The sequence below is a fragment of the Perognathus longimembris genome, chromosome 2 (genome assembly GCF_023159225.1).
Source record: "Perognathus longimembris pacificus isolate PPM17 chromosome 2, ASM2315922v1, whole genome shotgun sequence".
Taxonomy (NCBI): Eukaryota; Metazoa; Chordata; class Mammalia; order Rodentia; family Heteromyidae; genus Perognathus; species Perognathus longimembris.
In genome coordinates, this window is record NC_063162.1 from 28,179,210 (window position 1) to 28,467,567 (window position 288,358).

General features: G+C 42.5%; 2 protein-coding genes across 7 annotated transcripts; one reads left to right on the forward strand and one right to left on the reverse strand.

The window, feature by feature from the left end:
* Positions 1–10,348: 10,348 nt before the first annotated feature.
* Cep55 (centrosomal protein 55) lies at positions 10,349–30,575 on the reverse strand. Of its 2 annotated transcripts, XM_048338678.1 has the most exons (9): positions 30,355–30,575; positions 26,726–26,920; positions 24,801–25,076; positions 21,363–21,431; positions 18,628–18,778; positions 16,779–17,089; positions 14,773–14,844; positions 13,902–14,027; positions 10,349–11,479 (listed from the first exon to the last, which is right to left on the reverse strand). In XM_048338678.1, the coding sequence occupies exons 2-9, from the start codon at positions 26,906–26,908 to the stop codon at positions 11,279–11,281; spliced, it is 1,389 nt and encodes a 462-aa protein (XP_048194635.1). In that variant the 5' UTR covers positions 26,909–26,920; positions 30,355–30,575; the 3' UTR covers positions 10,349–11,278. The 2 variants fall into 2 exon arrangements, with proteins under 2 accessions (XP_048194635.1, XP_048194636.1); XM_048338679.1 differs by lacking the exon at positions 13,902–14,027.
* Positions 30,576–41,598: 11,023 nt separating this feature from the next.
* Positions 41,599–178,838, forward strand: Myof (myoferlin). 5 transcript variants are annotated; one of them, XM_048338680.1, is made up of 55 exons: positions 41,599–41,797; positions 63,894–63,949; positions 68,390–68,481; positions 80,221–80,329; positions 82,385–82,472; positions 85,455–85,621; positions 86,240–86,368; positions 88,412–88,474; positions 88,558–88,608; positions 89,882–89,912; positions 90,417–90,532; positions 91,588–91,714; positions 93,526–93,629; positions 94,629–94,697; positions 94,797–94,840; positions 95,809–95,891; positions 98,714–98,752; positions 99,372–99,496; positions 101,337–101,453; positions 107,532–107,709; positions 108,866–108,990; positions 109,655–109,761; positions 113,022–113,214; positions 113,514–113,669; positions 115,514–115,645; positions 119,057–119,220; positions 121,681–121,795; positions 123,941–124,046; positions 125,479–125,624; positions 128,946–129,119; positions 131,812–131,920; positions 133,490–133,567; positions 135,171–135,352; positions 135,438–135,596; positions 135,695–135,793; positions 136,658–136,819; positions 137,784–137,949; positions 142,803–142,879; positions 146,857–146,913; positions 148,575–148,586; positions 149,871–149,969; positions 151,645–151,770; positions 154,353–154,508; positions 154,960–155,051; positions 158,365–158,535; positions 159,579–159,727; positions 162,547–162,686; positions 164,786–164,874; positions 164,960–165,055; positions 168,504–168,645; positions 171,344–171,443; positions 173,617–173,807; positions 175,604–175,713; positions 176,372–176,519; positions 178,255–178,838. In XM_048338680.1, exons 1-55 carry the CDS (start codon positions 41,710–41,712, stop codon positions 178,291–178,293), a joined length of 6,243 nt encoding a protein of 2,080 aa, XP_048194637.1. In that variant the 5' UTR covers positions 41,599–41,709; the 3' UTR covers positions 178,294–178,838. The 5 variants fall into 5 exon arrangements, with proteins under 5 accessions (XP_048194637.1, XP_048194638.1, XP_048194640.1 ...); XM_048338681.1 differs by lacking the exon at positions 98,714–98,752; XM_048338682.1 differs by lacking the exon at positions 146,857–146,913 and having other exon boundaries at positions 41,600–41,797.
* Positions 178,839–288,358: the final 109,520 nt, after the last annotated feature.

Genomic DNA, 288,358 nt, shown 5'->3' on the forward strand with positions numbered 1-288,358 from the left:
TTCCACACACACATGCATACACTTAATACAGACATGTGTTTGTGAGGATGTATATCATATCGAATGCCTATATTTTTGAACCCTGGCTTTTAACTACAAAAATCTCCCACATACCCCAGTAAAAGGCCAATTCTCCTTCTTGCAAGGCCTAGAGAGACTCAACCTCTCAGAAGAAGAGATGAGGAAGAGTTGGAGAATTATAGAATCCATTTTCCGTCAAGGATTTGGAGTCCAATCATGGAGTTTCCGGCATCTAGAGATAGATACCAATAGTGCAAAACATCCATAGCCTCTATGCCCTGGGAGCAGGGGCAGTGAAGTGGCACTGAACAGCTAGATTGGTATGCAGATGCTATTCTAGGCTGGATGTGTTCAAGGCCAATTCTCTGGGCTCTCCTCATGGAGGGCCTGTGAATTACATAAAGCTCTTTTCTATTTCATCCAGCCATAGTGTTTCCTTGTCCCCCCCCAACCCGTGTGTGTGTGTGTGTGTGTTGTGTGTGTGTGTGTGTGTGTGTGTGTGTGTGTTAACATCTTGCCCATCCTCAGAGCCCTTTGGCCTGGCTTCACCAGCCTCCTCACGTCCTGCCTTGCCCAAGCACGTCCCTAGTGTAAGTACCATGTCCCCCCCTTCCTGCAGTCCATGCAAGGACGACGCTCTGAGGCCTGCCTAACTTTCCCCTAGTTTACTTTCCCTCTTCCCAGTGCATTGCAAAATCAGCCGTTTCTGCCCTGCCAATCACTTTACCTCCCTCTTCTCCCCACCTCTCGCAATTTCTGCTCTTTCTAAACTGCTCAAGTGGTTCTGTTTTCCCTTGGGCCCAGTATCACCTGAAAGGGCAAGTATAGGTGCCTGGCATGATGATCAGGAAGTCTTTTAATTATAACAAGAGGAATTCAGCTCCAACCCAAAGCAAACATAAAACAAGGGGGAGAAGGAAAAGAAGGGAAACAAAGATGTGTTCTGGCTCAGAAAATAAACGTCCAGGAGGTGGATCTACTGCAGGCTCCCCTAGTCCCAGGTCCTCACAGGACTAGTCTGGGTGTCTGTTTCCACCTCCTGATCTTTGTCACAGACTTGGCCTAGTGTCTGGCTAGGTCCTTCCCCTACATAGAGGCCATCACAGTTCTTGCCTACTTCTTGCCAACTGGGCTAACCCATGTAACATCGTTGGCAGAACTCCCAAGGCTGGCTCTCCCTGGTGGTGCTGGTGTTACTACACTGAGGTCTGGAATCTGGATTGATATCCAGGGCAGGCAGGTTCCATTAAGAAGGGTCAGAGCACTGAGAACAAAGAACAGAGCAAGGGCTTGTGGGTAGGCTAAACTAACCAGTTGGGGGCACAGCAGGAGATGAGGTGGCAGAGAAAGTAGACTCTCCAAAAGGCTTGGAGATCTGTTGTGACCTCATCAGGGGCCCGTGAGTGGCATGGGGATCTGGCGCTCACCCTGGTTTTGTCACTGGATAGCTGCACTGACCTTACAGAGACACTGCTGCTTAGACCCTCACTTTTCTGGGTTGCAAAACAGTACTTGTCGGGGAGGGGGAAGGGAGAATGAGGGAGGAGGTAACAAATAGTACAAGAAATGTATCCAATGCCTAACGTATGAAACTGTAACCTCTCTGTACATCACTTTGACAATAAATAAGAAAAAAAAAGAGAAAAAAAAATAAATCCTTTAACAACCATAAAAAAAAGAATGCCAAGATAAACTAAATAAAAGTGTATACTATAAAAAAACAATACTTGTCCAATCTCCTTTAGCAAATTTCTTTTAGAACAAATTAAACATTGAACTGAAGCATTTTGAAGAGCCAACTGTTATTCCTAAACTGGACACTAGTGGCTTGCACCTGTAATCCTAGTTACCAGGGGGTTAAGATCTGAGGATCACGGTTTGAAGCCAGTCCAAGGCAAGAATGTCCATGAGTTGTATCTCTAATTAACTACGCAAAAAAGTTAAAATTGGAGCTGTGGTTCAAGGGGTAGAGAGCTAGGCCCTGAGTTCAAGCCCTAGGACCAGCATAAATCTCTTTAAAAGTACCTGCTTTGATAAATTTGAGGTGGGGGGAGGGAGGATGAAGTAAAAGGTAAACTATTTGGTCTTACCATTCTGAGATAAATTTTTGTGTTCTTATAGTACTAGTCTCTGATGAAGAATCCATTCTGGTTGTCATCCTCTATGGAGTCCCTTCCCCTGGAATCTAGGCTGGCCTGGTGTCCCATTTGAAGCCACAGAATGCAGTGAAGTGGTTTAGCCAGGCCATAAAGCTATGTCTTCTGTCAGGGGTTTATAGCCTCCTGCGCTTTCCGGTCCTGCAGGAGAGATGGGAAAGCATGCCCCATGCAGACAGGGCCAAGAAGAGGAAAAGGCCAATGAACTGCCACCCCAGCCCCCTTTCATTGGAGGACCCACAGACAGTCCCGGAGCCAGTTAGCGCTAAGACTTGTTTAATGGCGGCAAACAGCTGTTCTTTTAAAGGGGCCGGAGGGTGGCAAAAGGGGAGGGGCACGTGCACCTACATGGGGGCTGGGATTTGATGCCTGAGCTGTCCATCAGGGTGGAGCTCCGAGGGACCTCCCTAAGGGGCGGCCTACATTATGTCAGGGCCCCCAGGACCGCCTCTGGGTTCATTACCCGCGGCCATCTTGGCACACATGCGGTCTGAGGTGGGAGGCAGAGCTGGTTAGAGCTGCCTTTCTGGTTCCAGACTGGAGAAGGCAGGCAGGGCTAGCAGCCACACGGCCTCAGGGCTGGAGAAGAGGAGGGCCGGCTAGGACCGCCTCTTAACGATAAGGCGTCTGGGCAGGTGTGCCCCACAGTCTTCAACTGCATCAGACACTCCAAAAGAGACCCACCCTAGCTGTGCCCCATCCGCCCACAAAAACATAAGACGAAGTCCTACAGTTCTGTTCTAAACCAGTTGTTAGAATATATTAGACATTTTCAGAAACCACACAGACATCTAAGTATAGAAGAACAAAGGAAAGGTTTATTGCCAGCAAAGGGGCCGGTAAGACCCCTTCTCACCAGAGAGAAGTGAGAAGTGCTGGCTATTGTCCAGGGTGACATATATCAACTAGGAGGTTTTAGAGGCAGGGACCTCGGTGTGGACATGCGGACCAGGGGCTTCATCATGGCAGGCTAGGTTTTATGGCTGCTGCCCAAATGGTAGATAGGAATCTGGTAACTGCCCAGGCCTGAAGGTCACTCTAAGGGGATCTTGTTGCTTCATATGGTGGTAATTGCCCTAAAGGAATGTCATCTCAAGGAAAAGGGGGTGCAGGTTGATTATTTACTGCCCTTACTAGATAGGCCTAGTGTTACTTGGGAAAGGAGCATGCTAGCTATGAGAGAGGAGTCTATTGGGCTTATATCAGTAAGTCTAAAATGAGTTCAGAATGAATATTATTTATTTATTTATTTGCCAGTCCTGGGGCTTGGACTCAGGGCCTGAGCACTGTCCCTGGCTTCTTTTTGCTCAAGGCTAGCACTCTGCCACTTGAGCCACAGTGCCATTTCTGGCTGTTTTCTGCATATGTGGTGCTGGGGAATTGAACCCAGGGCTTCATGTATACGAGGCAAGCACTCTTGCCACTAGGCTATGTCCCCAGCCCAATGAATATTATTTATACAGTTAGCCAGTAATGAATGGCTCAGCAGAACAACTGCCAGGCTCTAGTGCCCTGACTCAGAGCTAGGCTGAAGCTTCATGATTAAAAGTTGGTCCTCAATGCACTGCAACCTCACTGGTGGTAGGTGTAACCTCTGCTGACAGTATACCCCATTACTCTGGCTTCATTAAATTTCTTGAAGAGCGCATATCAAAGTGCCCTGTATTTTTTTTTTTTTTACCCCTTTCCTCATCCACCACTGCTGTGACACTCTCTGGACACATAAGGGACTAGCAACATTTTCAGTCGCCAAGACGTAGACTCAGTTCAAGTGTGAAAGCCAGGCATTTGGGGTTCCCAAAGGCAATTTCCTTAAAGAAATGTTTTACCTTGGTTGATGTCATTGATCAAATATTTACTCTATTTATGGCCACATTCTTGAGGTCTATTTTATAGTCTCTTTGGCAGCCATGTTGGATGGTTGTATCATACTTTTGTTCCTCAGTGATTCTACTAGAAATTCTAAGATAAAAGCCAGGCATTTCTTAGACACAAATGGTTGAAATCATTGTTACTTAAGGATGCTTATACTTGCTCTAAAAACATCCGTAGAGCACCAGCCATCCACCAGGCCCTACCTAGTCTAGGAATGAGAGACGGGTGGGGAAGACAACCTTTGAACCTGACAAGTTTGTTAGAAGGGTGGTGGAAAGAATGACAGGCAGGTGAATGACCATAGTACTTACTTAGAGAAAAGGGTTATGAAGAGAGGGTCAGAGAGGCTGTGGAGGGACCCTTTCCTCCACATCTTTAACTAGGCTTCCAGACAGAGGAGAAGGTGGGAAGGAGAAGAGATGGAAGTAGATTTCCCTATCTAAAAACAAAGTAAAAACGATCGAGGGCCATGGCTCAAGTTGTAGAGTGCTTGCCTAGCAAACCCAAAGCCCTGAGGTCAAAATCTCAGTACTGTTAAAAAAAAAAAATCACATATAAGTCACTCCTTCTGTAATATGGAGACCAGCTCTGGCCAGCGCCATCATTGGCTGTTGGGGGAATGACTCCATTTCAGATTAGTTAAAGAGAGCAGAAGCGGACTCCATCTTCACTAAGATCCCCCGGCCCTATCCAGGGAAGTTCCCCTTCGCTGTGATAAGATTATGTAAACTACTTGACTACCAGAGTAGTGGAATGTTCAAGGTTAAACTTGTGCCCTCTCATGAGTAGGCGTATCCACCTGCATCATGTGAGCCCCGCCAAATCCATGCGCCAAGTCTAATTAGAATGATAGGTTGGCTTAAACAAATACTGAGGCAGACTGTAACTCCATTGGACACCTGCATGTGACCTGGCATGCTCTGTAAGTGTTGTAACCTCATTGGCCACCTGCATGTGGCAAGCTTGACCATGTGGTGTTTGCCTTTTTAACCCAACCCCGAGCTGGGCCCAGGGCGCATGGTCCCAGCTCCCGAGTCTGAGCCGTGACCCTGGCCAGTCAGTCTACTTTTTACTTGCCCAATAAATCCATCTTTTTACTTGAGATTGTCTGAGTGGTGGACTCTAGGAGGGATAGGGAAATCCCCTCTCCCACTCCATTACATTGTGGTCCCCTCCCTTGGGGGAACTCCATTACACCTTCCTCTTCTATGCAACGTGGCAGACATGCCACTGGGCGTGACTGGGAATCAGACAACACAGTAGCCTCTTGTTCTGCTCCATCAAAACCTTTAGTTTGCCAAACACCAGTGACTCACACCTGTAATCCTAGCTACTCAGGAGGGTGAGATCTGAGAACTGCAATTCAAAGCCAGCTCAGGCAGGAAAGTTTGAGATTCTTATCTCCACTTAATCACCAAAACGCTGGAAATGGACCTGTGGTTCAAGTGGTAAAGTGCTAGCTTTGAACACAAAAGCTCAAGGACAGCACCAGATCCTGAGTTCAAGACCCAGGATGGGAACACACACACATACTTTATTATCTCCTCCAGTAGCTCAGCATCCCCAAAGTGCTTTCTGTATTTCAGAGGCTACGGGGCAACTGATATCAAGTTACTAGGATATGGAGAATGTGCAGTTATCAGAATCTGGGTCAGGATTACTACCCTTCCCTGAAGCCTTAGACTTTATTAGAAAACAACCCAATGCAACACAGAACGTGTTTTCTTTAAGCTCTGCTCAATGATTCGCCTGCAACATAAATCCAAGACCAAACACTCCTAAGACTTGAATAGTGTGTTTCCTGAAACCTAAGAAAATAGACATTGTTTCATTTTGAAAGTCTGTCCTTTCTCAACCTTCAGGTGACTTCTGAAAGGGTCATCTGCCTGGTTATCCGCCTGCCCCTAGCTCTATTGAAGGCAGGCTCTGCTCCTCATTCAGCACTAGAGCCACATGGCACCTTTCAGACTGCAGATGGAATATTGTTTTGTTTTTTTTTGCCAGTCCTGGGGCCTGAACTCAAGGCCTGAGCACTGTCCCTGGCTTCTTTTTGCTCAAGGATAGCACTCTACTACTTGAGCCACAGTACCACTTCCAGTTTTTTCTATATATGTGGTGCTGAGGAATTGAACCCAGGGCTTCATGTATATGAGGCGAGCACTTTACCACTAAGCCATATTCCCAACCCCTGCAGATGAAATGCTAATGAACCAAGTGATGAGCTCAGAGCTTGCTATGTTCTAGAGCTTGCTGCAATCTCTTTTGGAAATGTATTAGTCAGCTTCCCATCTAGAGCAGATACATCTAGACCACAACTATCTTGTGGTCAAGAAGTTAAAAGTAAGATGAGAGAAAGGCCAAAGTTCTATGATCCTTTCTGAGGACGTGCCCCAATGATCAGAATACTTCCCATGAGGCCTCACCACTTAAAGCTTGCATACTTCCCAATACTGCCACTGGGAACAAGCCTTTTGGCCTTTATGGAACATTCCAGACCCAAACTATAGCAGGGGACTTGCCTGAAACACCTGTCAAAACGTTTTAGTGAGAAATGTGCTTGTCTTGGGAATAAATAAATGTAGTGAGCCTGGTACTCTCCAATGAAGGTGGAGATTGCTATTGCCAGACGCTAACCCATTCTTTTTGGCACATGCTATTCTTTCTTTGGTTGCTTGGTTTGGGTTTAAGTTTGACTCTTTCTAGACTTCCTGCTTTCTTCTAGTCCAGGGGCGCTCCCCAGAGCTGAGTGCTTGCTTGGTTTGAACCTCTTCTGTTTGGGTGTTACTACTAGGCTGGCAACCAGGAGAATCCTCTTAGATGGCAATCTGGTATTTCCCACTCAACCATCCGAAGCCAAATTATCATTAGACTCTAAGCAGAATGCATGGCACAAGATAAAGAAGAAAATAAGAGATTAAAGCCAATTAACCAGCAGATGTGCCTTAGGTAAACAAAACACTGGGGATCTTGGAAAAGGTCATTTTACTGGATCATAGTGCATGACCCAAATGGTGGGAGCTCCAACCACCACTGCCTTGGAAAGCCTGGGCTACTTTCCTCTCTTGGAAACCTACTGTGTGTCCTTGAATAAGTCACCTCCCTTTCTGGAGCTGTTACTTCAGTAAGTCAAGGTCAGATTAGATCAGGGGTTCTCATCCTCAATACTGCTCCAGAATGTTCTAGAGAGCTTGTTAAGAAGTACACAGTCCAGTGCTGGTGTCTCATGCCTGTCATCCTAGCTACTCAGGATGCTGAGATTTGAGGATAGCAGTTCAAAGCCATCCCAGGAAGGAAAGTCTGTGAGACTCTTAATCCCAATTACCCACAAAAGCTGGAAGTGGAGATATGGCTCAAATGAAAAAGCTGAGAGCCAGCACACTAACTAGCCAGAATTCAAATGCCAGTACCTGCACCAAAAACAAACAAAACCCCCAGCTTTTCTGATGACGGACATTTGGAGGAGGCCAAAGAGCTGGTTTTTCTACTCCACCGGTTGGACCAAAGATGCTGGAGCATACATGGTCTTTAGCTAGTCCTTTCCAGCTCTGATCTTCCCTGATTGCTTGCAGAAGCTCATGGAAATGTTGGCACCCCAGCCAGCTCAGTCCAAGAAGTGTAGCTTTCTTCCACCAGCCAGGTGACAGGTAGGCCACAGGGTCAGGATAGAACATAATTGCTGCGTCACTCAAACAGCAGCTGTTCCACTGAACCGGATGTGGGGAAACCCAGCGCTAAGGCAGCAGGTGGGACTTTTCTTGGTTTCCTCCCATTCTCAGGCTGAGTCACTCTCTTTCTACAATCAAAAGCTCCAAAGACCATAAACTGAAAATGTGTCTTGGCCCACAGTTAAAATGTTATTGGTTTCTAATGTTTACAAGTTGGGAGGCTTAGTATTTAATTCCAGATTTCTCTTGGAGACTCTGAAAGTCAAACTACACTGTACTCTCTGTCCTTGGACACAGGCGTAAGTCCAGCAGTTCCCCTTGGCGTAAGAGTCTGCATTTCCAGTTGCCACTGTCAGCAACTGGCCCAGGACTGGGCTCATTAGCCTTACCTACCTTGTTCCTGTAGAGGGCCCTTTTGAGGTTGTTACCCTCATTCTAAAATGCAGGAATTGCTTCACTTATGTGTAGTAGACATTAAGAAACCAATGTGGTAGAACTCATTGCTATTGTTTATAGCAAAATTGAGGTATCAACTACGGTATAACATGGTTTCTTACCCAGGAGGCATAGGAAAGATTTTTTAAGTCTCTGGAAAAATATGATGGATTTCATTCAACAAAAATATCACCCGCATCATGACTTAGCAATTCTGTCTTACATGTTTTCCTCGTGGGAATGAAAATACACCTGCTATAAGGGTTTAGGGTATAGATGACTGATGTAAGAGTGAGGTATGCACAAAGCCCTGGATTTGATCCTCCCACACCCAAAAAGACACAAGATTATGTAAGCTACAATACAAATTTCCACCAACAGAAGGATGGAAAGCCAAATTGTCGTGTATTTATGGAATAAAATGTTAGCCAGTTATTGTCAAAGCACTGACAAGTCAAAGAAAGGAAACACAAATACCTTATTCCATGTATATGGATTTGAAGAAAATGCAAAGCTAATCTATGGTAATAGTTAATTCGATTCACTCTGAGAAGTGATTCTGGGTTACAAAAAGGATTAAATAAACTCCCAAGCATGGTGATATAGTTTATATCTTTAGTTGGCTAATGATGACCAAAAAAAGTGTGCATTTGTTAATTAATTTACACTTTGTCACTGGTCTACATAGGCCTCAAACTCTCAAACCTCCTGTGTATACTTCTAACATGCTGGGATTAGAGGCCACCATGCCACATTGCCTTGATTTGTATATTTTATATTTTGTTTGGAGCCAAGTTCTTGTTATGTAGCTTGGGCTGGAGAGATTCTCCTACCTCCGCATCCTAAGTGCTAGGATTACAGGAGTTAACCAGGCTTAAAGTACTGTGTTAAAAAAGAATTCTGGGGCTGGGAATATGGCCTAGTGGTAAGAGTGCTTGTCTCGTACACATGAAGCCCTGAGTTCAATTCCCCAGCACCACATATATAGAAAACGGCCAGAAGTGGTGCTGTGGCTCAAGTGGCAGAGTGCTAGCCTTGAGCAAAAAGAAGCCAGGGACAGTGCTCAGGCCCTGAGTCCAAGGCCCAGGAATGGCCAAAAAAAAAGAATTCTGGTTGTGTTAATGTGGAACATAATATAATGAAAAGGACAGGATCGATCTCCTCAGTTAAGACACCCTGAGCTGAGTTTAAATACTTTCTTTCCCAGTCATTAGGGACCATTGAAGGGAAATGAATCTACATCTTAGTTTGCTCATCTGAAAAGTGATGCTGGTGTGAGCACTTGACTTGTAACTAAGAGCTAACAAGTATTATACATTTAGCCTGGTTTTTCTAGTTTCCCAGAACTAAACATGTCCTAAGCATAGGTATTTAGCTGCCATCAAAGAAAGGACTATGTGTTTAATTATAAGGGAAACCTGCCATTAACCCCTTAAAGGTTTTCACACCTTGGAAATACCCTTTATTGATCCCTGCTTCAGTAGCATGACCCAGGAAAAAAAATTCTTATTCTACATAATCTACTATTCAGAAATGCATAAAAATGCATCTGTTGGGAGAGTTTCACAGCCAGAGCCTCAACTACAGTTGTGTCCTGGCTAGGGGTCCCCTGGGACCACATCCCTTTACCCATAATCCTCTAGCAGGGACCCAAGGCCTGAGCTCTACTTCTGACTCTACTACTCACTGAATGGTCAGGGTATTTTCTACCTTTATATACTAGAGGCAATATCCCGCTTGCTTAAAAGTTGTAAGGAGAGAGCAACTTCCTTAAGGCCTATATGTATAATTAAATACTATAGCCTTTGCTGTAATGGTGAGGGCTCAGAACAAAAACTGTCTGATGAAGAGTATTTCTATATCTTTTGTGCAAATGTGATTGTGAACCTGGTATTAGAAGAATTTTAGTTTGACAAACAGACCTGCACAATTCATATGGTCTAGGAAAACACAACTAAGTAACTCTGCATGCTTTTTGTTCTTTCTTTGTAACAAATAGCTCTGAATCATACTTACTGATCAAGAGTTGTAATCTGCCCAACAAGGATGCTTGAAACCACCTACTCCTACCTCTTTCGATTCTGCTGTTTCCTTAATTACCTTAGCATCTTATAGTAGATGTTAATATTGAACTCCCAACATGCTGAGGGTAGACATTTTGACAATCGTATGTATATAGATACACATGACATAGTAAAACATTAAATAATTTTATTCTTTTTTCCTTTATATTGCTAACAGTAGCCCAGTGTTAAGCATGTTAGAAAACCTGAAGAAATAAAACTTTTTGTTTACGTAAAGCATGTATAAAAATCTCTTCAAAACAGTATCTGATAATTACATTGCCCAGTTTTAACAATGCCAAAAATAAAGAAAAAATAAAAATTACTGTACGTCAAACAAGAAGGCTAGTTTTGTTAAAATTTATCTTAACAATTTAACTAACCCAACTAGTGCTAATGAAATCCAACTTAAAGTTACAGCCAGATAATATGAGAGAAAACATTGTGTGTGGCTACTTAAAAGTATTCCTCAAACAAAATCTGCTTTGTGCTTAGATGGCTGGGTTTACAGTTTCATCAGGAAGCAGCAATAAAGGTTGTGAAAATTCTCAACTTTTCTAATAACCGCTTTATAATAGCAAGGAAAAAGTGAAAAATACTATTATGTTTTAACTGCTGGTATGAAAACTGGAATTGTTAGTATGCTAAGCAAAGCTCTTAAAAAAAAAAAAGTCAACACAGCAAGACAGTTAATTACTTTTGATTTATAAAGCCCCCCAAACAAATTTTGCTTGCTGGTGCAACTGCTTTAACCTACAAGCAGTAACTGTCTTCGCTTTGTCAAGTATTTTAACAGTGCAAAACATTAGTAGTCTCAATACCCATTGCTCACCACATGTGTCACTGCAGCCCGTGACCCATCACAGGGAGGAATCAGTGTCAAGGAAAATGCAAAGCAGCATTTTGGGAGATGCCATGATTTCCAGGCACATTACCATCTGTGTCAAAGGTAGGTAGGCAGCTTCATGTGCAAGAGGTGGCATATGTAATCAAGATGTCCCTAAGCAAACGTAAGATACAGTATTCAATCTTTCTGCACAAAAACCCAGCAATAACAATTCTGCTACTCAGAACAGTATTCAACATGGACTAGCAGATCTCGATGCTCGGTGGCTGGATACTGGACATTGCACTTGGGACATTCCACCAGGCTTTCATTTAGTGCAGTACTGGGACTTTTTGGCGAGGTAATTTTTCTTCTGTTTTCACTTTCTCCCTGGGAAGCGGCAAATGCCTCTGTGAAGGCAAACTCGTGAAGCTGTTTCTGAAAAAGAAGTTTCAAATGAACACTAGTTGTACACAAGGCCTACTGCTCAGCAACATTAACTGATGTATGTCTGCAAGCTGCTTCAGCCCTGCAGACACTGCTTGTCAGGATCTTGGCAGCAACATATGAGGCAGTCATAGATTACCCAGAAAATTATTCTAATTGTCCAAATTGCCCAGAAAAGTACTGCAGTCGAGTGCTTATATTAAAAGGTTCTGTTAAGAGGCAAAGAATCTGTGTGAAGTTGGGCACTGCTGACTCACACCTGTAATCCTAACTACTCAGGAGGTTGGGATTTGAGGATTGAGGTTTGAAGCCAGCCTAGGCAGAAAAGTCCATGAGACTCTTATCTCTAATTAACCACAAAAAGCTGGGAATGGAGTGTGGCTCAAGTGGTAGAGTGTTAACCTTGAGCACAAAAACTCAGGAACAGTGCCTAGGCCCAGAGTTCAAGCCCCAGGACCAGCAAAAAAAGGAAGGAAGGAAGGAAGGAAGGAAGGAAGGAAGGAAGGAAGGAAGGAAGGAAGGAAGGAAGGAAGGAAGGAAGGAAAGAAGGTCTGTGTGAGGTTCACTACATTTGCTAGTTTTTTTCTCATAGTCACTCAAATCTTTTTAATTAATATATATTATACCAACAAAGGAGTTTCATTTCATCATGACATTTTCATACATGCATTAAATTTGCTAGTTTTATAAAACAGGCAACTTTATCAATAATGAACTATATAGATCCCAGCAGGTAAGAGGGTGAGGCAAAATGATTTAAGATTTCCAGGCCAGCCTGGGCTATGAAGTGAAACTCTTATCTCAAAAACAGAAACAAACAAACAAAAAAGAACTACATGGAATTAAAAGCCACTAAGAATTTTAGCAGACTAGTTTATACACAGAAATGAGCATTCTATAATCCTTTATTCATTTTCCTTTTTCATGTTTTTCCTTTAAGAATTCAGAATAGTCAAGAAAGTTTAAAAAGTGAGTTTCTTTCTCTATGTGCATGTGTGTATGTGTATATATTTATATCTCACACTATGAAGACAATAGGAACATAAGAAAGACAACAAAATTACAGATTCTTTCATATACCCTCTGGCTTCCTAGACTTTGGACAACAGTCATTACCAGAAGTGATTCTAATCTTCAAAAGTTATAATCAAAATCAATGGCACAATAAAGAAAAGAGCTAGGACACATTTTCTTTCTTTTATTCATATGTAAATTATGTTAGTTTTTCTAACATGTGCTTTTTTTGTCACTTGAAAACCAAAGAGTTATACCTGGATGCGTTGTGTGTGTTTGTTTTGTGTGCTGGTACTGGGGCTTGAAGTCAGAGTCTAGTGATCTCTCTTATCTTCATCACTTCACTTCCAGCATTTTGCTGGTTAACTGGAGATAAAAGTCTCTTGGATTTTTTGCATGGGCAGGGTTCAAACCAGGTTCCTCAGATTTCAATCTCCTAAGTAGCTAGGAGTGCAGATGTGAGCCATTTGCTGTTATTAAAATGTTATTTAATCGATTCCAAATATCTTTCAGTACAAGCAGATACATGAAATATGAACTTATGGAGCACATGTGCACACACATGCGTGCACACACACACGCACATGCATGCACACACACACACACACACACACACACACACACACACCACACACACAGAAAGAGTCCAGTAAGGTTGGTCCAAAATATCATTAGTAAGATAAAAGGAAATAAGTGAAACAAATCATATCTTTATCGAAATAATACTCAAAAGGATGTTTTCACAGTAACTAAAAAAACATACATTTAACTCAAAATATTCCTAAAATATTTTTTTTTAAAGTGGCTCACATCTATAATCCTAGTTACTTAGGAAGCTGAGATTCAAAGGACTGTGGTTTAAAGTCAGCCCAGACAGTAAAGTCTGAAGGATTTCTCCAAAATAACCAACAAAGGGCTGGGCTGGAGGTATGACTTACATGGTAGAGTAACAGCTGAGCCTCAAGTTCAAACCACAATATCATACACAACAAAGAAGTATATTTATGATAATAATCCATTATCCCTAAATACAAAATACTTCTAATAGAAAAATGTAATTTCAGATCAAAATTCTTTGATGTCCTTTCTCCCACCATTCCTGTCTCCTCAGGAAGGTGCTATAAGGGGAGAATTAAAGCACCTGGATAGGGGAAAGGAGAGATGATCTCAAACACCAGTAAGGTGACTGTTTTAAGAGGTACATACTAATGTTCCTCTTCCTGAGCTCTGAACAATGCTCAAAGGGTAATTGCTTCTAACGACAGGAGTTCTACTTATAGATTAGAGATGAAGCCCGCTATCCCATACACTCTTGGTTTGGGAACTAATTTGACATATAAATAGAAGTCAGAAAGACTATCTAAAACCTAAAGTTTTAGGTTAGCCATTTGAAACTCACCAAGGATTCCAACTGTGTTATTTGATTACTTGCTTTACGGAGTTCCTTAAGAATTATATGTAGTTGATGCTGCATATTTTGCCGGTCAAGTTTTTCATTTTCAAAGTCTAAAGTACATGCCTGCATCTAGAAAATGCCCAGGACAAAATAATTATAGCTGATAGATAGGGTCCAGGTCTCCTGAGTGGATGCTTGTACTCTTCATGAACACAAGAAGAAAATGCATGTTTTACTCTCCTAGCAAGAATTCATCTGATTATAGTGAGATGTTAATAAATGAAACTTAAGGCTGAGGACTTGGTTTATGCAAGAAGCAAAACCACAATTTGTGGTATGAGTAAGGAAAGAATAGCTTAGGACACTGATGGTTAGAATTACCCATCCACTCCCCCTACCACACCCGTTCCTCTTTATTTCAGGGGTAAGAGAAGGAGAAGCAAAAGAGAGGCCTATCCTTGGTCTGGAATATAAGAACCCCTGCTCACACCAGGCATTGGTGGTTCACACCTATAATCCTAGCTACTCAGGAGGCTAAGATCTGAGGATCATGGTTCAAAGCCTGCCCAGGCAAGAAAGTACATGAGACTCTATAATTTCCAATTAACTACCAAAAAAATCTGCCAAAGCTAGCATTTACCTGGCAAGAAAATGTTATTACATCTCCAAAAACTGGTTTAGTCTAAAGACAGTTCCAAGAATGTAAAGCTAGTACTGAGTCTCTAGAAACCATTTTTTGTTAGTCTTTCAAGAACGATTTTTAAAAAACATTTTTCACAACTATGAATAGTTCTCCATGGACAAATTTAAACAGCAAGAAAAAGTACATTTTCTAGCAGACTGATGTAAATTTCAAAGCAACCCCAGTGAGTACCTGTTGTTCCAACAGAGCTACCCTTGCTTGTTCCTCTTGCTGCTTTAGCAGAGACCTGTAAAGAAACCGGACCTGTAGGATGCAAAGAGAGCCACATTGTCTCACCCGACCTTTATCACTTTCCTGGGACACATGAGGCATTTACATCAGTCAGCTACCTAACCAGGACAACACCTGCTAACTGGATGACTCATACAGCTGCTAGTGAGATGGAGCTGGCTTCAAGTTCCCTGAACTACCTACCACACTGACCACTGACAAACACTCGGTGGCACGTTACTCATTTCCTGGAGGCTGTAACATCTGTCATCATTTCTAGAGTATAACAATACCTCACCTCCTTAGCTGCAGAGCTGGAGCAAAATTTAATCATTTCTGCTTAGGTGCCCCTACTCCTGTCTAAAGATAGGAGAGCAAGGCAGATGAAGGAACATGTTAGGTTGGTAACTCTCCTTTCTTCCACTCTCAACTTTTGGGTGATTCTTAAATTTATGGTGACAGTAGTAGCAATAACGAACATTGATACTTATTTCATTTACAAAGCATTTTTCATTTCCCTGACCCTCACAATGAATGGTCCTCTAAGGCAAGGAGAGGTTACTATTCCTTTGATCAGTAAGTCCCATACAAATCAGAGAAGGCAGATGATTTGCCTAAGGCCACATTTTCTGGACTAGAGACCAGATGGATTTCAGGTAATGTTTTTTACCCATTACTCCATGCTGTCAAGCAAAATGTAAACTAATGGCTTTCTGTCAAAGTAGTATTCATTTCTAATTATCCCAACTTAGCAACTCTAATATTATTAATACATCCTGGCTCAAAGCTGCGTGTATCAGTTTGTCATTGCTAAAATATAGAACCAACTCAGTAGATGAATGGATCAGGAAAATGTGGTACATATTCACAACGTAATTTTATGCCTCTAAGAAGAAGAATGACATTGCCCCATTCATAAGGAAAGGGAAGGACTTGGAAAAAATTATACTAAGTGAAGTGAGCCAGACCCAAAGAAACATGGACTCTGTGGTTTCCCTCACAGGGAATAATTAGTACATGCAGGCTAGTCACAGCAGAGGATCACCAGAGCCCAATAGCTATGCCCTTATGAACACATAAGATGATGCCAAGTGAAACGAACTCCATGTTATAGAAACAAGTGTTATATCACTGTTGTAATTACTTTCAAAATGCAATGTGAAACCATAGCTTCTTTTGTTGTTGATGAGCCTCTTATATCCCCTTTCTGTGGTTGTCCCCGTGCTATCACTGTATCTCATCTGAGTACCCTGGATACTGTATATACTGGTATTAGAACCAGGGAAGGGAATATCAAAATCGAGAGACAAAGGATAAAAAGACAAACGACTCCAAAAGCAATACTTACAAAACCATTTGGTGTATACCAACTGAACAACTAACTCATGGGGGGAGAGGGGAGAGGGGGAAATGAGGGAGGAGGTAACAAATTGTACAAGAAATGTACCCACTGCCTTATGTATGAAACTGTAACCCCTCTGCACATCACTTTGACAATAAATAAGTAATTATTGAGAAAAAAGGCTGCATGTATAATGAGAACATGGAAGGCACTATTCACTAAGCATAGTACTGGCATGATGAAGATCCCAGCTTAGGAAGAACCTTGATTCTTCTCACTACTTTACATCTTTCTTTTGTTATTTCCTTGTCATTCAGAGCCTTCATGGATGTGATTTCCTCCAATGAGGGGGAATACAAGTTACCTTTCTGACAAATCTTTGTTCAAATACATATCCTCAGTGAGTTCTTCACTAGCTCCCAATTTCTCTTTATTTCCTTTAATTTACTTGCTTATTTGGATACTTCTTTATGTTTTTATGCTAAAATTTAAAACTCCTGTGAGAAGCAGAAACCTGTTTCTTGCTAATTCTCTGGTGGTTAAAACAGTCTCTGATGCTTGGTAGGTAGGTGCTCAAGGAAAATTTGAATTCTGAATCATGGTGAGCCTTCCTTGGTAAGCTTACCTGAGATAAGAGCTCTTCAGATCTCTTCCTCTCTTCTTCAAGTTTTTCCCTGGCAATATCATTCTCTTCCTTAAGTCTTTGTATTTTCTCTGTTTTATGCCTGCTCTCTTCTAGCTGTTGTACATCTGCATTTCTTTGTGAACACAACAGCTGATTTAAATTGTGAACTTCTTTTTGAGTTTCTTCATATTTTCTTCGAAATTCACTAAGTTCAAAATTCAACTGAGTTATGGTTTGTCGTTCTATCTCAAGATCTTTTTTGGCATTTGCCAATTGGTTGTAATATTTTTGCTTCTCTTCTTGAAGGAAAGCTGTAGCAAACGACATTGTGACACAGATCACTTTATAAGGTCAATGACAACCTGAGAAGTTAAACTTCAAACATACATCTGATGAGATCACGCCAGGTTTTCAATTTACAAAATGAAGTTACTAGATGGGGGCTATGACTGACATTTGAGGAATGAAGAAATAGCAATTCAGGAATATTATTTGACACCATAAAACAAATAAAAGAACTAAGAACAGTCATAGGAGTGATTTGTGGCTAATTAGTCCTTGATATCTAAAGATAAATGAACAAATAGAGATGTAGCTCATTATTTATAGATATGGAAATAATTACCAGAATTAAAGACAGAAATATTGGGGCTGGGAATATGGCCTAGTGGCAAGAGTGCTTGCCTCGTATACATGAGGCCCTGGGTTCAATTCCCCAGCACCACATATACAGAAAACGGCCAGAAGTGGCGCTGTGGCTCAAGTGGCAGAGTGCTAGCCTTGAGCAAAAAGAAGCCAGGGACAGTGCTCAGGCCCTGAGTCCAAGCCCCAGGACTGACCAAAAAAAAAAAAAAAAAAAAAAAGACAGAAATATTAACATGTGATAGGTTCCCTTATTAAATGTTTATACCACCCTGAGAAAGAGACCAAGGAAAGGGGGGGAGGGAGAGAAAGAACACTATAATATTAAAAGGAAAAAATTAAGTTAAGAACTCCTTCTTTAGTATGTAATAAATGCATAAAGCCATTCAAGTATTAACTCTGTTCTGTTAAGAGCTGAACAACTTTCAATTATGTCTAGAGACACTCCCTTTTAATATTAGCTTTGCTTTAAATAAATATTCAGATGTGAGGCTTCCAGATGATGAGTCTGGCTCTGCTCTCTTAAGCCTTCTCTTTACATAAGTAAAGGCTCCCTTTCCCTTACAGCTTCTGGTTCTTTAAGTAGTGCTTTGTTTGTGCACGTGAGTATGTTTCTCTTTTATCCCAGTTCATCACACCTAGAACTGCTGAAGCAGTTTCTTCTATAAAATGAGACTAATGACACTTCTGTCCCACCCTTTAGTTTATGGGTTTGCTGTCAAACTGACAACTGTCTCAGCTGAGATCAGCATTATAGAAGCTACAAAAGCACATGTCAGAAAGCCTCGTGAATAAGAAACTTCATCTCAAATCCATGATGAGGATCAAATGATTGAAGAGCGATCTATAAAACATATTTTTTTCTCCTGGGTATGACAAGAGTAAATGCTAAGGACAAACAAAATGAGAAGATAACCAGCCAGAAAATAAAGGCAGAAACAGCCTTTGAAGGAAAGGAAGGGCCATGCAAGGGTGGAGGACGAGGACATTTCACATGATTTCTGAGCTCCCAATCATGCCCCCTTCACCTTTGACTTGTGCTTTCTTTTGATTTGGTAACAGGAAATGGAACAAACTTACCTCAAGCTTAGAAGACATGTTCTTATTTTACTTTCTAACACATATTCACCTAAATCTAAATCTGATGAATCACTCCTCTTGGAAAAATGTCAGGCCTATCTATAAGAAAACTTACACTAACCAGTACCTTCAGATTCAGTATTTTTTGTCTGCTGTGGGAGTAAAGGAGCAGCTGCTCCTATTTTCTGTTCCAGCTCAAAGATCTTTCCTAAAAGTCCTTTAACGTAGACCTCACGCTGCTGGTCATACACAAGCCACTGCTGATTCTTCTCCAGAGCCTTGCAACAAAGAAGAAAATCAATAATAGAAACAAAAAAATCTTGCAAAGCATAAGGGAGATCAAGTGAAACAGCCTTTTCCAACACATCAAACTTACATAGTGGTAAAGGACATGCAAACCAAAACATTGAGCTCTCATCTCACTCCAGGAAGAACGTCCATCATTAAGAACACAAACAACAACTTCTGGGAGAGAATGCAGAAAAAAGGAGCCTTGTTGGGTGGGAATGTAAATTAGTGTAACCACTATCATAAGCAGTATGGCAAGTCCTCAGGAAAAAAACACAACAGAATTACTATATGATCCAGTGATACCACTCTTGGGCATGTATTTGAAGGAATATTAGTGAGGATACAATAGAAACACTCAATGCCCATGGTCACTGCTACACTATTCACAATAGCCACGTAGAGGAACAGTCTAGATGCCCTGCTACTTAATCCACTCATTCATAGATTTAAAAAAATATGCCATATATCCACAATGGAGTATAGTCAGTCATAAAGAACAAAATTATATCATTTGTAGGTAAATGGATAAAACTAGAGATGAACATGTTACATGAAGTAAACCTGGCTCAGAAAGACTAAGGTTCCATATTTTCTCTCATATGTGGAAGATAGATCTAAAAAATAAACATATACATACACACATGATCATATATTTATACACACATACATACAGCTGTGTATATACACACAGGTATATATACATATACAGCACAGTGACTATGCACTGTCCTTTGTAAACTAGAATGTCTTTGCAAAGGGACAGAAATGAGCCTTTGCTTTCTGGTAAGAACTTCCATCTTTTAAAGACACTGGCAGTTGAGGCTTATATACACAAAGATCTTTATTTAGGGAAGCTCTCAAGTCAGAAAGTTCCTCCAAGCTGTAGTAGGTGCCTTCTATAGTGCTCTATGAACTCATGACAAAATTTGTAGGCATGGGGCTTAAAAGAATTTTCAGAGTTAGAAGACAAGAAGACAGAATTGGTCTCTGGGATCAAAGAATTAGTCTATGGCCTTCCAGCCACCAGCCCATATACTGGGCTCTGTGTACAACTGTTTTAGTAGTCCTTGTGTGGCTTTAAAGTTCCTTATCAAGGCAGAGATCCATTCTGTATTATATCCTTAATAATATAAAGTTCACTATAGTAATTTGATTTAAACAGTGTCCCATTATTCAATATTAGTGGTGGGTCTGAACTTGCTCATACTTTCTTTCAACTCTTCTGAATGTTTGAAATTTTTCATAATTGGCCTCAAAGAAATAAGAATACTAACAGCTTGACTTCACAGCAAGTATAATTGAGAAGGTTGATGAGATTCCTATTCTATCTCAAAGCAGGTGACAGTAGTCAGCCTTTATTCAGATCTACTGCACCTCGCTGTTCATGTTCCATGCATGCATCTTTTGACTGGTGAGGGCTTCAGAATCATGTTCAAATTTAATTGCTAAGTGAGCTAGCATACATGTCATAGTATGACTCAAAAAGCACAAATGTCCACACCATATCAACTGAAGCATGTTAGATGCTACAGACAATTAATTTTAGAGCAAATTTTACATTTGTCCATATTTATGAAGCATTTTAATACAAACAGTTTAAATCAACATTGGAGGATAGTCATGAATTTTTTTCCTTATAAATAAATCTGTTGATACTTTACTGAAGTATGAAGTTAGCATAAGACTCAGGCAATATTCTAAAACGCCACATGATGGCGATGTTACATCCATACAGCAAACATTTTACTTCCTGCCTCTTTAAGCTGGTTGCACACATCTGCTGTTTCCCCTCTCAAAAATATCATCAAGAAATGGAGTAGCAAATAGCTATCAATAAATCTTTAGTCATCATTGCATTAGTCACTTCTTCCAGTTAGTGTCATCTACACATTTGTGTGGTATGCCCTTAACATTTGCATCTAAGTTATTCATAAAAATATAGACAAAGTGCAAAAGTGAAGTTCTATGGAATGCTAAGAATGTTCTTCCTCCTGTTCCGACAGGAATCCACTAAGTATTCTGTAAGCAAAAATTCCAACACAGCCAAGTGCCAGTGGCTGGCATCTATAATCTTAATACTCAGGTGGCTGAGATCTGAGGATCTTAATTCAAAGTCAGCCCAGGCAGACGAATCCAAGAGATTCTTATCTCCAATTAGCCAGCGATTTTGAACTAGAAGCATGGCTCAAGTAGTAGAGTGCCAGGCATGAGTGAGAGTAAGCAGCTGAGAGTTCAAGCCTCAGCACCAAAAGGAAGAAAGAAGGAAAAGAAAGGAAAAAAAGGAGAGAGAGAAAAGAAAGGAAAATTACAATAAAATAGCATCTGGACAAATCAGACTTAGGTGAAGAAGAGACGCTGTGGAGGTATTTGGAGTCTACTTGAAGAAAATTTTCTCCTGAATGTCTGGGTAATGACCTAGGCAATTATTATAATCTACTCAGTTCTCTTGTCTCATCACCAGATTCTTTTTCAGTAGTCGTGCTAATGCTTCCAACTTCTATAAAAATTTAAAAGTATACAAGTTAGTCCCATAGCTTATTTACCCATAACACCAACAAGAAATAAACTTACATCTTTTAGCTGCATTTCCATCTCATGAATATTACCCACTGATGAATTGAGGCAGCCAGCAGCTGAAGTCTGTAAATAATCCAATATCACTCAACATTACACATTCAAAAACACAAGTTTCCTTAATAGATTCAGTTCCATAAAAATACACTATATTTCTCAGGGGCACCCCAAAATTTGGTGACATACTTTACAACCATCTAGCCAAGTTACCAGGGGACCACTGTGAAAATTAACATCTAGGGCTGGGAATATAGCCTAGTGGCAAGTGTGCTTGCCTCGTATACATGAAGCCCCGGGTTGGATTCCTCAGCACCACATATAACCACATATACAGAAAAGGCCAGAAGTGGTGCTGTGGCTCAAGTAGTAGAGTGTTAGCCTTGGGCAAAAAGAAGCCAGGGACAGTGCTCAGGCCCTGAGTTCAAGACCCAGGACTGGCAAAAAAAAAAAAAAAAAGAACATCTAGAAGCTTTCCAAGCAGATTGGAAACCCTGAGATTTCAGATCTAATTTGACTTGAGTTCATCTTGAGCACAGAATCACTAGAAAGGCCTGGTTTTTCACCAAAGGAGTCAAAAAATTGTGCTACTTCAATGAAAGCTGGGAAACATAAATCATCAAACAAAACATGAGACATGAGAGTTCCTTTTCAAGAATTACATTTTACATTAGCATAGTTTGAATAGCCCCTATCTGAAAATGCTAAGAAAATAAATAAGCATTTGAATTTGTAGATTTTTCTGGAAGTTGAAATATTTGTATATACATAATGAGTTGTCTTCAAGATGGGACTATTCACTTTATTTATACCCAGAGCCTGAAGCTACTTTTATATGAAATGTATAATGTGCCTGCATTCTTGCTGGGGTGGTCACAGGGATCAGAGGTGACATTTTCTACTTTTGGCGTCACACTGGTATCAAGAGCTTCAGATTTAAAAAATTTTTGCATTTTTGTTTTATTTTGTTTTTTGCCAGTCATGGGTCTTGAACTCAGGGCCTAAGCACTGTCCCTGGCTTCTTTTTGCTCAAGGCTAGCACTCTATCACTTGAGCTACAGAGCTACTTCCAGCTTTTTCTATATATGTGGTGCTGAGGAATCAAACCCAGAGCTTCATGTATATATACAAGGTGAGCAATTTACCACAAAGCCAGATTCCCAGCCCCAAATTTTGCATTTTTGATGCTCAACCTCTACTAGTATCAATCAGTTTTAGTTCATATAAAGTATATGGAACTTACAACACAGTTCTTTTTTTCTTCATTTTCTCATAGAAGACAGAGAAGTAGGTAGCTATGCAACTATATAGCAAACCAGCTCTGAAGAGGCTGTATTTCAGGATTTTTCACCCTTTCAGATGGAAACTATGACAGAGATTTCACTATCCACACCTCTACTCCCCTTTTCCCTAAGCACACAGTAGACTCTCTCAGCCTTCCCTGTGGTTAGTGGAGTATTCTGACTGAGCTGTCTGATAGTATGAGCAGAAGTGAAACATGCCAATTGCAGACCTTCCTTAACAATCCCCCATATGCTCTATTTCGCAGGTCACAGAAGCCCTGGTGAGAAGTCTCCGTTCTAAGGTAAAGCCACTAGAAGAAATCAATCTGGATCTCTGAATGACTGGAGCAAAGCTGCCTCCACTCCAACCTGTACTGCACTGTGGTATGAGGAAAAGTCTCTTAAGATGCTGAGATTTTTGAAGCTGTTTGATATAGCAGTTTCTATCTGATATAGCATTTTCTGGCAAGCAGAAATCAATACTACAAAATTATTACAAGAATCTATCTTTTAAAATTACACTTTCTTGGGCTGGGGATATAGCCTAGTGGCAAGAGTGCCTGCCTCGGATACACGAGGCCCTAGGTTCGATTCCCCAGCACCACATATATAGAAAACGGCCAGAAACGGCGCTGTGGCTCAAGTGGCAGAGTGCTAGCCTTGAGCGGGAAGAAGCCAGGGACAGTGCTCAGGCCCTGAGTCCAAGGCCCAGGACTGGCAAAAAAAAAAAAAAAAAAAAAAAATTACACTTTCTTCTGGGCACTGGTGGCTCATGCCTATAATTCTAGCTACTCAGGAGACTGATATCTGAGGATTGTGGTTCAAAACCAGCCACAACAGGATAGTCCATGAGACTCATATATCCATCCCATTAGCCACCAAAAAGCCGGAAGTGGAGCTATGGCTCAAGTGGTAGAATGCCTTGAGCAACAAAGCTCAGAGATAGTGGCCTGGCCCTGAGTTCAAGCCCCAAAACTGGCACACACACACACACACACACACACACACACACACACACACATTTTCTACTAAGATTTGTACTTCATATTCAAAACTAATTCAAGGAAATCACTTTGAAGCTGACTGCAATGTTTTATGAGTTTCAGATCTGTGGGAATTCTCCAGAAAAACTCACCATCTTTAAAGTCATTTCTTGAAATATTCAATTGCCCATAAAATATACAAGTCTGATCTTTTTATCTTCCCCCCAAAGAAAATAAAGTACAAAGAGAGACTTCACTAACAACTTTGAGGTGTTACATTTGAAAAGTTACCTATTTTTTTGTAAGTAATCTTAGTAGTTGTATCAGTACTATTCAAATGTCTAAATTTCCAAAAGAATCAAACATTTAACCGGTAAGTAACCATTTACGAATATGACAGGCACTATACTAGGCAATTTACCAACAATATCACACTCATTTATCAATATTCTTATCCAGGTTTTATTGATATGGAAATGGCAATTTACTAAAGGGGTCTGCTGAGCCACCTGGTCTAAGGCTAGAGTGGTTGAGGAATTTGTCAGTCACACAGTCAACAAGTGGCAAAATCAAGATCTGGACCTAGGCTTGTCCTTTACCTCCAAATCCTTGTTCTTCCTACTCTACTGGTACCCACCTCCCAAACAAGAGAGGAGGAAAATGTACATGCAGACAGAAAAAGTATATTTGATACTGTAATTTTGTATCTCAAACGTGGCTTATACCTGTAATCGTAACAACTCAGAAGGCTGAGATCTAAGGATCCCAGTTAGAAGCCATCCTGGGTAAGAAAGTTTGTGATTCTTATCCTGCAAAAAGCAGGAAGTGGAACTGTGGCTCAAGTGGTACAACTCCAGCCTTGAATAACAACAAAAAAGAGACAGTACCTAAGCCCAAATTCAAGCCCAGTACTGGCACAAAACAAACAAAACCCCCAGAAAGTTAAATCTCTTTAAATGATCCAAACTATAGAAATAAGATCTTAACACAGTCTTCCTTCTTGGCCATTGTAGAGATATAGAAGCACATTCGTACTTTTACTTATGGAAAATGGACTCAGCTAAAATAATGCTGTCTCATCATTTGGCAAGCATTCTTTAACTTATTCTTCATAAGAATTACAAATTATAGCAAAAGGATAGAAATCTGGGTTTAAAAAAATGTTACAGCACCTGTGATAAACGGATGGTACTGGCTTCACTATCAAGTTCAGCAAGTCTTGTTGATGTGGCAGACAACTGTTTCTTTAGCACATCTGTCTCTTCAGATAAAGATTTCAACAACTGTTCCCTCCTTTCACCTTCCTTTGTTTTCTCTTCCAGCTGTCCAAGCAATGCAGTTATATTATATCTGGTCTTCAGCTGTTCTCTGAGTTGCTGTATTTCTTTGTCCTTTTCTGTGAGGTAATAAGCATTCTTCTCTCTCTCAGCTTCAAGAACTCGAATTTTCTACACATAAACGAAGAAACTTAGAACAAAGTCAAGACAAACTTGCAGCTAAACAATACATTTCCACAAGCATTAATTAAATATTTATTATATGTCAAGTTGGCTTTATGGTATCAAAGCCAAAAAAATCCAGTCCTATGCTCAAACAGCTCAAGGACAAACATTATGTATGAAAGGACAAAACATTATGAATGTAATTATGTGTCCTACTTAACACACATACATAATGAATGAGCATAGACACAAAGGAGAAACTACTTAAACCAAGGATTGTGCCAAAATTAATTTTTGGAGGAAAGTGAAGGTGGTATTGGGGTTTGAACTACAAGCCTTGTGATTGCTAACTACCCGTTCTACCACTTGAACCACACCTTTTCCTATTTTTGGTCTTTCTTTTTTTAAAATTTATTTATTTTTCTTCTTCTCTACTGTCAGAGTGAAGTACAGAGGGGTTACAGTTTCATATGTAAGGCAAGTACATTTCTTATCCAACTTGTTCTTTCTCTTTTTGGTATGTATGCTAGTCTTGGGGCTTAAACTCAGGTCCTAGGGGCCATCTCTAAGGTTTTTTTGCTCAAAGTTAATAATTCTCTACCACTTGAGCCTCAACTCTACTTCTAGAACTTATTTATTAATTGATTGACTGATCTATTTATTTATTGGTGGTTAATTGGAGATAAGTCTCACAAGACTTTCCTGTCTACACTGGCTTCAAACCACAATCCTCAAATCTTAGCCTCCTGGGGCTGGGGATATAGCCTAGTGGCAAGAGTGCCTGCCTCGGATACACGAGGCCCTAGGTTCGATTCCCCAGCACCACATATACAGAAAACGGCCAGAAGCGGCGCTGTGGCTCAAGTGGCAGAGTGCTAGCCTTGAGCAAAAAGGAAGCCAGGGACAGTGCTCAGGCCCTGAGTCCAAGGCCCAGGACTGGCCAAAAAAAAAAAATCTTAGCCTCCTAAGTAGCTAATATTACAGGTGTGACCCACTGGCTCAGGGCTCTATTATTTTTACAATAGGGTTACTTTTTCCCCTGGGCCTGGCTTAGACCTCAATCCTCCTATTTTCATTTCCTATATACTAAGAATGGTGGGGGGCTGGGGATATAGCCTAGTGGCAAGAGTGCCTGCCTCGGATACACGAGGCCCTAGGTTCGATTCCCCAGCACCATATATACAGAAAACGGCCAGAAGCGGCGCTGTGGCTCAAGTGGCAGAGTGCTAGCCTTGAGCGGGAAGAAGCCAGGGACAGTGCTCAGGCCCTGAGTCCAAGGCCCAGGACTGGCCAAAAAAAAAAAAAAAAGAATGGTGGGTCACATCCAGGTCTCAACTCTTATTGGTTGAGGTAGGGTCTGGCAAAATTTTTGCGTAGGGTAGCCTCAAACTAAGATCCCCCCAATCTCAGCTAGGATTATAGATATAAACCACCATACACAGCTCTCATGAACATTTGCAAATCTTCCCTCCATCATACTAGATCTTATAAACCTAAAGGCTAAAAATGGGTCCTATAAGACATACATGCTCATTAGTAGATGTGGAATAGGGTATGGATAAAGATACAAGAATGGGAAGGCAACATCAGGAAATCCAAGTACAGTGTTTTCTAAGAATGTTCACTACAACTTAAAGGATTAAAAGACAATTTACCTCCAAAAGTGTGTGTTTATCTTTATCAGTCAGTTGTTCTTTTCCGTTTGTGAGTTCATCCACTGATGTTTTTAAAGCTGTGATTTCACCCTTAAATTTCTGTAATTCAGTTTCTGATTTGGAATTATTAGGCTTTAGTCCCCACTTACTCTTAATTAAATCTTTTGGACTTCTGGAAGACATCTCTGAAATGGTCTGTGAAAAAATCAACTATATTTTAACTATATTTTAGATCACAGGTTTGAAATAAACGTAATAACATTTCATTCTAAATAGAAAGGAAATACTCAAATCAGCAGGGAAAGAGAAAGACTGAAGGAGGTTTCTGAGGTATTTCAACCATTAAAAAAAAGTCAGGTGAGAGATATGAGGAATATCTGCCTTGCAAAAATATGACAGCCTGTATATCTCTCTTTTGTGCCTGGTCTGCACAAGTATTACAATTTGGTAGAAATTTTCTGTTAAAAAAGAAACAACACACAATAGAAGTAGTCTCCAGTTACTAAAAGAACCCTCAAAACAGTGAGTAATAATCACATATCTGACCCAAGAATAAATAGCTAGTGATAATCTACCAAAAAAGTAGAGCAATGGCTCAAGTGGTAGGGTGCTAGCCTTGAGCAAAAGAAGTTCAGGGATAGTGCCCAGGCCCTGAGTTCAAACCCCATACTACAAAAAAAAAAAAAGAAGAAAGTCATTATTTAACACAATGAAATGACCTGTTTTAGAAAATATGCTTAGTTTAACTCTATATTAATAGTCATTTAAGAGAGTATGGTAGGAAGTGAGGAAAATCCAGGATGAGATATTTATAAATTTTAAAAAGGCAAAATATTCAGGGAATCTGGGAGGAAATAAACTTAGAATAAGGGACCAAATTAAGTAAGGATATCTTAGTATATGCCAAAAATACTAGATGACTGATTAGAAGCAAGTATATAAAAACTCTAGTAGACCTACAGTGAAATATACTGTACATATACTTCACATATAGGGCCAAAGTGGCACACACCAATAATCCAACTACTCAAGGGCAGTGATAGGAAGACTGAAGTTGGACCCAGGTAGGCAAAAAAGTTATCAAGACTGAAAGCATAGGTCCCAGCCATCACAGAGGACCATGCGGAGATAATCACAGGTAGGAGAAGAAGGTTCATAAGGAGGTTTATTAGTGGGGCCATAGTTCCCTCGGGAGAGGGAGCCACATGGTGTCTGCACCTTATCCAGGTGGCAGCTTCTCTCTCTCTGGGGTAAAGGGGGAAGTGAGGTAGGTAGTGAATAGGAGTGGCTCATTAGGTATGGGTGGATCTGGGGGCTAGTGGGAGGAGCTGAGGACCTGAGGCTAGAGAAATGCTAACAAAGACATTACCTCAAAAAATAAACTGCACATGCCCTTAATCCTATATATTCAAGAAGCTGAGATCCAAGGATCAAGGTTGAAAGCCAGCCAGAGCATGAGACCCTTTACCTCCAATTAACTATCAAAAGAGGGAGAGAAAAAAAAACTGGAAATGCAGGTGTGGCTCAAGTGGAAGAGTACCAGCCTTGAGCAACAAAGCTGAGAGACAGTAAGTAGGCCCTGAGTTCAAGGCCCAGTACCTGGGGGGGGGGGGGAGGTGAGTGGGTTGTCTGTACTTATAATTCCAGCTATTTAGGTGGTAAACGTGAAGATCAAGGTGAGAGGCTGGTCTGAAGCAAAAGTGAAACCTACTCTATCTGAAAAAATAACAAGAAAAAAAGAAAGTCTGAGGGTGTGGCTTGATTAATAGAATGTCTACAAGCAAAAGACTTGAGAGCCAAACAAGCTCTGGAACAGTGAGTGCCCAGGCCCTGAGTTCAAGCCCCAGGACCAACAGCAAAAAACAAAATAGTATATAAAAGCAGCTCTTCATTAGAGTGGTTCAAAAAGCATTTTTCTTTCCACCTCATATATTCCAAGACAAAATGAAGGCAGTGTGATTAAGATATCTAGAGGAAGATGAGATCACTAAATAATTTCAAAAACTACTACTTACCAGGCACCTTAATAGGTGCTGGGTATAGACTGGTTTAAAAAAAAAAAAAAAAAAGGTATTTCCTGATGTTACCAAGCTTTCAGTGTAGCAAAGAAGGTAGCTAGAACACAGAAACAGATTCATAGATTCTCAAACTCTATTAAGTTCCATACAGGAAATGTTCAGAATATAGTGAGAAATGACACCAACAAAGAGATCTACTTAGATAAGGGGTAAGGACATAACTTTTAAGGTCACCTGTGTAAAATAAAAAAGCCTAGAAATACTACTACAACTGTGTATACTGAATCATGTTTCAAAAGGTTGGCCTTCTGCCAATGAGGTCAAAGATTAAGCTACTAAATTCACTAAGGTTGATGCATGGTTACAGAAATCTCAGAAACCTGGTACCACTCAAGTTTCTTCAAATGTGCTTCTGTTGATGTTGGACTTGGACTAGGTGGATAATGACAGGAAACTACTGAGCCTCTCACACCAACAGAAGGATGGAGCATGAATGGATCATCAGCATTTATTTGAAAGCAGCCTGGGGCATTTACTTCCTATTGTTTCTGGACTTTGCCTAGACTTCACCAGCCTCCACATAGTCCCAACAACCTTCTTTCGTGTGTGTGTGTGTGTGTGTGTGTGTGTGTGTGTGTGTGTGAACCTTCTTTCGTGTGTGTGTGTGTGTGTGTGTGTGTGTGTGTGTGTGTGTGTGTGTGTACACTGGGGCTTGAACTCGGGGCTTCAGGCTCTAGGTTTTTGCTACCACTTGATCCATGCTTCCATGTCTGGTTTTTTTGCTGGTTAACTGGAGTTAAGAGTCTCAGACAGGTGACAGTATCTCATGCCTATAATCCTAGCTACTCAGGAGGCTGAGATCTAAGGATCACAGCTCGGAACCAGCCCAGGGAGGAAATTGTGACACTCAGCTCCAATTAGGTAGAAACACACACACAGCCGGAAGTGGCATTGTGGCCCAAGTGGTACAACACTAGCCTTAAGCAAAAAAAACCAAAGAGCACTCCCCCTCCCCCAGACCCTGAGTTCAAACCCCAGGACCAGCTCCCTCACCTACTCACAAAAAGAGTGGCTCAGACTTCTCAGCCCGGGCTGGCTTTGAACCCCTATTCCTCCTGAGTGACTAAGATTACAGGCGTGAGCCAAGGGTGGGAGCTCAGCTCTTTCCCTTCCAGTCACCCAAGGGGTTCTGTCAGCCCTTACCTGACCCGTTTTGTCTTTTGATGAAGCTCTTTCTATGTGGAAACTAATAAAGACACCGCCCCCTCCCTCATATCTGCTCTCCACAGTACCCGCCCTCCACCTATTTTTTTTTTCCCAACCAATGAACACCTGTCTCGGGTGCTGCAGTAACTGGTTGCAGCCCCAGCGGAGGCCGGCACTCGGCCCGGGCATCTATGAGGGGCCCCGGGGAGGGCGAACTCCTCACCCAGGGCCGTGAACCCCCGCGAACCAGAGGTCGGGGCCGCGGCCGCCCAGGGCAGCAGCTTGTGGGGAGGACACGCAAAGAGCGGGCTAACCGCTCACCCGCAAAAGCCATTCTCTCACGACAGACCACGGGCTAGCCGCCGGACCGGCAGCGCCTCCCGGGCAGGAGGAGACGGTGCTCACCGCCAAGTCCGAAGGAGGGATCCAGACGCCAACGGCCGATGGAGGGACACCGCGCCCGGGGCAGGCCGGAAGCCGGGACCCGCAGCCTGCCCACCGCCTCCCGGGTAGACCGACCCAGCCGCGGGGGTGAGCTGTGGGATCCGGCCCACCAGACCTTGTCAGCGGACGCCGTTGCCACTCCGGGGCCGTTCAGCACCTGAGGTGAAGAACGGCGGGGCTCGGCCACCACACCCACCCACACACCCAAGCGCCACTTCCGGGAGTTTGAATCGCGCGGTCGCGGGGCGGGGCACGTCATTGCCGGCGAGACGCGGCTCCCCGATTGGCTGAGGCTTCTGAGTGGCAGGAGGCGGGTTCTGATACTTGAGGACGGAGGCTGAGCTGGGCGGGATCAGGTCCAACAGAGAGGCCCAAAGGCGCGAAGGCCTCCCAGGTCTGACACTCAGAGAATTCGAATTTCTTCTAAGGGCGCTGCTTTGTTTGCTGCTTTGTTTGTTTGTTTTGTTTTGTTTGTTTGTTTGTTCCAGTCCTGGGGCTTGAACTCAGGGCTTGAGCACTGTCCCTGGCTTCTTTTTGCTCAAGGCTAGCACTCTGCCACTGAGCCACAGCACTACTTCCAGCTTTTTCTATATATGTGGTGTTGAGGAATCGAACCCATGCAAGGCAAACACTACCGCCAAGCCATATTCCCATCCCATCTGTGGTTATTCTTTTTTTTTTTTTTTTTTGGCCAGTCCTGGGCCTTGGACTCAGGGCCTGAGCACTGTCCCTGGCTTCTTCCCGCTCAAGGCTAGCACTCTGCCACTTGAGCCACAGCGCCGCTTCTGGCCGTTTTCTGTATATGTGGTGCTGGGGAATCGAACCTAGGGCCTCCGAGGCAGGCACTCTTGCCACTAGGCTATATCCCCAGCCCTGTGGTTATTCTTAATATGCTGCTTTTTAATAAACGGATGCTCTGCCTCTGGAAACAACTCATTCTGTGACCTGAGGGTGATTAACACCTCTGAGGACCAGTTTTCTCAGTGTGAGATGGAACTCTTTGGATCATAGAAAGAACTCAGTGGTAGAATACTTGCCTAGCATGCATAAGGCGCTGGGTTCGATACCCAGCACCACAAGAAAAAAAATTTTTTTAAGTTCCTCCATTCCTGGAGGAACTGGATTCCACAAGGAGGACTAATCCCCTTGTATTCTGAGCTTTTATCATGCCAAAGTCTGGGGTCAACACCTCAGATGGATGGTGTAGCAAAGGAAAGCTCTTAGCTGTGAGGCAAAGGAAAGCTGAACTGAAAGATAGTGACCCCCAGTGATAAAGAGTATTAGCACCAGATTGCTGCCCTCAAGCCTGATGCCTCTCTTGGTAAAGTTTGGGTCTAGGTTTAGCTGCCCTGAGGCCTCTATTGCTTAGAAAAATGTTAGGTACAGAAAGTGTTTGCCAGGCAGGGTCTAACTTTCTTACCAAACTTTCTTACTAAACTCATGGGAAAATTTAAAATAGAAAGACATCCTAGGAAGACTGAATTGCATAAGGGCTAAACTGATTATCTAAGTTTACTGGGTGCCTCTGTAATATGGAGGTCAGATCTAGCCAGTGCCATCGTTGGCTGTTGAGGGGTGTCAGATTGACTCCATCTCAGATTAATTAAAAAGGGCAGAAGCTGACTCCATCTCCACTATCTCTCCCCCCACCCCCAGCTTCAGAGTTGAGGGCCACGCCCTGTCTGCTCAGAATCTCCGGAAAATTTCCCCTTGCTGTAAACAATAGTACCACCACCCCCCCCAATCCGCAAGCCAATTCTAACTAGAGTGATAGGTTGGTTCAAGCAGGTACTATGTAACAGGTTGTAACTCCACTGGCCACCTGCGTGAGACCTGGCATGCTCTGTAAGTGTCATAACCTCATTGGCCGCCTGCGTGTGGCAAGCTTGACCATGTGGTATTTCTAGCATATTGTCTTAAAGGGGGTGCCTGGATTCCTACAGGAAGAGAAGTCCCATGCCCAGGTAATGGGAGTTCCTGAATCCCAAGAGACTGGGGCGGGCACATGGTCTATAGGTTACTGAACCTGTATGTCAAGTGCTTGGAACTGGGAGCTTCCTGTGACCCAGCCCCCTGACCTGACCCTATTTAGGGTCAGGCCACCTCTGGTGACATTACACCATGCCACATGTTTGAGTCTGGTGTTCTGTCATCCCAAGTCAGCTCTCCATTGGAGCTGAATTGATTTGCTGGTACTCAGAAATCTTCCGGAAGTCTCTGTGCCGCTGTCCTGTTTTGTGTTATATGTTTTTCTGAGACCTGGGACCAATCCATCTGGAACTTCCCCAATAAATCCATCTTTTTACTTGAGACTATCTCTGAGTGGTAGACTCTTGGAGGGACAGGGAATCCCTTCCCTCAAACCCCATTATATCTCTTACTAGATATGTGACCTTCCATACATTACTTAACCTGTCTAGGCCTGGGTTTTCTGATCTATAAGATAATGCAAATAGAAATTTAATTGAGAATTGAATGAAGGAAATCATATGAAGTACTTAGCATTTAATAAATGTAGCCATCCTACCTATACTCCTCAACTACTCAGGAGTCTGAGCTGAGAATCACAGCTCCAAGCCAGCCCAGGCAAGTAAGTTCACGAGACTCTTATCTCCAATTAACTGCCAGAAACCTGGAAGTAGAGCTATGGCTCAAGTGGCACAATGCCAATCTTGGGCACAAAAGCCAAAGTACAGTGCTCAGGCCCTGAGTTCAAGCCCCAGGCGCTGGCAACCTCCCCTGCCACCAAACATAGTGAGCCATTGTCAAACAGAAGTCAATATACTCATATGTCACTAAATAAGATGGATGAGAAAACTATGATTTATTTCAAAGAATTAGAAAAAAAAAAAACCAAGAAGATATTTGGTACTTGTTTCCTTGGAACTCAAGGCATCAGTCCATGATGCTTATTTAATCACAAGTTAGCATGTTGGAAGATGGCAGGCTTTCTCTTTTCAATGACCATCTTACTCCTTGTGCTAAGGGAAAATTTTATATTCTTTTCAGGGAAAGTATGACCTAGAGAGGCAGCCACCTTCGTTGTCCAGTGTAGCAAAATGTAATGTCTTCTAGCATGCAGACTGTTATTTCCTTGGTGAAGTTCAGAGAGATGTGGAATCTGGTAGTTTTAAACAAGTCATACGTGACCAGAGTTTCTCTATGGGTTAAAATAACTTGTGTCTGGTTTTTGATGTGGTCAGCACTTCTTGCAAGCACCATTCCAGTCCCTGTTACTTAGGGCTAGAGAGTACTCAGGAATGGAGGTTTTGTGCATTCCTCATCCTATTTAGTGTGCAGATAATTTATAAATGATAGATGTCAGTGGGCAGCTAGTCCTTAAGAAATAGAAGTAGGAATAAGGAAAAAACTGAGACTTGTAGTGGATGGGGTGGGCTTAATGTGTGTTCATTTCTAGTGGAAAAGTATGCCATCTTGGTTTTCGTCAGATTGAGATTCATGTGCGAACGTATCAGATGAGAAGAAGAAAATCTGCAAAAGTTAAATCAGAATATGAATATCATTTGTTTTCCAGAGCCAAGATTAATGGCAAACTTTATTTCCAAAGACATGTATAAAAATGAGAGAGAATTCTCTTCCTACTCACCTTAGAGCCAAATAGAGAGCAGAGAAGGGCTGTTTGGAGAGGGGTAGCACCTTGTGGACCAACATCCAGGAACCTGGTGCCAGAGGCTGCTAGGCCAGGCACTCCAGTCTACACTGGCCCTCTACGACCTGGCTCCTGGCCAAAGTTTCCCCTTGATTAAGGATTTCTCAGGAAGAGGAACAGACAATAGATAGATAGATAGATAGATAGATAGATAGATAGATAGATAGATGTTTCCTCTTTACAGATAGGTGCTGACAGTACTGCAATTGAGGTCTTACAAGGTGATGGTACTTTGACTTTGACAATTCAGTTCATCTTTTTTCATGTAAGGAGAGAAATGGAACAGCCAAGCAGGCTAGGTATTTATCTCATCAGGGGAGCTCGTTTTCTTCCTAGTAGGCAAGTGTTCCTGGGAAACCAAAAGAGTACCAAAGGCTGCAAGTCTAGAACTATTAAATAGATTAGGAGACTTCTGTGCTTGATAGTGCCTGTCATCTTCCAAGGGTTGTATCTTCCAAAGAGCTGCTAGTTAATGCATGAGGTCTCACTAGTTCATAGGCCTTCACACCCAAAAGGGCATTCTTTAGTGATAGCATGCTTCCTCTGCTCTATCCAATATTGTGGCACTAGCCACACAGGGATAATGTGTGAACTGAGACTACTATGATTGAAAAACTGAGTTTCAGGTTCCACTTAATTCACTTTTAGAAACTGATACTAAATTCACTGGTTAGCATATTCTATCTGTACCATAATTTGAACTTAAGGCTTGAACTCAGACTCCCACACTTGCTTGATTTCCTTGCTCTGCTGGCATGCTACCACTTAAGCCATGCCTCCAGTCTAGATTTTTGCTGGTTATTTGGGAGATGGAATTTCTGACTTTGTTTTGTTTTGTTTTGCCCAGGCTGGTCTCATACTGTGATCCTCCAGGTTTTAGCTCCCTGAGTAGTTAGGATTATATTAATGAGTCACCTGCTGGCATACAGCTCTGTTACTTAAAAGCTTTTGAATTTGGAACAATTTGTGTACATTAATTTATTTTTCCAATTGTAAACCTCATGAAGCCTCAATGTATATCAAGTATGTCTGATAAGAAAATAATTTACATTTTATTCACATTTATTTTGTGCTCTGACAAAAAGGTGTCCATATTGAGATGTTTGATATATTCTATGGCTTTCAAAGACAGTATATCAATGCAAAATTCTTATCAGATCAAAACATTGTCTTGTAGAAATATAGAATAAAACAAAATATATTAAAAATCAATCTCACTGGGCATTGATGGCTCACACTTGTACTTCTAGCTACACAGGAAGCTGAGATCTGAGAGTCCAAGTTCGAAGCCAGCCAAGGCAGATAAATCTGAAAGACACTTAAATTCAATTAACTAGCAAAAAAGCTAGAAGTGGAGCTGAGGCTCAAGTGGTAGAATGCTAGCCTTGAGCAGAAAAACCTAAGCAAGAGGGCAAGTTCAAGTCCCATCTGGCACAAAATAAGTAAATAAATAAACAAAATAAAATAAATCTCATCATGGACAGGTGTAGTGAGTGGCTCATCTGCCTAACAAGCACGGACTCTGAATTTAAACCCCTGGTGTCAACAAACCAACTAGGTTCATTTATTGTGTTTTACCTTTTTTTGGTGTCACAGTTTTATTTTCTTTCTTTTTTTTTAAATTTAATTTTATTGTCAAGGTGATGTACAGAGGGGTTACAGTTACATACTGTTTGTATGAGTACATTTCTTGTCAAACTTGTTACTGCCTCCTCTTTTTTTTTTTTTTTTTTTTTAGTCGGTTATGGGGCTTGAACTCTGGGCCTGGGCACTGTGCCTGAGCTCCTCAGCTCAAGGCTAGCACTCTATCACTTTGAGCCACAGCACCACTTCCTCTTTTCTGGTGGTTAATTGGAGGTAAGAGTCTCATGGCCTTTCCTGCCCAAGCTGGCTGTTTTTTGTTTTTGCCAGTCCTGGGGCTTGAACTCAGGGCCTGAGCACTGTCCCTGGCTTCTTTTTGCTCAAGGCTAGTACTCTACCACTTGAGCCACAGCACCACTTCTGGCTTTTTCTGTTTATGTGACGCTGAGGAAGCGAACCCAAGGCTTCATGCATGCTAGGTAAGCACTCTACCGCTAAGCCTCATTCCCAGCCCCAGGCTGGCTTTGAACCACAATCCTCAGATCTCAGCCTCCTCAGTAGCTAGGATTAAGGTGTGAGCCACTGGTGCCCAGCCTACCTTTGTGTGTGTGTGTGTGTGTGTGTGTGTGTGTGTGTGTGTGTGTGTGTGTGTGTGTGTGCCATTCTTTCAGCTTGCACTAGGGCTTGTGCTGTGCCTGAGCTCTTTTTGCTCAAGGCTAGTGCTCTAGTCACAGCTCCAAGTCCAGCTTTTTTGGTAGTTAATTGGGGCTAAGAGTCTGGCTTCAACCTGGGATCCTCAGCTCTCAGCCTCCTGAATAGCTAGGATTACAGGCACAAGCCAACAGTGCCTGGCTACCTTTTATAATATTACTACAAGAAAGCTCAAAATGATAAGTGTAGTTCATATTGCATTCCTATTGGGAAGCACTAGTATACCTACAGAAAAGGACTTTTTGTTCTAGGATTCTTTTAGAAAATATGGACAAGAAGGTATAGCTAAACAGTTAAGCACATACCTAGCATGTTCAAGGTCCTGGTTGTTTTTAATTTTTCCCCCATTAAAGCAGTTAACATTTCTACAGGGGTGGCCATGAGATGGAGGGAGAGAAGGAGGAATAGAAGGAGGATATATACTTTCTTAGAGAAAGTCAAATTCATTCCCATTTCATATTTACCATACAATGATGGCCAATGTAACCAAACATTTCATCTCCTCTGTCTCCTGTGTAGAATCAGACACTGGCCAGCATTTAAAGGAAGAAAGTTTAAAGATAGTTTATACAGACAGTTCTCCATATTTGGATTCAACATCCACAGAGTGCAATACTTGAAGAAAAGCAATGTATCTGCACTGAACATGTATGGAGATTTCCCCTAGAATACAGCATAGTATATGCGCTATCTCCATAGTAGTTCCATGGTTTAGGTAGTGTACATAATCCAAGGGATTTATAGGAGGTGTACACAGGCTCCATGCACATTCTACTCAGTTTTGTGTAAAGGACTTGCGCCTCTGGATTTTGATATCTATGATGAGTCTTGGAAACAGTACCTCATGGATATTGAAAGACAACTGCTTAAGGTTACTTTAAAATACCAATGTGCAAAACCCTATAATTATCTATTAAGATGGTACTATAGTTCTAAGAAGCATTTTAGTCATCAGCTGAAATAATTCTTGTGTAACAATTTCAGCAAACAGATCTCAGCTGTAGACTACCTGTGTGTGATCACCTGTCAGGAAAACATATCTAAGACTGTAGAACTGGAATTGGAATAAGATGTTAAGAATCTTTTTTACTAATTATTGATGCTCTCCATAATGCTTTCCTCCTCTTCTCCTTTGTATTTTTTCTTCTACATCTCTCCCCTTTTTCTTCTCTGCATATTTTTTTCTTTCTGTCTCTCCTTTGTCCCAGTGCTCTGGAGAAAGCCTAAGGCCCCACACAGAGATTAGTGCAGGCATTTCCTTAATGAGAAAGGTAAGGAATTATAAAACAGAATTCCCAGTGCCCAGTGAGATGGTGAATTGGACTCAGAAAACTGTGGGTGGGAATTCTCACTCAAATTTTTAATTCTTAGTCTGAACTTCTTCAACTGCAAAGAGGTACACGGAATCTTCTCCCATCAAGTTGCTGGAAACGTTGATCAGCCATGTGAAAGCATGGAATGACTCCTTCCTGGCTGGGGGCTCTACAGAACAGACCACTGAAGTCCTAGCACCTGACACATGGCCTGACTCAATCATCTACTGAACAATGAATGTATTATTGATAACAAAGTGGCTGATGTTCGTTCTGTTGTAATTAATGCTTCCATGATTTCACCAAAACGAAATACTTTTCCTAAAGTGTTTTCCTTACAGTGCTGAAATCTTATAGGTTTATTCCTCAAAGCTTACTCTATAAGGTAAAAGGGGCCTAATAGCCTTTTGTATCTGAACAAAGCTGAATAGAAATCTTCCTTCCTTTTGGATACCTTCTAGGAAAAGCGATTCATTTTCTCCACCCATTGAAAAATGAAAAACAGATGTTTACTTGAAAGTGAAAGGGAAGTCCCCAAAGACTGTCCATCTGGAGAGGGGTCTAGAGTCCAATGGAGTCTTCTTCATGAGCGGTTATTATAGTGCAGACTCCTCCCATTTCTCCTTCCCTGGGCTTTGGTCTGCTCACTTGATGGCTTATGTGTGCACCATCCTGGCTGTTTTCATTGGTTGAGTAGGCATCCAGGGAAGAAGTGTTTGAGCAGGAGCCTGAGGAACTATGGGAACATGTGATATAGCATGGTACATATTATCTGACATATACTATTTCCATCACTTTTTATCCCTTTCTACCCAACAGTTCCCCATTCTCTCTTGCTTTTTTGCTCCTCTTTGTGTCCAAATCTGCCACACAAATCTGGAAGGATAAAATAGGTAAAGGCCACTGGGATGGAGGAACTGAAGGTTTAGCATCTCTCAGTCTCACAACATATAGGGAAAAATCCCCAAGGTCCACCAGGCATTCATTATTATCTGTGGAAGAGCACAAAGGACGCCAGAGCAGGTGGTATCCATGGTCAAGAACTGAGCTGCTCTTCTAGGTTCCTGTGATCACCAGAACACATCACTACCAGAAGAGTGGCTTAAAACAACAGAAATGTATTCTCTCATTGCTCTGCTCTGGGTACCAGAAGTCTGAAATCAAGGCTTCCCAATGTCCCTCTTATAAGGACTCTACTCAGAGTTAGGGCCCACCCTAATGCAGTATAGCTTCATCTAAACACAGTAACATTTCATAGGTTCTAGGGAGACAGAAATTGGAGGGGCCATTATTCAACCCACAAAACAGAACACAGCAGCACCAAGGCTGATTTCCATGGTTTCTTGCTTTTGTGTATGGTGCAAAGTCTGCCATGACATTCTAATAGAGTGCCTCAGGCAAGCCCTTAACCAGACTGCCTGAGTCTGACACTTACCACAAACAGTCATCTTCAGAAAGTTACTTAATCCTCTGTTCCTTCCGATTAGAGGTTACCCAACAACCTGCTGTAGGATCAAAAGTGTGGATGCAAATGGAGCACTTGGAGAGGGCAGTGTGATCATCGTGACCATTGTGAGGCTGCCATTGGATCAGAGATGGCAGGAAGAGGCAGGGTGGTGAGGACGCCATGCGTAGAGAATAGGAGAATATATGCATTGCCTTTGTGTAAGTCTCTGTGGTCTCCAAAGCACTCATTCTTGTGCATCCCCACTAATGACTCGTCCCCATGAACTACCCAACACACACACACACACACACACACACACACACACACACACACACACACTTATACAAACCAGTGAAAAATCAGACTGGAACTGACAGCAGCCTTTGAGCATCTCTGTCCTTAAACATAGTTCCTTCTACTGCTGGGTTCTTTGCAGATCCAAACACCCCTCCTTCTTTCCTCTTCTCCACGAAACACAACTCCCAGGTCCTCCTGGAGTTGGAGACTGAATCTACTACCTTCCCCCCGGAGCTATCAGAGCCAAACACAAGACTCCAGGGAATGCTAAAGACTGGTGAGCGGATTCTTTTTTTGTGGCTTAACAGTGTGGCTGGATCTCACTTTTGAATATATCTTATCAAATGCACTTACTTAAAATTGCTTTTAAAGTAATATTTTGTGTGCAGTAGACATCTGAAAGGATTTAAAATAATGAGTGCTGTTGAAAATTTGGATTGTGGGTCTTTCATGATAGGCTATGCTTTCTTGGTACTAAACAAATACTTATTAAATTCACAGCACTACTGAATGGATGTACAAAATATCTATATATACCTCTGTTCTCTAAACTTCCTCCACTACAGTATTGTTGATGACCCTATGGACACATCATCTTCACATTCAGTTGTCTCTTGGTGTTGTATCTTATCCAGGTTTGGACAAGTGTGTAAATACATGTATCCACCATTGCACTGTCCAACAGCATACTCTTAGTTTTCCTGTCCCACAAATCCTCTGAGTTCTTGTCCACCACTCCTTCCTGTCCCCTAACCTCTGGCAACTACCAATCCTTATAGTGCCTCCATGGTTTCCTTGTCCAGAGATAGTAGAGATTGAAGTCAGAGCCTCAAGCTTTCCTTTTTTTTTTTTTTTTTTTTTTTGGCCAGTCCTGGGGCTTGGACTCAGGGCCTGAGCACTGTCCCTGGCTTCTTCCCGCTCAAGGCTAGCACTCTGCCATTTGAGCCACAGCGCCACTTCTGGCCATTTTCTGTATATGTGGTGTTGGGGAATCGAACCCAGGGCTTCACCTATACAAGGCAAGCACTCTTGCCACTAGGCCATATCCCCAGCCCCTCACTTGAACCATAATGCCAGCCCCTTTTTTGCCTTGGTTTGTTTCCTAGTAGGTTCTCACTTTACAACCAGGCTGGCCTGGCCTGAGATTCTCTTACATGCACAAGAATGTTCAAAGCCCTATTTGTAATAGCCCCAAACTCTGAACAAATATCCTTCCACAGTACAATAGATTAATAATACCATGAAATGCTACAAAGCATCCAGTGTGAATAAAGTAGAGAGATGCATGGATGAATTTAACAATATTATGAAGACAAAAGAAACTAAGGGGGGAAATGAGGGAGGAGATAACAAGTTGAACAAGAAATGTACTCACTGCCTTATATATGAATCTGAAACCCTTGTGTACCACACTTTGACAATAAAGAAAAAAAGTTTAATTAAAATAAAAAATAAAATAAAAATAGCAAATTAGTAAGCCAATGGATTGAAATAAAGGGTCCAGAAATAAATCCACAAAAAAGAAACTAAACACAGAAAAATCCTTACTGTATGATACTGTCATGTCATTTCTATAGAGTCCGAATATATCAAACATACGTATGACATGTGTTTGCCTGTATGAATATATACATGCAAATATTATGTTATAAAATATCTAGAGAAATTCCATGGTGAACCCTTTTGTAAAGCAAAAGGGTTCTATAAATCCATTCATTCCCGTTCCTGAATTGGGTTTATACTTGAAATAAACTAGTGATTCCCCAGCCATACAGTAGGGGGCGTATTCTAGCTGCTTTTTGGAAAGGTTGCTCAGTGGTGGATACATCCAACAGCTCGAGAAGAAATTCTCAAAAGCAAATTAGAAGGAAAAGAAAAAGACTGAAAACTTCATGAAACTACAAAAAGAATGAAAAGGTGGTAGGAAACCACTTAATTCAGCTTCATGAGTGATCACTACAGTGCAACCACATTTTAAACTTTCCAGAGCGAGTTGTTTTAGCTCCAAATTCATTTTACTTTCATTTGTTACACAAAACTAGGTTTTGTAGATGCCTTGTACTTTTTTACTTCCACATTCTCGGAGTGCAGAAGTCAGTGCCTGGGGCACTGTGTGGATCAGTTTACACATCGCCTTCAGTAAATAGTGTTCTGAGGTCCACCCCTAGGCCTCTCCCCTTCCCTCTTCCCCGGGAGAACCTCCCCTGCTGGAGGCTTTCCACCCATTCTCTTCAGGACTGAGTGGCCAGAGTCTTGACTTCGTTTGCTGAAATTTGCTTTCTACTGCACCAAGAGCCATGCTTCGTGTGATTGTAGAATCTGCCAGTAATATCCCTAAAACAAAATTTGGGAAACCGGATCCTATTGTTTCTGTGATTTTTAAGGGTAAGGAAACATTTTCTTTCTTTCTTTCTTTCTTTCTTTCTTTCTTTCTTTCTTTCTTTCTTTCTTTCTTTCTTTCTTTCTTCTTCTTCCTTCCTTCCTTCCTTCCTTTCTTCCTTTCTTTCCCTTTTTCTACTGGTTTGTGTTGGAATGTTAGTAACTTGGGGCTCTTTTTTTTTTAAAAGCCTGCTCTTAGGCGGGCATCTGGCCAAGCGGGCCCAGCCCTACTGGATTTGTTACCTGGGCTGGTCAGGGGAGAGGACGAGCGGTGTGGAGGGTATTTAATTTCCCCTGGGCTTCGAGACTCCCTTGCTGGGCTTGACACCCTGGCTCTGGAACTGTGATTTCTATAAACTCAGTGGGGAGAGGAGGAGGGGAGCAACATGTGCTTTGCATCTCTTCATTTCATGTGTGGAAAAAAGTCTGCGTTTAAAAATTTACCCTGCCTGCGAGAAAGGGGGAAAGGAGTGATTTAATTGCTCTAGAGGCCCCAAGACTCTGCTTATACAGCCGGATGCTGCTTTTATTGTCTGTTAGTGGATTTCTGACATGTGAGGTAAAGTTTATATTTTGAATTAATTTGTTGTTAAGCTATTTGTGCCTCTTTGTATATGCCCATCTCTAAGCAGCTGGGGTGGTTTTTGTACGTTTTGTACCTTTTCAATGACTCATGGTAGGAGCTCTGAGTAGCCTGACTGTGGGGCTTGGGAATATGGTGCAGGCTTGCCGAGTGACCTTGGACTAATGACTTCATTTCTTTAGATCTCAGTTTTCTTCTTAGAATCAGGAAGATAGACTCAGAGGAAGATAGAGGCAGCATGTCATTAAAAGCACACCACCACCACCAGCCCCTCCCAGTAGCTATTTTTTTATGATATTTCACTGTGACTGCAGCAGAGGGGCTGAGTGGCGGGCGTGGCAGCACACTTTCTGGCAGGATAAGGAACCTCAGCTTTGCTGGTGCAGTGACTAAGCCTGGGTTTGGGAGCTTCATCCACCTTGTATTTATCTATGGTCACTGCTAACACTGCCAGCTCCCTTCCTGGCAGGGGGCAGGGGTGAGGGGATGGCAGGGAGCTTGGGAACCATGTCAGACACACATATTCTTAGCACCTTTCTCTCCCCCTCCAGGACCGTGGCTACTTCTGGGTAATCTAGTCCTTTCTTCTTTCCTGGGTCCATAAAGCTGGCAAATGATTGTTTAGTCAAGGGGGTTAGGGGAGAGAAAGAGAGAAGGGAAAGAAAGAGAGAGAAAGACAAACTGTGGATTCTTAAAAGATGATGTAGTTTAAAAATCTTACTGGTGCTGTTGCTGGTGGCTCATCCCTTATCTATTGGAAAGGCAGAGATTTGGAGGATCCAAGATTTGGAGGGTTAAAGCTAGTCCAGGCAGAAAAGTCAAGATTATATCTTCAAAACAACTAGCAAAAAGGAGGGCTAGAGGCATGGCTCAAGTGGTAGAGCACGAGCTGAGCAAGCAAGCCTAGCCAGCGCAAGCCCCTGAGTTTAAATGTCAGTACTGGCAATAAGTCAATTAATTAAACAAATACATGAATAAATAAATGTCTGGTGACAATTATGTAGTCACATTATATCAGAGTTCATTTGTGTGTATTTTGTATTTTTATTTTGTTAGCCAGTCCTGGGCCTTGAACTCTAGGCCTGGAAACTGTCCCTAAGCTCCTTTTGCTCAAGACTAGCACTCTACCACTTGAGCTACAGCGCCACTTCCAGCTTTTTCTGTGATTAATTGGAGATAAATGTCTCATGGATTTTTCTGCCTAGGACTGGCTTTGAACCACAGTCTTTAGATTTCCGCTTCCTGGGTAGCTAGGATCACAAGTGAAGCACCTGGCTGTGTGCATTAGTTTTTAAAAAATCTTTCTTGTTTTCTGAAGCATACATAAAAGAGACATAGCATGAAGATTTTGTAATTTTTGCCATTTGTGTGTAAAGATATTGAACCTATTGGGTTCAATCTGATGATGTTATTATATGAAGTAAATCATATAGCTTATAAAGGAATTGGAGTGAACATTGCTGAAGACTTATCTGGGGCATATGTATTAACAGAATATTTAAAAATATAAGGCTATGAATGTAAACAGTCAATTGAAAATGGAAAATATCAGTTAAACCGGCAAATAGATTCTATCTAAGCAATTACATTTACTAGACAGTTTAACATTAGATTCTTTGGGGGATTTCTTTGGTTTTCTGGATTGAGTGGTGAAGCCATTCATTCATTCATTCATTCATTCTGTTCATTCATACAGCAAGCAACTGACACAGAAAGAGCATTGGCCTCCAGATGTGGGAACCTCTGAACTCTAGCTAAAATAACCTTAATGTCCACTGGCGTTGGCTAGTCCAGATTTAAACCACTGAATCTCAAGTCTTTCAGCTAATGGACTTGGGGGATGGTGGTGAGGGTTCCCTCCACCTGGCTTTAAGGTTTTGTAATTTTCTAGTTCCACGTATTGAACCTCTGTCTCCCCAAGATAGAAGGGCCCTGCCCTGGATGGGGTGGGGAGGGGATAGCATAGCCTTTCTAATTATGTCCCATTCCCCATTTTGAACTCTGTGAAATTAAGTAACATGAAGTTCAGGCAACATTCATGGGTGGAGCCATGAAGTAAGTCCAGGTGCACTTCATGGTGTAGATTGGGGTCGGACAGTGTGTGACCCAGAAGTCAATCCAACAGAAAATTGAGTTGGTACTGATGAACATCCTGTATTACCTACCAAGAGCTGTGAGCATTTTGCCTGTGGGTTGCCTATACAACAGCAAAGACTTTCTGAGACTGAGATGGTGGGAACTTGGACAAGAGGGAGTTGTGGGGATTGAGAGATGATCAGGTAGACACAAGGCTGTGTTAGTCAGCTCTGTTACTGTAATAGTACCGTACTGAGATGATCGACTTATGAAGAGAAAAGGTTTATCCTCTAATAGACCCCACCCCTTCCAGTTGCACCTCACTGGGGAACACAATGTGATCTTTAGTGAAAGCTTACTCTGGCCGCAGCAGTTGGGAAGGCGCTGCCTAACAGCTCTGTGGCTTAGAGTTCCCTCAGTCTTTTGGGGCTCAGGGTGGAGGTTCTCAGAGCATGGTTATGAGCCAGGAGGATACAAGGGGTACTGCAGGAGTAGACTATGAGATTTGTAATTTCCTCAGGCTGTGACAGCTTCCATAAAGCAGCTGTGAATCTTAAGGCCAGTGTGTCTGTGAATCAGAGGTAGCTATTGGCCACTTGTAAAAAAAAAAAATCTAGAATTAATTATACAATTAGAAATGACTATTCTTACTCCCACCCTCCCCTCAATCACCATTTTTGAACACAGAGCTTTGTGCTTGCTGGATTCTTAAAAGCTCAATTCCTTCAGGCACACCCTGGAGCTGGCTTTGAGTCTGGTTTCTGCTGCCCCCACCTCCCAAGTAGCTGGGATTCTAGGCATAAGTCACCATGCCTCCATACCACCTTTATCTCAGTTTTCACTCCATGTCACCCTTATCTCCATTTTCACTACCTAGGAATCTCAACAATTTGAATGATTTTATTTAAACCTTTCAACCTTTTGCCATGGCCATGTAAGTTGCCCCAATCAGCACCACTAGCTAGCAACTGAGCCATGGTGGGTGTCCTTGTGTGCATATCTTTGTGAAGATGGCATTTCTTGATTCTGTGTGGTGTGTGTGTATGTGCTTGTGGTTTCTTTTCAAGATGGGTTTGCTGGGTGGATATTGCCACAGGACTCCCATTTTTCCTTTGACTCATTCCTGTTTCTGTGTCAATATCTTGAAAAGGTTGGGAGAGGAATTTTTTAATATATATTTCTAAATTGTGACACCCTTATGACATGGCAACATGGAAACAGCCCATCTCCTGGGGGGACATCCTTGTCCCCACTCAGGTGCTTTTCTCCTTCCATCTTCAGAATTTTCTCTCGTTCCAGCCTCTGACAGACTTTTACCTCTCCACATCGCTGCTGCTGTTGCCCAAATGGCTGCCAAGTAATGGTTAAGTTTGACTTCTTTTTCTAGATTTTTTTTTTCTGTTCCTAGGGCTTGAACTGTGGACTTAGATGCTGTCCCTGAGCTTTTCTGCTCAAGGCTAGTGCACTACCACTTTGAGCCACAGCTTCACTTCTGGTTTTCTGGTGGTTAGTTGGAGATAAGAGTCTCATGGACTTTCCTGCATGGGCTGGCTTTGAACTGTGATCCTCAGATCTCAGTCTCCCGAGTAGCTAGGATTACAGGCATGAGCCACTGGTGCCCAGCCTGTTCTCTAGATTCTTCTTATTGCATTTGGGTGTGTTCGAGACTATAAGCCTATGTCATTTCTAGGAACCCCTTCCAACTAGTGTTATCAAGATACAGCCTTGAGCACACCATTTCACTTCCCTAAGAATCCTTTCTCCTTTCAAAAAAAAAAAAAATGGGGCAGTCATGGCTTACATGAGAGAGTACACTTGCAGAGACCTCCAAAGTTGTGTGACTCACCCCACGGGGACTTGCCTGCTCTTAGCAAGAGCCATATGTACATACATGTACACAGAGTATATGCATACACATATAATTTCCTAGTAAAAGTTGTTTTTTCTTTACTTTTCTTTTTAAACACATTTATTTTAAAATGATACATAGCAATTGTGTGGATTTATAGGCTGAAATGCAGCATTTTAGTATAACACACATAATCCCAGCACTGGGGAGGCAGAGGCTGGAGGAGCTCAAGTACAAGGCCAGCTTACAACACACTGTGATTGTCTGGGGGAAAATGTGTGTGTGTGTGTGTGTGTGTGTGTGTGTGTGTGTGTGCGTGCGTGCATGTGTGTGCTCTGCTAAATGATCAGGTTAGGGTAATTGTTATACCTATTGCCTTTATTTCTTTGTGTTGAGAGCATTCAAAACATCAAGGCTATATTGCTTAAATAATAACTAGGCACTAGTGGCTCACACCTGCAATCCTAGCTACTTTGGAGGCTGAGATCTAAGGATTGACCTTTGAAGTTGGCCTGGGCAATAAAGTTCATGAGACTCTTATCTCCAATTAACCAGCAAAAAGTTGCAAGTAGAGCTGTGGCCCAAGTGGTAGAGTGCTAGCCCTGAGTAGAAAATAATCTCTCAAAGTAAGCCATAAGCTGTGAGATACCATGGGGAAGTAGGAAGAGAGAACTGTTTCTTGTGGCTCCTTCACTGTCTGCCCAGGTGAGTGGCCTACCTACAGCCTTGATTCACCAGGGTATGTCACAGAACTAATCATAGAAGCTTCTTAATAGCCGGGCTAAGACCTCTGATATGTGGGCACTCCAAAAGAACTAAGATTATACAGACTAACACTGGGGGAGGTGGGGAGGGGAAAGATCCCAAGCCCTTGATTGACATTTCTTCTGGAGACAGGGCCAAAGTGTGGGAACTACCAAAGGCACATTCTATGGCTCTCAATCAATTACAGACAGCACTATTGTCTGTTTGAAATTAACTAGCATGCCTTGTTTTTCCTTTCCTTCTCCACAACACATCTTACCTGTAAAGCCCTCAGCTAAGAGTGTTGGCCTTCCTTGTTTAGATTTCTGTTTTGGTGATTGCATTCTTCATCCCCCAACCATTTGGTCCTGTCAAGCAAGCAATATATATATATATATATATATATATATATATATATATACATTAATATATAAAATATATATTATATATAATAATATATAATATAATATAATATATAATGTATATATAATATATATATATATATATCGTCCATAGTGAATGTATTTTCAGTGTTGACTATGGAGGCAAAGAGCTGACGGGAGATTGGCGACCTTGTGGAGTAATAAGTCACTGAGTTTTAGTCCTGGAAGGGATTATAGGAAGTTGGCCAATTTCCCTCCCCTCCCCCAAGGAAGAATTGCACTTAATATTCTCTCAGGTGTTTTGTAGACACTCTTGGCCAAGAGCCATATCACACATTCCAAAACACTGAGCACAGCTAGTTTCTATCACCTGTGATCCAGACAAAACTTGGTATCTTAGACTTTTTTTGCATTCTTGTGACTGGGAAGAAAAAATGTGAAGCTGTCACTTGTGTGTCTGTGTGTGTGTATGAGCTGAACATTTGTGTATGAGACATCCACATAGGAGTTATGGCCAATAATCCACATATGACTTAGAAGGCTAGAACATAGCTCTGTGTGATTTCATTGAACAGCTGGTCTGTTGAACAGGAGTGTACTTTGAGCACAGTTCTTATTCAGAAATATCATGGGACAGCTGGACCCTTGAGTCTTATCTGCTAACTTCTGTTTGGCCATTAGGGATCCAAGACTCTGGGCTTTGGGACAAGGTAGATGCCTGAATAAGAATTCTTATTCCTAATTGCTCATAAGCAAAAAAAAAAAAAAAGCTTCAGTGTTTTGATAATACACCTAGGAGACATAACAATGAAAGCTCTATTTCTATATAACAGTGGATATAAGCCAATTAAAAAAAATGAGGAATCAACTGGGTGCTGGTGGCTCACACATGTAATGCTAGCTACTCAGGAGACTGAGATTTGAGGATCGCAATTTTAAGCCAGACAGGACAGGAAAGTCGATGAGACTCTTAAAGTCACCACCAAAAAGCTAGAAGTGGAGATGTGGCTCAAGTGGTAGAGCACTAGCCTTGAGCACAAAAGCGCAGGGACAGTGCCCAGGCTCTGAGTACAAGCCCCAGCACAAAAAGAAAAAAAGAATGGATATATGAGTAATAATAGGGTTGTTTGAAAAACAAATGGAAATAGATGTGATACTACACACAGGGATTACATATATACAAATATGTGTGTATGTGATAAGAACATATGTTCTTTCTCACCTTAATCTGTTATTTGACCTACCTCCCCACCGACACACATACACACAAAAGACCCCTTCTTTCTACAATGTTCAGCCTGGAAGCGATAACCTTTGGACTAGGCAGGCTAAGTTTTGTCCCAGATTTTTATCACCATGAGTCTTTCTTCTTTTATATGTATTTTAATGAGTGATGAAAGCATGCACAAGGTCATGTTGAACAAATATGACCATGTGGATAATTGTGTATCAAGGTAGTAATAGGATACTCTAAATGCTGGCTTTGTGACTCTGTGCGTGCGCATGTATGTGGGTGCCAGTACTGGGGCTTGAACTCAGGGCATCACCTTCTCACTTGTTTTCTTTGTGCTCTACCACTTGAGCCATGCCTCCCGCCTGGCATTTTATTAGTTTATTAGAGATAAAGAGTCTTACAGACTTTTCTACCCGAGCTGGCTTCAAACCATAGTCTTCCAGATCCCAGCCTCCTGAGTAACTAAGGTTACAGGCATGAGCCACTATGCCTGGAAGTTTCTGCTTTTTGATGAGGGCCATCCTAAGAAGAGGGGACGTAGGGGTTGTTAGCACCTCAACACTGGCTTCTAGTTTATGCTTGCTTCTTTAGGACAGAGTGACAATGGTTGCAGTATGGCTGAGCATCAGTGGAAGGTGTGTGAGGAGTGACCTTGGTCCCCTGCAGTACCACATCCTGGAGCTGGCCTGGGCTCCCCAGCATAGAGCTGGACTAGAGGTCATCCAGCTCCTCCTAGGAGCACACCTTGCTCCCAACTGTCCCCCCAGTCTGGTGTCCTGAAATTCTCACATCCTGCCCTCCTCCTGGTGCCTAGTTGGTGCCTTTTGTATTTGCTGGCTCCACAGATTTCTATAGGCTCTGTACATTAGGCAGTAACCTTAGTAAGGACAAAGCCTGTATCTCTTTCTCTGGCACTGAGCTTTGTGCCTAGTAGGCTTTCCACAGATGTTTGGCATCCAGGAAGATGAATCTCAAAGAAAGCTGAAAGGCAGAGGAGCCCCACACTATAATCTGACCTTGAGCTTTGGTCATATTAGTGGCAAGAAATCTCTCTGAATCTCAGCTTTCCTAGCTGTGATGTGTGGATAAGATCAGTCCCTGACAGTTATAAAAAGAAAATAAGGCTGGGCACTGGTGGCTCACACCTGTAATCCTAGCTATTCAAGAGACTGAGAGCTGAGGATCGCAGTTTGAAGCCAGCCTTGGGAAGAAAAGTTTGTGACTCTTATCCTCAACTAACCACTGAAACACTGGAAGTGGAGCTGTGGCTCAAGTGGAAGAGTGCTAGCCTTGAGTAAAAGAGCTCAGGGACCGTGCCTAGGTCCTGAGTTCAAGCCCTGGGACTGACACTCTGTGTGTGTGTGTGTGTGTGTGTGTGTGTGTGTGTGTGTGTGATATTTAATGTATCAGGACTTTAAAAATAGATATTTACCATCATCTTGCCTTGCCTCTTGTATCTGGCTGACTTCACACACAGCCCAGTGAGAAATGAGCAGGCTGGTTAGGAAGTAAAGGGACAGAACTTTGGCAAATCAGAACATGGCCCTGTGAGCTCCCCTTTCAAAGGTAAAGGCATGAGTTGGAGAAGAGGTTGAGATACACTTCATATTGTGTCAAAACAACTGGTCTTTCTGGTGAAAGTAACACAGAGGGTTATTATTTTTGTGCATGTGCCAGAACCCAGTCTGGCCATGGCCACCCAGCTGACGGAATGGTCTTGCCCCCTGCACATGGTGAAGTGTTCAGTGTGCCAGAGGCATTGGGGTCCAGGCTAAAGAGCAAGAAAATGTAGCAAGAACAAGATGAGGAGGGGAACAGAGGAGATGGGAGAGGGGAGAGGAAGGGAGAGGAGGAAAAAGGAAAGCAAAGCAAAGAAGAAAACTAGCCCCTCAGGCTGCGCTTCCCACAGAGGACTGAACTTTCTGACCAGCTGTGACTCAGTGCCCCAGAGGTGACATAGCTTAGCCATGAATCAGATCTGCTGAAGAGCATGTCTGAGCCATTTTATTAGCTGGAACTAAAACCTTGACTTATTATACATGAAGTATTTTTAAAAAATCTCCTATTTCACTGGCAGGGTGAGTTTCCATTTCATGTCACCTCTGTCTTCTTATTTGTTACCTTCATTGTTTTAATTTTAGTAGCCACAGTTTTCAATGGGAAGAAAATTCTTTTGCCTTCTCGTTTTCTTTAATAAGGAACGTACAATGTTATGTTTTTCTTATCTTTCATCATTGTTTCCATTCACTACCCTCTCCCCTTCCTCCCTTTCTGTAGCTATGACTGCCCTCTTCCAAACATAACTCCAACCAGCAAGTATGGATGGGTGTGGTGGCACACTCCTGTAATCCTAGCAAGTCAGGAGAGACACGGATCTGGAGGATGACAATTTGAGGCCAGCCCTGGCAGAAGTTAGCAAGACCCCCATTCAACCAATAAAGCTGGGTGTTGTGGAACATCTTCCATCCCAGCTGTGTAGCTAGCCTGGGCAGTCACACCGATCCTATGTGAAAAATAAGTGAAGCAAAAAGGGGCAGAAGACATGACTCCAGTGGTAGAGGAAGTACAAGACCCTGAGTTCAAATCCCAGTGTGTCATCTCTGTGGATAGGGTGAAAAGCAGGCTGGACTTGGGCCTGCTCTCACACAGCTTCTACAGTAAGCTGCAAGTAGAGGCAAAGTTGGATGAATTCAGAATACAAGTCTTAAGCCTAGAGAGGTGTCAGCATTATTTGCAGATGGTGCTGGTGATTAGAGCTTAGCCACTGAAGCACTGTGCCAAGCACTTCATAGCTATGAATGGATTTAATTTTAATTTACTTACTTTTTTTTTCAAATTTTTATTATCAAACTGATGTACAGAGAGGTTACAGTTTCATACGTTAGGCATTGGATACATTTCTTTTTTTTTTTTTTGGCCAGTCCTGGGCCTTGGACTCAGGGCCTGAGCACTGTCCCTGGCTTCTTCCCGCTCAAGGCTAGCACTCTGCCACTTGAGCCACAGCGCCGCTTCTGGCCGTTTTCTGTATATGTGGTGCTGGGGAATCGAACCTAGGGCCTCATGTATCCGAGGCAGGCACTCTTGCCACTAGGCTATATCCCCAGCCCTGGATACATTTCTTGAACTGTTTGTTACCTCGTCTCTCATAACCCCCTCTCTCCTCCCCCTTTCCCTCCCCCCCCAGGTGTTCAGTTCACTTACACCAGTTTTGCAAGTATTGCTTTTGTAGTTGTTTGTCTTTTTTTACCCTGTGTCTCTCAAATTTGGTATTCCCTTTCAATTTCCTACTTCCAATAACAGTATAGATGGTTTCCAATATACTCAGATAAGATTACAGAGATAGTGTAGGTACAACCACAGGAAGGTGACACAAGAACATCATCAATAATAGAAGCTACAGATACACATGGGACGTTGAAAGTAGTTACAACTGTGATATAACAATTGTTTCCATAACATGGAATTCATTTCACTTAGCATCATCTTATGTGTTCATAAGGGTATAGCTATTGGGCCTTGTGATGCTCTGCTATGACTTGCCTAAACCTGTACTAATTATTCCCAATAAGGGAGACCATAGAGTCCATGTTTCTTTGGGTCTGGCTCACTTCACTTACTATAATTTTTTTCCAAGTCCTTCCATTTCCTTACAAATGGGACAATGTCATTCTTTCTGATAGAGGCATAAAATTCCATTGTGTATATGTACCACATTTTCCTGATCCATTCGTCTACTGAGGGGCATCTGGGTTGGTTCCAGATTCTCGCTATGACAAATTGTGCTGCAATGAACATTGTTGTGCTGGTGGCATTACTGTGATTTTGTTTGTGGTCTTTTGGATAGATACCCAAAAGTGAGGCTGCTGGGTCATAGGGGAGTTCTATATTTAGCCTTCTGAGGAATCTCCATACTGCTTGCCAGAGTGGCTGAACCAGTTTACATTCCCACCAACAATGAAGTAGGGTTCCCTTTTGGCCACATCCCCTCCAACAATTGTTATTGTTAGTTTTCTTGATATATGACATTCTTACTGGGGTGAGATGGAATCTCAATGTTGTTTTCATTTGCATTTCTTTTATGGCCAGTGACGTAGAGCATTTTTTCATATGTCTCTTGGCCATTCTCATTTCCTCATCAGAGAAGTCTCTTTGTAAGTCTTTAGCCCACTTGATGAGGGGGCTATTGGTTCTTTGCGGTTTTGTTTTGGAAGAAGGTAATTTTTTTAGTTCTGCATATATTTTAGAGATGAGGCCTTTGTCTGTTGAATGTTCGGTAAAGATCTTCTCCCAGTCTGTGGGCTTTCTGTTTATCTTGCGGGCTATGTCCTTTGCCGTGCAGAAGCTCTGCAGTTTGATGCAGTCCTATTTGTCCAACCTTTCTTTGATTTGTAGCCTTTCTGGGTCTTTGTTAAGGAAGTTCCGTCCTGTGCCAAGGAGCCCAAGTGTTTCTCCTACTCCTTCCTTTAGTGTTTTCAAGGTGTCTGTTTTGATTTCGAGGTCTTTAATCCATTTGGAATTGATTTTGGTGCAGGATGATATATAAGGATCTAGTTTTAGTTTGTTGCATGTGTTGAGCCAGTTTTGCCAGCACCACTTGTTAAAGAGGCTATCTTTCTTCCATACTATTGTTTTAGCTCCTTTATCAAAGATTAAGTAGGCGTAGTTCTGTGGGTTCATTTCTGGGTCTTCAATTCTGTTCCATTGGTCTTCATGCCTGTTCCAGTGCCAATACCAAGCTGTTTTTATTACTATAGCTTTATAATACAGCTTGAAGTTAGGTATTGTAATTCCTCCAGCACTGTTCTTTCTGCTTAGGATTGTTTTTGCTGTTCTAGGTCTTTTATTGTTCCATATGAATTTCTGGATTGCTTCCTCTATTTCATTAAAGAGTGGTGTTGGGATATTAATGGGTATTGCATTGAATTTGTAGATAGCCTTTGGCAATATTGCCATTTTGATTATATTAATCCTCCCAATCCAGGAGCATGGGAGGTTTTTCCATTTCTTTAGTTCTGACTTAATTTCGTTTTTCAAGCTTTTAAAGTTCTCATCAAAGAGGTCTTTCACTTCTTTGGTTAAGGTTATTCCTAAGTATTTTATGTTTTGGGGGGCTATTGCAAAAGGAGTTGCTTTCCTGATTTCAGCCTTGGTCTTCGGGTCGTTAGCATAGAGAAAGGCTGTTGATTTTTGAAGGTTTATTTTATATCCTGCAATTTTGCCAAAGTTTTGGATCAGCTCTAGTAGCTTGGGGGTAGAGTCTATGGGATTCTTTTACTTACTTATTTCTTTACCAAAATAAATAGATGAGAAGTCTTAAAGCTGAACAAACAAAGTCTTGGGTAGACTGAGTCACATGCCTTGCTGAAAGGTCTCAAAGCAGGTTCCAGGCAGAGCTAGGACTTAACACCCCTAGTGCTGAGACCAGGCACGCCTTATTTGGTGCTAGGGGTGTGTGTGGTCTTGGCCACATACTTTATTCCTTTTCTTGGAGAACATCTCCTCTCACTTCTGGGGTTCCCTCTCTTACCCATTGAGTTCCTTGGGAAAATCTGCCCTTAAGGCATCTGACCAGATCAAGATCAGGAATTGGGGGTGCTGGTGTCTTCGGGCTGGATGTTTCTCTACAGTCTTGTGAACGACTCTTACGGCTCCAGGGGATCCTGAGTCCTGGACAGGCTTTCCAGGAGTGACTTGCCTTGGAAAGGGCTTTGCCCAGGGGCTTAATACCGAGAAAGCTCTTTGCTGGGCTTCACTCACTTGTTCTTCACTTTAGCAGGTATGGAGGCAGGTGCTTAGACCTATTTTGTAGATGGGAATGTTGAGGCTTGAAGCGATCAAGGGAGGCCAAAGCTGGGTAGGTGGGAAGAGGGAGGGGAGGAGCAGATCTGGGACACATACTGCGTGGCTGCTGTTGTTTGCACACAGCCTGGCTCCTTTGTTTTCTTCTGTTTTGCACCAGTCATGGAGCTTGAACTCAGTGCCTGGGTTCTGTTCCTTACCTTTTTTCACTCACGTCTAGTGCTGTAACCATTTGAGCACAGTTCTACTTCTGGCTTTTTAGTGATTAATTGCACATTAGAGTCTCACAGATATTCCTACCCAGGCTGACTTTGAACAGCAGTCCGCAGATCTCAGCCTCTTGAGTATGGAGGATTACAGGTGTGAGTGACAAGTGCCCAGCACTACTCTTGCTTTAATTCTACGCTTTGTCCATGTCTTAAGCTGTACAGATAAGCGAAGTCTCTCTCTCTCTCTCCCCCCCTCCCCTCTCTCTCACTCTGCTTTCAGATCTGCAGCAAGCATCCAGATTTCTTAAGAAGCCCAAGATCAAAACCTTTGCATCATAGGAAGGAGAGATGAGGGGAGTGGGTTAAAATTGCTGGCAATGGTGAAATCCTGTTTAAGGAGATGATTAAGTATGGGAAGAGATTATTATTAATTGTAGGATTCCAGGATCTGTGGCCCAGGGAAGGTTCAGCCAGTTTCGCTGAAGAGTGATAGAATGTAATTATTGAGATTTTTGATTCTGCAGCGTGGCTTTTTGCTTTCAGAACTTTTAGGGGACTGTTTTTTGGTTTTGTTTTTTTAAATTTTGGATTATCCCACTGTGTCTGATGGAAGCAGTTTCTGATATGGATTCTTAACATAACACAGTAACCTCCACTGCATCCTGGAGTTTCTCCTTTGGTCCTTACTGCCTCTGCCAGGTGTGCATTTTAATCCCCCTTTTACTGGATATTCAGGTCATGAGAGTCCCTGTGGCCTCTTCTTCTCTGGTTGGAAATAAACTTGCCACAGGCTAACCTTAATTAGTCTCTAACAAGTTAGATCTTAGAAACATACCAGCTAGAAGCTGTAGTGGTTCAGAGTCTCCGTTTCTTCATCTGTAAAATGGGTGCACTAGCACCTCTCTTGTAAATATGAATGTTTCAAGTGCTCTGCATAGAGTGGATGCTCAGAGGCAAATCAACACACAAGCAGCCCACGCAAATCTCTACCTGAGACCTGGCAGTTGGCAGTGTTAACCAAATAGAACCACTCCCCAGATTTGCGTTGAGGAAGGGACTCGTTCAGATGACAGGCTTTGTTCCCTTGGAGGAGGGATTTGCTTCAGAGCTTGCACATCTGAGAGGGCAGCTCAGGGGCCAGTCGGCATGGGGCACAGAGGTGACCAATAACCCAGCCCGCCTTTGCCAGGCTGGTCCTGTTTATCAGCAGTATCAGCCGCTGCTTCAGAAATGTGAGCAACAGCCACTCTTTGTCGCTCCCCTGCCATTTGACCCAAATGCTTTTCTCCTGAAACCTGTTGGGTGACATCTTTCCAAGCATTGGATCATCAGGGCTGGGTCAGAGTTCCTCTAGAGAGGAACTCTGCATGGCCCAAGTGTCTCTGGGCACCTTGAAAGTCCTGAGGGCTAAGGAGTCCCCTGTTGTCCCTACCCATAGCTCACTCTGGGAGCTGCTTAGTGTAGAATTTCCCACCCTTTTCTTGAGGACAGTCAGGGCCCACATGCCGGCTGCCCCCAACAGTCGTAGAGCTTGGAATGGAGCCATGTGGGAGAGTAATTCCAGCAAGGCTGACCCCAGTTTCATTGGACCCTACCCTCGCTCACTGGCTCTGCCCCCTTGGGGCTCCAGAGCCCGAGGGATACCCTAGGATACGCAAATAGGGGCTGCTCTAGTGCAATAGTAAGAAGCTAGCTAGGCACTGGTAGCTCACACCTGGAATCCTAGCTACTTAGGAGGCAGAGATCTGAAGAACCCTGTTCAAAGTCAACCAGGGCAGACAGATCTGGAAGACATTTATCTTTAGTGAACTAGCCAAAAAAAAAAAAAAAAAAAAAAAGCCGAAGTTGTGGCTGAAGTGGTTGAGTGCCAGCCTTGAATGAAAAAGTCAAGTAAGGGTGAGAGGCTCAGAATTCAAGCCTCAATACCAGCACTGAAAAGGAGGAGGAGGAGGAGGAAGAGGAGGAAAGGAGGAAGAGGAGGAGGAAGAAGAAGAAGAAAAAGGAAGAAGATTAATAGCTACTGCTTCTAAGTAAATCTAGCTTGGCTTATGTGAGCTTAGGTGTTTTGGTTCACTCAAATCATGGAGGAATTAGCTATTAGGTATCAATCACCCTGGAGGGAATGACTAAATTAATTCAATATAGTTCTAACTTTCCAGGAGGCACTCTCTGGTCTTCATCTTCCAACTTCAGAAACGGCTCTGTGTCTCATCTGCCTGGGTTTGAATCCCAGCTCTACCACTTTCTAGCTATGTGAGTTCAGAGAAGTTGCTGAAGCTCTCTTGAATCTCGGCTGGCTCCTAACAGAACTTACCTCTGGAGCTGTGAGGCAGATGAGGTCGGGTAGTTCAGGGGAAGCCCTGGGAGCAGTAAGTGCATCTGAGTGTGAAGGATTCGGGAGCTATGTTGGACGATGTCAGGAGATCTCTGAAATTTTAGCACAATAGTGGGTGATGAATGTATGACGGTTGTTTCTCAGAAGACAAGGGCCAGAAACTTCTGAAGGGTAGGACAGCTAAAGGTACATGGGGAACCCAGAAAGTGTGCGCATCCACTCGAACAGCACCCATTTCTTCTGAGCTAACTGCAGGAAGATACAGCAACCTAACCACCCAGGACTCGAGAGCATTTCTCAAGGCTCATGTTCCACTGGATCTGGAGGGAGAGTCTTCTGTAAATTCACTGATGGAATAATAAAGCCTTTGAACCTAGAGTTGAGCCCCACATCCTCCCAAGATCAACAAGTGGAGAACTGTGAGGTTGTAGGCATGGTTCAAGTGGTAGAGTGCCAGGCCCTGAATTCAAACCCAAGGCTACCCATTCCTATCCCCCTCCAAAAAAAAGGGAAAGTGGAGAATTCACTGAGTTGAAGTCTGTGGTCAGGGTATGTGCATTTGGAAGTACCTAAAAATGTGTTGTTATCAATGCAGGTAAGATTATTTACACTGACTACTGCTGTGATTGTCAGTTCTCCAGATAAACAGAACCAAGGATGTATGGGGGGAGGGGGATCTAGGGAGGGAGAAGGAGAGAGAGAATTTCCCTATGAGGAATTGGCTCACGTGACTGTAGGCACTGGCAGGTCTGTGTTATGCCCAGATTTTGAGTCCCCAAAGACTACCAAGGAGCCGATTCCGATGCAAACTCATGAGAGTCTTTATTGAGCCTGGACTCTCAACCGTCATCAACGTAGTGGGAACAAGGGCTCCCTATATTTTTAAATGTCAAACTACAAGAAACTCTTCTCACGTGTGGGGGTGCAGCCCTCTAGCATGGAGTCATCACCAGGGTTTAGAAACTGTTATAATTTTAACACTAAAATGTACTATATTTAGTCACTCAGGTTCTCAGGTTAGTCCTTACATCTGAAGCTGGCACAGACCTGTAACCTGGAAAGCTGAATGACAGCTGATGCTGTACTGGGCATGAAATCTATATGAAGGCCCAACAGACTGGGAAGTCAGGCAGAGTTTCTATGTTATATAGATCATCTATGTTGTGATCTTGGGACAGAATTTCTTTTCTGGAAAGCAAGGTGTGTGTGTGTGTGTGTGTGTGTGTGTGTGTGTGTGTGTGTGTGTGTGTTGTTTCTAGAGCTTTGAACTTAGGGCCTAGGTGCTGTCCTTGAGCTTTTTTTTTTTTTTTTTTTTTTTGCCAGTTCTGGGGCTTTTGTACTCAGGGCCTGAGCACTGTCCCTGGCTTCTTTTGCTCAAAGTTAGCACTCTGCCACTTGAGCCACAGCACCACTTCTGCTATTTTCTGTATATGTGGTGCTGGGGAATTGAACCCAGGACTTCATGAGTGGGAGGCAAGCATAGTTCCACTTCTGGCTTTTTGCTAATTAAGTGGAGATAAGAATCTCACAGACTTTTATACCTGACCTAGCTTTGAACCAGGATCTTCAGATCTCAGCCTCCTGGGTACATAGGATTAGAGGTGTGAGCCACTGGTTAGAAGCTTTAGCTTTTACTCTGAAGAGCTTCAACTGTTTAGAGGAGGGTGTGGTAGAATGGAGAGTAAATCTACTTGATAAAGGTCAATGGGTTGTCAAATGTGCTTCCCAACTAGTCTTAGCAACACTGGCATCTCTCAGGCCGTGTGTGTATGTGTGTGTATGTGTGTGTGTGTGTGTGTGTTTATGTGTGTGCGCCATGCACACAGGTCCATGCCATTTATAGCTTGAGCTTGAGCTTGAGCTTGAGCTTTTTCACTCAGGCTAATTCTCTATTACCTTTTGAGTCACAGATTCAATTCTAGCTTTTTTTAAATGATTGTTAATTGGAGATTAGAGTTTCATGACATGCCAGCCACTAATAGCTCATGCCTATAATCTTAGCTACTCAGGAGACTGAGATCTGAGGATCACAGCTCAAAGCCAGCAAGAGCAGAAAAGTCTATAAGACTCTTATCTCCAATTAACCACCAGAAAACCAAAAGTAGAACTGTGGCTCAAAGTGGTAGGGAGAGCACTAGCTTTGAGCAGAAGAGCTCAGGGAGAGTGCCCAGGCCCTGAGTTCAAGCCCCATCTCACACACACACACACACACACACACACACACACACACATACTTTCACAACTTTTCTGCCTGGGCTGACTTCCAGCTGTGATCCTCGGAGCTCTGCCTCTTGAGTAACTAGGATTATAGGCATAAACCATCAGTGACTGGCCTTTTCTTTTCTTTTTTTTTTAAATTTAATTTATTTATTAATTGAACACAAATTTTTTGACAAGGTGTTGTGCAAAAAGGGTACAGTTACATAGTAGGGCAGTGTGTACATTTCTTGTGATATCTTACACCCTGTTTTTCTTTCCCTTCCCTAGATAAGGTAGACATATATACAATACACAATGTATCAAGAACATATACAGTATCCACGTGGTCAAGCCCAAAAAAATTCGCCTAGGGCTTTAAATGTAATGTCGATATTAGACAATATGTCGACAGTAGTCTTATATGAACGTACATATATAGCTTTTGGGCTATTGTATTCCACTGAGAGGTCAATTTTTGACCTTTATATGTTGAGTAGTTGTTTGGTTTTAGTTACATACTGTTGGGTCGCTGCCCCAATCCTGTGGGAAATACCATTTGACAAGCAGTTTTTGGTTTCACAGACCTGGTCTCTACTGTCTCTCCATCACCCTTTCTTAACAGTCATATATCAGGGAGATCATGCCCCTTTGTTTTCTGTGTTCTAGGCTTGTCTCGCTCAACATTATTTGTTCAAGTTCTGACCATTTCCCTGCGAATAACAATATTTCACCATTCCTAATCGCTATGTAGTATTCCATTGTGTATAGGTACCATATTTTTTGGATCCATTCATCTGTGGAGGGGCATCTGGGTTGTTTCCATATTTTGAGTGCCTGACCTTTTCAACCAGGGTAGGACACACTGTCGGAGAGTGACTAGCCAAGGAATGGGCTCTGTGAGGAGGGCCAGGGACTTGAGGTTGGTATTCGGTTAAATAATTACTGTGGTGACCTTCACAGGACTGAGGGAGAGGCAGGTGCAGCTAATGAGGAAACAGGGACGAATTCCTTCACTTGTGGTTCAGAGTGTATTTGGGGGTTGAGTCACTTATAAAAGCCTTTAGTTCGTTTTCATAAGATGGAGCAGAATCCTAAGGAAGGGGAAGGGGCAGGCTGTGGGGGGAGGGGGAGATAGGTGATGTGGATAAAGGATTGGGAGTTTCCTGTAATTTAATTTGATGTTTTGTGCCTGCCACTTTGACCTCTTTTTTTTTTAAAGAGGTAAAAAAATCAAACAATTGAATAACATAAATATCTGTGGCTGCTGATAAGAAAAGAATTTATCTACTTTTTTTTTTTTTTTGGCTGACATGTAATACGTTCAACTTTATAGATACAAATCAGTTTCCTCCCTGGAAGAGACTGAGCTGGATTTCTCCAAAAAGCAGGGTGGAGGGGGGAGCTAATGCCAGCGACTTCCCTTTGCCATATTATTTTCCTTATTAGCAAGGAGTTCAAGGTAAGGGCTTGAAGACAGACTAGACCTGGTTAGGGTGCTTCCTCCTAGCTCTGACTTGCTCAAGGGCCTACGTTCAGGGGCCTCAGTTACCTAAAAGTTCTGGATTTGTTGTGTTTATTTGCAAGCTGGCTATTGTCACTGTACAGGTGAGCACAGGTGAGCTGGGGGTGGGGAATAGGTGTATAGGCTTAGCATGGCCTGGCCTGCCTCGAGTGCCTCCTGGGGACCAATGCCTGTAGCACCACCATCAAGCACCCCATAGCCCAGTGCTGACAGCAAGTTCTGCTTGAGTAACACCCCACCAGATGTGTGTGTGGCCAGTGGGCTTCTCACTGCCTCCTTTGGTTCCTGACACACAACTGGATCATATATTCTGGAACATGTGTGAGGGAGAGTTGTTGGGAAACCTGGTTTTCTTCATTGGATTGTGGACCCATTGAAGTCCTAAAGCTTGGTTGTTGCTACTCTGTTCCCTCACTCCAGTGGCTTCTGTCAGCTAAATGAAGCTTGGCTTGGTATGCAAGGCTTTGGCACAGCGAGACCATCACGTCTCCATGCAGCTCCCTGCTCTCTATCACCCTGCTAAGTTCCAGGCAGCTGGACTGGGCAATATCCTGCTCTTACCTGCTCTGTGACCAAAGCACCTACTGGAACTTTGAACTCAGGGTCTGGCAATCTTGTTAGTTTCTTTTTCCTCTATTACTTGAACCAATTCTGGATTCTTTTGCAATTAGAGATAAGAGTGAAAGGAAAATTATCCCAGAAGAACCACAGACCATAGGCAAAGTCACGTAGAGCAAAGAGTTTATTGCCAGCAGGGCTGGCAAGGCCAAGTTCCCACAGAGGAAAGGCAAATGGCACCTGAACTCTCTCTCAGGGGGGTCTTTATACCCTCATGCAACTATGATGGGAGGTGCTCCGCCTGCCCCTCAGGTATCATCGGCCAGGGGAGGAGTCCCATTGCCAAGGGCAGACCTTATGTATGAGCCGGGGGACATTCTATAAGCTTACAAAGAGTCTTACTGATTTTCCTGCCCAGGCTGGCTTTAAACGAGGTTCTCAGATCTTAGCCTCCTGAGTAGCTAGGATTACAGGCATGAGCTACTGGCCCTGCACTGAAGTTGTTCTTTCTGTGTCAGTCACCAGGGACATAGCCATCTCCCAGTGTCCCACTCAATACCTGCCAAGTGATACTTCAACAAATGTTGGTGGATTGGAAGCATGAAGGAGTTGATTAATGTCTGTGGAGGAGCTGAGTGAGTGGGCCTTTTCTGTGGGCTGAGCTGTGAGGTCCCTTGGCCTGAGATGCCAGTAATTAGCCTCTGGTTTCACTTCTTCCAGGAAGGAGTCATAGCAGGGAAGCTAGTTGGACTATGTCTTGCCCACTCAAGTGGAAATTTTAATGCTTAGCAGAGGGAGGGCCTGACTCACCACCATGCTATGCTGAGGTCCTGGAAGAATGAGGTGGCGAGGCTCATGGCCAGCTGTGTGCCGAGAGCTGAAGCCCTGTGACAATCACTACAGAAAACCCACCCCCAGCCCAGAACCCATGGTAGCATGTGCCTCTAATCCTAACTACTCAGGATCAATGTTCAGAGTTAGCTGGAGCAGACAAACCCCAAAGAGCTTTATCTCCAGTTAACCAGCAAAAAAGCCAGAAGTGGAGGGGTGGTTCAAGTAGTAGAGCACTAGTAAAAGAAAAAACACACACACACACACAAAGAAAGAAAGAAAGGAAGAAAGGAAGAAAGAAAGAAAGAAGGAAGGAAGGAAGGAAGGAAGGAAGGAAGGAAGGAAGGAAGGAAGGAAGGAAGGCCAATTGAGAGCGTGAGACCCCAAGTTCAAGCCCCAGTACTCTCGCTCTCTCATAAACACACACACACACACACACACACACACACACACACACACACACACACGTCATCACCACCACCAACAACCCACCCCCTTCCACAGTAGCAGAACAGAAGCAAAAGCTGAAACTGGGTGTGGCTCTGCACATCACACTGCCTGGGTTCCCACTTCAGCCCTGCCACTTACTGACCAAGCGACAGTATGTTACTTAACTTCTCCATCACCTCGGCTGTGGAAGGGAAATAACACGGATCCACTCTGTGTCCAAGAGGATGAGCCAGAGCTTACGAAGCATGTGGTACTCAAAGACTAGTTTTTATCTTCATGAGTATTTGGGAACAGGGACCTGAGAAGCTTCTGCTCTTTGGATGAGGCTCTAAGAGGACCGAAAGCCCTGGATTTAGGTGTTTACTGCTCTAGAAGAAAGACATTATGTCATCAGAAGAGGTGGGCCAGGCATAAAAAACCCTCAGTTCTCTATGGTCCTAAAATGTGTCCTGGTTTCTGTCATTAGTGGTAGATAGAATGTGCCTATAAATCTATAAGTAAACACACTGGGTGGTAAGCAAGCAGTTCCACATGAATGAGCTGAGTTAAAATGAGCTGAGGCTACAGAGAGTCCAAAGGGTATACTTTTTTAGGACTAAGTCAAAGCCTAGTAAAATAAACACCAAGAAATGAGTACTAATAAGGCAGGGTGGGGGGCAGAGGGTAGGGGTAGATAGTGAAGGATGGAAGGTTTGTATATGCCACAAAGTTCAGAAATGTAAAGAAGGAGTGGATTGAAAGGGGATAAGATTGTTGAAAGGGGTGACACAGATCAAGATGTGTTATATTTATATACTGCTTTGTTAAATGACACCTCCCTTGTTTAACTACTTAAAGATAATTTAAAAAAAAAAGCGTTGTCTACTAGTTGCCTTGTAAGAGTGAGGCACGTGGGATGCTCATGATTGCTGTCCTTAGCTTTTTCACTCAAGGCTGGTGCTCTACTACTAGAGCTGCAGCTCCACTTCCAACTTTTTGATGGTTAGTTGGAGACAAGCATCTCAGATTTTCCTGTCCTGAGATCCTCAGATCTCAGCTTCGGGAGTAGCTAGGATTACAGACCTGCGCCACCACTGCCCAGATACTTCTATGATTTTGAATCCCTCATCTCTTAATTTCTTGGAGATCTGGGGGTGGAAAAAAGGTTTTAGGCCAAACAAATGGCATTCCCTTTGGAAAGCTGATGCAGTAATCTCCTCACAGGCAGGTGGGTGACTGGGGAATGTGGCACACAGTAAGCTCTCAGTCTATATTATTGAAGGAATGATTGACTACAACAGGCTCTTTAATTATGTCTCATTGATCAAATGTCTTGTCCTTTTATTTGCAGATGAGAAAAAGAAAACAAAGAAGGTGGATAATGAACTCAACCCTGTGTGGAATGAGGTGAGTCAGGCATTTTGTCAACTTTGCTTTAGCTCTACCTGGATGTCACCCTCTTGGGTCAGAGGTCAATTCTATTCCTTTTCGAAGAAAATCTACCTCTTCCCTCATACTCTATCTGTCTCTCTTGTGCTCTCAAGCGAGCAGAGCAGTTTAGTGACAGCCCCTGGGCCCATCTCAGCCTAGCAGTGACTTAATGAGCTGAGCCTAGTCAGGAGTAAGGAGGGTCCAGTTCTAGCTTGTCTCAGAGGTGAGCTGAGGTTGCTGTGTGAACTCCATACATTGTTTTGGCATGTCTGGGCCACAGCTGTACTGTGAGAGGGAGGATGAATTAGATCATCTCCTCCATCCCAGAAGGAAAGTTCCATAAATACAAACATTCATATGACATTTTGTGCATCCAGCTGAGTAATGGCATTTATAGATTTTAAGTTATAATATATACTTAATGTTGAACATTTGAAAACTTGGTGGGGTGTGGTGGCACATACCTATAATTTCAAGTATTTGGGAGGCCAAGGCAGGAACATCATAATTTGAGGCTGGCTCAGGCAAAGTTAGTGCAAGACCCAATCTGAAAAAATAAAAGCAAAAGGACTGAGAACATTATTGAAGCAGTAGAGCATTTGCTTAGCAAGCGTGAGATCCTGAATTCAATCCTTAATATGGGGGGCGGGGGAAGCAAAAAAAAGTTAAAGCATTACAAAAGTAACTTTGATACTACTCTAGCAGCAACTAGAGTATGGCTCAGATTGTAGTGTTGCCTACCAAGTGCAAAGTCCTGAGTTCAATTCCTAGTACCACTGGGAAAAAAAAGAAGCAACTAGTTAACATCTATATCTATCAGTGTTTTCTGAGATTCAAAGTAAAATCGTTTTCTGAATACAATTTCCTATACTAACTGTTTACTGCAATGGTCTCAACAAATGCTCATGTCCTTCAATTCAAAAGTAATGAGCCAGAATATGATAAAGACACTTGCACATCCATGTTCATTGCTGCACTATTCACAAATCCCAAGATATGGCAACAGCTCAGATGCTCCACAATTGATGAGTGGAGCCAAAATTGTGGTATCTATACACAATGAAATTTTACAGAGCCATTAGAAAGAATAAGATAATGCCATTTGCAGGAAAATGGATTGAACTAGAACAAATCATGTTAAGTGTCAGCTAAGCTCAGAGAGACAAATGGCACCATTCACCTCCCCTCACTGTGTATCTGTTTTATAAGTGGTTCTGTGTTGAATAGTTTCATAGGTATGTAGAAATTTTTATTCTTCCCACTGAGTAGGATTTTCTACTCTGACTAATTAAAAAACTAGGATTGGTCCCATTGTTTCCAAAGCCAGATCAAACCTCCCAGGATAAAAGTAGTGATAAATTTCCTTGTTTTTCCCCCCAGTCATTGCTGGGAGGACTTCCTTTCCATCTATTGCTAATCCTTTCTAGTAGTTTCAGTCTCTCTAAAGAGCTACATCTTAGCATCAAATGCAAGATAGTGGAAAGTTTCTCTATGCCTCTCTGGAAAGTGCTGTCGCCCCTGTGATTTTACTGGAACTCAGTACAGAACCAGGGGCCTGCTGGCTGGTTCCAGGACTCATAGCACCTAGCACAGGGCTCCACAAATGAGAGAAAGAACAAGCGCACTTATGCCTGTTTATTGCTGGAGGTCTCACTCTCTGTGAGCACTGGAGGGGTATGTATGACGTGCACTACCATGTCTTCTCAGAATATCACCTAGCCAGTCCACCTGTTGTCATCTTGCTTCTTCTCTCAGATTGCAAATGTGTTTGTCGAGTAATTTATCAATTGCTATCTCATAATTTAAAAAAAAAAAAAAACATCCAGAAGAAACTCGATCTCCACCACTGGGGTTGTTCTAACATGAGGTAGGAGACAAGTCCCTCTGTTCCACAGAACATTGTTCAATTTATTTAAATCAGCTAGGATACCCAGTCAATCAAAGACATCAGTGGTACTATGTTGCCTTTTTCCTTCCCCCTACTCTCCTCTCCTCCATCTCTTTCTCCCTCCTTCCCTCTTTCTTCCCTTCCTCCTCCCTCTCTCCTTCCTCCCTCACTTCTTTCCCTTCTCTTCCTCCTTCCTTCTTTCCTTCCTGTTAGGAAACAAGTCATTTTTAGCACCATTTTCATGGAAACTGAGTCATGAGGGTATTAGAATAAAGAAAGAGCAGAAGATGAACTCAACAGACCAGTTGAATTTTAATGGGAAGTTGAAGTTGGACTCCACATAGTGACCTGAGGAGAGTCATGAGACAGGAGGAGGAGGCAGGTGTAATGGCAGCAGTGGGGGAGGGGCTTAAGTAGGGTCATGGTTAGGGGGCAGGGTCACAGGGAGCTCAGTTTATGGTACAGGTCTGACTCTGGGAGCTTACTGTTTGAGCAAATCTCCTGCCCCACAGGCACCTGTGCCTGAGAGGGTGGGGAATGGGCTTTTATATGTGCATTAAGCTTCTGGGCTAGAGACGTTCAGGAAGATCCCCAGGGGGAAGGGTAGTCAGTGAGACAAGATATGGGAGCAATATTGAGTTATGAGAACAAAGCAGATTCTCACCATTTGAGACGCCAAGGAAATATAAAAGGTTGAGGGGCGCCATTGTCTTTTCTGGCTACTTCCTGTTGACATAGGGGACTCAAGGGGTCCCCAAAGCTGGGGTCTTCAGGGCCCAGATCTGTATCGGCAGGGTGGTGTAAGTGAAGCCTTGGGTTGCTTGCAGTATGAGGATAGCCTTCACTTGCTCAGCTCACAGGTGGTGGCCTGCGTGAGGGTTGTTATCCTGTTAAAGAGAAACTTTTGGAAAAGATTAAGAAAACAGGGTGCAAGGAGAAGGAGGAGTAAGTGGATGACTGTGAAAGGTCCTAATAGAGGGACCAGCCAGTGGGGACCATTGCTAAAGGGAATCCACAAGAGGATGGCAAAAGTGGGGGAGCACTGAGAACGCCTGGGAGTACTCCAGAGGAGTGGAGCTTCTTCCCCAGGGAGGACTGCAAGGTCAGGCAAAGGACTGACAAGGTGGCAGAACTGATTGATAGGAATGACACAGAACATACCCTGGTCACAAGCCAGGAAAGTTCCAGTTGGAGCACAAAGCTGGTTGTGACCCTTTACAGGGAAGGAGGAATTTCCATGCAACTGGACTGGGGGCAGGAAGGGAGTGCCTAGGGTTTCTGGCAGCTGGGTAGGGGAGAACATGGTGGATTGGTAAAGAACAGCACCCAGATATCGTATGGGGCCTGGTTTTGTGCAAATCCAGTAGTCAGAAGGCTAGGGATGGATTGGAGTGGTGAAGGGCCTGGTGGGAGGCCTTAATCATTTTCTGTTAACTGGGCTATAAATATCAGCCAAGTATGGATGGGAGACCTACACAGGTGCCCAGGCAAGCTATTCTGATGCCAAGACTCACTATAAATAGAAATAGCATGTAACAAAGGCAAGAATATAAGTTCTTGTCCAGTTAGAAGGTAGACCACTAAGGGCATTAGATGGGCATGCTTATGCACTATTTTCTTTGGACCTCCTGGCTCTAATTACTTTTGAAGAGACAAGCACAAGTGACTCCATTCAGGATCTGACACCATACCCTCTTATCTGAGCAGTTGAGTTATGAAAACAAAGCAGATTCCCATCACGTCTTTCCTACCTTTTGTCTGTCTGTCTGTTTTTCCTCCTCTTTTTCATTTATCATTGGAAAGCCACATACTTCATGAACACGAGGAATTCAAGATCCGCTGAAGATAGCATTGACCATATCCCAATTCATGAAAGGCCTGTGTTTTAGAAAATGTTTTCATGAAATATTCATTTTTATTTGAAAGTAATATAATTAAGAAGAGCAGCTAACTAAAAGTAATGCTGAAGGAAGTGTTTTCTTTTTCTTTTTTTTTTTTTTTTTGGCCAGTCCTGGGCCTTGGACTCAGGGCCTGAGCACTGTCCCTGGCTTCCTTTTGCTCAAGGCTAGCACTCTGCCACTTGAGCCATAGCGCCACTTTTGGCCATTTTCTGTATATATGGTGCTGGGGAATCAAACCCAGGGCCTCATGTATACGAGGCAAGCTCTCTTGCCACTAGGCCATATCCTCAGCCCCCTGAAGGAAGTGTTTTCACAGACATTTTTCATTCTGTTTTTGCCCCAATTGACATGAGCGTCTCTAACTTCCTGTCAGAGGTTTTGTGACTTTTCTAAAATCACAGAACCTAGAAACTGGGAAGCCAGGAGTGGACTCCATTTTCTCAGTCTAAGTCAGGCTTGCTTTCCCAGGACCTTGGCCTTAGAATTGAATCATTTCTCCCTAGTTAGTGAAGGGAATGAATTCAAGATAGTGCTTGACAATTACATCCTGACGTGCTATGCTGGCCCCTCTGATGACTTCCTGGTCTTTAACTGCCCTTTTGTCTCCATGAATGTTTATGTGAACAGATTTTGGAGTTTGACCTGAGGGGTATACCACTGGACTTCTCGTCTTCCCTTGAGATTGTTGTGAAAGATTTTGAGACAATTGGACAAAATAAGTAAGTTATTTTCAACTTTTTTTCTCATTTTGCATATTATCACTTATTTTGTTGAAGATACACCTCTTAAACAACATATGATTGTACTTCTAGTAGCCTATAAAGCAATACTGGCTCTTCCTCCCCTCCTCCATGACCATAGTATCCCAATGAGGCTTCAGATACTGAGCCACCACTACCAGTCTTGTACCTTCTGTTACCTGCCCATGATCCTTTCTTACCTCTAATGGTTTATTTGAATTTAGCTATAATGGATGCAATCACAATCCTTTCTTGTCATTATGTGTGGCATATATATGCATATATATATATATTTTAATTTCTATTGTCAAACTGATGTACAGAGAGGTTACAGTTTCATATGTTAGGCATTGGATACATTTCTTGTACTGTTTGTTACCTCTTCCCTCATTCCTCCCTCTCCCCTCCCCTTTTCCCTCTCCCCCCATGAGCTGTTCAGTTCATTTACACCAAACAGTTTTGCAAGTATTGCTTTTGTAGTCATTTGTCTTTTTATCCTGTGTCTCTCGATTTTGGTATTCCCTTTCACTTTATGTACATATTTTTTTTATTTTGATGTAGTGGGGTTTGAACTCAGGACCTCATACATGCTCTACTACTGGAGACATACCCCATGTTGCATCTTATTCAAGCTCAACTTCTATCCCCACTTCCATTGTAATGTCTCATTCACCTTTTAAACCCACCTGACCCAAAGCAAAATCCTTACTGATCTCTTTCATTTTCACATGAGGAGGAGTCCGGGAGGTGCCCGGGTGATGGTAAAGATGGTCCTCTGAGCAAAGCTGGGGAGCATCTCAAAACAGGTCTCTACCAGCCAGAATAACCTCAGTACGTTTACCCTAATCCTGGAGTTGAACTTTGGTCTTATAGACTCGGAACCCAATGTTAGGTGACTATTTTGAACTATCCAAGTTCTTAAGAGACTGAGGAATTGAACATATTTGCTATTCTGCTGAAAATCAACTGCCTAATGGGGGGTGGGGGTGGGGAGGGCATGGCTACCTTCTGATCCATGAAATTTCCTTCCACTTATACCACTTGCAAATCTAGATTATTCTGTGCCCTTGATGGTAAGATGCTATTATTCATAAGAAGTACTATTTAATCAATAACAGTTTTGGGAGACAAACTGGTGGCTCATGCCTGTAATCCCAGCTGCTCAGGAGGCTGAGTCTGAAGATCACGATTCAAAGCCAGCCCAGGAAGGAAAGTATGTGAGACTCTTACTCCACTAAACTACCCAAAAGAAGTGAGGAAACAGGCCAGAATTGGAGCTGTGGCTCAATTGGTAGAGCATTAGCCTTGAGCAAAGAAGCTTCAGGATAGCACCCAAGCCCTGAGTTCAAACCTTAGGACTGCCACCAAAACATAAAAATAAAAACAGGAATAGCTGTCATAACTGAAGTACTTGATACAATCAAAGGCTGCAGTGACAACAATAAGTTGGGGTAACCAAAAATAATCTAGGGTAGGGTGAGCATTTGCCTTGATTTATTTGGGACAGCCCTGGTTGCTGTCCTAGCATGAGGACTGCTGGTGTCTCCTTTGTTGTCAACAGTGGCTCAGTTAGGATGGTAGATTAGATGGTCCACACAGTCATTGGGATTGGGGACTTCTGTTTAATGCTGTCAGACTTTGACTCTGACAGACATTCCCCACTCCCACCCCCACCCCCATCCCTGCACCCCGCCAAACAGTGCTTTGATGGGCATTGTGATCCTTCTGTGCTCTGCCCCCTGACCAATGGCCCTTTTGACTGAGACAGATTTTCCTTAAACTCTGTAAGTCTATTGTGGAAGGTCCTGCTTCTAGACATTAAAGGCTGAAAACAGATCTAGCTTTTTAAGCTTTCTAGCTTTGCATATTTCATCTTTGCTAAGTGAATGAGTTGTCTACCTCTGGAGCCATACTCCCAGTCATTTTTACCTTTATTAAAGGTTATTTTTCAGATAAGGTCTCAATGTCTGCCCAGGGCTAACCTCAGTGTTTGATATCCCCGCCCCCCCCCCCACCCCGGCTGGACTCACAGGAGTATAGCACCACATCTGGCTTGCTTTTGTTTTGTTTGTGGTAGTCTTGCTAAATTTTTTACCCAGTCTCAAACTTCTATCCCCCCAGTATCTGCCTCCTGAGTAGCTAGGGATTACAGGCAGAAACCATGGCATGTGGCCCACATCTCAGCTTTGAATCATGTTATGAATACTTATATCCTACATCAACTCCCAGAGGACAGTTTTATTTCCTATATTTCCAAGTTCCAGTTAAACATGTGGTAGCGCCGCTCAGTAATCTCTGTTGCTAATAAAAATCTATTTCCTTCCTTGTTGTTCTTTCTTTTTTTGTTGTTGATATGCTGAACAAACCCTCTAAGAGAAATCTAGTACAGGGTATATGTTCATCTTACATATTTTGGTAAAAATTAGCAAAAATAAATAAGCCAGGGATATTAATATTTCCTTTCTGTGTGTGCCATTACTGGTGCTTAAAATCATGGCTACCTTCTCTCACTTGGCTTTTTAGCTTAAGGCTGGTGCTCTACCATTTGAGCCACACCTCCACTTCTGGCTTTATACTGGTTAATTGGCGATAGGAGTCCCGTGGATTTGACTGCTTGGGCTGGCTTTGAAATTTGATAATTAGATCTGAGCCTCCTGAGTAGCTAGGATTACAGACATGAGCCACCAATACCAGTCATGAGACAGTTGTTTTGGGGAAGAGATGACTTCCATTTACTGTCCTGCTTTGGAAGCTGACCCTTAGTCGGTTCAGCAATGAGCAGGGCTGGGTAACAGTGCCTACTATCTATGTTTATCTATCATCTACCAGGACTGTGGAAATCATGACCTCGGTCCCAACACTGTACATCTTATAGTAAAAATAATACACTGATCTGGGAATATGCTATATCTTTGTGTATCTGAGCTTCAAGTTTTCTTCTTGGTCTTGTGGATCTGCAGGCTTGGCAGGGTAGGAGTGCAGGGTGGGGCAGAGGGATTTGCTACCAGTTTAAGTAAAGGAATGTGCTGTCTGCTGACTTGCTTGTTACCATGGAGACTGGCTGTATAAATAATGCGTTCTTAAGTCTGCTGCTGGGCTGCTGGGGCCTGTCTGCAAATGGTGCCAGGAGGCCTGGTTGGTGCTCGTGCTGTGGCCACACCCAAGGGACTCCATAGGGTGGTCCCAGAATGTACCACACTGGCAGCAGGAGTGCCCCTCTCACTGTGGTGGGAGCCTGGCACATGGTTCAAGGGCGGGGCTAATCTTACTGACATTATGGTCTGAAGCCAGTGACCTGGACAGCACTAGGCTGAGAGAAAAGCCGGAGGAATCTCTTGGTCACATGATATGCAGGAAGTGATGTTTTAGATGTCCGTTCTGAGATGTCAGAGTAGAAGGGTTTTCCCAGTAGGGGGAGAATGAGCATTCCTTTGGCAGATGGATAGTGGCTATCACTTTGTGAGGAGGGCTATACCTAGCCTTTGCATTTATTCTCCTCTTTCATTCAGGCCACACAGCAAGCCTGGTGGGAGTCAGCCAGTCAACACAACTAAACACCAAGATTAAGTCATTTTCAGATATTGGTTATGCTGACACACTGGACAGTGGTCCTGCAGGCAGAGTACAGATAGTAACAGCATCCAAATCAGTGGAGGCTCCCGTGCACAGCCTCTGTTTTACTGAATTGTGCATAAACGATATACAGAAGGAAAGTTCCCAAGTTCTTTTGTAAAGAGTGATGAGCAGGGGTCCAAACTAGTTGGGATTTTGGTTCTGTTATTTACTAGTTTGGACTCCCAGCTCCCAGAGCCATTTCTGACATATAGTAGGCATTAGTAAATATTTAGAGGAAGAATAATGAATTATAATAATGAACTGACATATCATTGAAGATAGTTCCTATGGTCTAGAAAATTATTTTTAAGTTACAAAGGCTCCTCTGTCCTAAAAGATCGCCCTCCATAGGGCAATGAGAAGATAATTACAGCTCCTGCCCCCACAAGAAGCCTTTCTCTTTGGTGTTTCTGACATTTTTCTCCAGGTCTGTGACATACTCTTACAGACCACAATTTTCACATACATAAATTAATTCCATGATCTTAAAGTCCATGCCCTAGTACCAGCACACACACAAAGGAGGAGGAGGAGGAGAAGAAGGAAGAGGAGGAGGAAAAGGAGAAATTACTTGATGGCTCTGTTAAAGCATAGTAAGGAATACTTTATGAGGACCATGGTTCTAGGCAGAGGAGCTATTGCAATGGGGTCTTGCTGTGAGAAATGGGGAGTTGGGACTGACAACTGAAAAGCAGGGTGAGAATTAGTGAATGGAAAATTCCTAAGAGGAACCATCAGGAATTAAGGAGATTCTGGCTAATCCAACCTAACAGGATTCTTGTTGGAGACAGGCCAGGTTTCTAAGTCCCATGGAGGCTGGGAAGAGGACAAGCAATCTGCTCAGATACCAAGTGATCAATTTGATATGCTGGGTAAAGGATTCTTTTTGATACATGGACTTTACAAGGAGGACCCCATCTGCCTGGGAGAAGGTTCTAGAGGCTCACTAATGTTTGGCTAAACAAAGATTACTTGTCAGGTCCCAGGAGAAGCAGCCAGGGGAAGGGGATGAGTTAGGGGATGCAATCGAGGGCACCAGGCAGGCCAGGAAACAGCACTGAGCTTGTAAGATGGCTAGGATGGGTCTGGAAGCAGCTTGGAAACACATTTATCTTTTTTCTATGTTTGGTTCTTAGCCCAGTTGTGGACTGCTATTCCCCTCAGAGGGGGACAAGTTAAAACTGTCACACTCCCTAGAGGCAGTGCACATGGGATTTATTTTCCAAGCCTCTCTCTCGTGTGTGTGTGTGTGTGTGTATGTATGTGTGTGTGTGTGTCCCCTTCCAGGAATTCAGGGCCTGAGATCTGTCCTTCAGCTTTTTCACTCATGGCTGGCACTTTACCACTTGAGGTACATACATGTTTGATATTGTTTTGTTGATTAACTGGAGATTAGAGTCTCACAAACTTTTCTGCCCCCGGCAGGCTTTGAACTGTGATCCTCAGATCTCAGACTCCTGAGTAGCTAGGATTACAGACATGAATCACATGCAAAATCCTTTAGGTAGGAATTTCCATTAATCCCTCACAGTCATCTGGGTGGGTCATGCCTGGGCTTCACAGACCTCTGAGGGGAGTGGGTTGGATGTGAGCTGCCCGGCTTAAGCACTGAGACCTCAGCTGCCAGAGCTCTTACTCACCACAGAGGTATGTAGCCTTCAGTTCCCACAAGGGCTGCAGGAGGAGATTTTTCCATTCCCCTTTTTAAACAAACCATATTCTGCCCACTTTAACCAGAAGCAGAAGGAGGCTCTTAACCCACACATGCATAATGAGCTTGATTAGTGACCATCCCTCCAATCAGGTTGCTCCAATTCCTTAGACTGAGTTCCATGTCACATAGAGATCTAGCTCAGAGCTGTATGCCAACCACGGCCTGGAAGGAAAAGCAGTGTGATCCCTTTTTCCTTCAGTGTAATACACATCTGTAGTTTATTAGCTCCAAAAAAAATAAATAAATAACAATGTACTCTTTTGTTCTTTGGAGAGCTGATGGATGGCTGGTGAGATTCATGAGATTCAGTAGTTTCCTTTTGAGACCTTGTTCCATCTGTTTTAAGAGGGGGGTGTGGGCCCCCTGAAAGATGCCTTATTTTTTTCTATGAACTGCTGGGCAAGGATTCTCCATGACTGTCACATCGTATCATTTGGGTCTATTTATAGTGTTAGTAATGCACAAGGAAGATTCTTGATTCAGCTTCACATTCCCAAAAGGAAATGGGCTGGTGGTCAGACCCAGCTGTTCCATCCCCTGTGTAGGAGGCCAAGTCACCAGCCCTGGTTTCTCACAGGATTCCGTATCCAAGCAACACTACAGAAAACAGGCGGGGCGGGAGTCACTGCAGAACTAGGACTAACCCACCAGTCTTGACTGCCTTGGTTCTTAGAAGATAGTAATTCTGTATCTTTCCTCAACTTAACCAAACTTTAAAAAGAATGTTTGGGATTAAAGTCTTTCCAGGCTTTCAATGACACATGCTAACTTTGCTTCAGGGAAAGAACAGATAAAAAGAACCCCAGAGTTTTCTCATATATTCAGTTTTACTAACAAAAACCTCTGAATTTCCTTTTTCTTCTTTCCTTCTTTCTCTCCATCTCTTTCTTTGCTGCCTTCTCTCTTTTTCTTCCTTTCTTTCTGCTGGTAGTTCTCTCACTTAGCTTTTTTTTTTTTCACTCACGGCTGGTACCCTACTACTTGAAGCACTGCTTCCAGCTTTTTTTTTTTTTTTTGCTGGCTCATTGGAGATAAGATGTTTCTGCTTTTCCTGGCTTGAATTACCATCCTCATGTCTCAGCCTCCCTAGTAGTTAGGATTAAATGCATAAGCCCCTGGTACCCAGGAAAACATCTGAATTTTATGATGAGAAAGCAAATCTCAGACATGAGATTAGAGTGCTCTCTCTCTCTCCATCTCTCTCTCCCTCTCCCCCTCCCTCTCTCTGCCAGCCCTAGGGCTTGAACTCAGGACCTGGGTGCTGAGCTTTTGTGTTCAAGGCTAGCCCACTATCACTTTGAGCCACAGCTCCATTCCTGACTTTTTGACAGTTAACTGGAGATAAGAGTTTCACAAACTTTTCCTGCCCATGCTGACTTTGAACCATGATGTTCAGCCCTCAGCCTCCCAAGTAGCTGGGATTACAGGTATGAGCCCAAGTAATATAAGTAATTATACAATGGTTTTCATTCAACATGTCAGTTTATGAGTACAGGCATCTTGATCAAAGTCACTGGATTAAAGTTTTCTAAAAGAAGGAGTTTAAGTGAGATTCTTATCACTGGCTCCTTCTGCTTTTTTCTGTTCTGGTCAGTGGAGAAGGAAGTTGTGAAACCACTCAGGATCATAAAAGGTCAGAAGACAGGCTGTGTTTTAGGTAGGTAGGCCAGTTCACTACAGTTAGCCACAAGCCCCATCACTCTTTATTGTTTCTACAACATTCACTCAGTTCCACATTTCTATTATTAGATTAACTTTTCTCTCTTTCTGAATTAATTTTGATCCATAACATTAATGGTCAGTACTCTTGAAGGCAGAAAGCCTGCCTAGCATTTTAGATTGTTCAATGCAATTCTATAGATGTCCCTTCCTCAGTGAGACAGAAAGAGCTTTAACGGAAAAGCTCTCTTCAACATGAGATAATTTCCTAAATAAATGTAGGTAAGAAACTTATAGTCTAGCCACAGATTTTCAGCAGACTTTTTTTTAAAGCTGAAAAGTGTCTGTAAAATTATTTCATCCATCTAATTGCCAATAATGAGAGAGAGAGAAATGAACAACTTAGAAAAGGCTTCAAAAAGTTGGGACACAGAGCTAGAACTGGAATTGTTCTCGAGTTGAGGACATTTGCCCCTTTGGGGTCAATTGGCTATGTGTGGAGATGTGTGTGATGCTCACAACTGGGGGCCACCACAGGCATCAGAGGGCAGAGGGTGGAGGTCAGGGTCACCACAGGCATCTGGGGGCAGAGGTCAGGGATGCCGCAGCACTTATTACAAGGCCTGGCAGTCCCTCATCATGGAGTCAGGAATGGGGTCACCATGTCAGCAGTACAAACTGGAAAAAATTAATACTACCCCAAAAGGTCAGGCCTCCTTCCCCTTCCACATCATCTGGGCCTGGTTCCCTGATGTTCTAAGATTTAATTCCTATGGGAAGAGGTTCAGGTCATTTTGACTTTAGCAAATACAGATCAGTACAAGTTCCAGTGCATGGTGTTGTCTGAATCACAGAACTAAGCTATGAGTCATGAAATGTGAGGAAAACAAACTCATTTGTTTCCGCAACTTACAAGGCAAACGATCTCATTTTGACATTGAACTCCAGAGTAATGACTATTTTTTAGCGGGGTGGGGGCGGGGAGGGGTCCTGTCTTTGAGTCTCTTTGTGCTCAAGGCTAGCATTCTACCATTTGGGCCACAGCACCACTCTGCCTTCTTTGAGTAGTTAATTGGAGATAAGAATCTCACAGGACTTTTCTGCCCAGGCTAGCTTTGAATGGAGATCCTCAAATCTCAACCTCCTGAGAAGCTAAGGTTATAGGTTGTGAGCCCCTGGTGCCTGGCAGTAATGACTTTTTAAATCATGCATCAGATCAGGTTCTTTGTTTTTCTCTTCCTCTTCTAACTCCTCTCCTTCTCATCCTTCTCTTCCCCCTTTTCCTCCTCCTTCTCGCCTTCCTTCTCCTCCTCCTACTTCTCTCAGCTTTTTTACTTATAGGTAGCACTCTATCATTTGAACTAGGCCTCTAGTCTGGCATCTTGTTATTGGAAATGGAGTCTCACACACTTCTTCTATGATTGGTTTTGAACTTTGATCCTTCAAGTCTTAGCCTCCACAGTGGCTGGGATTACAGGTGTGAGCCACTGTTACCTGGCTCATTTTGTTCTTCATAAAAAACTCAATTAGCCCACCCATGGCTGACTGTCCTTTTGAAAAACTATGGAAAGAAATTCTCCTTGGGCTCTGTGGGGCTGAGGAAGTGTGGAAGGGCCCTGGGAAATTTCACTTTGTGTGGAGGATCGCTGATCTGTCTGGTAGACATGGATGGAGGTATAGACCTCTGATCTGATAATGTCGGGGGATAGGAATCCAAGGAAGTAGAAACATATTCTAAAAATGACATGAAGTAAACATAACCATTAAAAACAACTATAAAGTTCCCATCATTTCTTTTTTTTTTTTATTTTTTTTTTGCCAGTTCTGGGGCTTGGACTCAGGGCCTGAGGACTGTCCCTGGCTTCTTTTTTCATTCAAGGCTAGCACTCTGCCACTTGAGCCACAGCGCCACTTCTGGCCATTTTCTGTATATGTGGTGCTGGGGAATTGAACCTAGGGTGTTATGTATACAAGGCAATCACTCTTGCCACTAAGCCATATCCCCAGCCCCAATCATTTCTTAACATTGGTAGATCTGATTCCTAGACTGAACTAAAAGGGATGAAAAGTTCATTCTCAGCCCTCTGGAGACAAAAGTTTCTTTTTCTGCTGCCCATTACACACTCTGCTTGTGAGATCAGCATAGTGGGTGCTGAAGGTTGTTTTGTTGAGGGTCGTGTGCTGTTAGGTGTTGCATGCAGTTGAGGCTGGTGTGTCCTGCTTCATATGAGAACGTGTAGAACGTGTACTTTCCCAGAAACAGTAAGAATGGTTATGTCACTGGGAAAATGGAACCGGGCCCTAGAACCATTGTCTGTCTTGTGCAACATAGTATATCTATTCACAGGAAGTGAAGTCACTTCCTGTGATGGAGGTATTGAGATATGTGGAAGGGTTGCAGACCCCAGCTCTACAATCTGGACCTATTTCTGAAATCTGAGACCATGCCTGTGGTCTGTCAGTCAAAAATTATATATCCAAGCTGGCACCAGTGGCTCACACCTGTAATCTCAGCTACTCTGGAGGCTGAGATAGGATCAAAGTTTGAAGCCAGCTGGGGCAAAAAAGTTCTGGAAATTCTTATTTCCAATTAACTGCCCCAAAGCCAAAAGTACAGCTGTGGTAGAGTTTTAGCCTTGAGCAAAGAAAGCTCAGGGCCAGGAGGACTAGTTAAAAAAAAAAAAAAAGATATGTCCAGCTGGCCAGGCTGAGACCTGGAGGGTCATGGTTTGAGGCCAGCCCAGACAGAGGAGTCCATGAGACTCTATCTCCAAGTAATGAGCAAAAATCTGGACTGGAAGCATGGCTCAAGGGGTAGAGCACCAGCTGAACTAGAAAGCTGAGTGAGCTAGAGTGCCAGAGTTCAAGCCTCAGTACTGGCCAAAAAAAAAAAAAAAGAGAGAGAGAGAGAGAGAGATGATTAGATAGACATCAACTTTCGCTTCCTAATTTTAGTTTCAGTACTGGGAATTGAACCCATAACCTCTACCACTGAGCTACATACCACAGCCCCACTTCCTGATTTTTAAAGAAACTATTACATTTTAAGATAAGACAAATTATTTCTCCACAAAATGAACTTTCACAATTAGTGCTTTTGCTCAAAAGTGTAGAGTTACATAAAAATACACAACTGCCATTTTCTTGGCTCTGGAAGGTATTGGTTGGCTTACTTGTTTTTCTGTTTTGTTGAGGCAGTGTATTATTGTTCCATGGCCTGGACGGGGCTGGAACTCTGGCTCCTCCAAGGCTCTGCTTCCTGAGTGCTAAGATTATAGGTGCGAAGCTACACTTAGCTCACTCAGGATATCTTTTTTTTCTTTTGGTCATGGTGACTGAACACAGAGCCCCACCATTCAGCCACATCTCCAGTCTTTTTAAACCTTGTATTTAGAGGCATCGTCTTGCTAAGTTGCTCATGCTCTCATTGAATTTTGGATCCTCGGGCCTCAGCTTCCTGACTTTGGGGATTATGGGTGTGAGTCACACCACCTGGCTTACCTTGTTTTTGTTTTCGTTTTGAATATGAAGACTCTCTTCTTGGGCAAGGATGGTACTTGCTTCACAAGTGCAAAGGTCTGGGTTCCATCTCTAGCACCCAGAACAATCAAACAAACAAAACAAAACCTCTTTTTATCACTTAAGCACTTGATGCTTAGTTTTGTACACTAATGCTGGTAACTTACTGTTCTGCCACCTCTGCTCTGTATTGGTATAAGTCACTGCAAATATAGGCAAGGTATCAGAAGGTAACGCTAGGGACTTCTTAGACACTTTCTCTTCAGTATCCTACTGAGATGAAGAAGGCTGCATCTACCTCACTGGACTTTCTGACTGTGGTTCATGAGCAGATAGATCTTCTGTTTCCTACCTTGATTCATATTTCCTGTTTCTTTCAAGTTATAGACTCTTTCCCATAGGTTCTGTTTTCCTTTTACATTTTCACGTTGACTAATTCTTTCAAGAAGTATGTTCTGAAATTTTTAATAATCCTGTGCCTTAACTAAAAAAAAAAAAATCAGTTCTTCATCTTCAGTATGTATGGCCTTAGTTACTCTCATTCACCGAGTCTCTTTTCAGTACCTGCTGGTATTGAAGTTTGTGGCACTGGGTTGAATAATAAAATATGAAACAAGAGCTATCTGTATTTTCAAGGAGTTTCACAATAGTGAGAGGGCACAAGTGTGAGACTGTACCAATGTATGATGTGCAATGAGCGATGGGGCAAGTGCCTAGCAAGTGCCCAGAGCACAGGAAACACATCCAGAGTTGAATGCTGCTCCAGAGTATGAGGGGAGCAAAGTGGCCCTTTAGCAACCTAGCAACCCAACCTCCAAATGTCTACTAAGGGATGGGGGGCAAAGCTATGGATCTTTTAAATTCCTATTACAGAGGACTTGCCTTCCTGTGATTTTGAGTTTTTATACTACTGTTTCTATCTTCCTGGATTCTTGGGGTGGTTGGGGGTAAGGGAGGGATTATATTCTACCTTTCCCTCTGTTCCATCTACCCTATTTGTGACTGTTGGGCATTTTAGTGTGATCTTGAAATGACTTCTTGTTATAGAGAAGTGGTGGCCAATTTGGCCTGCTAGTGTGAAATACCATGACCCATATCTCATTATGAGGTGACATAAATGGTAGCACACCAATAGCAAGGATCTGAGAGGTCTGTGAATCAAAGGACATGTGCCCCTCTGATGTTGTGGTGTTTTCTTGTCTCCCCTGCAGATTAATTGGCACAGCCACTGTGTCACTGAAGGACCTGACAGGGGACCAGAGCAGATCACTGCCCTACAAACTCATCTCTCTGCTGAGTGACAGGGGGCAGGACACTGGGGTAAGTGTTTGCACTTGTGCGTGTGCGTGGATGTGCGCATGTGCCAGTAATTTAATTCAGAGCCCAGGTGTTGTCCCTTAACTTTTTGCTCAAGTCTGGCACTCTACCACCTGAGCCACAGCTCCACTTCTAGCTTTTTAGTGGTTAATTGGGAGGTAAGAGTCTCATGGACTTTTTTGCCTGGGCTGGATTTGAACCACAATTCTCAGATCTCAGCCCCCTGAGCAGCTAGGATTACAGGTGTGAGACACTGGTGCCTAGCCTAATCTCCCACTAAAAGGTTTTTAAATGAAACAAAGGTTTTTTTCCTCAAGAGTTTAGATCAGTATGCAAAATCCAGAAGTCTGGTTTTGAGATAAATGGATCCATTTGCAAGTGATATGGACCTTATCCTGCACTTTGAAAAACAGAACAAACAAATTTGAGATTTGATTTTCTGTGACCATAATACAGAGTAAGTGAGACCCCTCTGCTGCAGCCCTGTGCTTAGCCAGACCCAGGTTACCATGTGTCATTACCTTTAGCTCCCAGTATCAGACGTTCCTTCAAACACATAGAAGGGTATAGTTCATGAATATTACACTACAAGATCAAGGTGTTCATATCATCGTCTTCATTATTGTACTGATAGCTGAACATTTTCTGGTTATAGTCTCTCTCCATAAGGGTACACCATGTGATATGAGATCGGAATTCAGATGCGCTTTAGAAAAATCAACTCAAGATTTCCTTTGTTTTTGTTTTTTCGGCCAGTCCTGGTGCTTGGACTCAGGGCCTGAGCACTGTCCCTGGCTTCCTTTTTGCTCAAGGCTAGCACTCTGCCACTTGAGCCACAGTGCCCCTTCTGGCCATTTTCTGTATATGTGGTGCTGGGGAATTGAACCCAGGGCCTCATGTATAGGAGGCAAGCACTCTTGCCACTAGGCCATATCCCCAGCCCCCTCAAGATTTCCTTTGATAGCTAGCAAGGTCTTATAAAGTTGCCATGCTTTATCTAAGATTTTCTAAGCAGGAATAATTTTATCTCATGTAAGGAATGGATTACTTCTCTTTTATGGAGATGAATGTTGCATAACATTTTGTTTCCCCTTTTGCTTTTGCTATTAGGCTTCTTGGATCACATTTAATGTCAGAAGGGGAGCAGTGGTGTTGAACTTTGTGATTTGAATATTTGTTTCCTCTTTAATCAGGCTTGCTTTCCCCTTTTTATCCTGTTTTTATGAATCATAGTGTTATATACATTTCTTGCAAGTCCCTTAAAATTCTTTATTAGTGAGAAATATAAAAACAAATCTCAGCAACTAATAATTATGTAAGTTTAAGAGCAACAAATAAATCAATCCCTTGACATGAGCATTTGTACTTCTGCATGTGGAAGACATGTCTGCTCTGGGAGAGAGGAAATCACAGGTTCCCACTTGCTTGTTACAGCTTGCCCCAGGTAATGACGTCGCCCCTAGCAAAGGTACACTTGGCAACCTGAGACAGGAATCATCTTTCATACTCTACTTCGGTTCACCTGTGGAGATACAGAAACTGTCTCCCTTTCTAGTCTAACTGTCCTGCCCTTTGAAGAGGTACTATTTGTTGTTATTGTTGTACTGTTGCTCTGTGTGTGTGTGTATGTGTGTGTGTGTGTGTGTGTGTGTGTGTGTGTGTGTGAGAAAGAGAGAGAGAGATACTGGCATTTGAATTCAGAACTTCACTCTGTCTAGACTGGTACTTTACCACTTGTGCCATACCCATAGTTTTTTTATTTTAATTATTTTGCAGATAAATCTCTTTTTTGCCCAGGCCAGCTTCAAACTGAGATTCTTCTACCCATGCCTCTCAGCATGGCTGTGATCATAGGGTCATGAGACCATGCATAGCTTGTTTGTAGAGATGGAGTCATGCTAACTTTTTGCCCAATGTCCTCCACCCCTGGTAGTTAGAAATGCAAGTGTGAGCCATTGCACTTGTTCCAGAGTTACCCTTGCTGAACTGACTTTCATTGGATCAGTAACATTCCTGTGCTTCTCACTGGTTCTCTCCGAATGAATTATTTCTACCCAGGCCACCATTGACTTGGTGATTGGCTATGACCCACCTTCAGCTCCACACCCAAATGACCCAAGTGGGACGAGCATGCCGGCCATGGGAGGTAAGCTAACCCCCTGAAAGGCCCAGCCCAAACACAGTCTGCTAAATTACACAAGAAGGGGTCCAGAGAAATCCTGCCATGTTGTCACACTAGACAGAGGAGAGGAAGGGATGGGAGGGGAGGAAGGGGAAAGGAGAGCTGGAAGAGTTGAGTAAGGTAAGGAAAGGGAAAACAGTTTGGGAGAAGGTAAGGCCAATGTACCTAAGATGGAGAATTAAAGCAAGACAGCTATACCTCTTGCTATTCCTTACCGTAATAGCATAATATGGAATAGTTGGTCCATATTTTTTTGGTTGACTCAATTTAAAAAACTATATCATCTACATAAATATCTGCTTCCTCTAACTATTTTCACATTTTTAAATTTTTAGCTTGTTTATCTTTCTTTAATACAAAAGAAATACCTAGTTATTAAAAAGTAAGTGCCATAGAAAGACAACATAAGACACAGAAAGGGAAAAAACAAAACTCTGGCAGTGGGGTTACCATGGCAGCTTGCTTCCCTGGCTGTCAGTTAACTGGATTCTAGATTTTTGTAACCAGAATGAACTATTTTTAAAGTCCTAGATCTACTTTTGAAGAGCCATCTGTTAAATCTGTGCCAATCCAACTGTAGGAATGCAAAAATTCATTCATACCCAGATGCCTTGCTTCAAGTGTGCCATTCCATCCATACTGAAGTTCCTTTTGCTTAAAATTAAATTTCATTCAGTGAAAGAAACATTTGCAGAGGTGAAAAAGGCATTGTTTTGCCACCAATGAGTTTCCACCCTGCCAGGATGAACCCCAAGCTCTGTCTGTACTGATGCTTATTAAGAAGTCTCACTGTACCCTTTTCTGGTGTAAGAATCAGAACCACAGAAGTCTTAGGGCACACCTAGTGCTATTTACTTAAGAATCGGAATGGGGTAGGGAGAGATAATAAAGTATTTACAGTGGAACACATTTATATGCATAACTTCTAACATTTTAGAAAGCCTTATCTCTAAAACCTTGCATGCTTCAGATTACTATTTCTCATTTTCTGTCATACTTTACAATTACACTCATTGTTGGGATCTGGACGATCCCTTTCTCCCCCCACGGGGAGAATGGTAACCACAAACTCTATGAAAGAGCACTCAGCCTGGCCCTCCGCCAGCGGAAGGCCAAAGGCGTGCTCACATGGGCAAGCGCTAAGTTGAGGACAGGTTGCTGAAGCTTCCCCTCCCCCCAGTCCCCCCACATGTTACCGAGGGCGGAGGCGAAAAGGAAGGCATCAGGGACACGCTGCGGTGGTGGGAAGCGTCTCAAAGACTTTAATATGGAAGGGCACTTATATAGAAGTAATGGCGGGAAAGAAAGGGGGCTGGCCAAAGGACCAGTCATAGGCTAGGGACCACGTTCATCAAGTGACATCACGAAACTTCCTTTGTGGGCGGGACAACCCCATCATGGTGGCACGCACGTGTTCACCTCCCAAGGGGTGGAGGCCAGAAGGTGGGAGGGACTTCCATTGTCCCAAGGCTGGTGGAAGGGCAGCCTTTCCCAGGCCATAATAATCCCCAACAACTCATAGCCTAGGCCTTTATTCTTATTTTATGATGACCTTTGTTCCAAGGTCATTATCTTCTGCCTAACCAGTGCCATCACCTAAGAAGATTTCACCATGAGAAAGAGAATTAATAGCACAGGCAGAATATGGCATCTCCAGAAAGACAGGATGGCTGGGGATAAATAGTAAATACTGCTCTCTGCCTCCACCCCCTAAGCAAACCCATTAGGCCAGACACCTAGCTAATTAGGAGGCAGAGATCTGAGAATTATGGTTCAAAAGTCCAGGCAGGAAGTCCAGGAGACTCTCATTTCCAGTTAACCAGCAAAGAGCTGAAAGTGGAGGTATGTCTCAAGCACTAGCCTTGTGCAAAAATCTAAGGGAGAGTGCCCTTTCCCCCTTGAGTTTAAGCCACAAGATGAGCACAAAAAGAAGAAACAAAGCAAGAAAGAGAAAGCTACTGAAAATATTTGAATTTTGTTTTAACAAGAACACAATTGAGTAGGAAATGGTTCCTAGAACCCAAGCTTTAAAGAGCCACACCATGACATGGCAATCTGGTCAAGCTAATTCTGGCCAGATTCATGCAGGCAGCTGCATGTGAGAAGGAAATCTCTCCCATGATTTTTTGTTGTTGTTGTTCCTCTGCCTGGGCATCCTAAGTACTGGGATTATAATACAGCTTACCATATCCATTCAGTATTTCATTTTGTTTTTTCAGTCATTAATAGTTATTTGGCATGCTTTTGAATTGCAAAATATCACTGTTAAAATCCAAAGACAGGTTGAATAAACACTGGTATTTTTCTAGACAAAGATGCAAATCTTCTAAACCTCCTTAAATTATACCTTTTGGTATGCTGCAGGCACATGGTTCCAAGGAGATTATCACTGAAGAGAGACTGAGTGCTCAGGATGCATACAACGCAGTACTTATTGTATGATGGATACTACATTTACCTTTCCCATAATGCCATCCAACTTCTAGTAAAAAAAAAAAATCTTGACTCTGCCTAGGCATCAGTGGCTCATGACCATTGTCCTAGCTACTTAGGAGGCTGACATCTGAAGATCAAGGATCAAAGCCAGCCCAATTAGAAAAGTCTGTGAGACTCAATCTCCAATTAACCAACAAAAAAGTTTGGTTGAAGGAGTGGCTCTAGGTAGTAGAATGCCAGATGTAAGGTTTTTGGCATTTGTTTGGCTCCTTTGAAGGAAGTCTGAGCAAGTGCGAATATACTATACACACATTTTCCTGAAACAAACAAAAAACTGAAGTGTATCTGAACCCCACATCCCAAGTCAGTGGCATCAAGATAATCTTCCTCAGCCATCTTGGAAACACTGAAAATCAACAGCAGGACCAGGTCTACGGCCAGCAGCCCAGGGGTACTTAGGCATTTACAGATAAGTACCGTCTCTAACTGGATTCCCTTTTGATGATCCAGGAGAAGAGGAAGAAGAAGACCCAGGTGATGACAGATTGGATGGTCCGGGTAGGGTCCCTGGGCCCAAAGGACCAACAGGGACAATGACAGAAGCTCAGCTTGCTCGGAGGCTTGCTAAAGGCAAGAAGAGTCGGCGAATGCTGTCCAACAAGCCACAGGACTTCCAGGTAGACACAGACTGGGTGCTCTGCCTCTTTGTTCACCACCATATGGTCTGTCACTCAGCAATGACAGTGATGTGATGACAGGCCTATTCCCATAGGGAGTGGTTAGATGTTAGGCACCAACCCAACAAAAAAGCTCCCCTTCATGTAAGCAGAAGTGGGTATAGTCATACCCATGAGGCTCTTACAAGGAATATATCCAGCCTTCCCTCCCACTGGAGCTAGGCAAGAATTAATCAAACAATAAAAACACAGACATGGCAGTGTTCATAGCAATGGGACTGCCTTCGACCTCAGAGATGGTTCTAGAATGAAGGAGTGAGTCTATCACCAGAGCTTAGGAGTCAGAGCAGTGACCTCAGCCATGTCCCGCCTTTTCCAAACTACTTCTGAACTATTTCAACCTCCCAGCTGTTCTGGATTTCTAGAACCCAGTTTCCAAATGGGGAATGATGAGGGGTCACCCTTCCCAGACCAGGAGCACTAGCACAGGGACCAGCAAAGCTGCCCTGGACTGGTTTCAGCCATCTGGATGGCCTGAAGAGCTGAAGCTGCATCTGAAGCCCCTTTGCACCCCATGCTGGGGTAGGGTTGCTAACAATGCCCCTTTTGTGCTTGCAGATCCGAGTCAGAGTGATTGAGGGTCGCCAGCTAAGTGGAAACAACATAAGGCCCGTGGTCAAGGTCCATATCTGTGGCCAGACACACCGGACAAGGATCAAGAGGGGGAATAATCCATTTTTTGATGAGGTGAGTGGCTGGAGAATGGATGTCTCTGCTCTGTTAGTCTGTCCAGTGTTTCAGTGTTGAACATAGAGTTAAGAACCAACTGATCAGCTGACCTGAGTCATTCTGAAGTTATAAGAACTTTCCTTTAGATCCATTCCTTCTGATAAAGCACACGATGTCATCTACATCTATCTTTGCTCTTTTCTTTTTCTTCTTCTTCTTCCTTTTTTTTGGTATTGTGTCTACTGATAGTGAGGCACTGGGGCTTGAACTCAGGGCCTCATGATTCTTGCTTTGCCTTTTCTGCTCAAGGTTATGTCTGGAGCCATACCTCCACTTGCAGCATTTTGCTGGGTACATGAAGATAAGGATCTTGCAGATTTGTCTGCCTTGGGCTGGCTTCCAACCAGAATCCTTAGATCTCAGCGTTCTGAGTAGCTAGAATTACAGGGGTGAGCCACCAGCACCCAGCTAGTTATCTTTTTTGTTTAATCCTATGCCTGTTTTTCTATTAGTTATTTGATCTATAGGCATTTTCAATGTATTTATGACATGAAGCATTTGCTGGTTATTTATAATACTGGTAATGATGTCTTTTTTGTTTCAGGAAATTTTATTATATCTAGCATTTTATTTTTAAAAATTTTATCTTTATTGAAAAGATGTGTAGGAGGTTACAGTTATATAAGTAAGGTAATGATTACATTTGTTTTTGAAACAATGTTACCCCATCCTTCATTTTCTCCTGCTTACCCCTTCCTACTCCCCTTCTCCCCAAGTTGTAAGGTTGATATCCAACTTATTGTTCAGTGAGTATCATTGTTGTATTCGTTTGTCCTTTGACCTGCTGTTTCTGTGATTCCCTTTCCCTTCCTTTGGTCGAATAATCTTATATACAAGACACATGTCCTTGATAAACACAAATTTTTGTAGTTGCTTTACTGTGGTTTCATCTCAGATCCTCATGATTGCCAGGCTGGCATTCTACAACTGGGCCTACTACATCAGCCCACAAGTTTTTGGTGTGTGAGTGTGTGTGTGTGTGTGTGTGTGTGTGTGTACACCAGTACTGGAGCTTGAACTCAAAGCCTAGGCACTGTCCCTGCACATTTTTACTCACGGCTGGCACTCTACCACTTGAGCTCCACTTCTACTTTGGCTTTTTGAATTGGAGATAAGATTCTTATGGACTTTTCTGCCTGGGGTTGGCTGTGAACTACAATCCTTGTATCTCGGCCTCCTGAGTAGCTAGGATTACAGGTATGAACCACCTATATCCAGATTTCCAAATGTATTTCATGGGCATTTCATAAAAACTAGAGCTTTTCTTCAAGTGGTTAAAAATGGAAAAGGTGACAAATACCCCTAAAATGGTAAGGAACATGGTAAAAAGTCATGTTTATCATCTCAACCTTCTTGTGGATTTGAAATGTTTCTGAGTAAAAATTTGAAGAAAAGCATCTACTTTGAATAAATGCTAAATCTTTTTCCTTTAGGACTAACATGTATTGGGAAGATCTGTTGTAACCTTTGAATACCTAATATTCATCACTCAAGAATCCACCACCTGAAGCTTAGCTGTTGCAATGAATTAAACTGTTGACAACATTGACTAGTGAGACATTAATCAATTATTAGTGAAACATTAACTGATAATCTAATAGATTATTAAAGTTTTCTTTGAGAGCACTTTACTTGGAAAGATTAAAATACACTAGACCAAGGCAATGCATATAAAAAAAATAGTGAACTAAAAGAGCCCTCCAGGTCACACCAGCCTTAAGTACCTATCGTAGGAAGTCTGACAACATGAGCTAACCTTACATCTGTATTTCATCCCAAATGCATGATTTTGTTTAAATGCTACATTTGTTCCTTACTTCTTACTCCAATATGATGATGTGAGTTCACATGAAGCTTAAACTTCAGGGCCTGTCCATGGTCAAACTAACTTTGAAATGGGTTTTATATTTTTGTAGACAAGCTCCCAGCCTTGTTGCATCAGATCCTACCAAACCTGAACCACTTGTTAACATTCCACCATTCCCTCTATTGTTTCAACAGTTATTTTTCTACAATGTCCACATGACCCCTTCTGAACTGATGGATGAGATGGTCAGCATCCGGGTAAGTAGCAGGGTGAGAAGAGACTTGCTTACTAGCTGCCAGACAAAGGCAAACCTCCTTCTCACTCTTTTCCTTTCTTCCAGGTTTATAATTCCCATTCTCTGCGGGCAGATTGTCTGATGGGGGAATTCAAGGTAACAGCAGTCCACATCACCCAACTCACATGGAAAACTTTCATAATTACAGGGAATCTGGCCATGTCTCAGAGTATGCATTTTGGTGACATCTCAGCGTAGTGTTTAAAGAACCAACACCATGATCCTTGCTGAGGGCTGCTTGGGTCTTATCTACTCTCAAAGTATACTATTAACAGTGCCCCAAAGCAAGATGCTCTGCAGCTCCCACATCCGGGTCTTTGCCAGTGTCCCAACTGTGGGTAGAAGCAAACCTGTGGCCACAAAGGCAAGAACCTCCAACAGTTCCACTCACTAATGAACCCAGAGCTCCATTTACAGAACCAAAAGTTTTAAGTCTGAAGTATGAAAGGAAAACCAAATCAGGCAAGACAAGCGCCATGCTTTTCCAAGTAACTCTCACTGGAATTAAATAAATACTTCATTGATTCCTTCTCAGCAGTTCTATAGAGAATAAGCTGCTTCTCAAAAGTAGAATTCCAGTCACTAAAAGTCCTGGGTCAGAAAGAGCTGTATCATAGTTATGTGTTCCAAGGGAACTCGGTATCTCTGATGCTTATTTAGTATTTTCATCTGTAAAATGGGATCCTTGGGAAGGTTAAATGAAATAACTTATGAAGAGCACTTAGAAAAGTATCTGGCACAATGAATGCCTTCCCAAACAATGGTTATATTAATATTGGCATTAGCATTAGTGGAAGGAAGAAGAGTATTGGACAAAAGGTTAGGCTAGATTAATGAGTGTAATGATTAATGGTCCCAGTATATCTTGTACTTTCACATAGATAATAGGAAAGTCTCAAATGAATGTGGGTGTATTGGTTGCCCTACTTTCATAGTCCCTTCGAGCTTTAAGACTAGTTCATTGGGCTAGGAATGTGTCTTAGTGGTAGAGTGCTTGCCTAGCATGCATGAAGCCTTGGGTTTGATTCCTTAGTATCACATAAACAGAAAAAGCCAGAAGTGGTGCTGTGGCTCAAGTGGTAGAGTGCTAGCCATGAGCAAAAGAAGCTCAGGGACAGTGCCCAGGCCCTGAGTTCAAGACTTGGGACTGACAAAAAAAAGGACAAATTCATTCATTCAACAGTAAAGGATAGGGGGTCACACATGTGACATGTATTAGAGATACAGAGTGAGTAAGATAGGAATTTAAGTCTAGTTCAGAGAATTTAAGAACAAGAATGTTGTCTTTAAATATAATAATGTTTTCTTTAAAGCCACTAATCTGATTTTTTAAATCTGCATAATCTACTTTCAATTACTTTTTTCCCAGATCGATATTGGATTTGTGTATGATGAACCTGGTAAGTTTGTTATTTCTGTCAAAGTGTCAATCAAATCAGTTCCTTTTAACTCTGAGAAAGATTCTAGGAATCAAGAAAACCTTAAGACCAAGGAATCAAAGAAACAGAAGAACAAAAGAATAGAAAACCATCATTTTCTTTATGGGAGGGGATAGTTAGTGGGCATGAATAATAGTATCTTAATATGAATGTCTGTTTTCTTTAATCTTAGCATTCACAAGTTGATACTCTCTATGGTGAGAACATTTCAATCTTTTCAAGATCAAATTTTAACACTTGTCATGGAGCTTAAAGGGTTTCATTTGAGTCATATCAGGAGAGACAGATAGGGATGAGGTGAGTAGGTAAGATGCAAGTTTTACCTGCAGAAAAGAAGATATTATTCTACAGATTCATTTGTGGGGTTTGGTGTAAGGAATTGCTTGTTGTTCTTCTAGCAGATAAAATCACAGACCCACCTACAGGTCTTCAGAGCATCCTTGTCCTTCTGTTCTTTCATCATAGGTCATGCCATCATGAGGAAATGGCTTCTCCTCAATGACCCTGAAGATACCAGTTCAGGTGCTAAGGGTTACCTGAAAGTCAGCATGTTTATCCTGGGAACTGGAGATGAACCTCCTGTGAGTCCCTAAAGGTTCTACCTTTTGCTTTTTACACACCAAGAAAACATCAAGATGGAAGCAAATAGGCCATCAGTTGTGAAATGAAGCAGGACTTCCAGTTACCTCACTCCTGTAGTTCCTCTCATTCTTGAAAAGCTGTCCTTTTCTGATCATAGATGATCATTCTAGCTCACTTCTAGAGTCCATGAGTATTTAATTCAGGAAAGATATGTGTGTTTCTATGACTTCCTTGAATCTTTAGAAAGACTAATTTTGTCTACAAAGCAGGGCTTACTTATAGAACCAGGCATTGTTACCTGAAGGGTTTCTGGAAAATTGGGCTACAAACTGGGGCATAGAGAGTGGCCAGAGAGAAATTGGAAAAATGTCAGAACTGCATTTGTTCATGTCTCATAAAACTACAGTGTAAGGTGCGTCCCCCAAGAGCTCTATGCAGATGCACCCCTACCTCATTAAGTCTCCACCTAGTTACCTGGGTAACCAGCAGACCTGGAGGCAATTACCTCCCTCGTCCCTGAGGTCACATCTTAATCCACCTGGCCATACCCTCGTGCCCCTGCCATAGATAAGGCAGAGCTGGATGGGGGTCGCCCCTTCTCTCCCTTCTCTCTGGCCATGCATCATCTTGGCCACCAGCCAGCAGTTCAATAGTAAATTTTTCTCTCTTGCCTGAATACTGCATAGCGTTCTCCTTTACTGGCTACTTACTTTAAAAACCTAACATACAGAAGGACACAGAGTCCTATAAACATTTGTTTTGTAGAATAGTTTTGAGGTTGCAAGAAAGTTGATGACTGAACTCTTACACTGTAAACATGAAGACTCCAAATAGAAATGGTTGAGTCTAGAGGCATGGCTCAAGTTAGTAGAACACTAGCCAATGAGCAAAAGGAGCTGGTACCAAATTTGAGTTCCCAGTCTTGAACCTAATAGAAACAAAATTTTCATTACTTTCTGTTTACAAGCATCAATTTGGCTTTGTAGAAATGATGCTTTTCTATATACGTAAATTGAATTATATATATGCAAATTTAATCTTATGTCTTCAATAGCCTGAGAAAAGAGATCGTGATATCGACAGTGATGATGTAGAGAGCAATTTGTTACTGCCTGCTGGCATTGCCCTGCGGTGGGTGACCTTCTTGCTGAAAATCTACCGAGCAGAGGACATCCCACAGAGTATGTATGGATTTGCTCTGGGCCCCAGGTTTACCAGTTATCTGCATGATGGATGTGCTCAACTCATCATCTGAATACTGACTGGTGCTCCCTGCTGCACATCTTTCTGCTGAGAACGTCTTCGCAGGCTTATTTTAATTGTCTGGCTCCACTGAAAGCTTCTTGCCCAGCTGATTGGTTTCCGATCCATGTTCCTTCACCTGCTTTTGGCCTATTCTGCTCTATCCATTTTTTCCCCCTCTGTGTCTATCTTTTTCTTCTTCTAGACAATGCTAAAGAGAAGTGAGCAATAAGTACTCCTAACCTTTTTTTTTTTAATCCCAAATGAAGTCAAGCACTCTTGCCACTAGGCCATATTCCCAGCCCCAAAAGTAGAGTAAAGAAAATTTCAAAATCAAATAAATGTGTTTGATATTGACTATTAAAAAGCCAGTCTGGGCTTAGCAAGAAGCCAGCACTGACTAGTGAGACATTAATCAATTAATAGTGAAACATTAATTGATAATCTAATAGATTATCAAAATTTCCATTGAAAGCATTTTATTGGAAAGATTAAAATTAGAGTCAGTAGCTAGGTGCTGACTAGTAGCAACACATGCACATACAGAGGCAAGGGCCAATCATGGCATCTATACATCCTAGCTATTCTGGAATTGGAGATTGGGAAGATTGTGGTTCAAGGCCTGCTCAGGAAAAACATTAGGGAAACCTCATCTCAACCCATAAGCTAGGCATGTGGTGGCATGCATATGTCAACCCAGCCATGTAGGAAGCACAGGAAGGAGAATCTCTGATTAGCCTAGGCAAAAATAACTAAGATAATGAGAGCTAGGAGCCTGGGTTTGTCTGCTTCCTGCTGGTCTTGGGAATGGGGGAGCCTTCTGCAAGTCCCTGGAGGCTGCACCCACACACAGCCCATGCATCTCTTCAGAGCTGGCAGCTTTTCCTGGGATGCTTCCCCTTTTTAAGGCCCTGTCTATACTATCTTCCCATTCAGTACAGTGCATTATTGCTCCACTTGGTTGATTTTATCTACTTTTGAGTTTATCAAATCAAAGAGATCTGTTTGTGCTTGTGCTTGATTCCATGTATGGCTATGTTATTCATGATAGTGCTTCATTTTCTAGAATTTATTTTAAAAGTCAGCTTGTATTTTTTATCCTTTTGACCTAAAATACTTTCCTTCTTGCTTGCTCTCTCTCTCTCTCTCTCTCTCTCTCTCTCTCTCTCTCTCTCTCTCTTTCTCTCTCTCTCTCTCTCTCTCTCTCTTTATTTCTTTTTGCCAGTCCTGGGGCTTGAACTCAGGGCCTGAGCACTGTCCCTGGCTTCTTTTTGCTGTAGGCTAGCACTCTATCACTTGAGCCACAGCACCACTTCTGGCTTTTTCTATATATGTGGTGCTAGGGAATCAAACCCAGGGCTTCATGTACGTGAGACAAGCACTCTACCACTCAGCCATACTCCCAGCCCTAAAACACCTTTTCTAAACTGCAACCAAGCCAGAGGATACAAAATGGCCTCTTCCCTTGACTGCATGGACTTTCATCATTCTATTTTTTTTTCTTCCATAAATAAGCATTTCTCAACATAGTAATTTGTGGGCTTATTTTTTGTTGTTGATTTTTGAACTTTGCTGGGAGAAGACCTTTTCTGTCTTTGTTTCTCAAATGGGATTTCTCTGGTGCCTTTCTAGAACGATTCTTGCACACCTTTCCTCAAATGTAGGAGAACATTTTTACATTTTGGTGAAATGTTTCTACTCTTTGAAGATAACTGAACTTAATGCCTACTGTGTGCATGTTCTCTTCCAGTGGATGATGCTTTCTCACAGACTGTGAAGGAGATATTTGGTGGCACTGCAGATAAGAAAAACCTGGTGGACCCTTTCGTTGAAGTTGCCTTTGCTGGAAAAAAGGTTTGCACAGGATCTAAGTATACTTGCCTCTTAATGAAAATATTGCTTGCACTGAGCTTTCCTTTTGGTGAATTCCTGCTTGCTTTTTGTTAAAAATCACCCCCTGGTGAGCAGACTGTTCTTCAAGAACACAAATTTCATCTAAATCAAACACACCAAGTTTCTCCACAGCCTTATTCTCGAGTGGAAATCATGCATTAGAATCCATTAGAAAATTCAATCTTTTGGAAGATTAGAATAGAGAAAAGTCTGACTGTGTTATTGAAATTATTTCCAAGGTTCAAGTGCTATTTTAACCTTAGGCAAATTCCCAAGCCAGCCGCAATCATTCCAAGCCCTCGTGGGGCCCCACCCAGCCTGGTGACCTCATCTAATACTAATTCCCTCCCAAAGACTTCACTTCAAAATACCATGAACATACGAATTTAGGGATTGATTTTCCAACTCATGAACTTGTGGGAAGGACTGAAACCACACCACAGGCAACACACAAGCAAACCAGAAAGTGAATCATTTCAGATCATGCTTAGAGCTCTAAGAAATAGAGCAAGTGACAAGAGGTAATGGAGTGGTGTGTGTGTTTTAGTGTATAATAAGAAACTTTAACTCTTGCCTTATTATATTTACCTAATGTTAGACATCTGGCAATTGCAAACTAATGATGACATGGATAAATACAAATATTTAGTGCATGGAGAAAGCAAAGATTAGTATTTATACTGTGTCATATATTACCAAGTCATTATCAAGGAAAATTAAGCTTGAAGACTGAATGAAAGTTCAGTGATAGAAGATATACTTTGCATATGGAAGTCCCTAGATTATATCCCTAGCACCAAAATTAAAAGGAGGGAGGCAGGTTAGACAAAGTTTAACCTGGTTACTAAGCATATAACAATAAATAAACTACTAACACCATAACACTCTCTATATATGTATATGACAATTTTAGAAATTTGAAACTTCTGACCTCTACAATTTTGTTTTGATGATTTGCAGATGTGCACAAATATAATCGAGAAAAATGCAAACCCTGTGTGGAATCAAGTGGTCAATCTTCAGATCAAGGTTTGACTTCCTTTTCTTTTAGAAAAAGTGAGAGTACTCGCTTTTGTAGCTACTAAATAAATGGAGAAATAATTTTCTTTTTTTGTTTCATTTTAACAGTTCCCTTCGATGTGTGAAAAAATAAAACTAACAGTATATGACTGGTGAGTTGAAATAGACAAGTGTCTAGCCCCACATTAAAAAAATTGAATATTGAGATGTAGTGGACATTGCTCTAGATGGATTAACTTACTTTTTGATAGATTGGGTTTCTTTCTCTACTTACACACATACACGGAGTGTACTACATTATTTATAGTGGGCGTGGGTACATTTGTTCCCACAACATTCAAAGATTTAGGCAAGCACCTATACTGGAGAAACAGTACCTATCACTTAGTAACAACTCACACTTAGTATATATTCAATCACTACTTGAATTGGAGGGGAAATTCTCTCCCTATCCTAAACCCTCAGATAACTCATTATAATTGTTAAATTGTAATAATTAGTGTGAACATAATAAAATGCATATAATTATTTTATATATAATGTTGTACTCATAATGTCATGTGCTTCAAATTGATTAACTCATTTTATGGAAATAGTATTAAGCAGCCATAGGAAAATTCCTCCACCTTTCTATAATGTTTCAGTTTTGTAACTACAAAATGAATTGTCTAACTCAGCATTTCATTCTTTCTTCTTTTTTTGGCCAGTCCTGGGGTTTGAACTTAGGGCCTGGGCACTGTCCCTGGCTTCCTTTTGCTCAAGGCTAGCTAGCACTCTACCACTTGAGCCACAGTGCTAATTTCTGGCCTTTTCTGTACATGTGGTGCTGAGGAATAGAATCTAGGGCTTCATGCATGCTAGACAAGCACTCTACCACTAGGCCACATTCCCAGCCCCTACAAATGATTCTTAAGCACAATAAAGCTTGAGGCCCATTGCACTGGATGATTTCTGAGGTCTGGAGTATGTCCAATGCTGTCTTTATCATCATCATCATCATCATCATATGAATACAATGTATCTTGATCAGTGTCATCCTTTTTAATATCATATTATTATTACTTATTGAAATGAAAACTTATATTTATAGGCAGAGACCTTAACCTTTTCTTTGATGCAGGGACCGTCTTACCAAAAATGATGTTGTTGGAACAACATATTTATACCTCTCCAAAATTGCTGCCTCTGGTGGGGAAGTAGAAGGTACGTCACTTAGTAATTCTGGCACAAAACAGGATGCAAAATTTCTGGAGAAGGGACAAACGCAGAGGAGGGGCCATCTGGGAATAGGTATTGTTTCTCAAAAGGCAAATTTGATGAGCCTAGTAAACCATTGTTTCAGTGATGCCTAATAATAAGAGAAACAGCCAACAGTTCAGAGATCTTAGTGTTCTTACTCTCATCCAAAACCTCCTTATACATTTTGGATTATTTTTTATTTTTATTTTTTTGGCCAGTCCTGGGGCTTGGACTCAGGGCCTGAGCACTGTCCCTGGCTTCTTTTTGCTCAAGGCTAGCACTCTGCCACTTGAGCCACAGTGCCACTTCTGGCTATTTTCTGTATATGTGGTGCTGGGGAATTGAACCCAGGGCCTCATGTATACGAGGCAAGCACTCTTGCCACTAGGCCATATCCCCAGCCCCACATTTTGGATTATTGGTAGAACATTAACATTTTGATTTTAGAGTGCCCTATCTATTCTATCACAGAAGTCCACCCCAATACAGCAAGTCCCTTCTCAGCTGATTCCCTAGCAGGAATGAGGCCAGATACCAGTGAACCATGGAATACTGCTCAGATGCCATGTATTTTTGTTTTCACTCTAGCAGACATTGATAAGTCATGCATTTGGGGAAGGGGGTATTTTCCACACTTGAGACCTACCCACTGGTATCTAGCATTATGTTTTGGTGAATACGCCTCAAGCTGTAGTAAACAATGAAGGAAATAAATTAAGAAGATAAGAGGAAATGATTTAATGTTAACACATTAATACCAATAGTTTTATTTTGTACTGCCAAAACAAAAATTCTTGTAATTGCCAATAGGTAAAACATATATTTTTGTGTGCCAGGTTAAATAAGTCCTGAACACAGCCTGGGTACTGTCCTTTAACTTTGTTGTTCAAACTGGTGTTCTACCACTTGAGCCGTAACTCCTTTTCTGGCCTTTTGGTGGTTAATTGCAGAAAAGAGTCTCATGGACTTTTCTTCCCAGGCACAGACTTTTCTGACTGAGATTTCAGCTTCCTGAGTAGCTAGGATTACAGGCATGAGCCACTGGTATTCCACAGATTATACATACTGAATAAAGCTACAGAATTTGGGGGAGTTTTTGTCTTAAACTCTGAATCTTTTTTTTTTCTTTGCTAGTCCTGGGGCTTGAACTCAGGGCCTGAGCACTGTCCCTGGCCTCTTTTTGCTCAAGGCTAGCACTCTACCACTTGAGCCACAGCACCACTTCCAGCTTTTTCTGTACATGTGGTGCTGAGGAATCGAACCCAGGCCTTCATACATGCTAGGCAAGCACTCTACCACTAAGCTACATTCCCAGCCCCATAAGAAACTCCAGTTTCCATTAACTTCATCTTAAGAGATCTTAATAAGTTTTATTTTTTAAAATAACATTCATTTAAGTAGCAGTATGAATAAGATGTTACAGATATGGTGAAACAAATTATCAGTTTTTCTTCTTTGAGAAACTAGGAAGAAAGGCAATTATAAATCCTAGAAGAAACAAGAAGTGATCAGAAAACAATGTCATTGAAATATAAAGGCATATTACTTTAAGCAAATGGTGGAAGATAAACAAGAGAGTCCTTTCAAGTGTTCAGCACAGAGAGACACAGTGATTACATAATACTAGGGCTGTGACAAAGAAAATATAACCACAACCCTTTCTATTTCTCTGCAGAGAACAATATTTATGTAGTTGCTATAATGTAAGCACTATTTATTTTCTATTGTTATTAAACCTATGGTCCAAACTCTGAACATAATATAAATGTCATCATTCATTACAATATATAAAGTAGAAGCACAGAAATAGAGCTTAGAAATGGAAGAAGAAAATGGAGGTTAAAGGCAAGAATATTATAGCTTATAGAATCTTCTTATCAGATATACAGATATAATCACTTTGGGTTAAAGCACCAATAGAGAAGCTGCAGTCCTTGCTATTCATGAGGTTGACATCAGCCTGGGAAGAGAAGTTCATTAGATTCTTACCTTCAATTAACCAGCAAAAAAAGAAAGTGAAAGTATAGCTCAAGTGATAGAGCAGCAGCCTTGAGCAAAGAAGCTAAGCAAGAGCAAGAGGCTCTGAGTTCAAGTTCAATATGAGAGAATGAAAAGGAAGAAGGAAAGAAGCTAGTAGAGGCACTAAAAAGCATGCTTTAACTATATGAAATCATGATAAAATAACTAAAATCCATATTAGTAGTAGAAGTCATAATATATACAGATAAATTACTCAAGAAATATTAGTATAAGATTTTAGTTATGATGGAGGATTAAGTTTCAGCCCTGTGAGATCTTCTGCCCCTCAAATGCATTACCGGGTCTCAAAATAACAATGAAACAAAAGGAACAAACTGTGCTTTGAGTCACATAATATATGAATAACTTCAGGTGTTTTGCTTTTGGCCAAATTAACTTGAATTTTCTGGCTTTGATCCCAGCTAAGACAGCCATATGACAAATACCTTTTTTATATTGAAAGCATGAGATGTTGGTCTTGTCACCTGCCTCCTTTGGCTATGGGAAGCCAGCTTTTTTCATGCTTGGGTCTTTGGGCTAGTGAATTTGGGTTATTCAAGTGTAGGGGCTCTGCTGGTTGTCACAAAGCTTAGAGTCACATGAGATTTGCATTAATTCCCAAATTGTCCTGTGCCTGGGTGTAAATATGGAGTGCTACTTGTGTTGCTAAAGTACTTACCTGGAACCAGATTTGTGTCACTTTACAGTGTGTGTTTCACAATGCCCATGTTTCTCTTGTATTTTAACCAATCATTTTTGCTACATAGATCTCTCATCTTCGGGAACTGGGGCTGCATCGTATACAGGTTTATGCCTTGCAATTTTGCTACTAGAACTTTCTATCTACTATCATCTTACTAAGAATGTATTAATTGATTGCCTTAGAACCATTCCTTTAACATTTTGTTGGCCCAAAGGTAGTTTCACTAGCATCACAGTATTGTTGTGAGTATGGTGTGATTGTCCTGCATGGTGTGCTTCGAACCTGTTTGCTAACCAGCACTTGCTTATATGTTCATGTCTTCACCTAGATTCACACCATCTTGTTTAGCTTGAGCGCAGTACTTGCTTGTGAGATATAACAGTGTTTGCTATTGCTTATGTTCAGGAAGTAGAGATGTGAGGACATTAAATCAGTTGTGATGATTATGTTGAAAATCTTATTATTCGTTGATTTGAATAACATTCTCTTTTTGTAATACGTTTACCTGAGCTACCTGCTAAAAATGGTTTATTTAATATTCTACAATAAGATGAAATTCAGCAAGCCCAGCAGGGGTCTATAATTTTCACTAATATAACTAACTCATAGAATGGACAACGAACTTAATCTCATCCAGTTAACTAATAACTAATATTTTATTTTCATAGAATTTCTACAGAATATTTAAATCCTGAAATCTAATGATTGTGTTTGTCTCTCAGCAAATACAGGAGAAACAGAGGTGGGCTTTGTCCCAACATTTGGACCTTGTTACCTGAACCTTTATGGGAGCCCTAGGGAATACACTGGATTCCCAGACCCCTATGATGACCTAAACACAGGAAAGGTTAGTTTGTCCATTAAGGTTGATACTATCAGGCACTGGCTAATGTGATTCCTTTCTATCAAGGTAAGTATGTTTAGGGGGCATCCCCTTCCTCCTCATATAGATATTCACAATCTGACTGAAGAATATCTTGAAGGAGAGAACTCAGATTCCTCAAGTCATTGAGTGCCAGAATAGAAAAAGATCCTAGATGGGCTGGGAAGGTGGCTTAGTGGTAGAGTGTTTGCCTAGCATGCATGAAGCCTTGGGTTCGAGTCCTCAGCATCACATAAACAGAAAAGAAGTGGCACTGTGGCTCAATAGGTAGAGTCCTAGCCTTGAGCAAAAGGAAGCCAAGGACAGTGCTCCTGAGTCCCAATCCCCAGGACTGGCAAAAAAGAAAAAAAGAAAAAGATCCTAGAGGTCATCTAAAATGAGGGATGAAATAATCACACACACACACACACACACACACACACACACACACACACACACACACACACCCTAACTTGTACACTTCAGCAATCAATACTGACACTGTGCTACTTTGGAATTCTTGTCAATGCCAAGCTCCAGTGTCTGCAGAGACTTTGTTATACCTGATCTGGCCCACAGCCTTCATTACATAGATGAGAACACAGGGTCCTAGAGATGGGAAATGTCCAGAAGACAGTTGTGGAATTGGGGTCCCTCCCTTCCTCTTTAGGAGATTTGGTGCCAACACAGCTGGGTGTGGTGGGAGGAATACCCACACTTTCCCCTCATATTTCACTGACTCAGAACACCTTCTTCCATTATTTCCTGCTTACTCTGAGACTTGGCCCGGTTGCCTTGTCCATGGAGGCCTCCCTATTCTGAGAAGAGGAAATAAGGAGCTGAGTTAATATAGGTAAATGTAGAGCTTGCTGCTGAAGTAAGAAGAGGGAGACTTACAGCCCCATCACACTCCCTTCCCACCTTTCACCTGGCAGATGCAGAACATGCCTGCCTTCCTTCCTTCCTTCCTTCCTTCCTTCCTTCCTTCCTTCCTTCCTTCCTTCCTTCCTTCCTTCCTTCCTTCCTTCCTTCTTTCCCCTTCTTTCTTTCTTTTTTGCTGGTCCTGGGGCTTGAACTCAGAGCCCCAGGAGCTGTCCCTGAGCTTCTTTGTACTGATGGTTAGAGGTCTACCACTTGAGCCACAGCTCCACCCCTGGCATTTTCTGAGTAGTATATTGGAGACAAGAGTCTCATGGATTTTCCTGCCAGAGCTGGCTTTAAACCATGATCCTCAGATCTTGCCTCTTAAGTATCTAGGAGTACAGGCATGAGCCGACAGCATCCTACTAGAGCAGGGCTTCTTAAACTCTGTCCTCAGTCAGAGCTAGGATCCCTTTGGGCTCGAGCAGGATCTAGGAGGATCTCTTTGGTTTCCTTTCTAAAGGATCTTCCTTCAAAATGTAAAGATCTGAAATGCAGGGACAAAGGGTGAAAAATGCAGCAATGGTATTCACTGGACTGTGCTGGAAACTAATGATACAACTTGTGGGTGGAGATGAGAGGGAAAAATGGAAGAGAAGGGGTGACATCGTCAAAAAAGAAATATACTCTTTTCTTGACTTACATAATTGTAACCCTCTGTGTATCACCTTTCTAATAACAATAAAAGTTTTTTTAAAGTTCTGAAATCTATCTGTAAGAGTTGCTAACTGATTCATTTTGGAGGAACACTGGAGATACACACACACACACACACACACACACACACACACACACACGGTATATATGGTATATGGTGGTGATAATATTAGCCTAACTAGAAAGGCATTGTTATTTTTGCCATTGTCTACACCTAGAGGAATAACCCTATGTTCTTGCCTTGCAGGGAGAAGGAGTTGCTTACAGAGGCAGGATCTTGGTTGAATTAAGCACTTTCCTTGAAAAGACACCACCAGACAAGATGCTTGCGCCCATTTCAAATGATGACTTGTTGGTTGTTGAGGTAAATGTTCGAGTGTAACTCATGGTATGGAGAAAAGTATTGGAGAGCATTGGAGGTAGGATGGCCAGTACTAGACTGACCTTTAGGGGACACCCAAGGACTGAAGAGCTGTCTGGGATAAAATTGGACCTTCCCCATACCAGGTAACTGGTGCAACCTCTTAACATATCTATAGCAGCCCTCTGAGAGTAAGAAGGTTTGTTTCATCCTTTGAGATCTTAGTACTCTGTTGAAAACAGGCAAGAATAGAGATCCTTCCAAACTGAATGCGCTGAGAATGGGGGGTCATGAGAAGGTAGCTGCTCTAAGAGCTACCCCTCAAAAGTATAGGAGCCACCACTAGACATTTCCATGGTCACGAGCCGCTGTAATACTTCAGGCTTCACTATTTATTTTATTTTTATTGCTCATGGGACATGAGTTCAGGGCCTATACTCTGTTCCTGAGCCTTTCTGCTAAAGGCTAGCTTTCTACCACTTTGAGTCACGGCTCCAATTGGAGATAAGAGTTTCATACACTTGCCTGGCTGGGCTGGCTTCAAACCTCCATCCTCAGATCTCAGCCTCTTGAGTAGCTAGGATTACAGGCCCAAGCCACCGGTATGCTCAGCACGCAGCCATTCACTATTTACAGGGGCATGTTTACACAAGGCCCACAACAATTATGAGCACCCTTCCTTCCTAAAGCCAGAAAGTCTCCCTAGTTAACCTCCCTAACAATTTCTGAGAAACCCAGGTTGATGATTTTGGGTCCCACCAAGAATTAAGTCCTGGGGCTGGGGATATGGCCTAGTGGCAAGAGTGCTTGCCTCGTACACATGAGGCCCTGGGTTCGATTCCCCAGCACCACATATACAGAAAATGGCCAGAAGTGGCGCTGTGGCTCAAGTGGCAGAGCGCTAGCCTTGAGCAAGAAGAAGCTAGGGACAGTGCTCAGGCCCTGAGTCCAAGCCCCAGGACTGGCCAAAAAAAAAAAAAAAAAAAAAAGAATTAAGTCCTTTTTCATCTCCTCACCCTATTCCTCATCTCCCTCTCCCCCATATAAACATACAAATACTATCACTGTGCAATTAATACCATAATGCCCTTCTTAGATTTAACATGTGTGGTTTGACTATTCTTTGACTCCCCACCCCCCAGCAGTCCTGGGCTTAAACTCAGGGTGCGTGTAGTAACTCTAGAATGTGGTCGTGATCCTGTGCATTCATTCTGGAAAGGTCCTGTATCCTGGGTGGAGTGTAAATAACAAACATTTCAGTAGAGCTGGAGGAGCTGAAGCAAAAAGACCACTTGGTCTCCAAGAAGCCAAGAGCTCCTTGTCTTCCTGGAGCAGAGCTGACCTTGTTCAGGACCTGGCCCTGCAGGAAGCCCAACAGGGTCATTGCCTGGGGTTTCCACAGAAGGAATCGGGCTGATAGGGGAGGATCAAGTGTCCATAAACAGACCATTATTCGCACACCTGCTGACTTCCTAGTCTCTGCCCTTCTTTAGAAGAAGCTTTTTTTTTCTTTTTTTTTTTTTCCTGTTTATTTCTCTGTGGTCTGTTCTTTATGTCTTCCTCCTCCCTCATCTCTTGGTGTATGGCTTCACATAATCTAGGAGCGTTTTATGAACTTGCATTCCCCTTCCTGCACACCCAACATTTCCTTGAGGTATCTTATTGGTCTGGCTCATATTAAGCGCTGCTTGAAGCAGCACTTGCATTCTTCCACAAGCTCAGCCAATTATCTGCAGACCTTTAGTAAACAGACCTAAGAAGGCAAGTTGGGAGACTTTCTTTGGCTCTTGTCTCCCTTCTTGGCTTCTGTACCACTTCTTTAAGTTCCATGCCTCCTTGAAACAGTTACCCACTTCAGAATCTGGCTTGACAGACATTACTTTCTTTCCCAAACTCACCTCTGAAACTTCTCCACCTTCTGCCTCTACAGAATGCCCAGGTCAGTCTAGAGCCCCAAGGATACACCATCAAAAAGACTTCCTTCTGGACTCCATAGACTAATTTATACTCTTTAACTTTCACTGGCTGCCTCAGTTTTGCCCCAGGGCTACTAAGGGAGGAACCAGAACAAAAGCTGAGGATCTGGTTTTTTTGTTTTTCTACACAGCACTTATTGTTCCTCTCACCTCTCTGTGCCCTGGGGGCCAAGAGGAAGTGGTAAAGGGCTGGCACTCCCAGAATTCTCTGCTGCCCTAATCAGAAAGTCCAGGCTCTGTGACCAGGGAGGAGGTAGAATTGCAAAGTCTTGACTTGCGAAGTAGTCTAAAGGGTGCTCAATCTTCAGCAATTTGCTAACAGTGTACCCTACTCTGTTGGGTGTCATGATCTCCAAACCCCCAAATTTCTTTTCAGATCTCACACTTTCCAGGGAGAGGGTCCTATCAGGGTCCTTGTGGGTAACTGAAAATAAGAACATGCTAGGATTTTCTTTGGAATCCTGCTCCCTGTGGAGGTGTTTGGGGGGCCCAGTGGACCCCATCTTGGACAACATTTCCATGCCCAACCCCAGCCTTCTTATGAACTCTTTCTGCCCCCTGATTTAATAGATGGCTCTGGCTTAAACACTGATCATTTTCTTCTGGGCCCTATCTCAGGACCTTCATCATGTTTCCTATTTTTAGATCTTTCTCTTCTATCATACTAAGTGGTTTATAAAGAAGAAGGATATTATGTGTAATTTCTGACTAATACAAGTAACTTCCTGCTTCTTTTATTCTTCTTACACAATTCAAGCTCATACCTTCCAGTCCACTGCATTCCTAGACTATGGAGAGTTGGGGTGGGGCTTAATTGTGACTAATATAAACAGTGCTCCCAATAAATAGCTTAAATTCCCCCAAGCTCTCCCACTGGGGAAAAAATGTTAATGTACTTAGGGAAGCTTTTTAATTTTTCAGTTTTCTAAACTTCAATGGTTGTGCAAGGGGGTTATAATTTAACATGGCCATTTATGTGTCCAGTGCTTCTTGATCAGAATCATCCTTTCCATCACTCTCCCTTATCTTTCCTTTCACCCTAGGGAAGCTTTTTATCTTTCTTTTTATTTTATTTATTTATTTATTTAGGCCAGTCCTGGGCCTTGGACTCAGGGCCTGAGCACTGTCCCTGGCCTCTTCTTGCTCAAGGCTAGCACTCTGCCACTTGAGCCACAGCACCCCCTCTGGCCGTTTTCCATATATGTGGTGCTGGGGAATCGAACCCAGGGCTTCATGTGTAGGAGGCAAGCACTCTTGCCACTAGGCCATACTCCCAGCCCCTAGGGAAGCTTTTTAAAATCAGTACCTAAGGCTAAAGCTTTGCAGGTGGTTCATGGGGCAGCAAAGGCAGCAAACCAATGCTTTAGAAAGATTTCCTTGAAAAATGGATGCTCAGAGAGATTTCCCACAAAAGCTTCTTAGAGGGTTTTAGTAAAATTCCTTGAACCAAGATGGTGGCTTCATAATGATGATATGTTTCTTTCTGTTTCCACCTTTAAAAACATACAAGCTATGGTCAATATCAGAAGTTCGTACAAACAGTCCCTCTAAAATTGGAACCAGAGCTACCCTGTGATCCAGCGGTTCTACTTCTGAGTATAAAACCTAAAGCAATTAGAAGTAGAGACTCCAATGGAAATTTGTACATCCATGTTCAGAGTAGTATTCACAATTGTTCACGTGTCCATCAAAAGATGCCTAAAGAAAATCAAGTGTATTCAGATGATTGAATAGTATTTGGTGAAAGGGAAGGAATTTTGATACTTGCTAGAATATAGCTGATACTGAAGACATCCTAAGGGAAGTAAGCCAGACAGAAAAGGATAAAGACTGTATGATTACTGGGCAATGGTGGTTTACACATGTAATCCTAACTACTCAAGAGGCTAAAATCTGAGGATTATGGTTCAAAGCCAACCTAAGCAGAAAAGCCCATGAGACTCTTGTCTCCAATTAATCACCAAAGAGCCAGAAGTGAAACTGTGGCTCAAGTGGTGGAGTACTAGCCTTGAGTACTAAAGCTCAAGGACAGTGTGCAGGCACCCCTCCACCCCCACCCCCCAAAAGACTATGGCATTTCTTATGTGAATTGCCCAGAATAATAACACTCAGAGAGATATAGTAGAATGATGTTGCCAAGCACTGTATGGAAGGGAATGGAAGCTATTAGTTAATAAGTACAGAATATCAATTTTTCAAGATGAATAGAGTCTCAGGTTGGTAGTTAGTGATCATAGCATAACCATATTAATGTAATCAATGCCATTGAACTGTATACCTAAAATGCATGTACTTTCCACAGGTTTGTTTAAGTTTTTGAAATGATTGTTTACTTCTGTAAATCTATGACCACATTCTTGCCCTATACAAACAGGAAGATCCACCCATAATTATGATTGATTTTATTGAATAAAATTCATGGCATGGGGTACCATGAAGGCAAGGATCAGCAAAAATGAGTTATATTCTTTCAGACCTTCATGTGTATGCCAATATTAAAAAATATATCTAATGAGTTCACTTTAAATATATCCTTTTGGGAACTTGGGACATACCTCTGTGATAAAGTGATCACCTACATGTGTGAGGCCCTGGGTTCAAGCCTTAGCAAAATAAAGTAAAAAAAAATAAATAAAACATACCCATTTTCTATGTCTATATATATGAACCTATTTAATTCTTTTGGAACTTTTGAGGCAGGCTAGCCTCAAAGGAGACAAGGAATTTGGGATCCAAGACAGACTAGGAAATAAGACTGAAAATAATCACTAGAACAGTAAGGAATTGTCCTAGCTGTTCAAGATTCTACAGACCTATATTCTTTCCATCACTCTCCCTTCCTTTTTACTTGTTAAATGAGATACACTGCCTCTAGAGGAATAATTATGTCCAAGAATAGAAAATACCTTAAAAAATAAGTCTCTGACCAAGAAAAATACCTTTAAAAGGGGCATAAAGAACAAATATTCAAACTGAAAAGGTGGCTCATGCCTATAATCCCTAGCTACTCAGCACATGGTTCAAAGCCAGGCTGGTCAGAAAAGTCTGAGAGACTCATCTCCAATAAACTATTAAGTAAAATCCAGAATTGGCATTGTGGCTTGACTGGTAGCTCACTAGCCATGAACACAAAGAGGCTCAGGGGCAGGTCCCAGGCCCTGAATTCAAACCCCAAGACCAGCCAAACACACACACACACACACACACACACACACACACACACACACACACACACAGAGTGATACCCATGTCACAAGACCCTTAGACATAAAACCAACCTAGACTTTCTGTGTTCCGGTTGAGAGATAACAACAGTCCAATGTTTTGATAGGATCTCATACATCCAAGTGACCAGCTCTGAAATAGAATCCTGTCCATTCCAGTTATAAAACACAAATGTCCTGGACAAAGACTTCCCACTTAGATGTGGCTCCCACCTTCTGACTCCTTGTAAGAAGGTGATGCTAGCCAAGTCTCCTCTTTCCTTGCGGCCTATGCTAAATAAATCTCTGCTGGCTGCTACCCATGTGCTGCTTCCTAGATTACATTGAAGCTCATTTTGTTGTCATTCCAAGTTCCTGGAGAATCTCAGTAGTAGTTATTTGCCCTCTTCTATTTGTGAAATCTTTTTTTCCCAAATACCCTCTCTCAACACTTCATATATTCTTTTTCTCCATAGTGGGGCTCAAACCCAGAGCTTTATGCTTACTAGGCAAACACTCTACCTCTTAAGCTACTACACCTAACTCTTACTCAATTTTATGACTATAACATAATTTGTTTAACCAGTGACCTGCAGATATTTGTATTCTTTTCATTTTCTCCTCTATATTTCAGTGTATTAAGAATGGGCATCCTAGTACTTCTGTCTTTGTCCATTTGAATCAGTGCAAGGGGAACTGTGGGACCTAAATCATTTTCCACTGACATTTAATTCAGCACTAATTAATCTGGTTTAGAATTACATCTGCTAAGCTGGACCCTGTTGGCTCATGCTTGTAATACTAGCCAAGTGAGAGTGAGAGATCTGGAGTTCAAGCCCTAGTATGTAAACAAGGGCAACAGGAATTTTACTGAGCCTATGTCTATCCTCCTCACTTTATAGAAATATCAGCGAAGGAGGAAGTACAGCCTGTCTGCTGTGTTTCATTCAGCCACCATGTTGCAAGATGTTGGTGAGGCCATTCAGTTTGAAGTCAGCATTGGAAACTATGGCAACAAGTTTGATGCAACGTGTAAGCCTTTGGCATCCACCACACAGTATAGCCGTGCTGTATTTGATGGTAAGCTTTCTCTCCTGCATGTGTTTACAGTGGGGTCCTCCCAGGACACGATGATTTAAAGCACGTGGAAGGAATGTACATAGGTTCTTTATGTAAGGGACTTAATTACCTATGGACTTTGTTCTCTGTAAGGTTTCTGGACCCAATCTCTCAGAAGTACTGAGGGATGATTGTTAATTATAACAGAAAACAAAGTATGAGAACACTCTAAGAGAAGCAACAATAAATGACTAAAAGCATAGAGAAGAAAAAGAGCAATGTTGACCAAACACACCAACACAATCACCATAACTTTATCTGAATTTTTGTATAAGCAGTATTAAGACACAAAATGCTCTTGGAAATATCAACTGTTCTTAATCACCATGAGATTCTAAGGAGTCCCAAACCCCAGGCAAACAGCTAAAGCTTACAAAGAACAGGAACAACAAAAGTATTTATTTAAAATATCATTTCTTCAGGGAGAAAAGTATTTAATATTCAATCTGATCTCAGATGTCCTCTTTACTTTTCATCTGGCATGTTATATAATCATCAGTGATGTTTACATACCTTTTCTGAGATTAAAGTGCTCTGTTTATGAAGGGTATTTTAGAAAGATTTAAAAAAAAAAAAGGTAAATGAACAAGAAATTTCCATTTCTCTGTTGCTTAACTGAATCGAATTAAATAACCAAGCCAGGCGTGGGTGGTTCACCTCTGTAATCCTAACTCTTCAGGAGACTAAGATCTGAGTATAACGGTTAAAAGCAGCCCAGGCAAGACAGTCTGTGAGACTCTTATCTCCAATAAACTACCCAAAAGCCAGAAGTGGAGTTGTGGTTCAAGTGATAGAGTGCTAGCCTTGAATAAAAGAACACTCAGGGACAGTGCCCAGGCCCTGCCTTCAAGCCCTAGAACCAGAAAAAAAACCACACACACACAAATAAATAAGTACATAGCCAGTCTAAGGCTGCGAGTATAACTTGGTGGAAGAGCACCTTCCTAGTATATGTAAGAAGCTAGGTTTGATCTCCAGTAGCCCCCAAACAACCAGACTTCCTGAGAACGTTCGGCAAGCATACAGATTAATCAGTAGCACCATCAGCACATGTGTAATAAATATATTCTCTACCTGAAGTGTCCAGCGTTCACTGACTCCCAATGTCCCATGGCAGGGAACTACTATTACTACTTACCTTGGGCCCACACAAAGCCGGTTGTTACCCTGACTTCCTACTGGGAGGATATTAGTCATCGCCTGGATGCAGTGAACACACTCTTAGTCATGGTAGAACGGCTGGTAAGTTTATCTTTCCCCCGTTTCCTCCTCTCCTGAGTAAATGAATGAAGCAGTTAGGCTATTGTGACCCAGGAGCTCCAAATACAGTGGTCAACCAGATAAGAGAAATGATTTTAACAGTTGAGGTAGATAGTCCAAAGATTGTATGAAAGTTCAGTGGTACTAGGAATTCAGGCACTTTTTTCCTTGTTGCTCAGACATTACTAAGGAGTTACTTTTGTCCACCTGGTAGCGATCATTCACCACAACTTCCACCCTCTAGTCTAAATGAAATAAAAAGAGAGGGGTGAAGATGAGAGTGGCCTTCCTCCTCCCCGAAACAGGTCCCAAAGAGATCCACTTAATTTCTGCTTACTTTCCGTGGTCATCACTCCCTTCATGCAGCCATAGCTAATCACAAGGAAGTTGGGGAATTCAGTCATATGCCTGGGCATGCAGATGCTTAGAGAAACATTTTCTTATTGTGGGACAGAGAAGAATGCAAAAGGCAAGGGCCTGGAGGAAGCAGAGATGCACTGTTTCTGCCACAATTTGTGTGTGGTGAGTGGTTCAGTCCAATAGCAATAAGGAACTCTATTCTTTAAAAAGCAAAGTAACACCCTTGTTGGGCATAACGGCACAAAGTACAATGATCCATTGTTTCATCTCTTTCCAAATGTTTCAGCAATCCAATATAGAAGCCCTAAAATCAGGGATCCAAGACAAAATTACCGAAAACCAGTTGGCTGAACTGTGGTTGACGCTTATAGATGCAGTTATAGAAGATACAAGGTATCGTGATCTTACTTTTATTTATTTATTTAGTCTGTCATGGGGCCTGAACTCAGGGCCTGGATACTATTCCTGAGCTCTTTTGCTCAACTAGAGCTGTACCCCTTTGAGCCACAGTGCCATTTCCTGTTTTCTGATGTTAACTGGAGACAAGAGTCTCACAGACTTTACTGCCTAGGCTGGCTTTGAGTAATGATCCTCAGATCTCTACCTCTTAAGTAGATAGTCTGGCACCCAGCAGGACTTTATTTTTATCTCACCATTCCAGCCTTCCTTCCTGAACTTCTGAAGTTTTAAGAGCTTTTAGAGTTTTGGGAGCCTGAAGTATTTGTCTGAAAAACACAGTTGAACTATTCAGGGTTATTAAAAGGCCCTCACTGAGAGGAGTCTCTGAGTCACCATCAGGAAAAGCTCCACTCTGATTTGGTGCCAATTCTAAAGTAGCCTGAGGAGGCCCAAACCCTACCCCAGGAAGCACATCCCAGAGCAACCTCCAGCAGGGGTGGGGAGGGAGGAGGAAGGAGGCTTTGTTGCCCATTCCCATAGCCCAGGGATGGCCAATTGCCCTGAAGAAGGCTGATTGTGGCTCCCACAGAGGTTCCTGGGTCTGAGCATCAATTCTACTACTCAGAACAATCTAACAGGTTAACATATTTTGAGAAGCAGCCTTCTGACTTGCACTTTGTTACTGCATGCCTAGTGAACACCATAACCAAGCCTTGTTAGGCAAAACCAGTAGATATGATTTGAGCCAGATGACCTTGTGACTTGGGGAAAGTATCTCATAAAATCTTTTGACACTTGGAAATCAAAAGGAGGAAGTCATTCATTTCAAGCTCATTTTGAATATCGAGTAATAAAGCAATGGGCAGGAAAGTTCTGAAAGAAAAGCATGTGGAGTGCTTTTTGTGGGCAGAGGAGACTTTCTCCCACCAGATTCAGGCCTTGAGTCATCCTGACTTATTGGGCCTTCTGGTGGTCTAGTCAGGTCATTGAAAAGCTGCTGAAATCAATACCAGGGGGAGGGGAATGGTCATTTTGCGGTCTCTGTCTTTCCTATGAGAAAACAGAGGTCCAGGGAGTTGGGTTTACCAACTCCACGTCTTTCCTGTCCTCTACTTCAAAATCAGTATCTATTTATCAATGGTGTGTGTGTGTACATGTACTGGGGCTTCAGAGCTGTCTTTTAGCTTTATTACTCAAGGCTGCCACTCTACCACTTGAGCCACAGCTCTACTTCTGGCTTTTTGATGGTTAACTGGAAATAAGAATTTTATGAGGGCTGGGGATATGGCCTAGTGGTAAGAGTGCTTGCCTCGTATAGGTGAAGCCCTGGGTTCCATTCCCCAGCACCACATATACAGAAAACGGCCAGAAGTGGCGCTGTGGCTCAAGTGGCAGAGTGCTAGCCACAAGCAAAAAGAAGCCAGGGACAGTGCTCAGGCCCTGAGTCCAAGCTCCAAGAGTGGCCAAAAAAAAAAAAAAAAAAAAAAAGAATTTTATGGACTTTCTTGCCTGGGCTACCTTTAAACCTTGATCTGCAGATCTCAGTTTCCTAAGTAGCTAAGATGACAGATGTGAGCTACTAGCACCCAGCCAGCAAATCTGTCAGCTATGGCTTTTGAACTAGCAGCTTTCACATCTATTTGTCTTAACTGGACAAAATCATTATGCATTGCCATAACTATTAATGAAACCAAATGGGAACATTTAATAATAACTTTCACATAGAAAATGCCTCTGAATATTGAAATTTGCTGAGCAAAAACAAAACTTCTTTCTACACTTCTGTGATTTGAGCTGTTTTTAGAGAATCAAGTATGAATCTTTTTTTCTTAAACTTCATATAACAGGAAGTTCAATGTTTAAGGGAAACCGTGCTAGGATTTCCTTCATTAAGCAGCTGGGTGAACTTCAAGTGAGTGGAATTTCTAGGTGGGGCCAGTGTGATTGGAACTTACTAGAAACTGTAACAGCTTCACCTTGTGGTCCTACCACCTAGGACAGTAAGAAGGAAAGCTGGTGCAAGGAGGCTCATTTGAGCCCCACTTCAGTGATTCTCTGTTAATTCTTTGGTCTCCTGTCGTTAGACTCCTTGAGTCTCATTCCGGGTGGGGATTTGGCCTATACAAATGTTTCTTACTCCACTGTGGAGCTCATAGGCCCCCTCTGACAAGCTGATGCCATAATGATAGTGGTAATGATGATGATAATGACAGTATTATTTATTTACTATGCACTTGCCATTGTTTTAAATGCCAATTAATAAGTTCACTTTTCACAACAACCCTAAAATGTTGGATGCAATTGCCCCACATTGGAACATGGAAAAACAAAAGGGTAATTGATTAAGACCATGGAACTAATAAATGGTAGAGTCACAATTCATACCAAAGCAAGTAGTCAGTAGTTTCATAGAATTGGTATGTCACTCTGCATGTTGATATAGATGGGTGTGTACACACACACACACACACACACACACACACACACACTTTCTCTGTAAGTTCCAGGGATCCACAGGCCTCCCGAGACCCACCTATTCACTACCTCAATGCTCATGATTCTCAAGGTTCATGGTCTCTAGTTTCCCTTCCTCCTCCACCCTCTTGTGGATTATAGGAAACAAAAGACGGGAAGGCCACTATCTCTAAGCTGTTACTATTTTCATTTTCTCCTCAGTGACTACATGGATCTCAGGTCAAACCTAAGGATTTGCTTTGGTATTTTTTTTTTTTTTTTGGCCAGTCGTGGGCCTTGGACTCAGGGCCTGAGCACTGTCCCTGGCTTCTTCCCGGTCAAGGCTAGCACTCTGCCACTTGAGCCACAGCGCCGCTTCTGGCCGTTTTCTGTATATGTGGTGCTGGGGAATCGAACCTAGGGCCTCGTGTATCCGAGGCAGGCACTCTTGCCACTAGGCTATATCCCCAGCCCCTGCTTTGGTATTTTTAATCCTAGTGTCTGTCCTGCCAAAATCAGGTAGACACAATGGCAGCTTCAGCCAGGCAATGCATGTAGAATCTGGTAGGAGGTTGATGTGATTTGCAAAACACATGAAGAAAATGTAAATGTACATTGTTTGTGATGCTTGCCAACAGAAGTGGGCTTGACAGTTTTGAAACATAGAGTAATTTTCATTAGCATACTTTGGTTATACAAGGGAGATTTTATTTTGGCATTTCTGCCCACCTATACAGTGTACCTAGAAAGTGATTCTTCAAGTTCTCCTCTTCTTTTTCTTTTCTTTTCCTTTTTGTTAGATACACCTTACCTGTCACAGAAGGCAAATCTAATGTCACAGTTCTTGATACTCAGATCCGAAAGTTGAGGACCCGATACCTCTCCCAGATACACGAGGCAGCTGTGAGGATGAGGTCTGAAGCCACGGATGTGAAGTCAACCTTGTTAGAAATTGAAGACTGGCTTGACAAATTAATGCAATTGACTGAAGAGGTAGGACTTTTACACCAAGGCCACCCGGCAGGGAAGAAGGATTCCATTTTGTGGAATGAGGGTGATGAATGGAGTATCTGCCTCCTTCTTTTCCCTTTTGCCCCTGGCATCCAGCCCTGCATGCTCACAGTGTGGCCCCAGAAGACAGGAGTCTAGAGGAGTCTTTGGGACAGAGCCCTTACCAAAACATGTCCTTGCAAAGAGAAGCCCAGAGTGTCTAGACCATAGCACTTCAAGCCTTATTGCATTTAAACTAAATCTTACATTTGCTTCCTTTCCCATCCAACTTACGAACCCAGCCACAGAACAGCATGCCTGACATTATCATCTGGATGATTCGAGGGGAGAAAAGACTGGCCTATGCCCGAATTCCTGCACATCAGGTTTTATACTCCACCAGTGGAGGAAATGCAACTGGGAAATACTGTGGAAAAACCCAAACCGTCCTCCTGAAGGTTTGTGTGCCTTCACTTTGTCATGTGGAATCGTTAAAAGCAACATGTATGTTCTGGGGGAAGGAATTGCTTTAAAATTTGCTACTCAGTCTATGAGTAGGGTCATTGTGACCAAATGTTAGTTGGCTCTGGTCCCTTCTTCTGGGGCTATAATTCCTAAGCATTGATCTGAGGTCAGCCAACTCTGAATCAGACCAAATGTCTTTGGACCAAGTGCCCAAGTGTCTTTGCAACCTTCATATTGTTACAACCTTAGAGATGCTTTGCTTTCTGCATGTTTCATGAAAACAAGGTCTTTCTTCCCTTGGTTCTAATGAGACTGTGTGGGGAAAAGAGGTCACACAGGTCCTCTATGCAGTCTGTTGCTCCAACCAAATGGACCCTCAAATTGGAAATTTGGGCTGAGGTTCTGAATGTTTTGGACAATGGACTCCTTTAAGTGCCTGAATGAAGTTATTTGTTCTTTCTTCCAGAAGATGCAGGCTGTATGTGCATCCAATATTTTGCACATACTCTGCAAGCTTCATAAGACCCCTAACCCCTTCCCAAGACCCTGCTCAGGGTGTGCATTTGAACCAGAGGAGGGACTGGGGCTGGAAACCAAGAAATCAGAATGCTTTCTTGCATATGTTTTTACATCTTTTCCCCTGCCAACCCCAAATGGAGTGTTTTACAATTGAGGGAGAAAAAGAAATACAAAAAAAAACCTTTAAAAGTTAAAAAAAAAGTCAAAAGAAAAATCTGCACTGAGGGAATGAATGTTAGCTTAAAACAAGGAATCATCAGCTAACTTTTAATAAGTAATCACATTGCTTTTTAATCAGGAGCATATAAATAGAATCAGAGTGATTATCTCTTTGCAAGACTTCTTTGCAGAATAAATCTTACTTAAGATAGAACCATAATTCTAATTGACCTCAACAGCGAGTGGAGACAAGTGGATTAAAAATAAAACCTTCATGGGAGGTGGGAGGAGAGACTGAAGGTTAAACTCTGTGTTAGGTTTTCAGAACTCAGTAGATGACAGCAAAATACTTTTAAGAAATTAATTTTTATATGTGTTAATTTTGTTAATATTCATTACCAGATGAAGAAGCCACTTAATTCAGTGCTTTTGTTTTGCCAATCATGGAGCTTGAATTCAAGGTTTGGGTACTGAATTTTTTGGGTTTGTTTGCTCAAGGCTAGTCCTCTAATAACTCAACTAAAGCACCACTTCTGGCTTTTTAGGTGATTAAGAGGAGATAAGAGTCGCACAGACTTTCTGTCCAGGATGGCTTTGAGTCACAATTCTCAGATCTCAGCCTCCTGAGTAGCTAGGATTCTAGATGTGAGCCACTGACACCTGGCTTCAGTGGTTTTTTGTTGTTGTTGTTTTTTTAATCTTGAGACCTCTTTACAATATTTTAAAAGTTATTGAAGACCCCAGAGAGATTTGCTTATTCAGGTTATAACTCTCAATATTTGCTACAATAGAAATCAAGTGAGCCTGATGGCACTGATTTCATTCCTGCTTTAGAGTCAGGAATTTAATCCACCATTGTTTCCACACCATCATTTGCAAGTGTCAGTACAGTGAGAAAGGTAAATACCACATTCGTATTACTAGCAAAATTGTTTAGATCATGTCAACCTGGAAAGTTCACAGGAATCTGGGGTCATACTTTGAGATCCACTGATTTATTGCCATCTTTGCTTTAGGATGATTTGGACATATATTAATGAAAGAAAACATAGTTAAACTGATGGAAGCAATGGTTGATGCTCAGCCTCCCTTTGGCTTGAACTAAACACAGTCCATGTGGTACCCCATATCAGGTAACATGTTATTGTTCCTTCTACAGTACCCACAGGAGAAAAACAGTGGGCCCAAAGTGCCTGTGGAATTGCGAGTGAACATCTGGCTGGGCTTAAGTGCTGTTGAGAAGAAGTTCAATAGCTTTGCTGAAGGAACATTCACCGTCTTTGCTGAAATGGTATACTTAAGCACATCTCTATCTTTACCTCTTTGCTGGGGGAGAACTTGTTCTTTTGTTTATTTATTTATTTTAGGTCTGAGACCTGGCCTCTGACTTGGTACCTCATTGGCTACTGCTTTACCAACCGAGCCATGCTTCCAACCCCAACATTTTCTTTTCATCCTTAGGGAAAACACTTATATACCAAACTTATATACCAACACTGCTGTCATTATTCCCACCTAAAATGCCATCCAAGGAAGCTTAACCTAGGGGACAGGATAGAATCCGCTCAACATTTGGCAACACTAAAACTCTGATTCTATGATAATTTCAAGATGTAACCTCAGCCAACAAAACTGAAAATAGATGTTCCTAGCACTGGAACTCAGTAACCTAGTCCACCATATTGGTGACTGATGACGAGATATGTTAAGTAGAACACACCACACACACACACACACACACGCACACACGCACATGCACACACACACACACACCTAGGAAAGGAGATTCCTGAGATGTTCAGATCCCAAGATACTGTTTAGGGTGGGTGACTTTAAACCATAGAAATGCCATTCCACTCTTAGAGGAAGTCTCCAATGAATTTTCCCAAAGGGAAAGAACATTATACCAAAATATTTCAACAAGAACTGAGGTAATCTATAAAACCCCCACCAGAATTTTAAACTCACTTAGTTAAATTGATGTGCCCAAGGGCTGAGAAAATGTTACCCGAGTACTTCAATAGCAATCAAGGCAATTTATAAAAAGGTAATTTGTGAAAATCTAGCTAGTTAATTAAAAAGTCTCCTTATAGGGGCTGGGGATATGGCCTAGTGGCAAGAGAGCTTGCCTCGTATACATGAGGCCCTGGGTTTGATTCCCCAGCACCACATATACAGAAAAGGGCCAGAAGTGGCGCTGTGGCTCAAGTGGCAGAGTGCTAGCCTTAAGCAAAAGGAAGCCAGGGACAGTGCTCAGGCCCTGAGTCCAAGGCCCACCCAGGACTGGCCAAAAAAAAAAGTCTCCTTATAGCAAAAACTATTTCCACAAACTTTTACATCTAAAAGAAGAGTTGGTTTGATTGCTTCATATAGTACTTTTTAGCTCAAAGTGCTTATTGATTTAAATTTACTATATTTGTTTGGTGGATCTCTTCTAACACTTTTCAGATGAACTCTCAATCTATAGATGGATTTTGTGCTCAAATAGAAAGAAGACTGCCTTCATTCTAGCTAATCTATAAATGTATTCCTACTACTCATAACCATACCTGACAACTGACTTGGGGAATTGTAGCTCTGATCTGCTTTCTGAGTAAGAAAAGCCAAGACCATCTTTTATTATTGTCTTCTGCTTATAAATCATGCCTGTCATTTAATAGTTCCATATAAATATTTATTACATAAGTAAATGATGATGGAAGTTATAACTCCTATCCATGTTTTTAAGGAACAATGGCTTTATAAGCACTGGCTCACATCTTGAAGATGATGAAGAAGCTAGACTTTATCCTTAAGAATCTCACAATTGACTGCAACGATTGTACAAATGGGTCTGTTAAGCTAGTTTATGCTTAGAGCATAGAAATTCTGACTCTGTAGCTAAGCTAGGCATTGGGACCAGAGGTGATTCCAGCATGGGTAGACATGGACATCTGTGGACAACTTTAAGCAACAGTGGAATGCACTGGGAGTCCTCTGGCTCAGGCTTGGAGGTGTTATTGGAATTAAGTGAAATGTACTAGAGGCCATAAAGGAGGTCTTAAGTGGAACATGTTGTCTAGCCATGTGGGCAGTATGGAGAGGCCATGGAAGGAGGCCTGGGAATTTCTTGGCTTCCATCTACCCTCCAGTTCCATGGCTGGAACTAAGTCTGGAGGAGCTAGTGGTGAGCAACAATCAACCTGCCCAGGGCTCCCTTCTACTCTTTCCCATTGCCAGGTACTTCTCTGAATAGAGGTGAGCTCAGGTTTCAGCTCATGTAGAGATGGTCCACCCATTTCAGTTGTTATATTACTCCTTAGTTTGTCTAGGTCCTAACAGCTTGTAAAGACCAGAACTGGCATTTTAATAATTGTAATGAAAATGTCACTGGTTCTTGTCTCTATGTGCAAATTACAAAACATGGCTCTCTGAAAAATGTCTAGATGTCTTTGAGGTGCTTGCATGGCAGATATTTATTAGTGAATATTTTTTTCTTACTACCATGCTTATTGCTGCGGGCTAAAGCTAGTCCCACCTCTAATGTGGGTGATGCTCTCGTGTTTGTGCTGAGGTCTTTGCTTTGATTTTGCTAGAGCCATTGTGGTTTTCAAGCAGAAGCACAGTTTCTTCCTCTGTTTGTGTCATTGTCATATGAACACAAGTCTCATGGCACCTTTAGCTTGTTCCTAAAGCCACCTTCTCTCCAGGCTCAGAGCCACTCTGAGACTACACTACTGTGCTTCTTCTCCTCACGTCTCCATCAAACTTCCTCCCTCTTCATTCAGCCACAAACTTCTCTACAGCTTTTATAAGCCATCCTCTCAGTAGAGTCATCAGCAAACAAATGGAAATTCCAGTTTACATCAGGTAGGTCAAGTAGGGTCATCTACCACTCTGACAAGTCTCAAGCCTTCCCATGAAGCTTACACCATCATCCATTTATAAATTCTCATTGAGAATGGAATGCCGTATAAACCATACTCTCACATTGCCGTAAACCCGTAGTCCAGGAAGGTCTTGGTCTACCTGCCTTATTCCAGAGGAGAGTAATGTTCAGAACCTTCACGTGTGTCCTGTGTGGATTAACAACTGGGAAATAACACCACCAGTTACATATTTCTGTGAGGAAATGTGCCCCAAATCCTAAGCAAAAAAAAAAACAAAAAAACTTCCAAATGAACCTTATAAAGTATGCATATTCATAAAGAACTTTTGGAAGTATTCTGAGATTCAGAGAAATGTTTGGAGCCATTCAAAATAATAGTAAAAACAAATAGGATATTACATTTTTTTACAGAGCACATTCATAATCATTTGTATATTTATGCTCCAGAATAACTCTAGAAAAGAAGTAATCTTACCCTGGTCATAGATGAGCATTTGAATCTTAGAAAGTTGAATGACTGTCAGACATGGTGGTATGTATCTGTAGTCCCTGAACTCAAGAAAGAGGTCAAGGCTGAGGGGATTGTGATTTTGAGGCCACTCAGAACGACATAGCAAGAGACCCTGTCTCACTACGGGGGGAAAAAGAGAAAGAAAAAAAAAAGAGAGAAGAGGAGAGATAGAAAAGATGACTGACTTCCCCAGAGTTATAATCAATAAAGCCCAAGTTAGGTCCATACTTTCTGAGCATAAAGCTTTTTAACTTTCTATGACTGCCTAACATAAGTACTGGGTGAACTAATGATGTTTCTCTAATTGTGTTTATTGCTGACAGTATGAAAATCAAGCTCTCGTGTTTGGAAAATGGGGCACCTCTGGATTAGTGGGCCGTCATAAATTTTCTGATGTCACAGGAAAGATAAAACTCAAGAGAGAATTCTTTTTGCCCCCAAAAGGCTGGGAATGGGAAGGAGACTGGATAGTTGACCCTGAAAGAAGGTTAGTTTTCATTTTCTGAGAAACTAAGATTTGAACTGAGGGCCTCATGCTTGCTAGGCATGCAACTCTACCATATAAGTCATACCTTCTCCTTGCCCTCCATCTTCATTCTTTATATTTATGTAAGATATACTGAATAGAAGTGGGTTTAAAAATTTAGAAGTTTTGAAAGGTATCATCACTGTTTCACAAGACAAGTATAAAAAGCAACTGAGAGCTGACAATTGTGGAGGTTGTATTATGGGTGAATGTGCCAAGGAATTGGCTGAGCACCAACATCATCTTTTTCAGCTCAACAGCAGTCCACCATATAATAGCTGGTTTTACCTGTTTGCAGTGAAAAGTGACCTGCCACTAGAGGCTGGCAGGGGACTTATGACTCCTGATTTAGAGACAAAGGACTTTCATGCCCATAGTAGTAGCAGAGTCTCAACGTTTGCTCTAGTTCTCCTTATCCCACTTCCCACAGGATGACCTGAAGAGGGTCAGATGACACTTGTACTTGCAATGGATTGCATTGTAGGAGGAAACCTAAACTTAGAGAAGCCAAATCTTTTATAGTGAGCATAATGATCCTTTGCTCCCAGGAGGAGCACTTCCTATCTTCTAAGACTATAGTCCATTCTGGAAAAAGATAGTCCTTAGCCAAGGCAGTCAGTGTCTCCGCTGGTGAGATCTGCAGAAATGCAAGGGACTCTCAGAGAATAACCATCCAACAAGCCTCTCAGCTCCACTTTGCAAAATCAGGAAACTGAGACCTGGACTGATGAAGTAACTTGTCCCAAAGCACAGAGCCTGTAAGTGGTGCAGCTGGGGCTGGAACCTAAGCCTAGAGGGGCAACTTGACTAGCACTCAGCTGTTATGCTACAACACCTTCAGGAAACAGGGTGCACCTTAAAAGAGTAGATCATATAATTTATGAATTATATCTCAAGACTTGTTATGAAAAAAAAAACTTGGGCTGGGGATGTAGCTCTGGTAGAACAGTTGCTCAGCACCATCAAGAGAGAGGGAGGGAGGGAAGGAAGAAAGGCAGGCAGGCAGGAAGGGAGGGAGGGAGGGAGGGAGGGAGGGAGGGAGGAAAGGGAGGAAGGAGCAAAGGAAGGGACATGTGTGTTGAAAGGAAGGAAGAGAAGAGAAAAAAGAAAAGAGAAGGGAAGGGAACTGAAGGGGGAAAAGGGAAGGGAAGCAGTAGAAGAGAGCTGGTATGCTTCATTTAAGCCTTGTTTCAACATGTTGCCAACAGCGTTAGCACCAGAGACTTAGCACCAGAGACTTCTGCTCCGGCCACCTTAGGATGTCACACTTCAGTGTGGTGGAAACAAGCTTAGGGAACTGAAATTTAAGGCTCCTGTGGCATTTGTTCTGTGTTCCTGCATGGGCATTAAGGAGGTGGCAGGCCAGTCTGTTAAGATGCAGTGCTTTTGGCACAGCACTGTTTTTGGTCCAAGTATGGCTTGCTGGCAGTGGAAGGGGGAATGTGAGGGGACTGGTGAGGAGAAGAGAATGGGACAAAAGGACGGAAGTGAGGACAAAGAAGGATGGCAGGAATTGTGATCCGATGAACAAAAGGTCAAAGCATGCTAAGGGAGGACAGGATTCTAGAGGCATCCACCAGGGCATCTATTCTCCTGCTGTAGGACCCAGGGAAGGGATGGATGTGCTCCACTTATTCAAATGGTGAGGATTGTTTATTTTTTGGTACCTTTCCAGTGCTTGGTTGTAGGGGAGGATACAGTAAGGGGAACCAAGGGTAAAGGAATTAGAACCCTTATTTGAGTGGGCACCAGGCAGAAGACTGACGTCCAAGTTGAAACCTCTACTTTACTCTGTGGGTTTCCAGAATCATTGCCAATCTAACAGGGAAATTGGAAAGGCAGAGAATCGGTCTGGATTTCTCAAGTACCCAAATAGACTTTGGGCCCTTAACTGATCTGGATTGACCATGTACCTAGGAATCATCCAGAACATTCGAACTCCCTCCTCCCTTCGGTTTGTGTGGACCAGACCAAGCAAGCCAAGAGCACATATTTCTACACGGCTTCAAGAAATGGTCCCCCTACTCCATCTTTAGAAAGTGCCCACGGGCACGTGTGCGTGCGTGCGTGCGTGCGTGTGTGTGTGTGTGTGTGTGTGTGTGTGATATTTCCTGTTCTTTGAACTGTGAGGAGGAGTTTTGCTGAGCTGAAGTTGAAAACATGGGAGGTGCTGTCATCCCTGTAAGAAAAGTTCCCACCACTGTTATCCTCCACCCTACCTTCATCCTTGAGGAGCAACCTTACCAACACAATTCAGGCCCTTTCTCCAAACAAATGTCAAAAGCCATGAGTACCAAGAGGAGTTTGGAGAGGAAAACCCAAGGAGGTGGTAGAAGGACCGAGCTGGTACATCAGAACTAGCTGGGGTGGCTGTTTGCCTTTCATTTCTCCCGGGTGACACCAGTCCTCGTTCTCCCGCAGCTTGCTGACCGAGGCGGATGCAGGTCACACAGAGTTCACCGATGAAGTCTACCAGAATGACAGCCGCTACCCTGGAGGCGAGTGGAAGCCAGCAGAGGACACCTACACCGATGCGGTGCGTACAGCTCACCTTGTCCCCTGTGACTCAGGCGCTGTGGGACCTCACCCCAGCAGGCCTGGCTTCGTCCTTCTGCTCCATCCTCTGTTGCAGACTCTCCTCTGCTCACACCTTCAACCACACAAGGGCACCATCTTTTCTCTCTGAGAAAAGAAAATTTAACTAGATACTTTTGCATGGGAAAGTTGAGGCTGTGTAATTTTTTTTTCAGGGCAAATGTTTCTTGTCTAGTTGTTAAATCACAACAAATGTAATGCTCATATCTTCACAAAAAATTAACAACATAAAAGGAAATGAAAAATAACTTTCTCTTACTCATGTTGCACTCCCCAAAGAAACCAGTATAGTTTTTTTTGTCTGTATGCAAGTGTATAGCTTATCCTCACTAAGTAGAGCTGTGTTGTACACACCATTCTATGTTTATTTGTCACTTAATATATCTTAGACATCTTTTAATATCAATGCACATAGATGATGTGAACTTTTTTTTTTTTTTTGGCTGGTCCTGGGACTTGAACTCTGGGCCAGGGTATTATTCCTGGGCTCCTTTTGCTCAAGGCTAGTACTCTACCCCTTGGGCCACAGCACCACTTCCAGCTTTTTCTGTGATTAATTGAACAAGAGTATCATGAACTTTCCTGTTTGGGCTGGCTTTGAACTGCACTTCTCAGATCTCAGTCTCCTGAGTAGCTAGGATTACGGGTATGAGCCACAGTGCCCGGCTAATGCGTAAGCTTTTAAAAATGTCTGCTGAGTGTTTTATTATATATATACCTGTTATAATCTATTTAGCTGATTTCTTGATATTTAGGGTTTGGCGATTTGTATGTATATATTTGCATAGTATACATGTGCACGTGTATGTATGTATATACACACATATATATGCAAACATATATCCACACCCATAATGTGACAGTAACTCTCATTTTTTTTTTTTTTTTTTGCCAGTCCTGGGCCTTGGACTCAGGGCCTGAGCACTGTCCCTGGCTTCTTTTGCTCAAGGCTAGCACTCTGTCACTTGAGCCACAGTGCCACTTCTGGCCATTTTCCATATATGTGGTGCTGGGGAATCGAACCCTGGGCTTCATGTATACGAGGCAAGCACTCTTGCCACTAGGCCATATTCCCAGCCCCGTGACAGTAACTCTCATTGTGTAAACATTTTTTTATCCCTCATGAAAGTTTATCCCCCCAAAAAAGGTTCTTAGATTAGCTTGGTCAAAATTTAAATGCATAAAAGAACTTGATAAATTTTTAATATTGTCAGGTTGCATACACTGCTGTTTCCAGCAAGGGTGTAGAAGAGGACATTCTACCTAAACACAATTCTTTCTCATTTAATATAAGAGAAGGTAGCATCCTGTTCTTTTTTTTTTTTTTTTTTTGCCAGTCCTGGGCCTTAGACTCAGGGCCTGGGCACTGTCCCTGGCTTCTCTTTGCTCAAGGCTAGCACTCTGCCACTTGAGCCACAGCGCCACTTCTGGCCATTTTCTATGTATGTGGTGCTGGGGAATTGAACCCAGGGCTTCATGTATACCACACAAGCACTCTTGCCACTAGGCCATATTCCCAGCCCCTGTTCTTTCTTATCTCTTAATTAAAAGTGAAGCTGAGTGTTGTTCCATATTCATATGGTTCACCTTCATTTCTCTTATGAACTTTGTTTTCATTACTGTGGAAGTTTCTTTGCAAATATAAGGCAATATTTTCAATAAACTTGGCTCAACAATATGTATTAGTTTCATAAACTCTCGTAGTGTTTCCCTATATTTAAAAAAATGTGTCTTTTGTGTTTGATTCATTTTAGGTTCTTCTCTATATCAAAAGGATAAATGGCATCATTCATGGTGTTAACTTCAAATACAGGAAATTGCTAATGTCCAACTACTTTGGCAATTTTACATAGGTTAACCTAATACCAATTCTTACCTGTATAAACTGAGGGTAGTTCAAACAACTAATTTTTTATGTAACATTTGTGCTTAATAATTGGAGATTGTTCTGAGTAACATGCCGTTCTGAGATGGAATCAACATTGACATTTGGATACCATAGTTAAGCACGGGGAAGACTTTTCTCATCTTCACATTTTATTACCACTATAGACTAACTCTTTTTCTCCTTTTTATTTTCCTGAAGAATGGCGATAAAGCAGCATCACCCAGTGAGCTGACTTGTCCTCCAGGTTGGGAGTGGGAGGATGATGCCTGGGTCTATGACATCAACCGAGCGGTGGATGAGAAAGGTAATATTCACCCTCCATTTGCCTGTCCACAGGCTCTGTAGCTGGGCCTTATTGACTCCATTAGAGTTCCTTGAGAGGGAGCCACCTACTTCTGTTGGTCTATGCCAAGTGAGATAGAGCTGCCAGGACTGTTCGGATGTAGAATCTGATGCACAACAAGGGTGGATGAGGAGCTGGAGAGAGACCGGGTAGGGGATGTCGGGAGTAGAGAATAGCAGGTACAGGACCAACTAGCCAGACTTTGAGATGCCTGGAATCAAGGGTAAGGATTTTGGAAAGAACTGAGTTTGGAACTTTTCTATTGCAACCACATACCAGAATCAATCTGGGAACATCATCAGATATGGGGCCTCCTACAAAAAGGAGAACTTTAAGATGTCTCCAGTCCCTCCTGTTCCTCTGTAGTGTAGATGATTGACAGTAAATGGTGTTTACTTTTTTCTATGAATAGTAATCTAAAGCTAAATGAACTATAGTATTTGGGATTCTCCATAGTAATCTAAAGCTAAATGAACTATAGTATTTGGGATTATCCAAAGTGAAAAATTATTTTTTTCTTATGCAAAGGAATAAAAAATGCATATAAAAGACTGGCTTTGATAGAGAGATTTCAAATGGATTATAAATTCTCTGCTGACCTTGGTACACATACAAGGTCTTCCAGTAATAGCATTGATCGAACAATCACTATGTACTAAACATAGCCCTGTTGCTTTGCATACATTATTTTGATTGTCTTATTATCTCTCTACAATATGCACATCTTAACCTTTAAATTGGGCAAATCAGGCTATAGGCAGTTTCACCAACTGGCAGGAAATTTATTTAGAGAATACTAACACATTATATAAATCCAGGTCCACACCCTTCCCCACAGCGCTCTTCTGCCTCTTGAGCTGTGCTTTATTCTTAGGCATGCTCTGAGTGATGGAGACATAGAAGAAAAAGGACTCCATGGCTAGAAAAGAGCTATTGAGGAGGGAGCCAGGGAATATGGCTACATTCAGTTTAGCTGAAAGATAGCAAAGTAAAAGGACCATTTCGGCTGAATATTCCTTATACAAAATGCTTGAGACAAGAGTGAATATAGGAATTATTTGTATATATCTTGGATGGGGACCAAAATCTAAAACATAAAAATTATTTATGCTTCATATATACCTTATGGTGGTATCACCTGAAGATAATTTTATACAGTATTGTATAAGAGCCTTTGGCACTGACCCAGCATGTGAGGTCAGGTGTGGAGTTTTCCATGGTAGCATCATGGTACTCATAAAGATTTGACATTTTGAATTTCAGATTTTCAGATCAGGAATGTGCTCCAGCTGTGGCTTCTGTGAGAGAGGGGAACATTTGGGGACTGAGGGGCTGAGTATGTCCTGGAAAGTTATTTGCTGATGTATGTCCCCGTTCACAAATTCTGTTCCAGGCTGGGAGTATGGAATTACTGTTCCTCCTGACAATAAGCCCAAGGCCTGGGTTGCAGCAGAGAAAATGTATCACACTCATAGACGGCGAAGGCTGGTCCGAAAACGCAAGAAAGACTTGACACAGACACCTTCAAGTACTGCAAGGGTGAGTGGAGAATGGATGGCAGCTGGGCTGGGGGCTCTGCCTTTCAGAGCACCAAGTTTCAGTTAAGGAGGCCACTTCTGAAAATCAAGGCCTGATTCTGTGGGGGTTCTCAAAGTGCACCTAACCCCCACCCCCCAGCCACCGCATCATCCCCTGGGAATTTGTTGGATGTGCCCTCACCCTCATCCTACTGACTTAGAACCTCTGGAGTGGGGGCCAGCCAGCTGGATTTAAGCAAGTCCTCCTGGTGATGCCAAGGCAGGCTAAATAGGTAGTAACAGACACTGCCATTGTCCTGGCAGCAAAATATAGTAGTGGCAATAGATCACGACTTAGGACAAGATGCCAAAGGATTCCAATCCTAACTACTTCCTTTCTCATCTGCAAAATGGGAATGCTATTTTTATATTCATGTAACTAGGTTGTTGTGTGACTTGCAATGGAATAATCAATGAAGCAGGATTATAATACTCAGAACCATCACAAGGAGTAATGTATTTTATGTGCCTTCTATGAGTGCTAGTTATGGCATATCCCTCACCCACAGTCTGCAAGACCTGGCTTTCCATAGACAATGCACACAGAGATTACATAGACTTGCTCTAAGACAAGCATCGTGGCATGGAGCTGTCCTCTGAACACAGGTTAGACTAAGTTGGAAGAGGAAAATCTCTCTGTTGCCCTAAGGCCTAATTCTAGTAGGTGTTTCAATGTTATTTTTTATTCAGTGGAGCTGTTATCTTTGTATCTTCTTCACTAGCTCAGGAGCTTGTTCCCAACAGTAAGTAGAATGAAGGAGCTGGTGAATGAATGAGATCTAGGCTATCAAGGTATCCTGGATGGAGTAAGTAAGAAGTTTCTGAAGTGCTTGACTTTCTTCTTCCACATAAGAAGACCAGCATGATGGGAAAAGGCCCCAGTCAGAAGACCTAGGACTGGCACATTTCTATCACACAAGACTTTATTCCTATTCCCCAACCTTCCTCATTCCTGGCTATGTGAAATTTCACTGTCACTGTTAGCACTATTATGGGGTCAGTTATAAGATTATGATTAGGGGTTGGGGATGTGGCTCATTGGTAGAACACTTGCCTAACATGCATGAGGCCCTGGGTTTAATTCACAGCACTGAAAAAAAAAGTACTAACTTGGATCTTTTGTTTATTTGAGTAAAAAGTCAAAGTTGTAAGCTATTTAAGTAAAATCTCAGCCAGTAAAAGGTTAGTTTAATGGTAAGAAGAATTCCAAATGTATTGCTTCCTCAGCCTTTAACATCATCTCGGTCACACAGTAGGCACAGAAGGAATAGAATAAACTACTGAAAGTTGAGATCCTTTACATAGAAATAATATCAAAGCACAAAAGTACTATGCTTGTTAGTTATGACAGAAGCAATATACTCTGATCTGCCATTTAAATTATTAGCTATATGGCAACACTTAGCTTAGGCAAGGCATTTAAACCTTGAAAGAGGGGGGTCATCAATGTTTTTCCAAACTGTATCACAATAGCAATGCTCTTATGAACTGATGGAGTGAGACAGCAGAAGGCAATCTGCAAAATAATCTGCTTGCTTTGCCCCACCCCCTGTCTGCATGGGAGATCCCTCCTGGGGACACGCCCACAGTACACTCCATCTCTCTGCTCTGTAATTACCCACTTCACTTCTGTTTCCCACAGCCTGACAGCTCTGCAAAGGCAGAGATTCAGTCTGTTGTTTTGGGATTTTGGTTGTTTTTGTTTGTTTGTTTGTTTTTTGTTGTTGTTGTTGTTTTTTTTTTTTTTGCCAGTCCTAGGGCTTGAACTCAGAGCCTGGCCACTGTTCCTGAGTTTCTTTTGCTCAAGGCTGGCACTCTACCACTTGAGCCATAGCACTGCTTCCAGCCTTTTCTGTTTATGTGGTGCTGAGGAATCCAACCCAGGGCTTCATGCATGCTAGGCAAGCACTCTACCACTAAGCCACATTCTCAGCCCCTCCAGTCTGTTTTGTTTGTTTGTTTGTTTTTTATTCTGCCATTAGGGCTTGAATTCAGGGCCTCACGCTCTCACTTACCTTTTTCTGGTTCACTACCACTTGAGCCATACCTCCGTTTCTGGCTTTTTGGAAGCTAATTGGAGATAAGAGTCTCACTTAAATTCCTGCCTGGGCTAACTTCAAACCAGGATCCTCAGATCTCAGTCTCCCAAGTAGCTAGGATTACAGGTGTGAACCACCAGCTCTCAGCTTCTGTTTTCTTTGCTTTGTCCTTAGCTTCTAGTATCAACAAAGCATATTTTTATTACTATCTATTGGTTGACTCACCCAGTGATTTGTGTTATCAGTACAAGGAATATTATTATTATCATGAAAAGTTTTACTTTTGATGTGGCTCCCACCTGTAATCCTAGCTACTCAGGAGGTTGAGATTTGAGATTGCAGTTGGAAACCAGACCCAACAGGACAGTCCTTGAGACTTTTATCTCCAACTAATCACCCAAAATGCTAGAAATGGAGCCTGTGGCTCAAGTGGTAGAGCACCAGCCTCGAGCAAAAAGTTCAGGGACACTACAGATGAAAGGATCAAAAACAAAAAGTGGTACCTGTACACAATGAAATACTACATAGCGATTAGAAATGATAAAAATAATGGCATTCACAGGGAAATGGTCAGATCTTGAACACATAATGTTGAGCAAGACAAGCCTAGAACACAGAGAACAAAGGCGCGTGGTCTCCCTGATATGTGGTTGTTGGGGGAGGGGGGCGGGCGGTGGGGAAGAACTGTAGAGTTCATGTCTATAAAATGACAAACTTCTTTTCAAATGGTATTTCCACGTGTTTTGGTCAGCAACTTTACAGTATGCCTCTAAAACCCAACAATTACTAAATAAACATAAAAAGGTCTAGGATAGACCTATCAGAGGATCATAATAGCTCAACACCTATGTACATGTGATTATATAAGATAAGGCTAAGAAAAATGAACTCCAAGAGATGGAAACAGAAGGATTTTTATTGTTGTCATTATGTTTAATGTACTAGGTGAATTTCTTTTGGCATATCCCTTGTGGTCACTGTATATGATTTTGGTACACTGGATCTTGTATATATGCTTATCTGAACTAGGGAAGGGAAAGAAAAATGAAGGAGGATGTAACAAGTAAGACAAGAAAGGTACTCACTACCTTCTTATGTAACTGTACCCCCTCTGTACATCGCTTGTCAATAAAATTTAATAAAAAAAGTTTAGGGACAGTGCCAGGCCTTGAGGTCAAGCCTTAGTTCAAGCATGTGCACACATGCATACACATACACACACACACGTTTTCCTTCTATTTTAGGCTATCGAAGAATACGAAGACCGGGAGGGCTGGGAGTATGCTTCTTTCATTGGCTGGAAGTTTCACTGGAGGCAGCGTAGTTCAGACGCCTTTCGCCGGAGACGCTGGAGGAGGAAAATGGCGCCTTCAGAAACCCATGGTGCCGCTGCCATCTTCAAACTCGAAGGTGCTCTTGTAAGTAATCAGAAGCCAAAGAACAAATCACGGTGTTATAAAGAAAACATCTGAATATTTGATGCAAATATCGCCAACCCCATAAAGGTTCCTGTACCTCCAGTGCTCTAAGACTGTTAATTGTGGAGGGAAAGCCACATGTCCCCACATGTCCTCGGTGTTCAATAGTTCCTGTAGAATAAACATGCCAGCAACATCACTGCCTCTAAGAAATACTACTACCAGCACACTTGTTACCCCAGGATTCTCAACATATATCTGTTCTTTCAGGTAACACATTAACCAAGATCCCAAACGTAGGTTCCTTGGAAATTGTAACTATTCAACTAACAAAACAAAACAAAAACAAATAAACTATACAGTGGCAATGGGGAAGAAAGCAGAAGGGTGGCTCACAAAAGGAAAAGACAAGTATTGGTTGAGATACAATTTCCCGGCTAGCATTAACCATGACCCTCCAGATTTCAGCCTCTCAAGTAGCTAGGGTGATAGGCATGCACCACCTGACTTCTTCCCTTCCTTGGAATCCTCTGCTTCTTGGGGGTGGGGGTAGAGGTAGGCGGAGTTCTGAGTTTGAACCAGGTGCCCACTCTTAGCTTTTTCAAAAGCTCAAGGCTGGTGTTCTACCCCCTTGAGAAACACCTCCATTTCTAGCCTGTTGCTAGTTAATTGGAGATAGGAGTCCTGTGGACTTTCCTGCCTGGACTGACTTCAAACCAGGATCCTCAGATCTCAGCTTCTTGAGTAGGTAGGCTTTAATACTTTATGTCTTATCCTGCACATTTTTTTTCTGTTCAGAATGTTTATTTTTGTTAGCTGAGGTTAAAAATGGTTTTTCAATGTTTCTAACATTCAAAAGTGTAAGACTCAATATTAAGAATTTATAACAAAAATGGTCCTGCAGTCTTATCTGACATTTGTGTAATAACATACACACTATACAGTGGCATCTATCTTTAAATCAAGGGTAGTCTTCCAATCAGACATGAAACTGGCAGAAGGAACAATGTCATTTTCATTCTCCCACTTCACACAAAGTGAGAATTTTTTTCCTTATTAATGTTTGACAATTCTTCTCTACAAAACTTTATATTTTATAACCTTTTCTTGAAATATAAGAAAGATCTCCTGAGTTATATATGCAGCTTATACCTTCTTTAAAAAAGTTACTTTTTTAAATATCACAAACTAATTATCATAATATGTGACTCTTCTATTCACATAATTGTATAAGCAATATTCAAGTATATTTGTGCTTTCTATGTTTACATTACTTTAGGACCTAGTTTTAGCTTTCAATTAGACTATCTACAAAGATTTTCCACAAATTTAATAAATGGAGATAAAATAATCAGAAAATATAAACTGTTATTATAACTTTTTATCTTTCAGTTTTTGCATTTCCTATCAACCATATAATTTCCTGTTCTTTAGGGATGGTGATAGATAATCTTTATCGAATCAGCACTGTTGCGCTCTCAGCCTGGGAGAGCAGTCAACTATGGCAGGGTCTTTGAACACAGTCTTCACTCTGTCTTATCCTTGGTAGATTTTTTTTTTTTAACCTGGACTTGAAGGAGAAGGATTGGCTTTGACAGTGGCTTTTGTTTTCCAGCCAAGTGGCTTCGAGTCACTTGCTGTCTTGAACCTTATGTATGTTGAGAAATAGAATGATTGCATGATAAAACCTCTCTCTCTCTTTTTTTTTTTTTTTTTTACTGTTGAACATTTATTGAGCTTTAACAATGTGATAAGTGCCACCCAAAACATTTGACACAGTACCTGCCCGGTAGGCTTACAATCTAATCTAAGGACATGAACTATTTTTCAATGTTGCTGTGAATCTGCTGTTGGTGAGAATGAGGTATAATTGCACCGGTCAGTGCGTTAGTGCACGAGACAGGCCGCAAAATTGCTGGCTTTCCTACACAAGGAGGCAGTGGGCACAACTGCTCAGTCCTTACTCTGAAAGCACAGCTGGTGCCTTTTCCAAATCGGATAAATTCTGCAATGTGTACTAGTGTCTATAAAGTCACCAAACCCACATTTCTGAGAAAATAGGGTTTAAACCTGGCTTCTAGCCCAGAAGAAATAGCTATATATTCAGAAAAAGGCATTCAAAATAGGCCCTAAGGGAAAACAGTGACAGGAGCAAAGAGCTCCAGTGTGAAGTTCTTGGAGTATCCCAGCAGCAGCGCCTTGGGGTGGCCCCCGAGTGCTCTTTGTTCACGGTCCTTTTGTCCTTGTGGCCCAGAGTTCCGAGTGTATTTTCTGGGTTGTGTGGGCATCTGCCCGGGGAGGTGTCAGAGGGTGGGGCACTCTCAGCCTTGCAGTGACCATGCAGATAATTCACTTGTTGATCCTTGGCAGACAACACAGTAATTTACTTTCTTTCTCCAGAGAATAGCAAGCACGAACCAGAAGTATGCAGACTATATAGGTGATTTATAAAACCACAGCCCATTAATCCATCTGCCATGTATACAAATTCATACACACAATGTTTATAAGAGCTGGCCCTTCCCTCCTCAGGTGGTCGGGTGCTTGTGCACAGTTATCTGCTGACCACTCAGCAGGATAAAAACCTCTCTTAAAAGTTATCACATCATTTGCTTTATTTGTGTGTGGTTGTAGTCTCTTGACTAGTTTATGTGTAGCCCATGATACCTTGTTTCTCTCCCTCCTCCTTCAGGGCGCTGATACCAGTGAAGATGGAGATGAGAGGAGCAAGGAGAAACAGAAGCACACCGCCACCACTGTGTTTGGGGCAAACACACCCATTGTGTCTTGTAACTTTGACAGTAAGTTGCCAGTGAATCTGGGAAGTCTGCTTCTGGGATGTTTATTGCAAGGAAACTCTTTGAATCATCAAATGAAATAGAATCTTCATCTGAACATGACTTTCAATTTCTTCACTTTTTAAAAAACATGGTTTTAAAAATTACATTGTATTTGGGTGGTTAAATCACTGATTTTAAATACAGTCTGTCTGATACACACTTATACTATCAACTAAGCCCCCTTCCCAGATTATCATTTTAATTATGAGAAAAAGGCTACTAATTTGAGAACTGGAGATATATAGCTCAGTGGTAGGGTATTTGCCTAGCATGCATGAGGCCCTAGTTTCAATCTCTAGTACCACACAAGAGTAATAATAATAAAATAAGAAAACCATGGTTGATTTTAATGAAAGCCTTCAGGAATTTTGGAACAAGGTAGATCTACTCTGTGCTATGACGATAATAGAAAACAGGTACATTGGATCTTAATATGTGCTAGGCACTGTATATTAATGTAACTTGAACTCCAAAACAACCCTGGCAAGGAGGTGCTCTTATTGTCTCCATTTTACAGACGCTGAAACTATGAACAGGAGGATTATATAGTCTGTCCAGGTTCTTACCATTTATGAGCACTAGAGATGGGATTTGAATTCAAACAGTCAGCATCCCAGAATCTGTATATTTAGTCACAATGCTCTGTGATCTCAAATTATGTGTTTGGGTGTCTGGAGTGGTGGTAGTGGTGGTAGTGGTGTGTGTGTGTGCATATGTGCGTGTGCACTTGTATAAGAAAGAGGAATATGATATTTTAAATGTCAAACTCTTAACAAATAATTGTATTCATGGTCTAGTGCTACAGTAATCTAGACAGCTCTGTCTATGACTGTTGGAGGCCCAGTTTTGTTTTAAAGATTTGTGGTGACAAGCAGTACCCTAATCTAAGTAGTTTATAACAGGGCTGATGTTCTCCTGATTGACACATTTGCACTGGAATTTAGAGTATTTGTATTATGTTATGTTATTGTTATATTATCTGGATATGTAATTGGTTTTGAGACAAGGTTTTGCTATGTAGCCCAGGCTGGCCTTAAACTTTAAAATCTCCTTCCTTAACCTCCCAAGTACTAGAATTTGAGGTATGCACTACCACATACAGAAGATAGTACTTTAAAGAGTATAGTAATCTTCCCTTATCGACGGAAGGTCTATTTGAGGGCCCTCAGTAAATACACAACACACTACCCTTTTCCTTATACATACACATCCATAATCAAGTTTATAAATTGGATGCAGTAACAGGTTAACAATAGTAACCAATAATACTATAGAACAATGGTAGAAATGTACTGTAATAAAATTGATAGTATCATTACTTTTGCATTTGGGGCAATGCTTAAAGGACTAATTAACACAAGCACTGCACATCACAGCCCATCAGTTGGTCTGATCACTGGGTCTAATGGGTGGGTAACATACACAACAAGGCCACATTACAAATGGATGATTACATCTGACTATTCCAGAAAGATAGGGGCTTGCAATGCTATATTCCTAGTGTGTAACCTCCATCTTATTCTTTTTTAGGAGTCTACATCTACCATCTGCGCTGCTATATCTACCAAGCCAGAAACCTGATGGCTTTGGACAAAGATAGTTTTTCAGGTAAAGAAAAATAAACCCCTGTGATTCTATCATGCCATAGACCAGCTTGAGTCTACTCTTCATCAAGTAGAACCCTTTTTATACTGAGACTAGTTTGATATACTTGAAGAATATGACTTAGCCATTAGGTAAAGAATTATTGCCTAATCTACACACTGGGGCTGGGTGCTGAGATACCCAGCAGGTATGTTACCCTTTAACTACTAATAATGGACTAATATAAAAGTAATCACCAAAAAGAGCAACTTCTGTTTTCCATTTGCACACATAGCTATATTTCAATCTTGGACCCGAGAGTGCACTTAGTGAATTAAGAGCCTTTACCTCTTTTTTGTGTAGTTCTATAAAGGCGACAAAATATGACACATTCCCCCATCAGCCTGTAGCACCAGAGTTTGTGCTGTTGTCTGTGGAATCATATGTATAGTTCAGGGACCACCTGGGGTGTTGGGGACTTTCTGCTTTGGGAGCTGTCTTCCAGCAGAGAAATTTTTCTGACACAAATTCGTGCTCACACCTATTCTAAAGTTGTTTTCCCAGCATAAATATGAACCAGTATTTTTGAACACAAATGAGACCAGATCCAAAGTTGGTTCTCTATAGACTAGAATAAATAACCAATCTCTAAAATGCATTTGAGAGGCATTTTCAAATACTCCCCACCAGGGGGCACTCTATCACCAAAAGTCAAAGAATGCTTCTAAAATTCTTGACTAAAGTTACATAAAACTCTCAGTGTATTTCTTGCAGTTTGACATGTAAGATTTCACATTAGTATAAAAGCCAAGATAATGAAATCTTCCCACAGTGCTAAAAAAAAAAACCCTAAGCATCCCATTGGCATATACACGAGTTTCAGGTTATACATCATTACTTCATTGTACCCTAGCAACTACAAGAAGGTTTGGTATTGTTTATTGGGTAGGAGAAGGTTGCTTCTTGGTACTAGATTACTTTCACTCTACTCATTAGTACACAGAAACAAAGTTTTCTGTTGTCACAAAGTGCAGACACGGTGAACTTTTTCACTCCTGAGACCTGGTATTCAATAAACACTTGCTGCATAAACAGGTTACCAGTGACAATAGAAACTAAGATGATAACTAGTATTTATCAGTGACTACCTAGATGGTAGGCTCTGTCTTAAGACTTTACATTTTGTTTAATATCCCATTCTCAACAAGGGGAAATAGATGTCATTTTCATTTCATGGAAGAGAGGACCCAAATTAAAAGATTAAATATTTTCCCCCGGGGTTATCCTACAGGGGTAGGAGGTAGGGCTGACCATAGGTATGTCTGACTGTATTCATAGTCTTTACTGTTGTTAATCATAACTGTGAAAGACTGTTCCAAAATTTACCTTGCTGGGGACATACTCCAGAGAAGAAATCCTTAGCACATATCAAGGGCTTCTAAAACTTAATGGTGCACCTGAAAAAATCAACATGCCCTCTACCCCTCCTACCTTCTCCTTCCCCAAAATCCAGGTAGGTGATGAGAGTCCATGGACATTGTATGCAGAGGACAAGAATGTGGGGAGAGGACTGGTCAGTTGGACTCATCATGGTGCCCCTCTTGTGTTGTTCTCTTTCTGTCCTTAGATCCATATGCTCATATCTCCTTCCTCCATCGAAGCAAAACCACAGAGATCATCCACTCAACCCTGAATCCCACATGGGACCAAACAATTATATTTGATGAAGTTGAGATCTATGGAGAACCCCAGACAGTTCTACAGAACCCACCCAAAGTTATCATTGAACTTTTTGACAACGACCAAGTGGTAGGTAATTTGGCATCTCTAAAGTGTCTTGGGAGTGCTGGAGATTTGGAGCGGAATTTGAGGGTGGATTCTTTCATGTCTCTAGGGCAAAGATGAGTTTTTAGGACGAAGCATTTGCTCTCCTTTGGTGAAACTAAACCCAGAAATGGACATCACTCCCAAACTTCTGTGGCACCCAGTCATGAATGGAGATAAGGCGTGTGGAGATGTCCTTGTGACTGCAGAGCTGATTCTAAGGGATAAGGTACCCTGCTGCCTTCTCATTGACGAATTCTTCTAGCTGCTTGCAATGATGAATAACTCGAGGTCCTCTTTGCATGACCACTCATGTTTATTTCACAGGATGGCTCCAACCTTCCCATTCTTCCTTCTCAAAGGGCACCCAATCTATACATGGTCCCCCAGGGGATCAGGCCTGTGGTTCAGCTCACCGCTATTGAGGTATGCTATGCTGTGTTTTATTTGATCAAGTCCAATGGATTTCATATAGAGAATATCACCAAAACTTTAGCCTATCTGTAGAAATACAAGACTTATAAGAATATCAAGAAGTGAATTCTAGCATCACTGTGGGAATCCCAAATCTCCTTCACTGAGAACAGCAGATTGCGGGGGGGGGGGGGGGGGGGCTGGGAACTTAGAGAACTGGAGAGGAGGAGGCCCAGAAGAGAGTGCCTGTGTGTACAGAGAGGGCCTGGGAGTGAGGCAGAAGTAGAGAGCAGGAAGGCAGTAACGCAGTGGTCATATGCTAAATAGCCAGGACCGGTACAGGTGACATTAACCAGGTAGCTTAATGGACCATATCTGCCTACTCTTGAGATTTCTGTCCAGATAAGCAGTTGTAACTCTGAAATTACCATTCTTCATATGTGTTGCTAGGAGTTCTCAAAGGTGGACATAAGTTGCTTTCAACAACAGCTCTCGGTTTTGAATGGGTGCGTGTCAGACCTGGCGTTAGGAAGTTTGTATTTAAAGTTATCACTTGCACTGATAATGCTGATTGTACCCAGATGTAGAGAGACTAAATGGATTAGAGTTCACCTTGCTGCTCCATGGCACAGCCAGGATTTCATTCCTACACTCAGCTGCCATGATTGTTTTGCTGCCCAAGCAGTAGGAAAAGGGTAAAAGCCCTTTCTCTGCTTGACCCTCAGGTTTCCTAGGAAAACCTTCACAGATGTTACAGGCAAATCTGCATCAATTCATTTTAAAGATTTACAAAGTGATTCACACAGACTTTTTCCTTCTAAGTAAGGTTTTTGCCATGTAGTTTTTCCTTCTGTTCTCTTTCATGTGTTTTTCTAGATTCTAGCTTGGGGCCTACGAAACATGAAGAACTACCAGATGGCTTCCATCACGTCCCCCAGTCTCGTTGTGGAGTGTGGCGGGGAAAGGGTGGAGTCTGTGGTCATCAAAAACCTGAAGAAGACACCCAACTTTCCAAGCTCCGTTCTCTTCATGAAAGTGGTACAGTACCCAACTCTGTAATAGCTTGTACGTGATGAGTAGCTGATTTTATGAGAGACATAAATAGATAAGTGTGTAGATGATAGATGATGATATAGATAGATAGACAGACAGACAGACACATAGACAGACCTTGTTTTATATCCAGCTTGCCACTGGTTTATCCCCCTTGGAATCTCACACTGTCATTTCTGAAAGCTTCCAACAAGTTCAGTGATAGAGAAGTATTTGTGCTTAATACTTGCTTCTCCAGTAACCTTTGCCCATTCAACTTTAGAGACCTTTGATCACCTTAGATCACTAAGAGCTAATATCAGCCCCAAGTTGTTCCTCTAACAAATGCATATAGAGCCCTGAGCTGCTCTTTTCACTCTGGTGTCTCTCTATCCCTCCTCTACCTTTACACTTCCTAGTCTAGAACCTAGCTTTGGTCAGCAAAGGTGAGGAAAGCCACTCACTGGATTCCAACTTCTATCCTGTGCAAGGGATAGATGTATATGTGAGTTGCAAGCAAGCCCCTAGGATAGCCCATGGTTCTTGAGTCAGGCCACGCCATAGGGGACATCAGATTGTAGGCACCGTGAAGGAAACATCAAACATCGACACAACTCCCATAGCTGAAAGGTTCACAGTTATTTCTCCACCATTTCTAAACTCAGCTCAAGGACTTAGCAAAGGGCACTGACTGTGAGCTAGCTATTATTTTACACAATTCACTTATGTAAATTCTCCAATCCTACTCTGACTGAGAGGGATGAGAGAATTCTAAAGTCATGTAGCTCATGGTGGCAGAACCAGGTTTTGATTCTACTCATCCCGGCTGAGAGCTGATATGCTTAAGTTCTGAGCCCCTGGAAGTCCCCAGGGCCATGCCTGGGGTTGAATCCTTGGGAGAATTTAATAACCAAGATATCTTTCTTGGGTGTTGTATATAGAAATGATATTCACCTTTGGAATTCCCTAGTTCTTACCTAAGGAAGAATTGTACATGCCTCCACTGGTGATCAAGGTGATCGACCACAGGCCATTCGGGCGGAAGCCTGTGGTTGGCCAGTGCACCATTGACCACCTGGACCGCTTTCGCTGTGACCCTTATGCAGGAAAGGAGGATATTGTGCCACAGCTGAAAGGTAAAAATGCCTGTCAATCTACTTGGGGTAGGGGGAAGGGCTTTTCCTGCAGGGCATGGCTTGATCTTTACAAACCTTCTAAGGGAATTAGTCATTGTCTAGATTCTGTAGAAGAGGAAATGTTTGATATACAATGGGCTAAGTAACTTTCCCAAGGAAACAGGTAACAAGTGCTGGAGTTGGCAGTCATCCTGGTCTAGTTTGGGGAGCCTGGTCACGGAAGAGGTTAACCTCTGAAGTGTCCTACTCCTGGATGAACCTTAGGCATCTTCTGAGGAAATATTCAGTGTTTCCTGAGCTTGCCTCATTGCCTGTCAAGAAACAGCCTCAAAGTCCAAGACAGCTTTCCTGCATCAGTGATCAGGATGAAGTAATTCCCATCAACCTTCAGCAAGTAGCTGTTGACCATTCAGGGCATAGTATTCATTGATGGAAATATTTAGGAGGTTGATGGGAACAAGACAGCTTTGTTCTAAGAACACAATAGTCCAACAATGGTAAGGCACCAAATTACAGCTGAAGTAGAGTCCTTCTGTGTTATCCTAACTACTGAGGAGGCTGAGAACTGAGGACTGAGGTTTAAAGCCAGCTTAGGCAGACAAATGCCAAGAGACTCATGTCTCCAATTAACCAGGAAAAGAAAAACAAAAACAAAAACCCAGAAGGGTGGAGGTATGGTTTAACTGGTAGAAGACCGGCCTTAAGTGAAAAAGCTAATAGAGAAGTTCAAGCCTTAGTTTAAGACTCAATAATGATACATATGCACACACACACACACACACACACACACACACAAACACACAGACTCAATAATGATACATATGCACACACACACGCACGCACATGCACACACACAGTTTAGCAGTGAAAACAAAAACAAACAAGAAAATGAATAGTGTAACGCAGTGTGATAAATATTTCCATGTTGGATTACAAGGAACCACCCTCTTCCCCAATGAGCATTGGAGGAAGATATTTTTACCTCGAATTATATGGAGCCTGTAATCCTACCTCATTAATGCATAACATCAATGTCAGGATATGATTTGAAGTGTATTTTGTTATTATCCATAGAGAGAGAGATTAAATGACTTGCCTTAGGTCATATAATTAACATGTAAATGATAGAACAGGACCATAATGCTTACCTTGGGTTTCTGATATAAACAATGATAAATGGTACAGTAGTTTGCTATTACCTACCCAATAGTTACTTGTTCTTTTGCTTAGCATGTTTCTGTATTGTGTAAGAGGTTTGGGGCTTTAGTCACTTTAGTTCATAAGATCCCAGGACCCTTGGCTTCATGGGATTAAACCCCAGAGGACTGATACACCCTATTCTGCTATAATTGATGGCGTCAAGACCAAAACGCATCTTGTATTTAAGACTCTCATGAGGTTTAGCTTTGATTTCATGGGGCCTATGAAATTCATCTGCTATGTGAGTCTGAGTATGTAGTGATGTCCCTGTGTGGTAGTGTTCCATCACCCATGGAAAAATAGTTGAAAGAAATCAACTTGAAGGAAGAAATTATTTCTGGCTCATCAGTTTGTCAGTCTATCGTAGGCTGGTTCTATGTTTCTGGGCCTCTGGTGAGGTGTTAATATGATGGTAGAAGGAGTGATGGGGCAGAGCTGTTTACCTCACGGCAGCCAGGAAGTAGAGTAAGACAGGAAGCGACTGGGGCAAGGTGTACCCTTCTAAGACCTGCCCCAATTGACCCACTTTCATTATTCTACTGCTCCTCTTCCACCACTCTACCACTTCCCAACAGTCTATTCAGATTTTGAATCCTTCAGTGGATTAACCTATTAGGTCAGAGCCCCATTATCTAGTCATCTCTGGAGTCTCTCATCCAATCAAGTCAATAATCAGGATGAACCATCTCAGAGAAAGAGAAAAAATCATATTTGAAAGAAACTTTACATATATTCCTCAAAAAAAACCCATGCCAAACCTTTTGGGAGCTGATGATGCCTAAAATAGCAACATTTAAAAAAAATAACAATAAGTATTAATATAACTGCAAGAATTGTTTTACTTGAGATTACTAAATGAAAAAATATATTTTACCAGTGTTTTTCCTCCTGCTTTTATAAGACAAGGTTCTTTGGTCCAAACAGTTGACATATTCTTAGGAAATGATTTCAAAAATGCCCTTGGACCCCAGAATTGCCTGCATGCAGGCTGGCTGTGGTATATTTATTGATAGCTGGGTTTTAGCTAGATTCATAGTGGGGATCAGAGACAAAAAAGCCGAGTGGCAAGAGTTGAAAAAGAGGCAGTTTGGACAGAAAAAGGAGCTCCTTTGAAGTTGTAGACAAGGAGTATGTGGTTGTTGAAGAGATTAGGGCCATTAAAATGAAGCCAAGAACTTGAGAGAACCTGGCCGGACCCTCACTCCTGCAGGCTCAAGGTTATAACTCATCGAAAGACTCTGCTTTGAGAAGAGAGGTCTAGGTTAACCTGCCCACATAGGGCCACCGTGGGGAGTGTCCTCCACATTCAGCCCTCTAGGTGCTCAGAGACCATTGTCACCCTGGACGAGGAGGCTTGGCCACTGTTTAGACTGATGGCAGACTCTGACACTGTCTACATGATACTGGTTTTGCATAATGAAAGATGTAATCATGATAAGATCATGGAAACATCCACTCTGGTTTCAAAGGAAAGTGTGGAGACCAGGCACTGTGTCTCAGGATGCCAGAAGGTGTCCCTGCAGGGCGCTGTGTGGCACGTTGAAGGTGAAACTGGAGATGCAGTGGGGACTCCACATAGCTGAGATGGCAGGAATGTGCGATGTCTGCTGATGGAAGCTATAGGATGAAACCATGGCTAGCCCAAGAGTGAGGCTCTCTTGACTGAAACCAGGACCCACATCATGCTTTGGTTGGGTCCTCCCTTATGACACTCCTCTTTTTTGTAGTGGAAATACCCTGTGCCATTTTATCTTGAGAACATTTAATTTCTTTTTTGAGTTTCCAGGGCCTCACAGCTAAGCATTTGCCTTGAGTCTCAGAGGAGACTTTGGAATTAAATGTTTGAATGATGTTGGAACTGTTACCCAAAAAAAACCAAAAAACCAACCATGGGGACTGTTGGAGCTAGATTAAATGAATTTTTGCATTATAAGATGGCCATAAGCCTTTGGGGTCCAGGGATAGAATGCTAGGGTTTGGATATAAAGTATCCCCTCACAGGCTCCTGTACTGTGGGTTTGATCTCCAGCTGTGCTAGGTAGGGAGATTCTGGAAATTTTAGGAAGTGAGGCCTAAATGGAAGAAGTAGGTCACTGAGGTGTATCCTGGGGCTGTGTCTTGCCCCAAATTCCTCTCTATATCTGTGTCTCTTTATCCCTATGTCTCTCTGTCTCTGTCTGCTTTCTGGACACTGAAGAGGTGAGCAACCTTGCTCATCCATATCCTTTCTGTTATGATTTCTACCTTACCCTGGCCCACAAACAACAGAGCCAGCTGACCATGGACTGAAACCTCTGAAACGATGCACTGAGATAAACCCTTCCTTGGTTCAAAGAACAAATGATAGGCTCAGAGTCAAGGTGTTGGATGTTAGTTGGCTTAATATTAGAAGCCCCCAGAGTGACTTGCTCCCATCCCTTGGGCATGGTATGTATGAGGATGGTAAAGTGGCAAAGTGATAGAGAAGAGGGAACTTGCACACAGGGATGTTCATCTTAGGAGGATTTCTAGAGACTGCTTGTAGGCCTGAGGGTACCATGTGGACATGAAACTACCTAGCATAGCAACTAGAATGTCACAGATGCTCAACAACTATCTCCTCAGACCCCTGACACCCCTTGGAATGCTTCTCTGATAATTAACGATCATCTACTCTTCTCTGGGCTCTATGTATGTCACGCAGAGCCCATGGAGGTCACCCAGATCATTACATCCACTGACCATTGCTTATTTAACCTGAAGCCACAGACTGGCTTTGTCATAGCTTCAGTTTGCTTGTTATTAAATCTTGAAACTGGAGATGACAGTTACATACTCCAAAGGATTATTGAGAGATTAAATGAGATTATAGATTCGAAGTGGCACAGGGTAGCTTTTTTTCCCTTCCTGTGTGTGTTATATGTCAATTGCCTGGGTACATTGAGCAGAAAGTTCTTTTGGTTGGATGGAGTTAGTTCTGTCTGGGTTCTGGCTTTCCAGTGAATGCCTGACTGCTTAATGCTTTCTTCAGTAAAAGGAGTCTCCTCACTTCTGTCCTAGGCTAAGGCCTTGGCACTCATTAAGTTGAGTACTGGAGGGTCTAATTTGGGCCCCTGCTCTAACCCCAAAATCCTGAGTCACAGGCATCTGGGAAGAAGCTTTATCCATCTGCATAGACAGTTAGGACAAGGGCTAAACCTCAGACCTAAAATCTGAAACTTTCTGTCTTGATTGTTTTGTCCCCCTTCCCTTCCTACCTGTCTCTTCCCCTGACTTCCCCTCTTTAGCTCCCTTTCCTTATATTTCCTGTTTTAGGGGTTAATCACAAGGAAAAGAAGCTCCTTGAGATGTAAGTTCTTCATCTTCACCTCTACTCCTACAAAGACTCACTGACATAATTGATACAATTCCTTTGCAGTACTTCCTATGTATAGGCCCTGTGCTTTAAAAAAATGGGCCACATTGTTCCCTACAAAATGTCAAAAACCATATTATCCTTTGAGAAAGTGAGGGATGGTTGGGCTGTTTTCTAGGTTCAAGTATAATTATCTCCATTGAGAAAGTCTCACTCAGGAATAAACTCTACTGTTCACCCTGTGAACGAACTTGGAGTAGAATGCTTATTCAGAGTATTTATCTAAGTACCTTAGATGATGAAATTGTTTGTCTTGCAGCCTCCCTCATGTCTGCGCCCCCTTGCCGGGATGTCGTTATTGAAATAGAAGACACTAAACCATTACTGGCCTCCAAGGTAGGCTTTAGATCATTAGATATGGTCTGTTTTATCTACCAGATGTCTAAGCATTCAGTGAATGCAAACAACCATTCAAGGCTACTAAAACAATAATCATCGCACCCATTTATTGAGGATCCACAGAGACAAGGATCTGACTCTTGCCCTGGTCCACCATTTAGATCATGTATAAACAAACTAGTGACCTTCATGAAGTCTTCACTAATCAGTCACGTAGGCTACTGAAAATTGTTATGACCCACACTCGGACCCCACTCCTGTCTGCCAAGAGGGAGAGAGACCCAGACATTGGTAGATTTTCAAACCTCCCAAATGAGTCTGATAGTTGCGTGCAGGTCTGAGAGCCACTGCTGGAGATAGTCAGGTGCTTTCGTTTGCTAGGAACTGATGTTCCAGGGATAGATTGGCAGCATTGTAGCACTGAGAACAGAGTTATGTGAAACATGCCAGAGTTTTTTTCATGCCTGGAGTAGAAACATCATGATTCTTTTTTTTTTTTTTTTTTTTTTTTTTGCCAGTCCTGGGCCTTGGACTCAGGGGCTGAGCACTGTCCCTGGCTTCCTTTTGCTCAAGGCTAGCACTCTACCACTTGAGCCACAGCGCTACTTCTGGCCATTTTTCTGTATATGTGGTGCTGGGGAATCGAACCCAGGGCTTCATGTATACGAGGCAAGCACTCTTGCCACTAGGCCATATCCCCAGCCCAACATCATGATTCTTGTGTGTACATGCGCACGCACTCACACACATGTTAGTACAAGGATTTGAACTCAGGGCCTTGCGCTCTTGCTTGACTTTTTCACTCAAGGCCAGCATTCTACCACTTGGGCCATAGCTCCACTTCCTGCTTTTTTTCTTTTTTTTTGCTGGTTAATTGGAGAATTAATTAAAGTCTCACAGACTTTTCTGTCAAGGCTGACTTCGAACTTTGATCTTCATATTTCAGCCTTCTGAGTAGCTACAAATACAGGTGTGACCTGTCAACATCCAGCATTTAAACCCTACTGCTTAGTATACAGGACACCCCAAGTTTTTATTTTATTTTCCCTGTGGTTTAGCAAGTGGTAGAAATACTCAATTTGGACCCTGTTTTGTAACCATCTCAGCCACTTCTACAAAACAGAAGGAGAGAAAAAAAATCTCAACCCAGCAAAAAGAAAACACCAAATATCTTCCTATTTCTTTTGGCATTTATGATAGACCTTCACAGCATGCTTTAATGTGCAAACTGGCCAGAAAATGCACATGATTGTACTTTAATGTGTTATGTCCATAAACACTGCATTAAAAAAAACCAACTCCACTTTCTTCCTTCTACCTTAAACTCATTGACAACTGGACTGCGTTAAACGTGGTCTCCAGCCAGTACTGTGCAGCCAGCAGCCTGTTTGATCCCAGTATCTGGAAATTCTACGTGATCCCAGAGAACAGTATCAAATTTTCCATTCCACAGGAAGATAAAGCTATCTTCATTTTGCAAACAACCACAGTCTTATGGGAGATAATGTGTATACTACACTGAAGATTCTTTATGTACTACCTGAGAGGCAGAGACAAGAGAGGATTGTGGTGGGAGGCTAGCCCAAACAAAAAGTTAACAAGACCCTCCCTCAAAGAACAACCTGGCCAGTGGCAGGTCATGCCTGTCATCCCAGTGACACATGAGGCAGAGGTAGGAGGATTGTAGTCTGAGAACAGCCTGGGAAAAAAGCATGAGACTCGGGGGCTGGGGATATGGCCTAGTGGCAAGAGTGCCTGCCTCATATACATGAGGCCCTGGGTTCAATTCCCCAGCACCACATATACAGAAAATGGCCAGAAGTGGCGCTGTGGCTCAAGTGGCAGAGTGCTAGCCTTGAGCAAAAAGAAGCCAGGGACAGTGCTCAGGCCCTGAGTCCAAGGCCCAGGACTGGCCAAAAAAAAAAAGCATGAGACTCTATCAGAAGAAAAAAAAAAAAGGAATGACAGCAGAAAGGTCTGGAGGCATGGCTGAAGTGGTAGAGCACTTCAGTAATAAGTTCATTAGGACATGAGTTCAAACACCCATACTACCAAAATAATTTTTTTGTGTTGATCATAGGACTGGAACTCGGAGCCTGGGTACTCTCCCTGAGCTTTTTTACTCAATGCTAGTGCTCTACCACTTTGAGCCACAACACCACTTCAAGTTTTCTGGAGATGAATTGGAACTAAAAGTCTCATGGACTTTCCTACCTGGACTGGCTTTGAACTGTGATCCTCAGATCTCAGCCTCCTGAATAGCTAGGATTACAAGTGTGAGCCACCAGCGCCCAGCTAAAAAATAATTTTTTATGTAGCTTTTTGCAATCACCCTGGATAAAAGCAGTGTAAAATCCTCCACAATGTTCTGCCTTCAACTTTATCATATAACATTGCAATCATTTTTTAAAAAATTATTTTTTTTGATCAGTGGTAAGGCTTGAACTCAGGGCTGGGTGCTGTCGCTGAGCTCTTTTTCTCAAGGCTAGTGCTCTACCACTCTGAGCTACAGCACCATTTTCAGTTTTCTGGTGGTTAACGGAGATAAGAGTCCCACAGCCTTTCCTTCCCAGGCTGACTTCCAACCACAATCCTCAGATCTCAGCCTCCTGAGTAACTAGGACTACAGATATGAGACACTGATATGAGCACTGGCCCAGCTCTCTTCTTTTCTTTCTTTTTTTTTTTTTTTAAGATTTATTTCTTTAGTGGAGGTACTCAAGGCCTCACACTTATTAGGCAAATACACTACCATTTGAGTCATGCTCCACCCATTTTTAAGTTATTTTTCAGGTAGTGCCTTGCATTTATTGCTAGGACTGTCCTGAACTATGATTCTCTACTTAAGCATTCTGGGTAGATGGGATGACAAGCATGCACCCAGCATACCCAGCTTTTTCATGGAGATAGGATCTCACTAACTTTTTGCCCAGGCTAGCCTCAAACACATTCCTCTAGATCCCTGCATCCCAAGTAGCTGGAACTACAGGCATGAGCCACCATGTCCAGCTGTTAATTTTTATTGCATGCCTTCTGTGAGCTCAGTAGCACTAAGTACTATTAGGGAGCAAAGAGAAGAATAAGTCAATAATTAACACCAATATTTTCACTCCTTTCTTAACAAAAGTCAACAGATGACTAGGCTCCAACAAGACACTAGGAAAGGTCAGTTCTCACCATGGACATAACCTTGTAGTATAACAGCCTGGGGATGATAGTGCCAGCAGTTGCCACTGCATGACAAATAATTGTATCATCCCCCGTTGCGGTACGTTGTGTGGACAAGAAAGTCTTTTGAAGCCGGGCACTGGTGGCTTACACCTGTAATCCTAGCTACCAAGAAGCTGAAATCTGGTGATCGTGGTTCAAAGCCAGCCCAAGCAGGAAAGTCTTTGAGGCTCTGATCTCTAATTAGCCACAAGAAAACTGGAAGTGGCACTGTGGTTCAAAGTGGTAGAGCACTAGTCCTGGGCAAAAGGGCTCAGGGGCTGTGCCTGGGACCCTGAGTTCAAGCCCCATGACTAACAAATTAAAAAAAAAAATTAAAAAGAAAGGCTTGTTAGAATCTTCCCTGAAAACACAAATCCACCTGTTCATCACCATAGACATTGCACATCTCTGTAAAGCACGTGTTCAATGCTGGGCTGTGAGAAGCTTGCCATGTCCTGTATTACGTGTATGTGTCGCATTTCTGTAATATATGTTTATTACTAACTGGATAAGCAGAGGGTGGGTCATAACGTAAGGGTGCTATTGCTGGAGACTGGAGGCTATATCCCTTGAGGATAGAGTCATTCTCTGCAAACTGGTGCCATTCCCCTGTGAGATCTCCCACATGTGAATACTTAACAAATGAGTTTGGCACTATCACAAGAAAACTGAGAACTAAGTATCTGGGGCACACTGAACAAGTGCTAGCCAGATAACCAGAACATGGCTACACGGCTGTCTCAACAATTACCTTCCAATTCCAGTGCTTAAGCAGCATGTCAACTGCACTCAGCAAAATGGCTTCGCCAAGGACAGTGCATGTATGTATGATGAGAAAACGCATGGAGCTGCCTGGGACTGGGGAAGCTTGGGTTTAAGGACTCGGAATTCTGCTCTCAGATTCTTTCTATAAGGAGGTTTTGGAGTGAAAGGTGATCTTGAAACAAATGGGATTCCTGTCGGTCTAAGGAAGAATCTCCTATAGGTTTGGGTATTTTGACTCCCATTGCAAATTCATTAGTAATATAATAAAGCAAACCCTGTCCTTTGCTTCTGATCCTATTCTACATGAAACAATGTGAAAGGAGGCATAAACAAATTCACCCATCATTAAAGTTTAATAAACTTGTCCAGAGCAATGTTTTTTAAAATATGAACTCTTTAGCTGAGCTCTGGTGGCTCATGCCTGCAATCCTAGCTCCTTGGAAACTAAGATCCAAGGATGATGGTTTGAAGCCAGCCTGGGCAGAAAAATCTATGAAATTCTTATTTCCAACTAACTAGCAAAAATTTGGAAGCAGAGCTGTGTGTGGCTTAAGTGGCCTTGAACAAAGAAGCCAAATGGGAGTACAAGCCCCAGTATTGGCGTGCACACACACACACACACACACACACACACACACACACACACACACAATCTGAACTGTGCTGTCCTTTGAAAGAGTTTTATATAGCTGAAAATAGATGCGAGTAAGCAGTCTCCAAATACCTAAATTCAGAATCCAATGATCATGTAAAAATACTTTTCATTAAAAATAATACTAATTATTATCTCTCCAAAATCTCAATTCAACCATGATTGTTTAACCCTTAATCCTGCTTTGGAATGAATCTAATAGAAAGAATCTATACATCTTCCTGCCTTTCTGTCTCTGTTGGCAACTCTGTCATGACAAAAGTCAGTCTGGAAATACCAAGGGGCGCCTGACACAGGCCTGTGGGCCTCACATACAGCGGTGGCAGGAAATGCCATAGTGAGAAGTTGCTCTCACCTTGGAAGTGAACTTGAAGTCAGAATTTCAGGAAGGTGATCTAGGTCACATTTCCTCAACCTGCGCTGAAGGATAAGCTTGGCTAATGTCCTCGCAGATATCATGCAAAAACTCACGCCCAAGATCTTAGTACTCCTATTAGCTCCTGCTCGTCTCCTGAGATCAAGGGCAAATTCTCCACACAAAAATTCCAATGGAAAGATTTGGCCAGTGAGAAATTTGATATCTGCATATTAGAAGCATTTTTATGGATGAGCATTTGCTGAGTGCTAGAACAAAGGCATGGGTAAAAGCCCAGAAAACTTTCCCAGCTCATGATATTGCAGTCATTACATCCTTGAAGGGATGGGAATTAAGCAGGACATACTTGAGGAGCTAAGTGGAATGGGAGATTTGGGGTATGTGTTAGCAGACCACAGGTTATCCACCCCCACAGAAAACGGGGAGCAGGGAGTACCTCTAAGCCTTTCATTTGAGTCCTTTGTGTAGCTTTTCAGTATATCATGAGGAGAAATCAGTAAGGCATATTTCATGATGAGATCATTTTTGAGTATGGTAATCTGAATTGTGCACCAAATGTTAATATTTATTAATTCATGAACAATAATTTTTTCTCTTCCTCTTTCTCTTTAAACCTAATGTTCGTGGGGTCGTAAACCCAATATCCATGTGACTGGTTATGTGGTTTTCCCGGTTCCTGAACATACCAGCTGTCAGAAAAGGTAAGCACTATATGTTCTTGCTACATTTAAGAGTCATAGGGCCGGGGGTAGCTCAGAGTTAGTGTTTGCTTAGCACATGGTAAGCCTTTTGTTCCATCCTCAACATATCATTACGCAAAAATATATGTTCTTCCTATAATATATTGTGTCTATATACACATATGCCTACATATGTACACCCACATATACATGTACTTACGTACACAATCATATATACTTAAGTATGTCAATATATATGTCAACCCAGATAAGAAATAGCCTTTCTGTTTCTGTTTCTCCCCTTGCCTCATACTAAATAGGAGGCTGTATTGCAGATGACACATGTACTTTTGGCTATTTCCAAGGCAAGACTAAGATAAGCAATAAATGAGTCTGATGAAGAGCTACTTGTGTTATAAATCCAACTGTGGGCACAGTGGCACATACCTATAATCCCAGCACTTGGGAGGCAGAAACAGGAGGATCTCAAATTCACAGTCAGCCTAGGTCTATAGTGAGTATAAGACCAGCTTGAGTATGGAAATTTCAATTAGAAAATATTCCACAGGAGCCTCATATATGGTTCCTTATGAGATTCTGAGTGGCTTAGAATTTTCCAGGATGGTGTAGGGGGATCTGGTCTAAATGAACCACATGCCTCTCTAGTTCTGTTCCACATTTGAAATGTCTCCAGGCTCTCTCTTTCTCTTTTACTCTCTCTCTCTCTCTCTTTCAAAGAATGATTTTATTTGATCTCCAATCAACTCTGTGATGCAGATAGTCATAGATGCAGATAGCCATATTTTTTATCTCATCCAGTAGAAGAAGAAATCGATGCTCAGAGTTGTTGAACAACTTGCCCACACCAGTGTGGTTTATAACATAAGAGTATGACTTAGAACATAGGATGTTTTTCCAACTCTTAACAAAATGAGCTTCATATTATAATCCTTTGCTACCTAAAAAAATAAGGAAATGAAATAATAGAGAATACATATTGGAGATTTTATTTTAATGTATTTGTGGGTGCAAATGTCAACCAGCAGAATGAAACAAACTATCAGATGGAAGAAGACCTCCTAGCTAGTCATGGACATTGAAGCATCACACGCTTACTGGCTGGAGAGCATTGCTCCTCCTCCAGCTTATGAGCAGGATTTTTGTTCAGGGGGCACATGAACTATGGTGCATGCTCTCACTTATGAAAAAGCCTGAATGATCTTCTACATAACATAGGAATTTTTCTTTCAGAAATTGGGAAGTCATGTCATTAATAAAGACTTTTCTATTGTGATGTGTCTCTAGGAGGAAGAAATTGTGGACTGGTGGAGTAAATTTTATGCTTCCTCAGGGGAACATGAAAAATGTGGACAATATATTCAGAAAGGCTACTCCAAACTCAAGGTACCCAGACCTATGCTGCTTTGGGTAGAGAAATGAGAATCTCTTAAGACGGGCCCCAGTATGCACACAACCCTGGGTTTGATCCCAGCACTAAAAAAGAAACAAAACTCTAAAAGACTAAAAAGGGGAGGAGCCAGGTGTAGCTTTGGCCTCAAAGAGTCCTCTTGCAGCAACAGAGTTCCCGGGCTTGAGGACAGCTGTTGAGTTATGGTTGCATGATTGCCACTTTGGGGCTTGCGGGCATCTGGCAGAGAACTGAAAATGGGTTTGGTTCCACACTAATTAGACAAATGATTATCCAGTTTGATGCAGGGAGAACCAGAAGTCATAGTGCTCTGTGCTAAACACCACAAGAATTCAACATGCTCCCTTCTTTCCTCAGAAGAGGGACAGGTTTTGCTAGCTGAAGAATTGATTCGGCCACATGTGTGCAGATAAAATCACAACCCTGGGCACGCGTGTCCCCGAGGACAAGCGGTGGCATTAGTTAGGCAGGACCAGCTGTCCCTGCCCTTCTATTACCATTCTGATTTTTCCATTTGGCCTGCATTGTACTCAAGTAAAATCAAATGCTAAATGATCAGAGCAATGCCTAGGAGAAAAAAATGTAAATGAGTAATATCTAGTCATTAAAACAAATTTCCCATCATAGTGGAAAACCCTGCATCTCTTTTAGTAACATAGGATCCTAATGTAGCTTTAAAAACACTAATATGAGCTATGTGCCAGTAGGGCACACCTGTAATCCTAGCTACTCAGGCTGAGAACTGAGGATCGCAGTTCAAAGCCAGACTGATTAGGAAAGCCTATGATATTCTTATCTCCAATTAATTACTATAAAAGCCAGAAGTAGGGCGGTAGCTCAAGTGGTAGAGTGTTACCCTTGAGTACAAAAGATCAGAGATAGCACCCAGGCCCTAAGTTAGAACCCCAAGACAAACAAGCAAACATCCAATAGCAGGTAAAGAATCACTTGATTTAGAGAAATGGTCTGGACTATAATAAGTCTTCTACCAGTTTCTCTCCCTCACCCTTCTCATCCCTTCCTCCCTTTCCTCTCTCTTTCTTCTTCTTCCTCTAGCTTTTTATTCAGGTATAATTTGCATGCAATAAAGTGATCCAGTCAATACATTTTGATATGCATCTACATAAACTACCCCCACAGCAAGACAAAGAACATTTCCATAACCACAGAAAATTTCTTTGTGCCCCTTTCCAGAAAATTCTCTTCAAGTTTCATCCCTGCCAGAGGCCACTAAACTGTTATTTGTCACCATAGATTGGTTTTTGCCTGCTTTATACTTTCTATAAATGGACTCACAGTTTTCATTGTGTGTGTTACTTCTTTCTCATTCTGCTTTTGAAACTCACCATGTTCTAATGTGTATCACTAGTTCATCTCTTGATTGCTGAGTTGCACCTGTTCCACAATTTATTTACCCAGCTCTCCTAAGGATGAGCTACTACAGACATTTTTTTTAATCAAAATGCAATTTCTGGGTTCTAGAAACTAGCAGGCATTTTTTTCTAAGTGGCTGAATCATCCTATACCCCCACTAACAATGTAAGAGTTCTGGTTTTTTCCATTCACATCCTTGTGCCCATTTGGTCAGTCCTGATTTCAGACTCCTGCAATCTAAGGAGACATTCAGAATTGTTTGTTTGTTTTTTTCAGATATATGACTGTGAACTTGAGGATGTAATAGACTTTGAGGGCCTGACAGACTTCTCAGATACTTTCAAGTTGTACCGAGGCAAGTCAGAAGAAAATGAAGATCCTTCTGTGGTGGGAGAATTCAAAGTGAGTAAGATGTGTATTCATCTGGATTCAAATCCACTTCTGTTCTTTTTTTTTTTTGAGCTTGCCTGGATATCACAATCATCCTGCCACAAAACATCCAAATGCTGAAACTATAAATGTGCATTATCACAGCTAGAAACTCTTTTCTTTTTTAATTAAATTAATTAATTTATTGTCAAAGTGATGTACAGAGGGGTTACAGTTTCATACGTAAGGCAGTGAGTATATTTCTTATCCAACTTGTTACCTCCTCCCTTATTTTTTCCCCACATTCTCACCTCCTGAATGCCCCCTCCCCATGAGTTGTACAGTTGGATTACAGAATATAGTTTTGTAAGTGTTGCTGTTGCATTGGTTCATCTTTTATCCTTTGTCTCTCCATTTTGACGTTCCCCTTCCCTTCCCTAGTTCCAATAATTGTATATACAATAGCTAGGGTAGAATAAAGGGAAAGCAACCTCTGGGGCAGGGCCATGTCCTCCTGCCCTGCACCAGGAGAAGCGAGTGCAGAGCACTGGAGCACTGAAGGCTGTTTCTCAGCGTCTCTTCCTCTCTGCCTGATCATGCTTGCATCCTGAACCCTCCAGATTCAAATCTCCCCAAACCTGTTCTTGCTCCATCCCACTGCCCTCCTGACTGTCAGCAGAACCATGCAACAACGACCCAGTGCATTGTCTTGTCCAGCCACTCCATCCTCCCTGGAACCAAATGCCATCCTGTGTCTTGATGGCTTAGAACCATCACTTAGGTTTCCACTGAATCAAGTCTCAACTTCTCCCAAAGACAGAGCTGACCCTTCACAAGCTGGGTGTCCCTTGTGTCACCTCTCTCTCAGACACCCCACCCTCCTGTCCCAAACACACCCGTTCTCTCACAGCTTGGATCCTTAGGACAGGCTCCGCTTCCTACCCTAGAAGCCCTCCCTTCCATCCCTGTGCTAAGTCCTACTTATCCGCTAAGCCCCAGCTCAGATGTCACAGTGGCAAGAGTTCCTTGGTTGCTTTAGGGAGCATGACTCCCTTTGGGCACCCATGGGTGTGGGCTCACCTGGCTGTGAAAGCGCCTTCCACATGGCATAGGTTTGTATGGCTGCCTCTCCCTCCAACCACATTTGGCAAAGCCATGGCAGATATACTGTCTCTTCCTAATCCTTTGCCAATAGCCAACGTGGCTAATGGATCAGGGGATTAGACTTAAGCATGGCCTCAAATCCTTCCTACTCCAGCCTCCCACCAGCAATCAATCAATCAACAAGGACACAGGGCGGGTTGAATTTAGCATCCTTGGGCCAGACTGGATTCCTTGAGTTGAGGGTCTTTGATTCCTCCCATATAGTAGGTGCTCACTTCACGCTGCCTTCCTGGGTACAGATGGCTGAAACAAAGACCCACCTGTTCTGATCCCAATGGTTGTGCCTACCTCTGTACTTAGGGTGGTTATGCGATAAAGGGTATGGCCTCTCCACCTGGCCTTCTGGCATCCTCATTCAAAAGACATTTCTTGTGCCCCTAACTAGATGTATCAGCCCCAAGTTAGCCTCTGGTAGGAGAAGAGTGACCAAGGCCTAACTAACATTCCCCCCATCCTGAGGAAGGTTACCATCTAGTGGGGGATGCAGACAATTAATAAATCATTTCAACTAATCAGTGCTGGGATTAGGGATTCAAAGAGGATGGACAGGACACAGCCATGCCAGGCAGGCAGGGGTGTCAGCAAGAAGTGACATCTTGCAGCTGAGAACTGGAGGCTGAGCAATTTTCCTGAGAGTGGATCGGGTTGTATGGAGCTGATAGGGAAGACAGGAAGTCATCTCAATATGTCATTGGGCGTATTCCTCTCTCAAAGGAAAAGGCAGCTTTTCACTCCTTTGGGCCCCCAGCGTGACCTCTCCATCCTGCACAGCTCATTTTCTGCTTCCTAGGATTTCTTCCTAGGATTTCTAGTTTGGGCTGGACACTTGTGTCAGCTCCCACCTTGAATCCTAGCTACTCTGGAAGCTGAGATCTGAGAACTGCAGTTCATTTAAAGACAGCCTGGAAAGGAAAGTCCATGAGACTCTTTTCACCAATTAGCCACCAAAAAGCCAGAAATGGAGTTGACACTCAACTGGTAGAACACCACCCTTGAGTAAAAATAATAATAATAATAACTAAGGGACAGTGCTCAGGCCCTGAGTTCAAGCCCCAAGACCAGCATTAAAAAAAGGTGCCAAGGTACCAAGGTGCCAGTAGTTCATGCTTGTAGTCCTAGCTACTCAGGAAGCTGAGATCTGAGGATCCTGGTTTGAAGCCGGCCCCAGGCAGGAAAGTTGATGAGAATCTTGTCTCCTATTAATCACAGAAAAAGCAGGAAAGTGGAGCTGTGGCTCAAGTGATAGAGTTCAAGGCTCAAGAGCCTTGAGCAAAAGGAGCTCAGAGACAGCTTCTGGGCCCTAAGTTCAAGCCCCAAGACTGATTTTTTTTTAAGTTGCTTTGGAATCCATTCCTTTCTGGAAACACAGGAAGTCATCTCTCCACAGGAACTTTCAAGGGCACTGGTGCCCAGGGCCTTCTGGATGAGTCACCTGTGCATCTTTCTCTTAGGGCTCCTTCAGGATCTACCCCCTGCCAGATGACCCCAGTGTGCCAGCCCCTCCCAGGCAGTTTCGGGAATTACCTGACAGCATTCCACAGGAATGCACAGTGCGGATTTACATTGTTCAAGGCTTAGAGCTGCAGCCCCAGGACAACAATGGCCTGGTAAGAGTTTGGGTGTGGGGCCTTCTTCTGTAGCAAGGTAATTACAGTCTTCAGACCAAGTAATTGTGTGTTCTTTCTTCTTGGGCGTCTGTTATCTCACTAAGGGAAAGATACTCTAGCATAAACAATGCTTTCAGGAGGGGTGTCCCTGCAAGGATTTACCTGAGAGCTCACGGGGCTTAAGGTCCTCTGGTTCAACCCTCTCACCTTACCCTAGTGACCTGGGACACTGTGTGCTCCAATCACAGCCCCTCCCCAACCTAGTTACCTACACAGCTGCTCTGAAGGCACACTCACCAACTTCCACCCAAAGGGCATGTCCCTTTAGGCACACGGTGTCACCTTGTCATTAGTTGGGAGTGAGTATGGAAACACGTTGAGTCAATCCCAGAAACTGAGTTCACCTTGCATTTAGGGATGACATAATAACTCATCTGTCTTGTCCTGACAGTGTGACCCTTACATAAAAATAACACTGGGCAAGAAAGTTATTGAAGACCGAGACCACTACATTCCCAACACCCTCAACCCAGTTTTCGGCAGGTAATGTACATTTTTATATATTTTTCTGTCATTCGTTTCTTTACAGATTAGGTACTAAGGATATATGTATGTGTGTATGTATTTATGTACATGTATATATGCACACATGCATATATACATGTACATAAATACATACACACATATATACATATATATATGAAATGGTGTCCAACCCTGTTCTAGGCCCTAAAACTGTGATCATGATTAGACAAATATTCTAGTTGGAGAGGCAGTGAGAAATAGCTAAACACACAAGAAAAGTGATTTTGTCAGAGTGAGTGCCATGGGGAAAGTAAGTCACAAGATTGTAAGGTTTATTAAAGTAGGTAGCTGATAAAGGAGAACACCATGCGGTATTCAGGCAGGAGAAAAGTTTATTCCTGAACTGCTGGCCTGTGGCCAAGAGGATACAGGGCCGGAGAGAAAGGTTGACCCCCACCCAGCCCTCTGCCTTATCTAGGGCAGAGGCAGGGAGGTGTGGCCAGGTGAGGGGAAGTGGCCTCTAGGTATGCCAGTTACCTAGGTAATGCAGGTGGGGGAGGGAATCTGCATGGAGCCCTCCCTGGGTAGACCTTACAAAGATGAGCTTCTGTAAGGAGAGGTTTGTTCTGGGGCCTAGCAGAGCAGAGAGACAGAGCTATGCAAGGCCCAGAAGTCTAAGTTCAGGAATTCTGTGCCAGGAGAGGAATTAGCCAGGTGAAATGCAATCTGTTTTGAATCTAGGACATTTTGTTTCTGCAACTTCCACCCAGTAAATAGATTACTGACTCTGTTATTCAACCAACCCACCGAGGGGGCAGAAAGGGAGGGGTAGGGTTAGATACTTGGCTTCATGTATCTTTTTCTTCCCTAAATCCTTGAAGTAGCATTCTTTTCTTCCAGGTCACAGCCTAGGACTTATTTTGAAATTGTTACATTTGTACACCAGAACCATCTCAAGTGACTGTTAAGTAGGCCAGCAGTTACTAATAGCTGCTGAACACTTTCTGTGTGCAGACACTACACCCAGCCATCTATAGAAAACACCTCAACAAGCTCTCTCACAGCTTAGTGGTGTGCTATTAGTATGTTCATTTTACAACAGAGGAAACTGGCTCTGAGAGAATCCATGTCTAACATTCCCTGATCAGTGGCAGAGGCTGGATTTGAAATTAGGCCATCTGAGCCCAGTGTCTATGTAGCTTCAACCCTGTAGTCTGTTGCTGCTGCTGCTGCTGCTACTCTGGTCTGGTGATCACCATGTCAAACTAATGAGCAGGGCCAGGCAGGGTGTAAGAGCCCACCCTAGCTTCCAGGGTGAGACCACAGGGCTCCCAGAGCTGTCACCAAGCTTGTAAGTGATAGAACTCAGCTTAGGAAGAAATTTCTGACCTGGAGCACTAGGCCTTCCCAAAACCCTTGGTGGTGTTTCCTATTTGCAGAAAAACCCTCACTTGGAGAAAAGTGTTCTTTGTCGAAACGTACGCACAAATAGTGCTTTTCCCTCAAACTTTGCTGAGTGGGAGAAAGAACCTTGTGTTCTTGCTTGTTGGTTTGCATCATTATGCATGTTCTTTCTCTGTCTCTGTATCTCTTGCATATGCATGATCTTTGTCATGTGATCAGTCTTTCAGGTTTGAACCCACAGTTCTTACACACATTCATGGAAGGCCACACACGCAGCCCCCAGACCTGCATGTGTACACACACACACACACACTCACACACACGAGTGTAGGGAGTGGAAGTAATCCTCTGGCTCTGCAATATGATCGTTTTCCTTTTCTTCCACTGATCCAGCCCCAAGGTCTAGACAGGAAAAGGCACGCAGGGCAGGAAGCAGGGCTCCAAGCAAGGAAAGCAGGGGAGAGCCAGCTTTAAAGGGAAAACGGCCGCCCTGTCTGAATCACTCGTCTCAGAGGAGCCAAGCATAAGCTTAATTAAGTGGCAGGAAAAGTCTTGCTTGAAGCCACCCTGTGAGGAAGTGATGCTGTCAGGCTCACCCAGCCAATGGCTGGCGGGCAGGCGGATGTACTGACTTTCCCTCAGCCAGCAAGGTGGAGCCCAGGAGCCAGGCTCTGCCAAGGGAGTCCAGTGGCTCTGGTCCATGGCCTCGGGCTTAGGAGACGACTCAGTAGTAATTTTTTTGTGTGGGGGGAGGGAGGAACTCTGAGACAGGAATTTGAGAACCAGCAACCTTTTCTTTGTGCTTGACCACCATGAGAACGTATTATCATCACATCTTGGCATTCTCTAGCTCATATTCAACAGAGTATCCATGTCTCATACAAGATAAATTGATGTTCCAGGTGGAGAGGGGAGAAGTGTTATTTAGTCAAACCAAGGCACCTAGGGTCAAAATGAAGATCATTGCAGGACTTTTCAGAGCCCTAAGTTTGTTTAGAGAAACTCTAAAAGTTCTTGAGTACCTACCTAGAAAGGATGGGCATCAAAAGAACCAAAGCCCATGGCAGAGTCAGAGTACCTGGGAGGCCTCTGCACATCCCAGCATATTGGTGACCTCCATTTCACACCTCCCATCTCCTTCTGGGGTAGGTTAAAGATATTGCCTCAGCCAGGGGTCTACTGAGACATGGCAGGGACTAGAGAGCTGTGAACCAGGGTTCTTGTGACTTGCTGATCTCTCTGAAAGGGAGGTGCTCAGGATCCTCGCTTGATAGATATGCAATAATATTCAAGTTAATGATATTATAGTACTTTATTACTAACATCATTATCATCATTACGTCAATTTGGGGGCTTGAATACAGGGCCTGGGCACTGTCCCTGAGTTCTTTTGCTCAAGGCCAGCACTCTACCACTTTGAGCCACAGCCCTACTTCTGGGGTTGGAGTAGTTAATTGGAGAAAAGAGTCTCATCGAGACTTTTCTGCCTGGTCTGTCTTTGAACTGTGATCCTCAGATTTCAGCCTCCTGAGTAGCTAGGCTTAGATTATACGTGTGAGTCACCAGTGCCTGGCAATACTTTATTATTATTGTCAAATGCTTTCTAACTAGTTCTTCACTTGGTTCTTACAACAACACAGATGGTAGGTCTAGCTGAACCCAGAGAGTTTAAGTACCCTAGAGTCCACAGCCAGAAAGCACATAGCTAGGATTTGAACATCAGTATTTAAGCGTGTATCTTTCTCTCAAGGAAGCACATAATCTCTTTTTGTTTTATTAATCATATGTATGTCTCCCAACTTTCCCTGGTTGTACTAGTCAGAAGTCCTATGAAAGCCACTTCCAGGGAATTCTTTGTGTGGACCTGGGATTTTTATGAGATACCTGCTTGGATGGTAGAGAGTATAACCTGTTTCTCTCTATTTAGGATGTATGAACTAAGCTGCTACCTGCCTCAAGAAAAAGACCTGAAAATTTCTGTCTATGATTATGACACCTTTACCCGGGATGAGAAGGTGGGGGAGACTGTCATTGACCTGGAAAACCGCTTCCTCTCCCGGTTCGGCTCCCACTGTGGCATCCCTGAGCAGTACTGCGTGTGAGTCCCTCTGGCCATAAGTGGGGGTCATCTGTCCCGTCCAACACTAAGGCCTTCTTTCACTGAGATGTTGCTCCTTTCAGTTGGTTAAGTGAATTGTTAACTCGTTCATTAATTAGGGGGGCAGTCCTGAACTTTAAACTGAGGATTTTTGAACTTTGGTGTTTTATCACTAGAACCATGTCCCAAGCCTTTTCTTCTATTTTTTTGCTTTTAGTTTATTTTTCAACATAGGGTCATGCGTGTTTTCTCCAGATCTGGCTGTAGACTCTAATTCTCCTATTTACACTTCCTGCCAAGTGTGTACCAGCTTCTTTGTTGGGGTGGAGTCTTGCTAACATTTTCCATGTCATTTTTAATGTGATTAAAACCATGTCTGTGTTTATGCCATAGTCTATATGACTGGAGAAGCATGATGATTTGCCTGTGTGGCACTGGGGTGACAACCAACCAGTCACCTCTCCTCGAATGAGACATAGCTCACAATTTCTGTTCTCTACATTTGCCCTCTTATGACTATAGTGATGAGTGAGATTCCTCATTTCACAGAGATGATGAAAAACAATAGCCAGGCCCCAGTGACTTATACCTAAAATCTTAGCTACTCAGAAAGCTGAGATTAGAAACTTGTGGTTCAAAGCTAGCCAGGTCAGGAAAGTCTATAGGACGCATATCTGCAATTAACCACCAAAAAGCTGGAAGTGGAGCTATGACTCAAGTGGTAGAATGCCAGCCTTGAGCAAAAAAAGCTCAGGAACAGTGCCCAGGCCCTGAGTTCAAGCCCTAAGACCACATACACACACACACACACACACACACACACACACACACACACACACACTCATAACAATAATGTTGATTGGCTGAGGCCAAAATCATGTGGACTTTAGGCCTCTGAAATCAATTTCTAGGTAGAAGGGAAAGCATGCAGCACATTTTCCTGCTCCTATTATTCTGGAGTATCTAGAATTAACTGAGTACACATGTGTAAATCCCAGAATACATGACCCCCAGTAACTCTGGATATGTTATGCTTTCTCCAGCTCTGGAGTCAATACCTGGAGAGATCAGCTGAGACCAACACAGTTGCTTCAAAATGTAGCCAGATTCAAAGGCTTCCCACAACCTATCCTTTCTGAAGATGGAAATAGAATCCGATATGGAGGACGAGACTACAGCTTGGATGAATTTGGTGAGCACCCGGCAGTGGATTGTGACTCATTCTTATTGCTGCATTTAGGGAGGTGTGGACAGAGCCAGGGTGTTAATCATACCACATGGGACTGCACACAACAAAAGCCACATCATAGTGAATTTCTATTGTCTTGTCAACTGTCAAAGTGGACACGTTTTCCTGTCTTGTATTTCCCTTAGAGTTTTGAATACAAAGTTCTAAGAACACATTTCTGTTTAATGCATAATTAGCTCAGAAATGTTCATATAGCCGTGCAAGAATTTTTCTTCCAAGTTTATTTCAGCTCTTCTCTTAGAAACCTCAGGAATGCTGGGGGGAGGAGGGGCAGGGTTGTCCAAGAGACTGCTATGTCCTTGTCTTACTCATATCCAAGAATGGGTTCTTGCTGTATCCCAAAAAGTCACTTGGGATGTACCACCCATTCTGACACATGAGCATCTTGCCACACTGTGATAGAGGTGGAAATCCACTTCACAGAGCATCGGTGCTCTGGTAAGCTTCCATATTTGGAAAGGTAGGGTGGTGCAATGTGCCGCTGGCCTTGAAGGAGGTACGGGAAAGCTACACACTGACACATGAGAACAAATTTGCTTCCTAGCTCTCAACTTGACCCTGACATTGTGAGAAACTAGGTTCTCTCTATTGTCATGGATTAGGTCAGATCAGGGATGCAGTTCATCGGTAGACCAGTTACCTAACATTTGCAAGATACTGAGCTTGATCCCCAACACTGCAAAAAATCATCATTATCATCATTATCACCATCATCATCATCACCCTCGTCATCATCCTAAATCAAGAGGACAGTCCATCTTAAGGAAAATTAGATATTTAAGAACTGTTGGGGGGGTGGGAATGTGGCTTAATGGTAGAGTGCTTGCCTAGCATGCATGAAGCTCTGGGTTCTATCCTCAGCACTACATAAACAGAAGGAAAAAAAAAAAGCCAGAAGTGGTGCTATGGCTCAAACTGTAGAGTGCTAGCCTTGAGCAAAAAAGAAGTGTTTAGGGCTGGGGATATGGCCTAGTGGCAAGAGTGCCTGCCTCGGATACACAAGGCCCTAGGTTCGATTCCCCAGCACCACATATACAGAAAACGGCCAGAAGCGATGCTGTGGCTCAAGCGGCAGAATGCTAGCCTTGAGCGGGAAGAAGCCAGGGACAGTGCTCAGGCCCTGAGTCCAAGGCCCAGGACTGGCAAAAAAAAAAAAAAAAAAGAAGTGTTTAGGCCCTGAATCCAATCCCCAGGACTGGCAAAAATAAAAATAAACAAAGAACTGTTGGTGCTGCTCTAATGTGTAAACTTGGGAAAGCAACTGATATTAAGGGGAGGCATCCTAAGCGAGTGATGAAGGGTACCCCAAATAACAAGATAGCTATTTAAAAACTCTTTATCTATCTTGAAGATTTCTGTAGTTACTATTGTAATATAATAAAACACTCCAAGCTGGCACTAGTGGCTCATACCTATAATCCTAGCTACTCAGGAGGTCAAGATATGAAGATCTCAGTTCAAAGCCAACCCAGGCAGGAAAATCTGTGAGACTCTTACCTCCACTAAACTACCCAAAAACCAGAAAAGGAACTGTGGTTCCAGTGGGACTGCCTTAGCCTTGAGCAAAAAGAAGCTCAAGGACAGTGCCCAGGCCGAGTTTAAACTCTAGGGCTAACACACACACACACACACACACACACACACACACACACACACACAAGTAATAAATAAAGTACTTTAAAACTTAGCAACTGAAGACAACTTCTTTTTTTTCCTGTGGGAACAATATTGCAGGGTTCAGCTGAGTGACTTTCCCTTAAGATTGCTTATAGTTTCAGTCAAATGTTGTCTGGAGCCATTGTCATTTAGAAGCTTGGCCAGTGAGGGTTGTTAGTACTTGATTCTGGTTCTCACTGGGGCTGTTCTCAGAGCACATTACCTTTGCAACTAGGCAATCTCTGGGTACTCTGGCTTCTTACAGAATGAAGCATCCCAAGAGAACAAGGCAGGAGCTTCTTAGCCTTTAATGTCTAGCCTTAGAACTCAAACTACCTCCTTTCTCCCTTGGTAATGTTTCATTATGTCTCCAGGTTAAAGAGAAAGGCCACAGAACCTACTGCTCAATGGGATAAGTGTTTGAGAATTTGGGGCTCATACAACTGATCATCTAAATTTTAGTGGCTTAACAACTGACAAGTTTATCTCTCATTGATATTACACATTGCTAGATGCAATGTCATCTAGACCACCCACTGCTCATTCTTGCATAGAGTACTCTGAAGGTGGCCTGTGTCCACTTTGATCACAGTCTGAGTTTTCCCTTCTCTTCTAAGCAGTAATTTCATGATCTCAAAGCCCTTCTACCTTCGAGCTCTGCCATGCTTCTGCATGGACATCTATGGTTGTTATTCTTCTCCACATCCAAAAGGGAAAGGCATGGAGAATCCTACATGGGATGGACTTAGGGGCCAGATGATACTTATCTCACTTCCAACATTGTTACATTCTAGCTGAATTTGGTCACATGGCCATCTCTACCTGCAAGGGAGGTGGGAAAACAAGCGGACTGTGAGTCTGTGCCACATAAATAAGTACAGACTTTTTAAAAAAAAAACCTGTTTTAGTGTGTTCTGGTTCCTTTGCTATTGGCAGTCCACAGTTGGGTGCTGTTTCTATTAATGAGTCCTTTACAAGTCAAGGTTCACATGCTGGCCATGTCTGTTTTTGCAAGGTTTGGAATGAAATGCTACAAGCAGCCAGCGCAATTTGGCTGTTCTGTTCCTGCCTGCCCACCCCTGTTTCAATGCCATTTTCCATTGTAGAAGCCAACAAAATCCTGCATCAGCATCTCGGGGCCCCAGAAGAACGTCTTGCCCTCCACATCCTCAGGACTCAAGGGCTGGTTCCTGAACATGTGGAAACAAGGACTTTGCACAGCACTTTCCAGCCCAACATCTCCCAGGTGAAGTGGAAGACCCGAGTTTTGAAGACCCATCATCCACACCCCAAATGTAGCCACAGATTTGCCTCTTAAATCATGCTTGACTTGCAGACACATGAGCAGCAGAAATGAGGTGCACATTGGCTTTATCTCCGAGATTTATTGTAACAGTGTTCAGGGAACTCACTAAATTCCAACATGAAATTGTCTGTGATCTAGAGCAAACTTCAACCATGGTCTCCTCCTATTGGTTATCTCTTACTTTTCCCTCAGAAGCTATTTAATCTTCTCTCTTGCTGTGTGTGATCACCTTCCTGTGAGCCTCAATGCCATGAGAGGTCCCAAATGTTTTTGAGGTTGTACTGCAGCCCCATCTGTTTCCAAATGTATAGGGATTGTTTGCCCCAGCATCCCAGTTGTCTACCGATGGACTACCAGTAACCAGAAGAGCAGAATCAGGGAAAGTGACTAAGTGGGTTAGACGTGGCTTGGGGAAACTGTGCTATCTGGGACTGAGGAGTCATAGAAGCAGGGCCACAGTGCCCAAGAAGACAGATCACAAGGACCATGTGCCTCATGATGGGAATTAGTCAGCTCTCAGGAGATGGGGAGCAGTTTTTAGAGAAACACCATAAGACATAGCCAATTGTTATAATAAATATTTGTAGGTCAGGTCAACAAGGATTTGGATTCACTAGGCCTAGGAATATGAATTTTAATCAATATCCGAAGAGGTTCTGATTGCAGATGGCTGAGGTGGTCACACTTTAAGAAATAGTAATCTGCTAGATGCAAATGTTGTTAATACTTATAAGAATAGACGAAAGTTACTACTAAGGTGTAACCATAAGTGACCTAACCTTAGTAGATCATTTTGAGACTTCTTGTTTTATTTTGTGTCACATTTTCATTTTTTCCCCATTCTCATTCTTCTTCCTTCCACTGAAGAGCCTACTGATCCTTTCTCTTCCCTTACCCCTCACTTGTAGAAAGAAACTGAATATATGACAAAGTAAGGAAGACTTCTCCCTATGAACCCACCAAACTCCCATTACTTCTATTTACAGCATTAAACACAGACTGTGGCTAGATTTTAGAGACACCTGGACGCCTGATGTCCTGAAGCATGGCTGATGTATTGTAGAGCCCTGAGCCCCCGAGATTAGTGGGAAGAGAGTCTGGATCATAGTAAAATATATCCCTTTTCAAGAGCTCCATGTAATTCATTTAGATAGCAATGCATCAGGAAGCCAATTTAGTGGTTTCTTTGGCAACCTTCTTAATAGACCAGTCTGTTTTTGTCTGGTCAGTCTACAGAACATCCAAAAGTAGTTTAAAGACTATAAATTGGTTTGTATGGTTGATATAGTTTTGAAAAGGCATTTCTAGCCTGTCTGGAAGAATATTCCAGTCAGATGGATGGGTTGAGTTTGTTGCAGCCAAGCAGCTGAGCAGTGCTTCACCAAGATGGCAGCACAAGTATCCATCCATGTCTTCACCCTTGCCCTTCTGTGAGCCTCCCCCTCACATGTGGTGGACATTGGTGAGTGGATGGCAGGGAATTCTCACTTTTTGAAAACAGTGACATCCTTATCGTTGTTTCACTCCCTCCTATGAAAGTGCCTGCGTGTTGTATGTTTTTCCTTTACAAAGAAAGTTAAATGCTATTTAACTAATGTTTTTACATCTTGAGGTAAGTGGAGAATCTGCTAGGTGAGAGTAGACCTGTGACAATGACTAGAATGACAGTATGAGGACTGAGTACAAAGACCAAGTTATAAATATTGTGAGTGTGTGTTCATGTGGGTGGGGTGAGGGTTGCAATAGCAATGGGATTCACCTCAGTTTATTAACCAGGGAAAGCTCAGGAGGTTATCAAAGTGGACACAGGCCACCTTCAGATACCCCTAGGTAAGAATGGGCAGTGGGTAACCTAGATGTCATTGCTGATCAAAGATTTATTTTGGCTTGCTCTTCTTCTCCACCAATTGCTTTCCATAGGGACCTAAACATTAGCAAGCCTGAAGACATAGTTTCGTTTTTGCACTATGATAGAAAGGTCTTCTTTATTCTACTCATAGAATAACTTTAGTTCTCTTTCCATTTTTTGCTTGGTTTAGGGAAAACTTCAAATGTGGGTAGATGTTTTTCCCAAGAGTTTGGGGCCACCAGGCCCTCCTTTCAACATCACGCCACGGAAAGCCAAGAAGTAAGTAATCTTGGGATTCTGCTGCCTAGACTGGGGACTTGGTCCAAAACCAGAACCAAGTACCTTCAAAATGTACCCCTTTTAGGTACTACCTCCGAGTGATCATCTGGAACACCAAGGATGTCATCCTGGATGAGAAAAGTATCACTGGAGAGGACATGAGCGATATCTACGTCAAAGGGTGAGAAGAACATGCTGGGAATGAAATAGATTCCCATTCACTGTCAATGTTTTGGATAGCCACTGTAGGATTCATGGTCATATGAAGCTATTTTATGTAATGGATGTGTTCTGCTTAGGTAGCTTCAGGAACATTCAAGATAGGCTTCTTAAATTAAGCAGGATTATTTAGTGACTGTGAGAATTGATTAGTTTCCATTTTTTCTTATAACAAGGTAGATCTTCTGAAGTTTGTTAAGCATATTTGCTATTGTTAAGACTTTTCAGGCAAGATAGGGTCTTTTCATTTCTCTTTGATATTTTAGAAAACCGGCCTTAGTAACACAGTAATGTTTCCAAATTTCTTTTTGTAGACATTTCATTGCCAACACCCAATGTCCATCATGAGACACTGACCCTGACAGATTGTCCCCCATATTGACAAAGTGCCTGTATCCAATGTGAAAAATCATCTTGGTTTATTGCTTGTTCCCTTATTTGCAAGAAGACATTCAGAAGTCTGTGTTGATATTGATTTCTTGCTGTGCCTCCAATGCTGAATATACTACTAAGACTTTGGAGTCTACTCTCTGGGTTGGAATTCTGGTACTTTTCCTATTAGCAAAGTTATACACTCAGTGACCTTCTTCTGTAGACCAAGAACAATGAGTATACCTTTTTCCTAGGGATAGCCAGAAGATTCAACTACTCAAAGCATTTAGGGTAGTGCCTGGAAGGTGACATGACTTGGTTGAGTGACAGCTAGAATTCACTCAGTCCACATGGTCTGAGATTGGCACCTTGATAAGACTTGTTGAAATGCAATATATTCATGAAGTTTCACTTATGATCCCAAGTGGCCTTCAATCAAAACTTGGTTAAAGACATAATGACTATCATTTGGGCTTGCTCTAAACAGAGAGGGTTTCATCAAGTTCTTCATTATTATTTCTCAGTTCAGAATCTCATTACAATTCCCCAAGGAACACTAATCCTAGCTAATTATATATATGCAAATTTATTTGACTGTCATAAGCATTATTGTTTTTTTCAAATCAAGGAAACAAACTCAAGTCATATTGGACTGAGAGAAAACTCTATTAATAAAAGAAAAAGTACCATGTAAAATTTAGAATTCAATTCTAAATACTAGGGCTGGGAGTCAAATGATACATGTTTACCTAGTATGCTTCAATGTCAGGGATTGATTTCCTACGGGAAGGAGGGAGGAAGAGAGGGAAAGTAGACCCAAATGCAATATAAAAATGAGTCATGTGGGCTGGGAATGTGGCCTAGTGGTAGAGTGCTTGCCTAGAAGGCATGAAGCCCTGGGTTTAATTCCTCAGTATCGCATACACAGAAACAGCCAGAAATGGCACTGTGGCTCAAGTGGTAGAGTGCTAGTTGAGCAAAAAGAAGCCAAGGACAGTGCTCAGGCCCTGAGTTCAAGCCCCACAACTGACAAAAAAAAGAATCATGCATCCTTACCATGCCAACGAGTGCACACATGAGCATTACATACAAAGCTATATTTACATGCTTATGCACTAATATACATGACTAAAAGTATTTCTGCTTAACTTCTCTTAAAATTAAAATGGAAAAGATTCAACAGAAAGCACTTCAGGGATTGAGAAGTCTGGGGTAGGTTGAGATTGATGCTTTAGGATAGGCTGGAAAGGCAAGAGAATGTGAATTCTCTTCAATGAGTTAGCCTCAAAGTTGAAAAAAGTTAACAGAAGGAATCTTCTCCCTCCCTCCCTCCCTCCCTCCCTCCCTCCCTCCCTCCCTCCCTCCCTCTCTCCCTTCTTCCCTCCCCTGCCCCCCCCTCTGCTCGCCCTCTCTCTGTTGGCTATGCTAGAGATGCAACCCAGGACTTCTCCAATGCTAGACAGTCTCTACCATTGAGCTCCATCTCCTAGCCTCAGGAATCTTTCCATTCATTTATCTAGTCAGTTAATTGATGAGCAGAAAGGAAAGCTCTTATAGTTGTTTGATGTGACTGCTACTCTTAATAGTAAGACTCAGTGTTAGCAAGTGACATTACAGTTGCCATGATCCTTTGAAGACAAGTAACAGGCAAAGACTTTGGAAGTAGATCAATCTGGGAGTGAGATTTAATTGTTTGTTATTAGCTCCATGACCTATCTATCCTCTCTGGAACTTCATTTCCTTATCTGTGAACCAAAGCTAGTTTCCCAGTTCTGGGGAGAACAAAAGGATGCAAGCTAATCTGTTTCAAAGATGATGATCATAAACGTGAGTGAAAGATGCCCTCCTTCCCACTCTGTTCCTCTAAGCCATCATCCCTCATGATGTCTTAGGTCAACCCTGTGCCCAGAGGACAGGTGGGTGACCAGGCTCAGAGCTTCACAGTAAGGCCAGCTTCCTGCCAGGAATCAATACTTTGCAAAGCTTCCTAGTGATTCACATGCACTTTGACCACTTTGCAAGTGTCACCCTCTGGTTCCCAACCATGGGTTTTGTGAGGAGCAGGCAGATGTGATAACTTCCTAACAGGCACATTCTTTCATTCCTGCCCCCACACATTTACCTAGTCTCTACTATCTGCTAGGCACACATGCATGAAAATATTTCAGATATTAAAAGAAGCCGGGCACTGAAGGCTCACATTTGTAATCCTAGCTTCTCAGGAGGCTGACATCTGAGGATCCCAGTTCACATTCAACCTGAGCAAGAGAGTCTGTGAGACTCTTATTGTCAATTAACCATCAAGTAGCCAGAAGTGGAGGTGTGGCTCAAGTGGTAGAGCACATACCGTGAGTGGAAAAATCTAGGAAGAATGTCAGGTCCTGAGTTCAAGCCCAAGTACTGGTGCTCATGCGTGCACCTGCACACACCCATGTGCACGCACGTGCGCGCACACGTTACTGCAATGAATACTCATAGAGAGGCATAAGGAAATAACAGCCTACGGATATCTTCCTTGCTAGTCTCATTAATAAGATCACAGTGAGGTTAAAAAGGAAGCTGCAAGATTACTTGATTCATGCTTTTCTGTTGTTGTTTGCTTAAATAAAACACAAGAAAGGAAATGCTAACATTTCCAGCTAACTTGTGTTCATTGAGCCTTTCAGGCGTGGTGACAGACGCTAATGGGTCATAGTTGTGAAGACTAAAATCATAGCCAGCAAGCTTCAGTGTACCCAAAATAGAAGCTACGGTGTTGATATTTTCCAGAAAATTTCACCTTAGCCCTGTTAGCTGAAGTCTAAAGGGTTTCCTGCTTTGGTTTTAGAGGAATTCTATTTTATTTGGCTCCGATCTGTGTTGGATGCAATGGTATACCTCCCTTTCATAAATCACCACAGCTCACAGATAACTGGAATTTGCCCAAGAAAAGTGCATTAATTCTCCTTGCTCTTCAAGTCCTCTAATCACTGCACAAATTTGCGGCTGGATTACTTGTCCGTCACATCAGGCTGAGTCTGTTTGCCTCTGCTTTTCAGCTGGATTCCTGGCAGTGAAGAAAACAAACAGAAAACAGATGTCCATTACAGGTCTTTGGATGGTGAAGGGAATTTTAACTGGAGATTTGTCTTCCCGTTTGACTACCTCCCTGCTGAACAACTCTGTATTGTGGCTAAAAAGGTGAGCCATGAAAGCTACCAGGGAGAAGTGGGGGTACCCTAGGTCCCTTCACTCAGAACCTCAAAGAAAGTCAGAGTAGCTCAGGACCTTGGAGATCACTGAGTCAAGCTCCCTCTTGGTAAAGACAGGGAATTTGAGCCCACACAGTGGTATAGATACTTACCCAAGATCACACAGGTATGACGGGTTATATGTGTCACTAAGAGGAATAAAGAATACAACTTGCCTTCCCCCTAATGTGTTGGCAGCCAGGTTCAAAGAAAAGGGAGAAGAAAAGGTCTATATGGATATACACAACAACCCATCTGTGTTTTTTATTTGTTTGTTTGTGTCAGTACTGGGGCTTCAACATAGAGCCTGGACAATGTTCCTTAGCTTTTTTTTGCTCAAGGCTAGCACTCTACCACTTGAGCCATGGCTCCTCTTCTGATTTTTCTTGATTAGTTGAAGATAAGAGTCTTGCAGACTTTCCTGGCTGGGCTGGCTTCAAACCTCAGTCTTCAGATCTCAGCTTCCTGAGTAGCTAGGATTGCACAGATATTTTTGGTGTGAAGGAGAGGATATTCTTGTCTTATGGGAGGTAGAAACAGAGATGTTCCCTTATCTATCTTATTATACATTGCCTCCTTCAGAAGCACTTCTGGGAGAATTCAGGACCCCTGTGGTCTTAATGAGCAAGTCGTTCCATTACAAAACTCAACTCACTTTTTTTTTTTTTTTTGGCTTAAACGAAAGAAAGTGGTTCACATTCCTAAATTTTCCAGGGTTGACTGGCATTAGGAATATCTGGATTTCACGAAGAAGTGATATCTTTAGAAAATGGCCTCCTATTCCCTGTCCTGTGCTCTGCCTTTCTCTGAGGGCCTCTTTTCTGGGCAGGCTCTTTCTTGGTGGTGGTAACAGGGCAGCCAGCAGCCCCAGCTCACCTCCTGCCCACTTGCTCACCTCCTGCCTACTTGCTCTGCAAACCTCAGCAGAAGAAAGGAGTCCTGATTGGGCCTCATTGTCCCTGCCTATTCTTGGTTGTGGGCACCTCCCAGAACCAACCAACCATTGTTATCCAGGGACACACTGCTCTGATTGGCCAGGTTTTGGAGTTAAGGATAAAGTCTGCTCCCCCGGATTGCACTGGCTAGGGAAGAAGTAGTTCTCCAAGGAGAATCTGGATGCTTTCATTAACCTGGGTAGATGATAACTGATGTCACTTATAGGTCCCTGTCTCATTTCTTTTTCTTGTCTCTTGTCTTTCTTTCTTTTTCTTTTCTTTCTTTTTTTTGGCTGGACCTGGGGGCTTGAACTTAGGACCTGAGTGCTATCTATGAGCTTCTTTTTCTCAAGGCTAGCACTCTACCACTTGAGTCACAACTCTACTTCTGGCTTTAATTTTTTTGGTTATTGGAGATAAAAGTCTCATGGGCTTTTCCTGGCTGGCTTTCAATGATAATCTCACTCAGATCTCAGCGTCCTGTAAGTAGCTAGAATTATAGGTGTGAGCCACTGGCACCCATCTCCTTGTCTCATTCCTACCTCCCACCTTCTATCAGCTTTTCTTCCTCTGCCTGGTTACTGCCTTTCCTGGCACCCTATCAAAACTTACCTGCCCTGTGTTCTGTATGGCAGAGCCATATGGCTGGCCCTGCTTTGTGCTCATGCTGCAATGAACACTTTTTCCCTGATAGGTGGGATGGATGTCTTCAGAAGAGTCTTCCTAAAGGCTTAACATGGTATCACATAATGCACACTTGTAGATGGTGAGCCAGGAAGGGGAGGTGGGGATTCATTCAGGTAGGTCCTTAGGTACAGCCAGCCATCTTTTCTGTTTACCCACATCTAGATTGACCTCCCCATGCCTCAAGTCATACAACATGAGCTCCATAAAAGAGTCAGCAGGGACATAGAACAATACTTGATTGGGTTTCATAGCCCTAAAGGCCAAACCTTGTAAGCCTTACAAAGGAGAATATTCCTAAAACATGAAAAATAAAAAATAACCCCATGCTTCTCCTTCACATGTCCAAAGCCTTGAAGGATTTCCCTGTCTGCTGATACCAGGGTAACTTGGGTATAACTGGCTATGGACATATTATTCTTGGCTATAATATTGTCTGGGCAGAGGCAGGGACCAGAGGTGAGAATGTGAAATATCCTTTCCTCATCCACCCTCTCCCTACCTTGTGTGGTAGGGATCTGAGGATTCTAGGTGACCACAAGTATTTTTCCATAGCCAAAAGTGCAAAGTTGTTTTACATGTGGAATCTGGACCCCAATCTCCACTACATAGGAATCTACTCAGACATCCTACAAGTGGGTAGAAGGATGCTGGGCAGACTGGCCTAGAATGGTTGGTGTTAGAATAATTTGTGTGGGTTGTGATGGTCTTAAGAGGGGATGGTAATTAATCTCTCCCCAAACTCCAGGAGTGGTGGCAAGAAGTCCTCACTGATAGGAACTTGGAGGGAAAACTGCTGTTTAGGAAATGCCTGGGATATCCTTTTTGTCACCCAGTAGATGGCCTTCTTAGGGAATCGTGTTGGCCTTCCATACATGTGAGGTAGAAGCATGGGCCAAAGAGAAGGGTGGGCAGGAGATGAGATGAAGGGTACTATCCCTTGATGCTGTCTGTGTCTGGGCCCCAAAAGGGAGAGGCTGAAAGTGGAGACAAGATCATTTGTTTTGTCCATATCTCTTGTCATTTTAGGAGCATTTCTGGAGTATTGACCAAACAGAATTCCGAGTCCCACCCCGACTGATCATTCAGATATGGGACAATGACAAATTTTCTCTGGATGACTACTTGGGTACGGCTTATATTTGGATAATTTTCTCTACTTGGAATTAGCAAAGTCAATTAGAACCTGGAAGCAAGCATTTAAATCTCTAAGACTTACCAGTAGTGAGGGGGGGCAGAGGCATGCTCACAATCTGGATGTCCACTGGACCCTACTCAGACTCAAGGCTGTTCTGGGGGGCTGTTCTGGGGGGGTTCACACCCACTGCCAGCTCTGTGAAGGATCGAGCCGTTTTTACCCCAGTGCTGTGTATGTAGATCCTCACGCCAGTCGCCAGTCGAAGGTGCAAATTCAGCTCCCACTCTTCAACTGTGTGGCCTGACCTTTCACACTGCCTTCCGTAGAGTCATGAGAATTGATTATTCACAATTCAGCTTTGACTTTCTACTCAGCTGGTATCTCAAATGTATCATGACATAACTCAGTGTCAGCCTGGCTTCCCTGACCTCTTCTACCTGTGATCCCTATGACCTGCTGCATGGCCCTTCTACCCCATTCCTCTGTGGTCTCTCCTCTCTTTTCCCTACACCCCAGCAACCACTCGGTCCTCATGCTGAAGTCCACTTTATCATTTCTCTGCTTCTGCAAGCTCTGTTCCTTGCCAGTTCTGGCCTCATTTTCCTGTATCCAACTGTTGCACGTGGTCCCTGACTACCCGGACTACTCTCATCTTGCTCTCAAGGACCTTCTTCCTGGGAGAGGAAAAGCCCAACATTGGCTGTGCCTCATCCCTTCACCTCTCACAGCACCTAAAACCATTCCCCACCATTTGGTGCCAATACTGGGGCTTGAACACAGTTCTTGCTTAGCTTTGTCACTCATGGTTGATAATCTATGGCTTGAGCCATGCCTCCACTTTCAGCTTTTTGCTGGTTCATTGGAGATAAGAGTCTTGAAGATGCCTCTGCTAGGGCCGGCTTTAAATCTCAGTTCCCAGATCTCATCCTCCTGAGTAGATAGGATTATTAATGTGAGCCACCAGCACTGGCTCTAAAACAATGTTTTTGTTTTTTTTTTACTTAAGGCCTAGTAAGTATGGAACAAACAAATAAGTGTGTGCTATATTAGCTTCTAAAGCATATTGGTAGAAAAAAGAATTCCCAGATTGGGGAGAGGGAGTTGGGGAGTGGGGAAGGTGGGAGGAAAATGAGGGAGGAGGTAACAAGTTGGATAAGAAATGTACTCACTGCCTTACATATGAAATTGATACCCCTCCGTACATCACTTTGACAATAAATTAATTTAAAACAATTCCAAGATAAAATATTATCTCCCTTTAGAATTTAAATGTAACAGTCTAATAATAAATAAAGGAGAGTAACTATAACTCTAAATGATTAGTTAGCCTATCACCAAGAGGAGAGATGAGATAAAAGCAGGCAAAGGCAAAAAAAAAAAAAAAAGACTGAGGTAAACTATAATTTATGGATCTGAGATATGAAGAAGGAAAGTTTCTGCTACACCCTCCTTGTCACTGTCAATCTTGACCAGACTCTGATTTTATAGACTTGACCCTATACTAGAGTCACCATTTTCTTAGGGAGAGGGCTCATAAATGTTTCCAAGCCCACATGACACCTGCTTGTTACTGTGATGCATTTACTGAGAGGTTAACATCACCCACCATTGAAAGGAGTATGTGCTTCTCCAGATACCCTGATCCTGCCAGGGCTCTCAGTTTCTGGTGAGGATTGTCTTGAGTTGTGTTTCTTTAAGATCCTGTTTCTGAGGTTACTGTAGGAGGGATGTGAACGTGAATGTTCCATGGAGCTTCCTTCATTCCAGGTACTAGTTGTCTTTGCCCAAAGCCAAATGACATTTCTGTTCATGGCAGCTCAGAACCAAACTAAGACTATTGCAAATACCTGGGCTCTGAGCTCAGTGGAAACTGTGTCTGTTGGTGTTCAATGGCTATGACTTTATAGAACTCTGTTTATGCTCATGTTTTTGAGGGAAAAACAAAACATATAGTCTTCTGAGAGAGACAGAGCAATGGACAGGTATTTCCTCTGCTGTTTTCCATCCTATTTGGAAATAAATGAAACATTAACCCTGCTATCTTTGATTAGATCACCTATCATCTGCTCGAAATCTGCTTCTCCTCTGACAAGAACATTTGTTCGCTTGTGAACAATGGTTAATTCACTTAAAGCTTATTTGGACCTAATGTTTCTTTGGCTAGGTTTCCTGGAACTTGATTTGCATCATACCATCCTTCCAGCAAAGTCGTCAGAGAAATGCAATTTGGACATGGTTCCAGACCTCAAAGCCATGGACCCCCTTAAAGCTAAAACTGCCTCGCTCTTTGAACAGAAATCCATGAAAGGATGGTGGCCGTGCTATGCAGATAAAGATGGCTGCCGTGTGCTGGCTGTATGAGTATTTCCTGGTTGGCATGGGGATGGGTTATTTTTTTGATGAGTTAGGTTTTTCCCTTTATCAATAGATCTACTCCAGATTGGATAGGGAAATCTTAAAATGGTTCAAAGTAATTTAAATCTGGGATTATAAGAAAAAGTGGGAGATACTGTGAGCTTGTGTAGAGTTAGTGGAAGGGGAAGAGGTTAGAACAGTCAATAAATCCATGAGCCCAAGTGATGACACTGCTTTCTGAAGAGCTCTCCTTCACTGGGAGGTTGATGCGTGCTGAGCTCCCAGTGCAATTCAGTAAAGGATGAGGAACTTCATATCTGAGCTTTTCTCATCTTAAAAAAAAAAAAAAAAGTAAAGGAAGCAGGGAGTGCTGAATAAGAAAGCCATAACATACAGGCATCTTGGGGGATTCAAGATGTTTTGATATAGAAACAATAGTGTAGCGCACTATGTCATTTCATAAAGGACCACCTAATGCATTATGAATGATATTATTATTAGCATTTCTAATCATTGAGTCAGATCGTATGCTAAGTAACTTACATTTATAATCTCATTTTTAAAATGTTTATCACACATACAAATTGTGCATACTAGTAGAGTTCAATATGGTATTTTCATACATGCATGTGACAGGGATCAAATTCACCATCCTGTTTCCCATCTTCTCACCCCACCCCCATCCCGAAAGCCCAGTACATCAGTCTTCTACTTCTAGGTTGACTTTTCTAGCTCCCACATGAGAGAGCATGTGGTACTCGTCTTTCGATGTCTGGCTTATTCATCCCCCAAAGTTTCCTTGTGACCTCTGCAGTCCCTGGCTCCCTCCACCCCAGCCCCAGGAAACCATTGATCTGCTTTCTGTCACTATAGATCAGTTTGCACATTATAAGACTCAATTCTGCTGACAACTCTGTGAAATACATATTATCATCATTTTATACCTTACAAACAACAGGTTCGGAGAGATGGAGCAACTTGCTAAAGCCAGGCACCCAGACTGTGAGCCTGAAAGCCACTTGAGCCCCTCGGCTGCCTAATGAATGTCAGCTTTCAGTCATTGTTGGGGACCTAGTGGTCTCTGCTAGATCCTAGGAAGTTAGTTGTGACTTTAGTTAAGGTGAGCTCTAAAGTGAGCACTTTCCTGGACCTTTTTTTTATTTTCCATTCTGTACACACGTACAGAAATCATACCTTCCTAGAATTCCATCGGTGTTCCATAATATTACCCCTATAGAAGGCATAGCAGGGACTTACAGGGGTGTCAGGTTTATTTATGGACCTGTTCATCAGGAAGACAACATTTACTCATTTACACACTCATACCTTGATTCAGCTAATACACATCGAGCACCTGCTAAGTAAGTGCTAGCACTTAGTAGGAATGCAATGTACGCTCAAGGAGACATGGCCCCAATCTGTGGGAGCCTACAGCCAATGCCCCAATGTTGCACATTGTTTTCAGCAGCACAGAGATTAGTCTGGGTCCCTGTAGTTACAGAAGAAGATGTGTAAGAAGGCAAGGAGACTGATGTCCCCTGTTATTAGACAAAGATGCAGAGAATGAAAATTAGGGACAGGGGAGAGCAATTTGTTCTCTCATTTTCCCATATGGAGTCAGCTCAGAAACACATGGAAAAAGGAAATGGGAAGAAATCTCTTGAGGAAAATTTGAGGCAATCTAAGGATTGTTTTACAAGAATAAAAATCATTGCTTGGGGAATACTCCTTGGGTTGAAGTAAAAATATTTGTGAAACGTGATGTCATGTGTTTAACCTGTTCTGCTTTACTGAAGGGGAAAGTCGAGATGACACTGGAGGTCCTCAATGAGAAGGAGGCTGACGAGAGGCCAGCCGGGAAGGGGCGGGATGAACCCAACATGAACCCCAAGCTGGACCCACCAAAGTGAGAGGCCCTCTTTGTTCTCTAATGTTGTCTGGTTCCCCCTTCCCCCCCCCCAAACACCTGCAGTCTGAAATTCCCAATTCCAATTGGCTTAATGAAATGGATTAGCTGTTGGCCTTCTAATTTTGTACTTAATAGTGGCTGTGGAAGGTGAAAAGAAGTGTGGTATGACCTCATTGTAGCCATTCCCCTCCCCTGAAAGTCCAAAGGCAGATGTCTTCAGCATCTGACTCAGGAGGGAGGCTGTGATGGGTACCTGAGCCGTTCTCTTCTCAGCCAACTATGTGTGAGGAATACTGTCCTTGTGTGTGTGTCCAGCTACTGGGTTTGAACTCAGGGCCTGGGCACTGCCCCTTAGCTTTTATTCACTCACGGCTAATACTTTACCACTTGAGCCCCTCTATCGCTTGGTGGTTAATTGGAATTAAGAGTCTCCTAGACTTTCTTTGCCCAGGCTGCTTCAAACTGTGATCCTTAGATCTCAGCCTCCTGAGTAGCTAAGGTTTCAGGCATGAGTCCCCAGTCTCTGGGATGGGCATACTATCTTTTCCGGACTTTATAAATGCTATTAGCTATTCCTTAAGCTGTTATACTCTGAAGCAGGTCATTTGCTGTTCCTCCCCGGTGGTGTAGGTAATACCATTTCTTTGCATTGCAGCCGTCCAGAAACCTCCTTCCTCTGGTTCACCAACCCATGCAAGACCATGCGGTTCATTGTGTGGCGCCGGTTCAAGTGGGTCATCATCGGCCTGCTCATCCTGCTCATCCTGCTGCTCTTCGTGGCTGTGCTCCTGTACTCACTGCCGGTAGGAAGCTCAGGCCTCGGGTCTCAGCTCTGTGTGTGTCCCTGTGCTCGCTCACCTCATTCGTTCTCTTAGTGGTTGTCTTGTTCCAATCCTTCTGCTTCTAAGAAAGTTAAGGAATGTGTTCATTGGAAGTATAGGCATCATTTCTTGCTGACCCTCCTGACTTCACACTTTCTTGTTCCAAACCATCCTGCATTCATACTTACTCTGGTATTCAACGATTCCCAGACTACATTCCTTACAGGATCCCCACAAACCCCAAACTAGTTGACCTTCCCCCTGACAAATATTCATATTGCTCTTACCTGTTGGAATACCATTTCACACATTTTGTCTGTCAATATCTATTCTTAGCTGGGTGCTGGTGGCTCACATCTGTAATTCTAACTACTCAGGAGGTTGAGATGTAAGGATCATGGTTCAAAGCCAGCCCAGGCTGTAAAGTTTGTGGGATTCTTTTCTCTAATTAATCACAGAAAAAGCCAGAAGTGGAGCTGTGGCTCAAGTGGTAAAGTGCTAGCATTCAGGAAAAGAGCCTCAGGACAGTCCCAGGCCCTGAATTCAAGACCCAGGACCAAAGGGGAAAAAAAGAGTGTTCTCACTGGGTACAATGATGCTTGCAATCTCAGCACTTAAGAGGCTGAAGCAGAAAGACCACAAGTTTGAGACCAGTTCAGACTACATTGTGATTTGAGGGCTATCCCAGGCTGCAGAGCAATATACCCTCAAAAAAAAGAAACCTTACCAAGTACCAGGTCATACCTTCCCTTAAATTTCCCTTCATCACCCTCATTACCAATCAGTCACACTTTTAAGTCCGCCATTCAGGCATTTCATGAAACACCTACTATGGACTAGAAATTAGAATACAGAGGTAACTAAGGCATGATTTCTGCCCATGCGCAGTAGTTCACTGTCTGGGCAATTTGTAAGTCCATACTATGGAAGCAAGCTGTCATAGAGATATGGACACCTGGCCACAGAAGCCTTGCTCAGGTGCTTTTCATGGGGAGACAGGGACATGCTAAGTGTAGACATGATGGTCCAGGAACGGGAAACCATGGGCTAAAGCATGGTGAATGCCATAGGAGGCATCCAAAAGCTCTCATTCCGTTCACTTGAAGGACAATAGATGATTTCGTGGTTAGAAGCCTACAGCCACAGTAGCACATTTTTTGTCTTCACTTCTCTTTTTCTTTCTTTTTTTGTAAGAAAACTTGGCAGAGCTTTATTGCATCTGTAAGGAAGCAGGCAAACAGATAAGCAGACAAAAAGTAGACAAACAGATATGCAGAAAGGATAGGGCACACTGGAACAGATGTGGATGCTCTTAAGGAGAGACAGAGAGGCACAGATCTCCATTTTTTTCCTGGTATAATACCTTAGCTAGTTAACTAAAAGTACATGCATGCTGTTTTCTGTTACAGGTCATCCAACCTGTCTTGACCATTTAAAAACTCTATTCAGTCCTTTCTTCTTGGTTCAGAATCTATTAGTATACACTAGTGAAGGAGGGTTTTTCCAGAGCCATTTGGCAATGTCTGTGGCCATTTTGGGACATTCCGGGAGATCTATTGGCCTCCAGTAGTGGAAGCGAGGGATGCTACTGAACATCCTGCCACGCATGGGACCCTGGCCAAGGAAATGTGGTCTGTTCCTATGTGTCAGCAGTGCCCAGACTGAGAACACTAGCATCCATACACATGAATGGACACCGTCTCTGTTTCCTTTGCAGAACTATTTGTCAATGAAGATTGTGAGGCCAAATGCGTAATGAAAACCAAGACTTCTTTCTAAGAGTCATCCAGCCATGAGGGAATTCTGCCTCTGCCTGTGGACCAAATTCAAGTATGACCTCGTTAGTGTCTAAGATAACAGGCCAACAACATGTTATTCTACTTTACCAAAGCTCATCACTTCCCAAAGCGTCTAAATCCTGGAAAACCAGGCCAACAAACGGCAATATTTTTTTATTATCTTGTTATCTTTTGAAGTGTCAAAAGCTTTATTTTCTAAAGTTGACCGTGTTTTTCAAGGTGGCTGGTTCCATTTAAAAATCATCTTTTTTTTATGTGTTGTTCTTTCTGTGATTCAAGTATGTTTGCCAATTGTTGCAGTAGAATTTGAAAACTTATGTACCTTTATGTCTTACACTTTTTATTTGTAATCAAGAGAAAAAAACTGTGCAATCTAAAAGTAAAGTAGTTAAGAGTAGTTTTTATTTATGCTCACAATCGTTGTTCTATTTTGTATGGATAACCATCAGGAGACTAAATGCAAGTACATATAAAAATGCAAATAAAACAGTTTCAACTTTTATGTAGTAGTTTGTGGAGTCTGTGGACCTAGTTGGGAGGGAAGCAGTTTCTAGTCGCCTGGTCTCAGTGACTATAGTACCATAGCATTCTACTGTTAAATTTTGGCTAATGATCAAATAAATCAAAAGCTTAACACTAGCTAGGTGCTGGTGACTCACACCTGTAATCCTAGTTACTTAGGAGGCTGAGATCTGAGAACTGCTGTTTCAAAGCCAGTCTGGACAAAAAAAAAGTCCCAGAGACTTACTCTTATGTCCAATTAATTAACAAAGAAAGAAAAAGGAAATGAAGCTATAGCTCAAGTGGTAGACTACCAGCCTTGAGTGAAAAAGCCAAGTGAGAGCTGAAAGGCCTTATTTCAAGTCTAAATACAAGTACATACACACATGCATGCATGCACACATGCTAATTTTAAGGTACTTATTAACTCATTGACTCTGCAAAGTAAGCTGTAAATTCAGGCAGCATCACTGGCTTGCATTTTACAATTGAAAAAATTATGGCACATAGAAGTTAAATAATGTTCCCAAGGCCACACAACCAACAAATAAGAAGGCTAGTTTTTGTACCAGTATTTCTGTTTGAACTCAGAGCCTCTTACTCTGGCTTGGCATTTTTACTCAAGGCTGGCACTCTACTACATGAGCTACACTTCCACTTCTGATTTTTTCTGGTTAATTGGAGATAAATATCTCCCAGACTTTCCTGCCTGGGCTGGTTTCTCAGTCTCCTGTGTAGCTGGGATTCCAGGCATGAGCCACCAATACCTGGCAATTCTTTCTTAAAGTCTCTGAACTGCAATCGTATGGCATGAGTGGGAGGTCTGTTATGAGGAACACAGAGAAGAGATGACCAACTAATAAGAGACAGAAACAGCACAATGTAACTCCAACCATCCAAAGACAACATGTTTTCTACAACATGAGGGCGTGTTCCATGCTCAGCAGCTAGTTGAACTTGGTTACAACTGGTAGAGTGCTGGCATGGGCCAATCAGAATGGCTGTCTCAACACATCATGGTGCATATCAACTTTTTTTTTTTTTAACATAGAATGTCCAGCATATGAAGGCAAACGCTGCCACTCACTCTCCACACTTAAGGAACACTCACCAAGTGGACAGGGGAATGAATGAGAAGAGTCTTTCCCTTCCTTGCCATCACCATACCCCATACCCACCAAGGACTCACTAGTGCTGTAGGTGGCAACAAAGCTTTACGAGGCATAAAATCATTCCCCATAGAGCTTATTGAGCAGGGCTTTCTGGGTAGAACTCTCCCTTCCTCCCCTCCCCCAGAAAAAGCTTCATCTTGTCAAAAGATAATGGTCCCTGAACTGAAGTGGTTAGCCGCTTGGTGACCTATAAATGATAGCTAAAAGCTGGAACTAATCACAGTCCAGTCAGATTGTCGCTTCACTGTGAATTAAGTAACACTTAGTCCTAACTGATTGTAGCAAGTGCCACCATTAACGCTGGAGCCTTCATTAGGAAAATAAATCTCCATCAATGCCACGGAGAGACAGGGAACTGAAAAACAAAAATCGGACAGGCTGACGCTTGACTTGGTTTTGTTCTTCTTGTTCTCATTTTAAGGCTAGACTATGTTAAATGCCACAATAGACCTGCATGTTGCTTTAATTAAAGAGCTCTTTAAATGATGAGGACAGGGTCCTGAAAGCCATTTTATAACAGAGGACCCAAGCTGTCTTGGTTTTCCAGGTGTGGAATGAGTGGCAGTTCTTTTGCCCCTCTGAGTCCATCTTGACATAGCATGTTATTTGAGGACGGGCGCTGACTCTTTTTACCAATGGAGCAGCTGTTATTATAAACTCTAGGAAGTGAGACCAAATTCTAGAAGATGCCTATTCCATTCAGGGAGAAGAGAGAGCTACCAAGAAGTTCAAGTTGCTACCATAAGGAGATGCAACAGTGGCTGTGATTTGAAGCTTTTTGAAGCTTTAAAACCCTGGCCAGCTGACATATTTCATGCTCCATAGCTTCTTTGGCCAGACCGACACATCTCCAGTACCCTGGGTCATGCGCACACAGCCCGTGAAGGCTGATGGGAATTCCATTCACAGGAATGCTTCCACAGTCTGCTGCTGTAAAACGAGTTCATCACTGAGTCGGTATGTTGTAAATAGATTAAGCACCCACCATCTTTGCAGCTGAGTCTTATGTTTGTTCAGCGTCGAATGAATCCCCGCCCCCCCCCAATCTTCCTTAGGTTCAACATGATGAGCTCTGAGGAAGATCAAAGGCAGGCTCCTTTCTCCTTGGATATACATCCATGAAATGAAATGCCAGAGTTCATGAAGTTCAAGGCAAACACAAAGGAAACATGTAACTCGGATAACTGCAAAACCTAACAAGTCAAAGGACATAATGAAAACCACAAGCCCACCGCGTGGATGAGCTCCCTCCTAAGTCAGGGGTACAGGTTTGCAGGAGAATGCACACGCCAAGTTTTCAGCACTCAAATGCATAAAACAGACAAAAGAATTCATTCTCATTGGAGCAATTCTCCTACTGTCTATTGAACGCTTCTCAAAGCAACCTGATTTTGCAGGAATTTATCTAGACTTCTTACAGAGGATCTTAAGAGTCCTTGACTAGTACTGATGAGTTCCTTCCATGTGTTTTCACAAAAGCTTGGAGCCAAAGCTCTAATCCTCTCCCATCATATTTCAGTGAGGTCCTGCCCGGGCAATTATCAGGAGGAAGAGCCCGGGAGATCCAGCTGGACCCAGATGCAACACGGCAGCCTCTCGGATGAGGTTTCACCTGGGTCATGGGGGGATAAACAAAATAAATGATGGAATCCTGTCTTAGAGCAACAAGGGGAGTGGGGGAGGGGGATCCTACACGTCTGGAAGCCTGTGAGCTCATCCCAGCTTTCTCATGACACTCACAAAGTAACCTTGTGACTTGAGGTCTCTCTTCTGCAGGCCTTGATTCCCTCATTTGTGAAAGCAAGCCTGGAATGCAATGGTTGGGTCTTGTTTTACATCATTTTATGTTTCTCTGTGACTCAGTGTTCTCAAGCGTGAGGCTGGAACAGTAACTGCCTTCAAACCTTCATAGATGATGGAGGTGAAATGATTTAAAATCCGCAGAGGTTTCTAGAAGAGTGATTGAGATCATCCTGATCATTATCATTGTCTTTATGGAGCAAGAAGGAGCCAAAGCAATACACTTCAAAGTTGTTAGATACAGTCCTACTTTGGGAATGTAACCTTAGACAGTGACACAAATCTTTAAAGGCATGGCTCAAATGATAGCACTCTTGCTTAAACATGAGGCCCTGAGTTCAAACCCCAGCCAGCACCACCAAAAATAAACAAGAATAAAATGAGAATACAATGCAAATCACCACAAACCCAAATCAAGGCAATTTCCCTGTGTAGTCTTCATTTTAAAAGCAAGTAAGACAATGGTGAGGAGAGTACAGCAATTCTCAAACAGATTTTTATTGTGTATGCTGTAATCATAGCAGCATGATTCATAATAACCAAGAAGTAGGAGCAATCTACGGTCGCATGAGTATTTGTCCATCAGTATAGAAATTCAAGCGTTGAACACTTAAGTTCCAGAGTGCTGCTAGTAGGAGGTGGAACCAATATAAGGTAAGAAGGTTTATGGGGAGCCCTCTGAGTGGCACTCATGCCCTTGGGGAAGGGGTCCAGGACAGGCCCATCTCTTCTCCCATACAGCACAGCAAGAAAATGGTCATCTGGGAACCAGGAAACAGCTTTCAGCAGGCACAGAACCTGAGGGTACTGCCAGTGCCGACTCTGGAAACTCCAGAACCGTGAGAAACAAATGTGTATTGGTTATAAGCAGCTGTGGTCTGCTGCCCTATGGACAAAGACACACGAGGCCAAGAGTCCTGCAGACAAATAAGGATAACACTGCCCAGGTGAATACCCTTAGTGCTACTGAACGCAACATCTAGAAGGGTCATTTTTCTGGTATCCATATTTTGTTACAAAAAAAACAAAACAAAACAAAACAAAAAGTTCTCTCTTAGGCTACTTGATGAATTCGGGATTTTTTGGAGTGGGGAGGATCTCATCTTTCTATAGAAAAATAGGCCTCAGGCCTCAGGGAGCAGAACTTGTTGACTGTCTAAAGGGTTAGTTACATCTGCATCATTATGGACCTTTGCACAGATAATCCAGCACCCACAGGTCCTATTTGATCCAAACAACTTTGTTTTTTTTTTCTTTTTTAATAGCTGGTGATGTTTAAGAATTGGGAAAGTATAAAATTTTTTTTTGGTTGGGTGCAGTGCAGTCTGTCAATAATCCCAGCTGTTCAGGAGGCAGAAATCAGGAGGATCATCATTTGAGGTTAATCTGGGGAATGAAATTAGCAAAACCCTATCCCAACCCATAAACCTGAGTGTCACCTGTCATTCCAGCTACAAGGGAGGCGGAAACAGATAGGCTCCTGATCCAGTCTAGCCCCAAGGGGGGAAAAATGCAAGACCTCATTGGGAAAATTAAAAAGGGCTCAGAGCATGGCTCAAGTGGAAGAGCCCTCATCTGCAGCAGACTCTTTTCAGAAACCTAAAGAGAAAACATAAATTAAACCCCCAGGAAAAGCTGGGTGCTGGTGGCTCACACCTGTATTCCTAGCTACTCAGGAGGCTGAGATCTGAGGATCACAGTTCAAAGTCAGACCAGGCAGAAAAGTCTGAGAGACTCTTATAATCTACTCAGAAAAAGCTGAAAGTGGCACTGTGGCTCAAGTGGTGGAGCTCTAGCCTTGAGCACAGGAAGGCTCAGGGACAGTGCCCAAGTCCTGTCCAAGCCCCAGGACTGGCAAAACAAAAACAGAAAAGCCAAGCACTGGTGGCTCATACCTGTAATCCTAGCTATTCAAGAAGTAGAGATCAAAGGATCATGGTACAAAGCCCTAGGCAGAAAAGTTCAGCAGACTCTTATCACCAACTAAACACACACACACACACACACACACACGCGTGCGCGCACGTGCGGGCACACACACACAGAGCCAAAAGGAGAGGTGTGGCTGGAAAAAAAAAAGCTAAGGGAAAAGCACCAGGTCCTAAATTCAAGCCCTAGCACACAAAAAAGATTTCTACTATAAAACCTTCAATGGATTTAAAATACCTAACCAGTACACTACAATCTATAAGCCCATCTTATTTAAAAAAAGAAACTCACAAAAGGAAGAAAAATAGATCAGCTCATAAAATAGAACTTCACAAGGTTAAAACAAGGGTAAATGAAGAAAAGCAAATATGACCATTCTGAGTGGCTCAGCTTGAGGTTTAAGAAGCAATTGGGGCAGACACACACTATGGCTCACACCTATAGTCCAAGCTAGTCAGGAAGTTGAGATCTGAGGGCTGAGGTTTGAAGCCAGCTCAGACTAGCTTCAAATAGTCATTAGAGCAGCAGATACTCTAATCCCCACTTAACTACCAAAAAAACCAGAAGTGGAGTTGTGGCTCAGGTAACAGAGTGCTAGCCTTAAGAGGAAAAAGAAAAAAGAAAAAAAAAGCTCAAGGATAGCACCCAGGCCCTGAGTTCAAACCCAAGGACTGGCACAAAAAAACAAAACCAAGTGTCTGGGAACTTCCAGGAAACTAAAGCGAAAGTGATCATTGTTTTTTAACCTGGTTGGTAAAAATATTCATATCTTAGAGGGCTGGGTGGGAGGGGGAGGTGCAAAGGAGTTAGTTCATCTGCCAAAAAAAAAAAAAAATTGCAGAAAATATCTCCTCAGGGTCTAAATATAGCTCTTAGGCTTGTTAAGTCCAACTCTGAGATAGCTGATATTGTTATGATTATCTAGAGTGCAGAGAACTTATAGAAACGTTAATAAAGGCCAGAGCATCATGGGAACCTGCAGTGCTTTGAAGGATTATGGGGATGGCTGACATATGTACCCACTATGAAAAGTTTAGCTTTTAAATTCGTTCCCAAATATTGTTCCTTTCCACCAGGCTTTTGTTAATCAGCTGATGGCAAACAGATGAAAGCCTTGCTCTCTGGGGAGGTCCGGCCTCCGTGTCCCTTGCTGATAACCGGGGCTGTCCCGCTGAACCCAGTGTGCACATGGAGATGGCGTCCAAGGGTCACACTGCTAGGAAGCCAGCCCTGTCTGTGCACCAGTGGGTCCTGCCAGGTACCAAACTCAGTCCCGGACTCTGCATCCCCTTCTCACTACAGAAGCCCAAGCCCTGCTGCTCTGGAGGCTGAGACCACCAGACAGCATGATGGAGATAAAATCCTAATGTCAGTGATGGCACTTTCTGAGAGACAGGCTGGACATCAGATCAAAGAAATCAGCACTAGGGACTCAGACTGCTGGTCAGACTTTATTTTACTGGACCTTGGAGTTAGTAACCCAGAGGCAATATGGAAAGAACCATGGGAATCTGTGGTACTCTACCCCACCTCTCATTCAGCTTTTTTGCTGGTTAATTAGTGATGGAGTCTTGTTGACTTTTCTGCCCCGGCTAGTTTCAAACCTCAATCCTCTGGATCTCCTGACTAGCCTCCTGACTTGCTAGGATTATCAGCAAGAGCCACCCAGTTCTTCTACCCCTGTTTAACACGTGTTTGTGGTTTCTTAATTTAGCACAGTGCCAAGTGCACCTAGACCAAGTATATGTGCGTTCCCAGGAAATGGGGGTCCATCTCAATGGAAGACAGTTGACCTAGCACGTATGAGGATCTAGGTTCAATCCCTAGCATAGCGAAAATCAAAACCAAAAACACAACCCACCCCCACAAATAAATGGATGACGAATGGGTAAATACAAAATCACGGTGCTCAATAGCTTTGATCGACTTTCAAGGTAATACTCCCTTGTCTCTTTGGAGAAGCCAGTCACTGAGACACGATGTGGTTACAGGTAGAATGCATACTCACCACAGGTTTCTAGAAGGGGAAGAGGATAAAGAAAAGGAAAATTTGGCATCATGGTCAAGAGTTGGGTCTGAGCAGATAAACTGAATTCAAATCCTTGTTCTCTTTAAACAATTTTTTTTTTTAAATTCCAGTGCTGGGCCTTGAACTTGGGGCCTGGGCACTAACTAAGCTTCTTTTACTCGAGGCTACTGCTCTACCACTTGGGCCTCTGCAACACTTCTGGCTTTTTTTTTTTTTTTGGTAGTTTATTGAAGTGTCTCAATGGCTTTCCTTCCCCAGGCTTCAAACCTCAATCCTCACATCTCAGCCTCCTGAGTAAGTAGGATTCCAGCATGAGTCAGTGGGCCCAGGTCAAGTCTTAGTTCTTTTAATTATCACAGTACCTAAAACTCAATAAATATTATTCATTATTATTTCTACAGCAAACTAGAAATAGGTTAAGAATGGTTCTGAAAGCATGGTCTAATGCCTTGCAAAGGAAAATATTCCATCTGTGTGAATCAACCAAAGTTTCTGTGGAAAAAATGGGAGTCATATCTTCTGTGTTTCAAATAGTGTCCACAAGATGGCAGCAGTGGCTTCAGGTTCTCACTTGCCCTAAAGGCATTCCATTCAGTCTGCATTCCCTGGAACCCCACCCCAGACAGGCATCTGTGAGGCATATTTTAAGTGGAAGGTGACCAGCACTGCATCTAAAGGATGCCCTTCTTTCTGGAAGTCTTTGCCTAGACTGTCAAAAATGCTAGAGCCTTGCAGAAAAATTGAAATCCCTCCCCACATCCACCCATCTCTCCACCCACCCACCCATCCATCCATCCATCCATCCATCCATCCATCCATCCATCCAACAAATCTGTACTGAGCTCCTACTCCATGGACACTCCTGCCCAGGAATAAAGCTGAGAGGGCTTTCTCTCATGATCTCACAGCCAGTCACACACAAATCCACCATCATCCAACTGAAAATTACAGTCCCAAGGACTGTCATAACCCAGATTAAGAAAAAGGGAAAATGGGCCATGTGATTGGATGTCTACATCAAATTGCTTTCTGTGCAAACGGGGGAATTTCAAGTGCTTGCAGTTGGTGGAATCAAATCATGGTTGAGACTTTGCCCCCTGTAAAATAACTTAAGCTTTTTTTTTTCTTTCTACCCTCACCTTCCTGCTAGAAATCAGGGCCTAGCTAATGGAAGCTGCCACCTGGAATGTCTGGGCACATTCCAGGCTCCAAGCAAAAAAATGCCAGCAATTTGCCTTTTGTCAACTGCAAATTAAAGTAATTTCCACGCAGAGGATTTCTCCTGCTGGCTGTGAACATGCCTCAAACACCACAGTTGTGTGGAGCAAGCCTTCACTGCCTCACCAGACAAATGCTCCCGAGGTGGACAGCACCTCGCTTTTCTTCCTTCATCGTTCACCAACGCATTGAGTATGAATTGGGCCTGTCTCCTCAGCCCCTTAACTGCCTCATGGCACTTTCTAGAATGTGGGGCCAAAAGGCACTCCACTTAAAATAAATACAAAGAAGGTAGAAGTGTGTGTGTGTGTGTGTGTGTGTGTGTGTGTGTATGCCACACCTGGCTCTATAACAATAAGAAACAGCCGCCAGCATGCCAGATTATCAAAAAGACCCTAAGTGAAAGAAATCTTGTCCTTAATTATAGGTGAAACGTCTGAGGCTGTGGGATTCAGTGGTCTGGAGACCTCTAGCACTGAGTGATCATGAAGATGGGTTTATTCTCCTACTTGTCAAACTAGTGGTTTGACTTCTCACCACCCCCTTCCACCAAACACACAGCAATCCAACTGCAGAGGGAAGGGGGCCCTCATCTCCACCTACACCAGAAGAATGTGTTCATTCACTGGTGCAGAAACTATTCAGAGTGTAACTTACTGTCTCCAACTGCAGACATACAAAGTAAGTGCAATCATACTTATTATATTACTTATTAGTATACAAAGGTAACTGCAGATGAAAGGAATTTCCATACCCAGGATTTCCACCTTGACACTGTGCAAGAGTGGAAATAGCAATGAGCTCTGTGTCCCCCCATCATCCAAGGTGAGCTGGGGTTCAGATGAACCTCTGGTTGGCTGACTGGCGAGTCACATTCACTCAGAAGGCCAGTTTTGCGTCCCTGGATGCACTAAGTCACCCTGGAAAGGAACCCAGCACTCCAGACACACAAAACCCACACAATACTCAATGCTAGGCCTGGCTAGAAAGCCTGCAAAAGCTGGACTCTCTCTGCTCCCTCCCTCACACCCTCCCTTACATGGCTTCCACTGGAGTCCTGCCCCTGAGACCCCACTGAAATGATAGCGTGTGGCCTGAGGTCTCTTTCAGCTGCCCCTTGAAAGCACAGTTTATGACCCATCTACTTCGCTGGGGGCTGTTCCACATTCTTTATAGTCACTACCTCTCTCCAATCTTCTTGACATATACGTTTTGTAGACAAGGAAAACTGAATTTGGAGATCTATCTAGTGACTTCTCCATGGTCGTACAAACTGAAAGCCAGGACCAATGCCAGGTTGGTCTCTTTGGATCCTTTTAGGCTATTATAACAAAATGCCCTAAACTGGGTGGCTTCTTAACAGAAGAAATTTGTTTCTCCCAATTGCCAAAGCCAAGATTTCTGAGATCAAGTTAGATTTCAGATCTGGTGGAGGTCCACTTCCTGGTTCCTAGTGGGCCATCTTTTCATTGTGATCTCTCTCATGGAGGAGTGGGTGTGAGCATGCTCCAGGTCTCTTGTGAGGTGTTAATCCCATTCATGAAGGTAGTAGTGCTCACCCTTTGGCTTTACTTGTACATACCCTCACACCAAGTAGGTTAGGTTTCAACATCAAGATTTAGGGGGACAGAAACATGTAGTCTATCACAGCATTTCCCACTCTACAAAGAGGAAGTCAGAAGCTGGTGGCTCATGCCTGTAATCCCAGCTACTCAGGAGGATGAGATTTGAGAATCATGGTTCAAAGCCAGCCCAGCAAAAAGGCTGTGAGGCTCTTATCTCCAGTTAACCACCAGAAAACTGGAAGTGAAGCAGTGGTTCAACATGGTAGAGCCTTGAGCAAAGCTCAGGGACAGCACCCAGGCCCTGAGTTCAAGCCCAATGAGAGAGAGAGAGAGAGAGAGACATAGACAGAGAGAGACAGAGACAGAGACAGAGAGACAGAGAGACAAAGAGAGAGAGAAAGTTTTCTTCTTTGTCCCTCCAAATCATTATACCACCAACTCCTCTGACTCTTGTGCTAACTTCTGGAACCCTCACCTCACTCTAGTCACCATCGTCAAGACATGACTTCCCTTGCCTGCCACTGTATAACACCAATGGAAATGTCCCATGAGTCCATGGCCTTTGGCCTTCTAAGAACCTGCAATTTTCAATCCAGTTCTGCTGGAGGCCACTCCCACCCCCCAGCCCAGACACCACTTATGCCCCCCATGGAGAAACCCACCTCCCCTACTTAGAGTGCCAAGCTCCTGACTCCCCCACAAAGCCCAGCCCCTCAAAACCAGCTTACCACCGGCATTATGACCCAAAGTTGCCCTCACTCCTGCCTTACCACTTCCTCACCCCTCACCCAGCCCCTTGGTCCTTGACCTTACTAAGCCTTCTCCACTGAGAGAATCCCGATCAGCTGCCTCCCTCTGCTCTCCAGACTTTGCCCATGCCCTTCATCTTTACTTCTTTTCCAGGGGTAATCACCCCTTGCTGTGGCAACCCCAGATTATCTCTCTAAACTCTGTGTCCTCCGGACAGGACCTTGTCTTCTCAAATATTCTCTCTCCTGCCGACCTCCTCAGACCATCCCTCTCCTGAAGCCATAGCCCACAGCCTGCAAACTTGTTCAGGTGTCCCCCTGGCTTGGGGGGTGGGGATGGGGACTGTTGTAATGTTCCTCTCCTTCCACAGAGCTGTTGTTGAAAAGCTCTTTTGTTTTTAATAGAGTCTCCATTGATAGCCCAAGTTGGCCTCAAACTTTCAATTCTCCTGCCTTGGCCTCTGAAGTGCTACCATGCTTAGCTGTGTCTGCCCTCCTGCTTCACTCCAACAAAATACCTTTCTCCAGCCACTAACAACTTGGGGTTTCCAATCTAATGATCTCCCCTCAGTTCATATTCCTTGTAACCTATACACAGAGTCTTCTAGCAAGCCTAGGTTATGGTTGATTCCAGAGCACCTGTGACTTCTTCCTCTATATTATTAATCATCTGTAGGCTTCCTTTCTTTGATGAGCCTCAGTTTCCCTCATTGTTGAAGGAAGGCAACATGCTCAGGTTGGAATCGTAATTCCAAGTGTGGGACTTTGGAGGGCTGAGTACTTGGAACTGAAGGAAAGGGGCTCTGAAGCAGATCCTTCTTTCTCCTGCGCTCCGTTCTCTTACTTCTCTGTCCCAGGGGCAGACTATTGAAAGTAGAATTCCTCTTCCTCCAGGCTCTTCCTAGGAACTACAGCCTCTCACTCCCAAGGCCGGCCATAAAACCTAGAAATATTACTCTACTTTCCTCTGCTTTCCTGCAGAAGACCTGGCCATAGAGAAATTCTCTGATTTAATTTGTCTGATAGGAGGTCATAAGACGCTCATTCCAGAGATGATCCTGCCCTATACTTAGGAGGAGGAAATGTCCTGGGTTTGCTAGGAATGTCACCCAGAGAGGCCAGAAAGAATCTGGACTGGCCTTACTAGATTTCCCACTTCTTTTCCTTCCTTTCCTTTCCCTCTTCTCTGTCCTGCCTTTTCCCTTTCTCTTCCCTTTTTTCTTTTGACTAAATGTATTATTATTGTAAAGGTGATGTACAGAGGGGTTACAGTTACATAAGTTAGGTAAAGAGTACATTTCTCTTTGGACAATGTCACCCCTTCCCTGGCTCTCTCCCAATTTTTCCCTCCCATCTCTACCCACAAGTTGTATGTTTCATTTTCAACAGTGTCCAGTGAGGACAGCTGCTGCATTTGTTCACCCTTTGACTCTCCTTTTCTGTTCCCCCTTGTCAGATAAATGAACAAATGAGACAAAAAGAAAAGAAAAACAGCAGTGAAGGGGGAAAAAAAAACCCTCTCATTTCTATTTCCTGCAGTTCATTTGGATAATTGTTATTTTATATGATCAGATTTTCTTTTTTGAGACAGACTCTTGCTGTGTATCCCGGGCTGGCCAGCCTCAAATTCACCATCCTCTTTCCTCTGCCCCCTGACCACCTGAGTGCTGAGATTACAGGCCTGTGCCACCAAACCCAGCAGGCCCTATCTTTTGTCCAATCACATTTTGACCCAGCTATTGATTCTTAATCAAACTCAAGAATAAGAAAAGAAAGTTTTCCTTGAATCTTGGGGTCTTCATTTCTGAAGGGTTCAGTGTCACATAAAACTCTGATCTAATACATTCGTTGTACTTTTCTCTTGTCCACCTGTCTTGCTATGTGAGTGTTGGCCATGGCCCTTAGTATGAATGAGAAGGATGTTATTCCTATTGCTTGTCTCTTGACTTCTCAGCCTTTAAACATACTCTATAGCTCAGTCCCAGCTTCTGCAGGACAGAGACCCCCCTATGCCCCTAAGGAAACCCAGAAATGTGTGGTACACACAGTAGGTACAGGAGAAGTGGCTGTTGATTCCCTGGTAACCTCCAGCCATTTCCCATTTTTTCATCTCAATAAACCCACAAATGCCTTTTGCACAGTGGACTTGGCTGCTAAATGGTTTCAGTCGTTTGCAAAGGAAAATGACTCCCTTATTTTCCCCTTACTGGCTGTGAGCGAGGCGCCTTTGATGTTCCAGGAGCCTTTCAAGAACGTCTCCTTGGAAATAGGAGCTTGGCTTTTGCCACAGGGAAGTGAACTTGAACCCCAAAGGTTGAGCTAGGACCCTGGTGTCCCAGTCAGGCACTTTCCTCCAAGGCTCCAGGCCTGACCCCAGCCCAGAGCTGGGAGAAAATGTTCTTTGCAAACTCTTCAACCTTCTCAAAGCTGTCATTTTCGTCAGCCCCACTGGGCATTTTGACAAATGCCTTTGCTAATTACTTAATTATTTTGGCCTGTACAAGTGTGGGAGATATTTTCTTAAAGAAAAGAGGGCTTAGCTTAGCCTATTCTTATCCAAGAGTAGCCTACTTCAATCCTATTAAAGTGTTTGGGTAACTAAGACCCCCACTAGTCAAATTAACTCAAATACATTATAATGCAAGAAGTAGAGGCTCAACCCCCCTACCCCATTCGGCAGAAAAGCTCCGTTTCAACCAGGCCCTTGCCAGCTTAGTTTTCTACCATTGATTTGTTTCTTCTAATTCAGGCTTCTTTTGCATGGGAAAGAACTCATTGCTTATCTTTTGGCTTTCCATTAAAGAAACAATTAGGCTGAATCGTAAATGTGTCTCTGCTGGAATTAGCAGGGAGTGGGAGCCTGTCACTCAGGCTTCCACACAGTGGGGTGCTCGGGTGGCAGGAAAACATGGAAGAGGTTCTGTCTTGGATGGGAAGTTGAACTGGTGACCCGGGCCGGCCCACCCTCATTTTCCTAGTCTCTTCTCCTCCAGGGAGAACACGCAATGCTTCACAGCTTGCCAGTGGCCGGGTGGCGCCTTCATTGTATTCCAGAAAAAAGTGAATTTCTTTTTACCTTTATTTTTCTTCTCTGTCTCTGTCTCTCTGTCTCTCTGTCTCTCTGTCTCTCTGTCTGTGTGTGTGTGTGTGTGCAGGTACTAGGGCTTAAATTCAAAGTCTTGGAAAGGCCTTGGCTTTTTCTGTTCAAAGCTAATGCTCGTATGGGAAACAATGTGTACTGGTATTAGAATTAGGAAATTCAAAGGGAATACCAAAATTGAGAGACAAAGGGTAAAATACAAGAAACAACAACAAAAGCAATACTTGCAAAACTGTTTGGTGTAAGAGAACTGAACACCTCAGGGGGGGAAAAGGGGAGGAGGGAGGGGGGTATGAGGGACAAGGTAACAAACAGTACAAGAAATGTATCCAATGCCTAACGTATGAAACTGTAACCTCTCTGTACATCAGTTTTATAATAAAAATTGAAAAAAGAAAAAAAAAAGCTAATGCTCTACCTCCCGAGCCACAGCTCCATTCCTAGCTTTTTGCTGTTTAATTAGAGATAAGAATTTCATCTACTTTGCTGCCTGGGATGGCTTTGAACTAGAACTTTCAGTTCTCCTGATTCGCTAGGATTACAGGAATGAGCTGCTAGCACCCTGGCTTCTAACTTCCTATTGCTCTGGGTCTATGGAGGCCAAACTGCTTCACCATAAACCTCAAACACAAATTGCACTTGGAAGTCTAAGGGATTCATGCAGTTGTCCACCATACTCAGATAAATAGCCCATGGCTGCCTCCAGAGGCTGGCATGGTGCCTAGCACATGCCCATTGAAGGAGAGATGCTGGCCAACCTGTCAGGGCATCTTGCCCACAGGGAGAGACTGGACACAAGGTGCAGTCCCAGTGAAGCACTGGAGGGGCATGGGGCTCACAGAGGGCTCTAATTAGGGTTGACCCAGGCATATGTTTGCACAGCTGGGACCAGAGAACCTGAGCTGCCTCTGGGTCTTTCTCATGAAAATGCAATGAGGGAAAAGCCAATACTTTGCAGGTAGCAAGGACAAGCTCCTAAACTCCTCAGTTAGCTTTAGAGGAAGAATGTCAGAGAGTCACTCATTCTTTACAGACCTGGAGATGGTGAAAATCTATAGTCAGTGAATAAGCATAAGAAAGGTAGCTGGGCTTGGGAGTATGGCCCACCAGCCAACCATTGTCATATATGCAAGAAGCCCTGAGTTCCATCTCCAGCAACCCCCCCTCCCCTGCCCCTACAGAGACAGAGAGAGAGAGAGAGAGAGAGAGAGAGAGAGAGAGAGAGAGAGCGAGTGAGAGAGAGAGAGAGAGAGAGAGAGAGAGAGAGAGAGAGCACCCAAAGTACATCATTTGCTGAAGGAGCTGAAAAGATAAAGCTCCAAAGGAAAACTACAACAAGAAGAAAACAGGAATAAATGGGGAAACATTCCCTTCTTTCACTTCGCTTTGTTTGGTTTAACTTTCTTTTTTTGAGGCAAGGGCTTGCTTGCAGCTAAGGCTGGCCTGAAACAAGACTCACTGAAGCCCCAGTTGGCCTCCAACTCTCCATCCTCCTGCCTCAGCCTCCTAAGAGTTACACCAGTGTGTACAGATGAAATGTAGATAAAAGTGACCTTTAGTGAGAACAAAATATCATTGTTTGGAAAAATATAAGGAAATTACACTCCTACTTCCATCTTTACTATCAAAATAAATTTTACCTGATTCAAAAATTTAAATTTTAAAAAGGAAAGTGTATGATGTCCAAAGAAAGCACATCAGAGTTATTCTCTAACAGGGAAATTTCTAAGTAGACCATAAGAACCACAAAGCCAAATGAAACTATTGATTTGGGGGCTGCGGGGGGGGGGGGGGGGAATGAGACAAAGTCTCACTATGTAGCCCAGGCAAGCCTTGAACCTGAGATCCTACCTTAGCATCCTAAATACTGAGATTACAGGTATAGGCTAATGATTTGGGCTAGATAAAAATGTACAATTTTTGTATGAAGAATACATATGTTTGCAGTCTATTACTGACAAAAGATTAGTTTCATCAGACATAGTGGTGCATGCCTATAATCCCAGCACTCAGGAGGCAGAGGTAGGAAAATCAGCAGTTCAAGGCCAGTGTGAGCTACACACATAGTGAGACTCTGTCTCAACAACAACAAAAAAAAGACATTAACAAAAGGAGATTATTTCCTAGTTAACGAAAAGCTCACACCAATGGGCAGGATCTCTATGTGGAAATCAACAAAGTCAATAGAAGAATAGGCAAAAGATGTATATGACCCAGGTGTAGCAAACAGAGCAGGAGGAACCAGGCAACTGGGCAGAACTAACAATAGCACCACTCCAGTGCATGAAGCAATCTTGTGTTTGCCTTCTTTTCATCAGAGACGCCATCTATGGAATTGTCCATTGTGTGAAGCTATGTTTGCTCTTCCATGGTCAGTGTTTCAGTGGAAATAATTCCAGGTACGTCCGGCAAAAGCAGAGCTAACAAGTCTACTGCCAATCCTGCTGCAAGTGGCAGAGCCACAAGGTGAACTGAGCTTCCCCAGTTCCATGCAGATGCTGGACTGCCTTCCTACACTGGAGAGACGGGACAAACACCTGTCTGTGCCAAGTGTTCCTAGGGTCTCATGGCTCTTGGCTTTCACTATACTTCCTGCAACTCCAAACTCCTAGGATGAAGGGTGAAGAAAAGCTTCTTAAATGTGTGTCACTCATTTTGTGGTGTCAAGATTTGAACTCAGGCCTTGTGGGTGCTAGCATACACGGGTGGATCATACCTCTAGTCCTCCTTTGTGCCTCTATTTTGAGGTAGGGTCTCACTACTCACCTCGACCATAATCCTTCCTGCTGAGGCTGGGATGACAGGCATGCAACACCACACCCACTTCCTTCCATTAAGATGCAATCTTATGGACTTTATTTTATTTTTGGCTCAGGCTGGCCTGGGACCATAAACCTCTCTGGTTCAGTCTCCTATGTGTAGCTAGGATGACAGGCATGAACACCAACACCCAGATTGATTGTCACTCTTCCCATGGGATCAACAATCCTTTCACCCTCTTCAGTTCTGACACTATATGCAGTTCCCGGAAACTGATGATTCCTGAAGAATTAAAGACTGCAAATGAGAGTTTCAAGGCCAGCCACAGAAAACCAGCTGCCCCAGGCCACAAATCACCAAACGTAGGGCAAGGCTGAGTTGATAACAACCCCGGGGGACCAAGGAGCAGTTTCACATGCCATGTTTGAGGAGCAAGGCAGAGTGCCACCCTTCTGAAAAATAAAACAATATTTTACTGTATGAAGAATCAGCTTTAACAACTATCTTAGCATCATGTGCTGTGGAATAGCAATAGATGAACAATTCATTTTAAAAACATAGCTGTTTTCAAAGCTTTATGAAAAGCATTTGCCTAGATGTATCAAGGGCCTGAGCAGCACGGCTTCTGGTGGATAGGAAGCTGCTGTTTCTGTATCACATCAGTGTATCAGCATCCAGGATCAATCCCCCCAAACACACACACACACACACACACACACACACACACACACACACACACAAAACAACAGCAACAACAACAACACAAGGATTCAAGATCCTGGTGTTCTCTTGGATCTCAGGCTACAACTCTTCCTTATTTTTTGAACCCTGCAATTCTACTGTTCTGGGCACGTGCTAGGCACTGGTTTAATAACATTATGACTCAACCTTCAATTTTGACCACAGCCCATGGGAAAGTGATGCTGTCTAGGGGAATGATTTGTTGTTGTTGTTTCCTACCAATTAAAGAGTTAAAAGGCAGGAAATTGTTTAAGGAAAGCAGAGTAAGACTACCTGAAAGTGAAAAGCGGTGAAAGAGAAGTAGTAAGATTCTCCACTCTTTGAGGAGTCCCAAAGAAGAGTCCAATAGAAGGAGACTATTGTAGTGCAGGCTCCTCCCCTATATCTCCTCCCCTGGGCTTTGTGCTGATTGCTTGATTGGCTTGTGCCAGTACTGCTCTGGCTCTTTTCATTCATTGGTTGATCAAGATCCTAGGACATTGTAGGAAGAAGAAGCATTTGAGAGGGATCTCACAGCATCATGAGAAGAATCAGAGGTTGAGCAGGAGCCCCAAGGCATTATGGGAGCAAGAAGTGCCACCATGGGACACACCTGCCAGATGTTATGTCTGCAACTTTTTATCCCTATATACCTAACAGTTCCTCTTTTGTTTTCAAAAGGACTTCTATCTATCTTTTACAGAGGAATTGGAGCACAAAATAATAATATTCACAAGACCTCACAAGTAGCAGCTTGAAAAGTATGACTAAAAAGCAAGATGATTGAGTATTCAATGGGCTTCCATTAATACACACACACACACACACACACACACACACACAATGTTGAGAAGTTCTCCCAGCTTGTGCAGCCCTCTCTGCAAATTGGGACATGTTTCTGTATGCACAGGCTGTCCTGGGGCCTGGGCAGGGGGTGGGTGAGGTGGTGGCACTAGCCAGCTTTGGGGAAGAGCCCACAAGGTCCCAGGTTAAGACAGGAGGCAGACTTCCAGAGACCTGGTCAAACCCCCTCACTCCAATTCAGTTCTTTTTGTTGTTGTTTTGTTTTGGTTTTTTTTGTTTTTTAATCTCCTGCAGGCTGGGAAGTAGAATGTTTGGGGGTCAAGACACAAAAAGGACCCCCTCCTATTTTCACTTGATTCCCATTCCTTGCCTTCTTTCTCGAGACAAAGCCTTTCGTTTGACAATTAGTGACTAGGCTTTAAGATGCAAATTCCTATTAGAGTTTGCTACCCCAGTGAGAGTTTTCACTTAGGCGTTAATTATTCCCACCTCCTTCCTGGTCCAAGAGGAAGGGAAGAAAGCCAGGCACAACCCTTGGCCAGTGATGGAGGCCCCAGGTGGAGGCCTGGGGCCTCTCTAATCCTCTCCCACCTCTGTTTCCAAGCCCTGGCAGGACACACGGTGACCCCCATGGCTCCCTCTCCATCACCATCTCCATCACAAACAAGTCTTTAGGCAAAGAAAATTAGTCTGGGCAGCAGAGGAGGCAGAACAATTAATCTCCTGCTGGCCTCTCTCTTCACAAGGCTTGATCACACCTGGAAGAGATGCAGGACCCCCCCCCCAAAAAAAAAAAAGGGACATCGTGGGAACCAGAGACATGTCCAGGTTAGTTGAAAAGTCAGTCAGTGGAAGCTACACAGAATGAGAATAGATGTAACAGGCAAAAAGGGACTTAACAAAATTCACTAGAGTGCATGTTGAAAACCTTGAAACATTACAGAGGAATGTGAAAGTCAACTTTCACCTCAGAATTTAGCGCAGTTCTTCTGCATCAAGAATACATGCATAAAGGTAAACAAGTTCTTCTAGTAATGAGGGAGTAGTATAGGGTGGGGCATGTTTGTGTGCGCATATGCGCACATATGCCCATGCTGGGGGGGGGCGGGGTTGAACTTAATCAAGGCCTTGTGTTCTTGCTTCTTCTTTTTTTCTTCTTTCTTTTTCTTTTTTTATTCAGGGCTGGGATACTTGAGCCACAGCTCCACTACTGGCATTTTGCTGGAGGTGAATCAGAGATAAGTTTCATGGGCTTTGAAGTGTGATCCTCAGGTCTCAGGCTCCTGAGTAACTGGGATTACAGATATGAGCCACTCACTGACACCTGGTGTAGTATATGTTTTATTCTGTAGTTTGCTAGCTTTTGTTCGGCATTTCAATACCCTGCAGAGGCCTTTCCACCTCAGAACAGTTGATGCCTATAGCATCGGTCATTGAAATACTTTTAGAGGGGAATGGACAGTTAGGATTCCACTGGGAAAATGCCACGCTGGGCCTGAGGCTGGGTCACTGACAGGAATCCTGACCACATGCAGGTTCCTGGCTTCTCGTTCATCTTTTCTATAAAATTGGATCTGCTAAGGAGCAAGGGGGAAACAGATTGAGCATTTACCTCTCCCGGTTTTGACCCAAATTATAAATAAATTCTTTTTTTCCCGTTTTTATATTATGATGTCATTTTTCTCTTAATGTGGGCCGGCATTAGTATCCGGAGTCAGGCTTGATGGCTGGGATGCTGGTTAAAAGTTCATCTCCAAACCTTGCCTGGCAAGCTCATTTCCTTTCCTTTAACTAGCCCTTGCCTCTTTCTATTTTGATTTTCCCAACTGGTATTCACTATATAAATAAGGATACACAACTTTATGTACACATGTGTTAATATGTGTATGCTGTGTGTATATGTGTGTGTTTTGTTTTTAGAGAGTGGAGTAGGAGCTGAGTGAGTCAAGGCAGATTGCTTTGGCTGGTTGTGTGACTCTAGTTGCAAAGTAGACGCTATGTGGGGGTCTCAGCACTGGTGTCCTCTTTTGTAAATGAGAGTGTACTCTAGTAGCTCTGTGGTTTCTCCCAAGCACCAAGTTCTATGATTTGGGACTTTGATATGTATTTCCATTTCTCCCTCATAATCCTTTGGTTTTAACAATCTGTCTGGCCTCTCACAAAGAGAGCTTGTGAACCTGAATTCAAAATTCTAAACTGGAGCACTGAATTGGCCTTCATCGATACAGCTGGTTTTCAAGACTCATTCCTGAGTTGGCAAATTCTTTGTTCCTGTTCTGGATCTAGGTGACAACTTCTGAATGACTCAACTTGTCTACTCACAGGTGTCTACTCACCGGCACTATGCTTCATCTTGGCTCCTACCTGTTCTGTTTATAGACATTCCATTTGATTCTTTTTCACATCTGCTCAATTTTCTGGGTTTATTATTCCCTTCACAGATGTCCAAGGTAATAATTGCCATGGTAAAGAAGCATGTTTATAATCTGTTAACTTCACTACCAGTAAGTGCACATTTGTTTCTGCTGTCATTTGTTTTTATTCCCTTGTATTCTTTGTGCTGGTCATAATCTTAAGGCACACACATACATGCACGTGCACACGCACACACACACACACACACACACACACACTCCCTTAAAATGACCCACAGAAACAAAAGTCCCTGATCATTTTTGTAACCACAGTCACTCACCATCATCTTGAAGCAAGAAGATCTAAGCTTTGGTAATATACAAGTAAGCCTTGTGTATTGTGAAGGGCTGCTACAGTCCAATCGACTGAACTTTTGATCTCATCTCTGTAGAGCTGAGACTTCTTGCAGCGTCTCTTCCTCAACCACTGCTCTCAGGCCTACACCGTAATGTATGATGTTTATAAAGTTGTTACATCCATTACAGATGACATTCTCCCTGCAATCCTCAACAGATAGGGAGAGCTTTAAGGTTGTTATGAAGTTGTTATCCTGTTTCTGGATCATAGTTTCGGTTCCATGAAGTCAAATGTCTTGCCCAACGTCAGGGGGGATATGAATGGGAAGGGAGATGCCACGGGCTTGCTCCTCGGGGCCCATGGCACCTCTATGATTCTGTGGATCACAAGACCCTAAGTGACTGCCATTACTGTCGAGTGACTTTCTGAATCACTACACTGGGTACTAGTGAGCTTTTTTTCCTCAGCCACTGGGTTGAAAAACACACTGTCATGAGAACAAACCCCACCTTTCTTGGTCTCTTGAATAGCATCTTCTACCAGGCCTTCAATTCTCTTGCAGTGAAACCAGGGTTCACAAGCACAGCCAGCCAGAAATTCCTGTGATTCCTCTTGTGATCCCCAAATGAGGGGAGGACAATGATCCAGGAACAATGGAAGGAAGGAGGAGGGACCAATCTCATTAACAAGAGCTGGAGCCTACTGGGTTCAGACCTATTGGAGATAAAAGCCCCCAGAAGAAATGTCACACCTACTTGCAGAAATCTTTACAGCAGGAAGCTAGAGAGACAGACCACTGAGTTGAGGTCTTAGAAAATGCCTGCAACCGCCTGAAAATGGACATTTTGAACCTTTCCTGAGAAGCAGGAGGTAGGGGACAGTAAACACCTTTTCAAAGATGTCCTGGCCTCTCAGTCAGGCTATGGGCTGAGAACTAAAAAGGGCCAGGCCTTTGCTTTTCAGTGGAGAAATTTCTTAGGATAAGAGGAAGGTCTACTTTCCAAGCTATAAGAACCCATGAACCCCAAGAAAGAGTGATACCAAAGACCACAGATTTGGCTAGGCACTGGTGACTCATGTCTGTAATCCCAGCTGCTCAGGAGGGTCAGATCTGAGGATCACTGTTCAAAGCCAGCCCAGGGAAGGAAAGCCCATGAGACTCTTATCTCCAAATTACCACCAGAAAACGGGAAGTAGAGAAATGGTTCAATGGTAGAGTGCTAACCTTGAGTGAAAAACCTAAGAGATAGTACCCAGGCCCCAAGTTCAAGCCTCAGTAGGAACACACACACACACACACACACACACACACACACACACACACACACACACACACAGCTTGATAATTAAAATACTTTTTATAGATTTTCGTTTCTAATTTCTCAAGTATTCAGTGCACTCATCTGTGCACTAGGATGTATGTAGGACAGATTTCATATGTCCTAGACATTCCCAGTAAATTCTGTGAAACCCATGGGGCCATTTGTCAGCCCTCCATGTGAATACTAGGCCATGAATCAAGCGAATTTGAATTTTTTTTTTTTCCCAGTCCTGGGCCTTGGACTCAGGGCCTGAGCACTGTCCCTGGCTTCTTTTTGCTCAAGGCTAGCACTCTGCCACTTGAGCCACAGCGCCACTTCTGGCCATTTTCTATATATGTGGTGCTAGGGAATCGAACCCTGGGCTTCATGTATACAAGCAAGCACTTTTGCCACTAGGCCATATTCCCAGCCCTGCATTTGAATTTCTACGGAAAAAATGGGTGACATTTACACTGAGTAGGGAAAATAAGGACATTGCCAGAAGTTTTAATTTATTTAGAGTGTGGACCTATGATACATACTTCAGTGTGAAAGATCTGAGCACAGAGGCATATACCTATAATCTCAGTTAGAGGGAAGCTAAGGCAACAGAATTGCAAGTTCAAGATCAGCCTGGGCAACTTAAGTAAGCAAGATTCAAACTCAAAATTTAAAATATCAAAGAGCTAGGAGTGTGTGTGTGTGTGTGTGTGTGTGTGTGTGTGTTGCCTAGCAAAACTTGGAGTTCAATCCTTAGAATTGATTTTTTTTTTTTTAATGATGTGAAGATTCTCCATCAAGTGATTGGCGTGAACTGGGGGAGTAGGAGAGGTGCATGGAGTTCTCCATTATTAAGTAAACAATGATCATCAGCTAGCTCACTGCTTAGCCTCAGGGCTATAAACTGTCACTCTTGGGGACCATCCCAGTAGGGCAGGATGGGATGATCTCAGAAAGGTACAGAAGGATGCCCTTCCAGGGAATGGAGGGACACAGCGCCTTATCAAGATGTCTTCCATCACCAGGTTAAACTCGGAGGCTCTCTAGGTTGCCCTAAGGCATCTCTGAGGTCCTACTGTAGGGTCCCAGTTATGGAGCCTCCGGAAAGCATGCTGAAGGAGATTTCAATTCCAGAACAAGAGGGCAATGTCCCATATCAGGGACTGGAAGAGCCCCAAGGGCCAGGCAGGTAACAGAAAGGAACAAAGGGCCCTGGGTGTGGCCTGGGGCAAATGGGGTAACACCTGCCCATCCCAAGGGGCAGAGGCCACCCACTTGGAGTTGTTGGCTGCTATATGAGACTTTCAGACTGGCACTCCCTGATCTTTTGATTTTCAGGAGAAGTTAAAATCTGAAATATCTGTAATGTCTTGATTTTTACCTATTAGCCCCTCAAAGGTGCAAAGACTACAAATCCAACAAAACTCAATCTGTAAACTTCTTAATAATGTAGTAAATGGAATTAACAGCTTAGTTGGTGCCCAGCAGTGCCCAGGAAGGGATCTATGTACAATATTTAATCTTTCAACAACTTTATGAAAGATATATTGTCCATTTTATTTACCTTTTTATTTATAGAGATGAGGTTTCACTATGTAGCTCCAGCTGGCCTTGAACACATGGTCCAAGGAGCTCCTTTCATCTTGACCTCTAAAATGGTTGGCATTATCAGTGCCTGGGTGCTGTGTTGACCAGGCAGGCGAGACTGTCATTGGTGTTTACAAAGCAGGAAACAGAGATTCAGATTACAATGCTGGATAGAGGGCTTAATGTTCCACATCTCAGTAAGTAACCTTTGGATCTCTTCTTGTTGTTTTTTGTTTGTTTGTTTGTTTTTTGGTCAGTCCTGGGCCTTGAACTCAGGGCCTGAGCACTGTCTCTGGCTTCTTTTTGCTCAAGGCTAGCACTCTGCCACTTGAGCCACAGCGCCACTTCTGGCCGTTTTCTGTATATGTGGTGCTGGGGAATCGAACCCAGGGCCTCATGTATACAAGGCAAGCACTCTTGCCACTAGGCCATATCCCCAGCCCCTGGATCTCTTGTTTTACAAACATTTTACATTTTTACTGGAAAAACTCACAAACAATCTTATACTCTTCTACAAGTTCATGTCCAAAAGGCCAGAGTCTGAACCATAAACAGTAGTGTGTAGTAGTACTCAGGTTGCTATAACACAGTACCACAAGCTGAGTGACTTGTACAGATTTATTTGCTCACAGTTCTGGAAGCTGGAGAACAAGCTCCTTTGCATCATGACCTTGTCTGGCCTTTCTTGGGTACACTCAAGCTGGTGTCTCCTTTTATAAGGACCCCATCCTATGGGGTCATGGCCCTGCTTATGACCTTAGGACCTGCCCTTATGTTCGTATGACCTCATTTAACATGTTAGTCACTTGCAGATCTATCTCCAAATTCAACTGTTACTGGAAATTTAGCACTGCGAATCAGTTTCGATCCTTTCAGCCACTATGAGAGTCTAGGCAAGATGTAAAGATAGTTAAAGTGATAGAAAAGTTTATTAGGATAGAAATAAAGCAGAGAAAGAGATGGTGTGGCCATCTTCATAGTGTAGATATGAGATGTGAGGATTAAGGAGAGGGAGAATTAGGGTCGGGGAACTAAGGTATGTAAGTTTAGGAGTTCTGGTTACAGGCGTGGCCTGGCTGGCTATTCTCTGAGTTTTGGCTTTCCCTGATTCCAGAGTTGTTATCTCTGTCATTTGATCAGAGTGGTCTGGTTTCTGTAAGATGATTTCTCTGGCTCCAGGGGGCAGTCTAATCGTTACTGGGAATTATCCTCATTTGGGGGTGATCTGTCCCACAAAGCTCTGCTGTTCCTTAACGATGGTTTTAGTTCCTTGCCATAAAGATGCTATCAATCAGTCTTGTCTTTTCTAGCCCCCAAGATAATTGCAAGGTAACTGTGGAGAGAACAGCTTAGAACAATACCAAACACCAAATGGAAATGCAGGTATCTGCCAAGATTTTCTCCTGCTTCTAGTCAAGTCATGGCATCAAAAATAGTTTCAAGTACCTGTTGCAACTTTTAATGAGTCATTGCTTCAAAACTCAGGAGCTATCTTGCTTACATGAAAACGAGATTGGCACTGAAAATTGCTAGAGACACCAGAAAAACTCCATCCACTGCTTTTCCTATTTAAAATATTCTTCATACCAGTCACCATGTCTGCCACTGCAACACCTTAAGAGGAGCTGCGATTTTCATTGTTTGAAGTTCTCTTTTATGAGTTAGATTGGTGTTTTTTTATTGGTTAGATTTTCCTAGTGTTTTCAGTTTGTTTTGGTAGCAGTATTTGGGGATTGAACTCAGGATCTTGCACTCTCACTTGGAGTTTCTCTCAAGGTTGACATCCTACCAGACAGACTCAAGCCATATCTCCACTTTCATCTTTTTGCTGGTTAATTGGAGATAAGAGACTCTTGGATTTGTCTGCTAGGGCTGGTTTCAAACTGGGATATCCAGACCTCACCTCCTGAGTAGCCAAGCATGAGCCACAGGCACCCAGTGGCGCTCATGTGTGTGTGTGTGTGCGCGCATGTATGTCACGCGCATGCACATACATGCTAGGAATTGAACCTGGGGCCTTATACATACTGGGCAAGTGCTCTAGTACTGATTAAATCTCCAGCCTGGTACTTTACAGACTCACTATAGGTTTCTTGCCAAGAAATATGTAGTGTTTCACTGTCAGTCTTCACATTTATGGGACACCTACCACTGTACCAGGCATGGTACTAAGGTCTCTTGAATAATCCATTCCATTTAATTCTCCCAGCAGCTCTGTGATTCAGATGCTATTGACTCCATTTTCAAAACAAATTGATGCTTACAGCCAGTAAGTAAATAGCAAAGTCATAGATCAGATTCAGGCTGTCTCCCTGTGTGATGTACTTTTCTATTGCTTGATCATTTGAACACCACAAATATTTCCAGGGAAAATTGCCATGGGGTTTTTATTAAACAAATACTTCTTGAGCACTAATCATCATAGTGATAGAGAACAGTGGCCCTGGTCAACAGGACCCCTGTCGTCCTGTCCTTATAGAGCTTAGAATCTGGGATTAGCTGAGCCACTTTTATCACTTATTTCAAATTAAGATAACCAAGTCTTTTCTTTTTTTGGTCAGTCATAGGGCTTGAACTCAGGGCCTAGGCGCTGTCCCTGAGCTTTTTCACTCAAGGCTAGAGCTGCACCACTTGGAGCCACAATACCACTTTCAGTTTTCTGGTGGTATATTGGAGATAAGAGTCTCATAGACTTTCCTGCCCAGACTGGCTTTGGACCATGATCCTCAGATCTCAGCCTCCTGAGTAGCTATGATTACAAGCCTAAACCACTTGAGCCCAGCCAGAGAGTCAAGTTATGAACTCATCTTGGGATCTTAGGCAAGAATTCCGGGTTCTTCAGTCTGAAACTTGAAATGCAGAAATTTAATCTTGGAATTGTGCCAAGGAAGATCTAGGGATAGGATTATGGTTTGAGCCCCACTGGTGTCAGATGCTTCCAATACTGGATTAGGTCAAGATTCTCCATTCATGAGAAAGGGATCTCTAAGAATATTTCCTTCTTAAATAAGGGGGGAGTTTTTTTTCTGGGGCCCATTGGAATTCTTCCTGTATCATTGAAAGGCTTATTGGCAAATACGTTTTCTTAGATTTCCTAAAAGACTTTTCAAATGGAGTTAAAAAAATAGGATCCCCTTTAAAAGTCAATTTGTTATCTTTCTGGCATCATTTCTCCAGCCAGAAGAGCCACCACATCTATAGACTCTCCAACTGGGCAGCGATCTCAGCATTGGCCATCCTTCTCTATAAACAAACTCCAACGCCCAGGGACATGGTAAAGGCAAGAAAAACAAGACTTAGCTGTAATTCTCATCAGAAAGTTATTCACAGATTTACTAATGGCATTCCTGCCTGAAGGGAATTCAATGTTTGATGAATGGAAAGAGGGAGGGATGGATGGATGGGTGGATACATGAATAGATAGGTGGATAATTAGTGGAACTAATGCTTAGAGTATCTCTTGGTTCCGTTTTCTTCTGCTACAGTGATAAAGTAGTAGTAGTTTGGGGGCAGGCTGGGAATTTAGATTCTGTGCCAAGGAAGTATCTAGAGTCTTGAAAATGCACTCTAAGAGACAGAAGGAAATTGAGCTTGTGGCAGCTACTCATAACCCTGGGCTGAACTTCCATGAGTGTGCCCTGACTCATGCCCAGGGGTTCAGTGTCTTTGAGCTATTTTCGTTCTTTATTTTGTATCCATGGCACTGTTTCTACAGCCGTGAATACCTGGGCTTACTTGATTATATTTAGTATAGGTCTTCTCTGGAGGTTTTATTGTCGTATTATTGTTCTCATTGGTCCATTGCTGCCATAATATAAAAACACCACATTCTAAAAAGGACAGTGTGTTTTTCTGCAGGAGGGAAAGAGTCATAATTGGTTTTGATTGTTAAACATTAAGAATAGGCCCTGTCATCTCTATTTAAACTCAGTGAAATGAGAAAACGATGTTCCAGCTCTGAATGAATAATCTATATTGCTTAAGTAGAGTAATTATGAAGGGATAAATGGGGAAAATGTTAAGAAAAATAAAGGCCATAATGTAACCCAACTGAGGAACAATTGCTGTGGTCTCTACAAAGTTACTAACTAGCCATGACTTTGGGCAAGTCTGTTTGCGTTCTTGAAGCTTATTTCTTTGTCTATAAAAGAAGAGACTGAGTCCTGAGGTCTCTCTTCCTACCTCGAGACTTGCCGTTTCTTCCAGATCTTGCTAGTACTATTGAGGTGCCAGACTTTGAAGTCAGGCCCCATCACGTGAACCCCATTTTAGAATCGAACCCTGAGCCAATCAGATTTGTACCTGTGTTCTAATCTTGCTTGCACAGCTGATTGTTGTAACCTTGTTCTTTGCCTTTATAAGCCCTGTGTAATCACAGCTCGGGGCTTCCTCCTAACCTCTGCTGTGTTGGTGGGTAGGACGAGGCCCGAGTTGGCAGCTCGTTAAGTAAAGCCTTGCCTTGCTTTTGCATTTCGGAGTGTCTGAATCTCGGTGGTCTTCTTGGGGGTGGTCTTGCAACTTGGCACAACATTTGGGGGCTCGTCCGGGATAGCCACAGAGACCCCGAGATCCCAGACTCCGAAGGTAAGAAAACAGCACTGTTCATTTGTCTTGTCCTGTAATTTGTCTGCTTGTCTGTTTTGCTTTTGCTTATACTTGTAGGGCACGAGTCAGTTTGGTTTTTGGCCGGAACTGACCAGGAGGGCCTCCTAAACGAGACTCAACCCGCCCACCTTGTACTTGGGTCTGCTCCTTCTGCTTATATGGCAGGAGGTTGTGGACCAACTTGGGTCCACTCCTCCTGTACCCTGGCAGGAGGTTGTGGGCCAGCTTGGGAGATCTCCAACTCGTAACTTTTCTTAGGCCTGTGTGTTTTCCTCCTTTTGTATTAATTGTTTTGTTTTTGTAGCCTTTTGGAAGAAATTTGGAAGTAAAATTGTCCTAAATAATTATTGCAAAGTGAGAAAAGGAGAATTATGGCTACCAAAATGTTTAATTGCCATTCCAGCTTCTTTGTAGGTTTTTTGTAACAGTTTCCAGCAGGCCCACAGAGAAGCACAGGTGATTCCTACAAGTTTGTCAAGATCTAATACTGACCCTTAATAAGTTCCAGGTAAGAGAGCATGCTTAAAAACTACTCCTGTGTGGACCACCTTGTTGCTTATAATTGGAGTAAAGTGGCCCCTTATAAGACTCATTGATCTGAATCTGCGGTTCGAAGCCAGCCCGGGCAAAGAAAGGTCCCTGTGAGAGACTTGTCTCTAATCAGCCAGCAGAGTGCTGGGAACGGAGTGGTGTGGAGCTCAAAAGTGGTACGGTGCTAGTCTTGAGCTGGAGAGCTGAGGGACAGCACTCAGGCCCTGAGTCCAAGTCGAAAGTCACTCCTCCTGGGACAAAAGTGATGGAGCATCCAGAGGCAGTAAGCCACTGCTTGGATGGCAGAGATGGTGTCAGATCCTAGAGTCACTACTGTTAGCCTTTCAAAAGTTAAAGCCGGGAAGTCCTAGAAGAATAGTTCATGAGCATGCCTTTCCAGTCCCCATGTCTGTCTACTGGGCAGGAATTTGCCAGTCATCTGTGATAGTGGTTAGTAAGGGTAAGTTTGTCAAATGAGAGGATAGATTAAAATCTCACCCCCCACATTTACTCAAAGCCCTGACTGGCAGTAAGAATTTTAAGCTGATACATCTGTTTAGGAAAGAAAGCTTGTAGACCTGAGATTGTGTTGTGTCCTTATTGAGATCTATTAAAGGCCTGTCAGCTTGCCAATGCCCCAATCAACAGATTAACCACGGTGGAAGGGACCCTAGACGGCATCGCCACTTGGGTTCATTGCTTCTACGCCAGGCCAGCTGACCCCTTTGCACTGGATGACAACTACCGTGATGGAACATGGGAGGTCTCCAAGCACCCAACTCAGCCGCTTTGCCTTCGTCTCAAGACTGAGACTAAGGTTATAGGTTCCTGGCTAGGTAAGGTCTACGCCCCTGAGTCAGCCTGAAGAAATTACAGAAGATGGATGATCTTCACCCATCAGCCCCCCTTTAAAACCGAGGGACCAGAGTTATTTTCAGATACTACTTTTGGCCCTACTGGCCCATGCCTTACCTCTATATCATCCCCTAGACATGCAAGCCATTGAAATGGACAGAATGGAGCCATGATTGGCTCCCAAGGTACCAAAAAGAAAAAGGGGGAAATGAGGTGCCAGACTTTGAAGTCAGGCCCCATCACGTGAACCCCATTTTAGAATCGAACCCTGAGCCAATCAGATTTGTACCTGTGTTCTAATCTTGCTTGCACAGCTGATTGTTGTAACCTTGTTCTTTGCCTTTATAAGCCCTGTGTAATCACAGCTCGGGGCTTCCTCCTAACCTCCGCTGTGTTGGTGGGTAGGACGAGGCCCGAGTTGGCAGCTCGTTAAGTAAAGCCTTGCCTTGCTTTTGCATTTCGGAGTGTCTGAATCTCGGTGGTCTTCTTGGGGGTGGTCTTGCAACTTGGCACAACACTATGACGCTGTGTGTCTGCGCACACGCGTGCTCGTCCATGCCAGGGACTGAACACAGGGCCTCTGCTCTTGCTTATCTTTTGTGCTCAAGCCATACCTTTATTTCTAACTTTTCTGTGGTTAATTGGAGATTTAAAAAAGAACCCTGACTTTTCTGCCAGTGCTGACTTCAAGCAGCAATCCTCAGATCTCAGTCTCCTGTGTAGCTAGGGTTACAGACATGACCCACCAGTGCCTGGCTGCATTATAGGGTTTTCAAACAAAGATTTTCCCGAAGCTCTTTTTCAGACAGTCACTGGCTCTACTTTCCCTCTTCCTTTGGCTGTATCATGGCACTGTCTCAACCCAAGACACTTTTTTTCTCCCTATTTTATTTTCTTCAGTGTTGATTTCTTCTGTCCTTGACTTTGTCTTCTTGGCTTCTTGACGATTTTCTTCTTGGCTTGTTCTCTCAGGCTTATAGAAGTTCCAACTGCTTATGGAAATGTCAATCTTAGGGGAAAAATAAGCTTCATACTGAGTTATAAACCTCGTATTGAGTCAGAATAGACAAATAGACGCCATGCAGAAGATGACAGAGATACTTGCTTCTGAGTTCACCTGAGCAAACCACCAGTATGCACTGGCCTTGTTTTATTCAGCTGCCTTAACTTCTCATCAGGATATTGAGGAAGGCTGGGACTGTGGCTTAGCAGTAGAGTGCTTGCCTAGCGTGCATGAAGCCCCGGGTTTGATTCCTCAATAAACAGAAAAAGCTGGAAGTGGTGCTGTGGCTCAAGTGGTAGGGCTGTAGCCTTGAGCACAGAGAGGCTCAGCGGCAGTGCCCAGGCCCCGAGTGCAAGCCCCAGGACTGGCAAAAAAAAAAAGTAGGGGGGCGGATATTGAGAAAGCGCCTTGGCAGCAGTAACTAAGAAATGGTGAAGTCATAAAGATTTATTGTTAAGATGGCTCAGTTCTAGAATAAGACATTACCTAGATTCAGATCTTGGCTTGGCCTCTTGGTAGCTCAGACAAATTATCTACGTTCTCTACATCTCCCTTTCTTCACTCTTAAAATTTGGGGAATAAACAGCACCTACTCCTTGCCCAATGAATGAAGAAATGGGATAGGACCATCTCAAGTTTCAGCGTATGGTTTGAAGAATGGCGGTTGGGGCTGGGCCAAAGGCTGCTTTAAATCTTAGCTTCATCTCTGACTGTTAGAATTCTCCTCTGGTTCTTTTCAAAGCTGAAATTTGCCAAGATGAGCCCTCTTCCTACTTCAGATTTACGTTTGCAATTTATAAGTAGAGGAAAAACATGTTTATTGTTACCAACTATCACTACTAATTCTATTTGCCAATAGAAGTTATTGTAGCCAGCGTTACATTGATGAATGTCCAACAGGCTGTTGGGGGCGCAGGGGAGGGAAGCAGAAAGAAAGGCCATGATTAAGAGAATTTTCTGGTTTCCATAGTGTGAATCTTCTCTTTGTGGCTGATGTCCAAGTGTTGAAATAGCTGTTACTGAGGATAGAGTTTGGAAAGCGGTACAGCCAGCATTGAACCAGTTCCAATGGGTCTGGGTGTTACTTCAGACCAATAGACTTCTTTTAAACATATTGATTACATCCTTCAGCTCTGCCTGGCTTTTTCTTTGATATTCTATAAAGCATGTGAAATATTATACACCAGGGGCAGAACTGAGTCGGAAACTGGTTCACATCTTGGCTCAAGTAGTTCCTGGCTCTAACTTTTGCTGGAGTAAGTTACTTACTGTCTTTACTTTCTTCGTTAACTGGGACTTGATGGAACTTACCCCTGTGTGTATATATGGATGGCGTGTGAAGACTTTAGGCTACTCCCTGGTCCTGTATACAAATGTCCAGTGCATGTCAGCTACCATGATTAGCATTGTGTGAGCACAGGTTGCTGCCAACCTGATTATAAATAGCTTGCATTTGTATAGGATTCCATCATCCCTAAAAGGCTTTTTCACACATTACCACATTTGATTTCCATAATAACCTACCTAGTGTGGAAGACCACCCTGCCCATGAGTGAAAAATCCAAGAGCCATATTGGAAAGACTCTAGCCATTCCATTGAACTCTGATCTTTCAACACTTGGTTCAAGATTCAGCTATGTCCTAAGAAAACACTTGAGAGAACATGAGTTCAGATGACAAAATTGAGTCCATCCTTGAAATTTCTTTAAAATTGTCAGAATTCTCAGAAATGAATTGAGGAACCCGTAATTTGCTAGGCAACAAGACAGAAAGCAAATTGAAAGCCTGCAGCTGTGTTGTGGATACACACCATAGAAGTCTCCTTGTTTTGATAGATTAGAGGATCACTAATCCAGGAATGTACTAAGTTATCACACACAGGAGGACTTGGCTCACAGGCACTGAGAAAAGATTCTCTTTTGTTCCCTGATTCTTGACTGTGTTCTGTTTAGGTGAGGTTGCCTAAGGAGTTCTGGCTGAGTTCTAATCATACCTGAATGATACGATAATACTAAAAATCAAGATATTAGGCAGAATGTATTGATACGTGACTGTAATACCAGCACTTGGAAGGCTGAGGCAAGAAGATCCTGAATTCAAGGCCAACCTGGGATACACAGTAAAACCCTAAGTAAAAAAAACTAACTAAATAAATATAAAAAAGAAAGAAAATGAAAAAAATAGGAAGGAATTAGGTTGCTGAGAAAGCACTTTAAAATGTACTTCAAGTTTTTATTTGAATATTCCTTGCTGGTTTTATTACAGTAAAATAAAATTCATTTCATAAAGGTTAAAATGAATTTTACCCTTTTATTTTCCTCCTTTCTTTCTTCTCCCTCCCTCCCTCCTTTCCTTCCTGCCTCTTTTTGAGCTGGGAAGTAAATCCAAGGTCTCATGTCTTACCACTAAAAGCAACACCCCAGCCCTTCACCTTGCTGGGGATCAAACTCAGAGCCTCACACATACTAGACAAGGACTCAACCCCTGAGCTACACCCCAAGCCCATTTCTCAGTCTTTTTAGGAGGAAGATGTTTAACCATTTATGTCCTAAGCTCATTTCAGAGTTGGTGCAAATCAAGTCATGTTAATCATTGATTCTTGGCCAATTCCCAGGCCCCATCTGCTTATCAGATTGCATCTTGCCTGGCATTGCTTCCCTCCAGGTGAATCTGTGGAGAAGATCACACTCTTCCTCTGGCGCTGTACTTGGCAGTTCCCCTTCCCCAATGCAAGTCCAATGTCTGCATGGGGAGACAAAGAGAGGCTCATGCCCCCCAACTCTCCTCTTTCTCCAACCTCCAGTGGGGTTAAGAAGACTCATATACCTTTGTCCTTCCCCCAGAACCATGGGAGGAGCATGTAAGCAGCCTGGGCTGAGGAGGCCACCAAAAGCCAGCTGGGTCTCAGCCCCAGCTCAGCCTGGAGAGCAGCTTTCATAAACACTATCACAATCAACCCACCCACAATCTGACGAAGTAACTGGGATCATCCTTTTACATAACCTGTTAAGATGCATTATGGTATGAGATGTTCTCTTTTAAAGAACAGAACAGAACAAACCTATCCAACAAGCAGCAAGTTTAGCATCTGCCAGGCCTTAGCCAAAGGGATTTGGTTATCTGCAGGCGCATAGCAAGGGTGCCTGGACACCTGTGTGTAAACTTCCTTTTCTTAGCTAATTGTTTAAGCATCTCCCTGATGATCCCCTATCTCTGCTCTTTTATGGCCCCTGATAGGATACCAGACCACCCCCTGTGTATGTTAAAGTTGTAGGTAACTTAGGGTCTGTGAAAACAAAATGCCCATCTGGCTCCCCAAAGACTGGGGCTATGAGGCAAGTCAGAGTCTGGTGCTGTTGTGTTGTTTACTGGGACAGGATGGCAGGAAGGAGAAAGGTTCTGGAAAACTTGTATGTTAAAAAGCCTCCCCACCTCTTGTCATGCATTAGGGATGAAGAAAGAGATACTGAGATTTAGATAAACCTGAGCCAAAAGGCTTCCCCGGAAGCTCCAGCCTGGGGTGGATGGGTATGTGTTATAGATAACAGTCCCAAATTCACACCACTGAGTCAAGCCGTTCGATCACTCCAAACAAAACATTTGAATTTGGGACTCATTCAGGCTACGAAGGGCTGAGGAAGTTTTCTTCAGGCTCCATAGCTGGGTTCAGGCCAGGACCCCAGGCTGCTGTCATTTCTAAGGTTCTAGAAAGAAAATTTCAGCGGCCTTGGGCTTTGGGAAAAATAATTACATCTTTGCTTTTACACATTTCTTTTTTTTTTTTTTTGGCCAGTCCTGGGCCTTGGACTCAGGGCCTGAGCACTGTCCCTGGCTTCTTCCCGCTCAAGGCTAGCACTCTGCCACTTGAGCCACAGCGCCACTTCTGGCCGTTTTCTGTATATGTGGTGCTGGGGAATCGAACCTAGGGCTTCGTGTATCCGAGGCAGGCACTTTTGCCACTAGGCTATATCCCCAGCCCGCTTTTACACATTTCTAACTGAAATGCAGTGTTTCTTTCCATTACAGATGTGGGCAACAGTCTACAGGGATGTCAGCAGTACCCAGGATTTTGTTACCCATGGAAAAAAATCATGAGCATTTTCATATGAATTGTGATTATCAAGTGCAAGCGCTTTGAGGTTGGATGAGGTTGGGGTGAATCTTGGCTTTGGCATGTGGACATTTGACTGGCTTAGATGGAAAGCTAGCTACTTGCATTTCCCGAGTCTCAGCCTCCATGTGTAAAATAGGCAGACAATAGCCATCTCATTATGATTGTAACAATCAGTGAGGTCATAACATAGAATCCGGGTACATAGTACACACTTAAATAACCAGCAACTAATCCACCTGTCCTTTCATAGCCATACATGACTTTCTAAACCTGAGTGGGAAAATCTAGCTTTAGACATAGTAATGATCGCATACCAGGCTGGACACCTGGGTGACATCAGGGAAATATTATTGTACAAGATTAACCTCTTAGACCTCTGTGATGAGGTAAAAAGATCTACGATTCCCCTCTCTGGGAGTTCAGAGCCTATGGTGAAGCGTCCAGTACAGCGCCCCACGACTGGGAGTCCAAACCTGGGTATATGACTGAACTTTCTGATCCTTCCTTTGCAGCATGGAGAATGAGGATCCAATAAGAATGCTTTTTGATGCCTGTCTCATAAGCAAAACCTCTAGCTTCTTTGCGTGGTATCATAGACCCCTTAGGACCTCCACGGGCCCCCTCTCAGAATCTCCAGGTTCTTATCTCCAGGATGCTCAGGTCTGGACACAGGCTCTTCAGGCTGGGATTCACAAAGCTAATCAAAGGCTAGGCCAGCTGGGAGGGGTCAGGCCCCGCCTCCCTCTTTAATCTCTAAGAACACCACCACCTCCACATCCCCCACTTCTACCCACTCAGCAGGTACCCCAAGCTCCAGCTGGGAAGATAATTAGCACTCTCCCTAATTGGTGGTAGACTACTGAGGTCCTGGGAGTGACCCCTGCAAAGGTTTGAACCCATCTGGCCTCTGCGAGCTCCTAGCTGCCTGACTAGCCCTCCGTGCACGGGAATGAGGAGGCAGCTCAGGAGACCTGCCAGGAAACGTGCAGGACCCAGACACACAGGTGCAGCTTCGTCCTTCTGTGTCTCACCTCTCCTTCCCACCATGTAACCATCACTGAGGCGCTTTGTTCACATATATGTTCTATACACACTCACCCCATCAATTCACTCTGTAGATTTTTCATCATGCAATTTCCACTCTAGTTTAAGAGAGCTTACTAAAATGATGTCCATTATTAACAGCATCATCCCTGTAGTAATTGCCTATTAGTTGAGGCACTTACACTGCATTAGGCATCTTATTGCCTCTCTGTTACTTTTTTTTGAAGTCTAGGAAGGAGTTATTACTGTGGTGGTTGTGTATAACATGCAGCTACAGTGAGTGCTTGAGTTGAACAGGGTAAAAGCAACCAAAATTAGAAAATATAAAGCTCTTCCTTTATCTCCTGCTTCTATTGCTATGAATGTCACCTGGGGCAGATCACAGGCTCTCTCTGCCTCAGTTCCCACTTGTAACAAAGATAATACTGCCTACTTTGCAGGGTTGTTGTTAGGATTAAATATGATAAAAAGGCAAAGTACTTGGTACATAATAAATAACAATCACCTCTAGTACTTAACAAGTACTTAATGGTATTCAACAAATAATAGTCACCACTCAATCTGAAATTGGAACCACTTGGCCTTGGCAACAATGGGAAAGAACTCTGTTCTTGGAATGAATGACACAGATTTCAGTCTCATTGAACACTGCGTCATGCTCAGAAACCTAGAGGCAGAAGCAGGGGAGGGAGCAACAGGCTGTGCTGACCTTGGTGAGTGGTGCTTTTCAGTCACTGAAGCATTCAATACATCGAACACTGGGCCTGAGGGAAGATATATTCATGGCCTTCTGATACCCTGTTTTGGATTGCCAGTTGTTTGTGTTCACAGGCACAGAGCAGAGGCCAAGACAGTAAGCTATTGGCAGAGAGAGATTCCTTGGGTGTGGAGAAAACAGAGGAGGGGAAACCATAGATAACAGGGAACCTCAGCAGAACTGAATCTCCGGTCTTAGTTCAATTGAATTTGTGCAACTTTGTGATCTCTTCAAATAGCCTAGTGTGCATTGATGTTCTACCACTTGTGTTGAGCCACTGGACCATCAGCCCACCCAAGGCATAGCCAGATCTCTCCTGTACTCAACCACAGCCAGCTCAGCCTCCTGCATGTCAAGGACATTTACTCCTGCCGGTGGGTAGCCAGGGCTAAGCTTTCTTCTTCTCTTTTTTCATGACTCTATAGGTATTCCTGAGATGAGGAGGGCAGAGTATTCTTTGTGGATGGCTGCAGCCAAGAATACCTCGTGTTTAGCCCACCTCAGGCCACTTTCAGAGCTAGCTTTGGTACTGCTGCAGTGTGCCATGGAGGAGATCTGATAGAGGATGGGAGGACTGGCTCCTAGAAAGGGAGAATATAAATGTGCTTTGTGCAGACACGTAACTGAAGGCTATGGAATGACAGCCTGGGAATAATAAATTACCAAACCAGACACAGTGGGGCAAATTCTCTGGGGGTAGACTCCATCATCATGATGTGCATGTGTACGTGTGTGTATGTGTGTGTGTGCGTGCACGTTGAGCTCAGGACCTCATGCTCTTGCTTGGCTTTTCCACTCAAGGCTGGTGCTCTACCACTTGAGCCACAACTCCACTTCCAGCTTCTTGCTGGTTAATTGGACATAGGTGTCTTATGGACTTTCTTGCCTGGATTGGCTTTGAACTGTGATCCTCAGATCACAGCCTCCTGAGTAGCTAGCCTTACAGGCATGAGCCACCGGCACCTGGCTCATTATGTGCATTCTTAAAGCAATCTCACCCCCCAAAGTCTGAGACGCTATGTTTGAGAACCTCTGCCTTGGGCCTTAGCCAATTCATTGTAGGACTGGCTTCCACAAGCACCTTAGCAAGGTGTCCCAGTTCTAAAATGGGTCATTTCCATGTTGAAGGTCTTCATACTTCCCATACTGCAAAGGGACTCCTGCCCTGTTCTTGTCAACATATCCCAACCCATTTAATTTCCTTACTATCTTTTCACATTTAACTTGATTAGCATGTCAGCTCCTGACCAAAATTAGTATTTTAGGAATGAGACCTAGAAATAAGGATTTTCCAAACACACACACACACACACACACACACACACACACACACACACACACTACTGTAATCAGTTTCTTGCAAGGGGGGGAGGGATATAAAAATGGATATAAAAGGGCCTTTTCATCTTGACTCTATAAATGTTTAAAATAGGATTGGTGATAATTAATGTTTCTATAAGTATATGCTTAAGGAGTCACGACAATCAGCCTTTGTCTGTTCCACGTTGGCGGCCTGGACCACTGCGTGGGTCATTTCACATTGCCTCATTCCTGGCAATTCGAGAGCTGCTATAATTCTGCCAAAGAACATAGAGGGTTCCCCGAGTCGAGTTCCATCCTGATTTTGATTATTGTTTATCTCCAGTCCCTGTCTGAATAGTCGTAGTAAAAGAGAGGAAGTTTTCCTCCTGAATCCGAGGTCAGCTTGTAATGAACCATGGTTTCAGTTGCAGGAACAGCTGGTACTTTTTATAAGCCAGGAGGGTTCACTTACAGTTCAGGGTAACACAGAAATAATTCAAAGAACAAGGACGTCTCTATTCATTGCTTTATTTTTTATACATTTTTGAAACATTTTGACATTTGAGTGGCTGTAGAATGTGGATTATTGACTAGACTCAACAGGAAAAAAAAGAGCCAATAATTTTTTAAAAAAGAAATACAATATTTCTTGACCTACCTTCTACCACCAACCCTACATAAAAGCTAAATTTGTATGGGGAGAATTCAAATAATGGACCACATGTAATGTTTAGAGGCATGCTGGATATTTTCAAAAAGTTTACATGAATATTTTCAGAATGCCCCACCCCCATAAGAAGCAAAACAAAAACATTTCAATGTGGACTTTAGAAACACAGACACTTGGTCGAAAAATAAGTTGAAAGATCATTTCTCCCTACTACTACTAATGGGTAGAAAATGCAATATTGTAGATTTGTACTTTTTTTTTTTTTTTTTGGCCAGTTCTAGGCTGTGAACTCAGGGCCTGAGCACTGTCCCTGGCTTCTTTTTTGCTCAAGGCTAGCACTCTGCCACTTGAGCCACAGCGCCACTTCTGGCCATTTTCTGTATATGTGGTGCTGAGGAATCAAACCCAGGGCCTCATGTATACGAGGCAAGCACTCTTGCCACTAGGCCATATTCCCAGCCCCAGATTTGTACTTTTAAGTTGCAAATAGATCTGGCACCAAGCCAATAATAACAAGGAGCACACTCCCATATTCTGACCCATGGGCATCTACCACCCCAAGTCCTTGCCTCCCACCTATGGAAAGAATTATGGCCCTCATGGCCCCACACCTAGTCACACAGCTTAGTGTCAGGATGCAGCACTCCCCAGTAGTCTAGCGATTGTTATTCATCGTTTCAGCTTGGTATTATTGTTATTATCACCATTGTCATTTTTATTATTGTGCTGAAAGTTAGAACACTCTGCCACTTGAGTCACATCCCTGGCCCTTTACCTTTGGGTTTCAGATGGGGTATTGCACTGACTTTCCCAGACCTTGGATTAGGATCTTCCTACCTCCACTCTGGGAATATCTGGGATTTACAGGCACAAGTCACCATGCCCAGCTACAGTATTGCCTGTTAAGATTAAATTGTCTTTGAACCCAGCAACTCAATTCCTAGAAATTCATTGAACAAATGCACGTGTTCATAGGCAAAAGAATATTGCTAACAAAGATCTGCATTATAGCTTTATTTGTAAACAACCTAAATAGAAGTCCAGCTGAAGAGAATATGACCTATTTCTGCATTTGACATACTCTCGTAGTAAGAGCTCACATATAATGGAGCATTTAGGATGTGTGATAAATGTTTTAGATCTGTAAATGTATTTGGTCATCATGGCTATTATTTATACCTTCATATTATATACACATATGTGTAATAGGTATATCAATATGCACATAATATATGTGTATAATATATACACATACCTAATGTATGTACAGTATGCATATATGTGCCCATAATATATTTGTGCATAATGTATATAGTATACATATATAATATATACATCTATTATATATCACACATATGTATATATTATAATTATACATTGATATATTACAATTATATATTGATATGCCAAAGGTTTTTGCTGTGGAAGGTCTTTTCTAGTAAGGAAATGAATAAGGAGACAGACTTACTAGGATAGGTTTTGCTGGGTGAAATAAAACACAGGGTAGAGGATGGGGAGAAAGAAGGAGCCATTTCTAATGAGCAGACATTTTGCCTTCAAAGTCTGCATGAAGCAAAGGAGGAAGCTCTGAGCTAATCAAGGGCAGTCTTACTCTAGATCCTGCATTTGTGACTATAGCTTCTTAGACATCAGAACATTGAAGGCTGCTCTATACAGGTTTGGAGTTCTCCAGAGCATTCGAGATTTGTGAAGCAGTGTGTGGAAAAGACGCAGAGCATGCGGTTGCCATGTGCATGTCCTGTGTGTGACACGCAGCCTCTGTGGAAACAGCCAACGGTGATTGCCTCCCAGCTGGGCAACTGAGGAAAGGGAGAGAGCTACATTATATATGTCCCCTTACATATTTCCTACTCAAATTTTATTGTAGATTTGACACCTATGGCAACAGTATGCACAACATATAAATTAAGTCTTTTATCAGTTGTGGGGCTTGAACTCAGGGCTTGGGTGCTGTTCTTGAGCTTTTGTTGCTCAAGGCTACCACTTCGAGCCACAAGTCTACTTCTGGTTTTCAGTGGTTGATTGGAGATAAAAGTCTCACAGACTTTCCTGCCTGGCTGGCTTTGAACAGCAGTCCTCAGGTCTCAGCCTCCTGGGTAGCTTGCATTACAGGTTTGAGTCACCAGCACTAGGGTAAGTAATAATTTTTTTTTAATGCCAAGGAACTGGGCACAGACACAGTCCTGTAATCCCAGTACTTGGAAAGTAGGAAACATTTGACAGAAGGATCATGAGTTTGAGGCCAGGCTGGTCTACATGAAATCTTGTCTCAAGGAATTAAAAAAAAAAAAAAGCCATGGACTCTTCCTTTCCTTTGCCTCCCTCCCCAAAGCACAGGTAGAACAAATGTCACAACTAGAAGACTCCCAGACCCATAGATACCACTTCATCTTTGCTCTCATCATATGTGGCCCTCTTCCCTATCCCATCCAGCAAATATTCCCCTCCTGAATTTCATGTCTATTTTCTTACTACTTTTCATGACAACCATCACCACAATCAATTTCAGACCATTCCCATTACTCTGCTCCCACCCCATGAAACACTATACCAATTCATATCCATGACTGCACCCTCCAAAGCTGCCTTCCATCCAATGAAACAATCTGTCTCTATGGATTCACTTATTCTGTGACATGTAAGTGGGATCAAATCAGATTTGGCCCTTTGTGAATAACTTGGATTGTTAAATGTAGTACTTTCAAGGTGCACTCAACGTCGTGGCAGATATCAGTAGTTTGTTTCTTTTTATTGCCAAGTAATATTCCATGGTATGGTGATGCCATATATTATTTATCCTTTCATCAGCTGGAAGACAATTGGTTTGCTTCTATCATTTGGCAATTACAAATAATACTGTCTTCTGTTATCTTTGTAAAATAACTTTATTATATAGATAATATCCTTAAATAATGTCTTGTTTATCTGGCTTTGGATATATGAAAGCAGTATCACAGAGCTGGGAATGTAGCTTAGTGGCAGAGAGATTTCTTAGCATGCTCAAGGTTCTGGGTTTCACTTCCTACACCACAAGAAATGAAATACATATATCAAGATACAGAACTTCTTTAACTTTTCTTTCCATATCAACATTAAGTTTCTTTTTTCCTATGTTGCATATGGCTATTGTCTTTATCATTTTTATCACTGTATATTTTTCCATTGTATACAAATACTATAACTCACTTATCAAGTCTCCTGTTGTTTCTTTTCTGGTTTGGTTCTTACAGTTTTAGCCAGAATATTCTTGTACACATATCTAGGGAAAGTGTACAAGGATTCCTCCGGGTTATATAAGTGCATAGTATAAGGCAGATGGCTGAGTATATACTGTATAAATGGTTGTTTTTCCAAGTGCTACCCCAGCAGCAGTTTGTAAGAGTTTCTGGAACCACATCTGTACTTAGTAATCACATCTGTTAAATGCACCTCATGCTTTTATAATGCCTTTCCAAGTAAATAAATACATAAGTAAAGAAAGTTAAGTTGTTGGGGTTTTTTTCTTGTTTACAAATAAAATCTGCTTTCCTGAATTCCAACCACTGGCCTTCTATGTAACCTTTGGAGATGTAAAGATCAAATTGAAATACTGCTGTCTGATAGACATTTTAAGGCAGTTATTTGGCAATTTAACCCTGTCCTCTTCAATGCAAGTGAGAAAACAGAGAGAGTTGGTTGGGCTTGGGTGTAGTCTCTTCCTTCATCTTATGTGGAACAGAATTTCCCAAATGTGGCTCTTGTCCCTCAGGCAGCAGATAGGATCCATATACAAAAAGAAGCTTGTGGACATGGAACTAGAAAAGGCTGAGCTAGGAACAGCGATGGCATCCTCTTCAGCTGTAAACTCAGAAGTCTTAGCATACCAGTTGACATTCTGAGCTTCTGAGTGAGGTCATGGTTAGTGAATACCTTTTGAGAAACACAGAGGACAAGCTGGACTTAAGAAAAAAAATGAGGACTAATCTTGGGTTTGCTTATTTTCATCCACATTTTCTTTCTTTAGGTACCTATTCATGCTACAATGTTTCCTTCACCATCATATCTGTTCTTACTCAATTTTGTTACCAATCATTTAGTGTGAATTTTAATTCATATCTTCTATTTCACAGGGGTTTAGCCCTGGAATTAATTACAGAATAGAAGCTTTGAGCCAAGAGTAAAGAAAATTCTAGAAAGAAGAGGTAACCTCAAAGCAATACCAAGAACATTTTCCTTCTCTTTTGATTTTTTTCTCAGTGTTGTGTCAGGAAATGCAACTCCGAGGAACAAAAGCCAAGTGAAATAGTGCACGGTAATGTTTGTGTCAGTGGTCATGAGCGAGAGCTCTTAAAACAATAATTATAGTTGGTTTTAGAGTAGCTAAGGTTCAGCTTGACAGATAACATCACACGTAACCCTCCTAACAACAACCCAAGAAAACAGATACAATCTCCACGTTCCAAATGAGGAAACTGAGGCTTACTTAGTCATGCAGTTCTAGAAGTTTCTGTCCAATCGCAAGGTTCACTCTCTACCCCTTGATCACCTACCTTCATTGTTGGCCCCGGTTTTGTTCACCACCGGCTTTACAAAACCTCCTGCACGTTACTCCTCCTTGCTCAAAGCCTCTCATCAGTGCTCCTGTGTCTCCTATTTCATCTCTTCAGCAACCTACTTGGGCTCCTAGGATGAAACGCTGTCTAGAGCTCCTCACTCTAACAAGAAGATCATGAAAAGTTTAATTTGGGGCCCTTTTATGTTTTTTCTTTTTTGCCAGTCCTGGGGCTCAAGGCCTGGGCACTGTCCCGGAGCCTCTTTGTGCTCAAGGCTAGCACTCTACCACTTGAGCCACAGCACCACTTCTGGGTTTTTCTGAGTGGTTTATTGGAGATAAGAGTTTCACAGACTTTTCTTCCTGAGCTGATATTGAAGTGTGATCCTCAGATCTCAGCCATCTGAATAGCTAGGATTACAGGTGGGAGCCACTGGTACCCAACTAACCTTTTATGCATTTCTATGATTCTAAACCCAAATCTCACCATGTTTAGCTTACACTTGGATCACATTCTAAGCAGAGATATAGTCTATGCAAAAATGCCAACAGGATTTCCCTGAGGATGAGGGTGTCCCAGCCCAGTGTAATGAAGTATCTTTCAACCTCTCCCAGAGGTCCTCTCTGGCTCATGCTTACTCAGCTCTCATATTTGGGATGCCATGTTGAATGAAAAGCAGTTCCAGACGTCAGAGAATAACCCAGAAAATTTCTTTCTTTGTATTTTTATTTCATGTGTATTTAGAGACACTATGGTTAAAAGGAAAAAAAGAGCTAGAGAGAGACATGAAAAAAGAAAGAAAAGAAAAAGAAGAGAAAGAAAAGGAAAAAAAAAGAAGAGAGACATATCAGCTTCTAGGGGCCAGCTATGACTTCTTTGGGGCACTCCTATCTCCTGACTGTGCATTAAGACAAAAGAGACACGTAGTTAAACAACCCAGGGGACCAATGATGGGCATCTCCCAAGGTTCCACACCTTCTGACTTCATCTTTAGCCTGTAGGACAGGGTGTGACATCTGATCTGTGTGAGGGACCGTAAGCCACTCAGGAAGCTGCATCTCCCATGGTTGGGATTGATCAAATGAAGCAGACTTTGAGAATTTGAACTAAGAGCCTTCCCAAAAGGAAAGGGTCAAGGGGAAGTGGAGGCTGCACTACCAACGAAAACCAGGTAGATCTAAGGCTGGCCGGCCATTCTGACCAGTGAGATTGGGGTAAAGGAGACATTGAAAGGACACAGAAAAGGCAAGGGAGAAGAAAGAGGGAGAGTAGATGCGTTGAGTAAAGCTGAGAAGCCAAAGGACATTTCGTATTGGGCTCTGCTCCGCAGATTTTGTTTTCACTTTGAGTTCTGATGAGTTTCTAACGCATGCTCAAACAGGTCTCTGCTCTTTTTTAACCAAAAAAGAGTCTGACTAGAATCCTTACCTCCGAGAAGTGTCTACTCCTAGAGGAGAGCTCCAACTCAAAGCAAACAGTACTAATCCTTTTAAATTCTGGAAGTCCCATGGAAAGAAATACAATTCCTAGGAATCTTAAGACTTGCACAGGTAAATGTTTTGTTTTTGAAAAAGGAACACAGACACATAAATATAGCCAATAGTTTTATCTAAGATCTTATAATTCCAAAGCATTATTAGGTTGTTACATTATATTCATGATATTATTTTGTTTGATGGTTAGGATGTAAAATTGTGTTTGATTTTTTTAAGTGTTGCTCTTTTTAACTTTTTATTATTATCTTGATGTAGTTGTGTAGAGGAATGGCCATTTAACACAGTATTTGTGAACACTATATATCTTGAACAATGTCAACCCCTGTCTCCATCCATCCCTCCTCTACCCCTTCCTTTCCTCCCTCTTCTTCATTTTCTAGGATATACATTGGATTCTTGTCTACATATAAACTGTCATATCCATCTCTAGTATTTCATTCACTACATTGCAGTTTCTAGGTGGGAAGAATTTTCAGATTTTTTAAGCACTTTTTTCATTTCAATATCCTGAGAACCTGGAATAATACTTAATATATGATTAATAAAATTTAAATATCCGTTTTAAAATGCAGTTATAAGTAAACAATCTGAAAACAGTTTCCCATATAATGTCTTTAGGATTTTTATTTCATTTTAAGTTTCACCCCAAACAGGTAAAAGCTGATAACAAATATTTTTTCCATTATCACAAAATCCTAAGTATTGTTATCTTTGGGGGACAAGCAGATACTCAAAGCAATAATTTTGATGAAAAGATACACAGAAATAAAAGAGGGGTGGGACTAGGGGCAAGGCTCAAGTGGTAGAGTGCATGTTTAGCAAAGCATAAAACCTTGAGTTCAAACCCCAGTGCCACCAGAAAAAAAGGAAAAAGAAGAAAGAAATGGAGGAAGAAAATCCCCAAGCTTACTAAGTACCTGGACTAAGCCCTGGGTAAGCTCAGTAGTAACCAGGTCATCTACTGCTTGACTCTTACTATCTTCACCTATACCTAAAACTGGCCATTTGGGCCAGAGATGAGTCAGGTGTTTGTGAGGCACACCTGGGCATCTCTGGTCTCAGAGCCAGTGGCTGGGCAGGTTCTTCCTGGAAGGCACCTAGGCCACATTCCTGATCAAACACCCAGGTCCACAGCGTAGCGGACATTTAAAAGTACCTTTCCAACCCCGAGACCCAAGCTGAGATTGATGATTTAACTCACTTGGAAGCCGCTTGTAGACTTTTCATGGCTGCCTTTGAATCTTAGAAGACCTTTACATGCCTAGATTAACTAAACAGATGTTCTTCCTGTTTCTCAAGTGTGTATTTTTCTTCTCTTCTAATTTTTGGCACTATTGGGGTTTGAACTTCAATCCTTGAGCTTGCTAAGCAGATGCCACTTGAGCCATGCCTCCAATCCTTTTTTGTCTTAGATTTTTCTTAGGTAAGTTCAGTTGTTGTTTTTTCCTATGCCCCAGACCAGCCTGGACCATGCATGATTCTCCTCTGCAGCATCTCACATGGATAGGACCACAGCTGCACAGTACCACACTCAACTCATTGACAGAGAGGAGGTCTTAGATAACATTTTGCTCTGGCTGAACTTAAACTGAGATACTCATGATGCCTATTTCCTAAGTAGCTGGGATCATTATTATGAGCCACCATACCCAGCCGTGTTCTCTATTTTTTTTTTAAATGGAAATGCCTAGGGCAAAAACATTTCTGAAAGGTTACCTGTCCTATGGTTCCAGTAATCATTTCCAATTTACATATAACCCCTGAGCTGCAAGGGGTCACTCTGATTGACAGAGAAAGTTGGGGTGTCTCATCCAGTGATCTGTGGTTTAACAGTCCCTGTGAGTGTAGCCAGGGTTAGGGTACACTGCCACAGGCTTACCTTAGAGCCCTGAAAATGTTCCTCTGGGAATGTGTTTAGCATTGTGCAGGGGAGATTAAGTTTAGAGAAACTCTCTTTAGAAATGGCACCTGGATAACATTAGAAATCCTTATTCCATAGTAGAAACAATGAAGAAGTTAAGTGTACAGCATTAAAATATCCTACCATATTTTATTCATTATATAATAAATTAAAAGTAAGAGGAAAATAGCCTGGCAGGTACTGAAATGTATGATTCTTACAAATGTATTGTAAAATATGTCTTGTTTTAACAATAGATATTATGGCACGATAATAGTTTTGAAATCTCTTTTTTTTTTTTTTTTTTTTTTTTTTTTGCCATTCCTGGGCCTTGGACTCAGGGCCTGAGCACTGTCCCTGGCTTCTCTTTGCTCAAAGATAGCACTCTGCCACTTGAGCCACAGCGCCACTTCTGGCCATTTTCTATATATGTGGTGCTGGGGAATCGAACCCAGGGCTACATGTATACGAGTCAAGCACTCTTGCCACTAGGCTATATTCCCAGCCCTGAAAATCTCATTTTTGTGTGTGAAAAATACTGTTTTTTTTATATTACAACTAAATGTTTTCAAATTCTTCCTGATCATTAAATTTTGTTTGTAGCAACATTTCTTCATAAATAACCTGAGCTTCCTCTATTCAGAAATAGTTTAAGTATTTATGTATACCTTTAATATATTCCTACTAAATAGAAAGCTTATTTCATTAAAGTTTACTTAATTAAAGTTTCTGCTCAATCCTGGGGGGAAAAAAAGAAAAGAAATCCTTATTCCAGGGTGGGTTCCCTTACTGTGCAGACAAAAGTCATCTCTTGGAAGATTGTGTGTGTGTGTGTGTGTGTGCACACACACACGTACGTGCACTCATGTCAGTCCTGGGGCTTGAACTCAGGGACTGGGCACTAAGCTCTTTTGCTCAAGGTTAGCACTCTGCCACTTGAGCCACAGCTATACTTTCAGCTTTCTGGGGGTTAATTGGAACTAAGTCTCATGGACTTTCCTGCCTGGGCTGGCTTCAAGCCATGATCCTCAGATCTCAGCCTCTTGAGTAGCTAGGATTACACATTTGAACCACCAGCCCCTGGCTATATATTACTTTTAAAGCATGTATTTGTACTGATACTTCAAATTCAATCCAACACCACAGACTTTCCCTCCTTCTTTGTTCCATATTTGCATCTCCCTTTTCCCACACACAAAAAACCTAGTTCCCCATTATACCAATCTATTTTATTCATTTATTCTAATGTTCACAATATGGTTGGGGGATTACTTCACCACAATCTCTGTGGCCCATAATTACCTCAGTGAAGGTGAAGATTTTTGCAGTTTTGTGATCTTTGGACCACATCCCAGTGGGGTGCACAGTTGGTGTGCTGTGTTCAAAAGTTTCTTGGATGAACTCTTTGTTGTTCTCTGCATGGCTATAATATCAATTGGACCGACGGTTAGGTTGGACCACTTTTAATAAATATTGAGAACAAGCTCAAGGTCATAACCACTGACAGAACCTGAAGGGTGAAGACATACTACTAACTCAGGGACATTTCACTTTTAGTCGCTGAAGAAGCTGTTAAGACCCACATCCTGCTGGAAAATGGACCACATTCTCCCCTCTTCTACCAGACATGAAAATACTGAGAACTACCAGAAAACTAACACTTATCCACAGATAGGCAGAGCTACTGCCAAGTGAAGCTTGCAGCTCAAATCTTTGAATGTCAAGGTTTGTCTCATTTAAAGGCTTCATTTGTATAAGGAGAATACCAGAGATGGAGAAACCAAGAGGGATGAGGAAAGTCCTGAAGAGAAAGCCCTGGGAGAGAGACAGAAAACCAGATAAACAGAATGCCATTTTTCTAGTACTGGGGCCACGGAGTGTCCTGCAAAGAAAGCCCATTCTCTCAGTCTAGGCTAAGTTCTTCCTGAGTTCTTGCTATAGATTGGGGAGTGGAATGAAAGAGTTGGTCTCCAGCCTGGGCTTAAACAGTTGTTTGCTCCCAGCAAGTCCAGGTGCTTTGCCAGCCTCCTGTCCAGCTAGACCTGAGCAGACATCTCAGGGCATCAGGGAAGATTCCATGTTATGGAGGTGCCACAGGGTGGTGCTGGCGTCCTTGTGTCAACAAGATAAGACTTTATGAGGTCACCTTGTAAGATCCTGAGCATCATTTAGCCCAGACGAGCAATGGATACTCACCTGGGCCATGCCATCTGGGAAGGAAAGAAGAGCTGAGTCCATTCTTTCTGAGCTTCATGCTGTCGGGGCACAAAAAATATGCCATGAAATGCCACAGCTGACTTGGCAGCGAAGGTGTGGTGAGGAATAAGGATAGAGCTGCTGAGGGCCTGCTGTTGATGAGGACACACCGATAGCTTCTCCTTGTTACTGCCCTCCCACCCACATGCCTGCTAACAGAGGGTCTCTTCTCCTCTCTGAAAGGAAGTGGGCTTAACGACTATGGAAGAGCAACTTCCATTGTCCCTCTGTTGCACCTGCTTGCTAGAAAGCAGTTAAAACGAATTACCCCAAAGCAAAACTTTGGATAAAGCTTAAAGTGTGACCAACTTAAAGAGTAATGTGACCAACAGATTCTGCCATTAGAACATCTCTGAGATTTCCGGCAGCCTTTTCTCAGCAGAGTTGATCTGAGGGGCTAAGAGGGGCCGTTCATACCTCCCTATAAATCATGACACTGGCAACTACTAAGGTTGGCACAGAATTGCAAAACAAGTTTTTGAGAAATTTGAGAACTCCATTTCCTCCTCATTCATTTATCCTTTTGAGTTATCCTAGCACTCTAGGGCCTTGAGTAAAATCAGGGGCACCAGAAAATTTATTTCAACAACTACTTGGCCAAAATCGAACAAAACTCTGCCTCAACTAATCCCACGCCATGACAGTATCAGTGCTGTGATAGAGCCAAGTGTGATCTGCTCACAATCCTCCCCCTCGCCCTCCACCTGCCACTTGTTTTGTTTGTTTGTTTGTTTTGTTTTTAATCTCCTGTGAAATCTTAGCGAAGTCTTTTTAAGGAAACATATATGGCTGAGCATAGGCGTGGAGCGAGTGACTCAAGGGAGGAATGGGTTGTAGCAACCATTAGCTTCTGAGTTTTCCTAGTTCCCTTAGCTATGGCAGAGGGCTGAGAGAGCCAAAAGTGGTAGAGAAGAGAGGAAGGAAGGCACTAGAAATACCATCTTCAGAAAAATATCAAAATGAGTGTAGCAGACAAGTTTACCACGGGGAAACATTGTAATAAGAAACACTTTTGGTGTAGAAAAGGATGTGGGAAGACCCACCCAAAGGTTCAAAGAAATCTAAGCAAAGGGGGTGGGGGTGGGGAAGAGAAGCAGTAATTAGCTTCAGGAAACTAAAAAAGTTATGTAAGAAAATCAATGTCATGATAGCACACCATTTGGCTCCACTTTAAACAAAATTAACCACGTGTTTTTATTTAAAAAATTACAATCTTGTGAGCATTTTTTGACTTCTTAGCTGTGCTCGATTAATATTTTGATAAGAAGCTACTTTGCAAAGTTGTTTTTTGTTTGGTTATGTTTTTTTTAAAGTGACTTAAGGATCTTCTCAAGTCTATTCATATAAAGAAGACAGGGGCTGGATTCAGTGTGGCATTTGGCAAGTTGTTCTCTGTTGCTATCCAGACTGTTTTGTTCTTTGGGCTCTTTTTTTTTTCTAAGTGCTTTAAGTTCAGAGACAAGTCAGGGGCTTGGCAGGTCCCAGTAAGTCACATCCCCTTTGACAGTTGGAACACCCAAACGTCACCCACAGCTCAAGAGATCCTAGGCAGATCAGGGGTCTTTGCATACAGGGCGTCTTGGAGCTGAGATTTGAGAGAAGAGTCTGTGCCACCAATGGGTTGACAAGCGGGATGAAATCAAAACAGATCCTCACACCTCACCCTGCTCCCTGGCTTCAGCTCTAAATTCAACACAAGACAATTATTTAGATATTGTCTCACTTAGCAGAAAATCGATCAAGTACCTCCCACATCAATATAGCCACAGGACTGAAGCTATGAGCCACACCCCAGAAGGCTCTGTCTCCTTGTGTTCCTTAGTCCAGTGGGAGAAACTAACAAGACATCAGGAAGAAGATCATCAAATCATCATAAATTGTTGAGATCAAACTTGTTAGAGTGGGCAGGGAACACATTTCTGAGAAGGTAATTAATTTCTTTTAAAAAAATGCTATTTGGCTTGAACTCCGGACTTTACCCAGGTACTCTACTACTCAAGAAATGTCCCCAGTCTGCCTTTTGTTTTAGTTATTTTTCAAATAAGGGCTTACCTGGATGCCTGGAGTGGGTCCTTCTGTGTGGGTTTGGGTTCTCGCTTCCCTTTGTTCAGTGCACGGCCCGGTGGAGGGGCCTCAGCCCTCCATCCTCCAGTGGGAAGGACTGCCCTGAGAGCTGGCACAGTGACTTCCAGACTCCGGTGACCCTGTCATCCTGATGCCAGCTGTCCACAGCTGGTGCTTCCCAAGGGAGGCAGGAATGCACAAGGGCCTTGAGAATTTCTGCCTTTTGTGGGACAGGAATTAGGAGCCCTTTGAAGATTTCCTTCCCAGAAGATTAAAGCTCAGGACAGGCCTGTGAGAGGTCCCCTGTACATCTCCCGGTGCAGTGTTCACAGCCTGCAGGCCTCTGACGTGCCTGGCTGTGCTGTCCCGGCCCACGTCACCCATCACAGCACCAATGGCCTGGGGAAGAAACAGAGGTGGAAGGGCAAGGGGGAGGGGCAAAGGAAAGGAGGGATGAGAGCAGGATGAAAGGGGAGAAGGCAAAGAAATTAAGAAATGGGGAGAGGAGGGAAAGCCCACATCCATTCACTTGCCAGATGCATCCAAACCTCCCTGCTACCATATTTTTGGCCATCTTTGAGTAGCCTGATCTGTGTTCACTCATTCATTCATTCATTCATTCATTCATTTAGGTAGAACTTAGGCAGGCAGACAGTGGTTAAACTCGAAATCCAAACTAAATGGATATAAAGTGCTAGGAAGAGAATAGCCTCTCTGAGAACATAATGCGGAGCTGACATCTTAATTTTGGGGGTCAAGGGCTCTGAAGATACAATAGGATCCCTTTTATTTAGAAAATTTCAAACCTATAGAAAAGGTTGCTACAAAGAATTCTTTACAGCATTGACTAGACCTTACCACATTTGTTCTCTGTCTCTCTGTCTATCTCTGTCTTTCTCTCTCCACTTTTTCTTCTGCACCATGGAAAGTTGGAGAGCCTCCATCCTAAACATTTCAGCATACATACCAAGAACAAGGAATTTTGATATTTCTATAGTATCTTGTTCAATAGCTTCACATTAATCTGTATACTGATTGCATCAACATGAGCTGTGATTGGCCGATGGGTTCTCCTTGTCTCTCTCTGTCTCTCTCTCACTCTCTCTCTCTCTCTCTCTCTCACACACACACACACACACACACTCATACGTCCTAACACCCAGGACTTTCAAACATGTTGTTAAAGTCAAATGAAGTCATGTGGGTGGGCCTTAATCCACTGTGACTGGTATCCTCAGAAGAAGGAAATCAGAACGCGACACACAGAGGGAAAACGGTGTCAGCACATGGAGAGAGAAAAGAGGCCTTGCAAGAAGCCACTTGATCATGGACTCCTAGACTCCAGGACTGCTCTACAACTGGAGCTACACTTCTGGTTTTTTGGTAGTTTGTTGGAGATAATTGTTTCATGGCCTTTCATGCCTGGGCTGGCTTTGAACTGTGATCCTCAGATCTTAGCTTCCTGAGTAGCTAAGATTACAAGCATGAGTCATGGGCACCCTTCTCCAGTAATATTTTTCATAAAACTCTTTTAAAACCTGGGAACCATTCAAGGACCATATGTTGCTTTTCATTGTGAGTTTACTTGACAACAGTCTCAGTATGTCAGTAAATCTAGAACAATCTTGCCCACCCTTTTCTTTAAGGTATGTCCTGTCTTTGAAGCTCTAGACCACATACTTTGCTATGCTTGGTACTCTTGATTTGCTAATTGTTAGAATACATGTGAGCATGTGTACACACACACACACAAACACACACACACACTTATGCAATTAAATAATCATCAACTTCCTTTCTTCCCTCTTTCCCTTAACAAACAACTTTCACATCACCTCGTTCATTTCATCCAGATAGTCACTGGACAGTGAATGATTGAGAAGGTGTTGTCATTTGACAGATTTGAAAAACAAGTCCTGGAAAGGTTCATCATCATATGTTTGGATGAGGGTGTATCTCAGATTTCTCACCCCCTTCCAGAACATCCTTTGTCTCTTGGCATTCAAATTTAAAAAGAAAATTTGATGGTTTGGGGACCTGGGCACTGTCCTTAAACTCTTTGTTGTTGTTGTTGTTGTTGTTGTTGTTGTTGTTGTTGTTCAAGGCTAGCACCCTATCACTTGAGCCACAGTGCCACTTCCAGCTCTTTCTGTGATTCATTGGAGATAAGAGTCTCATGGACTTTTCTGCCAGGGTTGGCTTTAAATCACAATCCTCAGACTCAACCTCCTGAGTAGTTAGGATTACAAGCATGAGCCACCAGTGCCCATCTTGGCATTTAAACATTACAACAAACTCTGGTTTTTCCAAAAATGGAATTGGTCAAAAAGCATGAAGCAGGGGCTGGGGATATGGCCTAGTGGCAAGAGTGCCTGCCTCGGATACACGAGGCCCTGGGTTCGATTCCCCAGCACCACATATACAAAAAACGTCAGAAGCGGCACTGTGGCTCAAGTAGCAGAGTGCTAGCCTTGAGCGGGAAGAAGCCAGGGACAGTGCTCAGGCCCTGAGTCCAAGGCCCAGGACTGGCCAAAAAAAAAAAAAAGCATGAAGCAAACAGGAACCAGACACTCTTGAGAGCCACAACTCAGACCCATTCATGAGCACCTGTGGTGCTCCAAGCTGTGCTGGTGAAGACCGGAGAATGGATGATGAGCGTATCTGGACACAGTCTGGGAACAGCCCAGGTCTCTCTTCTTACCTGGCATTTATCCTAAATTCTGAGACACTTGGACTTCTGTGCCAGGAAATCTGTGCTTATCCTACGATGACCCAAACCACAGCCAGCAGCCTGAGGGAGATGAAATGATCCCATGGCCACTGGCCCTAAGGCAGGCCCTGGGGCTTCTAGCAAGTCCTGTGATGCTCCTTTGGGTCCAAATCCCATAAGGAGAGCCTGTGACAAGTGTGGGTGCTGCTGCTGAGCAGAGGGAAAAGATGGAGTAGGTAACAGCCATGCTACACCCCAAGGTCTCTGAGCCAATCCAGGTCACTAGTGGCAGTGGCCATGATGGAGATGCTGGAGCCCTGATGGGCTCACCTTATAGGTGAGCAGGCAGCAGACACAGGCTATCAGGCTGATCTTGCCTGATCAGCTTCTCCCCTGTGTCCACCCCAAACAAGCCACTATGTCCTGCTTTTCTCCAGCCCTGAGCCATGTTTTCCTTCAAGAGAAGGTACACAGCATGGTCATAACAATGCACACTTATGGAATGTATAGAAGATGCATAGCATAGTCATACAAACTCATCCTTACGGAATATATATGGAATGTATATAGGGTATCCCAGAAAAGACAATGTATAATGTTGCTGCCAATATAATACAACATGCTGTTTTGCAGTAAACATTTTTATTAGTTGAAGAAGTATGCTGTATTAAAAGTACAGCAGAGATATAAACCAGTAACAGCGGTTGGTCATCAGTGTTATGTATAATTATATGTGCCATAGTTTTATATAACTGGCAACACAGTAGGTTCATTCACACCACCATCATCACAAAGGCGAGGAATGAATTATACCATGACATCACAGTGGCTGTGGAAACTCTTATCACTAGGCCATAGGACATTTGTGGCTCCATTATAATCTGATAATGAAAAACTACAATCCCTGGATCAGGTCCTCTGACTTTATGATCTTGAAGAATGAGTCCACAGACACAGAGGAAGCAATAAAATGGCAATGGTTTCTTAAAAAGATAAGCAGAACTCCAGTTAGAGAAGTCTTAAGGGAGGGCATTGCCTGAGATATGTTGTACAAGGTTAATAAGGGGTCTCTAGGTGAGAGCTATGTGACTTAAGGTCATGGAAAGCCAGTGAGCCACCTCAGTCCCCAACCCAGAGACTCCACGCAGCCTGCCCAAGCTCTCTATGTGGAATTCAACCCCTCTGACTGGGTGCCTGCTCAAGCTTGCACTACTGGGGTGCAATCAGGCTACTGTTCACATGCAAGTCTTTCAGGGGAATGAGCTGTGACATGATGTTCAGAAGCCCTCATGCACAAGTGCTCAAGGCATGGTCATGTGATGCATAGGGGCCTACACGCAGGGCTGCTCAAGGCCATGGAGGTGATGCAGAACCACTCTGTGGGGCTGGGGGGAGAGGAGGGGTGACCCTGATTTCCTAGCCAGGTTCTTATGTGTGTTGGGGGGTGGGATGGAGTGGTCTTGGTGCTTGAACTCTGGGCCTGAACTTTTGTGCTCAATGCTAGTGCTCTACCACTTCCGGCTGCAGCTGGTTCATAGGAGATGAGAATCTTGCAGACTTTCTTGCCCTTGCTAGCTTTGAATCATGCTCCTCAGATGGTAGCTTCCTGAGTAGCTAGGACTACAGGGATAAGTCACCAGTACCTGGCTAGCCAGACTCACTCTGCTCTTACCATAATTGTATCCGTGGTTTATCAGTACTGGAAACGTCTTCATGCAGGGTCACCTGAGAGCAGTTTCAGCCGCATTTCACATGCTGCATCTCAGCTCCTGCTACTGGACCATACAGCCGTGAGTAGAACACAGAAGCCAGTGTTGGCTTCAGTGTTACCCTCCCACTTTGGCTCCCCCTTTCCCAGAGTAGTTGAAAGTGAGACAGATGTGGAGAGGCACCATAGCTGATGGCAGCCCAGGCTACAACTGCCCCTCTCTCCCTCGGTGCATGTCACAGCAAAGCCAGCAAAGGGGCCCACCCACTTCCCCCGAGAAAATGGTCTCCAGCTCCTTTCCACCAAGTATAGCCAACATTTCCACAGGTGAAGGCCACATTTCCAGCTCAGGGGCGAAGGCACGCAAAGGCACAGGTGGCGTCTTAGCTTTCTTACAAAGGAATGCCCACAGGGCAAGCAGCCCTCACACAGCCCAGACTCTACATGTCACTTCGAGGATGGAGGCTTGGGTAAGATGTCAGGTGATGGGAGTGAGTGAGAAGGTGACAGGCAGCAGATGAGTTGTTAGCACCCGCAACAGGTCAGGCTCTGCACTCTGCCAGGGATACAGGGACAGTCTCTGGATGTGGGAAATCTCACAGCCAGACTGAAGGGAAGCTTCAAAAATCCACCCCCAGGATGTTCCCTGTATGGTCCAGGGGCAAAGGCAGAATTAACAAAGGCTTTGTGTGTCGTTGTTTTCTTCATGGAACAATTGAAACACAAAGAAGTAACTTGCCCAAAGTCGCTCAACTACAACATTAAAATTTAATTTCAAGTCAGCTTCCAAAGCTGTATTCTATTACTAGTATCTAATAATAGAAGGATATATTTATCAAATAATACAGGGTGTCTGGTTGTGGGGTTTTTTTGGGCGGGGGGAGGAAATTCATTTATATTCAACATGTTTCTGTGAAGTATAACCTCATATCTAGTTTTGTTTTTTTATTGTGCTGGTCCTGTGGTTTTGGTAGTGCTGTCCCTGAGCCTTTTTTTTTTTTTGCTTAAGACTAGTGCACTGTCACTTGAGCCACAGCTCCATTTCCAGGTTTTTTGGGTGCTTAACTGGAGAGAAAAGTCTCATGGACTTTCCTGCCAAGGCTGGCTTTGAACCATGATTCTTCTATCTCAGCTTCCTGAGTAGCTAGGATTACAGGCATGAGCCATCAGTGCACAGCTCATGTCTATTTTATATACAGAAAAGTGAGTCTCAGAGAAGTTGGGTAACTTGCCCAAGGTGTTAAAAAACATGACAGTGCAATGGTTTGAACTTGACTTCTAAACACATGCACGGAACCATGACATAAGGCCTCTCCCTCAATGAGAATATTTATGGCAGAAGACATTGCTGACATCCTGTTTCTCATTGTGTTGGGTCTGCTCTGGGATTGCTGTAGCTGGAATGCCTTCCAGCCCACACACAGCATCCCAATGCTTGCTTCCTGATTCTCTGTCTATAGGTTTTCTTGGGCAGCTGAGAAGCTCAGAAGACTTACAATTTTCTCTGTACTTCATCTCCTAGAGCTTCTAGAACAAAGTCTCCCAAATGAGACAGCTTAAAATAACAGAAATCAAATAACTCATCATTCCAGAGTTTAGAAGTCTAAAACCAAGGCATTGGCAGGACCATGAGGCTGTCCTTACCTATTCCTACCTTCGGTTGTTGCAGATAACCCTTGGCATTCCTTGGTCTGCAGCATCATCATCTCAATCTCTGTTTCTATCATCACATGGCCACCATCCCTCTGTCTCTTGTCTTTGTGTTTCTTATCATCATCAGAGTCTTATTGGACTAAGATCCTGTCCTACTCTAGTACCATTACCTCACCTTAACTAATGACATCTGCAACAAATGTCTTTTCAAGTAAGATCACATTCTGAGGCTTCAGAAGAACATGAATTGGGAGGACACTTCATCCCAGTACAGTACACAACCCCCCCCCCCCATCCCTGGGAGAAGTGACCTGTTAGCCAGTGGTCTGGACACCCATTGCTCAGTGGTACAATTCTCCAGTGGCACAATTCCAAGGCATGGTCTACACAATTTCCCAAAGATTGCCCAGTCTCCTAACTGACCAAGCCTCAGCCTCCCCCAATAACCTGCTCCTAACACCCCCATTGTTAGCCTTCCTTATTTCAGTCTCATTTTCTCCTTTGGGTTTTCTGGGATCATTTCCCAAAGAAACAACCTACTTATAGGTTTTTGTTGTTGTGTATCTGGGAGAGTACCATCCAAATGTATGGCTTCATTTAGATTACCTGTGAAAAGAAAATGAACATCAGAACTTACACCTGTTTGAAATGCCCTAGACCAGGAAGCCACCAAACTTTTCAAGGTCATAAAATGAATGGCTTTCCTTTGTGTTGGTTTAAGCAGAGTGTATTTGATCCCTGTTTGGGAGGGCAGGAATATATATCTATAGATGTTTATAGGTCTGTGGCATCATCATCTTACTAATGGTTGTGTAATTGAGGATTTTACTAGTCATTCCTCAGAAATGGTACCAATGTTAAGAAATGTTTCATAGACAGACACTGAAGCACATCTAGCACTATGGAAACTAGACTGTGAGTTCAAGGCCATCATGGCATTCATAGCTCAGGCCAGTTAGGAACATATGATTTGGATCACTAGGCTACTTAGAGAGATCATGTCTCAGAATATACCAAAAATAATTAAAGAAAGAAAGAGGTGTGGAAGGTGGAAAGAAGGAACGAAGGAAAGAAGGAAGGAACAAAGGAAGGAAGGAAGTTACACACTACAGAAGTCTATTAAAAGAGAGGAAAGATCTAGGAACATGGACTATAGAATGATGATTTCACACCCTAAGAATTTTCCAGGACTACTATCTATTACATCCACCAACTCTGTGGTTTGTTCACAATGGTCTCATCCATCACCTAGTTGAATATTTCTTAAAATGTATCTAGCAAGATGCTAAGAACACAGTTTCTGTGATCCCACCAAATATGAATACAGTTTACTCTTCTTGAAGATGTACAGGGCTATGTTAGTGTATATTGTAAGTTTTTAACATCTTGCTATTGAAAATAAATCAAGTTTAATATTGCTGCTACAGGTTGAATCATGTCCTCTCAAAAGTTGAAGTCCAGGATCTCAGAAAGTGGCCTTATTTGGAAAGAGGGTTGCTGCAGATGTAAGTAATTAAGTAAAGATGAGGTCATGCTGGGGTAGGGAGGGCCCCTAATCCAATATGACTGGTGTCCTTAGAGAAAGGGGAACTTTGGAGGCAGACATGCACCCAGGGAGGACACCATGTGAACATTGGGGAAACACTGTCACAAGCCAAGGAACTTCCAGAAGCCAAGAATGAGGCTTGGAACAGATCTTTACTCAGTGCTTTCAGAGGGAACAAAGCCCAGGCGAGACCTTGCTCTCAGACTCCCAGCCTCCACAATGTGAGAGAATAGAGGTCTATTTGAGCCCTTCGGCTGTGGTAGTTTAGTTATGGCAGCCCTAGTAAACAAAGACTCAGGGATGAAGTCTGTTTATTATCCTCCTCTGATTTCACCAGCCCCATGTTCCTGACTCAGCTCCCTCAGGGAGGGTTGAGAGTGAGAGTGGAGTCTCTGAGCAGCCCATGTCCCAGAGCCTCTTTGTTGGGATCTGGCCACTACCCATGATCCCTAGTGGCTATATGAGTGGACTCAGAATTCCTCTTCTGACTGGGGTATGTAAGTCCTGCTCTTGATTTCCATGTCTCTCCACTTTTCTTTTTTTTTGCCAGTCCTGGGCCTTGGACTCAGGACCTGAGCACTGTCCCTGGCTTCTTTTTTGCTCAAGGCTAGCACTCTGCCACTTGAGTCACAGCACCACTTCTGGCCATTTTCTGTATATGTGGTGCTGGGGAATCGAACCCAGGGCTTCAAGTATACGAGGCAAGCACTCTTGCCACTAGGCCATATCCCCAGCCCATCTCTCCACTTTTCATACCCCAGACTCTTATGGTCTACGGGCTACATTCCCCAGGCTTCTGGGCTCAAAACTGACTACCCACTACCCCACAACACACACCAAGGCAATGGAATGATGATTGGCTAGGAAAGCAGAGCAGGACCTGACAAAAATACTATCCAGACACAAAATGGGTCTCTGGTCTCCTTAGAGACGCAGGGCAGGCTGGACCTCTGAGTTTTGGTGTGTCGGCATGGAGTTGACCAGGATGTAGTTGCTTGTAATTAACATGGACAAAACCACTATACTTGGGGCATCAGACCAGGGCTTCTCAATCTCAGTACTAGTGAAATATGAGTCAGGTAACTCTGTGTGGTGGGCCTGGCATGTGTGCAGGGATGTCAGCAGCATTCCTGGCCTCTATACATGAAAATAGCAATGGCAACCTCCCTCCTCCAAGTTAGGACAACCAAAAATGTTTCCAGACATTGCCAAATAAATGGCCTCAGGGGGTGAGGGGGCAAGATGCCATGCAGGTGAGAGCCACCTGCTCTACTCTGGGGTCCTTATGGTCTGAGGTCATTTTATTTTATTGACTCTAAATCATTGACCTTATTTACTATTTCCTGATCTCAGTTATATCGGAAAAAGCTACAAAACATTAAAAGGCTAGGGAAAGAAAAGCTAATCAGAGTGGTTCATGAATGCTGGGTAGTGCCTATATTAGTAAATTGCCTTTCTTTTCTTAGATTTTTATTTTCTAGACTGAGAATGCATTAGGTTTTTATCATTGAAAATCATAGATTTTTCTCATACTGGTGCTCTACTACTTGAGCTATGGCCTCCTTTGCACAACTCTTTGAAGGTAATAAAAAAATAAACATTACTAAGAAAAAGAACACCATCTATTTGACTCTGGAGTTGGATATTTTCATGTTGAGCACAGTAGTCAGTACCCTAGTGTACACAGGATACAATTAACTAAGAATGACCAGAGCGGATAGAGGAGGAAGAGCTCAGAGTGAACGCCAGCCTTGAACAAATGTTGATGACTACAATGTAGGCTGCAACCAGACTGAGTATGGAAATGTTTGTCAAGCATAGTAAGGGTTCATCAAAGAATAGTAGAGGTTTCATAAATGGGGGCTCATAAACTGTTGGGTCTCCTGCTCAAGACTCTGGGCTCTTCTTTGTACCTCTGCTCTCCTATGCCCATTGATAATCACAGTTTCCAGAATGCACTTAGAAGTCCACTAAAATCTCTTAGAATGTGGACTCTATTTTCTCAACCCTTCCAGACTTAGGACTCTTCTAGAAGGAGAACAGTGCATGTGGCATTATTATTGTACTCTTTTTTCATTATTGTTTTTTGAGACAGGATCTCTCTATGTAATGCAGGCTGGCCTGAATTTAGCTATGCAGCCCAGGCAAACCTTCCTGCCTCAGCCTCTAGAATGCCAGGATCACAGGCATGTGCTACCATGCCTGGTTGTATCCTACATTTTTGGCTTTTCTTCTTAACTGTCTATGAAGTAGGAATAAACACTCCTCTTTTCAGAAAGGTTATGTAACTCCCCCAAGGCTACCCAGCCTTGCAAGAGTCAGCATCAAAGAGTTCAACTCCCTTATCAGCCTACTTCTTTTATCTGCCTAAGTATACAGGCACTAACATAAAAAGTTCAGAGAGGGAAGTGACATATACCCAAGATCACCCAGCAAATAAAGCCATAGCAAGAGCCAGATAGTGTCAGCAGGCACACAGGCAGCTTCTGTTTGGAGTGGGCTAAGGGAGGGGAGAAGATGCTGACATGTCCCTAAATAATTACTGAAGTCAGGAGTTAAGAGAACATAATGATTTAGGAATAAAATCCGAAGCAGGGAAACCTGAGTTTAATTCCACCCCTATTTCCTACTCCACCCATATTATCCTGAGCAAGTTACCTGTATTATCTGGCCTTCCCTTTCCTCAACTTTAAGAAGAATATATAGGAGAATAAATTAGTTTACGTACCCTTTTGGAATATACTTTCATAGAAGGCATTCAATAAACATAAGGTGACCAACTTTGTAAAAACAAGCTACTGCGAAATCAGGTAATAACTAAATCATTTTTCTTTCCTTGCCAAAAAGTTTTTTTTTCCTGAAAATGTTTTGGATAAGACCAGTAAGTATAAAAGGAGCAATGGCAAGCACCCATAATAGTAACTAATTTTTGAAAACAACAAAACACTTTTAACTTTGGGAATTTTCAAACAGAAATAAGAATCTACACCATGCAGGGAGGGAATCTCCAGACTCCAATCAATTCAATTCCTCAAATACTAACTTCTGGCTGATTGTGTTTCATTTATACCCCATCTGCTTCTCTTTTTATTCTCACATTCAGGCATTGGGAGCAAGTCTTACATAGCATATAACTTCATTCCTGAAATCCTACAGATTCTCAGTTTTAAAGTTATAATGCTGATTTCACACTTTTAAAAATCAATAGGCATTTAATACTCTTTGACCAGTATCCATTTATCTCATTGTCATATGAATACGAAAGTGTATTTGAATCAAGACCTCAATTGTTTCCACATGTTGTAACAGTTCATGTTTCTTCAATTTCTTTTAATCTATAAATTCCCCATCCATCTTTCCCCAATGCAATGCATTTGTTTAGGAGGCTGAATCACTTGTCCTATAGAGTTTCTATACTGCGGATTTTGCTGATTGCATCCCTGTAGTATGATTTAACACGTTCCTCTGATGTGTATTTCTTGTAAATTAGTAGTTCTGCAGACTTGGTCAGATTCAAGTTTGATTTAGTGCCAAATCCATTACAGACAGTATGATGAACTTCCACTGGGAGACATAAATGTCTGTTTCTTGACTTCTCTCTCTCTCTTTTTCTTTTAAAGCAAAGCCCAGATGATGATCACAACCCAGATCCACAGGTTTTGTTAGGACCTTCAGTTATTAGCTAGAATTTTCTAGAAAGAAAAATTTTACCTTTACCATGAAATATAGTTCAAGTGGGAAAAAAAGGAGGATGAATGTTTGATTCTTTATAGCTGGCATTCAAAATAAAAATCCTAGACTTAAGGATATAGCTCAGTGTTTAGCACTTGGGAGGCACTGACCATAATCCTCAGCACCACAAGAAAGCAAGCAAGCAAGCAAGGAAGGAAGGAAGGAAGGAAGGAAAGAAGGAAGGGGAGGAGAAGGAGGAGGAGGAGGAAAAAGAGGAGGGAAGGAAGGAAGGAAGGAAGGAAGGAAGGGAGGAAGGAAGGAAGGAAGGAAGGAAGGAAGGAAAGAAGGAAGGAAAGAAAGAAAGAAAGAAAGAAAAAAATAGAAAAGAGCCAGGCATCATCTAAAGTTGACTAAAGAATTTTGTTGCCAGATGCCAATAGCTCACTCCTGTAATCCTAGCTACTCAGAAGTCAGAGATCTGAGAATCACAGTTATATGCCAGCCCAGGCATGAAAGTCTGTGAGATTTTTATCTCTAACAAACCACCAGAAAACTACAAGTGGAGCTGTGGCTCAAAGTGGTAGAGTGCTGGCCTTGAGCCCAAAAGCTCAGGGACAATGCCCAGGCCCTGAGTTCAAGCACCCAGGCCCTGAGTTCAAGCCCCATGACTGACCAAAAAAAAAAAAAAGAATTTTGTTGTTTTATTTTGTAACTTTATAAGTTGATATCTATAATATTAGATTATTTGTATACATATAATTTACATATTTTAATCCATTGCAGTTATTAGCTCTTAACACTCAAATTATCTCAAGCTTTTTTCCTTTTTTTTTTTTTTGCTCTTAGGCAGCACTAGGATAATTTTATCTTTAAAGATTTGGTAGAATTTCTCCCATGAAACCATTTGGGCCCAGTGCCTTTTTGTTGGAGAATTCTTAGTTTCGATTTAGCTTTTTGTCCCTACTGAGGTCACTCTAGGAAGGTTGTATTAGTCTATCTCATAAGTTACAAAAATATTTATAGAGTTCAGAACAACAATCCCTTATGGGTTTGCTTTAGATTTCCTCTGTTTTGATGACTATGCCCATCCACCAATGGTCAATATTTCTAATTTTGGGGTATCGGTACTTTCTCCCACTTAGTTTTTTGACCAGTTTAGCCAATGGTTTGCACATTTTGCTGCCTATTTGTTGGGTTTATTCATTCTAATTCATTCATTTCTACTTTTCAACTTCATTAATACATTCCAGACTCCTTCAGCTTGCTTGGCTGTTTTATTCTTGCTTTTTAAATAGGATGTTTGATTCTTTAATTTTCTTTTTCTATTGATTTAAGTATTGGATGCTAAGCTTTTCCCTTATTAACCAGCTTTGCTGAATAACATAGGCTTATTTGTATTTTTTTTTTTTTTGGCCAGTCCTGGGCCTTGAACTCAGGGCCTGAGCACTGTCCCTGGCTTCCTTTTGCTCAAGGCTAGCACTCTGCCACTTGAGCCACAGCACCACTTCTGGCCGTTTTCTCTATATGTGGTGCTGGAGAATCGAACCCAGGGCCTCATGTATACGAGGCAAGCTCTCTTGTCACTAGGCCATATCCCCAGCCCCTTATTTGTATTTTTATTATCACTATTTTCATGTCATTCTATTCTTCCATGTCTTATCTCCCTATCTGACTAACAGCTGTTTATTTTTTTATTTTTCCCCATGTTATAATTAGGTACTTTCTGTTTTAATAATTTTTAAAAAAGCAAAAACACTAACCTGAAATCAGTGAATCACTTACTTTTCTACTGCTATGTCTACCTGTTCCACATTACAAGGAAGGTTTCTTTGAAATGATCAGTCTACTCTTTGCTGTTTGTTTCTGCTTTCTGCACAAGCCCTTCTGTCTTTGAAACCAAGACTTCTACTCAGCCTTGTAGGACATTCATTCTACTATTTTATAAAATGAAGTACAGCTGTTTATTAACATTAAAAAAATTTAGGCCAGGGGCTGGGGATATGGCCTAGTGGCAAGAGAGCTTGCCTCGTATACATGAGGCCCTGGGTTCAATTCCCCAGTACCACGTATACAGAAAAACGGCCAGAAGTGGCGCTGTGGCTCAAGTGGCAGAGTGCTAGCCTTGAGCAAAAAAGGAAGCCAGGGACAGTGCCCAGGCCCTGAGTCCAAGGCCCAGGACTGGCCAAAAAAAAAAAAAAATTTAGGCCAGGTGTGATGGCTCATGCCTATAATACCAGCTACTTAGAACCAGATATCAGGAGGATCAAAAAGTCTGGCCAATATTTGGGCAAGACCCCATCTCAACAAAAAAAGCTAACTGTGGTGGCTCATGCTAATGATCCCAGATATCACTCACACATCTGATTCCAACTACACAGGAGGCATATGTAGAAGGATTGCAGTTCAGGCTGGCCCTAAGCAAAGAATAGAAGACTCTATCTGAGAGATAAGTATAAGAAAAAAGGGCCAAGGTCATGGCTCAAGTATCAGAACACCTGCCTCACAAGCAGAAATGCTAAATTCAGTCCCTCGTACTGATTACAAAAAAAAAAAAAATCTGACAAAACTGTTGTCAGATTTTTGGATTTTCAGTATTCATTTTATTGCATTGTGACCAGACAGTGTTAGTGTTCCCTTCCTCTTTGGAATTGACTGAGATTTTGTTTGTGACCCAAGAAGCAGTCACTTGAAAAGAAGACATTTCCTCTCCCACCAGGGTTCAGATTTCTACATCTGTACATTCTCCTACATCTTACTGTCCACTTGCTCTGTCTTGGGTGGAGAAATATGTATCAAAGTCTATTATTAGTGGGATTGCATGTATTTATCCATTTTCTTCTGTTGCTCAGCATAAAAATATTAATAAATAACAGATATACATGCCTTCATTGTGAATCACTGCCTTTAGCACTTTAAAGTTCCTTCTTTGGCTCCTTCATGCTTTTTAGACTGAATTCCAAGTTGTAACACTGCTTTAAATCTTAATGTGAGGCTGGGCACCAGTGGCTCACACCTGTATTTTTAGCTACTCAGGAAGCTGAGATCTAAGGATCATGGTTCAAAGCCAGACTGGACAGGAAAGTCCCTGAGATTATTCTCTCCAATTAGCCAGCAAAATGCCAGAAGTAGAGCTGTGGCTCAAGTGGTAGAGTGCCAGCCTTGAGCAAAAATGTAAAGGACAGTACCTAGGTTCTGATTTCAAGTCCAAGTAGTAGTGTGTGTGTGTGTGTGTGTGCGCGCGCGCATGAGCGCGCATATGCATACACACACACAATAATAATATGTGCATTTGCCTTCATACATTTGTCTATTCTTTTATTTTTATCTTTTAGGACCTCTTGTTTTAGATTTAGCTCCAAACAGTGTGTTGGATTTTGCTGTTAGCCAATCTGAAAATCTGTTTAGTAATAAATGTAAATTAAGACCATTTACATTTACTGATATAATTGATGTGTTTGACCTTACCTCCAACATCTTATTTTATCTCATGACTAACTTACAATATAATTTTGTTTTAATTCCTGAAACTTTCCTTCCAGCCGTGTAATCCCTTTACTGGGCACAGTTCCATGTGATTCGCTTTCATTTCCCCATCCTTCATCTGTTTTCGATGCTGTTTTCTCATTCTCACCAATCATATATCCGTGCTATGATCCTAAAGCTTGGAAGCTCCAGGCGGTTAAATCACTTGGAGCCTAAGCATCATTTGGCGCAGGGTGTTCATCACGAATGAAGGGGTTGTTTAGAGAGACTCAGCCTGGCCTGCTTGACATAAGAATGAACCCAGAGTTTGGAAATTAAGAGACAATGGGTGTTAGGAGAAGAGAGAAATGTTTCTGGGAGCGTTTCCCCTCACTTAATGAATTACTAGCTTTGTGGTTTCAGTATGTGGACCCAGAGGTGTCATGGGCTTGCTCTGCTCTATCCTCGCTGCCCTTTCCATGAACTGCGACACTTCCTGTCACCAGTTTATTTTCACTTCTCTCCTGGCAGCTGTCCACTGCAATCGGCATGCATTGAAAATCATTTGCTACTTACTTGAGAATTCACAAGAGGGAGAGAGGGAGGGAAATGCTCATTCCTGGGGACACCACATCACCATGAATTTGAAAAGAAAATCAACATTGAAGAAAGCTCATTTCCACTTTCTTTTTCTTGCCACCCAAATGACCGTGGACAGAGAGACCCAGAGAATACCAAATAAATTGTAAAAGAAGGGAAAGAAAAGTTCAAGTCAGTTGAAGGAGGGGCTGGGGCTGTTTAATGAGACTGTAATCCCTGTAGCCCCAAACAGAGGCACTAGCTCCACAACCTGTCATCCTCCTGTCACTTCTGCTCTGGGGTTCAACCTCTGACTCACCAACCACAGGCAGAAGCTGAAAGGCTGGGGATTTTCTCAGAGCCTTCAGAGCTTGGATTTGGTCTCAGATGCATGAGTTTTACTGTTCGTAAATTAGAAATAGGAAGTTGAAGCTGGTAACTGGTGGCTCATGGCTATAATTTTAGCTTCTCAAGAGGCTGAGAACAGAGGATTGCTTTTTGAAGTCAGTATGGACAGGAAAGTCTGTGAGACTCTTCTCTCCAGTCAAGCACAAAAATCAATCAATCAATCAATCAAAAAACCAGAAGTGGAGCTGTGGCTCAAGTGGCATAGAGTTAGTCTTAAGCAAAAAAAGTTCAGGGATGGTGCCCAGGCCCTGAGTTCAAGCTCCAAGACTGGAACATGAAAGAAAGAAAGAAAGGAGGGAAGGAAGCAAGCAAGCAGGCAGGCAGGCAGGCAAGAGAGGGAGGGAGGGAGGGAAGAAAGGAAGGAAAGGAAGGAAGGAAGAAGGAAAGAGGGGTGGGAGATGGGGAGAGGAAGGGAAGGAAAGAAAGAAGGAAGGAAAAGAAATGAGATGAAAAGAAAAGAAAGAAAAAAGGAAAAGAAAATTTGAAACTGGGAAGTAACATCAGAGGAAGGCAAACCTCAAAGTAGATAGTCTTGGCTCCATAGTTCTGAGATTGTCTGTGTGAACTTTTGGAGCCTTAGTTTCCACCAACCTACCTTCTTCCCAACTAGAAGCCTATTACAATGGAGGAGCAGTTGTGAAACCTAAATGGGATCATGTAAGTCAGTGATCCCCCATGTGGACCCTAGATCATCAATGTCATCGCCTAGGAAGTTATTAGACATGCATATCCTTTGCACTCACCACTATACTATGGTTTACATATGGTCTGGATCCTCTAAAATTCAGGTTAATTATTCTGGGGATTGTACCCAGGGCCTTCCACATACTATACAGGTTTCTACCATGCCCAGCCCTTCATGTTGAAATTTGACCATGTTATGGCAATGTTAGGAGACTGGGCCTTTAGGAAGTGATCCAGTCCTTCTGAGAGGTTGAATAATACCTTCCTTGCCTGGCTAAGTTCATTGTCATGGTAGTGATCACTTACTCTCACAGGACTAGATCATTATAACAAGAGCAGGATATTGTGAAGCAAGGCCAGCCCTTGTGTTTTCCTCTTCCCCAAGCTCAACCTCCCACTTTTACATCATGTCATGGTGCCACTCAAAGCCCTCATCAAATGTAGTTACTGATCTTGGACCTATTTTCAGCCTACAGATTCATGAGCTAAATATTTTTTTTTCTAAATGACCCAATCTTAGGTGTTCCCTTATACCAAAAGAAACGGGGCAACAATCCACATGGAATCAGCAAGTCAATCTGTGCTCTGAGAAGCCCTCTGGATAGTTATCATGCGCTCTATAGTTGAGGACCACTGCTCTAGATAAAGCACACAGTCAGCCAACAATGAGTCCCAGGTAAGCATTAGCTTTTAGCATTCTTATTATTTAGTATATAGCTCAATCCTGCTCCTATAGCTGGATCAGCAAGGATCCAATTTGCTCAGCTGGGGCTGAACCTGTATTTCCTACTTCCTGGAAAGGCATCCCTTCCTATCTATTCTCTTTCCCTCTTTAAAACAAAAAAAGCCCCCCCCCCAAAAAAAATCCTTGGCAGTGATTAACCAATGTATCCTCTTTATAGTAAGTTGGGGAAATAGAGTAGTTTAAATTAAAGCTAAATCATATCTATAACCCTAACCTTCCCTCCGGAAGATAGCCACAGTTGACCTCTGTACCTTTTAATGGGCATAGATAAAGGCATACAATGTAATATGTTACTTATGTAATTATATATTGCCATTTATTATATTTATAAAATACATCTATATAGTAACACAAAATAGGGATTACACTAAATTAATGGATTTAAAAGCCAGATAGGAGCTAGGCTACAACTCAGTGGTAGTACAATTGCCTAGCCCATTTGAGGCACTGGGGGAAAAAAAAAAAAGACCCTATCCCTCCTACTCCCAATTCTTGCTCCCAGTTCTTAATTTTCTCACTTTTAAATATCCTTTGTTGGCTTTTAAACATGGAATTTGAGAATATAGTCACTGCCTAATACTCTAGTAGCTCACATTTTATAACACCTAGTATTTGTCAAGTATTCATTACATGGTAGGGATAATCTAAGTGTACAGGTCAATTAACTTGTTCATTCTGAAATGTTCTTTTGTTATTAGAGATGAGACTAAGGAAGTTCAAAGATCAAATAGCTTGCTGAGATAACATACAATATCCCTTCAAAATGCATGTGTACACCTCAGTGGCTATATTTTGAAGCAGCTCCTTTAACTGACTCTCTTTTTCCCTCTATGATGAGCCCCAAAGGTCATCAAAGCCTTACAGTAGGTATCTGAAGTAGTCGAGATGGATAGAGGAGTCCTACGCTTTCAAAAACTGCCACAAGTGCATTTTGATGTCTTTGTCTATCTCCTTGCATCTGCCTTAGAGATCAATTACCAAAGACATCCAGAGTACAATGAGAGGGCTGGGGATATGGCCTAGTGGCAAGAGTGCCTGCCTCATATACATGAGACCCTGGGTTCGATTCCCCAGCACCACATATACAGAAAATGGCCAGAAGTGGCGCTGTGGCTCAAGTGGCAGAGTGCTAGCCTTGAGCAAAAAGAAGCCAGGGACAGTGTTCAGGCCCTGAGTCCAAGCCCCAGGACTGGCAAAAAAAAAAAACAAAAAAAAAAAACAGAGTACAATGAGAATACCCAGATGTCCTGACAGAGCAGAGATGAGACCTGAGGAGCAAGAAAGTTTGTGAATGGTTCTCAGTTCCCCATAAAGTTTGGCTCATTCCTGCCCTCTAATTCATTACAATACCCCTGGGTCTCTGAAAGGAAGTATCTATCTTTGGCCTTTAAAAAGTTGAAGTATGTTTCTGTTACTTGCCTCCAAAGGATCACTAATGGGTACATGGCCATACATAATCCAGTCCAAGGCTAAAAACCTCTTCACTAGAGCACAGAGGTGGGCACAGGGTTGGGGGGATGTTTCTTTAACCTCTTTCACCCAGGCAGGCTACAGGATAATTAGACTGGAAACCAGAAACATGCAAAGTGAGAGGAGGCAAGCACTTTACAGATGCTTTGTGGGGATTGATGTTATCTCTAGACAGTTCATTTAGCTCTCATGACAATTCTGATAGCTGCCATTTACAATGCAGAGCTACTGCTATTGGATTTGTAGCACCAACACTCAGTGGGACACCCTCCATCCTCACAATGGGATTATAATGACTTGTGTTATCATATTGTATTATGTGGTGACTTTATAGTGTCTAGTATATGCCTCATCTGTGTTTGATGTGTTAGTTATTATAAGAAAAACATTCACAACACCAGCTTATAACCCATTTGGTCATGCAAGGTCCTTGAGTCTAACTGTATTTCTTTCTTTGCAATGTTTAGTATTAAGGATTCATGTACTTGCTGGGATCACAGACAGGCACCACTGCATCCAGCTTCCCTCCCTGGAGATGGAGTATTGAGGACTTTCTTCCTGGAATTGCCTGGAACCTGGACTCTCTCAATCTCAACCCCCCAAGTAGTTAGGATTTCAGCAAGCATAAGCCTGACAATAATCAGGATTCTTTTTTCTTGTACTTAACTACAGTTCAGTTCCACTACTTCATGTGTTTTCATGATCATATCTACTTCCTTCCCATTAACCCATTATCTAATATGCATCAAAGAATGATGATGTCTGGGGAAAGAAAGCTAGTATACAGCTTAGACACAGCCTTGGTCTCTGAGGAGTTAATGATAATCACAGGACAGAAGAGGGAGGGGGGTGCTATTCTTGACACTGAAAATCTAAAACCATGGAAGGAATGTAAAGCATTAGAAGTAAAATCAGTAATTTCAGGTATGTGCCAAGCAGGTTAAATATTGGATGTGTATTAACATTCATAGGCAGAGCTGCTGCAAAACCAGTAAACTTCGTGAAGAGATGTACTTGGTGGAGAAATACAGTTCAAAAATGCACGATGGCAGAGAACATCCCTTTTCCCTTTTCCTGCTTTTCCAAGATCCCTTAAGAAGAAGGATACAATGCATTGAGGATGTTCCATGATTGCTTTTTCGTCAGCATCAAGAAGAAGGACATCTTTGATGATTATTCCTCAGCATATAAGTGAGCTATGGGAAATTAGGCAAAACATATGGCTGATTCTTGTCCTCACTGAGCTTATAACCTTTTGAGAAATGTGGATAGTCAAACAGAGGAAAAAATTAAATGAAAACTACTAATCCACAGCTGAAAAATGGCTAAATCTCATAGCCCATGCGGGATATCATGGGAGGCAAAGGAAACTCTTGTCTTGTGAATTGGGTTAGCTCTATGAAAAGCTAGAGCTGGAAGGCACCAGTGAATTCCTATTGGTTTTCTTTTTGCAGTTAGTAATTGCTTATTAGTCTTGCTATATTATATAACCATGTACTTGGAAGGCCAGATAGAGATGAAGGTCAGCACTGGTTATTTTTTGTCTGAACAATGAGGGGTCATTGTCATCACCATCATCATAGTCGTCGTCATTATTTTGCTTTTTGATGAGAAGAATAGGAGAGAAAACATAAATTCTAAAACATTCCCAACCCTCCCCCTACTTCCTCTTCAGCCTTGAGGGTTGAGTCTTATTCTAGTCTCTGTCCAAGAGAATCAAATGAATGTACCTAATGTGTACCTGTCAATATGTTTGTCTTCACTTGTATATAAACCTTTGTGAGAGTTCTTGTTCAGAACTGAAGTTGCGAGAACTCCTTTTCATTCTAAAGATGGCTTTGCCTTTTCAAAGTCTGAGAAATATCCCTTCAGATGTATTTGAGATGTGAGAGAGTCAAGTTGGGATAAAAAAAAATTTTTTTTGTAGCTTACAAAAATTCTCAGACATTTTTTACTAAGCCATAAATCAACAGTGGTTGAATTAAAACAGATCAAGCTTGGCTTGGGTTTAGACCTCCATGAGGTCTCTGGCTAAGCTTGAAGGGAAAAAAAAATAAGTTAATACTTTTTTTAAAAAACCAGCTCCTGTGCACGTCCAGTTGGAAGAGAATAAATCCTGTTTAATGAGCATCGGCTCTTCTAATCACTCCTATACTTGTATCTGCAGAGCATTTCTTCATGTTGGCCCCAAACCTAGTTTCTGTTCTTTCCTTACATAGACACTAAGACTGACAAAGATCTGAACTTGTTTAAAGACTCCAGAGTGCACCCTTTAGGTAGTGTAACTTGTCTATAGAATTGGTGTCTAAGTTCTAACACTAACTTCAGTTAGAATGTATATATTGGCGTGTTATTTCTGGCATGGAGCTATAGCTTACAGAAAGAGTGCGCCAGGATGGGCCAGTCCCAAGACAGATTGTCTGGGCCAGAGGTTGAAAGGAGTTTTAGCAAGAGGTTGATCATCCCTTCCTCTACAAAGGGTCAAACCTAATGGAAACATCTTTGATTTCCAAGCCGGAAGACACCTGTGACTTTTCTTAGAGGCAGTGCATGCACAGAACCACATCCCAACTGTTTTGATCACAGATCTTTTGTGAATTTCTCTGAGAAGCAACATAAAAGAAGTTTCCAGAGCCAATGGATGTTTTTTGAGGGTACATGTACTTCCAAGGCACCACAAACATTTGATCTAGTGGGTCCACACTTGGGAACTTGTATAGCTTATGTAATACAAGCATTTTAGAATTGTATGTGGTGTTTTTCTTTCTCTGGGTTTTCCCCTCTATTTCAAAATAAATTCTTATTATCTTTGTTTAATGTTTAGGGACATATGTCAAAAGGAACCGTACCCTACCCTCACCTCAAGTTATAACCATCAAGGAACCCGCCTTACTACTTTTTGGCTGATATAATGAACAAAAATAGTTATTTCATGGGTAATTTAAGTCCTGGAAAGCTAAAACCCAGAGTGATACTTCGCTAATATTTATATAAGATTGGTAAATATCAACTAGGCTTAAAAATCTCTGGTCAATTCACTTATCAAATGTTACTACAACATCACATAAAATGTACCAAATACCAGGAGACTACCCTTACTCTTTAATTTTAACATCAAATTTGTTTTTTTCCCTTCTTTTAAAGTTTCAAAGTGGATATTCTTTATAAAACATGTTAAAACTACTTAGCTGCCGAGGTGACTAAAATCCACCATGTCTTGAATAGACATCTGATTCTTTTTAGATTTTCAAGCATTGACTCTCTTCTAACTTCCTTTTTCTGAAATAGCCTATCAGGTTTTTCCTGTTAATCCTGAAACAACCATCTCTTACTTTTTATTTCTTTCCATATCTTCTCTGTCTTTTGTAATAGATGCTGGGGATGTCATTTCATGTCTGTAGTTGCCAGTTCTCTTCCTCTAGATATGAAAATGTCTAATGCATTATCACTTAGGGAGAGGAAAAAAGTAAGACAACCCATTATATATACACATTTATATATATATTTTTATAGGCATTCATCAATTCACAAATTAAATCTAAGTTTACTATTACATGCATTAAATGTAGACATTCATCAGTTCACTAAATTCTAAATTTCAAAAGGATATTAACTTTGTTTTTGCATAGAGACTATGTTATTAGAAATTTTTTTTTTAAATACAGGCAAAATGGCTCTTGTTAGAAACATGTATTTATCAATGATAGTTACAGGCCAAATGCCTCTTGGAAGTATGTTTGTTTTGTTATCAAGATGATGGTAGCATGAGTTGGCCCCTACTTTTTAATTATTTCATTTCTTTTGAAATTCCGAATTCCAGCTGGCAAATCCGAATTCAAGGATGGCATCTTTCTTCACTCTGCCTGAGGAAGATGAAATTCTCCAGCCTGTAGACTCCACATCTAATATTCCAATAACAAAACCTTCTCTCTGGGCTTCTCTTTCCCTATTTCTTCTCATGAGCAAGAGAGGAAACTGATTCCTAGCTTGCTATCCACACAGGTGGTAGCTTCAACACATTGATTATAAAACCTCCCTGAGCTTCAGTTTCTTCATAATAACAGTATTTCTTTCTGCACAAATGAAGATAAGAACTACTCATCAGACTGTAATAAGAATTAAGTGAGATGATGTATAGAATGTCTTTTATATATAGTGATAAATAGTAGCTATGATTTCCTAGTCCCGTAGTCCTCTGTTATGTGGAGATTCTACTCTTGGTCAACTGGGAAAACCTCACTATCATCTAAATGTCACCAGTCCCACAACAATGAACTTCTCTGAGTCAGGTGCCTGTCAAGGACCATCTTGTATTGTCTTTGCAGTAAAACTTATGCTCAACAGCTGCAAGTCAAACATAGACAGATTTCTTTGGGTTAAAGCAAATAAACAATAACCACAGGCTGTGCTTATGAAGAGGGTTTGGTGAACCACAGCTTGTTCATCTCTGCTCTCCATGGGTTCCAGCCACAAGCCAAATGTGGTCAATGCAGGACCCTTAGCCAGAATGGGAATTGGGGAGCTCAGGGAAATGTCATTGATAGAACCTGCTTGGCTTACTTGAAATAAAATAAAATGATGAGGTTGACACTTGGAATGATGGCCGAAAAATACACATTTAAGGACATCTGAACCATCCTTTAATACAGATCCCCATCTTGTGTCTATTTTAAAAATAGTTTTCACATACTGTGTAAGATGGTGCTTTCCACACTACAGAATATAAGCCATTAATGTCATATAAAACTGATGTAGCAGGATGCTATTAACATCTAGTGTGTGCCAGTACAAGAGCTTGAACTCAGGGCCTAGATGTTATTCCTTAGTTTTTTGTTGTTATTGTTCAGAGCTGCCACTATACCACTTGAGCAACAGCTTTTTGATGGCTAATTGGAGATAAGAGTCTCATGGACTTTCCTGCCTAGGATGGCTTCAAAAATCAATCCTCACATCTCAGCCTCCTGAGAGGCTAGGATTATAGGCATGAATCACTGGCACCCAGAAACTACCAGTGTTTTTTTGTTTGTTTGTTTGTTTTTGTTTTTTAAGAAAAGAAAAGACCAGAATAGAAAATAGAACAGTAGATAATGGTAAATTCTGTTTTACAAAAATGGTTTGAGATTTAAATGCATATTTTATTGTGTACCGCAGTGGGGGAAAAAGTTGTAAAATATTGTTATAAACAGACTCTGAGAAAGGAATAAGGTCTTTGTTACATTCAACAAGAACACATTTTATTTTGAAACTTCTTCACAGAACCAAAAATATTGTCTCTGAAGAAAAGTAGAACCACCAACACCTCGAATTCAAATCCAGAGAAAACTATAAACTGTCTGTTAGATTCTGAGAGGTTTTGAGATTCCATTGTCCAGGACAGACTATCAAATCAAATAAAATTGAGATGTACTTAAAAAAAAGTGAAACAGATGTGGTTTTATAACTACTGGTCCAAATGGGTAATTAATTGGAATTTCACTGAAACGGGAATTAAAATAATCTGCATCAATAAGAACAATGATTCAAGGACAAATAAGACCTTCTTCTAATACCTAGGAGCCCATTAAATATGCTTTAATAAGAGTTACAAGAATAGCCAGCCATGTCTTTCAGAAAGAAATTGGATGTTGGTATGGGCACAACCAACAATTCGTGGGAGGTTGAATATTGAGCAAGAGCGATGGAACAGTGATTGAGTAATCACACATTCCAGCTCGTGTGAAAGCTAGACATGGGCTGGTTAGTCTCTGAATTTTACTGCTCATGCATCCACTCTTCACCTTTTTCCATATTCTAGGATGTTTACCCCCAAGGAATTACCTCACCTGTCTTCCTCAACCTCCAGCTTCTGATCGGATTTGGCCAATGGAGTTGAACACATAAGAGAACAAGGCCTGGGAACTTCTTCCCTGCTCCTACTCTGTTTCAGCACCTGAATTTCATAGAAACTGCATCACTTCAACACTGTGGCTCTTAATAGTTCCTCCTCTATGTTCCAACTCTCTTTGATCTCAAGTAACATGAGTTCCTTTCCTCGCCCTTTCAGATTCTTCAGATTCAGGCTCAGCAATACATCTTTACTCTTACTAATCCCTAAGCATCTCCATTTCCCTTGTGGACTTCCACAACCCTGATCATCTCCCCTCTAAGTGGTCATTTCACAAAAATCTCCTAATTTGAACCTGTTGGGATTTATTTTGTTTCTTGCTTGGATTTTGTATACACGAATTAACTTTAACAAAAATCAAGAATGGCTTTAGAGCAAAGAACTTTTCAAAGCACCATTTCATCTACCTTTAATAAATGAGAAGGCATGTTAAGCCCTGGAGAGTACTGGGATCACTGTAAATAGCGTTTATTCTCACAGCAAACTTGGCATTTCAACCTGAGGTTAGGCCTCTGGCTGCCTGGTTTCTGGTTAAAGAGAAGTGTCCCAAGACAGGATGGGATGAGCTAGAATGGGATGGGGTCGGATAGGATGGAATGGAGTGACATGGAATGGGATGGGATGGAATGAGATGGGATGGGTTGGAATGAGATGGGATGGGTTGGAATGGGAGAGTTGGTCAGGTCCATCAGACCGAGTGGCTACAAAAATACCTCATGAAGAACACTCAGGTATTTGGGCAACAAAATCTCTTAGCAGGGGGATTTGGGTGGGTACTAAGGAAAGGGGCAAATGATTCTGGCCTCCATCTCTCCCGTAGAGTTTTAGCAAGGAATGGAGAGTATGAGGAGAATCTTCAAGAACAGTACAGTTGGTGAAGGTACAGATGACAGAAATTTATGGAAACAGATTGAACATGGCTAGTCCTGAGGATTCATCAAAGCCCAACACAGCTGCAGTGGCACTTGCATTTGGGTCCCTGTCTCTTCCTTTTGTTCCTTTTCCTTTGTTGGCATTGGCAATGATAATGCTGCCTCTGTCATCAGATGAATTCAGTTGCCCTCCTCTAGGGAAATCTCTTCTTTTAGCATCATTGTCTAAGGTGACAGAGGAGTTGGCACTGAGGCCAGGTATGAATAATAGATGGGCTATTGAAGGCAGAAAGTTAGCAGTCTATCCTGAGATGCAAGAGCTCCCTGAGCACAGAAACTGTATCGCAACCTGTTCATTACTATTCCCAGTGCAAGTCACATAATAGATACTCAATAAATATTCATATACTGACTGCATGATGAAGATGACCAAAAGCTTACCCCAAATTCGAATTTAGGCTGAGCCTTGAACCTAACGTCAGGTGAATGGACTCTAATGAAAAGCACATCCCCCTCAATTTAAGGGGACATTGTGGCTACAACTTGATCTACTTACATCTTAACTTGAAACACTTCACCAAAAATTAGAGCAGCCATTGAGGAATTTCCCTTGGACCTACAGAGGCTTGTGTGTCCCTTCTAACCCCCCTCCCTAGATGAAAGAGAGCACATCTGGCACATGTTGTAAACCAGATGTGCTGAAGCAACTAGCATAAAGGTCCTCTGTGCTCACAATTCCTGCCTAGGAAGTCAGAGAACTTTTGGGAAATGCAGAGAAATGGCCAAATTGGTTTGCCATGGAATGTATAAACCCAACTGACCCCATGATTGGATTTCATCCCCTGACCACAAGAGTGCCAGGCAAGGGAAATGACTGAAGTTTTCCCCATTGAAGGGCCATTAAGGCAAGATGATTGACTTCAAACTTGCAGGTTTTAATTTGCCTTCTGTCCAGATGGCCCTTAGGGAAGCCTGAAATCGCCCTTCCCCCTAAAAATGGGCTTAACTCTTCCTCCCCCCTTTGGTTTCTTGAAGATAGCATTATCTGAAATAATTTTTAAAGTAATTAATGACTACTATTTTTCCTAGTTGTTAACATATTTATTGAACAAATCCTCTAGCAATTACCAAGAAAATAATAAAAGTAACATTTAAAAAATAAACTGCAACCCATCTACCCCCCCCCCCCACAAATAATACCGCTATTGATATTTTGGTACATTTCTTATATATTTAGGTGAACATATGTGGGTGTGGGTGTGTATTTAAACAATCACGCATTTCAGAAAAGGCCATAGAAGGGAGGTTGAAATATGTCCAGGAAATATGATCTACATTTCTTAATGTGGTAGGCATTTGATGGCCTTTGGGCTACCCTAAAGTCTGATTGTTCTTTCTATATTGGGGGAATTCCTCACCCTGTGAGCCTTGTAAGAAAGTGTATTTCTTTCTCCTCAAAGTCAAACCTTGAATTTCCCAGCATTCCTTGCATTAGGGCAGGGACATATGACCTAAACTGGGATAAGCCAATGCCTGGCTGAGATTCAGACTTGGAAGCTAATGTATGAAGCAAGCTAAGAAGTGTTCTTTCTGCAGTGGCCATGACAGTCCATTTCAAAATAGCAGCAGTGGCAGAGACAGCCTCCCCCAGAATCAGGGCTGCTGCTATTTGTCTGCTGTGTGGATTTGGCTATAGTCTTCAGAGTATTTCTTCGAAACCTCCTCTTGCCCTGTTTTCCAACTCTGCCCCCACCCCAACCTTTCCAGTAGCTCTCTGAGTTCCCAAGTATCCTAGAATAAATGCCTTTTCTGCTTTCATCATCTGTTGCTTGCAGACACAAATCCTGACTGATACATTAAGAGACTCACAGTGGTCATCTCTGAAACAGGATTGTTGGCATCGCTTTAGAGCACTGAGATGAAAACTAATAAGAATGCCCGGGAAGGAATCTAATCCCATATCTTGATATGTAGCAGAAACCTAACCCAGTATTTGTTCCATCACTACTCTTGATTTTATTTTGAGGTACTTACTTTGATCCTAGGGATCAGGATGAAGTAGAAAGAAGAAAATCAGGCCTATTTACTCACAGTTGCAAGTGTCATTATCATAATAATTTTAGCAGTCGTTTATGGCACACCCTACTGGATACCAGGCACTGTATTTGGCACCATGTACATATACTGTACTTCCAATCCATAGCCTAGAACTGCCTCCCATCTTGTATTTAAAGAACCATATACTCCAAATGGTTATCCCTTTGCCAAAGTTTTCACAAGGAATTTAAGCTCAATGGAGCAAAACCTGTAAGATTGCGCAAATGTTTAGAGAAATCTGAGAAATGCTAATGAACTTTAAATATAGCCATACCTAGACATCCATACATCATCAGTTCAACCAAAACAATTGCTTTGATTGCGATTTCAGAGTTGAGACCTTGACCTGGAATCCTGTGAATTTAGTCAAAGAAGCCAAATAGTTGTAGCTCTGTTTGGACTCCCCAGCATGGCAATGGGGACAAGGTGACCTTCGTCAGAATCATCTTGAGAATTCTCCCAAACCACACCTAACTGCCCTTACCACCACCCCCAGAGAGAAGGGAGTGAGTGGCAGTTGCTGATTCAAGCAGATTCAGGGACTAATTGTAGATGCCCTGCAATTTAGAGAAACACAGGAGAATTTTTTAAATTATTTTTTTCATAAAGACTCCTAGTTCAGCTTTATGGTTTCTAAGCACTAGGAGGGGGGAGGGGAAAGTAACATTTTCAAAGATCAAAATAAAAACAGTAGTTTTGCACATTGCAGCTGGAGTGACGTGGTGGTGACAGGAAAATGTAAAGTATGTGAGGAAGGGCAAAGTCCAGCATGCACCCAGACAAACTCCTCTGAACGCTGGAACTCAGAGCTGCAGGCGTCTCCAAGGGGCGCCTTCCAGCCACCCAGGGAAGGCCTGGTGCTGTTTGCATGGCTTCAAAGCTAGTCCATACTTGGCTTCTGAAATGAAAAATTACACCAAAAGAAATGCCTGATTTTTATTAACTATCCTCAAAAGGAGTCTTTCACTAATTCTAGGGAAGGTATTTTGCTTGAGTGTTTTCCCACTTTGGAAACTGTGAGGCAGGCAAAGAGGGGTTTGGATCTGGGGGGGGGGGGGGGGGGGCTTGCCCTGGGCGAATGATGGGGCACACAAACTCTGCCAACTCCAGGAACAATTTAAAGAAGGGGGTGGAGGGAAGATTTCCTTGAATCCATATGACTGGGCCAAAATAAATGGCTACTCTTGTTCTCTTGAGAAAACATTAAGACTCTTTTTTTTCTTTTTCAAAAGAGAGAAAGAGAGATCCCTGACGCAATTGACCAGAGAGAGTTGGAGGAGGTCTGGTTTAGGGGGCAAAGAAGCTGGGCCCCAGTCCTGAGGCCTCTGAAGTTGCCCTGCGGTGGGAGCCGGGAAGGAGGCAAGGCGGAAGTGGCTTTGGACCGGAGCAGCCTGCGAACAGAGACCTGGGTTCCGACAGATTAAAGATGGCTCGGGTAGATAGGGCTGGAGAGGTGGTGTCTGGACGTTTACCCAAAGCTCTCTTGTCAACAGTGGCAAAGTGAAAACGCACATGGACAATCCTGGATCGGCACTGAAGAGGTGGGAAAGAAATGTCAGTGAAAAGCCAGAGCAAGAGACGGGAGCGATAAATCAGGCCCCAGAGAAGTCTGGGTGGAAGGATGCTGAGCTCCGGTGCAAGGATCCAGCCCGCTGGAAGTGCACGGGCCCCAACTCCAGCGCCACACCAGCCTATTCTGGCTCCCAGAAAATGAGAACGTTTTGGCTAAAGATGTTGCTGCGGGCAGTGAATGATTTTCAGTTAAAAAAATAAATAAATAAAAAACCCTACCTTTGCGGGAAGGGGAACCAAAGGCCTGGGGCCTCTTGCATCAGGAGAAAGTTAATTAAAGCGGAGTGGTGCAAAGCTGAAGCTCTGGGAGATAGATGATTGTCATCCCAGAAAAGCACAGGATGAGTTGCTTTTTTTGCAGGTACTAGGGCTTGACCTCAGTACCTCAAGGCTAACACTCTACTCACTCTACTCTCCACTACTTGAGCCACAGCTGCACTTCTGGCTTTTTCTGGTTGATTGGAAAGAAAAGTCTCAGGGACTTACCTGCCTAGACTGGCATAGAACTGTGATCCTCAGATCTCAGCCTACTGAGTAGCTGGGATTACAGGCATGAACCACTACTGGCACTTGGCAAGCTAAGTCCTTATCTTTCACAGAGTCTCCTTGGGTACCACACTGCTCATGATTTGTTGTTGTTTTAATTAATAGTGAAGTGCTAACCCAAATCCCCCAGTCAAGAGAGTGATTAAAAGCCCCAGATTTATACCTGTCCTCTGGGCCTCAGTTTCCTCATCCATATGATAACTGCCCCATAGTGTCCAAACATAACACAGAACCTCAGAATGGCAACTGAGATCAAATTTGCATTCATTTGAGGGGAAAAAACAAAGAAAGAAACTTTTCTAGAAAGCTAATCACTTTGTGGAAAAGATCCTCCATTCTCTGATATTCCCGAATAATAAATGACCAAGGAAAAGGTGAGAACAATTAACTTACTGTATATTGACAGAAATAAATCCACAGTGAAACAGTTTGTTCTTTGTACTTCTTAGCTATTGCCTCTTCCCACCTATCCTTCCCCTGTGGTGAGAATGACCTTTATAAACCTATAAAAGATAGCTAATAAAAATCAGGATTTTTTTTTATAACTGTTTTACTTCACAAGCCAAAGTATAGATTGGCTTTTAAGCCATGGAAAGAACACCATGTCTCGGCTGAGTACAGTGAAAGAGGGCCCTTCTCAGTCATTCTCATTGAGTTTGCCCTTTGTCTAGGGTTTTCTGTATTTCCTCAAACACCAAGTAGAAGATCTTATATGAGATGGTGCCAGGCTCCCACTCAAGTCTCCAGCATCATCAAGGTTGTCCATGCAAAGTAGAAGCTGCCTTCTTCTAGTATTTCTGCACACATCTGGCACATCTGGGGTGGGGCTTAGAACCTTTAAACATGGAGGCTTTTAGAGGCCTCTGCTTGTCACTTCATGGCATTAAGGAAGTAAAAGATGTCAACTTCTCTCTCCTTTCCCTATCAGTGGGTGTGTGTGGGGGGGGGGGTGAGGTACATTGTCTCCTGTAACAATCCTGGCCAAAAATGCCAAGAAACCCATCTGCTGAAAATGCACCAGAGCCTCTGCTGTGACCCCTACCCGAAATGCTTCTCTCTCATTCCATTTCACCCAGGTTTCTAGGCAAACAAACATCTCTCTCCTATTTTCTTTTTCAGGACCAGAGTTTTGAAATCATGACCTCATATTTGCTAGGCAAGTACTTTACCACTTGATCTATGCCCTCAGGTCAACTTTCTCTTTCTCAAGAGCCTCATTCAAAAATTGATCTCTCCTAGGAAATCTGTCTGGATTCATCCATTTCCAACAGCCAACTGATGGCTCTTTATCAATAGTTCTCTGAACTGGCTCCTGCCAGAGCACCGCTCATGCTGGGTGAGTTGACATGCCTTCTAACCTCTCTGTTCTCCAAGGGCTGGGACGGGGGTGTCTTACCTTAGCATCCTCAGAGTCCAGCCTCGTGCCAGCCCCCGTGCATTCTGAGTGGAGCACAAAATGGTGGTCTTTACTTTCTCTTCCCATCCACAAGTCAATGTGCAGAAAATCTGCAAGGCAGAAGTGGCTCTTCCCTAGCAAACTGCTCAAGAGTCTTCAAGGCTAATTGTGACATTCCCTTACCACCACAGCACTCAGTCCTTTTTGGTTAGGAGCTGGATTGCTGACATGTCTACTCTTCTTTTTCCTTTTTTTCTGGGTCATTAAAAGTTGATTTTTTTTCTGGGTCATCGAAAGTTGTTTAATTTGGTTAATATCTTATTTATTTTATAATAGAGTCTACCCTGGAAGCTGAGTTCAGGAACTAAGAGGCAGGGTTGCTATTTTTTTCTTTTTTCTTTTTTTTTGATAAAGATCTCTTTGGCTCCAAGAATCTTAGTCCAAGCATGCTGGAGGCAACAGATCCAAACTGAACATTTGGATTCCTCGGGGAAGTGCTAGCGTGGTGGAGACAGGCTTATAAATAGCTATACATGAAACAGAAGGTTGCTATTGCTAAACCAAGGGAGAGGTGCACTGCTAGAATAGAAAGAAGTGCCAAATAATATGTGGTGGATGAAGAGAAACAGCAATCAGTTTGAGAATAGAGGAGGCAGCCGAGACATGAGTTATGCATATAATAATCATCATCGTTGTGTCAGCTTAGTTGCTGGCCCACGCTCTACTGATGACTCTGATTATTGTCTGACATTAATTACTTACCAAATTCATGCCCTCCAAACCATCCTACAGACTGCTACTAGGTTAATATTTAGAAAACAGATGTCTTGCCTGCCTCTCTCACACTTCACTTCCAATAGTCTCCCATCATCTCAGCCTGGCATCCACTCCTCCCTCCTCCTCCCACGTACTAGCCCTCCACCTTGTCTCCTACACCTCCTTTGTACCTAACGGTCCCAGGCAGAGTAATCAGCAAGCTCTCTCCAAACCAGGAAGGGGGGCCCTGTCACTCTTGTGAATGTGGCCCTCCTATTTCCATTATCTGGATGGAACATCTCTTTTCTCTGGATGCCTTCAGATTTTGCCTTTCCACCTTTCATTTTTCCTGAAGAAAATGTAGTTTCCCAAAGCTAAACTCTCCCAACATGGCACAGCATGGTTTTCTGTTTTCTTTTCAGCCAGGTTCTGAGCTGTCCACTGATAGCCTCCCATCTTCCCATCAGCTCTGATTGGGACGATGGACCCCATTTCCAGATGCAGCTCCCTGGGGGCCTAGCACTCAAGGCTATCATAAGCAAGCTAACCTTCCTTAGGATGGAGCCAAAGTTGAAAAGTACATGCGGACTGAGTCTCTTCTTTACTTTTGTTTTTCTTATCACTGACAAGTCTCCCAAACTATCCTTGGCTTAATTTAAGAGTCAATTTATAAAGCCTTTCATTCTGCTTTTATAGTGTCCTATTGGATAGGAACCCAAGCTCAAAACCTTATCCTGTGATAGCTGCAGGAAAGGATGTCGAGACCACCTCACCAACAAGGTCACCCAGAAGAGCCCGAGACTTCTCACATCCATCAGAGCACATCGGCACGGAACCAAGCAGTTGTCCCAGTGGCCATTTATTAGGACATTCCAGGACATAAATGATTCTCCTTTCCACAACGTGATATCAAGCCAAACATCACAAGACAGGAAGACTGGAGTTCATACAGGAAGGGAAGGTAAAGAGACAGAATAGGTGGACAGGGAGTAGGAAACTGGACTTTGCACGTGACATATCATCTCCTTTGCTTGTCCACCCTCAGAGATATGCTTGAAATCCAGCCCTTCCTGACCTTGTACTGCCCTCAGCCTGGCTCCTGGAGAAGTTTTATTTGTCTTTATTTCCTGGCCCCTTTCCCCACTTGAGGAGCTGGAGATTGAAACCAGGGTCTCATGCATGGGAGGCAAACTCTCTGCCCCCCCCCCCCGGGCTTCATCCTGAACCCACATTTCCTTTTGGATGCTGGAGTCACTGTCATGCGCACTTTCATGTCTTGAGACTCCAAATCCCTTTCTCACAGCTATGACCAAAGGGTGAAGCCCACACCAGAAACAACTCAAAACTTCTTCTAGCTTTCTCTCTTGATGTCTCCCCCAAATCTCACATCCCACCCCATCACCTCCTGACCCATCTATCCCCAGCCACGATTCCCCGGGAGCGGCTCCTCCACACATGCCTCTGAACTGAACAAAATCGCCTGTCGTTATTCACTCTCTTACAAGAGTTCTAAAAGAATGCCACCAACTCCCCTCCTGTCCTGGCCTCATCAAGAGACACGGAGCCCCACTATGCAGGGCAGGTCAACCAGAAACAGAGCTGTAAAATCTGAGCAGCCTTGTTCATCCAGCCACAAAAGCAACGATCCTTGTTTTTCCTTCCAGCCTCATAGCCCCACCAGGAAGACAGACCACCTTTAACTAGGTCAACCCAATTTCACAGTCTTCACTCTGCTCTCACCCTCTTTATTATCATCCATCTCAATTGGAGGCACAACATTTTCTGTGATGATTTATATCCAGGGAAAAAAATGCAATTTTCATCAATCCTTGACTGAACCGAACAAGACTTTCGTGTACGGAAAAGCACCTCGTTAAGAACTATGGGATAGCATTGGACCATCTCTGCTGGGAGGTTTGGTTTTTTTCTCCCAAAGAGTCCTGAGCTAGCAAGAGCTAAAACTCCTGGAAATACTGAGATGAAAGTCAAAGAAAGGGGGAACATTGCTTTAGAAAAAACATGAGTGCTATTTAACTCATGAGGAGCCATCTGTCACAAGACTTGACCTTCTCACCCCATCCTTTCCTTTTTGCTCCATAGATATCCAGACAGACCTTCCCTCCCATGACCTGTAGAACAACCCCCTAGTTAACACAGGGGGATAAAGAGCTGCTGGATAAAAACACCTGTTAGACAGGACCCCCCCCCATACCCTAGATCATCTATCTCAAGTTTTCCCTTCATTCTGCACCATAAAAGCCACCAAAAAACATATGAATGAAGAGCGTGTCAGGAAGCTGTGAGGGTTTCTCTGGATCCAACCTGACAAGATACACCAACCAGAGAGAGTGTTACCCTGTCCGTTACACAGCAGAAACAAATGCTGCACAAACACAAGGCTTTCACAGTGAGGGGTTCTTGAATGGCGTGTGCATGTGAGCGTATTTATTCAGAGGCCAGTGAAAATGAGGCATGATTCTCATTCCTGTGAGACTTTCACTCCACCTCCACTTGTGTAACCAGGTCAGATCAAGCCTGAGTTATATGAGAATGTGGATTCTAACTTTAATAAATACATAAAGTCATGACCCTTTTGTTTTGATACGCTGCCTGTTCCAGACAGGCAGAAAAGCCACCACTAAAACCGAGAGGTATACAAGACTTCACAATTTATTAAGAAGATTAGCTGGCTTTAGTCTGTCCACTAACGATTAGTCACTGCAAGTACATTGCTCGCGAAGCCTCTGAGGTCAGGTAACTCAAGGAAACTGTTTGGTTTAATTCTGTTTCCCTCTTTCTTCTCTTTCTTTTCCTTTTTCTTTTTCTTTATGTCACTGAGCTTTGGAAATTAAGAACAATTTGACAGTACACCCATTCCTAACTCTATTATATACATTGTGACCAGCCCACCTGAAATACTGCGTGTGCTTTTACTTCCTACTATATTTGTAGAACTGCCTGCTGTGAAATTACAAAGTTCATGGTTCAGCTGAACTTTTGAACTCAAGTGGGGATTTGACACAGCAAAACAATCTAAATGAACCCAACACGAAGTTTTCATAGTCGAAACTGCTTTTCAGCCTATTGTCTGGGGTAATTGGGTAGGAAAGTTCTTTATTGATGTTGTAAAAACGACCAGTTTAATAACAGGCAGAGGGAGTGGAGAGGAGATGAGTGGATAGACCTTGGAGCTTCTAAAATCTCCCTTCTTTGGGAGTTCACTGAACTCTACCTGACCCCAAAAGGAAGGTCTCCCCAGGACAACCCGCCATCTCCAGGGGTTGGGGCTGTAGCCTGCTTGTTCTGAGTAGCTCAGAGCATAAGGGCTTTCCAGATATAATCGTAGTCTCTGAAGTGTAGTAGCTACTGCCATGCACAGAACAGTAACCGAGTGCCTGTAGACACCTTTCTTCACTCAGTCCCCACAAAAACTGTACCAGGCAGGAATTGCCATCTCCTATCCTAGATAAGAACAGAGAAGATGAAGCAAAAATACCAGTTTGATTTGGTTTAAAGCTACCATTTTATAATTTGTTGTCTGAATGGTTCTGCCTGATTCATGTTCCTTTGGTCTCCTTTCCTGTCTTCTTTTGGATTGATCCAAATCTCATTTTATTATTCCACTTACCCCACCACTATGTTGGGAAAAAAATACATGCTTATACTCATCTTTAAAGGTTGGTTACCCATTGTCTTAGTATGTCCAGGAGGCTATAACAAAATGCCATCAACAGGGTGGCTTATAAATGAATGTATCTCTTTCCTTCTGGAAACTGGAAAGTCCAAGATCAAAGAACCAGAAGGGTGGTTATCTGGTGAGAACCTACTCTCTAACCATAGATGGCCAGGGACCTGTCTCAGGCCACTGGTATTAGGGTACTAATCTCATTCATGAGAGCCCATCTTCATTGCTGATCATCTCCCAAATGCCTCACCCTCCTGATACCATCACATTGGTTATTGGGTTTCAACATCTAAACTTGGAGAAGAGAAGACACAAGCATTCATAGTCAAAACTGCTTCTTGTCAGGTGCCAGTGGCTCATGTCTGTAATCCTAGCTGGTAAGTAGGCTGAGATCTGAAAATCACAGTTCAAAGCCACCTAGGGCAGAAAAGTCCCCAATGGAGTCTTTTTTTTTTTTTTCCAATTTTTATTATCAAACTGATGTATAGAGAGGTTACAGTTTCATACGTTAGGCATTGGATACATTTCTTGTACTGTTTGTTACCTTGTCCCTCATACCCCCCTCCCCCCTCCCCCTTACCCTTTCCCCCCCCTGAAGTGTTCGGTTCACTTACACCAAACAGTTTTGCAAGTATTGCTTTTGTAGTTGTTTGTCTTTTTTTACCCTGTGTCTCTCAATTTTGGTATTCCCTTTCAGTTTCCTAGTTCCAATACCAGTATACACGGTTTCCAATATACTCAGATAAGATTACAGAGATATCACAGTTGTAACTACTTTCAACGTCCCATGTGTATCTGTAGCTTCTATTATTGCTGATGTTCTTGTATCACCTTCCTGTGGTTGTACCTACACTATCTCTGTAATCTTATCTGAGTATATTGGAAACCCAATGGAGTCTTATCTCCAATTAACTACCAGGAAACCAGAAAGTGGTGCTATGGCTCAATGTGGTAGAATGCTTGAGCAAAAGAGCTCAGGGACAGTGCCCAGGCTCTGAGTTCAAGTCCCACAACCAACCAAAAAAAAAAAAAACCCAAACTGCTTATCCCATTCCTCCTTGGTGGTAATGGGGAATAGTACTCAGAGTCTCCTGTTTGCTATGTTGGCCCTGAAATACACACCCTCAGTCCTTTTGCTTTTAGTTTGTTTTTCAGGTAGGGTCTCATGCTTAGGCCTTGGGTTGCCTTGTACCAAAGTCCTACCTTTTTCTCCCAAGTAACAGGGATTATAAGCATGTGACAACTGTACTAGGCTTCAAAACTGCTTTCAATCTATTGTCTAGGGTAACTGGGTAGGAAAGTTCTTTATTAACAAGGTTTTAACCTGCATCCTTGATTTATCTATTTCTAGTGTTACTTTATACTTCCATACATTCCTTATTAACCCCTCCTCCATAATGGTATGTCAAAATTATATATTTTAACTCTCTTTGTCAAGATTATGTATTTTAACTCCATGTTCAGTATCCTCAGGTGTAATTATTTTATGTAATGGACATTCATTTGGATTTACTGCCTATGTGCTCTTTTTGTTGTTCTCATATCTTTTGACATCTCTGAGTTTCCATCAAGATAAATATTCTGCCTAAAGAACTCTTGTGTTGTCAAAAATTCAATGTATATCCTACAAAAAATTTTAAGAAGTGAGGGAAGGGGTGGGATAGGAGGGGTGGGTGAGAATGTTGAGAGAGGAGACATTGATCGAGATGCATTGTATTCATAAACTGCTTTATTGGATGGCAACTCTTTTGTACAACTAGTTAAAGATAATAAAATATTTTTGTTTTGTTTTGTTTTGTTTTGCCAGTCCTGGGGCTTGAACTCAGGGCCTGGGCACTGTCCCTGAGCTTATTTTGGCTCAAGGCTAGCACTCTGCGTTTTCTGTTTATGTCATACTAAGGAATCGAACTCGGAGTTTCTTGCATGTTAGGCAAGCACTCTACCACTAAGCCACATTCTCAGATACATTTTCTTAACTTTTGGTTTTCATCTTTGAATGATAAGTTCTGGGATTTATCTGAACATCATTTTCTATCTTCTATTGTTTCTGCTGAGAAATCATTTCTTGTTTCTGTTGAGAGAGATGTTCAACTAATTGCTGCTCCTTTGGAGGTAAACTACTTTCTTTCTGTGGTTGTTTTAAAAAAAACTCAGTCTTGTCTAATTTTTTAGCAGTTCTTTACAAAGTATCCAGGTGTGTATTACTTTATATTTACCTGCTTGAAGTTGAGTCTGTGGTCTGATCATTTGACCAGCTTCAAGAAATGTTCATCCTTCATCTCTTCAAATACTACTGCTCAGTTTTCTCTCTTCTCTACTTCTGGGGTTCTAAACATATATAAGTTAGAGGCAGTTGCATTTTACATCTGTTGGCCTCGCTTCTGCATTAGCTATCCTTCATTTTCCTATGCTTCATTCTGTATCATTTCCACTGACACATCTTTCATTTCATTAATTCTCACTTCAAACCAGTCTAGTCTTTAAAAAAACAACAACAACTTTCCACTACATTATAATTTGGGTTATTTTTTGTTTTTCAGCTCTAGGTTTACTATATGATTGTTTCCAAATCTACTGTGTGTATAGTATAGTTTCTAGATGCTGTAGTTTGAATATAAAGTGTTCCACAAACACCCATCTGTTGAAAACTTGGTCCCCAATTGGTGGCAGTACTGGGGACCAATATTGGGGGCCATGATGGCTCTAACCTAACCAATGGATTCCTTCACTGATGGATTTATGATTGGAAGGCCTCATTGAGAGGTGGTTGAAACTGGGAGTTGAAGCCTAGTTGGGGGAAGTAGGTTACTGGGGGTGTGCCCTTGGAGGGAAATATTGTTTCCACTATTCTGTCTTTCTCTCTGCTTCCTGTGTATTATGAAGTGAGCCACCTGACCTCTCCACATACTCCCACCATGATGTTCTGCTTCACTGTACACAAGTAAGAGCCCAGTGACCATGGACTGAAACCTTTGAGACCATGAGGCAAAATAAATTCTCCTTTTTCTCTTCAAGTAGTTTGTTTCAGGCATTTGTCACAGCAGTACTACACTGCTGGTATTGCACACCAGCTCTCTGGAAAAAGTCTTGATTTTATCACAGTGTTCAAGAATTCCATTATCTAGGGGTTGGAGACTTGGCTCAGTGACAGAGTGCATCCTACCATTTAAGCCATACTTCTACTTCCAGCTTTTTGTGAGTTAATTAGATGTAAGGGTCTCTTGGGTTTGTTTGCCCCAGCTGGCTTCAAACCTTGATCCTTAGTTGTCAGCTTGCTGAGTAGCTAGGATTACAGATGTGAGCCATCAATGACCAGTCTTAAGCCTAGTGCCTTTAAGGCTCTGGGAGCAGGTGTCCGCTGCTTTTGGAAGGAGACTGTTTCATTGTGTGCAAACTCCACAGCTTGCTTATCCATTTACTTATTGATGGCACTTGGGTTGCTTGCCATTTATTTTTTTTACTTTCATCTGATTTTACTTGCAAATTTTAGGATGTTTATTCATCAGTGTATTTATTACTTCAATCAGCAAATATCCTCAAATTCCTATTACAAGCTCAGGGATTTACATCTGTGACAAATGAAACAAGCTTTTAGCTTTCATGTAAGTTTTATATTGATAGGAGAACAAATGATCTTCAAGAAAACGTATAAATTATATAAGAAAGCTATGCAGCATCATGAGTGATATGCATATTATGATTAATATAGGGTGATGTAATCACTAGTAAGTTAGAAGCTACTTTAGACACAGTGCTCAGGGGAGATATTTTCAAAACAGAAACATCTAAGCTAGATTTTTTTTGCTTGTTCTTTTTTTTTTTTTTTTGCCAGTCCTGGGGCTTGAGCTCAGAGCCTGAGCACTGTCCCTGGCTTCTTTTTGCTCAAGGCAAGCAATCTACCATTTGAGCCACAGCTCTACTTTTGGCTTTTTTTCTGTATATGTGGTGCTGAGGAATCAAATCCAGGGCTTCATGTATATGAGGCAAGCACTCTACCACTAGGCCATATTCCTAGCCCATAAGCTAGAATTTGACCATACAAAATGAACCACTATATAAAGAGCATTCAAGAAAAAGTGTGCCAGTGGCTTATACCTCTAATCCTAGCTATTCAGATAGCTCAAGTTCAAAGCCAACCCAGACACAAAAAGTCCATGAGACTCTTACCTCCAATGAGCCACAAAATGCTGGAAGTAGGGCTGTGGCTCAAGTGATAGACTACTAACCTTGAGTGAAAAAGAACCCAGGGACAGTACCCAGTACCAACACAGAGAAGAGAAAGAGAAAGAGAGACAGACACAGAGAGACAGAGCCTAGAAGATAGTAAGTATGCAGGCCCTAAAATGGAAACTAGCTTGTCATGTGTTCAAGAAAACAAGGAACAAGCCAAGGGTTTGTATGGGTGAACTTGACAATAGGGAGTAAACAGGTAGCAATGCTTTTTGAGGCAGGATAAAGAATTTTGATTTTGAAGTAGGACAGACTAGCAGCTATCTAGCTTCCTCGTTTAGACCTCTCATTCACATCTAAACACCAATCATGGCATACAGCAAACACCTCTGACTACCTGAGATCTGCATGTAATACAAGCCCTTTCCAGCAAGGCTTCAGTAGAAAAAATACCACCAGCACTGCTGGATAAATACAGGGAGTTGGCTGATAAATTCTCCACCCTGCATGTGAAACAAGCCTCAGTGCCTCGGATTCTGCAGCAGGGAGCTATGAGCTCCAGTTGTAATACACCTTCTGCTGGCCTCTAGGCTTCTCTTTTCTACTCCCTCACAAACGTTTCCTGGGATTCCTCCAAATAAGTTACTTGCACTAGAAATTCTTATCTAACCTCTTTCTGAGGAACTCAAATTATGAAAGATGGGAAATATAGTTAGGAGCCCGTGGCTCATACCTGCAATTTTAGCTACTTGGGAGCTGAGATAAGGAAGCTGGTAATTCACAACCAGCCCAGGAAGAAAAGTTCTTGAGATCCCCTTCTCACCTCAAAACTGGGCACAGGGATGTGTGCTTGTCCTTGGAAGGAGCTTGGAAGGAGCTTTCTCTCCAGGCCAACTGGAGAGAAAAAAAAAATCCACAAAACTGTCTCTTCAGAGGGAAGCTGGATAATCCTGTGATTCCAGAAGCAAAGGGAAGCTTAAAAAAAAAGTAGACAGATAGGGCCCAGGCATGTGCTTGGGTGTGGCTCAAGTAGTAGAGCAGCAGCTTAGTGAGCATGCGCCCCAAGTACCACCAAAACAAGGCCCCAAAACAAAAACAGAAAGAAGTGGAAAGGAAGGGAGGGAGGGAGGGAGGGAGGGAGGGAGGGAGGGAGGGAGGGAGGGAGGGAGGGAGGGAGGAAAGAAAGGACTGGCCAAAAAAAAGAAAGAAAGAAAAGAAAGGAAATATAACTGTACGTTTTTCCTCAGGAACTTCTGGCTTCCAGAATAATTGACTTACTTATACTGGACTAACCTTATTAACACTAGATGAAATAAGATAATATTTCAAAGTCACTAGAAAGCAACTAACATCCAGCAGAAACTGGAGGAGATAGACTCTTCCAGAAGGAGACTGAGTCTGCTTTTCTATAGAAGTTTGCCTGAGGTCCCTCAGGTCTACCACCTGTGGAGTGAAAGACAGATGAAGCTCAAACAGAAAATGTCATTTTTATCAAACTGAGGAGTTCAGGTTTGGAGCTCAGTAATGTCATAGCAGCTGAAAACATGAGTGGAGAAGTCCCAGAAATACTGAGTTATACTTACAGTATAACCCTTAGCGCTCAAGCCACACATCCGTGAAGAAGGACCCCCCTACAAGGACCCCACTGGAAATCACAAGGTGATTGAAAAACCTTTTGACATACATAGAAATAGATTAAAATGATTAATGGAAGAATAGGAGGAGTTTCTTCTTTTAACTGTCCTTTTTTTTCTTTTTCTTTTTTGGTACTGGGGATCAAACCCAGGACGTTGCACTTGCTAGGCAAGTCCTTTGCCACTGAGCTACATCTTAGTCCAAAATCGAGTTTCTTAGGTAGCAAGTTTCATATGTGCAAAGTGGTAGAAAGTTAACTTAGGGTGGACTTTTTTTTAAAGACAAAGACATATATTATACTCCTTAGAACACTAATAAGACAAAAAACCTTACTAAAATTTAATCTAAAAAATCGGACATGATGAATGAAGAGAAGGGGGAATTCAGTCAAAAATTCAATGGTTATCCTAAAAAATTAAGAAAAGTAAGGGAAGGGATGGGTTGGGAAGATTGGGTAAGAATGTTGAAAAGGGTGACATTAATCAAGCTGCATTCTATTCATAAACTTCTTTGTTGAAAGACAACTCCTTTGTACAACTATTTAAAGATGATAAAAAATATTTTTAAAGGAAATAAGTTAGGACATTAAATTATTATAGCTAACTGAAAAGAAGGGGAAAAATGGAGACAGAGAGACAAAGAAGAGAGGTGACAAATAAATAAATAGCAAATCTGGGCGCCGGGGCTCACACTTATAATCCCAGATGTTTGGGAAGCTGAATACTTGAGTATCACAATCCAAAACCAGGCCCAGGCAGCAAAATTTCCCTCTTTAACCCCATAGCTGGAGGCTGTTGTACATACCTGTCATCCTAAGCTACATGAGTGGTTAAGATTAGGATCATGGTTCTAGGCCAGACTAGGTAGTAAAATCCATGAGACTTCATCTCAGTGGAAAGATGTATGTGGTGACATCCACTTGCTATTCGAGCAAACAGGCAGAGCATAGTCCAGGCATGTAGCCATCAGAAAACAAGACTCTATCTCAAAAGTAAATAGTAAAAAATGGAGCTGGAGGTAAAGCACCTGCCTAGAAAATAGCAAGGGAAAGGTCCAGAGTTCAAACTTCAATATTGCCAAAAGAGAAAAAGAAAGAAGACAAATATCAAGATTAATAATACTTGATCCAAAGCATGTCAATAATTACATTAGCTATAAATGGACCAACACTTTAATGAAAAGCTTGAGATTGTCAGACTTGGCTGTGTACTATTTGCAAAACATCATGCATCCTATTTAAGACATACATTGAAAGAAGGATGAAAAAGATACATCATACAAAGACTAAGCATCTTAATTTCAAATAATGGATACTTTAAGAGAAGGATAACTACCAGAGTTAAAAAAAAAGAACAGGAAGGACACTTTATAAGAGTTAATGAATGTATTATAACAATCCTAACTTAAATGCATTTATTAATGGAGATTCAAAATCGACAAAGCAAAACCTGACAGAATTAAAGACAGAAGTGGGTGAACCCACAATTATTTAGAGACTATTACACTCTTTATGGTAATTGATTGGACAAAAAGACATAATACCAATAAAGGTATTGATTTAACATCATTAAACAACTTAACCTAATAAATATTCATAGAGCCTTGAACAACTGCTGAATACAGTGTACTTTTCAAGTGTACATAAAAGACATAAAAACCAATACAGACCAGGTGCTGGTGCCTCATGTCTGTAATCTTAGCTACTCAAGAGGCTGAGATCTGAAAACTGTGGTTTAAAGCCAGCCCTGACAGGAAAGTCTGTGAGACTCTTAGCTCCAATTAATCACCAAGTAAGTACGGGAAGTGATGCTATGGCTCAAAGTGGTAGAATGCTAGCCTTGAGCAAAAGAGCTCAGCTGGCATCCAGGCTCTGAGTTTAAGCCCCATGACCAACTGGAACATAGGACATTCTTGTTCTTACAAGAGATTCTCTGAGTTGCTCTCTAATGATCACACTCACCCTTCTCTAACCCACCCCTCTCTCCCTTTCAGTTTTTGATAACAAGAATCAATTTGGTGGTTGTGTTTCTTTCTCCGTCTTTAGTAAGTCATGCTCTCATGTTCTCTGCCTGGAAAGGTGGACTGGAATGTCTTCTGAAGCAAAGACAGTTCCTTCCTGAGAGGTTGGTTTCCTACTGCTACTGTTTTTTTTTTTTTTTCTCCCCAACTTCCAACTGAACTGAAATTTCTGGGCAGAGTTTCCCCACGGCCAGCGTTCTGAGAAGCAGCAGCTCTTTGGAGGCCTCCCGGGTGACTTGGCGTTCTCTTACTCTGTCTCCATAAATAGGGGTGCCCAGCATGGTAGACAGTTATTCACCAGGTACTTCAGCTTGTAGTTTGCTCTCTCACATGGCTGCTTTGAAATCTCATCTCTCTCCCAGACAGCGGTAGATTTCCCAATGGTTGTCATCCACGTTGTGACAGAGGCTTCCCCAGAAATGGCAAGTGGCTGAGTCCCAGCGACCAGCAGTAGCAGACAGGCTTGGCTTGCAGAACAGACAGCCTGGCTCCTCACAGGCAGAGAGGGAAGCAAAGAGGCCAGGCCAGAAACAAAAGCAGCCCCAACAGAAGCTGGACACATGTGAAAGTGAAGGCCTGGTCTCCTGCAGCCACACCGTGGTGGAGCGCAGCCCATGCTGAGAGCAGAACCACCAGGAAAATCCTCATCAGGCAAGTTGTAATGTGAGAACCGTGACCCACCCACCTACCATACTAGGAAGCTTTGACTGGCAAAGGAAGAGCTTTTTTTAAATGCATGGAATGCCAATCATAAAGACAGGAGACTGTATTCATCTTATAAAATACAAGCTAAGAATAATTCATTTCTATAGTTAAGTAATTTCTATATTATGTCCTGGCACTTGACTAAATGTCTTTACATATATTACTACTAATTCTCACAATAATCCTACACATGAGATGACATTGACCTCATTTTACCTATAAGGAAAGCTAGAGAAGTTTTAAAAAAATAAAAACTCACCCAAAGTTATGTAATGATGGAGAAAAGGCTAAAATCAAAGGTCGTTTGCTCTAAAGTCCATACTTTATTGTTGTTGTTTTGTTTTCCTTTCTTTAAAAAAAAATTTCCTACTAGACATTGATGTCTTAGGTCTGTAATTCTAGCCACTCAGGAGGCTGAAATCTGAGGCTCATGGTTCATGGTTCAAACCCAGCCCAGGCAGCAAAACCCATGAAACTCCAATTAACACACACACACACACACACACACACACACACACACACACACACACCAAAACAAAAGGCTGGAAGTGGAGTTGTGGCTCAAGTGGTGCAAAAAGAGCAAAGGGACAGCTCCCAGGCCCCAAGATCAAGCCTCAGTACCAGTATACACACACACACACACACACACACACACACACACACACACACTCACACACACACAGATTCTGTAATCCTAAAAGAAACTTCCTACTTGAGAGATACTCTTGCCTCACTCCCTTTGCCTCTAGAGCGGCCTCTGACCTAATCTTGTCCTTTCAGCCCTCATCTTGTCCATGACATGGCTCTAACTTTGGACACCTTGCTAATAAAGTGTTCCTTTCCTTCTCATTTCTGGCTGTAAGGTTTGGATTGTTTCTGTCTTTTGGCTATTATGAAGATTGCTGTAAACAACTTCTTCAGTTCTCTCAGGTGTATGCCAGAAGTGTAATCATTGGATCATATTGTAATTCTGTGTGGGATCTGCCACGCTGTTTTACTTTTTATCAACACCATCTTATATTGCCACTAGCAAATGTCCAAGAGTTCTCATTTCTTCATATACTTTGCCAATACTTGATGCTTTTGTTTGTTTGTTTGTTTGGGGCAGTATTGGGGTTTGAACTCAGGGCCTCCTGCTTGCGCAGCTCACAGCACTCTGTGATTGAACCATTACTCCAGCCCCTTTTCATGCAGTTGTTTTTGAGGCAGGGCCTCACTTCCTTCCACAGGCACATGTCTGGATTCCAGTCCTTCTATTTTATGCTTCCTGACATCGCTGGAATGCCAGTTGGTGCTACTACCACTTGTGTTGAAATGGAATCTCATGCAATTTTTTTTTACCCGGGCTAGCCTAGAACCATAAGCCTCACCATCTTAGCCTCTTACATAACCAGGATGATAGTCACGTATTACTATGCCCCGCTGCTGATTGGGATACTGGCTGGTGAACTATTTCACCACACTGGCTTCAAACCTCAATCTTTTAGATCTCTGCATCCCAAGTAGCTAGGATTACAGGCATGAACTACCAGTAGCCAGTTCTATTTTTCCTAGTGGGTGTGAAATCGAATCCTGTGGCTTTTGTTTGCATTTCTTAATGTCTAATGATATTGAGCATCATTTTATAGACTTGTAGGCTATTTATATATCTGCTTTGGAGAAATTTTCTGTTGACTTTTTTTGTTGTTCAGTTAGAAAACATATTGGTATTTTCTGAATACCCAACCCTTGTCAGATATATGATTGGCAAATATTTTCTCTCATCGTATTCTTAACAATGAGTGTCCTTTCGGGTACAAAGGTTTTAATTTTAATTAATGCTAATTTATCTTTTTTGTGTTGCTTATATTTTTGATGTCTTACTGAAAAACCCATTGCAAAATCCAAGGCTATGAAGATTTATTCCAACATTTAATGCAGGATGATTTTAGCTTTTTCTTTTGTTTTCTTTTTTCTGGTTAATTGAAGATAAGCATCTCTCAAATTTGTCTGCCTTGGCTCACTTCAAATCATGACCCTCAAATCTTATCCTCTGAGTAGCTCAGATTACAAGCATGAACCACCAGTGCCCAATGGGTTTTAACTCTTATACTTAGGTATTTTACTCATTTGAGGTAACCTTTGTGTATAGTATGAAGGACTGACTTTATTCTTTTGCATGCAGATACTCAGTTGTCTTAGTACCATTTATGCAAGAGACTATTATTTCCCCATTTAATATTCTTGGCAAAATAAATTGACCATGGATGTTGGGTTTATTTTTGGCCTGGAGCCTGTGATATACACATACCACCACATCCAGCTATTGATGAAATGATCTCTATGAATTTCCTACGAATTTTGTTCTTGTTTATTTCTAACTATAGAAAAAAGAGGACTGATTTTTTTATTGTCTTTAAGTAGTTATACAAAGTTGCTAATTGATGAGTACAATGTTTGCTGGAAGGATTAATTTTGTTAAATGACTTTATTAATCTAGAATCCCATTTTCCCTTTAATTTGTTAATATGATGAGTTACATTGATGGATTTCGTGAAATTGAACCATCCTTGTAGCCCTGGTATAAATCTTACTTAATCATCATATATTGTGCTGTTCATATGTTACAGAATAATGGAGGGAAAGGATAGAAACATAGAAAAGAGAGAAAGGAGGGGCAAAATTACACATATGGTGACTGAGTAGATATGAAGTCTGAGTAGTGAAAAATGGTAGCACCCATATTTCTGGTTGGAATTATAGGGCAGACAGTGGTGACATTCACTTAGATATAAATACAGGAGATTTCTTGGGAAGAAGATAAATTCTCTTGATAGGTTAAGTTTGGGTGTCAATGGAACATACCAGTGCATTCAAAGGGTAAGTACCAAGGAGTTAAGAGTGTTGACCCAACGCTAATTGAAATCATAGTCCACAAACTCAATTAAAGAAGGAAGTGAAAGCATGTGTAGAGTGCAGCAAATGTACTTGTCTGTTTACCCACCAAGAACTATCCCTTCTTCCTAGCAAAATTCTCGTTTCATTAGGAAATCTGAGCTTAAAAAACAAAGCGCAAACTATTTCCCAGCCTTCTTTAAAGCTCAGGGTGGGTAATCAGTTGAAATGATTCCGGCTAAAGAGACAAAAGCAACGGATACTGGGTGGAACTTCCAAGAAAGTAATTTTCAAAAGAGCCGATGTGGAGGGTCTAAGACCCTCTCCCAGAAAAGCACATTGCAATGAAACTGGCTTGTTCAGTGACTCACTTTGGGGTGATGATGGTGGCTTTGCTGGCCAACACATCTGAAAAGGATTTAGGAGAAAGAACCCATTTTCTACTTAATTCTTGGGTAAGGAATCTAATAAACGGTGTGACTAAATACCATTGGAATCCAAAGTTCTGAAAAAATACTCTCATTTGCCAGATCCATCCCTATTCAGTACCTTCCATGTTGAGTCAGAGATCCTTTATTCTAGAGTGGGGGGATTAGGATAATATACAACATGGGTTTTATGGATTCAGGTAGATGTGGGCTTAAGACTCAGCTCTCAAGCTCTATATGTTACTCATCCTCCAGGAGCCTCTATTTACCTAGAAGTACAATACTCATGATACTTCCTACTCCTGTAGGATTGTTGAAGGATGAAGAATGAAGTAAAAGCATCCATGTAGTAGCCAAGCACCGAAGTGCATGCTTGTAATCACAGATACTGTGAAGCAAAGGTAGAAGGATTGTAAGAATAGCCAAACAACAGCACTGGACTCTATCTATCTGGAAAAAAAAAAAAACACAAAAAAGAACAACACCACACACAAAAAGAAGCAAAAGGGAAGCGTGTGTGGCTTAAGGGGGTGGAGTACTGGAAGCATAAGGCCCCGAATTCAATTCAATAGTGCACATAAAATGAATGTTACAGCACTCAAACATAAGCTCTTGTTCTTACTAATATTGTATATCAGTTAAAACACACTAACATCACTATTTTGTGTACAATGATGCATTAATGAAAGTCCCTGCTGGGATTACCTAAGAGAGCAGCAGGATTTGTTAATACTTGAGGACATGATTATGCCACTCAATGACTGAAGAACGCCAGGATAGGAGAAACTAAAAGCTTTGGATGAATCTGTCTGCCTCTAATGCAGGAAAGTCTGCTGAATGGCAGAGACATACAAAGTAAGTGATCAGGATCGAAAGGGGTCAAGGTTCTGGGGCATGATTCCAGTGGTAGAGCACCTGTCTAGTGTGTATGAAGCCCTAGGTTCAATCCCCAGTAGTATGAAGGGAGAGAAAAAGTAGAAAGAAGCTCCAAGGATAAAGGAGAGAGGACAGAGGAGGATTTGGGATGACCAGGCAGAGACAAAGCTTTCTCACTGCCTGGTGTTCATGAAGCTAGCCCAGCTGCCAGCTCTCAGCAATGAACCAAGTCCAGATGCCTAGGCCTCCCTAGGAGGCAATATAGACACCATGTTCAGGCAATGAAGTTCCAAAAGAAAATGGGTTCCTTCCTTCAGGATGCAAGAGCTAGAGCAAGTCAAGAGGAAGCACAGCATGGCCTGGAGCCTACACTGGGTATTGGGTTTGGGAAGATCCCCTTCCTCAGAGGCAGGTGTGGTGCCGAGCCTGTCTGGGAATGAGGCTGGCAGTGTCAGGCTGACATGGGGATGACTAGTCTATATAAAGGGAGGGAATGTCTGAACACAAAGCCTTCCTGAGTGTAGTGCAGAACATCAGTGCTTTCCAGGGATGATGGCACCCAGGGGCCCTTCATTCCCAACAGTACCTGCACCTGTTCATGGATGACTCTCCCCTCAGATTGCCAGATCCCTTTTCCTGGATCCGAAGAGCCAAATGTACTTAGGCATGTATAGTTCCTTGGGAACATTCCTTAACCAATGATCAACTGACAGCAGCTCTGATCAAGTTGCCCCCTGAACTATGACCTATGTGTCTAAGAGCACATCTGGGGAACTGAGTCAAATTGAAGCTCAAGGGACTACTTGATTGGCACGATTGGCTTGTTTGACTTTCTCCCTCCTTTCCCAGTCCTTACATACTCACTTCTGTGTTTCTCTGTAAACACTGTGTGTGTGTGTGTGTGTGTGTGTGTGTGTGTGTGTGTGTACACTCACATGAGCACACTCCAGTACTCATGGCCTGAGCATTGTCCCTTAGATTTCTGCTGAAGGCTTGCATTATACCACTTGAGACACAGCTGTACTTCCAGCTTTTGCTGTGGTTAATTAGAGATAAGAGTCTCGCCGACTTTTGTGCCTGGGCTGGCTTTGAACCATAATCCTCAGATCTCAGCCTCCTAAGTAGCTAGGATTACAGGCATGAGCTACTGGCACCTGGCTACTGAAAATACTTTTGAATACATAATTTGACAAGGACCTTGTAGACTATCTCCCTTTCAGCAATGGCACCTACTACCATGTCTCTCATAGGTGCATCATAAATACTTAAAGAGAGAAATACAGAGACAGAGGGACATTGTGGCATTCTTGTCCACAGACAAGAACTCAAGCCTGGCCAAGACGGCTGATGGTCAGAAGAGAACAGCTCACTACAGCAAAATCATTGTAATATGGGGGCAGATAAAACCAACACTTGGTCCTGTGAGTAGAATTTCCTCTTGGTTTCCTTTAGTGAATGCCATCACAAACCACAATGGGTTAGGTATAACCTCTTTGACTCAGTCCTGTAATAAGTTCAATATCAGGTCAAAAACGGGAGAAAGGAAGGTGAGAGAACAGAGTAGGTCAGAGGGAAGCTACAGACTATCTGTCCAGCCCTCCCTATACAGAAAAGATAGACTGAGACCAGTGGCCAAAGGGTGGCAAATGTCCTTCCTCCTCTCAATCTCTTTATATTTCTGACAGAGAAAGTGGCACTGTGGTGGGTCACTGTGGCAACTAAAGCCATGTCCCTCCCAACACTGTTAACTTCTTAATCTGTAGAACCTGTGAATACATTACCCTTACATGGCAAAATGGTCTTGAAACAGAATTAGCCCAAATTATTGAAGTAGATCCAATGCAACCACAGGGTTCTTTTAAGAGACAGATAGGAGGGTGACGGCCTTACTGTGGCTGTGAAGGCCACAGTAAATACAGCCACATATAGGAGAGTGGTCTGTTGGGTTGGGAACAAAAAGATAAGAGTCTGCCAGTTGGAGTCCAGACCTGCATAGTCCAGGTCAGAGAGTATCAAAGGTTGATGAAAACAGGTAGCTAGGAGGTGGGGAGAGAGATAGGGGACCAGACACAGGTGCAATTCAGATTTAGGGGCTATCAGAGAACTTGAAAGCTGAGTGAAGATGAAGGATGAGATGCTGAAGGTAAACACAGGATTATAAAAAAATATATACTCATTACTGTAATCTCAAGAATTAAGTCTTAAATGTCTACACCTATACTCAAGGGAAGCCTCAGATCTCCTTCCCCTCTACCTTTGGCTGGGAAAGAGCCTATACTTAGAGCATGCAGAAAGAACCTGTGATTGAAGTCAGCGGAGATGGTATGTGTTAAGATTACTACCCAGAAAACCTGCAAGGCCCATGGCGTCCCTCTGAGAAGGAGGCCTTCTCCTTTTCCTTTTCTTCTCCCTCTCCTTCTCCTCCTTCTCTCTCTCTCTCTCTCTCTCTCTCTCTCTCTCTTTCTCTCTCTCTCTCTCTCTCTCTCTCTCTCTCTCTCTCTCTCTCTCTCTCTCTCTCTCTTTACCAATACTGGGATTTGAATTCAAGGCCCTCTCATTCATGCTTAGCTTTTCCCTTCAAAGCTGGCACTCTAGCCCTTGAGCCACACCTTCACTTCCGGCTCTATGCTAGCTAACTGGAGATAAAGAGTCTCACAGACTTTTCTGCCCGGGCTGGCTTTGAATCTTGATCCTCAGATCTCAGCCGCCTGAATAGCTAGGATTATACCGGCATGAACCACCAGTGCCCTGCTCCCTGTTTTCTTCTTTTGTCTCTTGGACATGTACAAAAAGGGGCCCCACGCTGAAACATCTGGTAGGGTCCCAGTCCTCCCCTCTGCTTTTTGTTCTCCTCTCTTCCATCAAAGAACGACCCAGGAAGCGCACTTGGCAATGACTTCAGCACTTCTGCAGTAGCCACACACTTTTCAACTTGAAAAATATTTCAGATTTTTGCCCCAGGTCAAAGATTCCTCTCTCAGGTACAAATGTCAACATAGGCTAGAGGCAATGCTCTGACAAGAAGGCCTAGAGCTTACATATTCCAAATTGCACCTGACTTCTGGCTCTCTAGTGGGAAGAAACCACCACAAGCTGTTGAGAAATGATGAATAGCCCCTCAGCTGTGACATGCAGAGTGATCTACACCACCAGGATTTGAAGGATGAGATATATCTGAAGCCAACCTGCATGTTCAACATCATAAAAGACGTCCGATGAAAGATCTCTGCTCAAGAGGACTTGTGTCTTCCTTTGCTTGGGCTCCCATTCAGGCTCTATATTTACGTACAGGAATATACTACAGTGGGAGATTTTTCAGGTTATATTTCACAAATGACATTTTTAATCTGCCTCAAAAATGTAAACAGAGCAAGGGTGTTCCGCAGACACTGCCTGGAGCGACTGTCAGATGGCAAATGCCGTGGAAAGGTTAGCCTGTCTCCAGTTTAACTGAGTTCAGGAATGCTGTGAAAACAGGTGTTGTCTGACACAAGTAATAATTACCTTTCACCTTGATGGATGTTAGTTTAATCTGTTCCTTACACGAGAGTGTGGTCTCAGCTGACTGCATTCAGCACTCCAAAAGCACATGACTGGATACCGTGTGGCTGGTATATGACATTATTGACAGGACAAGGATTTGAGGGTCTTTTGATTGATTTTTCAGAAGGACAGGTCATTATTTCTCATGTTTTCCCAATAAATACTTAAATCTAGATAGATATTGTGCTACTTTAGGTGGGTACTGACATTTTCATTAATGGACTTGAAAATAGAGTTTTGTTGATAGCATCATTCCATCTAATGACTTTAACAGAAAAAGGAAAATGAATTACTAAAACATTTTCATAAGACATGCCTACAACACGCTATACACTCATACCCCAGGATAAATTACTCAAGCAGAGGAACTGCACTGTTAGTTGGGTGAAATAGAAGAACACTTCCAAGGGCTGCTCATAAGCCTCCTGCTTCAAAATCTTTTAAACCAAACAGCTTATAACTTGAAGAATTACTCATGTGAGAGCCACATGTGATTCAGAGGCTCGACAGGTTCTATCTGTGCTAAGGGGAATGGAGCACATTCATAAAATGATGCTTTCTTTGCATCTTTTGTTATTTTGTTTTGCTGTGTTGTGGTTTTGTGTTTTAAGCAGTAACAAATAATTCAAATATTTACTTTGACAGTCTTTTGGACATGGATCCCTTTTAAAGATAGCCCTGGCTTACCCAGAGCACAGCATATAACTCACTCTCCCCACGACCATACACGTGAGGATACAGCTTGTACTGTAAAGGCAGGCCAAGATGGCACTGTATACCTAGGGCATACAGTCATAGGCACTGTATGCCTATGACTAAATCAACTAACATTTGCTGGAAAATGTAGCATCAGATTAAAACTTTTGTGTCCTGAATACTATGCTTCCTACCCACCATTTACTGGGTTTTTCCCATACAGAGCAGTTTATGGAGGCTATCCCAACAACAGTACTAATCTGGCATTATTAGTCTATTCATGTTCCAATGGAAAACATTAGTGTTTAGAGAGGTAACGACCACAAGGTACACAGAGCCAACTTGGACACTAAATTGTAAAGCCAGAGTGCAGATACCCACAGCCTAACTTAAAACAGATTCATTCTGTCTGCTTGCCCTAAACTATCTCCTAACGTGCATGAAACTTGGTGGCACAGTTTGTTAATGAGTTTCAGACTTCGTTGGTAAATTAAGGAGCACACATTCAAGTCTAAGAGTCAAGTCTTTCATTTTGTTCCTGGAAAAGGACTTCTTATCCACTTAGGCCACATGAGTGATAGCTATTCTTATTTATTTATTTATTTATTTATTTTTGCCAGTCCTGGGCCTTGGACTCATGGCGTGAGCACTGTCCCTGGCTTCTTTTTGCTCAAGGCTAGCACTCTGCCACTTTGAGCCGCAGCACCACTTCTGTCCGTTTTCCATATATGTGGTGCTGGGGAATCGAACCAGAGTTTCATGTATACAAGGCAAAGCCCTCTTGCCACTAGGCCATATTCCCAGCCTATAAGTGATAGCTATTCTTCCCTCCTGTTCTTTACCTTCTATATCCATGTTCTCTTGTGACATTTCCCCATCATCTCTCTTAGGCTTTCTTCCTTCTACACTGCTTTGGCATCATGGGTAACCTAAAAGATCCCCACTTCTGCATCTCTCATCCTTAACTTATAAAACAGTGAGGTACTCCTAATTCCTTTTCTCACTTTTCTCATCTAGTGAGTTTAAGTGCTGGTTATTACTTCCATTCCATTTGTTCCTTCCTTTTCCTCTCTCACCCCTTGGTTGGGTAGCTGCCTGTTGCCTGCCCATGTTCATTCCAAAGACAATTGTTCCTTCTCTATATCAGAGGTTTTAAGCCATACAATTAATAGTTAAGAAAGCCTGAATAAGAACTTGGGGCTAAATGCAAAGCTAACAACCAAAGGATAAAGTAATACTCAAGGAAAGATGGTCTGCTCTCCAGAAGCAGTTGTGGGTCCCTCTGGAGGAAGGACTTAGTCAACAGGGCCAGCACGGGAAGGGGCTGCATTTCAGGAACCCTCAGCCCAGGTCAGTAGCCAATTCGCAAACCCAGAATGCAGGCATGGAAGTACAAAGGCCCTACCCATAACAACTCAGCCAAGCCACAGAATCAGAATGCTGTTAACCCACAGCTGGAATAAAATGATAGTTTAGACAAATGAAAGGCTCAAAAAGAAATGGCCTGATCAGATCTTGGTGAAGCTGTGACCCAAGTCAAACAGTAGGACCAACTCCCTTCCCACTGATGCCACAGTGAACTGGCCATAAGGCCTACAATACTTCTCCAATCATCACCCTTTCCAAACTCAAGGAGACCATCTCTCTAACATGATGTTGATGGGAGACTCAAAGGCCCTGCCTAGGTTTCTTTATTCACCCTCCCATCTCTTTTTTCCAGGCATGCTCATTAACACAGGAGTCATTTCTATGACTCTTATCCTTCCCTCTAAATCATACAGAGGAGAAGAACAAATCCTTGAGACCTCCAGACACCCAGCTCCCCACAGTAGACATCTATAGACAGAGACTTGTTTTGCTAATAGTGCCCACAGGTCTTCCTCACTGAGTCTCTATTTCTATACTGGAAAAAGTAGGGAGGGGACAAAAAGGAGATAAGAGAGGAGAAAAGACTCCATCCAGTCATCCAGCCATCACTTTGGTAACTATAGAAGTGATGTGCCTGAGTCCTTCCAGAAAGACTGTTCAATATGGTGCCTGATATATAACATTTGGTAGTGTGACTTATCAAATTTAAATGCATGCATTAAATTAATATATATACATATATACTGTGCCAGTACTGGGGCTTGAACTCAGGGCCTTGGCACTGTCCCTGAGCCATTTTGCTCAAAGCTAGTCCTCTACCACTTTGTGCCATGGTGCCACTTTTGGGTTGTTGGGTTGTTGTTGTTTTTTGGGGTTTTATTTTTTTGTTTTTTTTTGGAGGGGAGGTGGTGGTGGTGCTTACTTAGAGATGTGAGTCTCATGGACTTTTCTGCCTGGGTTTGCTTCAAACTACAATCATCAGAGCTCAGCCTCTTTAGTAGCCAGGATTATAGGTGTGAACCACTGGCGCCCAAGTGAATTTATATTTTTAAGGTTCTCAAGGCCTAGGAATGCCAAGAAGGCAAGCACTCTGAATATCCACTTATAACTTATATACCTGTACTAAGAAGTTATATAACTATCATCCAGTGTGACAGCTCAGAAACAAAGACAGTAGATTTTCAGGAAAATGGTGCAATAGTAATCTAAAAGCTTGCATGACCTCTCCTTCAGGACCTCTGTGAAAGCTAAGATTTAACCCCAGCCCCCCAACTACCCATAGGTTAGGCACAGGCTGTCACAAGAGGATCCTCCTGGTGAAGCTGTAATCCAGAGAAAGATCTATAGTTACACCTATGGACACATTCAGAACCAAAAAAAAAAAAAATGGATGGTGGGACAAAAAGGAGATGAACACATATTCATTTCGGTGAAGCTAGACTAAAAATAAAAACAATGCTAATTTCAAAATCTTCAGGTAGCCAGGTGCTGATGGCTCATTCCTGTAATCCTAGCTACTCAGGAGGCTGAGATCTGAAGATCATAAATCAAAGCCAGCTGGACAGGAAAGTCCATAAGACCCTTATCTCCAAGTAACCACCAGAAAACTGGAAGCAGAGCTGTAGCTATAAGTGGCAGAGCACTGGCCTTAAGCAAAATAGCTCAAGGACAGTGCCCAGGTCCTGAGTTCAAACCCGATGGCCAATCAAAAATTTTTAAATCTTCATGCACACAACACACACAAACTAGTTTTGGTTTGAGTTTGTTTTAATGGCAAGGAGGGAATAAATGCCAGCATTCTGGAAGCTCACTTGGACTACTATAAGAAACACAGCAGAAATGAAAATTGATAAGCCATCCTTATAAGGAAGTTTCTACAACTCAACATTTATCTGACTTAAATCTATGTGTCTGTGTGCTTACTATGCTTCCATACTAGTTCTAGAAATCTGAAGCTGAAAGTAATATTGTCCCTGGCCTTGAAAATCTTAAAACCTGGTTAACTATCACAGCCAACTCTCTGACTTCCACTTGTCTTTTAACCACTATCACACCTTATAGGTTACACAGCCCTAAAACAAGAAATTCCGTATCACAGCCAATTCTTATTACTGATACCTCAGACATGAATCTCAGTAAGCAACACAAAAGTGAAAGGATAGTATCAGTTCTTTATTGAACACTTACTGGGTGTCACTGCTACCACTGTACTAAGGGTCACCTATGATGTATAGCAGTCCCTACTGTTTCTCAGCCTCACAATGAGAATGGAAAGTGAGAGAAGCTGAAGAACTTACTGGGGCCTTGCAACTAGGATGTGATAGAGGGCTGGGAATATGGCTTAGTGATAGAGTACTTGCCTTGCGTGCATGAAGCCCTGGGTTCGATTCCTCAGCACCACATAAACAGAAAAGGCTGTGAGTGGCACTGTGGCTCAAGTGGTAGAGTACTAGCCTTGAGCAAAAAGAAACCAGGCACAGTGCTCAGACCCTCAGTTGAAGCTCAAGGACTGACACACACAAAAAAATTTAAGGATGTGGTAGAGCTAAGATTTGGACCCAGATCCATTTAACCCTGGACCTCAATTCTTAATTGCTGAGCTGTGTGATTTTCCTGAGTGGCACAGTGATTCCTGGGGGCCTCTTGCAATTCTTGATTCCAGCTATGCCCCAAGAATGGAATGAGAGAATGTACATGGGCAGAAGTATTCAAATGTCACAAAGGAAATCTCCTACATAACATGGGAACCACAGGAAGTAGGTAGATGTGTAGATGGAAAAGTTTGGCCAGGGAAGAGAATAACAATTGGAGTAAATGGATACCAGTGGCAAAGTGGGTCAGAAAGGGAAGCTAGAGCAGATGAAACTAGGAATCCATGTAGAATCGTTGAAGACTTGTGAGCAGAAAAATGCCATAAAGACATGGGTAGAGGCAATCAAATGGGGGAGGACAGTGACAAGGTGGATGGGAGAGGTGACAGAGGCAGAGGAAACTATATCCACCATCTAGGATGGAATGAGAAGACTTGAATTGTCTTCACATTTTTCCTTGCATCTAAGATGCCGGCACTGGGATGGGCATGTATCAGAAGAAGAGGGTAAAAGAAAGGACAGAGAAAAAGGAAGAAGTCTTTGGTTGGGTTTGGAGGCTGGATAATGAGAGACTGAGAAAACTAAGTCTGGGAATCATGATCAATGATGTTGTCATGAACAGAAGGGAAATAAGAAAGGAAAAGTGGGTTTGTGGCTTTGGGAGTCTGAGTGTGATCATCAGAATGGGGTGATAGAAATAAATGGATTTTGTGTTTGGACATTTGGAGTTTAATGTGATAGACCCACCAATCATTCATATGCCGCCACATAAGCCTGAAGCCCAAAAGAGCTATCGGAGCTAAAGTGTAAATTTGGGAGCATATACTTCCAAAAGATCAAGTTGTTCTCTGTCCCTAAGGTAAACAAATAAACAACAATAACCACGAGAACATTCATCACGAGGCGCTATGCTCATAAATTGGTGTGTTTAATTGAAACCCCTTTGTACAACTACATGAAGATAATTTTAAGATAGTTTAAAAAAAAAACTCTGAAGTCATTCTGTCTAGTTTTCCAAATGGAGTGGACTTGTAGGGGTAGAGATGTTATTGGCTGTCCATTTGACAAATTCTTTGTTTATTTGTTTTGTTTTTGTTGCCAGTCCTGAGGCTTGGACTCAGGGCCTGAGCACTGTCCCTGGCTTCTTTTTGCTCAAGGCTAGCATTCTGCCACAGTGCCAATTCCGGCTTTTTTCTATATATGTTGTGCTGAGGAATCGAACTCAGGGCTTCATGTATACAAGGCAAGCACTTTTTACCACTAGGCCATATTCCCAGCCCCCATTTGAGAAATTTTTTTTTTTTTTTTTTTTTTTTTTTTGGCGCCAGTCCTGGGCCTTGGACTCAGGGCCTGAGCTCTGTCCCTGGCTTCTTCCCGCTCAAGGCTAGCACTCTGCCACTTGAGCCACAGCGCCGCTTCTGGCCGTTTTCCGTATATGTGGTGCTGGGGAATCGAACCTAGGGCCTCGTGTATCCGAGGCAGGCACTCTTGCCACTAGGCCATATCCCCAGCCCGAGAAATTTTGACTTTAACATTTTACATACATGGTTTCAGTCTCTTCCCCACAGCCCTGTGAGAAAGAAGACTCATTTTCCCATTTTACAAGTCTCAGGAAGGTTAGTTAGACTTAACAAGGTTCATAACTTACGCTTAGGAGGACTATGATTAGCTATCCCAAAACTAGAGCTGTTTTCTAGTGTAGCTGCAGTGCTAGTTCAATGTTATTAGCTCAAAGGTCAAGGTCAGGCCAGTCCTCTGACTCATCATTAGCCAATGAGCATGTCCCTTCTAAGACCCTAGAATATAGCTGCCAGTGTTCCAGTTTGTAATGATGGGCCCAACATATCCCCAAAGCTCCTGGAAAATTCTTCTGTCCTTGGTATTTGGCTCTGGTAAGATGTCTATGGCTCATCCAACTTCTCAGATCTGATTTCAATGTTATTAACAGAAATAGCTACTTTTAATAGCAATATTTAGGATTTTTTAAAATCCTAAGAAAGTCAAATAAGAGTAGTATTAAAAAGACTACTGAGTTAGAAAAGCCCATTTATGAAATTGCCCTTGGGACACTGTTCAAGAAGATTCTGAGAATAGCCAAGCAACCCTGAAGCCATTTCCTGAGAAGTGTGTGTGTGAAGAATTCCCCTTTTGTACTGTACTCCACAGGTTAAGAACTGAAGTGATTTTATGTTAATTAAAAATGCCATGCTGGAGTCTCTAACTCATAACTTCCCCCAAAGACAATCATTCTGCAAAACAGCGCCGCCAATAATTGGACCCTTCAGAAGCCTGGCACCTTTCCTTTCCCCTTGGGAGAGAACTGTCTCCTAGAAATGCAGACAGCTTGTCCCCAGACACAGGGAGTTGTCACCAGTCTCAATAACTGCTTGTCTTGCCAGGAAGATAGGCAAGCCAGGACAAGCCCATGGCCTGCAATATCTTTGTTCCATTCACTCTTCTCAGTGAGCCAACCTTCTTACTTTCAGAGTTGGATAGGATGCAGGAGAGGACCTTCCTGCATGAACACAACAGATTCTCACTGCAAGAGAATTGTTCACCCCAGACCACCTGAACT

What these genes read in the sequence shown, in the direction of transcription:
- Cep55 (XM_048338678.1), bottom strand. Translation starts at nt 26,908, where the DNA reads ATGTCTTCCAGAAGTCCAAAAGATTTAATTAAGAGTAAGTGGGGACTA. An exon ending in GTACCATCCGTTTATCACAG is followed by an intron (nt 21,432 to 24,800) that starts GTGCTGTAACAT and finishes GATTATTTACAG; the next exon opens with ACTTCAGCTGCTGGCTGCCT. An exon ending in AAAAAATACTGAATCTGAAG is followed by an intron (nt 17,090 to 18,627) that starts GTACTGGTTAGT and finishes CGTTTGCTACAG; the next exon opens with CTTTCCTTCAAGAAGAGAAG.
- Myof (XM_048338680.1), top strand. Translation starts at nt 41,710, where the DNA reads ATGCTTCGTGTGATTGTAGAATCTGCCAGTAATATCCCTAAAACAAAA. An exon ending in TAGCCGTGCTGTATTTGATG is followed by an intron (nt 107,710 to 108,865) that starts GTAAGCTTTCTC and finishes GTCCCATGGCAG; the next exon opens with GGAACTACTATTACTACTTA. An exon ending in AGCTGATTCTAAGGGATAAG is followed by an intron (nt 135,597 to 135,694) that starts GTACCCTGCTGC and finishes TTTATTTCACAG; the next exon opens with GATGGCTCCAACCTTCCCAT.